This window comes from Aotus nancymaae, unplaced genomic scaffold (assembly GCF_030222135.1).
Source record: "Aotus nancymaae isolate 86718 unplaced genomic scaffold, 86718_ANA_hifiasm-v0.15.2.pri h1tg000007l, whole genome shotgun sequence".
NCBI lineage: Eukaryota > Metazoa > Chordata > Mammalia > Primates > Aotidae > Aotus > Aotus nancymaae.
The window spans coordinates 5,563,102-5,844,253 of record NW_026988418.1 but is presented as its reverse complement, the minus strand read 5'-3'; the positions used below and the strand labels follow the sequence as shown (position 1 = coordinate 5,844,253).

At 41.0% G+C, this 281,152-nt stretch overlaps 3 protein-coding genes and 1 long non-coding RNA gene across 8 annotated transcripts; 2 read left to right on the top strand and 2 right to left on the bottom strand.

Moving 5' to 3' along the window:
- Nucleotides 1-21,488: 21,488 nt before the first annotated feature.
- On the bottom strand, nt 21,489-24,055 carry LOC105705087 (uncharacterized). Its single transcript, XR_001104599.2, has 3 exons — nt 23,914-24,055; nt 23,124-23,187; nt 21,489-21,718 (listed from the first exon to the last, which is right to left on the bottom strand). It is a non-coding gene; the product is annotated as an uncharacterized LOC105705087 (long non-coding RNA).
- A 20,674-nt stretch (nt 24,056-44,729) lies between these two features.
- On the top strand, nt 44,730-221,011 carry FOXJ3 (forkhead box J3). Of its 5 annotated transcripts, none has more exons than XM_012434696.2 (13): nt 44,730-44,923; nt 70,750-70,810; nt 101,389-101,713; nt 114,448-114,522; nt 154,663-154,746; nt 177,533-177,634; nt 189,515-189,643; nt 193,671-193,845; nt 197,908-198,324; nt 207,934-208,035; nt 208,428-208,619; nt 215,326-215,433; nt 217,695-221,011. In XM_012434696.2, the coding sequence occupies exons 2-13, from the start codon at nt 70,767-70,769 to the stop codon at nt 217,808-217,810; spliced, it is 1,869 nt and encodes a 622-aa protein (XP_012290119.2). In that variant the 5' UTR covers nt 44,730-44,923; nt 70,750-70,766; the 3' UTR covers nt 217,811-221,011. The 5 variants fall into 5 exon arrangements, with proteins under 5 accessions (XP_012290119.2, XP_012290116.2, XP_012290122.2 ...); XM_012434693.2 differs by lacking the exon at nt 44,730-44,923 and adding an exon at nt 45,389-45,483; XM_064372241.1 differs by lacking the exon at nt 44,730-44,923 and adding an exon at nt 63,432-63,456.
- Nucleotides 221,012-232,784: 11,773 nt separating this feature from the next.
- GUCA2A (guanylate cyclase activator 2A) lies at nt 232,785-234,857 on the top strand. Its single transcript, XM_012434466.2, has 3 exons — nt 232,785-232,890; nt 233,919-234,126; nt 234,575-234,857. The coding sequence occupies exons 1-3, from the start codon at nt 232,816-232,818 to the stop codon at nt 234,637-234,639; spliced, it is 348 nt and encodes a 115-aa protein (XP_012289889.1). The 5' UTR covers nt 232,785-232,815; the 3' UTR covers nt 234,640-234,857.
- A 4,493-nt stretch (nt 234,858-239,350) lies between these two features.
- GUCA2B (guanylate cyclase activator 2B) lies at nt 239,351-241,727 on the bottom strand. The gene is made up of 3 exons (XM_012434502.2): nt 241,602-241,727; nt 240,295-240,481; nt 239,351-239,641 (listed from the first exon to the last, which is right to left on the bottom strand). The coding sequence occupies exons 1-3, from the start codon at nt 241,686-241,688 to the stop codon at nt 239,580-239,582; spliced, it is 336 nt and encodes a 111-aa protein (XP_012289925.1). The 5' UTR covers nt 241,689-241,727; the 3' UTR covers nt 239,351-239,579.
- Between the last annotated feature and the right edge of the window lie 39,425 nt (nt 241,728-281,152).

Sequence of the window (281,152 nt, the reverse complement as noted above, 5' to 3'; positions counted from 1 at the left end):
CTTATAACCCATTTTCAAAGCAATCCACACTAAACTAGAATGTTTAAGTTAACTGCAAATGGCTATTGAGGTCCATAAAAGCCAGGCTTGAGGAGAGCAGAGTCTGAGGATGGGATCCAGATGTTGCTTTCTCTGACTCCCTCAGCAGGAGCTCACTACCACCTCTGTGATCTCCCCTTCTCTGGATGGGACACAAAGACCTGGGACAGGAGCACGTGTAGGTGCAATGTTCTTTTATATCACCAGAATTCCTCAAACACAGAGGCAGCTTTTCCAGGTACAGGTCTGCTTTCTAAGATATATTACTTTATGGAATATTTCTCCATAGATGACTCCCAAATTCAAATTTATCCTTGATGTTTCTTGAGCTTCGGGATTTAAAAGGATGCTGTCATGCCATCACCTCAATGTCCCTAGGCTAAAATCATTATTTTTGCCTCCACTCCAGGTTCAACTGTCTTAAACAAAAAGGAAAATGGATTATCTCATATAACAATAAACCTGGAGGTAGATAGGTTAGGATTCCTTTTTTTTGAAACAGAGTCTCACTCTGTCATTCAGGCCTGGAGTACAGTGGCATGATCTCAGCTCACTGCAACCTCCACCTCCCAAGTTCGAGTGTCTCCTGCCTCAGCCTCCTGAGTAGCTGGTATTACAGGAATGTGTTGCCCAGGCTAAAGTGCAGTGGTATAATCATAGCTCACTACAGCCTCAACTCCTGGGCTCAAGCAATCCTCCCACCTGAGCCTCCTGAGAGGGTAGGACTATGGGTGTGTACCACTATGCCCAGCTAATGTTTTTCTTTTTTTGTAGAGATGGGGTCTCACTATGTTACCCAAGCTGATCTTGAACTCCTGGCCTCAAGTGATCCACCTGCCTCAGTTCCACAAAGTGTTATGATTACAGATGTGAGCCACTGCACCCAGCCCGGAGCAGTCTTTATCTGGAACATATTGGTCTCTCATGGAAGAAAGAAAGTGATTGTGACGAACCACACACTGGCTCTTAATACTTGTACCTGGAACTTACACGTGGTCCGCTCACATTTTCTTGGCCAGACCAAGTTCACCTGGCCACGCTTGATGTCAATGGAGTAGGGAAAATATAATCCTTCCCTGAGAAAGGCAGCAAAAATTTGTGAACAATTATGACCAACTATACAGTTTGCTACAATCAAAGACCAGAAATAGCCAAATCCTGCTCTGCCAATCATCCCTCCTCTCCTCAGGCTTCCCAAGGGAACTATATCCAAGAAAAATTGGAGTAGAAACCAAAGGATCATTTTACTCATAGCTGAGCTAGCACCCAGCAACCTCTAGAGCAGAGCTCTGCAAAAATATGGAGTCAAATTGCATGGCTTAGGTTTAAGGCTGAAGTGACGCTTCCTAATTCCCTGCCCCACCTTCCCCACACTGTAAGTTTTGGGACCAGTATGCTTAGGCACGCCTATGGAAAGAGAGGGGAAGATGATCAGGTCTGCAAAGCAGACCAGCTTTACTCATCCAAGTGTGTGCTAAATGAAGACTGGTCTGGGCCTAATCAGAAGGAAATGAAGGCCAAACGCAGTGGCTCATGCCTGTAATCCCAGCACTTTGGAAGACCAAGGCAGGTGGATCACCTGAGGTTAGGAGTTCAAGACCAGCCTGGCCAACAGGGCAAAACCCCGTCTCTACTAAAAATAAAAAAATTAGCCAGGCATGGTGCGGGCTCTTGTAGTTCCAGCTACTGGGGCGGCTGAGGCAGGAGAACTGAACCCAGGACGCAGAGGTTGCAATGATCTGAGATCTCACCATTGCACTCCAGCCTGGGCGACAGAGCGAGACTCCGTCTCAATTTTTTAAAAAAGCCGGGTGCAGTGGCTCACGCCTATAATCCCAACACTTCGGGAGGCCAAGGCGGGCAGATCACCTGAGGTCTAGAGTTCGAGAGCAGCCTGACCGACATGGAGAAACCTGGTCCCTACTAAAAATACAAAATTGATTAGGTGGGCATGGTGGCACATGCCTGTTATCCTAGCTACTTGGGAGGCTGAGGCAGGAGAATTGCTTGAACCCAGGAGGTGGAGATCGCGGTGAGCCGAGATTGCGCCATTGCACTCCAGCCTAAGCAACAAGAGCGAAAACTCCGTCTCAAAAAGAGGAAAAAAAAAAAAGGAAATGGGGAATGACCCTTTAGCACAAAGTGGCCCCAACCACTAGTGTGGACTAATTAATATCCCGTTTTGATGTTGCAATATAACAAGGAATATATATTTTGGTCTTTGTCCCCAGCTCCTCACTGTATCTCCTCATATCTTTGTAATTTCCTAAGGGATAGGAACTATAGGAGCAACTTTTCCTGAAATATTGGGCTTAGTCCCTGGCTCCTGAAACAAGTCCAGAATGGTAAGTTGTATTATTATTATTTTTTGTTTGCTTTCTTTTCTTTTTGAGATGAAGTTTTACTCTTGTTGCCCAGGCTGGCGTGCAATGGCACAATCTCGGCTCACCGCAACCCCACCTCCTCGGTTCAAGCAATTCTCTTGCCTCAGCCTCCCAAATAGCTGGGATTACAGGCATGTACCACCATGCCCAGCTAATTTTGTATTTTTAAAAGAGACTGGATTTTGACATGTTGGTCAGGCTGGTCTCGAACTCCTGACCTCAGGTGATCCGCCTGCTTCGGCCTCCCAAAGTGCTGGGATTACAGGCGTGAGCCACTTTGCCTGGCCTATGTGTTATTCTTAACAAGCCTCCTTCAACTACACCTGAGTTTATGTTAAGAAGGTGACTTTTGGAAATCTCGGAAAGATGAGAAGCTGGTTACCAGAGGAACCAACCATGTAACCAGAGAGTTGGAACTTTCAACCCCACCCACTCACTCACCCCAGCCTCTAGAGAGAGGAAAGGGGTTGAAGGTTAAGTTGATCACCAATGGCCAATGATGTAATCAATCATTCTTACTTGAAGCCTCCATAAAAACCTTGTGATAGGAGCTATAGGAGCATCTTTTCCAAGAGCTTCTGAGTTGGTGACTACATCAAGGTGCTGGGAGGTGGTACAGCTGGAGAGGGCATGGAAATTTCATGTACCTCACCCCACACTTTGCCTATGCATCTCTTCCAAGGCTGTTCCTAAATGGTATCCTTTATGATAAACTAGAAAACATAAGTGAAGTATTTCCCTGACTTCTGTGAGCCATTCTAGCAAATTTTTAAAAAATTTATATGATAGATAAGGTCTAGCTTTGTCGCCCAGGTTGGAGTGCAGTGGTATAATCACAGCTCATTGCAGCCTCAACCTCCTGGGCTCAAGTTATCCTCCTGCCTCAGCCTCCCAAGTAGCTGGGACTGCAGGTACGTGCCACCATGCCCAGCTAATTTTTTAAAATAATTTTTTTGTATAGATGAGGTCTTGCTATATTGCCCAGGCTGGCCTCAAACTCTGGCCTCAAGCAATCCTTCCACCTCAATCTCCCAAGGCAGTAGGATTACAGGTATGAGCCACCACACCTGGCCATTATAGCAAACTACTGAACCCAAGGAGGGGGTCATAGTAAGCCCCAATTTATAACCAGTCAGTCAGAAGCACAGGAGGCCCAGACTTGTGACTGGCGTTTGAAGTGAGGGCAGTCTTGTGGGACCGAGCTCTTAACTTGTAGCATCTGATGCTAGCACCAGTAGATAGTGTCAGAACTGAATTGAATTGAATTGTAGGACACCCAGTTGATATAAGAAAAGAATTGGAGAATTGCTGAATTTGGTGTCAGAAGAATTTGGTGTCAAAAGTGTTGTGTGAGCACATTAAAAAAAATACATCTAGCCTGGGTGCAGGTAATCCCAGCACTTTGGTGAGACTGAAGTGGGTAGATCACCTGAGGTCAGGAGTTTGAGACCGACCTGGCCAACATGGCAAAACTTCATCTCTACTAAAAATACAAAAATTAGCCAGCCATGGTGGTGGGCACCTGTAGTCGCAGCTACTTGGGAGGCCGAGGTGGTAGGATCGCTTGAACCCTGGAGGTGGAGGTTGCAGTGAGCCAAGATTGCACCACTGCACTCCAACCTTGGCAACAGAGCAAGACTCCTTCTCAAAAAAAAAAAAAAAAAAAAAAATATATATATATATATATATATATATATATATATATATATGTAAAATATATTTTTTCCTTTTGCCTGTGCTCTGACCAATCAGGTTAGTAACTCCTTCCTTCTGAACATAGCCATAAGAGGATAGGGCAGAGGAGATGATTCCTGTGTTCCCACATTTTGTTCTCTCTTAATTCATTGAGAAGATGGGTGGAAAATTCTCCTACCAAATAGAATATGTGCATTGTCTAATTGTTTCCCTATCTAGACTAAACCTCTCAAGATCAGGGGCAAATGCATCATGCATACTGTTTCTACATGTGGTAGGTACTCAGTATCTGTTGGTAACAATAGTGGTTGTCATTTAAGAAAAATCATTGCAAGTTCAGTTTACATAACTGTGGCCAATACAGATATACCAGGCTAGTGTAACCTGGGGTTTTGGGGCTTTATTTCTTATCTTTCTTTCAACTTTCACTGTATATTGGCATAGAAGGGTACTGAGATATGGGTCTGGACAGTAGAAAGAAAGAATATCTTTGTAAACATTACATATGTCCCCAAGAAGATGGATCTGCCAAGTATATAGAAGATCAAAATTCAGGTTACCTCAATAAATTAGAGAAATGGCCATCAATAGCAGGCTAAAATGCACTAGAGTAATTGTTTGTAACACAAAGGATAAATGCTTGAGGGGATGGATAACCCATTCTCCATGATGTGATTATTTTACATTGCATGCCTATATCAAAACATCTCATATACCCCACAAATATGTATACCTACTATGTACCCACAAAAATTAAAAATTTAAAAACTTACATTAAATGCACTAGGATAAATGGAAAAGTGGTATAATTAAGGAGTGAAAAAAAAAGCATCACACAGCCGGGCATGGTGGCTCACACCTGTAATCCCTGCAATTTGGGAGGCCAAGACAGATGGATCACCTGAGGTCAGGAGTTCGAGACCAGCCTGGCCAACATGATGAAACCCCGTCTCTACTAAAAATATTAAAAAAACAGCTGGGTGTGGTGACAGTCACCTGTGATCTCAGCTACTCAGGAGACTGAGGCAGGAGAATCACTTGAACCCGGGAGGCAGAGGTTGCAGTGAGCTGAGATTACACCACTACACTCCAGCCTGGGCAACGAGCAAAACTGTCTCAAAAAATAAATAACAAGCATCACACGCAATAGAATTCAAGGGAAAAACTGACCACACAGAAACATGGCCAAGAAAGGCCTGATAGATGTGGCAAGCCAGTAATGGAACACATAGAAAAGTTGAGGGCTATATTAACAGAAACCTGGGAAGCCAGATTAATCTTCATATCTCTGAAACTTTGCACAGTGTGTGGCACATGGTGGATATTGATACATAGTTATTGAAAAAACAAAGTGTGACATTGACTTTGGTCAAATCATCTATGCTGTTCTCTGCCTCTGAAAAATATTCATATAACTAATTCCTGTCCACTCTTCAAGACCCAGCTTAAACACAACTTGTTCCCTGTTGCCTTCCCTAAAATCCACCTCAACCCCAGCTAGAAGAAAGGGTTCCATTTCTGAATTCTTGTAAGTATTTAATAACTGCAAGCAATTATTCTAGTAATGGGCACTCAGTGATTGCATATTGGGTGAATGGTAAGTCTTAGATTATGGCAAGGCAATCTACATAATTTTTAAATTATAAAATTAATAAGCAAGGGAGAGTGTGTACAATTCTAGAAGTTTTAATCCCTGGCACTATCTCTGACTTCCCTTGCTCTAGTTTCTTTTTTCAGATGTTGTATGTAATCCAGATGTCAGCCTCATCCTTTTATTCAAGCTCACACCCGCTATGTCCTCTCATACAAGGACCTTAGAGAACCAGGCAGAATTCACTGAAGTGGTGACACAATATACATCATGTAGCTTGCAACAATTCATTTAGTAATCCTCCTATAAACTGCTTTTTAGAGTACTCTCTCTGGTTCTGCTACTATTTTTTTTACCCAAAGCCTCCAGCTTTGCTGCTCTTAACTCTCCCACTCCAGAGCCCCTTCCAAATTCCTCAGCCCTTCATTACTCAGAGGAAAACATTTTATCCCAGCTCCTACTTCCTAAAGTGCACCCTGGACAAATTACTGTGTTCAGTAAAACAGAAGGTCTTCCAATTAGAGTACCCATCCTCTTCAGAAAACAGAGGAATATCATAAATACATTTTCCTTTCTGCAAACATAATTTACACAAAATGACTAAGTGGGGTTAGTCAGGGAAGTCTTATTGGCAGGCTTGTTGGACTCAGCTTTTGAAGGTGGCAGTGGACGTAGTTTGGCAGGGTGGAGTGCAAAGAAGGCATGCAGGTGGTTGCTGGCTGCAGTCTTGCTCTGGATGAACTTGGCTCCTAGAACCAGTTTATAGTTTTCAAGGGGCTTTTCCTATCTCTCCCGAGACAAGGCTGCATAGTTGCTTATCTTGCTATCTGCCAGCCTTAGCTTCACGCAGCTATAATCATTAAGGGTAGACATTTGTTGTCTCAGCCTTTCCTGGCCCCTTAGCCATTTCTGACCAAGTTAGGAATTAGATTGCTGTGTTTCCTTCCCTTCCGTGTTAGGATACGCCCTATGCTGCTATAACACAGACTCCCCAAAAGACAGTGACTCAATAAGAAGTTTATTTCTCTCTCACTTAATAGTTCAGTAAGGTGGATGTCTCATCATACAGATAGCTCTGCTCCACTTGTTCATCCTGGAACCCAGGTTCCTTTCATTTTATTGTGGCACCTACTCCAGGATGTGGTCATTGTTTGCATGGTTGAGCCTTGCTCACTTGGTCACATCTGTGTCCAGACCTCTGGAAGGAGAAAGAAGGGAAAGAGAAAGCGGAGAGCAAGTAGCTTCCTTTTAATGACATAATATCAAAGTAGCTTCCATTCACAACTCATTGGCTAGAACTTGGTCACATGGTCACATCTACTGCAAGAAAGGTTGGATAACATATTCCCTAACTGGACAGACATATGCTGAGCTAAATTTAGTGGAGGAGAGAACGGTTTCTGTTACAAAAAGGAAGAGGAGAAATGATGATAGGGATGATGAGCAGTTTCCACCATACTTCCCCATGGCCTGTGGAATAAACTTCTTAGCGTGGCATAAGAGACCCTATGGGACCTTCAGCTTTCCACTCTAGTAATATCCAATTACTTGACATGCCCTGAACTTGCTTTGCTGTGTTTCACCTCCATGACTGTTTATGGTAAATTTTTCTCACCTTGCTTTGCCTGCTAGAATCAGCTCAAATAGCATCATCTCCAACAAGTGTTCCTAAACCTCAGTCTGGGGCAAGTGACCCTTCTTTATGTTTTCATGGCACACTATGCATTCATCTCCCTTAGCACTTGTCAAATTCTCCCACTACCTGTAAAAGTTTGAAATCATCTCCCTTCGGCTCTGTCACTATCTAGATCATAAGCACCTTGAGAGCAAGTGTGCTGTGTCTTAGTCATATTTGCGGCTTTAGTACCTAATTTGAGCTGAATTCCTTTTGCCTCCCAGTGGGTGAAAGATGTTGCATCGTTGCCTGAGCCCTTGTGTGCTCACTGGGTTGTAGCTTTCATCTGTCTTGCCAGGCTGTATTAGTGAGCATTCTTGTTCCCATTTGTTTGGAAGCACTAGCCTGATACTGCTGCTAATCTAGGATCCCGATCCTCTAGCTAGTCCTTGTGAATTTCCTCCTGTGAGGAGCCTAAAGCTTGTTTTTGTTACCCCTAGGGGCTAGCTACTAAAGGGCAAGACTGCCATTTACTGCGTTTGATCTTGGAAGCTCTTGCTGCTAGGCTTCACCTGCTAGGGATTTTCCTGATACTGAGACCTGGGGTAACTGAGTTCTGGTTTATTGTCTTTGGACATTGACAAATGATCCTTTAGCTAGATAATTTCCTGCCAGTTCTGCTTCTAGTGCGCTCTGGCCATTTTCCACTTGTCGCTCCGAAGACTCTATCCTGCCTGACTTGTGAATGAATTTTTTCCATTTTAAGATTGACAAGTATTATTGGTACCTTCTATTTGAAACTAACTGGTCCATGGTGAGAATGGATTAACAGCTTTGTGGCACATCACTGGAACAAAATGCAATTTGTACAGACTTTCTTTGGAGAGAGATATACAGACACACACACACACACACACACACACACACATATTTTTCTGTGTACATACTTACTTAAAATATGAATATGTAAGCATGCAAGCCAGTGTATTGAGAAGGTTATTCATATGGTAGATGTTCTTTATTTTATAAAATGACTTACTAGGAACATCTTAGGAATTATTTTCTATCCTTTTTGGCATAACTTTAGTAATTGTTCAGCAAGGCAGAATTCCCAGGTCAGATGGATGATTTGGGCAGTCATGTAATCTACCCTTCTGTATGTCAAAGCTATGGATCAGAACAAGGAGATTTAACCTTAAAAAGTCAACAATTTAGTCAGATTATCAAAAGAACTTGGTAATATCTGAGGCAGGGAACTCTAGCATTCTTGATGAACTCAAGATGAATTGGTAATTTGTCATGAACTGAAAATTCTCAATTCCAAAAGTTCATGCAAGAGTCACAGATAGGTCCCACCTGGCTAGCTCAAGTGCCCAGAACCCTTCCAAGTTTCCCTGCCCGTATTAGAAGTTATTCATTTACAAATGAAAGAAATGCAATCTAAACTCACATAAGCAGAAAGGGAGTGTACTGACTCACAGTCCTTGGAAGGCTAGGAATGGACTTCAGTCACAACTAGATCCAGAGACTAAAATACATTTTCCAAATTGGCCTTTCTCATTTTTTTCAATCGCAACCTTCTTATTCTTCATTGCTCCCATTCTCTTTATGGGAGTTGCCCTCTTCCACAGGGCAGGGAAGATAGCCCTTATTCACATTCTAAATGTTCTTTATCTGGAAGGCCAGGTAACTTTTCTTGTATTTCCAGATGAAAAAATTCCCAGGAAGAACTTTGATTGGCCTGACTCAAGTCATATTCTACCCCGGGACTAGTCATTGTGGCCAAGAGTACAGGGTATGATTGGCTGGGCCCTGTGGCTGGGAAGTGGGGTGGTATAACCAGCAGCCTCATCAGACTCAGAATTCATGTGGGTCTGGGCAGAAAAAAACAGAGATACCTGTCACACTCTCCTTTTTAATGCTTGAGACTCTCCAGTAAATATCTCACATGTTCCCAGAAAACAGCCCAGGCTTCACTTCATACTTCTGCTTGTTTCTACTCTTGATGTTCTACACTGACCACTGCTTGCTTTTAGTGTGGACACTGGCTTTGTGGTTCCCTTTGGCTGCCACTAAAACCACTTAGCTGGGCCACTGTTGGCCACTTTGCTGCTCAGGCCACTGCTTGTGCTGACTTTGTTTCCCATACTTCCTCTCAGTAGTCTATTTGGAGAAGTGCCCTTGGACGTCTCAGATACTCTGGTAGGGACTAGTGTATGCAGTTGTGTTATTAGGAACAGTTATATAGGTTGCATCAGTACATAAAGGCATCCCATGAAAGCAAACATGGGGACCGAAGTCTAGCATGAAATCTAGCTTACTAAGCTATACACCTACCTTTATGTGTTGTCCAGGAAGAAGACATACTTTTTTTTTATTTGCACAAGGGTACCATGCTGCCATGCATGGGGGAGAACATATTACTTGAACTGATTCTAGCAAGCAAAGAAATGTGAGAAAGATTTACCATAAACAGTCATGGAGATAAGACACAGAAAAGCATGTTCAGGGCATTTCAAGTAATTGGATATTATTACAGTAGAAAGCTGAAGGTCCCATAGGGTCTTTTGTGCCATGCTAAAAGGTTTATTCCACAGGTCCTAAGGAGGTGACTTTTATTTTAATTAACTTATTTTTTTCAAGATGGAGTCTCACTTTGTCACCCAGGCTGGAGTACAGTGTGAATAAAACTATTTTGAATAATTGAGCTTCACACTGATTTGCCAACTAAGTCAGTCCTGGATCTACAAACTAAACCCCTGGTGAAAACCACCAGAAATCAGAGGAGTTATACCCTTTACTTGGAAAAATTAATAGTAATTGGCTCTGTCCTTTCTTGCCTGGGAAGCTGACAACACACAATCAGTATTTTGCATTTATTTTGTCATATCTTGCTGAAGCCTTCATATATATATATATATTTAATCTTGAAGCCAACTGAAGGCTCCTAAGTGCTGTTTATATTTGACCACATCAGATAATTTAGTTATATTCAGTAGAAGAGAGTATACTGTATACAGCATAGATTAGGTGGACTATAGAGGAGGCAGCATGGGTAGTAGGAAAGAAGCCATTGAACTGGGATACCCAACCTCTTGCCCTGCCTAGCACTAACTAGCTAGCATATGACATTAGAAAAGCTACTAAAACTGACTGGGCACATGCCTGTAATCCCAGCACTTTGGGAGGCTGAGGTGGGCAGATCACCTGAGACCAGCCTGGCCAACATGGCAAAACCCCGTCTACTAAAAATACAAAAAGTAGCTGGGCATAGTGGCAGGCGCCTGTAATCCCAGCTACTCGGGAGGCTGAGGCAAGAGAATTGCTTGAACCCAGGAGGCAGAGGCTGCAGTGAGCTGAGTTCACATCACTGTACTCCAGCCTGGGCAACAAGAACAAAACTCTGGCTCAAAAACAAAACAAAAACAAAAACAGAAAAGCTGCTAAAACCTCACTAGCCATCTGCAAAATGAAGGACTTTAAACTAGATAGCCTCTAAGGCCAGTTCTAAAATGCCGTCATTTCATAGTCTCATTGGAAGTGTCACTAGGCTGTTCAAGAAACTTAGAGACACCAGGGGCCAATGGCAAATCAGCTGAACTGAGCCAAATACCAAGAGGGAATAAGCCCAAGCTGGTGATAACCAGAGGTGCAGTTACAGCGTGCACTTGTCTTCCAGGAAGATGTTTGATGGCTGGGCATGGGGCAATGAGAGATAGCGTTGGAAAATAATTTAGTCATGGGTTCACTAAATGTTCCTTTCATTCAGTGAAGGTTTAAGATACATCTAAACATTCTCCATCAGTTGCTTTTTGCGGGGGAGCCAAGTAGTATAATCATATCTCTAGGGAAATATATTCCAGAGACCTACGTGGATAGTAAAGCTCTCTGTGACACCTATAGAGGCTGTGCACAACTTCACAGACAACTGGTAACACTAGTATAAATAATTATATTGTTAATCCTGGCTACTTAGGAGGCTGAGGTGAAAGGATTGCTTGAGGCCGGGCATTCAACATGAGCCTGGGCAACATAGAGAGCCCTCCATCTCTCCTAAAAGAAAAAAAAATGACGATGTTGTAGCTGTTCTGGATAGTTCCAAATGTGGCCCAAATGTTACTGGCTATCCTCTGGCCTTGCTTGATTTGTGATGTTATTTATGTTCATAAGATATAATCTGTACTCTGTTGATGGCACAGCTTGGATTCTAGATACCCCCTTAGTTATCTATAAGAATAGGAGAGTGAGCCCTGGCCTATAGGAGATAAGACTAGGTCTGTTTAATATATATTACGTCTCTAGAGACTGCTGACAAGCCATATGAGACACTTAGGAAGTCTTTCAGAATACCACCATTTCCAAGAGATAGTACCTGTCTATGTACCAAGCCCTATGTTCCAGTAAAAGAGCCTGGGGCCAGGCATGGTGGCTGAGGTCTATAATCCTAGCACTTTGGGAGGCCAACGCAGAAGGATCGCTTGAGCCCAGGAGCTCGAGACCAGCCTGGGCAACAAAGTGAGACCCCACCTCTACCAAAATATAATTTTAAAAATCAGTCAGGCTTGGTGGCGTATGCCTGTAGTCCCAGCTAGTCGGGAGGCTGAGGTGGGAGGACCACTTGATACTGGGAGGTTCAGGCTGCAGTGAGCTGTGATCATGCCACTGTACTCCAGCCTGGCTGGCAGAGCAATTTCTTGTCAAAAAAATTAAAAAATAAAAACAGCCCTAGAGTCAAGTCTTACAAGTCCTATGGCAAGCACTTACTTTCAGTTGACATTTATATAACGTGGCCTTGACTTCTCTGGGGAAAACTGCCCAAAGCTTAAGCCTTCTGGGGTGATCAATAATACTTCTCTTTTTGCATCAAAGTTCTGAACCATTCAATAAGACAAGAGCTGGCAGATGGGAGACCAAAATAATATATTTATTTCTGCTACAGTAGAGAATGTGACTCACATGTGGGATTCAAATTGTTTTCTTAATGCCAAACCTCAGAGTTAGATGGCGCTATAGTTTGGATGTGTGTCCCACCCAAATCTCATGTTGAAATTTAGTACCCAGTGTTGGAGGTGGGGCCTGGTGGGGGTTGGTTGGATCATGGGGGCAGATTTCTCATGAATGGTTTAGTACAGTCCTCTTGGTACTGTCCTTGTGATAGTGAGTGAGTTACTGTGAGATTTGGTCTTTTAAAAGTGTGTGACACCTCCCCACTCCCCCTTGCTCCTGCTTTCGCCATGTGATGTACCTGCTGTCCCTTCACCTTCCACCATGACTGGAAGCTTCCTGAGGCCTCCTCAGAAGCAGGTGCTGCTATGCTTCCTATACAGCCTGCAGAACAGTGAGCCAATTAAACCTCTTTTCTTTATAAATTAATTACCCAGTCTCAGGAATTTCTGTATAGCAATGTAAGAACAGACTAATACAGACTCTCTGTAGGGCTCCTCCATAAGGGAAGGACACTTATACAACATACAACATGGAGTATCAGAGCAGAGAGCCCGCTAACTGTGGGCAGACCTACTCCCAAAGGAAAGGAGATGGGAAGGGGTTCTGCTGTACATGCCCAGTTTCTCTTTCCAAACCTACCAGTCAAATAAGTTGCTTCACATTCCCAATATTATGCTAATAATACAGCTCTGCTAAATGGAAGGGAGCATTGCCCCACCCAGGCCCCTTCCTTTTATTAACAAAATCCTAGGTCTTTTTCTAGGCTCACAGGGGGCTCTAAAGTTTCAGTAATGAAACAGTGCATTTCCCCCCTTTCTAAATCCATCTCTTGGGACAAAACAAATTAAGAACTCATAATACTAGGTAGAAACATGCCCATGAGAGGTGCCGTGGACAAAGAGGGAAATAGTGTGTTCATCTTGCCATCTTCCAACTGAGTCCCAGGGTACCTTCCTCCTTTGGAATGACTATGGTTGGCAAAAAGTGTAGTGATGATAACTCTTATTGGATAATTATTTGGCTGGTGCTGGATTTGTATTCTAGGAGTTTTGTTCTAAGGAAGTCAAGAGTAGAGTGAGATCTTAGGACACCATTCAAGAATATGGAATTCAAGCCAAGTGCAGTGGCTCACGCCTGTAATCCCAACACTTTGGGAGGCCAAGGTGGGCAGATCACAAGGTCAGGAGTTCAAGACCAGCCTGGCCAACATAGTGAAACCTCGTCTCTACTCAAAATACAAAAAATTAGCCGGGGGTGGTAGTGGACGCCTGTAATCCCAGCTATTTGGGAGGCTGAGGCAGGAGAATTGCTTGAACCCAGGAGGCAGAGGTTGCAGTGAGTGGAGATTGTGCCACTGCACTCCAGCGTGGGCGACAATGCGAGATTCTGTCTCGAAAAACAAAAAAACAAAAGACAACAAAAAAAGAATATGAAATTCAACATACCAACTGATACAAAATGAAGGACTTGTTTATTGTTGGTCCATTATCCCATTGGCTGCTGCATCAGAAACCAGAATTCTTTTTTTTCTCTTTTGAGACAAGATCTCACTCTGTCACCCAGTCTAGAGTGCAGTGGCTCAAGTATAATCTGTTATTAATATAATACTGCAGTGGCTCCATCAGGGCTCACTGCAGCCTTCATCTCCCAGGTTGGGTTCAAGTGATCCTCCCACCTCAACTTCCCAAGTAGCTGGTACAACAGGTGTGCACCACCATGACCAGCTAATTTTTTAAAATTTTGTTTTTGGAAGAGACAGGGTCTCACTATGTTGTACCCGTTGGTCTTGAACTCCTGGGCTCAAGTGATCCTCCTGCCTCACCTCGCAAAGTGTTGGGATTACAAGTGTGAGCCACAGCACTTGGCCTCATTCTTTTTTTTTTTTTTTTTTTTAAATAAGCTTTGTATTTTGGAATAGTTTTAGATTTACAGAAAATTTAGATTTTGCAAAGATAATAAAGAGAGTTCCCATATGCCCCATAAACAGTTTCCCCTACTAACATTGTACATTAGTAAAGTACATTTGTTAGAATTTATGAACTAATATTGATACATTACTATCAACTAAAGTCTACATCTTACTCCGATTTCCTTGATTTTTACCAAAAGTCTTTTTCCTGTTCCAGGATCCCATCCAGGATACATACACTTGTCATATTTCCTCAGGCTCCTCTTGGCTATGGCACTTTCTCAGACTTAACTTGTTTTTTGTAAGCTTGATAGTTTTGAGGAAAATTGTCAGGTATTTTGAAGAATATCTCTCAGTTCGATTTGTCTGATGGTCTGATGTTTTCTTCATGATTACACTGGGGTTATAGGCTTTTGGAAGGAAGACCACAGAGGTAAAGAGCCATTTTGATCACCTCATATCAAGGGTACCTTCTATCAAGGTGACTTATCACTACTGATGTTGACCTTGATCACCTGACTGAGAGAAAGTTTTCTTTCACTTGTAACTTTATAGTTACTTGTTTTCCTCCTTGCCATGCTGTGCTCTTTAGAAAAAAGTCACTATGCACGGCCCACACTAAGGAGTGAGGTGGTATGCTTAGTTCCTTCAGGGCAGAGTATCTACATAAATTATTTTGAATTCTTTTGCGTGGGAGATTCATCTCTTCTCTCCCCTTTACTTGTTCTTCAATCACTTATTTATTTCATTCAGTGACTTCTGCTTTCATCCAGTTGGCCATTCCCAACTGGCAAGAGAAATGAGAAATGCAGTTTTTCACATGGGAGCACTGTTCAACATTTGGAAGGAAAGAGTCACCCTGGATTTCATGGGTATTTATTTTGTACATTGGATTATAATCCAATACTAATTTGTTTATTTTGGTGCTCGAATTTTTCCAGCTTTGGCCATTGAGAGTTCTTTCAATTGATTCCTGTTTCTCTTTAACATATCCCCATCGTTGTGTTATTGTGGTTTTTTGTTTTGCTTAGTTTATGTTGCTTTTTAGCATTTCCTTATTTCTGGTACCATGCTTCAGATTCATCTTGTATATTTTCTGTCCTAATTTTGGAACCGCCATTTCTCCAAGGGCCAGGGTTCTCTTTCCAAACCTACCAGTCAAATAAGTTTGTTCCTTGATGTGCATATGTGCATTTAAAACAAACTCCTTAGAAGGTAGTAAGGTTAGCCAGGGTGTGTTGGCTCAAGCCTGTAACCACAGCACTTTGAGAGACTGAGGTGGGCGGATTACTTGAGGCCAGGAGTTCCAAACAAGCCTGGCAAACATGGCTAAACCCTGTCTCTACTAAAAATATGAAAATTAGCTGGACATAGTGGCGGGCACCTGTAGTCCCGACTACTCAGGAGGTTGAGGCATGAGAATCATTTGAATCTGAGAGGCGGAGGTTGCAGTGAGCTGAGATCGCACCATTGCACTCCAGCCTGGGTGATTGAGTGAGACTCCGTGTCACATACACACACACACACGTGCGCTCGCGCGAAAGAAAAGAAAAGAAAAGAAAGAAAGTGAGAATGGGGTCTCACTCTGTTGCCCAAACTGGTCTCCAACTCCTGGCCTCAAGTGATCCTCCCACCTCAACCTCCCAAAGTTGGGATTACAAGTGCTTGACCCAGCTGTATGACTCTGAAGACCTCACTTAACTGAATAATTTGTAAGAAATTACATGTGGTTGTTTGTAGAAGATAACAATTAAAGCAACTTAAATACAAAAGAGGCATATTTCTTCCTCAGAATAAAGAACAGAGTTAGGCGGTTCGGGTTGGTATGGCTGCTCCTTGGTCATTAAGCATCCAGGTTCCCCCTTTCCATGTGCTCTGCCATCTTTGGCACACACCTTCATGTTCTAGGTTACTCTTGGTTCAGTATGGCTTTTGAAACTCTAGCCACCTCATCTGCCTTCCAAGCAGCAGAAAGGATGAAGGAAAGAAGGGCAATAATGACAGCTTTCCAGGAAGTCTACCCAGTGACTTCTGCTTACATCTACTTGACTACTTTTATCTGCAAGGGAAAAGGAAATGTAGGTTTTTATCTGGGTACATTGCTCAGGATTCAGAAGGAGAGGATCACATTGGATTCTGTGGCAGAGATGCCTAAGTGATCCTCAATATCTCCTTTTTCTTTTAGTGATAGAAACTTTGCCACACCTATCTGCCACTAATCTTAACCTTGACATTGACACCTGACCATTGAGATATAGGCTATATTATGCAGTCTCCCTTGAAGTTAGTTGTGGCCATATAACTGTTCCTTCTTAACAATGGGATGTGAGCTGAAGCTTTCTTGTGCAATTTTTTAGAAAATGAAACTGCCTGTCTTTCATCCTCTTTCCTTCCTCTCCACAGGCTGGGGTGTGGTTGTGTGGTGATGAGTCAGCTTTTTCTGTATAGATGAGGACCACACTTTAGATGATGATGGAGTAACCAGACAGAAGGTACCATGTCCCTGGATAACTGTGTAACCTGCCAACCTAGATTTCTGCCTGCCTCTGTTGTATTTTTTGGGAGAGAAATAAACCTCCACCTTGTTCAAGTCACTATATTTTGGTATCCCTTTATTATAGCCCAGCCTATATATGAATACAGCCATTTTCTGTGCCTTGGTTAATTTTTCTGTAAGATGGCAATGGAATTATGTACTCCACAGGGTTGTTGCAAGAGTAAGAAATAAGAGGCCGGATGTGGTGGCGCATGCCTGTAATCCCAGCATTTTGGGAGGCTGAGGCGGGTGGATCACCTGAGGTTAGGAGTTCCAGACCAGCCTGACTAACGTGAAATCACGTCTCTACTAAATACAAAAAATTAGCCGGGCGTGGTGGCACATGCCTGTAAGCTACTTGGGAGGCTCTAGCAGGAGAATTGCTGAACCTGGGAGGCGGAGGTTACAGTGAGCCAAGATTGTGCCATTGCACTGCAGCCTAGGCAACAAGAGCGAAAATCCACCAAGAAAAAAAGAGAGAAAGAGACAGAAAGAGCGGAAGGAAGGAAAGAAGGAAGGCAGGCAGGCAGACATCTGGGCCATGGCTATTATGTATAATAGTTATTAGCATGGGTTTCAAGAAGCTGATTAAACCACTTGGAGGAAATAGGCAGAATGCCACCCCACCAGTATAACAGAGAAATATTATGTGCAAGTCGATCCTTGATTTAGCAGCAAAAGCATAAGAACAATAAATATCTTGGACTTAAATGTAAGTAAGCTAGTTGAAATTGAAGCTAATGCATTCTCTCTCTCTCTCTCTCTCTCTCTCTCTCTCTCTCTCTCTGTCTTTGGAATCAGGGTGTCACTCTTGTCACCCAGTGGTGCTATCATTGCTCACTGTAGCCTCAACTTGCTGGGCTCTAGTGATTCTTCCATCTCAGCCTCCCAAGTAGCTGAGATGACAGGTGTGCACCACCACACCTGGCTAACTTTTTGTATTTTAAGTAGAGACAGGGTTTCATCATGTTGCTCAGGCTGGTCTTGAACTCCTGGACTCAAGAGATCCACCCACCTCAGCCTCCCAAAGTGCTGGGATTACAGGTGTGAGCCACATGCCTGGTTGCTTTTTCTTTTAATAATTTGGATTATTTACCTGCCGCTCCTTTGCCTGCATTGTTACTGACTCAAAATAGGGGAGGACTAATGCCACGTAGGAAGGAAAAGGGTATTTGGTAAAGGAATTCCTGAGAGACATGAAGGAAAAGCAGGAAGTCTTCTGATAATTTGGGAAGAGCAGAGTGTGTGCATGAGACAAAGGAGTGGGAGGCCAGAAACAAGTGATTTGGGGAAACAGATTTGGTGAAATTCCAAAACATGGCTCATGACCACTTTCCAGATTTTGTTTTGGATGATGCAGTTTCCTCAAAACAACCCTGTATTGGGGTTGGTACCATGTTCAGTATGAGTCAGGTAGCAATGGCTGAGGGAGAAGTCTGAGAGGAGCCTCCCAGAATCCCACCACCACATACATCATGTCAAGGAGAAAGCAGTCAAGAGTTCCTTGGATTCCTCAGGGGACAGATGGTGCTGAGGGGAACCCATTGGCTGCAGGCAGTGTGGTGTTCTCCTCATGCTTTTATGAGGGGAGAAAACAGCCAGCAGGGAGTGTGAATTTTTTTTTTTTTTTGAAACAGGTCTCACTCTGTCGCCCAGACTGGAGTGCAGTGGCATGATCTCAGATCACTGCAGTCTCTGCTTCCCAGGCTCAAGTGATTCTCCTGCCTCAGCCTCCTGAGTAGCTGGGATTAAAGGCATGCGCCACCATGCCTAGCTAATGTTTTTTTTGTATTTTTAGTAGAGATGGGGTTTCACCATTTTGGCTGGGCTGATTTCAAACTCCTGACTTCAAATGATCCACCCTCCTCGGCCTCCCAAAGTGCTGGGATTACAGGCATGAGCCACCATGCCCATCTGGGAGTGTGAATTTTGAATGAACTAAATTCTATTTAAACTCACAGAGACATAAACACAATTTAAAAATTTCCCCCTGCTATTAGCAGGAATAGAGGCTTGAGTCTAAAATGGGATTCATCATACAAAGTAACAAATGTTACATTCTTTTGCATATTTGAGTCGTAGTATGCAAATTTCTATCCTGCTACTTGACACAAGGTCTGTACAAAAAATCACACGTATAGGTCAATTTCATTTATAAACATAGATTTTAAAATCTTAAACATTGGTAAATTTAATCCATTAGGATAGTAAAATAATAATACATCACATCCAAATATTGTTTAGTCCACAAATATAAGTGTAATAAATTTCAAATAGGAAGTTTCTGCCAGAAACCGTAAGGCAGTAGATACTAGCTGGCAAACTTATCAGCATACCCATCTCTGTGAATGTCAAAGTAGATAATCAAAAACCAGTTGCGAAGGACGGAGGCCGAGAGGGAGCCTAGACAGTCCCGGCAAGCGGCACCGCGGGGTTGGCTGGTATCCTGAGGCCGGACTCAACGGGTCCTGGCTGAGCCACTGGGTGAACTCCGCCCGGCCCCAGCCAATGAGCCTGCGAGGGAGCGATTCGGCGCCGCGCCCTTTGCTTGTAAATGTATCACGAAGAGGCAGCCCAGAATGAAGAAAGCAAGCAGGAGTGTTGGCTCGGTGCCTAAAGTGTCTGGGATAAGTAAAACGCAAACGGCAGAAAAAATTAAACCTGAAAACAGCTCTTCAGCATCTACAGGAGGCAAACCTGTAAAACCTGGAACAGCAGCATCATTGTCAAAGATGGCTCGTTCGGAACACCACCTGGGTATGGCTGCGCTGCAGACCGGGCAGAGCAGCAGCGCAGGCACCGAGATGGGCTGCCCTACATCGATGACTCACCCTCCTCATCGCCCCACCTTAGCAGCAAGGGCAGGGACAGCCGAGATGCGCTGGTCTCGGGATCCCTGTGGTGGATTCCCCAAGGTTGCGCGGCTAGAGAATAGTGGCACATTCAGGAGATGCTCTGCCGTGCCCACTGAGAAAGCAGTGGACCTGCCCCCAACCCCCGTGAGAACATAGCCTGGGGTGGCCGCAGGCTGGGTGGTGCTGGGCCAGCTCCTCCCTGCATGGAGGCCTGACTCCTCTCGCTGGTCCCACAGCTCGGGGGCTGCTTCAGTCGTGCTCTGGGCCCAGATGCACACCCCTTGCCGTTGGTGTGTGTCCCGCCACTTGTCCTCTTGGGTTCCTTCCTTCTTGTGCTTAGAAAATCGCTGCTCAGGGCAGTTGCTTCTTTTTGTCTTTTTGATCCCTGATGACAGATACCTTTCCCGGTCTGCTTAGCTTATTTCTAGATGGTTTCCACCCCGATAACAGCATAGCCTGGCACAGTGGTTCACACCTGTAATCCAAGCTACTTAGGAAACTGAGGTGGGAAGGTCGCTTGAGTCCAGGAGTTTGAGACTGCAGTGAGCTGTGATCTTCTCATTGCACTCCAGCCTGGGCAACAAAGCAAGACCCCATCTTTAAATAATAATAATAATAATAAAAAGAATGAAAAGAAAATAATAAAATAAAAAGAGCAAGAGAGGAATGGGCTTTACCCCATTTCTGTAAGGAAGCTCCAGAAGGGACCGCTACCCTAGCAAGAAGCTCAGCCACCTCCAGCCGAACACTCATCAGCAAGAGAGCAGGAATTTCCAGGGGGCAGATCCGCATCCTTTGAGCAGGGCTGTTCCTTCCGCAACCTCTGAGCGAGCTGGCTCCCTCCGAAATCTATTGCGCGCGCCCCTGCCTTTACCTACAAGTGCCTTGTCCGCGCGACCGGACCGCGCCAATCCGTTATACTCGCCCGTTGCCCGCCCAATCGTCGCGCAGGTGTGAAAGATGCGCTCCCAGCAACAGGTGAAACTAAGCTGTTATTCTTTGGCCGAGTTGGCAGTTAGAGGAAAACCGTCAGAGCCCAGCTCTCAAAACTGTGCTCTATTCTTTGGCCGAGTTGGCAGTTAGAGGATAACTGTCAGAGCCCAGCTCTCAAGAGTTCAAGTATATGACGATTCCCCACTGCTCCCAGGGACAGTTACCTGGGGACGCTGTGCCTCTCACCCCTGCCATTAGGGCTCAGTGTCCTGGAGCGCACTCACTCCATCCCCCAGTTCACTTTGCTTGTGAACAGAATGGCAGGCCATCCTGCAAGTATCCAGAGACTTAGCATCAGTGGTGTGTCAAAGCAACTCCACGAGGATATTCCATGATCCTGCAAGCCCTGTGTTTCTTCCTGGTGATCCTGCCTTCAATTTGGATGCACAAGTACCACAGCTAGCCAGTGCTGTGTGCTTCCAGTTCCAGAATGTCCTGCAGCTCAGCCAGTGCAATGAGCACAGGGACTCTCGGTGGGGCCCAGAAGCAGGGAGTCACCCCTTTGGGCCACAACACCCAGCTGTGTGTGCACCAGACTCCTGTCCAGAGGAGATCATGTTGAGGACCCTCAGGGAGCGCAGGGCAGGGATGCCTGAGCAGGACAAGGACCCCAAAGTCCAAGAGAATCCTGATGATGAGAAAAGGGTCTCCAAGGGCACCAGGGACACACGGTCTGCATTTAGGCCCCTACGGGATAATGGAGACCCCTTGCCCTTAGTGCCCAGGCCCAGGCCTCTGCAGAGAGACCTCCATGCCCAGAGGTCAGAAGTCACATATGACCTGAAATCTCAGTGCTCCTGAATGAACCCCTGACCCAAACTAAATCCCATCTCCAGCTCCTACAGCGCCATGGGAGGCTTCCCATGGCTAAAGAGGAGGAGGAGGCCAGCATCATCCCACTGCCGGCTGCCCTTCGGTTTCTCAAAAACAGTGAATGAAGGCAGCCCGCGGGCTGTCTTTTGGGGTCGCACCCAATGTGCAAAGGTGGCAGATGCAGCACCAGGGCCAAAACCTCCAGGAACGGCTTCCCCACATCGCAGACCTCTACGCCCCATAGATGCAAGTTTCATCTGCTGCCACGCAGGCGTGGGGAGCGTCTGATGCTGCTGCCTCCCTTACAGCTGGGGTTCCGGGTCACTGCTGAAGACCTGGACCTGGAGAAGGAGACAGCGCTCTGGTGCATCAACAGTGCACTGCAGGGAGAGGCCACGATCATCTGGGACTGTAGAGCCTCACGGCCTTACCAAGCTTTGTCCTCACCTACAGCAGGGATGGCTCATCTTCCTCCTGAACTCTAGGACCCAACATAAATTCACAACACTACAGACACAGGTCCCAGGACTGCCTGGGCCCACTGGCCCTCCTAGCATCTGTTGCAGGGGCCGCCTCTATATCTGCTGTGTCTGGGAGGAAGCGCCACTCAGCAGGCCCCCTGTTCTCCTCAGATCCCCTTCCTGTCATCTCTTGCCACTCCTGGGCCTCAGCACCATTCACCTTGCTGCCCCCTGCCCCTTCCCCAGCTCCAAGCACGGACTGCACCTGGAGAAGCCCAAGCCCTGCCTCTCCTGCTCCTGCAGCTGCTTCAGCAGCCCTTCCTCACTTCACTCAGTACCAGCAGAATGGAATCCCCATCTGCAGGGTTTGTGGATTTTCCTGTTTTCTCCACACAGAGCCCCACATTGCCCTGACCCTAGTGCTCCTCTCTGTCACAGTCTGTGGATCACTGTACCTAAAGCCAGTTCCAGCAATCAGCACATCTGCCAAACTAGCTCCCCAGCAACAACTGACTTGGAGGTCACCCCCATGGATACCAGCCCCGCTTCTCAGCTTTCCCTCCTGGACCTCCTGCTGCCTCCAGTGAAAGCTTCTTTCCATCAATCCAGGCCCTTTTGATGCCCCACAGTGACAGCACAGCACAGCCAAGGACACCACCAGCCTGACTGAACTAAGGTTCTCTGGCCTGTCCTTCCCCATACCTTATCATAAAGCTTCTTATTTACATTAAAAAAAACAAAAACAAACAAAAAACAAAAAACCAGTTGCACAGTTCTCAAGCCTCTCATCCTCAGGGAGGTAGAGGTGTTGCTGTAGGGCTTCTCTGAAGAGGACTTTTCTGGAGGGACATATGCTTGTGAGGGTCTCTCCTCCCTCTCTCCCAATAAGCAGGGTTGGGTGATACTTTCTTATTCTCAAGCCAAGGTGGAGCCATTTCAATGGGACCACCTGGAGACCTTGATATGTAACTCCTCCAGGCAATGGGATGCAGTGGACCATTATCTAACTCTTGCCTGGAACATGTGAAAGGCAGTGGTGGACTGGCTAGCTGTTCCAACCAAGGGGTGAAGATAAAATGATTATATCAAGTGGCCTGCACTCCAAGAGTTTGTCAGGGTGGAAGCTTTCTTTGGAAGGAGACCTGGCTTAAACCCTTTAAAATCTTGCCCAAGAGGATTGCCTGGAAGAGCCATGGAACTCATAACAGAATAACCCAGTGTAGACTGGACCAGCAAAAAACAGAGGCGGAGATTAGAGCAGCCAATGAAAGGGAAATGGTATCACCTGAATTATGTAAGATGCAACAGAATGTTCTTACTGGAGCTTCTGCAGAATCTGCAAATGTGTCCTAAGAGAGAAATAGTTAGCTTTGAATATCTGCCAGTCTCAGAAAGCTTGAAACTATTTAGCAAACCTCAGAGAGCCAGTATGTGAAAATGGAGACTAAACTAAATTCAACTGCCTCTTTTTTGGCTTTTATCATAACTTGTTTTCTCAACTTTCCCGCTCCCCTCCTGCTATACCATCCAGTGAAAGAAACTGATACTCTATTCCATGTCCATGTTTTGTTGAATTTGCTTCCTTTTTTTCCTCTGCCAAGGACGTTTGCACCCCACCTCTTTTGGTTCACTCAGTCCTCCAGAGAACCATCAGCACCGAGGTCAGTGAATAACATAGGGGCCTTTAATCTGTGACCTTCCAAGAGACCTTGGAATGACTATTGCAAAGGCCAAATACAATGCGATCAGTCCAGAAATGGAACCATTCCATTATCATAAAATGTGATCTGTACTTATTTTAAATATTTTAAGTTCAAACCCATTTATATATATCCATTCACAGGCCTTCAAATGTGAGCAAGCTTGTTTATTTTGTAGAATGGTTCACTGATTGGAACTCTGTATTACCATTCTTGAACAAACCACTCACAATATGCATTTTTATGATTCTCCAGTTTGTATTTCTTTAAAGTGAAGCAAGACCTTAAACACACCTGGGAATAAATCTATGGGTAGGACTTTAAATTACTTAAAATTATTTACCCAACTCTACAGTTGGTTTTGCTTATACTTACTTCAGTAGTCGTTTTTGTTCTTGTTTATTGTTTTTTTTTTTTTATTATTTTTAGTAACTCAGTCTTCATTGAGTCTTTCCAATGAATAGGGGAGCCACAGATCACATCCAATCCCCTTTCTAGCTCCTAGTGGGCTCTTCGGCTGGATCTGGAAACCAAATTGACACCAAGCAGATGAATAAAAGTATACAAATTGTATTAGTTTTACATGTACATGGGGATCTTTACAAGGGAGTGAAATGTGAAGAAATGGCCAAAGCAAGATACTTTCATACTTTTTAGACAAAGAGCAATAACCTTGAGAAGAAAAGACCCAGAATTGTGCCCCAAGAGAGAAATATGTTTGAATATCTGCCAATCCCAGAGAACTTGAAACGATTTAACAAGAGTGTTTCCCAAACCTGAGAGAAAATAAAATCTGGATAGGGCAGTAAAATTTTCTACGGGGGTCATTAGGAAATATATGGAGGGGTAAAATACAGGTAAAAGATAAGGGTAACTTCACTAGGTATGTTTATTCAGGCTCATTGCAGCCTTCAATTGCAAGTGTCTAGTGATGAGGGCTATTTCCTTGCTCTGGTGTAGAGAGGGTGCCCCTCCCAGAGGAATCTTGCTTGATACATGCACGAAGAAACAGGTCAGCTCTTGACATTTCTGAAACTACAATTTTTCCAGTGTTTGCTTTTTTAAAAAAATGTTTTGACCAGGTACGGGGTCTCACACCTGTAATCCCAGCATTTTAGGAGGCCGAGGTGGGTGGATCACTTGAGGTCAGGAGTTTGAAACCAGCCTGGCCAACATGGTGAAACCTCATCTCTACTAAAAATACAAAATTAGCTGGATGTGGTGGTGCACACCTGTAATCCCAGCTACTCGGGAGGCTGAGGCAGGAGAATCGCTTGAACCTGGGAGGTGGAGGTTGTAGTGAGCTGAGATCATGAGATCACGCCATTGAACTTCAGCCTGGGCAACAAGAGTAAAACTCTGTCGCCAGGCTGGAGTGCAATGGCGTGATCTCGGTAAACCATAGGGATGAGGTTTCACCATGTTGGCCAGGATGGTCTCAATCTTTTGACTTCGTGATCTGCCCGCCTCGGCCTTCCAAAGTGCTGAGATTACAGGCGTGAGCCACATCTAGCCAAAAAGTTTTTATTTTAGTAAAATAAGGGTCTGGCTATGTTTTGGGGGGTTTTTTGTTTGTTTTGTCTTGAGACAGGGTCACGCTCTGTCACTCATGCTAGAGTACAGTGGGTACAATCACGGCTCACTGTAGCCTTGACCTCCCAGGCTCAAGTGATTCTCCCACCTTAGCCTCCTGAGTAGTTGTTACTACAGGCACGTGTTACCACACCTGGCTAAGTTTTGTATTTTTTTGTAGAGATTGGGTCTCACTATGTTGCCCAGGCTGGTCTTGATCTCCTAGGCACAAGCAGTCTGCCCACCTTGGCCTCCCAAAGTGCTTGAATTAGAGGCGTGAGCCATTGCGCCTGTCTCCAATGTTTTCAACTTGGAATAATCAATATACCAATCTGGCATATTTTGTGATGGCACATTCTTCATTCCTTTAAAAGCATTTCACTTAGTTAAAAAGATTAATGGCCGGGCGCGGTGGCTCACGCCTGTAATCTCAGCACTTTGGGAGGCCGAGGCGGGAGGATCACGAGGTCAAGAGATCGAGACCATCCTGGTCAACATGGTGAAACCCCGTCTCTACTAAAAATACAAAAAAAAAATTAGCTGGGCATGGTGGCGCATGCCTGTAATCCCAGCTACTCAGGAGGTTGAGGCAGGAGAATTGCCTGAACCCAGGAGGCGGAGGTTGCAGTGAGCCGAGATCGCGCCATTGCACTCCAGCCTGGGTAACAAGAGCGAAACTCCGTCTCAAAAAAAAAAAAAAAAAAAAAAAAAAGATTAATGAAATGGTTTAAAGTTAAATTATTGAATGTTGCAAACATACAAAGAGAAAACCAGAATGGACACCTGTTCTCACACCCAGCTACATGAATGCTAACATTTTGCCATACTTTAGATTTTTCAAAAAAGAATAAACATTTCAGGTAGAGGTCCATACACTCCATGCTGATCTCATTACTAGCCCTCTCTCCCACCCATGAGAACAACTATCCGAATCCTGTGTTTAGTTTTCCCATGTGTGTTCTTATACTTAAAACATATGTGTATCATAAATATATGGCTTTGTTTTACATATTTTTAATCTATAGGTAAATGCTATACTGTATACATTATTCTGCAACTTGATTTTTTTCTCTCATCAGTATGTGTTTGACTTATCCTTCTTGATGTATGTATCTCTGGTTAATTCACTTGAACTGCTGTATAATATTCTATTTTGTGAATATACTAAAACTTATTTGTATTTTCTCTTGTTGAACATCTGAGTTGTTTCCAATATTTTCTATTAAAAACAACACTGCAGTTATCATTTATATATATATCTCCTTGTATACAGATGTGTGAGTGCTTCTCTAGCCTAGCAAATATAACAAGACATGGAATTTCTGAGTCATAGGGCATGAGCATCTTCACCTTCACAAATACACTGTCATTTTCTAATAAGTCTAATAAGTCATCACAATTTACAGTCTCACCAGCAGTGTATGAGAGTTTGTTGCTTTATATCCAACACTGGTATTCTCTTAAGTTTTTTTCCAATTAGGTGTGAAATAGTATCTCAAATGGTTCATTTTGTCTAATCAATTATGAGGTTCATTATCTTTTATATATTTATTGGCCATTCATAAATCCTCTTCTAGGAATTCCCTGTTTCTGTTTTTTACCCATTTTTTTCCTGCTATTTATCTTGTATTCTTGATTTGTGGAAATTTTGTTATAAATTTGGCATACTGGCTGGGCACAGTGGATCACACCTGTAATCCCAGCACTTTGGGAGGCCAAGGTGGGCAGATCATGAGGTCAGGCCAACCTGTACTAAAAATACAAAAGAATTAGCCAGGCATGATGGCAGGCACCTGTAATCCCAATTATTCTGCAGGCAGAGGCAGGAGAATTGCTTGAACTCAGGGGGCAGAGGTTGCAGTGAGCCGAGATAGAGCCACTGCAGTCTGGGTGACAGAGCGAGACTCTGTCTCAAAAATAAATGAATAAAAAACAAACAAATAAATAAATAAATTCGGCATACCTTTTCTTGTCACTTGAATGAATTACAAATACCTTCTCTCAGAGTGCAGCAAGTAATTCATCTTTTTCATATCATCTTTTGTTAAATACGTTTTAAATTATAGGTAATCACATGTTTCAATCTTTTCTTTCATGGTTTATGCTTTTGTGTTTTAAAAAACATTTCCTACTGTGACAGAAAAGTTTTTCTTCATTTTCCTCAAAATGTTTTAAAGCTTTATTTTACATATTTAGGTTTTTATTCCTCTTAGATATGGTTTTGGGTATGATGTGGGGTAGAGACCTGACTTTCTTTTTTTTCTATACATGTGACTATCTTACTCAGATTTTCTGAAAAACAGAGCCAGAAGTCCCACTTCCATACTAAGGTATTGAGAGGGGCAATCCCAGACCAGCAAGAGTGAAGAGAAAAGGGAAGCAAGGCATGGAAGAAAAGAAAGCAGATGCAGGATACCATGTTAGAAGCTTGGTACAGCTTCCTAAGGAAATTCAGCCTGTGGCTTGGTTACCTAGGACATCTTCCAGATAGGTTTTGTGGAAGCCCCACACCTTAGAATTGTGCATCAGAAACAGGAGAAAGGGCAAATAATTTATTTTCTGGCTCCACTTCTCTTTGTTCTCTTTGTTCTTGGTTGATGTTTGCTCTATGGGGGTTAATTAACTTCTGGGCTGTGTAACACAGCTTCTCTGTGTAACTAGTTGGCAAACCAGTCTTCAGTGCTGTTATATGGTGCTTGATGGAGCCTCTATGAGTCTGGTAGGGTGGGACCTCGGCACCAAAGTCATTGTGTCTTCTCATGTACTGTGAGCAATGGAGTCCATGCCAAAGCCAGGCTCTCACTCTATGGGGAGACTGAGAAATGTTGGGTAATGAAGGAATGTCAGCAGCCCCTAGGGCTCCCCAGGGGGCAGGTGTATTATTTGGGTCTTTTAGAACAATTAATTTTCCATTTATTGAGTAGTTCATTCCTTCCCTCTACATTTGTAATACCACTTTTGAACATGTCAAGTCTGTATATTCATGGACTTCTTTGTAGGGTCTCTTTTCTATTCCATTCATCAATTTGTCTATCCCTAAACTAACGTCATACCATCTTAAATCTTATACCTTTAAAATAAGGCCGGGTGCGGTGGCTCATGCCTCTAATCCCAGCACTTTGGGAGACCGAGGAGGGTGGATCACCTGAGGTCAGGAATTCAAGACCAGCTGGCCAACATGGTGAAACCCTGCCTCTATTAAAAATACAAAAATTAGCCAGGCATAGTGGTGGGCACCTGTACTCCTAGCTACTGGGGAGACTAAGGCACAAGAATCACTTGAACCCAGGAGGCGGAGGTTGCAGTAAGCCGAGATCACACCACTGCACTCCAGTCTGGGTGACAGAGTGAGACTCAGTCTCAAAATAAAAACAAAATAAAGTAAGTTGATATGTGGTGGCACAGTCTTTCTATTTTGTTCTGCATCTTCAAAATCACCTGGTCCTTTTCTACTTCCAAATGAATCCTACCATCTGACTGTTTAGTTCCATAAAAAGTCATAGCTGGATTTAATTTAGAATTATTGAATTTATGGACAAATTAGGGAAGAATTTACATCTTCATGATATTGAACTCATGAACCTGGTGGATATCTTCATTTATTCAGATCTGTGTGTGTATTTGTTCTTCAATTTTGGAATTTTCTTCACAATGATCTTACATACTGTTTGTCAGGTTGATTTCTAATAATCGTATTCTTTGTATCAGTATTGTGGATGAGATCTTCGTTTCTAGTACAGGTTTTAATTATTTATTGATACTGAAAGTCTTTTGAGCCAGGCATGGTGGCATATGGCTGAGTCCCAGCTACTCTGGAGGCTGACGCAGGAGAATCACTTCAGCTCAGGAGTTTGAGGCTATAGTACACAGTGATTGCACCTGTGAGTAGCCACTGCACTCCAGCCTGGGCAACATAGTGAGACTCCTGTCTCTAAAAATAAATAAAGAAAAAAGACAAAAGAAAGGCTATTGATTTCTTTATTGGTCTTAAATATGGCAAACTTACTAAACTCCCTTACTAGCTTTAATAGATTCTATTCTATAGATTATTTTTGGGCTTTGTATGTAATCAATCATATTATCTCTATACAAGGACAGTAGCTAGACTTTTAATTCCAGTTCTAAAGATTTTTAAAAATCATGAATGAGTGTTAAATGTTCATGCCTGTATTTATTGAAAAGGTTATAGTTTTTCCTCTTTTAATCTGTTAAAGTGGTATACTACATCAATAGATTTTAGGATGTTGCACTTCCTTGCCTTTCTAGGATAATCAACACAGTCTTTAAGAAACAGCTCTCATTTTTTTGACATTTATACTATATTAGTCTGTGTAACTACATTAAATAAGCTAGTTAGAATATCAAGTACACATGGTGTCAATAGGTTATAAAATAAATACAACTGACTCTGGATGAGCATGAAACTCAAGTGCACAACAGTCCTTCACCTATAAGGCTTCACGCTGATGGTTTTTTTTAAGATAGTAGGAAGAGTACCAGTTAAGTGGAAGTCAACTAGAAAGTATCCACTGTTGGCTGGGTGTGGTGGCTCATGCCTATAATACTACCACTTTGGGAAGCTGAGGCAGGTGTATCATGAGGTCAGGAGATCAAGACCTTCCTGGCCAACATGGTGAAACCCTGCCTCTACTAAAAATACAAAAAAAAAAAAAAAAAATTAGTAGGACATGGTGGCAGGTACCTATACCAGCTACTCAGGAGGCTGAGGCAGGAGAATTGCTTGAACTTGGGAGGTGGAAGCTGCAGTGAGCCAAGATCGCACCATTGCACTCCAGCCTGGCAACAGAGTGAGACTCGGTCTCAAAAACAAGTGTCCACTGTTTCAGGAAATTAGTGATTGTGGTGGCAAACCCATTCTTTGTCAACATGATTTGTCTCATTCAACTAAATTCAAGAAATAGTTATGGAGAAATTACTATACATTAAGTACCATGTTAGGCATCATGGCTAAACACAAAGGTGACGGTTTCGATTCACGACATAATTCCCAACCTAGTAGATAGGTTAAGACCAAGTGTTTAAATATCTCATCATAATACAAAGCAGGGTAAGACAGATGTCCAAGGAAATACAAAAGCTATCACAGATCATAGAGGGAAAGCGTAACTTGGGGAGAGGAGTAATCAGGAAAGGGGTCTTAGAGAAGGTAAATTTTGCAGTTGAACTAAGTGAGAGGTTAGACCATTTGTGTCCATAGCAGCCAGTCCCTTTAACTGATCTCTGTTAGTTTCAGCAATCCACCTTGAAAGCAATCTGATCTGTTCTGATGATCATTTCTTTTCTTGTTGGACTTGCACACAGATTTTCCCTCTCTGTTCAGCCCTTTCATGTGAGAGGTCCATCCCTTAATCCTTGGAACCTGTGACTATATTACTTTACATGGAAAGAGAGAATTAAGAGTGAAGATGAAGTTACTGTTGCTAATCAGCTGATCTTGACTTGGGGAGATTATCCTGTATTGCCTGTATTGGCCCAATGCAATCACAATGGTCCTTAGAAGTTAAAGGGGGAGACAGGAGAGTGAGTGTCAGAGTAATGTGACATGAGAGAGACTCGATCATTGCTGGCTTTGAAGACGAAAGGGGGCTATGAGCCAAAGAATGCTGGCAGCTCCTAGAACTTGAATAAATTAAGGAAACAGATTGTCTCCTAGAACCTCCAGAGGAATGCAGTTTCTGCAAAACCTTGCCTGTAGCCCAGTGGAACCCATTTCAGGCTGCTGACCTCCAGAGCTGTAAGATAATACATTTATGTTATTTTAAGCCATTAAGTTTGTGGTAAGTTGTTACAGCAGCAATAAGAACTAACATAAAAGATCAATAAAGCCAACCAGGATAAAAAACAGGTTTGGAAGGAAAGCTCATAGCTTTGCTCATGTTGAGCTCAAGAGCTAGTGCCTGTCTGTGAAAGGCCAGCAGGATGGTGGAAATGTGGGTTTGAATCTTAGAAAAGAGGCTGGGATTTAGAACCTTAAAATCATTTCATAAAGGGGATAGTCGACACCTAGAGGAGGGGTGAGATGTTTTGGGGAAAAACATTTAGATCAGTGCTGTCAAATGGAAATATAACACAGCTGTGAATGCAAGCTACATATGCAATTTAAAATTTTCAGCAACCATATCAAAAATGTAAAAGGTGAAATTAAATTTTAGTTATGTATTTTATTGTACTAAACATATCCAAATTGTTTTTTCAACATGTAATCAATATATTATTAGATATTTTACATTTTTATACAAAGTCTTTATAATCTGATATGCATTTTGCACTTACAGCACATCTCAGTTCAGCATAAATAATTTCAAGGGCTCAGTAGCTATCATATGGCTAGTAGCTATGGTATTGGGCCGTGCAGTTTAGAGAAAGAGCAGATACAAACGGTGGAACTTTGAGAGACACCTGCATTTAGGAGATGGGAGAAGCAAAAAGAGTGAGTAAAGAAATAGGGCCGGGCATGGTGGCTCACACTTGTAATCTCAGCACTTTGGGAGGCTGAGGTGGGCGGATCATGAGGTCAGGAGTTCAAGACCAGCGTGACCAACATGGTGAAACCCCATCTCTACTAAAAATACAAAAGTAGCCAGGTGTGGTGGCACACGCCTGTAATCCCAGCTACTCGGGAGGCTGAGGCAGGAGAATTGCTTGAACCTGGGAGGTGGAGGTTGCAGTGAGCTGAGATGGTGCCATTGTACTGCAGCCTGGGTGACAGAGCGAGATTCTGTTAAAAAAAAAAAAATGAAAAAAGAAAAAAGAAATAGACAGACAGAGGAGGATAGTCAAGATAATGCAATGTCTCAAAATCCAAAGGAATTTTACTCAGGGGAATGTAGGGGCGAAAATATCAAAGGCTCTTCTTTAGTGCTCTGGCTTATTCAACTCTTATATTTGAGAGGTTTTTCACCCTCTCTAAAGTGCAGCTCTACATTACAAAGTCACTTTCATTTGCTCTGGCTTTTTAACAGTCTCCTATATCCATCTAAACATAAATTTAGGGGTGCCATCATGGGTGGCTGGGGATAGCAAGGTGACTAAGGGAAAGAAGAAAGGAGCACTGAGGTGGTTTGAGGCAGTTGGAGGATGTGATGATTTAGAACAGGTGCCTGGTGGGAGTAAGATGGAGATCACGTTACCATGACAACTGATTATTTCATTGGTCCAATGACCAGTTGCCATGGTGACAAAATCTTTGTGTCAGTGTGACATGAATCCCAAGGGAGAGAATGCTTGTGCAAAGGACCCCTTTGCTCATTGGTAAAGCTTTTATATTTGCAATGATTTCTGCATTGCTTGATGAATCCTCCTTCAGGAACTTCAGTCAACATTGACGTCCCCCTTCTCCTTATTGCTCATTTATAGCAGTCACCACATGCAAAATGCACACATTTTCATTGTTCAAGTTCTCTATACTGTTTTCTTATGTGATATTCCTTAGTTGTTTTAGAACTTTATCTCTTTCTCCTAAACATATGTAATCCCACTGAAGGCAGGGATTCTTCTTATAATTTAGTTGTATTTTCAAAGGACTGGGAGTTAAGAGGAAAAAAGCAGACATACTGTGGGCACCAGATATATCGGGGTTACATGCCACCTCTGCTTTTGCCATTTGCCTTAGACATATCTTAATGAACTTAGAAAAGTCATTTTATCTTCCTGAGTTTAGTTTTCTTCTATAAAAGGGGGATAATAAAATTTGCACTGTGGGGTTGTAGTTGGCCTAAAGCAAGAACTCAGTAAATGGTGACAGTTTTTATAACATGGTTCCAGGCCCAGTCTTGGATGCCATCATCAGTACTTAGCAATACCTGATGAACAATAAGATAATAATGACAAATGATACCATGGTAACAGTAGGACTAGATTAATTTTAGGGTTTCTTAAAGATCAGTTGTCCTGTGGTGGCCCAAGTATATACCAGCTGCAATTCTTAACTTGCAACCTAAGTTATGCTGATTGTAACTTCTTGGGAGGAAAACTTTTTAGGTATTTAATTCAGAAAAATGAGAGGAAAGAGAACCAGGTATTTTGTGCCTTCTTGATGGAAAAACATGAAAAAAATCACATATGAATCGGATCCAGCCTCTGGATCCAACTACTTATTTACATAAAACACAGAGCGGCCTGGCGCAGTGGCTCACATCTGTAATCCCAGCACTTTGAGAGGTCAAGGCAGGCGGATCACTTGAGGTCATGAGTTCGAAACCAGCCTGGCCAATGTGGTGAAACCCCATCTCTACTAAAAATACAAAAGTTAGGTGGGCGTGGTGGTAGGCGCCTGTAATCCTAGCTACTCGGGAGTCTGAGGCAGGAGAATTGCTTGAGCCCAGGAGGTGGAGGTTGCAGTGAGCGGAGATGGCATCACTGCACTCTAGCCTGGGCAACAGAGCGAGACTCTGTCTTAAAATGCCCTCACGTGTGCGCACACACACACACACAAAACAACAACAACAAAAAAACAGAGGGCAGAGGCACATGTTAAACACCACAACAGGGAAACAATTAACGAAATCCATACTGTGGAACTACTACAGGAAAAATGGTGTGGTTTCTTCAACAAATACATTGTAAGAAAAAAGAATGGAGAAGGAACTTACAAAATAAAAAAAAGATTTAAGAGACTTAATCTTAATTTCCATGTGTGGATCTTACTTGAGCTTTGATTCAAACTAATACAATTTTAAACAATTCTTAAGGTGGCTGAAAATTTAAGTACCGACAAAATCAAAGACATACCTTAATACTAGTGACTTCAAAAATTCTCATTAATTTCTAGATAAGTTAGTGGTACGATTATGTTTTGTTAGTAAAAGAGTTCTTACCTTTTGGAGATACATTTTTAAAATATGTGAGTGTCGATATAGTATGAAGTCTGGAATTTGCTTCAAAGTAACACAAAAGGGGCAATGTGAAGGACATAGATTAAAAAGATTAGGTGGGCAGATCACTTGAGGCGGGCAGATCACCTGAGGTCAGGAGTTTGAGACCAGACTGGCCAATATGGTGAAACTCCATCTCTGATGAAAATACAAAAATTAGCCGGGTGTGGTGGCACATGCCTGTAGTCCCAGCTACTTGGAAGTCTGAGGCAGGAGAATCACTTGAACCCGAGAGACAGTGGTTGCAGTGAGCTGAGATTGCACTATGCACTCCAGGATGGGCCACAGAGCGAAACTCCATCTCAAAAAAAAAAAAGGGGGTATCTGATAACTGTTGACACTGGACAATGGGTATATCAGGATTCATTATGTTACTTGCATATCTGAAGTTTTCTACATTTAAAACATTAAATGCATCTATCCAAGATTATATGCACAGTAAAGACTTAGAATAGGAAATACAGAATATTATTTAATACAATGTTGGACAAATGCATTGTGATGGTTTAATGAATAAATGTATATTTATTCATTTATACATTAATGAATTAATGTATATTTCCCTTAGCTGGTCCTTCATAGCTGGGTTGCTACTTTTTTTTTTTTTTTTTTTTTAAACAGAATCTTGCTCTGTTGCCTAGGTTGAAGTGTAGTGGCACAATCTCGGCTCACTGCAACTTCCACCTCCGGGGTTCAAGTGATTCTCCTACCTCAGCCTCCTGAGTAGCTGGGATTACGGGTGCATGCCACCACGCCCAGCTAATTTGTTTTTATTTTTTATTTTTAGTAGAGATGGGTTTCACCATGTTGGCCAGGTTGGTCTTGAATGCCTGACCTCGTGATCCACCCGTCTTGGCTTCCCAAAGTGCTGGGATTATAGGCGTGAGCCACTGTGCCTGGCCGCCAGGTTTCCACATTATATACATAAATGATATTTTTCTATTGCAAATTATGGTTAGTATCATTCATGATGTCTTAGGTTAGATTCCTTGAAAAAAAGACTCTGAGAAGGAGTTTTGTGGCAGAAGTTTTTGTGGGGGAGGGGAGAGTGAGGTTGTGCTTTTGTGTTCAACCTTACTGGATGGAAATGGGTGGAGGAAGGATCTGAACAGGGAGTCCATATTCTCTCTCTCTTTTTTTTTTTTTTTTTTTTTTTGAGACAGCGTCTTGCTTTTTTGCCAGGCTGGAGTGCAGTGGCGCGATTTCGGCTCACTGCAACTTCTGTCTCCCGGATTCAAGCTTTTCCCTTGCCTCAGCCTCCTGAGTAGCTGGGACTACAGGTGCACGCCACCACGCCTGGCTAATTTTTTGTATTTTAGTAGAGACGGGGTTTCACCGTGGCCAGGATGGTCTCGAACTCCTGACCTCATGATCCGTCCACCTTGGCCTCCCAAAGTGCTGGGATTACAGGTGTGAGCCACCAAGCCTGGCCGAGCCCATACTCTTAATCGCTATTATGCTATACTGCCTTCTAACTACTGTTTTTATCTTTGTACTCCCAGCCCTTAGCACAATACCTAGTCTAGAAGTAGCACTTAATAAATGTTTACTGAATGAATATTCATTTCACCAGCATTTCTAGCAAGTATCATTTTATAAAAAGATCAAATCCAGATGAAATTTGTAGAAACAAGAGTGGTATATTTCATGGTAGCAAGGAACAAGAAGCCCCACTAGAAAAGTTAAGGTTGGCTATACTTAACACTGCAGAAAAAGAGATTGAATGGGGGCAGTGGACATCGTAGGCCATAAATTCACTGCTAAATAGTTAAAAAAGGGAAATACTGTACTTGACATTAAAAGAAGCTTTGTTTTTGCATGCATGCGTGTGTGTGTGTGTGCGCGTGCACGTGTGCATGCACACATGCCTTTTCAGCATATTTTGCTTTGAGAATCATTGCAAAAAGAAACATTTCTCATTGATTCTACCATACTAAAGTGGGGCAAGTCATGGATGAATCATGAACTTAGATGAGATATAATGAAAACAGCGTAAGTCAGTAAGTATTCAAAATCATTGCTAAAAGGTGGAAATCAGATCCTTTAGGAAAGGTGAAAGATATAGGAATTACAAATAGGTTTCCTTTAAATAGTAAAGCAACTCTTCTCCATTTTCACTAAAATAGAATATGAGAAGACATATTTAAGCAGTCTGTGTGGTGTGTTAGCAAAAGGAGGGATTTCAAAGTCATGGATTATACTGCCATTCACTAGCAAGTGACCTCAGTTTCCCTTGCCTATAAAATGAAGAGGATAATCTTCAACTCTTAGATTATGGGATTTATATATATATACATATAAAGTATTTATATGTATATATATAAAATATTTATATATATTTGAGACGGAGTCCTGCTCTGTTGCCAGGCTGGAGTGCAGTGGTGAGATCTCAGCTCACTGCAATCTCCACCTCCCAGGTTCAAGCAATTCTCCTGCCTCAGCCTCCCAAATAGCTGGGACTACAGGTGTGTGCCACCATGCCTGGCTAATTTTTATATTTTAGTAGAGACCGGTTTTCACCATGTTGGCCGGAATGGTCTTGATCTTCTGACCTTATGATCCACCTGCCTCAACCTCCCAAAGTGCTGAGATTACAGGCGTGAGCCACTGCGCCTGGCCCATTAATATAAAATATTACTTCCTTTTTCTATTTCCTGTTTCTGACAGAAGTCATTGTTCCTTCCTCTGAACTTACACAGACATCAATATTTTGCCAGTCTTATTTCATCTATCTCTCACACTTTTTGAGATAGAGTCTCTGTTGCCCAGGCTGGAGTGCAGTGGCATGGAGGCTCACTGCAGCCTCCACTTCTGGGCTCAAGTGATCCACCTAGTAGCTGGGACTACAGGTGTGTGCTACCACATCCAACTAATTTTTGTATTTTTTGTAGAGATGGGGTTTTGCTATGTTGCCCAGGGTGGTTGAGAACTCCTAAGCTCAAGCAATCCACCTGCTTCAGCCTCCCAAAGTGCTGGGACTACAGGCACTCATAAGTCACTGTGCCTGGCACCCAATTTCTAATTATGCCAACACTGTCATACTCCGGAATTAGATGCCTGTTATGTTTGCAGTATCTTCACTTTTTAAGTGAATAGTAGAAACACCAGGTTGAATCTCTTCCTAGTTTTGAAGAACCGATCCACAGATCTGAGCAGTCCTAATTAGTTCTCAGGACTCTCTTCAATACTATCAAGGACATTCCACAGATGGTTTTTGGTTTTTCAATTACTGCCCAGTAAGCTTTAGAAATGCCTGGAAAGCGTTAGGACTTTGCACCTATGTTTGTCTAATATTTTTTTTAGACAAGGTCTTTTTCTGTTGCTCAGGCTGGAGTACAGTGGCATGAACACAGATTATTGCAGCCTCAAACTTCCAGGTTCAAGTGATCCTCCCACCTCAGCCTCCCAAGTAGCCGGGACTACAGGCATGTACCGTCACACCTGGATAATTTTTGTTTTGTTTTTTGCAGAGTCAAGAGTTTCACCATGTTGTCCAGGTCTTGAACTGCTGGGCTCAAGCAAGTCATCCGCCTCTGCCTCCCAAATGCTGGGATTACAGGTACGAGCCACTGTGCCCAGTCTGTTTGCCTAAATTTAACCTTCACCTACATGTTCTCTTAATCTGGTCCCATGAAAAACTTGGTTCCCAGTGCACTTCAAGCTAGATTTCTCGTTGCCATGTCCGTTGGGCTCTCCAGTGTTTTCCGTGCTTTGTGATTCCTGCAGGGAGGACTGAGTGCCTTTATTGAATACTTACCATGCTCCAGGCCCTGCAGATCTTGATGTTCTGGATATTTTTCATTTATGTAGCATTTCAAATAAATTAGGTATACATAAAGTTTTATATAAAAATTAGCTACTAATAATCCCAAACCCAAGTTAGCAATACGTAACAACACAGGAAGAGACTTTGTGGGGAGTTAGGGGACTTCGGTTATAGTTCGAGATTATTCCATAGCATCAGTTTGATAAAAATTTACTTCTTTAGTGCCTAGAGGCTGCCACATACAGCATTGAGTTACTAGGTTAAGAAGCAAATGAGTATGGTCCTTTTCTCAAAAACAGGGATTGTGCTGGGCATGGTAGTCCACACCTATAATTCCAACACTTTAGGAGATCAGCAGGAGGATTGTTTGAGGCCAGGAGTTTGAGACCAGCCTGGGCAATGTAATGAGACCTTGCCTCTATTTAAAAAAAAACCAAACAATAATAATAAAAGAAAACCAGAAGCTGTATCTTAACATTCTTCGTAAGTTCCCCAGTTTCTGGGGCATGACATGGTCCATGGCACTTTCTTATAAAGGGTTGTCTGAGCCCACAGATAAAGACTGACTGAGTTTCAAATTCTGTATTTTTATTTTGTTTTATTTTAATTTAGAGGCACTGTCTCACTATGTTGCTCAAGGTGGGTTCTCTAATTCTTGGCCTCAAGTGATCCTCCTGCCTTGGCCTCCCAAAGCTCTGGGATTACAGGTGTGAGCCACCATGTCCTGCCTCAAATCCTGTATTTTTGCCTTTCACTATAGTACACCAATCATCCCATTCCCTGTATCTTCTCATAATCCCCAAGCAATCTTTCTACCTGAAGATGACACTAAAAATTTTGGTCACTAAAGAGAAAGATTCAGAAGGTGTCTGCATTAGTCCGTATAGGCTCTGTTTTTTAATTTTTTTTAATTTTGAGATGGGAGTCTCGCTCTGCCACCCAGGCTGGAGTGCAGTTGCATGATCTCACTGCAACCTCTGCCTCCCAGGTTCAAGCAAGCTGCCTCAGCATCCCGAGTAGCTGAGATTACAGGCACCTGCCACCATACCTAGCTAAATTTTGCATTTTTAGTAGAGATGGGGTGAACTCTTGACCTCATGATCCACCCGCCTTGGGCTCCCAAAGTGCTGGGATTACAGGCATGAGCCACCACACCCAGCTAGGCTCTTTTGTGCTACGGTGTCAACCCCCTCAAACCTCAGTGGCCCAATCAGCAAAGGTTGTTTTTCTCACTTTTGCTGTATCCTTCTCAGGTCAGCCGTGGCTTTGCTGCACATTGTCTTCACTCTGGGACTGAGGCTGATGGATTAGCTTCTATCCGGAGTGTTGCTTGTCATGAGGGCAGCAGGAAAGGAAAACATGGTGCAGCACATTGGCAGAGCTTCCAGCTGGAAGTGGCTCATACTGCCACCTACATTTCATTAGCTAATGCAAGTCACACACAAGCCTGCTATCAATGGGAAAGTACAATCCAATTCTGGGAGGCACAATGAGTGTTTGGGAACAATTATATAGTCTTCCATAGGTCTCTTTACCCTTTATTTGTGGTATTTGGATCACACCTTCTCATAGTGCCTCACCCAGGACAGTACGACTCTCACAGTGGTGTAAATAGTCCCGCTGGTTTAGAGTCTTTGAAGGTAGGCAGGAGAGAGGGCTTAGAATCAGACAATTCTGGCTTCAAATCCTGCCTCTGACACTCTTGAAACTACTGAGCCTATGTTTCCTCTTCTTTCACGTGATGACCACCTTGTAGTTTTACTGTAACGATTAAGAAAAAAAAAAACAACAGATGCAAAGGGCCCATCATGTTGCTAGTCACACAAGGAACACTAAATGTTAACTATTCCCCCGCCAAACTCCATCCAGCATTGGGGTTTCCTGACGGTTCTTGTTTAGCTCATTAGGCATCAAGTAAGCCAGTATCTTCACAACGTTAAACAATTGTTTCCTACTACCAAGTTTGCACCAGAGTTTCAGGCTCCTTTGGGCTGCAAACCTTGGCTACTTTTTCCTGCTAACCAGGTTCCTTTTTGTCATCCTAAAAGATATTGCTAACTGGTAGAGAGATTTCCCTTGATCCTACTGTTTGAACATCCTCTGACTCACTCTTCCTAGTGCCACCCAAGTTTCATATGCACCATTGCTTACACATAATATAAGTACTTTATTTACTCTACACATTTGTTAATGTTTGCTCAGCTGTCTTGGTGCCTTTGTGTCTTTCCCTATACTTTTAATTAGCTCGGGTGATTCTAAGAGTGGAAGTAAGCCAAGGTTTGAACCAGGTAGTTACAAGGAACATGAAGATGGGTTGCAGGAGGGGGATGGCAGATTGTATGAATGCACTAGTGCAAATTCACTGACAGCTTAGGGGCAAAAATATATTTTAGGCTAATGCCTTCTACTGGGAAAAAATAATCTAAGCTACTCCTTTCTACTAATAATGATTAAATAATAGTGTTTGGGAAGGGTCACATTTTGCCTTACCAATATAATCTGAAGTTAACACCAGGCTACCAGAGGACAGGAACTCAATGATGGTTTACATAGAGTGATGTGGTCTAGCTGTATTAGTTATTCCCATCAGCCACTAATATTTAATGACTACTTATAAGACTTCAGTGGCCTCTACTTTTCTTGTATCTACCCAACCTCTTTGACTTTGCACAAGCTGTTTTCTGCTCCCAATTGTCTTTTCCTACTGCCTGTCTTGCTTCAGTCTCTGCATGGAAAATTCCTACTCATTTATTAAAACTTAGTCTTAACCTTAACTTTTAAGAGTGAAGCCTTCTTTGGCCCCCGTGACTGTGCCCAACCCTCCACCTCAACCAATTTGACAGAATTAAGCCTTGCTTCTTTTCTGTTTCCATGGCATAAGTATAAATTTCTACCAAATTGCATTGAGATTAATTGTTTACATGTCTGCTTCTCTTTTATTCTCTTTTGACTCCTTGGTATTTAGTATAACACCTGGTATAAAGTAGGTGCTTGCTAAATGATTACTGAATGCTCTTTAAGTATGCATATTGACCAACGCCCAAGAATTTTCCTCAAATAGCAGTCAGTAGTGCCGAGAACTTTTAGATGGCCTATGTATAGCCTTTTAAAAAGTTGAATTCATGAATTATAAAATATGACATAAAGATATCCAGGGAATCTGTAAGGCTTTTCCTGGCCTAAGAATAATAGGAGGGGCTCTCTCCTGTTTTTCTCTCTCCCTCTTGCAAGTCTTGGCTCATTTTAAATTCATTTCTCATTTTTTGATTTCCTCTTACAATGAATACAGAGGGAGAAAAGGATCAGGTAAAGGCTCATTTATTTAAGTGGCTGGGTCATGTGAAGTGCTGAACACTCTGCTGTTGAAGCACTGCCAGTGCCCATTCAAGGTTTTTGTATAGCTATTGCAGCCCAGCTCTGGGCTGTGTTCCTTTCAGATAATTCAGAATTCAGATGAAGCTAGGAAAAGATTGCAAACAATACAAAACAATAAAACCACTACTTTATTCCACTGGGCAATCTGTGTCTTTTAAGGATCTGTCCCCTGAGCTATCTCCTCTTTGAAGGCTCTTCTGCTCTCCACCCTCCTTTCCAGTCCACTCCCATCTCCCAAGACAGTGAACTACTATACTCTTTTCTGTGCTGACACTGGGACCTTATAAATAATAACAGCTGTCTCAGGGACCTTTATTTTTGGCAGCCTGTGCATAGTCTCTTTTGCTAGGTAGGTATGATTATTGTTCACATATTATAGGCAGGGAAACAGAGATTAAGAGAAACTAAATAACTGGATGTAGGCACAAAGAAAGTAAGCTATGGAACACTGGACTTGACTCTAGGTCTGCCTTCTTAATCTAGGCTTTAAGCTTTTCTTCCTCACAATGTCCCAGAACTCCCCTGCTGCTATGGCCAATCTAGCTTTTTATTTGTTTTTAACTTTTCTTAGAGTCAGGGTGTCACTTTGTTGCCCAGGTTGGTCTCAACCTCCTGAGCTCAAGTGGTCCTCCCACTTTGGCCTCCCAAAGTGCTGAGATTACAGATGTTAGCCACCGTGCCTGGCCTTCTCTCTCTCTCTTTTTTTTTTTTGAGGGGGGATACTCCTCCACTCTTCTTTTAATCTTAAAAAAAACTACTCATTTAGCATGAATTCCATATGTAATAAATTTTATTGCTCCTCCACCTTTTAGCACCCAGGAGCTCATACTTCTTTCCATCCCAAAGGCTGCTGATTCTCACCTTCCCACCTCATTCTGTCAGCTATTCACCTCTGTTCTCTCTCCCATATTAACCCATGTTAGCCCAGAATGAGCACTTTAGGGAAGCACCTCAGAATCCCAGACAAGTGAGGGGAGAGGAGCTGTCTAAGACTTGTAAGAGGTGGTGCTAAACAGGAGTTCAAGACAAGCCTGAACAACATAGTGAGATCCCATTTCTATAAAGTTAAAAAAATTTTATAAAGAAAAAAATAAAAGCTCCAGACTTAGAGTTAAGTCTACCCTCTCTCTCTCTCTCTCTTTTTTTAAAGACATAGTCTTGCTCTGTTACCCAGGCTGGTGTACAATGGCACAATCACAGCTCACTGTAGCCTTGACCTCCTGGGCCCAAGGGATCCTCCCATCTCGACCTCCTATATAGTTGGGACCATGGGTGTACACCATCCTGCCAGCTAATTTTTTTATTTTTGCAGAGACAGAGTCTCCCTATGTTGCCCAGGTTGGTCTTGAACTCCTGTGCTCAAGCAATCCTCCTGCCTCTGCTTCCACCTCCTAGTGTTGGGATTACAGGTGTGAGCTATTGTGCCCAGTCAAGTTTCTCTACTCTTTAACTCTACCATCTGAGTGACTGTACTCAACTGGCTCAGAGAGATTCTTTGTCTGGAACTTTTATGATCTTGATCCCAGTCTCAGGTTAAAACCTGGTGACTGCTGGCCTCAGTTTCTTCTTCTGACAAATGGGGATAGTATCAGCTTGGTCCATCTCCTTAAATGCATGACCTTTAGTATCCTTCTACCTAGAACTCCACTCAGATGATGGTAGGTTTTGATACCTGAAAGGTTGGGAAGATGAGTGTTAGCCATGTTATCAAGGATCCACCCTATGGCCCAACAAATAATTAGAAATTTCCAATGCCTTTGGCAACTTGAAGCTCTGGAAACTTCTAACATCTCTAAGGAAATCTGGCAAGGGTGTCCTCCTCTTCAGAATCCTTAATCACAATGCATTGTAATGATCTAATCTACCTGCTTCCCACTAGACTATGAGTTCTTAAAGTCGACAGACTGTACTTTATTAATTTTTTTAGAGATGGGGGCTTGCTGAGTTGCCCAGGTTGCACTTGAACCCCTGGGCTCAAGTGATCCTATCCTCCTGCCTCAGCCTCCTTAATAACTGGGATTATAGTCTAGCGCCACTGTGCCCGGCTGAGATTGCATCTTATTTATGTTACTCATTGCTACTATCCAGTTCAAGCCATCATCCTGTACCTGGGTAATGTAGCCTCTGGCTTCCACCATGGTCCTCTTATGGTCTGCTCTTAGCACTGGCCTTTTGAAAGCGTGAGTCAGATCGTATCACTCCTCTGTTCAAAGCCCAGCAGTGGTTCTGTTTACAGTTGCTTTCAAGACCCCTCTCTCTGACCTTATCTCCTCATTCAGCTCCCATTTGCTCACACTGCTCTAACTGGCCATGGCCTCCTTGTTATTTCTAACACTTCCTGAGACTTTCGTCTGGGGGTCCTTCCCACCAGCTAGCTGTTCCTTCTGCCTGGGACACTCTTCCCCAGACAACTGCATGGCTGACTCCCTCAACTCTTTCAGATCTCTGATTAAAGTCATTTTATGAATGAGGCCCACGCTGACGGCTCTATTTAAAATTGCAGGCCCAGCGCGGTGGCTCACATCTGTAATTCCAGCACTTTGGGACGTCGGGAGTTTGAGACCAGCCTGGTCAACATGGTGAAACCCCTGTCTCTACTAAAAATACAAAAATTAGCTGGGCGTGGTAGCACACACCCTGAGGCATGAGAATCACTTGAACCCGGGAGGAGGACGTTGCAGTGAGCGAGATCACAGTACTGCACTCCAGCCTGGGCGATGGAGCGGGATTCCCTCTCAAAAAAAAAAAAAAAAAAAAAAAATTGCAAACCCCCTTCCTCCAGTTTTCCTCGTTCCTCGTACTCCTTACCCTGTTTTTTTTATAGCACCCAATGCCTTCTAACATATTACATAATTCTCTTATGTTTATCATCTTGCTCCTTATAATAGAATGAAAGCTCCAAGAGGGAAGAGTATTTGTTTCCTCTCTCTCTTCTGTTTACTGATACATCCCAAGCACTAAAATAGTGTCTGGCAACCCTAGCAGTGATTGGTAAATATTTGTTGAGTGAATGAGTACATGAACGTTCAGAATCTTGCTAGTCCTATAAAGAAAAGGAATATGTGAGTGTTTTGAATCCCCAGTGCCCAGAAATGCTTGACAAATGGCAGGTGTTCAATGTTTACTGAAGGAATTGTGTGCTCCGATCTGTTGGAGATCTTTATCTGAACCCTTTGAGGCTATGTCAAAAAAGTACCCAGGGCCAATTCACGCATGCCTCTCCTTTTCCTCTCATCCCATCAGCCTAGTATTCATTTAACAAATATCTAAGTCTCCAAATATTGAGCCACCCAATGTGAGTTCAAAAGTGTGTTTGGTACTGCAGGGGAATATGTGACTAACGCGAATGAAGCAACAGCAAATAATACTCTGGCATGTAATTAAGTGTGAAATTATAGGCCAGATTCAGTGTTAATAGTTTAGAGAAAGAATCAGTGAAGACTGACGTAGAAGTAAATTCCAAAGTTCAATAGTCGACCAAAACTACCCTTCTAAACGTACCGCCTACTGATAGCAGGACCATAACCTGGGTAGCCAGCTTGAGAATCAGAAGGGCCTTTAGAGTTCCAACTCCTTTGCTTTAAGAAGGAAAGTAAGACCAGGTACGGGAAAGCCCTCAGCAGAGACGAGTCTAGCACCTGGGGCTCATGAAGCTCTGAAAGGAGGGGTGTCCTGAAGGTCCAAGGCGCCTTTGTTGGGGGTCCCGGAATCCGCGGTGTGCCAGGTTGGAAAAGGCGTCCGGTTTCCTGGAGAGGAGGCTAAGGTGCCTGTCGCTACGGTGAGGTGGCAGAGGTTGGGGGGCGGGGAAGGACATTTGGCACCATTCCTTCAGGTCATGGGGTCCCAGGTATCCGTGAGCAGGGTTCAAAGCCAACGATCCCTACTGTCCTCAACTGCGGGGCAGCCTCCGCCGCCCTCACTCTCCAGACGCCACTCCAAGACACAGGGACCCCAAATCGCTCGGAACTGCCGGCCGCTAGATGACACCGGCTGCGCCGAGGCACAGCCCCGGCAGCCTCAGGGCACTACTTGTCCCAGCGGAGGGATCCCGCGCACGTCGAAGCAGCCGTGACCGCGCTAGGACGTGACGCAGCGACGTCGCAAGAGGCGGCGGCGGCGGCGAGGTCGGGAGGCGGGGGCGCGGGGGGAATGCGGGTCGGGAAGTAGTTCCGGGTGCGCGGCCCCGGATGTTGGCTGCTCTTGCTGCCGCCGCCGCTTTCGGCGCTGCTCGGGGCCTCGACCGCTCTCACTAGGAGCCGTTGGGACTTTTCTCGGGGGGCAGAGACTCACGCAGCGGCCGGGGGCTCGGCCGGGCCGTCCCGGCCTGCGCAGCCTGAGGTAAGTGCCCGCCGCCTGGGCGGCCGGGCCTGGGCGGCGGGCGAGGAGGCGGGGCTGGGGCATCTCCCGGGACTGAGGCAGGGGCTGCCCTCCGCGAGACGCTCTCTCTCTTCTAGCCGCAGCCGTGCTGCGAGGTGGGCGGCGGGAGGGGCAGGGGGCCTGGGCTGGGGCCCGGGCCGGGGCCGGGGCCTGGCGGGCGCCGAGGGCTGGGTCCCTCCCTCCCCCGCGGCGCTTCTCCTCAGCTGCTGCTGCCCCTCAGCTGGAAAGCCGCGGCACCGCGCCTCCCGCCCCTCCCCCAGGCAGGGCCCCGGGGAACCGGAGGTAGATCCCGGGGGCGCCGAGTCCGAAGGCAGCGACTGTCTCTTTCCCTCTGTGACCTCTCCCCTGGCCTGGGCTAGCCCCCGACCCCGGCACTCTGCGGCTTCTTCCCTTCAAGCTTGGGGACGCTTTTCTGTCGGCAGGGCGAGTGTACCTCACGCTTCGGGGTGGCCCTTTGGGGTGAGGAGGCCCATGCAAGGGGGCCTGCGTTCCCGCCCATCCTGTGTTGGTGTCCTTTGCTGGGATTAGGGCAAAGGCAGCCGTTCCATGCGAACGTGTTGCTGTCCTGTGTGTGTTGCATCCTGCCCACGTGGTAGAATGTCTCCCGCCCCCCCCAACTCCATTTTTGCAGCTGGTGAGGAGGGAGGGTAACGGGATGGTGTTTCCTCTGTGATTTCCTCCGGGTGGCATGGAAGACGTTAGGGTCAGTTTGCTTTGCTGAGGCCGACTGTGGGTTAGATGAAGAATCAAGAGTTGTACTCTGAAATTGAGGCCAGTAGGGGACATAACAGGGCTTAGTTTCATTAACATCTTTTCTTCTTTTCCATTAGCAGCTCTTTTTCTTTTCTCTATTGCTTAATCATAAAGAGAGAATAAGCGCTTGCTACGGATGCATTGAGGTGTATATCTGTCATTTCTGTTTTACTTTTTGGGTGTCTGATTGGCAAAAGTTTTTCTATTCCTTGTTGGTGCGGTCCACATCTGTGTTGTCCCTAGTTGGATTCCTGAATGAGTTAGAGCCAGGGAGTTCAGAGATTGGTGGGCACCTTTTTTGGTCTTTTTTTTTTTTTTTTTTGACATTTATTTGTGTTTGTTTTCTTCCTTCTGTTTTGTTTCCCAGTGAAAAAGCATACCATAGGAGCATTATATACATAGCTCTTTTTCTCATAAGGCAGCACTAGTTTCACCTAGTCACTTATTTTGTAGAAGCTTTTTTACTTCACTTTTACTCTGTTGAGTACCCATTGCACTCCCTTTTTCGAAACTGGTTTGAAACGTGTTTTGAGTAGTTTTTTTCTTAATGTCTCTTCCAGATTAAGGTTTCCATCTTCCGTTTTGCTCTTTTGAGACTACAGATTGCTCCCTTATAGAGGAATAGGCCACAGTAACAGTGAGAGAAACCTATTCCTCCTGGTCCCTGGCAAGTTATAGAAAAGCAGTAACTCCTCTCTCTTTTTCTGTCTGAGTGGCATATATTATAGATGTGATTAACTTTTTTAGTTTCTTAGATAAATAGGATTTCTCTTTTTGCTTTTGTGTCTCAGAATTGAGGTGAGTCTTGGTTTTTGCCGCTGAGGACAAAAGTGGGAAGTTTTCATGCTTTTATTAGATTTTTTTCTTGGATGAGGCCAGAACGTGTTTATTTTGGCTATTTTTTGTTCATTAGTTTGGGTAAAATAAGAAATCTTAATGTTTCAGAGTCGCTTATTAGATTCCAAAGTGGCCTGCATTCTCACTTGATTTGTTTTTCACATTGTACATTCTTTGAGTGTATTTTTGACATTTTTTTCCTTTTATCTGGTACAGTTCATGTATTCTTCCTTTTCCTTCTATGTAGAATGAAAATATTTAAATACAGATTCTAGATTCTGTCTGCTTTCATTATGCTAAATATGGGTGGGGCAGTGGAAAATAGAGAATGTTGTTCTGATACATACTGAGGCTTTTTTTTCTTCTTTTTTTTGGTAAGTCAGTCAGCATTTGTGTACTTCTGCAAAGTACCGTGTTATCTATGTGTGAAGTAGTCTGTATGAAGAGACGAATAAGATATGTGGTCTCTTGGAAAGCTTCAACTTACGTCAAAAGAACAGAGTTCTTTCTTCTGTTGGGGAAACAACATGTAAATCTTTCCGAATTACCAAACACCATCAGACTTCTCCTTGGGATAACAATACAACCAAAGTCAAAAGTATAAGTGACATTTGAGAAAGATACAAATTTCCAACGGGGAAGAGGTATATTTGAGGAGAGTGAAGGGGCCTGTGCAAAGGCAGAGAAGTGGCAATGTACAAATGATACCAAGTAGCTTGACTGTCAGATCATCTGTGTTGGTGAATAATAAATGAGTTTGGGATTGGCAAGGGGGTATTGGTGGAGGATCTTTCAAGGATAGAGGATTTAGTTTGATAGGATACCACAATGGGTTCTAAAGAATGAGAGTAAGAGGGTGCATCTTGTTCCTGAGGAAGGTTTTTTATATCAGCTGAGTGTCCTGAGAGTGGAGAGACTGACTAGAATACTCTTGGAGACTTTTAGGAATAAGATTATGAGGGTCTGATATAAGATAGTGGTTGTGGGAATAAAATAATAGCTAACATTTATTGAATACTTACTGTATGCCAGACATTGTTCTAAGCTCCTTACATGTGTTTAATTCATTAAATCTTAATGAGATATTAAAATCAGAAGGTACTTTGGGCAAGTTACTTAACCTCATGCATGTAATTATTTCCATACATAATGAACAGTTAGATGAAAGGTAGATTTTGCACTGACCAGAGATTTAGATGCTAGTGAAACGCATCAGTAGATGTGTGTTGTTGGGAGGATAGTAGTATAATGAAGAGAGTTTGAGGTTTGGAATTTTGGGTCCCATAATAGGGGACCCAAATAGCAGTCTGAGAAGAACCAGAAAGTGCATCAGTTCCACGGAAGCCAAGGATAGAAAGATTTTCTGTAAGGCAGGGTGTTGACAGTTTTGAAATGCAGTATAGAAGTTCAGAAACAGTGACTACAATGAAAAGACAATTGAATTAAGCCAGAGGAGATAATTTGTAACCTTAGAGAGAAATTTGAAAGGAAGGAGAAGAATAGGTGACAGATTTGCTTTTCACAGGATTTGTAGAGACATTACGATCTGATATGGTAAGTTTTAGTATTTTCTTTAAAAAAGAAATGAACTTATGTTCCAAAGCCAGTGATTTTATACTTTAATGCTTCTCTTCTTAAATTTATCTTATTCTTTAAAAAACCTGACATTCTTGAAATATAATTCACATACCATATCATTCATTCATTTGAAGTGTACAAGTCAGTGGTTTTTAGTGTATTCACAGAGTTCTGCAACCATCACCACAGTCATTTTTAGGACAGCATTTCTAAAAGAAGCCTTGTACCCATCGGTAGTCATTCCCCATACCCCCACCTCCAGGCAGCCTTACTAATGCACTTACCATCTCATAGAGATGTTGACAATTTCAAATGCCTGTTGTGGGCATTTCATATAACTTATGGTTTTATGTGTCTGACTTCTTTCACTTAGCATATGTTTCAAGGCTCATCCATGTAGCATGTATCAGCATTTCATTGCTTTTTATTGCCAAATAATATTCCACTGTATGGATATACTACATTGATATCCATTGCTTTAGTTGATGGGCATTTGAGTTTCTTTTTATTATTATTTTTTGAGATGGAGTTTCTCTCTGTCACCCAGGCTGGAGTGCTGTGGCATGATCTTGGCTCACTGCAACCTCTGCCTCCCAGGTTCAAACAATTCTCCCACCTTACCCTCCCTAGTAGCTGGGATTATAGGCGTGTACTACCATGCCCAGCTAATTTTTTCATTTTTAGTGGAGACGGGGTTTCACCATGTTGGCCAGGCTGGTCTTGAACTCCTGACCTCAAGTGATCTGCCTGCTTCAGCCTCCCAAAGTGTTGGGATTACAGTTGCAAGCCACTGCGCCTGGCCAAGTTTCTTATTTTTTTAAACTCCTCCCCATTTTCATCGAATCTTTACCCTGCCAACCCCTCCCATGGCTTTCCTTTAGATTATAACCTCTGCCATGCATTTTGCTAGGGATTGGGGATATAAAGATGAATAAGACATGGCCCTTGAACATTCATATAGTGTTTTATTGGTTTACATACATTTTCTCATACATTGTCTTATTTGATCTCAGCAACCCTGTGATAAAGGGAGAACATCTTAAGATGAGCAATTTGAAGTTTAGGTGACCTACTTAGGGTTGTACACCTAAGTAATTGATGGAGCAAGTGGGTCTTAGTTCATATCTGTACTATATCCACTAGTCTATGCTGCTATTTTTACTTAAGGGATCCCCATGTAATTTCCTGGAGACTTAGAGGGACTGGAAAATGTACTTACTTGAAGAATAACTGTTTTTTTTTTTTTGAGACCAGGTCTCTCTCTTGCCTAGGCTGGAGTGCAGTGGTGCCATCACAGCTCATTGCAGCCTCAACCACCTGGGCCCCAGCGATCCTCTACCTCAGCCCCCCAAGTAGCTGTGACTACAGGTGCGCACCAGCACGCTCAGCTAATTTTTGCATTTTTTGTAGTGAAGGGGTTTCGCCATGTTGCCGTTTCTGCTGGTCTCAAACTCCTGGGCTCAAGTGATCCAGTCTTGGCCTCCCAAAGTGCTAGGATTACAGGCGGGAGCCACTACACTCAGCCCACTGATGTTTAATGGTTATTCTTCTGGACTTAAAATGAAGATTTTTTTCCCCCCCTAGATTTTGGCACTTGTTTGTTCTGTGTTTTAAACAAATCATTTCATATTTCTAACTTTCACAGAGTTCATGTGGTAATAATGATAATGATAATACTAGCTAACATTTTTTGAGGCCTTACTATGGGCCTAAAATTTTCTAAGCACTCTACTTTCATTATTCATATCTTATAACCCCTAAGATTTTATAAATTTTGCAAATAGATTTTATAAATTTTGTAAATAGATTTTATAAATATATTGTGGAGTTTATAAATATTTCTTAGTTTTACAGATGAAGAAATGGGCACAGAGAGGTTAAGTAATTTGACTAAGGGAACATAGCTAGGAATGGAAAGAGCCAAGATTTGAACCCTTGTAGTCTGTTTTGAGAACTCAGTGGCTCTTAATTACTACACTGTTCTGTTTACTGTTATGAATTAATAGAGGATAATATTTCAAGTAAGTGCATGACCAGAATATGAAGATTTGATTTTGAATGTAGTTGGGGAAACAGTTAAACAGCAAAGTTAACTTGACATTGCATCCCCATTTCTTTTTAAAGTGGATGTAACACTACAGTGTGCAAAGATATATGTTGTTTGGCCTTTTTTTTATTTGTCTCAAAGCTTCTCAGCTCAAATTACATTATTTTCACTGATCTTCACTGTTGGCCTTGTTAGTCACTTAGCTTTCCATGTTGCCACTATTCAGAAACCTTGGCTTGAGGCAGCTGAAGCTCACTTTTACCTCTCCCCTCAGCCTTCCTTTAACTGTGAACTTTTGTTTTCCATTTTGAACAGTTAGCCTTTTAGTTCTAGAGGGAGTTACTTTTTACCTTTTCCACTCCAAAACTCAGAAAACGCCACAGTGGCATTTTATGACAACTGTCAAAAAATTTGACCATCTTAATTGGCATAACTTGATTTTAATGCACAAATAAGAACCAAAGCATAGTGTTTTTGGTTAAAGAGATTGACTTACTCTGAAATTGGAAAAGGCATCTGCTGTACAGGATTTTTGATTTAATAGAATTTGTTATAATCAGATCAACAGAGCGTTATTACTGTGGGCCATCTGTTGGGATATGGAAATAGCTTTGTTATATGGAACCAGATGTTGTTTTTATATTTATGACAATGACATTCTACTTATTTTAAGTAACCTTTTGTGGTTAGGCACCTTTGACTGCTATTCTATTTGACATGTATATCAACTGTTAACCTGAGAATGCGACATCTTTCAAAGTGGCTATTACTCTTCTGTAGGATCAGGACAAAACAAATGAAACAAAAGGGAAATGAGACTCATACAGTGTCAAACTTTAGTACTATACAAGATAAAATATAGCACAAGTGGCTGGGTGCAGTGGCTCACACCTGTAATCCCAGCGCTTTGGGAGGACAAGGTGGGTGGATCATTTGAGGTCAGGAGTTCTAGACTAGCCTGGCCAACATGATGAAACCCTGTCTCTACTAAAAATACAAAAATTAGTTGGGCATGGTGGTGCGCGCCTGTAATCCCAGCTACTCAGGAGGTTGAGGCGGGATAATTGCTTGAACCTGGGAGGTGGAGGTTGTAGTGAGCCAAGATTGTGCCACTGCACTCCAGTCTGCGCAAGGGAGTGAGACGTTGTCTCAAAAAAAAGAAAAAAAAAAAAGGATAAGTGTAAATATGTGATATGAGATAATTAGGACCATATTTAACAAGAGCTCTGACTTTGACACCATTAATAAAGGCCTAATTTCTAATAATTACTAAGCCACTTGGTTGCTTTAAGAATTTTACCAGCTGGGTGCTGTGGCTCATGCCTGCAATCCTAGCACTTTGGGAGGCCGAGGTGGGTGGACCACTTGAGGTTAGGAGTTCAAGACCAGCCTGGCCATCATGGTGAATTTTTTAAAGATGGGGATCTTTAAAAAAAAAAAAAAAAAGAATTTTACCATAAATCTAAAGTTATTTGATTTTGATGTAGTTAGACCTACTTTAATACCACACTGTCTGACTTGTTTGCCATCATCAGTTGATGAAGTCGTTTGTAACAGACTCATACTTGCATAGTGGGACTCAGAGTGCAATAAGAGGAATTCTTGTTAGAACATAGTCTTAGAGAACTCCGTTCTGAATTGAATGCTAATAATTTGAAGATCACTGGGTCCTTGGGTGGGACTTTTTATTTTTTTGAGACAAGGTCTTACTCTGTCACCCAGGCTGGAGTATAGTGACTCCATGAGAGCTCATTGCAACCTCAAACTGTTAGACTCAAGCTATCCTCTTGCCTTAGCTTCCCAAGTGGCTGGGAGTAGAGGTGTGTACCACTACACCTAACTAATCTGTTTTTTATTTTTAGTTCAAACAAGGTCTGACTATGCTGTCTGCCTAGGCTGGTCTCGAACTCTTGGCCTTTTCCTTCCTCCTTGGCCTCCCAAAGTGCTGGGATTATAGGCATGAGCCACCAGGCCTGGCCTGGGTGGGAATTTTTAGAGAGTCTCTCCAGAAACTGCATGATGTCTGTTTTTCATTATCTTCAAATCAATGTAGACTGTATGGATTCCATTGAAGATTTGGCTAGCTATTCCAGGATGAGCCTGTGTCAAGGAGACTTTACCCAATAAACTGACTTTCAGAAAGTCAGAGTTTTCACCTGGAGTACAAAACAGAAAGTTCTAATGGAATTCTCCTGCTTAGATAGAGTTGTCCTCAGTGTTATAGTGGTTACTAAGGAAGTAAGATTGATCTTGATTGATTGGTAGAGTATGGTGCCAGTGTGACCTTATTAAAAACGTTGTAAATTGGAATCATCTTTTTTTTTTTTTTTAAGATTGAGACCTGACCTTTGACACCTTTAATAAACCTTGTTTCTAATTAGTACTATTGTGTTGAAATGGGTTTGTGAGAGGAATGGATGATAGAAAGAAAGACTGCTAGAACTCACAGTTGCAAATTTTGTTTGCTTACAGAGAGATGGGATTGCAATATGATGGAAGTAGGTTATCATAAAGATCCTAGATTTTGGCTGGGGGGAACATGGGTGCTTGTTAAATTATTAAAATTAACTTTAAAAAGTTTCCGTGGCTTGGGCATTAAATTTTGGATAATTACAGGTACAACAGTCAAACATGCAGCAATCAGGTTCAGGTTGGCCTTTGTGAATTAGGATGGAGCAGACTCTCATGACAGGAGGTAAATGATAAATGTCATCTGTTTCTGCTAGGGTAGTTGGATCTGTGAGTCTGTGACACTTTACATGTCTACGCTGTGTACAGAGCTGTTGATGATATTGTCCCACTATGTATACATGGGTAGCCATCACCATTAGAAATGGCACCTTTGCATATCAGAGGAAGTCATGTTTTATATTATTATAGGGGATGTGTATTTTCAAAAGATTTCCACCTTACATTTGAATAATATTTTTTCAAGAGCGCTTTATCTGATCTGTTGGATTTTGGAGCCTTACAGCGGCCCTGTGATATGCATTAGTAGTGATACTCGTATTGACAAATGGAGAAAATGAGATAGAAGCTAGGACCCAGTGCCACTCAATTATTTAGTAGTGGAGCAGATACTGGAACCCAGACCCTGCATTCTCCTTGTTTCTTACTTTTAGTGTGAAACTGACAAAGTTTTGGTTGAGGAACATACTTTGGATTTTTGAGGTAAAAGTGAAAGATTGTAGACTTCAAAGGACCTGGCCTACTTGGAGCAGAACATATCTTATGATAATATCAGACTTAGGGTACATAAAACCAATGGGGGCAGTTTCTTCCCTTGTTAAATTTAGGTCTATTTCTAGTCATTGGAAGCATTTTTACTTGAATCTGCATTCTTTGTTTTTGTAGGAGTTAATGGAAACTTTGAAGGATTACTCAATAGCAGATTTGGTCTTGTTTTATAAAAGTACACATCTATAAAATTTAGATGTTAAGAAAGTATCCCTGGAACATGATTGGGAGATGTGTTGTCTGTTGCCTGGTGTGTAGGAAGAGTAAAAGTGTATAAAGAAGTTATATCTGCATAGGAAAAAAGACTGGGAGAGAATGCATTATGATGGGTAATTTAAATTTTCTTCTTTGAATCTGTATATATTTTCTAAGCTCTCTGCGGTGACCATATATCACTTTTATACTCAAGAAAAAGAAAGCATACAGTTTATGATTTTTATGGTTCAAATAAGAATTTGCAAAAATGTGGATCTTAGGACTTTTTTTTTTTTAAGATGGAGTCTTGCTCTGTCTCCCAGGCTGGAGTGCAGTGGTGTGATCTCTGCTCATTGCAACCTCAACCTCCTCTGTTCAAGTGATTCTCCTGCTTCAACCTCCCAAGTAGCTGGGATTACAGGAGCTCACCACTGACCTGTCTAATTTTTGTATTTTTAGTAGAGACGGGGTTTCACTATGTTGGCCAGGCTGGTCTCGAACTCCAGACCTCATGTGACTGCCTACCTCAGCTTCCCGAAGTGCGGAGATTGCAGGTATAAGCCACCATGCCCAGCCTGATTTTAGGACTTTTGGAGAGCCATTTAAACACTTGATGCTATGAAGTTGTTTTGCTTTCTAAGCAGTTTGTTAAATCAGTTTGATAAGTTATTGATTATATTATGGGTAAGTTGTGAGTGTATTAAGTGGTTTGGGTTTTTCTTTGCATTATAGTTTGGTTATTTAGCTTTGCTGATCTAGGAAATTAATTTTAGTCCCTTAGAAGCAACCAAGACCTTAAGTTTACTTACGGTAGTTATTTATCAATAAATTACCTAGAAATAGCACTTTAAATCCTGAAAACTAACTTAAGGATATACTTACATGCTTCCATTCCTTGGCAGGTTTCTAATAAAAAACCAAATTGTTAGTGCTTTAAGGTACTCTTTTGCATCCAGGTACATTGGACTCATTCATTTCTCTCATTGATTCCCTTGCTCTTTTGTTCACTGTTTTGCTGTGTCCTGGGCACAGTACTAAATACTGGGGACACAAGTAAGGCAGGATCCATGCCAGCAAAGACTACAGCTTTTAGTTTGGAAGAAAAATTGGAGATGTCCTTGACATCTGGAACTATCCTGTGATTTCTTCTGTTTTCTACTTTTTAACTAGAAAGGCAGAATGAGTAGCTTGTTCAAAGACCTGAATACATTTAGGAGTGTGAATAGATGGCTTTAAGAGAAGCTGATGACTTCATAGTTATTTCTCTGATTGCAAAATATTGAAAATCTAAGGAATTTCCTCATCTAAGGAGCATTTGTTATTGAGATGGATACCTAGGCATTCAGATTTATATCAGGTTTGCTTTGGGAACATAATCAAACAGCGTTGTATTGGCTCTTCCAGGATGGGGATAGTGTCTTTGTGTCTCTTATCCTTTATACTTAACATTGTGTGTGACACATAATAGGTAACATTATATAGTCATCATACAGTCATGTGCCACATAATGACATTTTGGTCAACTGTGGGGCACATATATATACAGTAGTGGTCCCATAAGATTATAATAGAGCTGAAAAATTTCTATTGCTTAGTGACCTCAAAGCCATCATAATCTTGTAGTGTAATTAAAAAAAATAAATATAATGTAGTCTATGTGTGCAGTGTTTATAAAGTCTACAGTAGTGTGCAGTAATGTCCCAGGCCTTCACAGTCACTCACCACCCACCCACTCACTCTGAGCAACTTCCAGTCCTGCAAGCTTCATTCATTGTAAGTGCCCTATACAAGTATACCATTTTTTAATGTAGTTTTTTTTTTGTTTTGTTTTGTTTTTGAGACAGAGTTTTGCTCTCATTGCTAGGACTGGAGTGCAGTGGCGTGATCTCAGCTCACTGCAGCCTCCGCCTCCAGGGTTCAAGCGATTCTCCTGCCTCAGCCTCCTGAGTAGCTGGGATTACAGGCATGTGCCACCGTGCCCAGCTAATATTGTATTTTTAGTAGAGATGGAGTTTCTCCATGTTGGTCAGGCTGATTTTGATCTGACCTCAGGTGAGCCACCTGCCTCAGTCTCCCAAAGTGTTGGGATTACAGGCGTGAGCCACTGTTCCTGGCCAATACAGTATTTTTACTATACCTTTTCTGTGTTTAGATACACAAATAACTTTTGTGTTCCAGTTACCTACCATATTCAGTGCAGTAACATGCCATTCAAGCTTATGGCTTAGGAGCAATATAGCCTGTAGCATATAGCCTAGGTGTGTAGTCGGCTCTACCACCTAGGTTTGTGGAAGTACACTTGTGATGTTTGTGCAGTGATGAAATTGTCTAACAACACGTTTGTTAGAAAGCATCCCTGTAGCTAAGTGATGCATCACTGTACTAATAAATGACAGGACATTTCATGTTTAAACTTAATTTTAAGAAGTTTTTATTACTACAGATAACATGTTTCAGAAATTACCTTTTGTCTAATGCAGTAAGATATACAGTAGTTCCTAGAATTTTAAGAGTTAATCATTTATGTCAGTGAACTATATCCCTAAAACACTTGGTATATGGTCATTTGGCTACTTTGAGAACACCTTTGGGCACTGATAAGGTAACCTGTTTGTTGTTAGCTGTAATTGAGGTAGAATTTGCATCTAACTTCATCGCTTTTGCTTAGTTCTTTCCTGTGGAACAGTAGAGACCTACCTAGTCTGCCTTCTTTTACAAGATAATCCAATTATTTGAAGGTGATTATTTATTCAGCTTATATTTCCTGAGTACCTGTTCATGCAAGACACTGTCCTGGATATTGTGAGAGACCCAAAGGTAATTAAGAGACTTAGTCTGTTAGCAAGAAATGGGTACAAATACTAAGAGCTATGGGTTTACTAAGGAGAGGGAATATTTTTGCTTATAATGATGAAAAAAGCTTCGTGGATGAGATAGTGTTTGGATTAAGATTAGACATGGAGCATTCTAGGCTGAGAGCATAGTCAAAGACTTAGAATTGAGGAAGCACAGTGCAAGTTAGAGGAATAGAGACCTAGCCTGGTTGTTCCCCTAGACTATCCACCAGGATATTAAAACTGTTCATTTTGTATCCCTAGCACCTGGAGAAGTGGTTAGCTAATAATTAGTGCTTAGTAAATATTTGTTGAATGAATGAATGAATGGTCATATTTGAGAAATACTGATCATCCTTTTTCTTGGACATTAACAAAGCTGTTTAGGATATTGAACACTTTGTTAAGTCATTTAGAGAAAAAAGTATTTATCTCAGTCTTCTTCATTTATGGAATGTGCATTAACAACTCTTATAATCCTGTGGAAAACATTACACTGGTCTATGTGGTAGAGGTGAGGTGGAAGGCAAAGAGTTTTCTTTAAACTAAACACACCCAGTTTCTTCAGTCATTATGCACTTTTGGTTTCTAATTGCTTACTAGTTTGTTATCCCTCCTTCCAAACATTCTGTCCTGTAAGTGTTTTTAAAAGGTGGTGCTCAAAACAGAACACATTTCCCTCCATAGGTGATGTTTTTAAAATTTTATATTAAAACAAAACCAAAAAAAGCCAGAACATAATTCACCAGTTGTGAACTAACCAGTGAGGAGTACATGGTACTGTTACCCTCATTTTCTGGATACTATTCTTCTAATGAAGTCTAAGATTGTATTTTGTTTCTTTTTTAGCAGCTGAGTCACTCTCTTGGCTCATATTCAGTTCTCATATTAATTTACAAGAAGTTCTTTGAGTAGATTCAGAGAGATTTCTTATTAGTAGAGCTAACTAATGAATGCCCATTTTCTTCTGATTGAGTCTAGGCTGTTTTCTCAGAAGTACAGGTCATTCTTAGCTTCCTGAAATCTGAGAAAGAAAAAAAAAAGAATTAATTGTCCATTGCTATTGTTGAGCAACTAACACCAAACAACTTTAGTCTAACTGCTCTTTTGAGTATATTCAGAAGTATGTAAAATATAAAAAACCCTCCTTTCCCCATTATTGAGATTCAGCAAATCAAGAAAGGTGCTACATAGGCTTCAAATATTTTTTTCTTTTTTGCTTAAGTATTTCAAAGAAAGTCATAGACACTGTCTTTTCATCCCTATGTTAGCATGCATCTTTAAGAAAATGTAGATATTTTTGGCTAGGCGTGGTGGCTCATGCCTGTAATCTCAGCACTTAGGAAGGCTGAGGCAGGGGAATCACAAGGTCGGGAGTTTTGAGAACAGCTTGCCAACATGGTGAAACCCCATCTCTACTAAAAACACAAAAAATTAGCTGGGCATGGTGGCGGGTGCCTGTAATCTCAGCTACTTGGAGGCTGAGACAGGAGAATCACTTGAACCCAGGAGGCAGAGGTTGCACTGCGAGATTGTGCCACTGCCTCCAGCCTGGTGACAGTGCGAGACTTCTTCTCAAAAAAAAAAAAAAGAAAGAAAAAAAATGTAAATTTTTTTTTTTTTTTTTTTTTTTTAAGGCAGAGTTTTGCTCTTGTTGCCCAGACTGGAGTCCAATGGCGCGATCTTGGCTCACTGCAGCCTCTGCCTCCTGGGTTCAAGTGATTTTCCTTCCTCGACCTCCTGAGTAGCTGAGATAACAGGCATGCACCACCACATCCAGCTAATTTTGTATTTTTAATAGAGATGGAGTTTCTCCATGTTGGTCAGGCTGGTCTCGAACTCCTGACCTCAGGTGATCCGCCTGCCTCGGCCTCTCCAAGTGCTGGGATTACAGGCATGAGCCACTGCACCCACCTGGTATTTTCTTATATAACCCCTGCCATCATTGTATGTAACAAAATAGACAGTATTTTTAGGTGTCATCTAATATCCAGTTCATAATAAAATGTCCTGATTGCTTAAAAATATCCCTTTACAGTTGGTTTTTAATTGACTCAAAATCCAGATGAGGTATATACATTGCATTTGGTTGTTATATTTCTTAAATCTCCTTTAACTGAACCGTAGCCACCTCCCACTCTCCCCCTTTTTGGATAATTTGACTTTTTTTGGCCCTTCACATCTCTATCTATACCAAACTCTCTGTTCCTTTTGAAATATCTGCTAGATTTTTTTCTTCCTTTACAACAATTCAGCAGTCATTTTGGATTATTTATTATGTGTAGAACATGTGGTAGGCATTATGGAAGATAAAAAGTTGATTCGACGTGTACATGTTCCACTAGGAGCCAGCATTCCAGTGGTAGAGACAGATGCTTACAGAAACAACATGAAATGGATTATTTGTCCTCCAGTGCATTATGCCTTGATGATAATAGTCTCTCGTTTTTTTCCTCTGGAAAATGATGCCAATGGAATCTTCTTCATACATCTCTTTATCATGTACTGATCAGGAACCCACAGTTGGTTCCCTCTTGAGTCAGTTCATACTTTACAGTTTTTGGCCTGTCACTCAATTCTTCCACTGGCTCCCACCATTATTCAAAGTGGCACAAAAATTCTTTTATTTATTTTATTTAAAGAACCCACCTTTATGTTATGTAGAATTTTCATTTCTCCAACAGGATTATAAACATTCTGAGAGCAGAAATCATACTGTCTTATTTTTCTGTGTAATACTAGGTGCTTAATAAGTACTTTTGGAGAGTCCTGGTACATATGCCAGGCCTGTTCTTCTGTTTCCTACCTTCCTAGAGTCAGCTGGAGCTTCTGCCAGTTAAAAGCAAATAATCCAGACCTGAATCTCCTCTTACCTCAAAAGTCTACTTAAAAACAGTCCGTTCAGTGGTCTAACTGAATCAGAGATGACAGATTTGCATGTTACCAGTTGCCCATCAGCATGTCTTTGGCAGACTACTAATTTCTGGTTGTGTTTAAACATGATTTTCTCATTGTAGCACCTCAGACAGCCACTACCTATTGAGCATTATTGACAAATGATAAGAAACATTTCTGCTACCCTTGTCCTAAACCAGTAGTTTCAGAATCAAACTACATCAGAATCATCTGAGATAACTTTTAGTTAATAGATATCCCAAGTTTCACCCTAGACTCCTAAGTCAGGATTTCCAGGAATGGGATAGAAATGATTCTTATAAAGTTAGCAGTGGTTTGTTTTTAGTGAATTTGAGAATGAGGTGGGTAATTTTTATTTTGTTAAACATCTCTGGCACTGGAGACTTTATAGCTTCCTATCTTTTCATTTGCAGTACAGCACTTTATTCCTCTGACAGCCAGTAAGTTCTGTTAGGTTCAGTGGACTTTTCAGCAATATGGATAGGATCTGTTGCCTTGAATTACACCAGGCAAAGCACATGAATCAAATGCCCAAGATAAAGATACAGGATCCAGAGAAGTGGCATCTTGTTTTTCTAAATATAACTGAGCTCAAATTTAAAGTCTCACAGCCTTTAGCCCTCCAAAAACTTATTCTGTCTTTGTTTAGTGAATACCTTTAAGGTTGTTTAAAATGTAGGAGTTCAATATTTTTGCAGTAGATAATCTTTTGGATTTTTCGTATTTTATGTATATTCAATATAGGTGATTTAAACATATAATGTGATCTAATTTTATATACCTTTATCAGGTTTTCTGTAAAAATAAGTCTGTAAATTGGGAAACGGTTCCTTATTAGACCACATGATGATTTTGGGACGGGATATTAGGTAGTTAAGTTTTTGAGCAAAGTAGAGAGACTGAAGCCTTAGGATTATCTAGTGAGTTAATGACAGACCCAGGAATAGAATCTTATGCTATTTGCTTGGGTTATGATTTAGTTTGAAGAGAGTGGCCTGTGATCTGTTTACATAAATTGCAGGAAGTATGGTTTGGGGTTTGGAAGAAGTTATAGCTCTGTATGATGTTTGGACAGGAAGCCCTCCCTCCCCCACACTCACTACCTGTTTTATTGACACTAGTCCTAAAATATGGAGGAAAAGAGGCAGTTAGTTCAGGCGTATACTTCCTACTGTTAAAACAGTCTTTAAAAGCTGAAGCTGATTTTTTTCCTACTGTTAAAACAGTCTTTAAAAGCTGAAGCTGATTTTTTTCGTCTTCTGTTAGTCTCTTCCTGGCCCTGGTTTTGTTTTAGGAGGAGAGGCATATAGCCTAAGTAGTCGATTTGTAGATGGTAGTAGTAGTTTCCTTGATAATTTTTTCAGGTGTATGAAACTTTTTTATTGGCCATTCATGTATCTTCATTAAATGTGTTTAATGAATAAACAATATGGTTTGAAAATAGTGGTGACCACCAGAAAACTATTGAACGTTTCAAGGGGTAATAGATGTGCAAATAATTGTTTAGAACTAGAGTCGTTTTCTGGTGAAATAGTTACTTTTACTCTTCCTTTCCTGGAAAGTTTCAGCTTTGGGGTTTGGGGATGGATCCTGTAGCACTAGTGAGAGAAGAAGCAGGAATGTGACAGAATAAAAACATTTGTGTGTGATGGTTCTGAACTTGTTATTTTTTTTTTCCTTAACAGCATTGTTGAGATATAATTCACATGACATACAGTTCACCTAAAGTGTAAAATTCAGTGTTTTTTAGTATATTCACAGAGTTATGCAACTATTGCTGCAGTCTAATTTTAAAACGTTTTTCTCCTCTCTTGAAATCTCGTACCCAATAGCAGTCAATCTGTATTCTCCATTTACTACTTCTCTTACTGCTAACCCTAAGATACTGCTATTTTGGACGTTTGATATAAATGGAATCATACAATATATAATCTTTTGTGACTGGTTTCTTTAACTTATAATGTTGTTAAGGGTTATACATGTTGTAGCATTTATCATTCCTTTTTATTGTCAAACATTATTCCATTATGTGGATATAACACATCCATTCATCAGTTGATGGGCGTTTGGATTATTTCCACTTTAAAAAAAAAAACAACAAAAAAACGGTGTTGCTCTGTCGCCGAGCTGTAAAGCAATGACATGATCAAAGTTCACTGCAGCCTCCTCTTGGTCTCAATTGATCTTCCACCTCAGCCTCCTAAGTAGCTGGAACTACAGGCATGAGCCACCATGCCTAGCTAATTTTTATATTTTTTGTAGAGACAGGATCTTGCCATGTTGCCCAGACTGGTCTTGAATTCCTGGGCTCAAGCGATCTACCTGCCTTGGCCTCTCACAGTGCTGGGATTACAGGTGTGAGCTACTGCACTCAGCCTATTTTCACCTTTTTGCTTGATTTTTTTTTTTTTTTGAGACCGTGTTGCTCTGTCGCCTGGTGCCAGGCTGAAGTACAGTGGCGTGATCTTGGCTCACTGCACCCCCCACCTCCTGGGTTCAAGCAGTTCTCCTGCCTCAGCCTCCTGAGTAGCTGGGACTACAGGCGCGTGCTACTATGCCCAGCTAATTTTTGTATTTTAGTAGAGATGAGGTTTCACCGTGTTGGTCAGGATAGTCTCAATCTCTTGACCTTGTGATCCGCCCGCCTTGGCATCCCAAAGTGATAGGATTACAGGTGTGAGCCACTGTACCCGGCCACTATTATGATTTAATACTGCTATGAACATTCTTTTATAGGTTTTTCTGTGGATATATGTTTTCATTTCTTGGGTATAGAATTTCTGGGTCATACGGTAACTCTTATGTTTAACTTTTTGATGAACTGCCAAACTTTCCCAAAGTAGCAACACTATTTTACGCTTGTACTAGCAATGCATGAAAGTTTGAATTTCTCCACATCTTTCCAACACTTATTTTCTGTCTTTTTGATTATAGCCATCCTAGTGGGTATGAAGTGGTGTCTCATTTTAATTTGTATTTCTTGACTGGGTGCAGTGACTTATGCCTGTAATTCCGGCACTTTGGGAGGCTGAAGCAGGCGGATCACCTGAGGTCGGGAGTTTGAGACCAGCCTGACTAACATGGTAAAACCCGATTTCTACTTAAAATACAAGAAAATTAGCCAGGTGTGGTGGCACATGCCTGTAATCCCAGCTACTTGGGAGGCTGAGGCAGAAGAATCACTTGAACCCAGGAGGCGGAGGTTGTGGTGGGCTGAGATCGTGCTGTTGCACTCCAGCCTGGGCAACAAGAATGAAACTCTGTCTCAAAGAAAAAAAAAAAAGAAAAAAATGTATTTCCCTAATGACTCATGATGCTGAACATCTTTTCATGTATTTATTGGACATTCATGTATCTTCTTTGTAGAAATGTCTGTTCAGATTCTCACCCATTGTTAAATTGGATTATTAGTCTTTTGGTTATTGAGTTGTAAGAGTTCTTCTTATATTCTTGGTCTTCTAACTGCAGATTGGTCCTAAATTGCTTGGAGGTAGAGAAAAGTGATGGATACAAAAGACTGTATTAAGTAAAGACCTGGTGAGTTTTCAGTCAGATCTCATTTTAAGTTTCTTTATTTCCCCCCAACTTTTGAAGAATCTGGTTTATTCATTCACTGAATAAATTCACTGAAGGCATTGGTGCAGCTTGAGCTAAGAAGTCTCAGGTGGTGGCTTTATACTAGGTTTTGGGAATATAACAGAATGAAACATGGAGCTCACACTCTGATGGGGGAGAAATAAAAATCGTATCAGATGATGAAACAGAGCTTTTCTGTTTTCTATTCCTATTTATGAAGAATAGAATAGGATAATAGAGGTAATGTGATGAAAGTTCTAACGTGTTCTTTACCTTTCCTGAATTCTTAGTCCGTATCTTCTCGTTCTTATTCTTACTGCCTGACCTTATTACACTTTCTACTTAATTTTATTTAACAATTTGTAGCTAAACATTTATTTTTCTTTCACTCCTGATTCTTAACCCCTATCCATGCTAATTTTTGCCTTCACTATTCCACAGAACTCATCCACTGTAGTAGTATTATCTTCTATTAAAAGCCAGTATATTCTCTTTTCAGTTTTTATCCTTCTTGATCTACAAAGAACACTGTTGCCTTTCTCCCTCTTGAATCACTTGCTGCTATCTTCAGTCCAACTTCGTCAAGTGTTTTTTTAAATGGTTTCTCTTAACTAGCTATGTGGCCTCCCTTCTGATACTCCATGGTGAATTGAAGATCCTCATGATTTTAATTGCTCTCTGAAAGCAGATGACTTCTTAGCTCAAGCTGCACCACTGCCTTCACGTTTAGGTAGAGGAGCTGAGATGAACAGCTGATTGCCACTCACTCATCAGGATTCTTTTCCCTTTACTCTTCCCTCTGGCACATTTCTTCTATTTGGGTTGATTAGGATATAGGTTGTTTCCTCGACCGCTTTAATGATTACCTGTGACTAATGGAATAATAATCTACAATGTTCAGTTAAGTTTCTTGAATCAAGGGGTTGTTTCTTCATGGATGTTAGTGAATTTTATACTTTCAAGTCTTGGAAATACAGGGCTGAATTCAGAAGTAAAAAAGAAAGAATAGCTTCTTGGCCTCTAGAGCTGTAATAGTTTTTTTTAAAAAAACTTTTAAAATTTCAGTAGGTTTTTGGGGAACAAGTGATGCTTAGTTACATGAAAAAGTTCTTTCATGGTGATTTCTGAGATTTTGATGCACCCATCATCTGAGGAGTGTACACTGTACCTAATGTGTAGCCTTTTCTTTCACCTCCTTCCCACCTTTTTCCCTGAGTCCCCAAAGTTCACTGTATCATTCTTATGCCTTTGCATCATCATAGATTAGCTCCTACTTATGAATGAGAACGTATGATGTTTGGTTTTCCATTCCTGAGTGTAATAGTTACTTTTAACAAATTTTTAATTCTTACCTTTGGTGTTATGATAATGCTTTCATTCAAACTACTGTCATGGTAACTGAGACTTTTACTGCATTTTTCCTTTCTTCTGAAGGAGGAAATTAAGCCTTAGGGAAGTTAATATATCCAAGGTCACACAGTAACTGTCTGAGTTAGGATTCCATTCTGAGTCTTCAGATGCAAGGTCATGAATGGTAGTAAGTTTTTTTGTAAATTATAAAGCGTAGTATCTCTGTGTAGGTGGGAGAGGGGAGAGAGCTCATAAGAATTATTTCAGTTTGGGTGTGGTGACCCATGCCTGTAATCCCAGTGCTTTGGAAGGCTAGATGGGAGGATTGTTTAAGGTCAGGAGTTTGACATCAACCTGGACAACACGGCAAGACCTTGTTTCTACAAAATATTAAAAAAAAAAATTAGCCAAATGTGGTGGTGTGTACCTGTGGTCTCAGGTACTTGGGAGGCTGAGGCAAGAGGATTGCTTGAGCCCAGAAGTTTGAGGCTGCAGTGAGCTGTCATCTGGCCACTTTACTCCAGCCTAGGCAACAGAGCAAGACCCTGTCTCTTAAAATCAAAAAGAACTTACTCAGAGCTTTTTCAAAGTACTTAATTCTATTTCACCCCCTGCCCCCAAATAATACATTATTATACAACTGTTAGTGTGTTGTGATGGCTGCTTCCTGAATGTGGGTAGTTTGTAACTTGGTTTAATGTACACTTGAATACTGCTTATGTTAAAAGGAATTCTATGCTTTTCTGTTGGTAATGGTATATAATACAGTAAATAACTTGTATTCAGCATACTCATTAGCTAATGCCTGGCTTTTACTACTCGTATTCTGGTTGTGTCATTCTACTGTTGTTACATATTAGTTTTCAAAAGATTTGGAGATTTATGCTATTGGTACCAAATAAAACTGTGTTAATAAATTATGGATGTAATAAAATGAGTTAATATAGTTGTTCAACTATAGTTGATGTCACAGAGGTTTGTTTCTGACTTGGAGAACCTTGAAATTTCCTGACTTCCATGTGAACCTTAGCCTTCTTTTGTGAGATTTCCCTGTTGTTGGTCAGTTGCCTAGGTATGGAAAAGATAGACATAGTTTGTTCTTTTAGTCAACAAGCCTATGGTTCAGGATGTCATTTAAGGACAGTAATCTAGAGGAAAAATGAACAACACTGGAACAAAGGCGCACTGAAGCTAGAGCAGATTAGATAACTAGAATTTAGAATTTGGTAGTACATGTAACTTTTTGGAGGTACTAAGGGAATTCAGAATACGAGATCATTTTCCCTTGCCTGAGTTTTGAACTGACTGAGAAAATAAGAACCTACAGATGAAAAAGCAAGACAGTATCTTTTTAAAAAAAAAATTAGCTTTTTATTCGGGTAAAAATCACATACTGTAAAGTTCACCATTTTGAAGTGTACAATTCAGTAATTTTTTTTTTTTTTTTGAAAGACAGAGTCTCTCTCTGTCTCCCAGGCTGGAGTGCAGTGGTGTGATCTCAGCTCACCACAACCTCTGCCTCCCGAGTTCAAGCGATTCTCCTGCCTTAGCCTCCTGAGTAGCTGGGATTACAGTGCCACCACACCTAGCTAATTTTTGTATTTTTAGTAGAGACGAGGTTTCACCATGTTGGTCAGGCGGATCTTGAACTCCTGATCTTGTGATCCGCCCGCCTCAGCCTCCCAAAGTGCTGAGATTACAGGCATGAGCCACCACACTCAGCCCAGTAGTTTTTAATATATTCACAAGGTTGTGCAACCATTACCACTATCAGTCAGGCCATTTTCATCACTGTAAAAAGAAACCTCTTAGCAGTCATTTCCTATCTGCAAACCCCCTCCACCTCCCACTTTTCCCCCATCTCTTGGCAACCACCAATCTACTTTCCATTTTTATAGATTTGCCTATTCTGGACATTTTGTATAAATGGAATCATACAACATGTGGTCTCTTGTGCCTTTTTCACTTAGCATAAAGCTTTCAAGGTTCATCCATGTTGTAGCATATAAAAGTACTTCATTCCTTTTCATGGCTGAGTAAAGTTCCATTATATATTATATGGCTATTACTTAGATAAACCATATTTTTATCCATTTATCAGTTGACAGACATTTGGGTTATTTTCACTTTTGGCTATTATGAATAATGCTGCACATTTGTGTGCAAACGATCATTTCTGTGCACGTTTTTGTAGGAACATACAAATTCTCTTGGAGATATATATGTTTATAATTGCTGGTTTTATAGTAACTCTGTTTAACTTTCAAAGGAGTTGCCTTTGTTTTTGATAAAACCTATATTGTAGAACATGACTCAGGTTTGAGCCAAGTGAGTTGGCTAACTCTCCGCTGTGCCTCATCCCCGCCTATCAATGGGGCAGTTCACCCTAGAGGATGTTTGGGTCAGCAGAGCGGACACACTCAGATCATTGCCTTATAGAATCCTGAATGGAGAGGGAAGAGAAAGAAACTGAGGACTGGGTATGGTGTCTCAGACCTGTAATCCCAGCACTTTGGGATCCCAGCTGAGGCGGGTGGATCACCTGAAGTCAGAAGTTCAAGCAGCCTGACCAACATGGTGAAACCCTGTCTCTACTAAATACAAAAAATCAGCCAGGCATGGTGGTGCATGCCTGTAATCCCAGCTACTTGAGAGGCTGAGACAGGAGAATTGCTTGAACTCAACAGGCGGAGGTTGCAGTGAGCCGAGATGGTGCCATTGCACTCCTGCCTGGGCAGCAAGAGTGAAAACTGTCTCAAATAAAGAAAAAGATTCTGAGTCCCTGGTGCTCATTTCTTAAGTCAGCTCTGTGTATTGACCAATTTACCTCTTTGGAGAGGAATGAGGTAAGAGGCCAGGAGGGTTTACTGAAGTAATTCCTCATAGAGACTAAGAGTTGGAAAAAAATTGCTCTGTTCTAACAAAGAGTAAGAGTTAAGCTAAGAAACCTGAAAGCCATTCTCAGATAAAAAGGCTATGCCATTTTATCCAGGTAGGAAGTATATTAAGGGAAGATGATGAATTCAGTTTTAAACATGGTAAATTTGGGATTTCTGGGAGGGAATGATGGATATTTGTTTGGAGATCAGGAGATTGATCTCTGCTAGACATGAAGATTTGAGATCTATCTGTCTATAGGCAATTAAAATACAAGACTAGGTAAATCATACATAAAACAGTAGAGAAAGATGTCTAGTAATTTTTTTTTTTTAATACAGTTGCTTTGCTGTGTACGAAACCCTGATCCAGAAGCAGGTCGTCTGTGAGTGGTTTAGCACCAGGTTCCCCACAAAAGTGTGTTGCATGACAGGCGAGGGGACAGCTGCCTTTCCAGCCACACCCCATTTCCCAGGACAAGGGGCTGTCTGCACCGGACTCAAGGATGTCTAGTAATTGTTATATCTGAATTCCTTGTGTTTTTATTGTGCTAACTGATGTTTCTGCTGTATTTTGCTATGAGTGGCTGATTTCCTTTTGGGTTTTGTGATTTTTAAATTATGTTTAAGATCTTATTACCTGTGGGGATTTTTCCAGGCTTAGATCAAAGGTGATTTCCTCCAGAGATAACATGCATTTGTTTCTGTCAAAATTGGGTTGGGGATACAACCATCCTAGGGCTACCCTAAACAAAATTCTAAGTATGAAGCTGGTTTTTTTTTTTTTTTTTTTTTTTTTTTCCTGAGACTGAAGTTTCACTCTTCACTCTTTTTGCTTAGGCTGGAGTGCAATGGTGTCATCTCAGCCAGTTGCAACCTCCGTCTCCTGGATTGAAGTGATTATCCTGTCTTAGCCTCCCGAGTAGCTGGGATTACAGGCACATGCCACCATGCCTGGCTAATATTTGTATTTTTAGTAGAGACGGGGTTTCATCATATTGGTCAGGCTGGTCTGACCTCAGGTGATCTGTCCGCCTTGGCCTCCCAAAGTGCTAGGATTACAGATGTGAGCCACTGCGCCTGGCTGGTATGAAGCTTTCCAAACCATAATCTAGGGGAAGATCAGCTTGTGGTTATGAAATATCAGGGAAGACACCCTTGCACTGCTGTCACAGTCCCTAATCCCCTCCCAGCACTCAGTGCTGAGGTTAAAAAAGCAGTTTTCCTGGCAGTTCTCTTGGTTAAGACCTGAACGTTGTTGCCTCTTGTACCTTACTGCTGTCATAGTCCTGGATCCCCTCACCAGTCCTAAGTGCCAAGATTAAAAAGGCAGTTTTCTCTGCAGTTCTCTTGGTTAAGACCTGAACATTGTTCTATCTTGTACGTTGGGTCCCACCAGGTTTTGGAATTGCAAGCCAGAATTTATAGTGCTTGGCATAATGCCTTAAAGGTAAAGGAAAGCTGATATCAGTACTCTTAGTACTTTCTTAGTACTTAGTACTTAGTACTTCTTAGTACTTTCTAGTTTCCACTCTTTCACTTAGTTTTTGGTCTCTGATCATACCTCATTTTCTGTCAAGTTTTTGATTAATTTGTAAAGATTTTAAAATATTTTACTCAGCATTTTAGTAATTTTCGGTGGGTACGGAGATCAAGCCATCCATCCTGTCATTCTGGCAGAGGCAGAGAAGTGTCTGTCTCTGCTAGAAGTGTCTGTGTCTGCCAGAAGTTATGCACGAATAATTATTACATGCAGGAGCTTCAATCCAAAGGTTACAAACTTGGAGCAAAATCCAGTTTTTGTTTTGCCCATGTAGTATTTAGGAAATGAAAATCAAGGCCAAGTACAGTGGCTCATGCCTGTAAACTCAGCACTTTGGGAGGCCAAGGCAGGAGGATTGCTTGAGTCCAGGACTTCAAGACCAGCCTGGGCAACATAGACCAGACTCCATCTGTATTTTTTAAAAAAGTTAAAAAAAAAAAAAAAATAAAGAGATTTCAGATAAAATTTTGGATTTTTTTGTTTCTCTTGAAAAATTGGAAGTTCTCAAAATGCTGGACCTATAGTACTGCTGCCTGGCAACAGTTGACTAGAACCAGGAATAGCCCTGATCCCTTCAGACTGAACGCTCTCTTTCGTTGCTGAGTTTCTGCCACTTGTGGAATGTATGCATATGTTTGCACTTATTCCCATTTTACCTTATCTCATTTATGTTACCATTAGGCATTTGTAGACCATCTTTCTGCCTAATGAAAATATTGATACTCTCCCATGTGCTCCTTAGTAGTGCTGATAGGTACTTTTTACATTTGTTGATTTATTTAATTCTAACAAGCTTGCAGTTTATCTCCTCTGAGTAAAGTTATATAGATGGTACTAGCCCCACATTACAGATGAAGAAACTGATGTTCATTGAAGTTATATAAATTCTTTAAGGTCTAAATAGTGCCACAGTTAGAATTTGAACCTAAAACCTAGAATTTGAATTCAAAGCTCCTTCTGTTTCAATGCTGTCTTTACTACTACCATTACTACTAGTACTGTTTTTTTTTTTTTTAAAGCGAAGGAACTGTCTTTGTAAACTCCGGTATTTAAAACCAATAAAGGTAGTACTGTTTTGATGGAAGAATAGATTTGGTGGGGCACTTATGTGGGAGTTGGAAACTTGCATGCTCAACTGTGCTTTTGGGCACCTCTCTAGAATCCCTAGGACTCTACTAAAAACAGTTTGGACACTCTATAACATAGCCATAATCATTTGCTAAATCCTATGAAGTCTCAGCTTCTTTGAATGTTACAGTTACAGTGTATCTATTTCTCTTATGCTTCCTGATATGTCTGTCTGCATCCTGATATGTCTTGTGACTCAGTAGCATTTTTCTTTCATGTAAGTTTGTGTTCTGATAAGGGTGATTCTTTTAGCATCCTACTTACTGTTTTCAGAGTGTTTTACAATAGCTCTGAAGTGAGATATGTGGTTTAATTTACTTTGCAGCATCTGATAACTAACTCTTCTTTACTTTTCAGATTCTCTTTGTGGCCAGATGGGTTTGTATGGACAGGCTTGTCCATCTGTAACTTCATTAAGGTAAGTGCTCTCTCTTTTTTTTTTCTTTACTGGAACATGTAACATTTTAAAAGTTGGACTGGTCGCCTCATATTACAATGAATTTCAGGGTGATATTCAGAATAAAATATTGTAGCTTGTTTTGTCAAGTAGTGCAATTTGGCAGAATGGAGTGATATTTCTGCTTACTGAGATTTTTGTGGTAATGGGATTTGGATATGCTTTTAATCTCCATTTAGTGAACTAAATGAGTATAGTGTGTGATAATTTGTACATGAAACAGCATAATTAACACTTCTTTGTTGTTCTTTTAAAAAACTAACATGGGCCAGGTGTTACGGCTCACACCTGTAATCCCAGCACTTTGGGAGGCTGAGGTGAGTGGATCATCTGAGGTCAGGAGTTCAAGACCAGCCTGGCCAATGTGGCGAAACCCCGTCTCTACTAACAAAAAAAAAATTAGCCAGGCATGGTGGCGGACACCTGTAAATCCTACCTACTTAGGAGGCTGAGGCAGGAGAATCCCTTGAACCTGGGAGGTGGAGGTTGTGGTGAGCTGAGATTGTGCCACTGTACTCCAGCCTGGGCGACAGAGTGAGACTCTGTCTGAAAAACAACAGCAACAACAACAACAAACTAATTTGCTTTCTACTCAGTTTAATTGGAACATAGTGAATTTTGATTGCCTTTTTAGCAGATTAATAAATAAGTCTGAAGGTACTAATTTTAATTATTTTTTTTTTCTTTTTTGAGATGGAGTCTTGCTCTGTCACCAGGCTGGAGTGCAGTGGCATAATCTCAGCTCACTGCAGTCTCCACCTCCTGGGTTCAGGTGATTCTTCCGCCTCAGCCTTCCAAGTAGCTGGGGCCACAGGCGCATGCCACCATGTCTGGCTAATTTTTGTATTTTTAGTAGAGACGGGGTTTCACCATGTTGGCCAGGATGGTCTCGATCTCTTGACCTCGTGATCTACCTACCTCGGCCTCCCAAAGTGCTGAGATTATAGGCGTGAGCCACCACGCCCAGCCACTAATTTTAATTTCTTCCTAAGGGATGATAAAAACATAATATCTAGATTTCTCTCATTTACAATAAATAAAACATGAGAAGTGTAAAAACTAGGAACTGTGTTGTTGTGTACAACCCAGTGGTTTCAGATTTTTGAAGTGACCAGATCAGTTTTACCAATCAATTCATATGTAAAGTCAAATTAGTAAAGCAAATAAATGTATGACTCTTTGGCTAGCTTAGGCTTCCATGTTCTACCCTCACACTGGCCCCTGAGGAATGGTCGTGGTATCCAGAGTGAAAAATAACCTAAACCTAATCTGTTGATTGAAATCTTAGATTAGAATATGAAGCGTCGATGGCAGGACCTACTAGTTACATGATATGGTGTTGCAGTCAACCATATCATTTATTCATCTAGCATATTGAGCATCTACTGTTGTCAGGCACTATTCTAAATGTTGGGGCATAGCAATGAGCGTAACATATAAAAATCCTATAATCACGCAGTTTATATTTTGATGGAGGGACAGTTAATAAACAATATAGGATAAATGTCTGTTAATGATATGATAAAGGTTAAGGAGAAAAATAGAGAAGGGGAATAGGAAATAATAGGAGTAAGGAGTATGTGTTATTTTAGACAGGCTAGTCCTAAGAGAAGGCTTCACTGAAAAGGTGACATTTGAATGAAGACCTCAAAGTGTGATGGAGTGAGCCATATATTGGGTAAGTGGTAGTTGAGCATTCTTTAGGCAGAGAGGGAGTTCAGGAAGGGCCAGGGCAGGAGACTGTCTTGTATGTTTGAGGAGCACTGGAGGAGGTCACTGTGGTTGGAGCAGCACAGATGATGAAGAGTTGTAATTGCCCAGCTTTGGAGGGCAGAAGGAGAAAGAGGAGAAATACAAAATTGCTAGAGCCGTGATTGGGAAGTCAAGGAATCCTTAGGCTTGAGAGAAATCCTGGTTTTCCAGAATCACACACACACACACACACACACACACACACACACACACACACTCATACTCTCATACTCATACTCACACTGAACAATGACGTTACCTTTGTAGTTTTTATGTACTTGAGTTTTCACAAGTCGAGGCTGGCTATCCTGTTTCAGTAGAAAAGCATTTTTGTTTTCATAAAATGACAGTTATTATTTCCTTAATGTCCACTTTTACCAATTAGACTTCCTTAAGATATTTTAGTTGCGGGAAATGCTAAAACATTCATATATTAGGACAATTGACTGACATTTTAAATCTCTTTATGTGAATACTCTATGTTTAGGTTAAGCCTTTATATGACATTGGGTTAGGAGTTATATGTGTGTAACTTTCGTTTGATGAAAGAGAAGAGGTAATATAAGTTATTTTATATTTTACTCACTGTGTTGTAATTCCTGTGCACAGTATTCTGGAATTAGAACTTTCTTTGGCTATAGCTATATATCTAATATTTAATTTATAAACTGAGAAGCCCTATGGCATCTGAGTCATGATATTTAGTCATGATATCTAGCATTTAATTTATAAACTGAGAAGCCCTGTGGCATCTGAATCATGATATTTAGTGTCCTTATATATGTCTTTAATTTCTCTGATATTCTGTATGGTCCACTTCTGAAGCAGAGGATTCCTATTCTCAGATGTATGTGTAGAAGACCATTGTCTGTCATCTATTTTTCTTAGTGGAAGCCAGTGTTGTTTTGAGACGAAGAAGGGAAGAAAAACTGGATTACGTAACCACAATAAATTTTAGTCTACTTTCCCGTAGAGTCTTCCCTAAGCCAGAAATGGTCCCTGCAAACTACACTACCCAAATAGGAGTACAACCAGAACCCTTAAAGTAACTCAAATCTACTGACAAACAGTGCTTGTTTGCCTTAACCTTTTTTGTGTATACTACCTTGTATATACTATTTGTATATCTAGAAAGTGGTTAACCTCAAGACAGGAAGGAAATGAGTTGGTGAAGAAGAACTGGACATATGGCTGGGAGTGAGAAAATGGATAGGCAGGTGGAAGTTTGTAGGCACGGGTGTGAATGGGAGTGGACAATTTTTGTGTAAGTGAAGGTAGCGAATAGAAGGAAAGTATTTTAACAATTTGTTGGTTAGGAGAGGGTAGTTAGTAAATGGATTAAAACTCTCCCCCACCCTCCTTAAATATTTAGGGTAAACAAGTATTGTTTTCTATGGATGATATTGGATCCTTGTTTAATCTGACTCTGTTAGAATTGTTAAAATTAGACTTAGTGTATTTTTATGATTGAAAAGTAGGGCATATTTGTTGTAGAAAATCTGGAAAGACACAGCTTACCTTTGTTAATATCGTCATATCATATTTTATACCAGTAATATTATATGTGAATTAGAAAAAGGCCCTCTAAATTTTCCTTAAAGGAATGGTTGCAAAAGAGTTTGTAGTGATAGTTAAGTATACTCTGTAATTTTAACCAAATTGCTCTGACACTTTGCTCTTCTTTACTTGCTAGTATAACTAGAATTGGATTTCAACAAAAGTCACTGTAACAACATTATATTCTACATGAGACTATTTTATCAATCAGGATTCTCTAGGGAGGCTGAAACCATACCAGTTATTTGAACAGAGATGATTCTTTAATATAATTGATAACTAGATATAAATGTGTTAACTAAGTAACATAAACGATAAAAATAAAACTGAGGTATCATGAAGATAGACACAGTAGGAAGCAGCTACTGCCCATAGGGTTCAGGGACCAAAGAGATGAGAAAACATTAGAAGCTTAGAGGAAAGTCCCCGAAGAAATGAAACTTAGACCTTTGAGAAGCTGCTGCATGATTGATGCTGGTATCTGAGCTTGGAAGAGGGGTTCTGTGAGGTTGGGACCCAGACCTCGCTGGCTGATGCTGGTATCTCTGAGTGGTTTATGATGAAGCTAGTTCTACAAATGTTGGACACTGCAAGCTGGATTCACTTGTTGCTATTGGAAGGACCTGCTGCTATAGGACTGAAGAAGTCTTTGCTGGGAAGTGCTCTTAACAAAACTTAAAGAATGGATAGGAAGATACAGTCTTTTCTTCCTCCTCCAGCCTTTCAGTCCGTCTTTAGTGCCTCTTCTTGGGAGAGCTTTATAGAAAGCCAGCTGACAAAGCAGTAATGTGATTTACAGAGAGTCTTAGTGCAAGCACCAAAAAGCAGAATACAGGTAAGGGTGCTGCAGTTTGGAGCTGAGGGGCAATATTTTAATAGCTGCCATCTTTGTTCCAACAGACTGTTGAGAAGTAGGGTATAAGAAGATATTTTCTAAGATGTTTTGCAGCTAATATTTGTGAGATTTCGTAGAGTACTGCATATTGTTTAAAAATCTTAGTAAGTTTTTTAAACCCTGTGAAATTATATTAAAAATTTATGTTAAGATTCACAAGTATTTGCAGTCTGAATCTATTATATTTATATCCCGAGTTTGGGTGGTAAGAGTCTGGATAGTGAGGGATAGCAGGCCATTCACATCTCTTCAATTCCTGAGTTTTGGATAGCAAGAGTAATAGTTCAGAGAGTGGGGCCAGGCGCGGTGGCTCACACCTGTAATCCCAGCACTTTGGGAGACAGAGGCAGGCAGATCATGAGGTCAGGAGTTTGGGTAAAACCCCATCTCTACTAAAAATATAAAAAAATTAGCTGATGTGGTGGTGTGCACCTGTAGTCTCAGCTACTTGGGAGGCTGAGGCAGGAGAATTGCTTGAACCTGGGAGGCAGAGGTTGCAGTGAACTGAGATCGTGCCACTGCACTCCAGCCTGGGCAACAGAGTGAGACTCCTTATCCAAAAAAAAAAAAGTTCAGAGAGTGTTGGATATAATTTGTGTTTAACAGTAGAATCTTAAATATTTAGCAGAATCTTTTTGCTTTCTGAGTTTGGATAAGATGGATTTGAATCCTCAGATGTACCTATATTTTATTTCAAGTACAGATTCAGTAAGACCAATAGGTTACTGAAAAAGCAAAAGCATTCCTTGATTATTTACTTTATGTAGACAAGTGAGTATGTATGTGTCTCATGACATGCTTCTTTTAAATATTGTAATAATAGACTATTACAATTTTGTTTTGTTTCAGTTTTTAATTTTTGTGGGTAAAATATGTATTTATGGGGTACATGATATTTTGATACAGGCATGCAGTGCACAGTCACATCAGTGAATGGGATATAGTCACCACCTCAAGTGTTTATCCTTTTTGTTACAATCATGTACGATTAGATCATTACTGACTATAGTCACCCTTTTGTGCTGTCAGACACTAGGTCTTAGTCACTCCTTCTATTCTTTTGTACCCATTAACCATTCTCACTCTCCCTAACACCCCATTATTTTCCCAGCCTCTGGTAACCATCCTTCAACTCTGTCTCGGAGAGTTTAATTGTTTTCGTTTTTAGCTCTTACAAATAAGTGAGGACATGCAGTTTGTCTTTTTGTGCCTGGCTTATTTCACTTAACGTAATGACCCCTAGGTCCATCCATATTGAAAATGACAGGATCTTGTGTATATACTACACTTTATCTATTCATCTGTTGATAGACACTTTGATAGACACTTAAGTTTTTTCCAAATCTTGGTTATTGTGAACAGTATTGCAACAAATATGGGAGTGCAGGTATCTCTTTGATATACCGATTTGCCTTCTTTTGGGTATATACCCAGCAGTGGGATTGTTGGATCATAAAGTAGCTCTATTTTTAGTGTTTTTGAGGAACTTCAAAACTGTTCACCATAGTGGTATACTAATTTACATTCCCACCAGCAGTGTACAAAATCCAGTGTTCCCTTTTCTCTACATCCTCTCCAGCATGTTATTGCCTGTCTTTTGGATAAAAGCCATTTTAGCTGGGGTGAAATGACATCTTACTATAGCTTTGATTTGCATTTCTCTGATGATTATGACATTGACCACTTTTTCATACACCTGTTTGCTATTCGTATGTCTTCTTTAGAGAAATGCCTATTCAGATCTTTTGCCGATTTTAAAAATCAGATGGTTAAATTTTCACCTGTAGTGTTATTTTGAGCTCCTTACATATTCTGGTTATTAATCCTTTCTCAAATGGGTGGTTTGTAGATATTTTCAGCTATTTTGTGGCTTGTCTCTTCACTTTGTTGATTATTTCCTTTGCTGTGCAGAAGCTTTTAACTTGATGTGATCCCATTTGTCCATTTTTGCTTTGGTTGCCTGTGCTTATAGGGTATAACTCAAGTAATCTTTGCCCACTGCAAGATCCTGGAGTGTTTCCCCAATGTTTTCTTTTAGTAGTTTAGTTTTAGGTCTTAGATTTAAGTCTTTAATCCATTTTGGTTTGATTTTATGGTAAGGAATAGGAGTCTAGTGTCATTCTTCTGCATATGGGTATCCAGTTTTCCCAGCACCTTTTTGAAGAGACTGTCCTTTTCATTGTATGTTCTTGGAACCTTTGTCAAAATGAATTCACTGTAGATATATAGATTTCTTTCTGGGTTCTCTATCCTGTTCCATTAGTCTAAGTGTCTGTTTTTATGCCAGTACCATGCTGTTTTCGTTACTGTGATTTCTCCAGTTTTGTTCTTTTTGCTCAGGATAACTTTGGGTATTCTGAGTCTTTGGTGGTTTCATATAAATTTTAGGATTTTTTTTTTTCTGTGAAGAATGTCATTGGTATTTTGATAGGGATTGCATTGAATCTGTAGTTTGTTTGGGTAGTATGTACATTTTAACAATATTCTTCTAATCCATGAACATAGATTATCTTTCCTTTTTTGTGTGTCTTCAATTTCTTTCATAAATATTTGATGGTTTCATTGTGGAGGTCTTTTACTTCTTCAGTTAATTCCTAGTTATTTTATTTGTACCTACAGTAAATGAGATTACTTTCTTGCCTTTTTTTTCTATATTGTTCACTCTTGGCATATAGAAACTCTGGTATTTGTATGTTGATTTTGTCTCCTCTACTGAATTTGTTGGTGTCTTGTAGTTTTTTGGTGGAGTCTTTAGGTTTTTCCAATGTAAGATCATAAAATCTGTAAACAAGGATAATTTGACCTCTTCCTTTCTAATTTGTATGCCCTTTATTTTTTTCTCTTGTTCAATTGCTTGAGCTAGGGCTTCCGTTAATTTGGTTTAATCAAAGCAAAATAGATTCGATGTTTCTTAGGGCTTGTTGAAATGGGACCCTTTCTGTATTTCTGAATTACCTAACATTTATTGGAGGATTTATTTTATGATTCTTACATGTATATAGCCTGGGGCACAGTAGTACTTAAATAATTTTTGGTGACATTTAATGCCTTCTACCTGAGATTACTTCCTCTTACATTTTTCTGTATTTATCCCTTTTTTGACTCATTTTTATTATGCTTCTTTGATGCCTTTTATTATTGATTTAATTCGTCTACTTAGGGTGTGCTAGGGAACACATAGAAATATTTGAATGCCAGAGAAACTTGTGTGTTAGTGCCCCAGATGAATTTCCTGTCCATCTGTTTCCTCATTTCCTTCCTTGAAATTGATGACCCTGCTGTTTAGAACTACCAGAAGAAGGGAGATTTATTTCAAACTTTCTTGCTGCCTCATTTCTAGAAGCATGCTGGTATTAATAAAGCAGCTGTGGTATATAGACTTAAAATAATGTATATGCAGGTTCAGATCTCTCTCTGCCACATATTAGCCATGTACTCTTGGGCAAATTACTTTTCCTAATTTTGCTTTAATAGGGTTGCTAATGCTTACTTCACTGCTCTAACTTCAAAGCATCACTGAATATACTGGTGAGTTAAATGTAAAATATGTGCCTGCTAACAGTGCACATAGTGCAAAATAATGCTGAAAAATAAAAAAGTAATTGTATGATTCGACTTAGTAAGCTTATCATAGGCAAGCTTTGTGGTTCAGTGGCACTCAATGCAGAGACATATCTACGGGCATTTGGAGCACCCACTCTTCTAGATCAGGAGTTTAGGCTATACTCCCCTTCCCATACAGAGGAAGGGGATTCAAGGAGTTAAATTTGTACATGAGGAATCTGACATGTTTTCTCCTCTTTTCTAGTTTCTAACAGTAGAAAGCAAAAAGGTTCATCATTTTTAGAATAAAAGAGGGAATGGGACAGATTTGTATCCTTTGCTAATGGTGTAAGAATGTGGGGTAGAAAAAAGTTTTCTGTTTTCCTTTGTTCTATTTACCCTTCATCCTAAATTCTAAGATTCTAGAGTATGTACCACTAATGTTCAGGTTTGCCACTGGCCTTCAGGCTAAGGATATTGCTGACATTTAATTTATTGTATGTTTAATATATTTATAGTTAGTGCAGTTAAAATTTTAGGCTTTTGAGTCTGTCCCACATAGTAGCAGAAATAGCTTTTGCATTATCATGCCATGTTTATCATTATTTTAATTTTTTGAATTAGTAAAATCGTTATTAATGTACATGTTTAGATATGGCTTGTTCCAGTTAAATTATGAGTAATGAGAAAACCCTTTTAATTTAACCATTACGGAAACTTTCTCTAAAATGTATTTTGAGTTTTCTGATATAAGAACTAGTAACCTCTTGTGGCTATTTAAATACAAGTTAATTAAAAATAAGTAAAATTAAAAAAATCACTTCATTGTTCATACTAGCCACATTTTAAGTCTCACTAGCTAGTGGCTATCATATTGGACAGCACACACATATTTCCATTGTTAGAGAAAGTTCTATTGGGCAGTGCTGGTCTGTTTTATGATTGATTGATTGATTGAGACAGGGTCTTTCTTGCTCTGTCACCCAGGCTGGAGTATAGTGGCACAGTTATGACTCATGGTAGCCTTAACCTCTTGGACTTAGAATTTCCCCCACCTCAGCCTCTTGGGTAGCTGGGACTAACTACAGATGTGTGCCACCTTGGTGGCTAATTTTTAAATTCTTTATAGAGATGGGGTCTCCCTATGTTGCCCAGACTGGTCTTGAACTCTTGGGCTCAAGTGTTCTTCCCTCACTGGCCTCCCGAAGTGCTGGGATTACAGACATTAGCCACTGTGCCTGGCTTAACAGCACTGGTCTGGATCATCCTAAGTATTACTTAATCTTTAGTCTAAGATCCTAATGTCCTAAGGCCTCCATTTTTGAACACCAGACAGTGAGGAGTATTGTTGACGGACTTATTCATTGACTTAAGGACATTAAGTTGCTTTTGTGACTGAATACTGACTTTGGTAGCTAGAGTTTATGGTGTTCTTACTATTAGACCAGGTATTATTTAAGCACTCTAAGTTTATTAAGTTCTGCCAACAACTCTGTGTACCATTATTATCCTTATTTCACAAATGAGGAAACTGAGGTAAAGTTAAGTAACTCAAAAATATATAGCTAATTAGGGATAGAGCTGGCATTCATACATAGGTCCTTACCCAGTACGCATGCTTTAACCATTTAACTCTACTGCCTCTGCTGTCAGTATTTATTGTAATTTCTGGTGTTTTTCTTAAATGAAGGCTGCCAAACAGTATTCAGTTTAATTGAGGGTACTATAAAAAATAAGTAAAAATGGAAATTTTAGTGCAGGAGATTAGTAGAAAAATATAATAGAAAACCAGCACTTTAATTTTGGAATACTGAAATTGAAAAAACTTGTTTAAAATTCAAAAAAATTTTTGTTAAAAGGCAGCAGTTTTTTTTTTTTTTTTTAGTTTCAGGGAGATGGAGAAATTTTGAGTTTTTATGGGGCGAATCATATATCAGAGGTAATAGGGAATAGAAAGCATTACTGAATATGCTAGTGAGTTAAATATAAAATGTGTGCCTACTAACAGTGCACATCGTGCAAAATAATACTGAAAAACAAAAAAATTACATGATTTGATATAATAAGCTTATCATAGGCAAGCTTTGTGGCTCAGTGACACTTAGTACAGAGACATATCTCTAGGCATTTGGAGCGCTTATTCTTCTTGGTTAGGAATTTAGGCTGTACTCTACTTCCCATACAGAGAATTTGGGGCAGTGGAGGTTTCCCAACTCCATGCCTAAGCATACCTCTGGATTCCTGGTAGTTGCCCACAGAACTCCAACCCTCCCCCACCCTCCAGACCTGGTGCTTGTGTCCTGCCATTGGGGGACCTGTAGGTGGGCCTGCCTGGTCTGGACCCATCTGTCTTGGTCTCCTGCTCCAGGGCTGAGCAGAGAGCTCAGACCACTGTACATTCTGCAGATCAGCCCATTGCTTGAGGCAACAGAGAGCTTCACTCAGTAAACAAGGATCTCTTATATACCTATCTACATTGGCTTCAGCTGGCTCTTACCTGTGAGTGCCACCTGCTGGCTTGGAGGTTTAACTGCATGACACAGCGGAAAATCCATTGACATGTGTACATCGCCTGGGATCTAGATAAACTTCCTGAGACCTCTACCACCCTGGCCCCACAAGATGCAGTAAGCCTGCTCACGTGCCCTGTACATCACTAATACAACCAGCATTTGGGAAAGCTACCATAAAAAGGCTATGTATAACCAAGGAACTTTGTCACCGAAAGCACCCAGAACAAAAGCCAAAAGACCCTACACGACATATATTATAGACAACTCCTGAAGGTGAGAAAAATCACATCCAGATGAAAGCAGATACAAAAAATAAGGAGAGATGGCTTATCTAGATAAGAAGGAACCAGAAAAACAACTTTGAAACTATGAAAAAAGTGTGTTACAGAGCCCCCAAAGGATCACACCAACTCTCCAGCAAGGGATCCTAACTGAAATTAAAATCTTTCAAATACAAAATAACGGATTCAGAATGTTGTTTTTAAAGAAGTTCAATGAGATCCAAGAGGAGGTTGAAAATGAACACAAATCAGAGAAACACTTTTGGATATGAAAGAAGAGATATCACTAAAAAAAAAGTAAACATCTTTTAGAAGTGAAAAATTCATTGAAGAAATTATAAAATATAGTTGAAAGCTTTAATAGTCTAGAGAAAGTGGAAGAAAGAATTTTAGAGCTGGAAGACAGGTCTTTGAATTAACTTCGTCAGATGAACATAAAGAAAAAAGAATTAAAATAAGTGTACAAAGTCCAGATGTGGTATCTCATGCCTGTAATCCCAGCACTTTGGGAGGCTGAAGCAGGTGGATCACTTGAGGTCAGGCATTTGAGACCAGCCTGGCCAACATGGTGAAATCCCTTTTGTACTAAAAATACAAAAAAGTTTAGCAGGACGTTGTGGCATGTGACTGTAATCCCAGCTACTTGAGAGACTGAGGCTGGAGAATCACTTGAACACAGGAAGCAGAGGTTGTGGTGAGCTACGATTGCACCACTGCACTCCAACCTGGGCAACAGAGTGAGATGCTGTCTCAAAAGAAAAAAAATGTGAACAAAGTCTTAGAGAAATAGGGGATTATATAAAGCATCCAAACCTGTAGGTTACAGGTATTCTAGAGAAGAAAAAGTAAAAAGTTTAGAAAACCTATTTGAGGAAATAATTAGGGAAAACTTACCTAGTCTGGAAAGAGATTTAGACATCCAGATACAAGAAGCTCAGAGAACTGAAAGATACATTGCAAGAAGAATCTCATCAAAGCATATAGTCATCAGACTGTTCAAAGTCAATGTGAAGGAAAAAATTCTAAGAATAGCAAGAGAAGGGATTACTTGTAAAGGAAATCCCATCAAACTAACACTTTAACTTCTCACCAGAAACCCTGCTAGTCAGCTGGAAGAGATTGGGGGCCTATTTTTAGCAGGCATAAGTAAAAAATTACCAGCCAAGAATTTATTTTACTTGTTTTTTGGACAGGACCTCAGTCTACTGTCCAAGCCTGGAGTACAATGGCATGATCACAGATCACTACAGCCTTTAACTCCCGGGCTCAGGTGATCTTCCTACTTCAGCCTCTCAAGCACTGGGACTACAAGCACACATCACCATGCCTGGCTAATTTTCTTGTATTTTTTGTAGAGATAGGGTTTTGCCATGTTGCTCAATCCGGTTTTGAGCTCCTGAGCCCAAACGATCCGCCCGCCTTGGCCTCTCAGCATACTGAGATTGCAGGTGTGAGCCACCGTGTGCAACCACTGGCCAAGAATTTTGTATTCTGCCAAAATAAGCTTTGTAAATGAAGAAGAAATAAAGTCTTTCCTAGACAAACAAATGTGAAGGGAATTTATCACCTTTATATCGATCATATAAGAAATGCTGAAAGGAGTTCTAAACATATTAATGAAAGGATAGTATTTACCATTGTAAAAGGACACATAAGTACAAAGCTCACAGAGCCTATAAAGCAGTTATGTAGTTGAAACTCCAAGACAACTAGCAACACTGTGACAGGAACAAAGCCTCACATATCTGTATCTGTATCTATCTATCTATCTACACATATGTGTGTGTGTGTGTGTGTGTGTGTGTGTGTGTGTGTGTGTGTGTGTATATATATATGTATTTCTTTTTTAAGATGGAGTCTCACTCCGTCACCTAGGCTAGAGTGCAGTGGTGTGATCTCACTGCAACCTCTGCCTCCTGGGTATAATCGATTCTCCTGCATCAGCCTCCTGATTAGCTGTGACTACAGGTGTGTGCTATCATACCTGGCTGATTTTGTATTTTTAGTAGAGAGGGGGTTTCACCATGTTGACCAGGCTGATCTTGAACTCCTGACCTTGTGATTTGCCCACTTCGGCCTCCCAAATTGCTGTGATTACAGGTGTGAGCCACCGTGCCCAGCCTATATCTATGTATATTTTAAGATGGAGTCTTGCTCTGTTGTCCATGTTTGAGTACAGTGGCATGATGTTGCCTCACTGCAACCTCTGTCTCCTAGGTCCAAGCAATTCTCCTGCCTCAGCCTCCCGAGTAGCTGGGATCACAGGTGTGTACCACCACACCTGGCCAACTTTTGTATTTTTTAGTAGAGATGGGGTTTTGCCATGTTGGCCAGTCCGGTCTCGAGCTCCTGACCTCAAGTAATCTGCCCACTTTGGTCTCTTAAAGTGCTGGAATTATGGGCGTGAGCCACCACACTCAGCCCATATATCAATAATAACCTTGAATGTAAATGGCCTAAATGCTCCATTTAAAATATACAGAGAGGCAAATTAAATTTAAAAACAAACAAACAAAAAACAAGACCCAACCATCTGCTGCCAAAAAGAGACCCCTCACACACACTGGTTAAAGACAGCTGCAGACTTAAACCCCGTCTCTGCTGAAAAGATTTATCATGCAAAGGGGTGAAAAAAGATTTATCATGCAAATGGAAGACATAAGCCAGCAGTAGGATGCATTCTTGTATTAGATAAAATTCAAATCAATAACAGTTAAAAAAAAGAAAAAGACAAGAGCATTATATAATGATAAAGGGTTTGATACAAGAAGAAGATTTAATTATCCTAAGTATATATGCACCCCACACCAGAGCACCCAGATTAATAGATACTACTAGGTCAAAGCAGATTGATAGCAATGCAATAACAATGGGGGACATCAGCACCCCACTGACATCACTAAATAGATCATTGAGACAGAAAATTGACAAAGAAATTTTAGACTTAAAATGTAGGCCAAATGGACCTAATAGACATTTACAGATCATACATTAATCTCATCTGCACGTGGAATGTCCTCCAAAATTGACCATATGCTTGGCCATTAAAGCAAGTCTCAATATATTCCAAAATACTGAAATCAGATTAAGTATCTTTTTGGAGCACAGTGGAATAAGATTAGAAATCAATACCAAGAGGAACTCTTAACTGTTCAAGTAGATGGAAACTAAACAACATGCTCCTGAATGAACTTTGGATAAACAATGCAACTAAGGCAGAAATTGAAAAAATTTTTGAAATAAATGCAAATGGAGATGCAGCATACTGAAACCTGGGATACAGCAAAGCCAGTGCTAAGAGGAAAGTTTATAGTGTTAAATGCCCACATTAAAAAGATAGGAAGATCTCAACCTACCACCATACATCAAGGAACTAGAAAAATAACAAACCAAACAAAAAGCTAGCAGAAGAAAAGAACAAAGAGCATAGCTAAATGAGATCAAAAAATGATACAAAGGATAAGTAAAACAAAAAGTTGGTTCTTTGAAAGGATACACAAGTTGACAGACTGCTAGCTAAGTTTACCAAGAAAAAGAGTTTTAAATACAAGCAGAAATTATAAAGAGAACATTACACCTGACTCCACAAGATCACCAGCGACTACTATGAACGTTTCTATGCTCATAAATTAGAAAAACCTAGGGAAAATGGACAAATTCCTGGAAACATACAACCTCCCAAGATTGAACCAGGAAGAAATGTGAATCCTGAACAGACCAATAACAAGTAACAAAATTCAATCAGTAATAAAGGAAAACTTCTATATTAGTCTGTTCTCATGCTGATATAAAGAACTACCTGAGGCCAGGTGCGGTGGCTCATGCCTGTAATGCCAGCACTTTGGGAGGCTAAGGCAGGCGGATTATGAAGTCAGGAGATCAAGACCATCCTGGGCAACATGGTGAAACCCGGTCTCTGCTAAAAATACAAAAATTAGCTGGGTGTGGTGGTGTGTGCCTGTAATCCTAGCTATTCAGGAGGCTGAGGCAGGAGAATTGTTTGAACCACAGAGTCAGAGGTTTTAGGGAGCCGAGATTGCACCACTGCACTGCAGCCTGACGACAGAGCAAAACTCCATCTCACACACAAAAAAAGAAAAAAAAAAAGTAACTGAGACTGGGTGATTTATAAAGGAAAGAGGTTTAGTTGACTCACAGTTCCACAGGGCTGGGGAAGCCTGAAGAAACTTATAATCATGGCAGAAGGGGAAGCAGATGTGTCCTTCTTCACATGGCAGAAGGAAGAAGAAGTGCTGAGCAAAGCAGGGGGGAAGCCCCTTGTAAAAGCATCAAATCTTGTCAGAACTCACTGTCAAGAGAACAGTAGAGGGTAACTTCCCCCATGATTCATTTACCTGCCACTGGATCCCTCCCATGACCTGTGGGAATTAATGGGAACTACAAGATGAGATTTGGGTGGGGACACAGCCAAACCATATCACCTTCCTACAACAAAAAAGGCCAGGACCAGATGGATTTACAGCTGAATTTTGCTAGATGTATAAAGAAAAGCTGGCATTTAGGAAAGACTACTGAAACTATTTTAGAAAATTGAAGAGGAGTAATTCCTTTCTAACTCATTCTACAAAACCAGTATTACCCTGGTACCAAAGTCAGGCAAGGGCACAACCAGAAAAGAAAACCATAGGCCAGTATCCCTAATGAACATAGGTGCAAAAATCCTCAACAAATACTAGTAAACTGAATCCAGCAGCACATCAAAAAGATAATGCATCATGATCAAGTGGGTTTCATTCCAGAGATGCAAGAATGTTTAAGCATATGCAAATCAATAAATGTGATTCACCTCATAAATAGAACCAAACCCCAAAACCATATGATTATCGCCATAGATGCAGAAAAGGCATTTAATAAAATCCAGCATTGCTTCATGATAACCCTCAATAAATGAAGCATTGGAAGTATATACCTTAAAATAATAAGAGCTTTGTATGACATACCTGCAGACAACATCATGTTGAAGGGGAGAAGTTAAAAACATTCTCTTTAAGAACGGTAACAAGAGAAGGATGTCCTTTCTCACCATCCCTCTTCACCATGGTACTGGAAATCTTAGCAGAGCAGTTAGGCAAGAGAAGGAAATAAAAGGCATCCAATTTGGAAAAGAGGAAGTTTTCTTATAACATGACTGTATACTTAGAAAACTCTAAAGATTCCTAGACTTTAAAGTTTCAGGATACAAAATCAATGTACAATGATCAGTAGCATTTCTATACACCGATAACGTTCAAGTTGATAACCAAATCAAGAACTCAATCCCATTTACAGTAGACACACACCCCCCCCACCCCAGGAACACATTTAACCAAGGAGGTGAAAGATCTTTACAAAGAGAACTACAAAACACCAATGGAAGAAATTGCAGATGACACAAACAAATGGCAAAACGTCTTGTGCTGATGAAAGAATCAATGTCATGAAAATGACCATACTACCTGAAGCAATCTGTAGATTCAATGAAATTCCTATCAAATTATCAACATCATTTTTCACAGAATTAGAAAAATAGTGCAAAGTTCATATGGAATAAAATAGTGCAAAGTTCATATGGAATAAAAAAAGTACCCGGATAGCCAAAGCAATCCTAAGCAAAAGGAACAAATTCAGAGATATCAGATTGCCTAACTTCAAATTATACTACAAGGCTATAGTAACTAAAGAAGCACTGTAGTCATACAAAAATATGCTTACAGATCAATGGAACAGAATAGAGAGCCTAGAAATAAAGCCTCATACCTATAACAACTGATCTTTGACAAAGTTGATGAAAATAAACAGTGGAGAAAGAACATTGACACCCTGTTCAATAAATGGTGGTGGGAATATGGGCTAGTCATATGCAGAAGAATGAAACTGGACCCTTGTGTCTCACCATGTACAAAAATTAACTCAGGATGTACATTCCTTTTTTTGTATGTAAAAAAAGTTAGGATGGATGGATTAAAGACTTAAACATAAGCTCTTAAACTATAAAAGTCCTAGAAGAAAACTTAGGAAATACTTTTGGATGTTGGCCTAGGCAAAGAATTTATGATGAAGACAAAAATAGACAAATGAGACATAATTAAACTAAAATCTTCTTCACAGCAAAAGAAATACTCAACAGATTAAACAGCCTATAGAATGGGAGAAAATATTTGCAAATTATTGCTTCAACAAAGGATGAATATCCAGAATCTACACAGAACTCAGTTGAACAAGGAAAAAACTTATTTTAAAAACTGGGCAAGGGACATGAAGAGATATTTTTTGAAGAAATACAAGTGCCAACAAACAACGTGAAAAAATGCTCAACATTAATCATCAGAGAAATGCAAATTAAAATCATAATGAGATACTATCTTACACCAATCAGAATTGTTATTAAAAAGCCAAAAAATAACAGATGTTGGTGTGATTGTGGAGAAAAGGCAATGCTTATACCCTGTTGATGGGAATATAAATTAGTTCAACCTCTGTGGAAAACAGTATGGAGATTTCTCAAAGAACTAAAAATAGAACTACCCTTTGATCCAACAAACACATTACTGGGTGTCTGTCCAAAGGAAAAGAAATCACTATGTAAAAAAGACACCTGGCCAGGTGCAGTGGCTCACGTTTGTAATCCCAGAACTTTGGGGCCGAGGCAGGTGGATTAACAGAGGTCAGGAGTTCAAGACTAGCCTGGCCAATATGGTGAAATCCTGTCTGTACGAAAAATACAATAATCAGTTGGACATGGTGGCGCACACCTGTAATCCCAGGTACTCGGGAGGCTGAGGTAGGAGAATTGCTTGAACTTGGGAGGCAGAGGTTGCAGTGAGCCGAGATTGCACCACTGCATTCCAGCCTGGGTGACAGAGTGAGACTTCATCTCGCAAAAACACAACAAGACAAAAAAGCCTACCTGTACTCATGTTCAACACTATTCACGATAGCAAAGTCATGGAACCAACCTAAGTATCCATGAACAGTTGACTGAATAAAGAAAATGTGGTATACAGATACTATGGAGTACTATACAGCATAAAAAAGAATGAAATCCTGTCCTTTTCAGCAACATGAATGGAGCTGGAGGTCATTATTCTAAGTGAAATCTCAGAAACAAAATCAAATGCTTCATGTTCTCACTTATAAGTGGGAGCTAAATAATGGATATGCATGTACATAAAGATGGAAATAATAGATACTGAAGACTCAACCAGGAGGGAGGGTGGGAGAAGGATGAGGGTTGAAAAATCACATGTTGGGTATAATCTTCACTATTTGGATTGTGAGTACATGAGAAGCCCAATCTCCACCAATATGCAATATATCCATGTAACAAACATTTATGTTTACCTCCTGAATCTAAAGTTTAAAAAAAAGCTTTGCTTGGTTATAAACAAACTAACACTGGATACCTCGTGCAAAAAATAAAAAGAATTTATGGAATTTAGAAAACATGGTTGTATTTTACAGAATACAAGGATAGTTTAGTCTCTTGAAATGGAACTAGGAGTTGATGAAAAGCTGTTAGAAACGTAGGCAGTGTACTTACTCTTCTTTGTTGAGTTTCTCTGAATCTAATTTATTTCTTCATTTCTACAGGCAACTTTGATTTTCTGACACACAGCCATTACATCCCTCTGAAGTTCATGGTTTTGTTTTTGTTTTGTTTTGTTTTTTGAGATGGAGTTCCACTCTTGTTGCCCAGGCTGGAGTGCAATGGTGCAATCTTGGCTCACTGCAGCCTCTGCCTCCCGGGTTCAAGCAATTCTCCTGCCTCAGCCTCCCGAATAGCTGGGGTTACAGGTGCCCACCACCACACCCAGATAATTTTTTTTTTGTATTTTTAGTAGAGATGGGGTTTCACCACGTTGGCCAGGGTGGTCTCGGAAGTCCTGATTTCAGGTGATCTGCCTGCCTCGGCCTCCCAAAATACTGGGATTACAGGTGTGAGCCACTGTGCCTGGCCTCAAGTTGATGGCTTCTTCATACAGAAGAGCAGCCCAAACTGTTTCACTTCTAAATCCTGAGGAACAAAATTTAGGTAAACAACTTGGATTAGGTATTACCTTTGGTTCATATCCTTTAATTTCTTTCTCTATTAACTGGTGCAGACAAGGTATAGTACACCTTTCAGAGCCCTGGGGTTGGGGGCACCTCTGAGAAAGGGCATTGACTTGAGCTAGGCAAAACACTACAGAAAGTGTGTGAGACAAAGAGCAAGTGTCCACTTTTGGTTGAGAAAGGATTTCAAGAGAGGATAATTTTAGGATTCTTTATGGTGGTCATGTGGGTATTGAATGAGAGACTAGCTTCTCACCTTTATGTTAGCACATCCAGAGTATCCTTAGAATTGTAGATTTGAAATTGGGCTCCTGCCTCAATTCTATTCAATCTGACAAATATATATTGAATACTTATGTCCTTACTAATGTTTAAGAGTCTACAAAAGCAAGAAAAGAAAACAAAAAGATCATTCCACCCTATAACTAGTGCTTAACTTGAATGCCTGAGAGATAGGCACTTTGGCTGGGTGTCTTTTGAAGGTTAGGAATCTGAATGGGGATTTTTAGTATAGGGATCCATTTCTTCACAGTTTTATTAACAGCTTCCCAGTCCCTCCCATATATCTGGGGCTTGCAAAGTGATATATCAGCTATGTTAAAAAGCACAAAGCATGGAGTTATGGAAAGACGAGACTATGAGTAAATAGAGGCTGAGAAAAAGATAGTACTTCTTAGTGTAGTGCAAGATAGGTCTATAGATAGATAATTCAAGAAATAGAAAACCAATAGGAGAAGCTCAAGAGATTGGATTGGAAGCCATATGAAATGGGGGTAATCATTCATGCTCTACCTCGCAACACAAATCTTATTTTTGCTATTGATATCAAGAAGAACCTGATATGCTTAAAATACATTCAGGAAGGAGGATTATTATTGCTTTTCACATTGATTTTAGATATTTTCGTGGGTTTGGAATAGTATCTAATTGAGGTTTTAGTTTGCATTTCCCTGATAACTAATGATGTTGAGCATCTTTTGTGTGTTTATCAGGGTTTGTGTGTCGTTTAAATTTTTTGTGCATTTTAAAACTGGGTAGTTTGTCTTTTAATTATTGAGTTACATGAATTTTCTAAATATTCTGAGTGCAAGTTTTTTTGTTAGAGCAAGAAAATTTTGGTAACATCTGACTTACCAATTTTTTTCTTTCATTGTTCAAGCCGAGAAATATTTACCTATTCCTAATCACAAATATTTGTTTGTCTCTTTTTATGTCCAAGCTGAGAAATCTTTACCTAGTCCAAATCACAAATACTTGTTTTTTATTTTATTTTATTTTATTTTTGGAGACAGAGTCTCACTCTGTTACCTAGGCTGAAGTACAGTGGTGTGATCTGAGTTCATTGAAGCCTCCACTGTCCAGGCTAAAGTGATCTTCTCGCCTCAGCCTCCCGAGTAGCCGGAACTTCAGGTGCACACCACCACACCTGGCTAATTTTTGTACTTTTTGTAGAAACAGGTTTTACCATATTGCCCAAGCTATTCTAAAAATTCCTGAGCTCAAGCAGTCTGCCCCCTTAGCCTCCTAAAGTGCTGGGATTGCAGGTGTGAGCCACCATCCCAGCGCACAAATATTTGTTTTTTAAAAACAGCTTTACTGAGATGTAAATGACATAGTACGTTTTTATAAGTCTGACAAATATATACACACGTAAATCATCACCACATCTATGTAGTGAACATATCCATCATTCCCAAAAGTTACTGAAAGTGCCCCTGTGCAGTTCTTCCCTCCTGTCCCTCTCTCTGCAAGGTACCTGCTAATCTGCTTTTCTATTCCTTATTACATATTTGCATTTTCTAGATTTTTATATAAATGGAATCAAACAATATATATTTTTATTTTTGTCTGGCTTTTGCTTAATTATTTTGAGATTTATCTGTGTTGCTGCATCCATCAGCATTTCATCCCTTTTTATTCCATTGGATATATTCATAACAATTTGTTTATTCATCCACCTGTTGATGGGTATTTGGATTGTTTTCAGTTTTTGGCTATTACAAATAAAAATGCTATTAACATTTGTGTGCAGATCTTAGTATAGTTATATGGTTTATTTTGGGTAAATACCAGGAGGTGAAATGACTGCTGTATTGTATGTGTATGTTTGAGAAACTGGCAGCCTGTTGTCCTTAAAGCAGTTGTGCCATTTCCTACCAGCAGTGTGTTTAAGAGTTCCAGTTGCTCCATATTCTTGTGAACACTTAGTATGGTCAGTCTTTTAATTAGCCATTTTGGTAGGTGTGTAGTGATGTCTCAGTGTTGTTTTAATTTGCATTTCCCTAATAACTAATGATTTTGAGCATCTTATGAATCCTTTTTCTGTGCACCCCCCTCATTAGGGTCCTGTCCCCTGGCTTTGCACCTGCCTCTTCAGGGTCCCATTCCCTGGCTCCACTCCTGCAACAGTCCCCCAACCCTGCCTCAGGATCCTGAGCTTGCTCCTGTCCTCCCAGCTCCTACCCTTGGCTTCTCTGAATCTTTGCTATATTTTATTTGTTGAAATATCTGTTCATGTCTTTTGCCCTTGAAAAAAAAATGGGTTTTCTCATCTCATTGAGTTTTGAGAGTTCTTTTTATTTTCTGGATACAAGTCCTGTTGGTCTGTACCCCCTTCCCCCAGTGAGGTGGCTCTTGCTGTGTAGCCCAGGCTGGAGTACAGTGGCATGATCATAGTTCACTGCAGTCTCAAACTCCTGGGCTCTAGTGATCTTCCTGCCTTGATTGAACCCCCTTAATCTTTTTTTTTTAAGAGATAAGTTCTTGTGATGTTGCCCAGGCTGGTCTTAAGCTCCTGGCCTCAAGTGATCCTCCTGCCTTGGCCTCCCAAAATGCTGGGATTACAGATGTGAGCCCTGTAATTTGTAGGGCTCACATGTCCTTTTTAAGATAGATGCTTTGCAAATGTTTTCTGCCAGTCTGTGGCTTGCCTTTTCCATTCTCCTAACACTGTCTTTGAAGAACAAAAGTTTTAAATTTTGATAAAATCCAATTTATCAGTTTTATGAATTGCGATTTTTTAAATGTCATATCTAAGAAATATTTGCCTAACCAGGTGTTTTACAAAGATTTTCTCTTATGATTTCTCCTACAAGTTTTATAGATTTAGCTTTTATATCTAGGTTTGTTGTTTTTCAGATTTTTATATATGCTGTGACGCAAGGGTCATTGTTAATTTTTCTCCTGTGCAGACAATCACTTGTGTTATCATAATTTTTTGAAAAGTCTTTCCTTTCCCCATTGACTTGTCTGGTGCTTTTGTCAAAAATCAAATGACTTTACTTGGACTGTGTTCTATTGATCTATATCTGTCCTTTCTTCAAAACTTGGTCATTGGATTTTACAGTAAACCTTGAAATATGATAGTCTAAGTCTTTCATGCTTTTGAAATTGAGAAAGCCTGAGATCCCATGTCTGCTTAGTGGAGGGTTGAAAATTAGGGTATTCATATTTGTAAATTACCAAATAAAAATTTAAAAGATAGTAAATAACTGTGGCTTCCTTCAGCACATGGAAGGGGATGAGTAGTTCCATCAAGTAAAGATTGTGATGTTTTAAGGAAGAAGTTGCTGTACTTGGTAAGAAGAAAAAGATAAAGTCTATGTTAAAGACCGCAAAGTTGAAGACCCAATGTTGTAAAATGATGTCAAGAAATAAAAAATAGAAACAAAAAATGTAGGATCTTTAAAAAGGAACCAGTATACTAGATAAAGAAGATATGATAGAATAAGAAAGAATAAGGAAAACTTTAGGCAGAGAGATTCCTAGAGTCTAGTAAGTTTAAACTGCAGCATTTTTACAGGTGGATTATTGATTGGTGAGCATCCCAAATAGTGCTGGGATTTCCATGTAAGTCAGTTATCTTCACACTTTTTCACTCCTTTTCATTCCATGGAATTGTAATGATAAATCAGTGTTGGTGTTTTATGTAAGTGGGTAATGACTGATGCATTGTTAGAACAGAAGGTCTGTTTGTTTGGATTTTAACTAGTGGTAGGTAATGGTCACTTGACTCATGGTGAGATCCATAGCCTTAAGGGATTCTAACTTAGCTTATTTCTACTTTTTTTTTTTTTTGAACTCCTTCAATGGATATGAATTCCTTCAATGAATTGACTGGTGTAGTTCTCTAATTTTTCTTGTCTTTGATGACTGTTGTTTTAAAGTTCAGAGTTGAGTGAACTTTAACATAGATTTTCTTCTCCTCTGTCTTCTCTCTCCTTCTATCTTTTTTTTCTCCTCTAGCGTAGCAACTTCTTCCTTAAAACATCACAGCCTTTTCTTGATGGAACTTCTCATCTTCTACTGTGTGCTTAAGGGAACGTAGTTATTTACTGTTTTCTAATATTTTAATTCTAATTGAGAGTATTTTTACTCAGCTTTCTTTCTCTACTTACCCCTTATTTTTGGTCCATTTCTTATAAAAATTAAAGTGGTTTTGTGTAAGAGACTCAGTCTAATTTTACTGTGAACATTTAGTGCGCTTGAAATTACAACAAGAAATCTAAAGGTAGATAGAATCCATTTATGATCCTCTGAAAACAACTCCAACTCAAGTAATCATGATGAGCAGTATGGAAGGTCTGTAATATTTATTATTTCAGACATTTTATATTGTTAAATAGCTTGTGTCAGATTGCTTATCTGAGAAGACTTACAGGTAATTCAGAGATTATTTTTTGGCCTCTTTGGGTATCGTACCCTTCATACAAAGCCTAATATTATGTGCATGACCAGGGAAGATTTTGTTTTTAAATCCACAATATAGAACTGAATTCAATTGTATTTTTATATGTTGTACACTATGGAGACTTTTGTCAAAGGGAAAATAAGCAAGCTTGTCTTTTAAAAAGTGTTTCTAACAAAATGGACTATAATATTTTTCATTTATTGAATGCCTATTGTGTGCCAGTTATTCGCTGTGTACTAAATATTCCACATGTATTTTCTCATTTATTCTTCAGAGCACTTCTTTGAGGCTTAGAGGTTTATTTGACTTCTTCAAGGATGCATAGTTAGTTAGTAAGTGGAAGAGTAAGAATTTAAGCCTAGGTATCAGAGTTACTTCAAAGTCCTTACTCTGTTATATATAAGAAACACACACATACGTAAATATATATATTAAGAAACAAATTCGTATAGAAATATTGTATATACTATGTTAATACATATGTCTAAATATAAGAAGAGACCAAAAGACTGAAGATTAGTGTTTCTTATTTTTTGCCCCTTAAAAAATTAGTGCTTAAAGAGCTTTTGTTTATGTGGGTTATATCTGTCCATGCTTATTGTATTACAAATTAAAACTAAGAAAATTTAAAATATTCACATAAAAAATAACGAAAGTCTCCATCGTATACAGCATATAACAAATATAATTCAATTCAGTTCTACATTATGGATCTTTAAAAAACCCTTTGGTAACATAGATAACAAGTTTTACGAAAAGTAACTATGTTCCGAAACAAAATTTAGTGAGAAAATTGGCATTACTTTACATTTTTGCAGATCTTTTAAATATCTGACGTAATAGAAGACAGCTGGATTCTCATCTTTCTCTCTGCATTAAATCTGTCGTGATATCACGCATCACATAACATCTGAAAAGCTCTACTATACACTTCTGAGAGGATCAGAGTGAAAAAGGCAAATAATATCTTACTATGAAAATAGTTTTGACTCCTCAGACTGCTTGAAGGGTCTCTGGACCACACTTTGAGAACTGCTGATCCATAGACATCACATATAGCAGTATTTCTCATTTTTATTGGTGGCAGAGTTACAGATACTATTAATGTTACTGTGATTTGTTGTCTACTTTCATAGGTAACGGCAATGCTAAATTTCAGTCACAAGTTAGTGAAAATAAAGAAGATATTTTCCTTCTTCCAAGTTGACCACCTTTGAGTTTGATCTCTTTTAGCTCCTAAGGAAAAGGTGGCTTTGGTGAGGTCATTTGAAACAATAGTTTGGGTGGAAAGACAACACCTTAACATTACCTTTGTGTGGTAAGGTATCAGTCTTCTCTGTTGCTAATGTTATAGTTTTGTAGCTATACTCAGCTACTTCAGTTTGGACTTCAGAAGCACTTGGTGTCTTTTTCAACCTTGCAAGACTTCAGGTTATAGGACTCTTAGCTGAAATTGCAGGACAAGGGCAGGGAGTACCTATCTTAGCATATCTGTATTTTCTCTGTCTATACTTGTAACTCTAATCAGTTTATTTCTCTTTTAGGACTTCAATTTAAATGGCGAGAAAGAGCCAACACATGCCAACATTCTAAATTTTTCCTGCTTCTCTTTTTGCACTAGTCTCAGTTGGCATATGGCTTGCTTTTCAAATTCTACAGATAACAGTTTGACCAAATTCTTTGTCATCAGCTTTCCAACCTTCAGTATCGGAATTTATTAACTCATTAACGCCTCTTTAAGAGTGTCCTAAAACATTTTAGGTTATGTTACTTTTATCACCACACTGCCATGTCCTAAATTCTCTGTGTTAGAAACTACATTCATCTGCTCATAGAGACTCTTTTATAGTAGTTAAACACATTAAAAGTCTGTATAGTAGTCAGTCTGCCACTGGGATGGCAGCTTCACAAACTACTTCACGGAAAAAATCAGGGATCCAGACCTTTTCTCTCTGTTTCCGTATGCTCAGTATCTGGCTTCTGTTTTCAAGATCATCTTATGATCCAAGATGACTGCTAGAGCAATAATTAATTATGTCCACATTCCAGAGAGCGGGCAGGGCAAAAGGTGCAATGCCATCCTGAATAAAATTGGGATTTATTCCTAAGGTAAAAGGTAAGAACAAATATTAAGTGGCAGTAGGCATAGCCCCTGCTTCTGGTTGCCTTGAGTGCTGAAACACTATAATAGGAGTGATAGCACGTATTGACCCTAAAAGATTCATGAGATCAGAATAATTCAAGAATCAGTCTAAGTTGCTTAATTTTTCATGTGTCACGGGTCTTAAGATGAAACACCATGTGCCAGGAATGAAGTGGGAGAATTCAGTAATATTTGGGTCATTTGGGTCACAACACCCTCATTATTCTTATTCTTTTTATTTTCTTTGGTGCCTTTCTCTTACCTCCATTTAGGGAGCCAACAGTATCTCTACCCATTTGCCCCCCTTTTTGATACCGTTGAAACTTGAAGAACTTTTGGAGTCAGTCTTTGCTACACTTTGGGAATTAGGAAAGTTGCAGAGGGAGGCCATGCAGTGTACTAAAGTAGCGAAAATCATATATGGGATCATACGAGTGTCTGTGTTTCATAAAGTAGGATTAAAATCCCCGTGATATGATTTAGTTTGGAGTTGTTATAGCCTGATGCTCCTTATCCTTTAATTTTATGGAGAAAAAAATCCCTTATGAAACTTCTTTTTTATTTTTTCTCTGTGACTCTAGCCAAAAGAGGAACTTCTTTTAAGCAGCAATTATCATCGTAGATTTAAGAACTTCAGATATAAATTATTCTCCATGCCTTGCTTTCTCTCACAAGTAACAGTATGTGCTTTTCATCTTTACTTCCATATTCTCATTTTTCTCTGTTATTCCAGTAGAATGGTTTCTCTTCCTGTGTAATGCTGCGTGTCAATCTGTGCTCTGAGTCATACTTTTTTCTGTCTTATTAAGGGCTTCAAACCTATAAGTACCCTTACTTTCTGCTACTTAGTACTCTCTGTCACCTCTTTCTTTTAACTTTTGAGCTTGTTATAGTCTCACTTGTTTGAGGAGGAGCACACCCATACCTTCATTGGACAGTTACTATTTCGATCATGGAAGTTTCTTCTTTCAAGGAGATCAGAGTCCTGTGGGAGAGAGGTAGATAAAGATAATCACAGTTTTATGTAAAATTTATGATAGAGGTATTTATACTTTGCTTTAGAAATAATAGCTCCTTTAGCTTAGGAGATGGAGGATGGAAAGAGGGGATTGACCAGGCTTTCTGTAGGGGGAGACGTTTGATCTTGAAGAAGTAGAAGCCAGCCTGGCAGACGGGTAAGTAAAGGACATTCCAGGAAAGAAGCCCTTTATTCCTTATCCAATTACTGTGTTATTTTTCAGATAACTTGTACCTGGCATGGTATTAGGTAGCATGAGAAGTACTAATGTATGGTCACTGTCCATAGTGGTCGGGGGAGAAGAGGTGAGGGTAGAAGGCTTGAGCATATGATTCACCGTGCATGTGAAACAACATGTCAGTTGCCAAACTGCGGTTATAATTGCTCTAGGAATTAAGAGAAGGCTTAATAAAAAATCAGTAAAAGCTAAAGTAGTTGAAAATGAGGAATTTAGATTTAGTATAGTAGGAGTTAGGGAGCCATTGAATGTGTCTGGGCATAATGACATGAAAGTAGTATTGATACATTTCTCTTGGAGGGTATGCATGAACTGGATATTATTAACAGGGAGGGGTGGTTGAGACATCAGAGTCTAGGAAGCCAGCTAGGAAGCTTTTGGAATGAGGTGAGGTAATGAGGGCCTGACATTTCTTAACCAGATTTCCATAACCAGATTCCTCAGAGCCTCCCGTGCTGTTTTTAAATTTACCACCATCTGTTCTCTTATACAAGTGGACTTCTGTCATCACCATTCCACTAATAAATTTGTTGCTTTTTTTTTTTTTTTTGAGACAGAGTCTTGCTCTGTCGTCCAGGCTGGACTGCAGTGGTGCGACCTTGGCTCACTGCAACCTTCATCTCCTGGGTTCAAGTGATTGTTCTGCGTCAGCCTCACAAATAGCTGGGATTACAGGCATGTGGCACCACACCCAGCTAACTTTTGTATTTTTAGTAGAGACAGGGTTTCACCATGTTGGGCAGACTGGTCTCGAACTCCTGACCTCAAGTGATCTGTCTGTCTTGGCCTCCCAAAGTGCTGGGATTACAGGTGTGAGCCACTGCACCCAGCCTAATAAGGTTGTTTCTAAAGTTACTGGTGATCTGGCCAAATCTAATGGTCATCTTTTGTGTTCTCCACGCTTAATGGAGAACCACAATAGCCACCAGCCTAAGTACCAACAATGGAGGCAGTTTTTGCTTCATTACTAAGAATGCTGTATATAAAATTTAAGAAATTTATGAACAGAACAGAAGCCCCACTTTTTTAGAGTTTAAATTTGAGACTTTTTATAGTGTACTTAAAATTTGCTCTTGCAGAACTGATGAATTATAAGCACAGTGGAATAATTTTTACACATGATGGTTTTGGAGACTAGGGTCCATTTTCTTTCCAGTCTATTTAAATCTTAACTTAGCTGAAGACTTACCTGAAGTTCTTTCTTTACCCTCAAGGCTTCAGTCCATGTTGTTTTCTCCTTTTCCTGAAACTTCACAGCACCCAGAGCTCAGCTGTCTACTTTTATTCAGTTCTCTGTTGTGTCTGACCTTTATTGGATTATAAGTTCCTGGAAGACAGGAGTTTTACCACACTTCCTTTGTGTGTATTTTTATTTTATACTCCAACATAGCTCTTTACACATGTATAATTTATGCATTCTTGTTAAATATAACACATAGTAAATATCTATATTACTGAGATTCTCACAATGTCTCATTACTGGCACTGGTGAAAGGGAGCAGAAGGCAAAGATGGTTCTCAGTAGGGAGCACCTGCAATAACAATTATATTCCAATTTGTAATATACTTTTATATGAAAATGCATGTAACTAGCTGCTTTGGAAATGCGAACAAAATAAAGCTCTACTCCATGGATACTTGACTGAGGTAAATTGGATGACAGCATCGTATAAAATAGCCAATCCTTATTGAATGAAATGTGAATAATGATGGAAGCAACCACTCTTATTACCACTACCAGTAGTTAACATAAGTATTACTTGCCTGGCACTGTTCTGAAAACTTTACATCAGTGAGGGTGGGTACTATTTAAATTATCATTCTCATTTTACAGATGAGGTCTGGTTAGCAAAACTACCAGATTGGAAACAGGAGATCTGGGCTGTCATTTTCGTACTACTGCTAACTAACTGTGTGAAATTGGATGAACCTTAACTTCAGTTTTTTATCACTGTGATTAGTCTCTGATCTCTAGAGTACTTTGTCTACTATTCTGACATTGTGTGATCTCTAAATTATCCTGTCTTCTTATTCTACAAGTCCTTATATCTTCTTGCTGGAAACAGGGGTTTCTGGTTGAGATTGTAGAGTAGGATACTAAGTTTTTTTTTAAAGATCTCTGAAGGTGCTATATAGATGAATTTAAAGTTCAGGTTCAGAGGAATGTGTACAATAGAGATGAAGGGAATTTGAGAAAAATGAGTAAGGTAAAATTGTGGATCAGTGTATCTGAAAATCAAGAGGACTCAATTTACTGGCAGTGCAGGTAGAATCCTCATGGCTGTCTGATTTATAATTGCTCTTGCTTAATCTGGTTTATCTTATGGTGTATCAGTGGCCTCCCAAGATACTCCTAGACTAATACTATTAACCAACACTTACTGAATATTTCTTTTGTGCATGTTTTATCACATTTAATTTTCAAAGTAATATTTTAACCATAGGTACTATTGTTACATTTTACAGATGAGAAAGCTGGGAGATAGAGGTAATTAACATCTTTACAGTTCTACAGCTGGTAACTGTTAGAATCAGTATTTAGACTCCAGGTCTTCCTCACCCCAAAGCCCCTGTTCTTTATTAATTCTTTGTTGCCTCCAAGTTGTTCAGATCCTACACATAATACTCAAGGTTGCTTTTTGCCTGGAGCCATTTGTAATGAAGGGCCTATGTGGTATTTTCATAGTTACAAATGTTTGCTTTTGACTTAAGTCAAAAGAGACCTTTAAGTTTTTTTATTTTGTTGTTTTTTTCCCTTTATTTTGTTATCACTTAGAAGTCTTTTTCATTCTTCTCTACTTTATTGTCAGTCATTACTTCTACTTCTTTGACCCAGTAATAGAGGGCTTATATCCTCTGCTGAAGTTAACAATTCCATTGTGAAGTGTCAAGCCTTGTTTCTATGGTCTTATCTTCAGTTCTTAGAGCAGCTTTCTCCCTTTTCTAGAATATGTGTTAACCTGGCAGATTTAGTGGTAATGGTCTGAATTTTTCAGCCTTGGGAGAAATACACTGTAGAATTCAAATCAGTGGATGTTTGCCCAAGCCTGTCTCTGAGTTTTTAATTCTGCTTTTCTTGCTGACCGTTTATGTGATTTAATGCCTTATATTCTGTACTCCCACATCTTTAGTTTTTGTAAACCTGTCTCTTCACTTTTTTTTTTTTTTACAAAAGTAACTTCCTGGTACTGTTATTTTCTTTTTCTCTCACTCTTCAGTGCCCTTGACTTTGCATTCCTTTTTTCAGTCATCTCCCCCAGTTGCTTGTCTCCTTGCTAATTCTTGTATACCCTGCTTTACTCTTCCTACCTCCTACCTGCATAAACTCTGCCTTCTTGCCTTCATGCAGATTCCTGTGCCAGTTTCTCAGTTACTTCTCTGATCTCTTGCCTCCACCTTACTTTTGGTATTATGTTTTTATGACTCTCCTAAAATTTATGTAAAAGAAATGTCAGAAGTACATTTTAAGCTTTTAAGGGCTTGTGCTGGTGGTGAGTTAAAGAGTTGGGTTGCAGCTGGGCTTTTCACACCTAGATCCTGTTGCCTTCTTAAAGAAAGAGGCAGCAATTTTTAGAAAGATTGGCATTGGAATCACTTTTTTTGTATGTATTGTTCTGTATTTTAAACAATTTAAAAACGAAGTTTGTTACGTTTTAGTGAGGAAAAAATTAAGAAAAAAGATTGGAAATGTTGATCCCTTAAATATTTGGTTTGCTCATTAACATACTCAATCTTTTTCCTCCAGATGTAACTCAGGCTTTCCCTCACTTTGGAACTCCTAGATTTGTGAATATTGGATATTTTGAGAAGCAGGGGTTCTTTCCTTGATATTGACTAAGGAGTCTATTTACCTTCAGGATGACATCTGAACTGGAGAGCAGCCTAACATCTATGGACTGGTTACCACAGCTCACCATGAGAGCAGCCATCCAAAAATCTGATGCTACACAAAATGCACATGGAACAGGAATTTCTAAGAAGAATGCACTCCTTGACCCAAATACAACTCTGGACCAGGAAGAAGTCCAACAGCACAAAGATGGGAAACCTCCATACAGTTATGCCAGCCTCATTACATTTGCAATTAATAGCTCACCCAAAAAGAAAATGACTTTAAGTGAAATTTATCAGTGGATTTGTGATAACTTCCCATATTATAGAGAGGCTGGCAGTGGTTGGAAGGTAAGGATTTTATTTAAATTATTACTTTTATGAAGTAAGCAATGATAATATTGACTTGTGAAAATAAAGCTTTGTAAAGGCTAATATAACAATATGACATTTTAATCTCTAGTGGTTTTTAGGATGTAAAAAAAAGTTTTTAACTTAGGTGAATAACTTTATTTTTGGTAGATTATTAGTGTGTTAGAGCTTGATTATGTTATAGAACTGACAGCATAAAGTAAGAGCAGAGATAATGTAGCATTCACTGGAAAGCATACCTGCAGTTCAGGTGAGTTGGCAGTGAGCCTAAAGTGAAAAACAACATAATACTGCAACTAGTACTGAATTTCTCAGTCAAGTTTTTTTTTTTTTAAATAAATTAGAGACAAGGTCTTGTTCTCTTGCCCAAGCTTGAGTGCCTGAGCACACCACCATGGTCAACTAATTTTTAAATTTTCTGTAGAGATGGGGTCTTGCTCTGTTGCCCCTGCTGGTTTTGAACTCCTGGCTTCAGGCGATCCTCCTGCCTTGGCCTGACATAGTTTTGGCATTACAGGTGTGAGACACTGTGCTTGGCCAAGACTTTTAAAAAAATCTTTATCTTGAAAGAATTTTAGATTTTCACAAGAGTTGCAAAAGCCATACAGAAGGTTCCCATATATACTTCATCGGCTTCTTCTAACGTTAGCATCTTATATAACCATAGTACAATTATCAAAACTAAGAAATTGACTGGGCATGGTGACTCACGCCTATAATCCCGGTGCTTTATGAGGTGAAGACAAGAGGATTGCTTTAGAATGAGAGTTTGAGACCAGTCTGGGCAACATAAGTTGTTCATGATTAGATGTTTTCTTATGATTAAAATGAGGTAATATATTTTTGGGAAGAATAATACAGATACGATGTGGCCTTTTGTGCATAACATATCAGGGGATAGATAATGTAAGTATGTCTTAATGGGAATGTTACCTATTATTCTTTGGTTAAGGGGCTATCTGCCAGGTTTCTTCATTATAAAGTTATTTATCACTTTGTAAATAATATATGTTTTGGGAGGATACTTTGAGCGTATGCAAATACAGTAAGTCCTCAACTTCGATAGGTTCTTGGAAACTGTGACTTTAAGCAAAACTACATAAAGTGAGACCGTTTTTTTTTCTTACTAACATTATAACGAAATGATACTATTTGAATACATGCTGTACTTTGACTTAATGTCGCAGTTTCCAAGAATCCCGTTAGTAGTGCTAAATGAAGACTTACTGTACTTTCTTTCTTCTTAAACTTTTGTCCATTAATTTTAGCATTCGTTGGTAGGTCATAATTATAGCAATTATTACTGTTTTCTTTCTTTTTTCTTTTTTTGAGACAATCTCACTCTGTCGCCCAGGCTGGGGTGCAGGGGTACCATGTCGGCTCACTGCAGCCTCCGTCTCCTGGGTTCAAGCAATTCTCCTGCCTCAGTGTCCCGAGTAGCTGGGATTACAGGTGCCCACCACCACACCCAGCTAATTTTCTTATTTTTAGTAGAGATGGGGTTTCATCATGTTGGCCAGGCTGATCTCGAACTCCTGACATCAGGTGATCCTCCCGCCTCGGCCTCCCAAAGTGCTGCGATTATAGGTGTGAACCACTGTGCTTGGCTAATTATTACTGTTTTTTAATGGTGATTTTCTCTTTTCCTTAATTCCTTTGACATTTATTAATTGATATTCTTCGAAAAGCTGCATTGTTCCTTTAGTCTCTTTTATTAATTTATTCAATCATTTATTTATAATAGTATGCGCTCATAGATATTTATTCTTTGTGCTATTGTCGTCATTCAAATTGTTGCAACTTTGGCCATTGGGAGCTCTGACAGGTTGGCACATACTTTTCTTTGCTTAGCACTTTCTTTTTGGCAGAATAAGGTGTTCCAGGGCTATAGTGTATCTTCCTTGCCCAACCCTGGAATCAACTACTTCTTTAAGGAGACTTTTGAGGTACTAGCTAATTTATGTTATACAACAAATAATTCAACTTTCTCTTTTTAAATTTTTATTTTAAGTTTTATTTTTTTTTTTTAGATACAGTCTTGCTCTCTGTCAGCCTGGCTGGAGTTCAGTGGTACGATCCTAGCTCACTGCAGCCTCAAACTCCTGGGTTCAAGTGGTCCTTCTGACTTATCCTCCTGGGTAGCTAGGACTACAGGTGCGTGCTGCCACGCCTACCTGGCTAATTTTTAGGGTCTTGCTATGTTGCCTGGGCTGATCTTGGCCTCAAGTGATCCTCCTGCCTCTGCCTACCAAAGTGCTGGGATTATAGATGTGGGCCACCACACCTGGCTCAACCTACTTTCTTCTGTCTGCACGTGTTATATTCATATTCTTACATAGGAATTACACAGTCGTGTGCCATGTCGGGGGTGTGTATACATGTAGAGGAAGGGAGTGTTAGGGCTTTAGGTCTACCATCAGATGGTACTTACTCTTTAGTTTCTCTTAGTTCTTCCTGCTTCAACACTTTCGCCTTTTTCATTTGACTGGATTTATTAGAGACGTTTGCTGATTTACTGTGCACCAAGGATGTGCTGTGCACGGTTCCCTTGTAAGGGAAGGGATTGTGCCTCATCGAAGTTTTTGTATCTCTTTCTCTTCCATACCTTAGCACACAGTGCTTCCATTTAGTAAGCTTCAATAAATGCAGTTTGAATGAAAGCATGAATCTTGGTCCCAATCTACCTTTTTAGCTCTATTTTTGGTACCTTTCATATACTTCTTCTGGCCATTCCAGCCTACTAACTGTACCTGTAAATAAGCACCTCTGTTTCCTTCTCGCTTTTGTTTTTCTTATTTCTCCTTGGACTTTGTCTCTTTTGCCCTTTTTTTTTTCAGTTGATAATGCCCTATTATTTTAACTCGTGTTATTTTTCATCTCCCTATGGAATCAATCTCTTGTATTATCATATACTTTATTAATAGCAGTATTATAGAACTTAAAGATTTTTTAAAATTCAGAAATCTTGTTTCATTAGTTTTTACTTCCGTACTCAGATATTCAAAATGATAACTGCTTTTATTATTTTCATACTGCCAGGCACTATACTAAGTGCCATCATTGTCTCTTTAGGCCACACAATAGCCTTATGAAGTAGGTACTATTATTGTCCAAATTTTAAAGGTAAGAAAACAAAGCCTTAGAGAAGTTAAGTAACTTTCTAGAGTTTCTCAGCTAGAGAATCTGAGGTAGAGTCAGGATTTGGTACCAGACTTGGAGATTTTTTTCCAATGCTCATGTTCTTAACCATTAGAAAGATGCATAATTTTGCAAAAACTATATATATATTTATTAAATTTAATTTGCCAGGATAAATTCCCCTTAGCTGGCTAACTCAGTATCAGAAGTGATTGTTAACAGTATATTTTGAATAGGAGTCTACCCTAACAGAATGTTTCAGTGGAGGATATACCTAATAAAACTTGAATGAAACATGAATCAGAGCATCGTTCTAAACAAGTAGTAGTGGGTCTATTTAAGCTGTGCTTTCTGGCTTTACGGTGCTGTAGACTCTTTGTCAAGATTTAGCATGAGGAAAGGCTAGAAAATTTTGATAAACCTGTGTGGTTATGGAAACACTTGGTGGCTAGGGAGTAGAAATGGCCAAAATTTGAATATGTGGCTTAGAAAGCCTACTAAGGATTCATGGGTCAGTATCATTGATTGTAAACCTAAGTACCTGCAGATGCCAGATAGGTGATGTAAATAGGGAAAGCAAAAAAATTGCCAGAGGAAAGAGTGTGTCTATTGTAAAAGGAGCAGTTATGTTCTAGTTAGTTACTGCTTTCTAGGGCACATGGCAGATCTTCCAGTCTACTCTGCTTCCCAGGAAAAGGGAAATCTGGATTTTGTGTGTAATTTCCAAATTTTTAACTCTTGTCAACTAATTCTGATTTTCATGAATCTCTATAGGCCAGATAAAAGTCTTGTGTCTGGGTTCAGCCTATGGACTACTACTAATTTGGAATCTCTGGTCTAGATAATATCCTCCTCTTTTCTGCTAAAATTTTTTTTTTTTTTTTTTGGGATGGAGTCTCTCTGTTGCTCAGGCTGGAGTGCAGTGGTGTGATCTCGGCTCACTGCAAGCTCTGTTTCCTGAATTCAAGTGATTCTCATGCCTCAGCCTCCTGAGTAACAGGGACTATAGGCACGTGCCAGTATGCCCAACTAATTTTTTGTATTTTTACTAGAGATGGGGTTTCACATGTTGGCCAGGCTAGTTCTGAACTCCTGACTTCAAGCGATCTGTCTGCCTTGGCCTCCCAGAATGCTGGGATTACAAGTCTGAGCCACCACACCTCGCCCTCAGCTAATTTCGTCTTTCATTCATTAATGTGAAAAGGATTTATTTATTGTTTGCTCTTGTGAAGTAGTGTGCTAGGCTTTGGTAGTACTAAGCAGAGTAGCACAGGGCCCTAAGGGAGCATACAGTCTTCATTAGATGAGATGAATATATATAAACAAGTAATTATTATGCTATGTAAAAAGCTCTGTAATAGAGGACTCCAGAGTGCTGTGCTATAAGTAATTGACTAATTGGGCACACCTACTGTGTGTAAACTATGAATTAATCCATTGTATATGTGACCTAGTAAAAAGTGTTAAAGTTAATGTGTTTATGGGGAGTGTGATAATGTAAAATGAGTGGTCCAGAGAGTAAGTGCTACTGAAGTACAACAAGTGGGGAATCATTAGACAGCCAATGGGGGAAGTGAGACTGGAGCTGTATTTTGAAGGATAAGATTTGTGGAGGTGTTTTTCAAAGTTGAAGTGTTAAGAATCACTTGGTTATAGCAGTTTGCAGTAGAGTGTGATAGAGTCAGAATATGGAGATCCTGTGAATATATGAATGCCAAACTGAAGAGCTTGGTCCAAATTTAAGGAATAGCATATAAAATTCGAATGTTGTTTTCCTCATTAATTTGTCTGGCTTCATTTTTTGATGATGTCTACCTGAGAATGTCAAATGCGTTCTGCTGATATTTCTTGCTAATAACCAGCCCAAGTAATGGGTCTGAAACTGTTTTAGATGTAGTGATACAGTTTCAATTGGAAGAAATAGAGAAGGGTAATGTCATTGTTAGAACTAAATAGGTAGAGAAATAATGGGTAGAGAAGGATGTTGTTGCTCTTAGAACTAGAAGGTGCTGAGAGAGATGATCCGGTCCTATCTACTGCTTTAATATTTCCAGAGATTGCTATTAAGGTTTACTTTACCCAGTTTTTAAGTATTTGGTGCCTAGCACATGGCATGATCACTTTTAATTTTATTTTTATAAACATGGAAATATTTCGAACACTTCTAGTGAAGACAGATGGAAGCTAGTTTATCTTCTCCTTTGCACAGGCTTGTGTTTTTCTATTTTACTTCCCATTCACTCTGCTTAGATTTGTTTAGAACACTTCAGCAATTTGCTTCTTGCTCTTCTTCAGGTATAGAGGAGCTGGGTCATGGGAAAATGGGAGGTCACTTAGAACTTGTGAAGTTAGCTTCTATTGGTTGAAGAGAGGTTTGGAGAAAGATCTTAAAGCAACTGTCACCACCTGTCCAGAAATGCAGAGTCAACTTACGCAACTTAGAGGACAGTATGTTGCCACTATCACTTAAAAAGACTCATAGAATTTTAGTATTTAAACTCCCTTTCATTTTGTGTCAGGGCCTTGAAGGGAGATTACATATTAAAAATACTTCTTTGCATATTCCATAATTGAATGACTTTGTATTCTGCACTAGAGGAAAAGGAATTAAATTTTCAGGCCATGTGTGGTGGGCTCATGCCTGTAATCCCAGCACTTTGGGAGGCCAAGGCAGAAGGATTGCTTGAGACTAGTCTGGACAGTATAGAAAGACCCTGTCTCCACAAAATAAAAAGTAAAAAAAATTAGCTGGGCATGGTGGTGTGTCCCTGTGGTCCCAGCTACTTGAGAGGCTGACGTGGGAGGATTGCTATAGCCCAGGAGGTAGAGGTTGCAGTGAATTTTGATCATGCCACTATACTCCAGCCTGGCAACAGAGCAAGACTCTTGTCTCCAATAAAATAAAATAAAATAATAAATCTTCATGGTATTCACTTTGAGAAAAATTAACTTATTAAGTTGTTGAAGTTTAGGATAATTAAAAAAAGAAAAATATAAAAGTGGTATCTGGGTGTATTATGTTACTTTTTGTATGGGTATAAAAGGAATAATATACATTATGTGTTTGCTCATTGTTGTGAAAATAAATTTAGGGATTTAAACTAGAAATGCAATAAATGTAAATACCTCTAGGGGATAGATGGGAACCAAGGTGGAAGAGATGCAGAAGGAAATAAGATTTTGAGTATACCTTTTTTTTTTTGAGACAGAGTCTTGCTCTTGTAGCCCAGGCTGGAGTGCAGTGGCACGATCTTGGCTCACTGCAGCCTCCACCTCCTGGGTTCAAGTGATTCTTCTGCCTCAGTCTCCCTTGTAGCTGGGATTACAGGCGCCTGCCACCACGCCCAGCTAATTTTTTTGTGTTTTTAGTAGATACGGGGTTTCGCCATGTTGGCCAGGCTTGTCTCAAACTCCTGACCCTGTGATCCACCCGCCTCGGCCTTTCAAAGTGCTGGGATTACAGGCATGAGCCACTGCCCCCTGACGAGTATACCTTTTTATATAGTTTAACTTTTAAACCCATGTACATGTTTTACATATTTTTTAAAAAATCGAAAGGGATGTAAAAAGGAAACCCTCAAACAGAATACAAGCAGAAACAAGCCTAACAATGTATTGAATTAATAATGTAATCACATGAAAAACAAATTGAAGAAACTTTCGGTATGTGCCTTATCTACCTTCATGGCATACATTCGAAGGCCAAAAAGGGTTACAAAGAAGTCATCAACTTAGTAGATTTGTGTTTGGTAGTGGAACTTCACTAGAGGCAGTCTCTATCTCCAAAAACCCCAAGAAAAGAAGTTTGGAGAGAAGAAGTTAGAAAGTTGAGAGCAATTCTGAATCCATTTTAGGTAGGATAGAACAAATGAGTACTTCACTGATTTTGGGGAGTGCCTATGGGGAGAGAAACCAGGACTCACAGAAGAAAGATGTGGATAAGAATGTAGTAGTTGGTTGGATTGGAGGTAGCAGTTTAAATTCAAATTTAAAATAAAAATTACTTAGAATGCTTTTAAAATTAGAATTGCCAGGCGTCGCTACTCCAGAGATTTTAAATTAGACACCTTAGATGGAGCCTAGGAATCTTCATTAAAATTACATGCCTTCATCATATTGATTGGCCTTGAAAAAAAAATCACCTAATTATTTCTGCCTCTTCACTTCACCAACTTCTTTTCTTGGCATTATGGGAGATGGGGACTACTCAAGCTGTAAGGTCTGAAGTAACCTCTTTTCTTTAGGAGTTTTATGTGTATGTGCAAGTCTTGGCTTCCATATCTCTGTGAGTGTTTTTACATTCTAAATAGGCTTTTGATATTTTTTCAACAGACGATGTGATTACCATATGAAAAACATTGTATGCTAGCTTTTGGGTTGAAAGACAAAGTTCCTACCCTCATGGAACCTATTTGCATTTTGGTAGAGAATACAGCACAGGGGGGAAGACCATTAAACAAATAATTGCAAATATGATGAGAAATTCAGGATGAAGAAGTTTATTACAGTGGAACCTAACTAATCTGTGAACACCAGAAAGGGCTTCCCTAAAGAACTGAAGTTTAATCCAAGAAAGAATTGAAAATTGAGTAGATTGATTTACATGAAGAAGATGGAATAAGACTGAGGGCAGTAATCTTTGCAGATGTAGCAACTTGTCGAAAGCCTAGAACCCGAGAGAGAACATTGGAGGGGATGAATGTAGAGAGCAAAATAGGGTCAGACCGTGAAGAGTCTTTGGAGGCTTAAGAATATTGGATTTTGTCCTAAGTGCATTCAAAGTTTTGAAGTGAAGGGGTAGCACCAAATTTGCATTGTGAAGATGTAACTCTCTGCAGGGTGGAGAATGATGGAAGCAGGGCAGAGAGGAAGGGGGACACTAGTTAGGAAGCTGTTGTACCAGTTTTGCTGAGACTGGTTCCCTGCACTGAGATAGTCACAGAAAAGATGGGGTAAAATAGGCAGATCTAGGGTAGGCTTAGTAAGATTTGCTGATAGATTTGTTTTAGATTGTAAGACAGAGACAGGCGTTAAGGATGTAGGTTTCTGATGGGCACAGTTATGTGAATAATAATGTCTTTAAACTGAGAAGGGAAAACTGGAAGAAAAGCACATTGGGCATAAAGATTGAGTTTAGTTTTAAATATGCTGAGTTTGAGGAGTTTCTGGAGACATACAGTTGATAGTTGGAAATACATGTTAGGAACTCAGGAGAAAGATCTGTGCTGGATGTAGACAGATTTAAGTGATTTGTCACAGGTGGTCATTGGCTGTAGATGAGATTGGTTAGGCAGCAAATGTAGAAATGAAAAAGACATAGGGCAGAACCCTGAAGATTTCCAACAATTAATCTTTTTGTAGAGGAGGAAGACTGTGGAGAGGTGTATAGTTCCTTTGAAGTGATGAGTTCACACTGAGCCATTTACAAATGATACATCTTTCTTGTGACAATCTATTTGTATGTTTCCCTCATCTTGAACTTTTAAGCTGGGTAGGTGAACTACAGTTTGTCTGATGCCTCTTTATTTTTTCCTGTCTTATTTTAGATTTGAATTGTGTATTTTTTATGACTCCATTTTATCTCCACAATTCTGTTATCCCCTTTTCTAAATTTTTTTCAGTGATTACGCTAGGGTTTACTATACACATCTTAGTTCATTCAGGCTGCTATAACAACAGTGGAAAGAAAACCGAAAACACAGAGTGGCTTACAAACAACAAACATTTATTTCTCATAATTCTGGAGGCTGGGAATTCTAAAATCAAGCTGCCAGCAGATTCTGGTGATGGCCTATTTCCTGGCTCATAGATGATCATGCTCTCAATATAACCTTACATGGTAGAATGGGGCAGTAAACTCTCTGAGCCTCTTTTATGAACATTAATCTCATTCATGAGGACACCCTTCGTAACCTAATCACCTTAAAGGCCTCTCCTCCAAACATCACATTGGGAATTAGGTTTCAACATAAGAATTTTGAGGGGATGCAAATATTCATCGATTGTAACATCTTCAAGTTACTGCACTCTGCCTTCAAATAGTATTAAACCATTTTGTGTATAATTTAAGAATTTTGTAAACCACGTCTTTAGAGTTCCTTTAACCCATCCTTTTTGCTATTGTTATACATTTTACTTTTATACGGACTCCGTAATAAATTATATTTGCTTTACACAGTTACCTTTTTCCCTTTTTAATTTTTTTACAGTCTGAATATGTTCATACAGTTTTCTTTTAAAAGCATTAAATCGACCTTCATTTTTTACCATTTCTGGCACTCTTCATTTATTTTTGTGATCTGCATTTTTGTTTGATTTCATATTTCTTCCAAAAGAACTTCCTTGTAACAGTGTCAGTCAGCTGAGATGAAATTTTTCAAGTTTTTTTTTGTTTGGAAGTCTTTATTTTGCCTTTATTTTTGAGAGATATTTTCACTGTGTATATAATTCACAGGCTTTTTTTCTTTTAGTATTTTAAGATGTCACTCCATTGCCTTCTGGCTTGCATAGTTTTTGAGAAGTCCACTGTAATTCTTATCTTTGTTCCTCTATATGTAATCTCCTTTCTCTGGCTACCTTCAAGTTATTCTTTATTCTGGTTTTTAGCACTTTCACTGTAATGAATATAGGGGTGTGGACTTTTACTTTATTCTGCTTGGTATTCTCTGAAATTCTTGCATATTCATATTGATGTCTTGCATTACTTTTTGAAGATTTTTGACTGTTACTTCAGATTTTCCTTCTGCCTCGTTCCTTTCTTTTTTTCCTGGGACTTGCATTGCATGTATCATCACACAGTTCTTGGATGATCTGTTTTGTTTTTGTTTTGCTTTGCTTTGTGTGAATGTGCTCATCTCCACTTGGAAATTTCTGTTAATCTACCCTCAAGTTCTCTGAGCCTTTCCCTAGTTGTGTCTTGTTTAATGATGAGCACATCTGAGGAAATTTTAAAATCTTTAATCATGTTTTTTATTTCTATCATTTAATATTTGTCCCTTTAGTTTTCACATTTCTGTTGAAATTCTCCCTCTCTTTATGCGGGCAGGTTGTCTACTTTTTTCTGCTAGATCCTTTAACATATTAATCCTAGTTATTTAAATTTTTTTTTCTGATAGTTCTAACATCTCAGTCTTCTCTTGGGTTTTATTGGTTTTTTCATCTCTTGGCAGTAAAATTTCCTTTCTTTTCTGCGTCTTCTAATTGTTGACTGAAACCAGATATATGTGTAAAAGAATGGTAGACATTGAGGTAAATAGTACTTGTACTTGTAAATGGATAAGCATCTTTTTTCTCAGGCCATTCTTGTGGAGATTGAGCCAGTCTGTCAGTAATTTGGATTTTCTTATTGATATCTTTATCTTCAATATACCACAACTTTACATTCCTCCAGCAGCAGGCACCTGTTAACTTGTGCTTGGAGAGTGGGGCTTAGGTACTGTAGGAAATTTTAATTTTTTCATCTCTTTAATTTTAGTTGTCTCTGCTTACCTTTTTACACATGGGAATTTCTTGCCCCTTCTCTGTCAGTATACTGCATTTGCTTGTTATTCAGTGTTATGCTTTTGGTAGAGGCAGGGTTTTCTCTGTTTTGTTGGTCTAGCCTTAGTCTTATGTAGACCCTTGAACTTAGGGGTGGGCTTTTTCAGTGTTTCTTTCCCTCAGCCAAACTAGTCTTGTGTGTCTGTAGTTGCTTTTGGGTAGGAGTTTCCCCATCTCTTCTCCAGGTGTAGCAGACCTCTGCATGGTATCTGTGTAGAATCCTGGGCCCAAAGTAGTTTTCCTGTACCTCTCCCAGAGTTCAAGGGATTTACTTCTACTTTTCCTCCAGCAGCAGATCATCTTTGCCTATGTACTAGGAACGGTTTCCGATCCCTCTCTAGAGGCACCATGGTTTTGTTTCCATTCTTCCCCCAGAAGCAGAGAATCTTAGTCAGAGTCCTACAGGTGAGAGGTTTTGCTGTCTTTACTGCAAACTTGTTGTTTTGCTTTGTAAACTCTATGGAAGGTTGGTGGGCTTTGTCTCCTCACTCCCTATCACTGTCAATCACTTTCTTCCTGTTTATGCCACTAGGGGAGACTTTCTTGGGTCTCCTTTCTTACCCTCATTTTTTCTTAGGAACACATGGTAAAAGCCTATGGAGAAGAGTTTAAGAGTGTGTGGGAACTTCTCTTGTGTCCAGGATCTTTGTTGCTCTAAAGTGACAAAAAACCCCATGCTTGGCTTGTAAAATTTTAACTAATTTCTTTTTAACTGCGTGGATGGTGCCCACCTCTTTTTCCTATGCTCTGCCAAAGGTGATTTAGTTGTGTGTCCAGTTTCTCATTGAATAGCCTTGCTCTTCTTAGGAATGTGGTTTGGTTGCCTTGCAACTTGAGCTCTCTGAAGTGGCTTAAAAATAAGTTGTTTTTTTTTTTTTTTTAAAAGCCTACATAGGATTTTCTCTTTGGGAGAGAGCATCTTTCTTTGTAGCTGTTTACATCCCAAGCATAAGTTTTAAATTTCTGCTTTGGTAATAAGATGGTCTTGAATTTATATTCTGTAGTCATCTTTTTAAAATGTTTAAAATTTCAATATTGTGCCTGAGGGGGAGGTTTTATTATAGGCATTCTTGTTAGACTACTGGATTTTTATTAAAAAATAAAACAGATATTATGCCAAAATATGACCCCAAAAGGTACCATTCTAAGTAATGGCCAAATGCAGTTGGACCTCTTCTCTCCCAAATACTAGCCATTTGGGAACAAACGAGATTATTTGGGAATGGGTTTTGGAGCATTTAACTGAAAGAAATGGACTTTTGGGCATATTCTTTAAGAATTGTGGTATAGTCCTACTTATTCATGAATAAATTTCTGTTTCACAGACTGCAGATTTCTAAGGGCATTTTCCTGCTACCCACCTTGGTTATTCTTCCTTGCTACACTGAGGAGTCTAGATGTTCTTCCTAGCCCCCTGTAGCCAGTATTTTTCCACGTGGTTTTCTTGTTTACAGATTGTGGTGAGAACCTAATGGGGTTCTATGTGTTTTTTTTTGGTAATAGAGCAGTGGAATTTTTTTTTTTAAAACTAATTAAAAAGTGGTAATACATGTGTCTTACAGACCACTTGGACCTTGCAGAAAAGTAAAGCGAAGAAAATAGTCATCATTTTTAAGTCTGTGTAGAATAACTTCTAACATTTTGCATCCTGGCTTATTTCCAAGAATAAATAAATAAACTTAAAATATATACCATAATTGAAGTCATAATATATATCATATGCCAGTTTTATATTTGGCATTTAATATTTAACATTACATTACAGGCATCTTCTTGTATCATTAAAAGTCTTAAACACTTAAAATGCCACATGTATTTTATGGAATCCACTAGAGATTATTTTCCAGTAACAGCTTCCTCTTGCATTCATAATTTGAAAGTCAAAAAGATTGAAATTTGAAGTTTATTAAAAAGTTTATTCCATTTGTAATTGTTTTCTAAAGTGTAGAGTTGTTTAGATTTCTAATTCTGTTTTTAAACGTGGGTTATGATTTTTGGATTTTATCATCCTTATGGCTTTTCTTCTTTAATTCCAGAATTCCATACGACATAATCTGTCACTGAACAAGTGTTTCCTTAAAGTGCCTCGATCGAAAGATGACCCTGGAAAGGTAGGATTCATTTTCTTAAAACAATTGAATTTTTCAGTATGTCTCTAGTTATATTTGAATTAAGAACTTTTCCAGTTCATTGAATGGGAACCTCTGCGAAATAGCAAGTCCTCCCCCACCCTGCTCCATCCCAGCTTGTTGGAGAGTTTTAAGCTGTGGGAAGCTAACTAGTGTAGAGCTGTTGTACACCACAGCTTTGTTGTACTTTGCTGTTTTTTTTTTTTTTTTTTGAGATGAAGCCTTGCTCTGTTGCCCAGGCTGGAGTACAGTGGCACAATCTCTGCTTCCCGGGTTCCAGCAATTCTCCTGCCTCAGCCTCCTGAGTAGCTGGGATTACAGGCGTCTGCCACCACGCCCAGCTAATTTTTATGTTTTTAGTAGAGACAGGTTTCACCATGTTGGCCAGGCTAGTCTCAAACTCCTGATCTCATGATCCACTTGCCTTGGTTTCCCAAAGTGCTGGGGTTACAGGTGTGAGCCACTGTGCCCAGCCTGTACTTTGCTGTTTCTAATCTAATCTCTGGTTGAAGTGTTGTGTATTAAATTAAATTTGGTGTTTGAGCTGCTTGTCAGGAATTACAATTAATTAATTAATTATTATATGTAAAGAGTGCATCTGTGTGTAATTGGCAACAAGTGGAAGTATTCTTACACTGGAATAAAATAGTTTCTCTGTTATTTACCCATTTCTGAGTATAATCAAGAAGAGTATACTTCTCTTACCTCTTGGCACCATTGCATTTTTCACTTCTTTAGTGTTTTATCTATTGTGACTCTCCTTTTTTTTGTTGTTTTGATAGCTACTCGACTATAGTGTGCCCTGAACTTGGTACTAGTTGCTTGGTTTCTGAAATTTAAGTGTTTGGGTATACCGTATTTGGTTGTCAAGGTAAGTTACTAGATTAGGACTTTCAGACAATGTATTTATTGGCAAACACAGTGCTTGTTTAAGTGGTTAGGCTTATATTTGTTTTTAGGCTAGCTATCCTTGGAAGAATCTTTCTAAAATGTATGCCTGGTCATGTAAGCACCTTGCCTAAAAGTATTCCTTAGTGTCTTGGAGGTGTTTACTTTCTCTTCATACAAAATATTCTTTACTGTTTTTTTCTTGATCTGCCTTTTCAGCTATAATTCACTTGTTCAGGACTCACTGAAGAACGACTTGAAGTTTTCCAAACATGGCATTCATATGGTTATCTATAAATTTCCTTGCTTTACTTTTCTAGTCTACTTCTTGTCTTTCAGTATTGAGCAGCAACATTACTTCTCTGAGGCTTTTTTGTTTCCCCATACTTGAGCTGAGTTTGTTGCTCCTCATTTGAGTTCCTTTTATTTTGTATCGACTGTCATCATTGTAGTAGCTCCTAACTGGACTCTGGATTGCTGAGCTTGACCCTCTAGTTTATAATAACTTTCACATAGTAGGCATCAATCTTTCAAAAAAAAAATTAACTTACTCATATGGTCTCTTTTTTCAAACTCTTTGTTAGTTATCTACTGCTCTTAAAGTCTAAATGTATGCAAGTAGAGATCATGTGTGTCTTGTTCACTATCAGACCCAGTTGCTTGCACAGTGGCTGGTGGCACTGAGGAGACACCCTTGTTGAATGAATGAATATATTGTATCCTCTGTTAGACTGTTAACTTTCTTGAGTTTAGAGATGAAGTTATTTATTTCTAGCTTAAAGCAGGTTTTCTGAAGTAATGAACATGTTATAGCACTTTTTATAATCTATCTGTCAAATTGGTTATCAGTAAGATTGAACAGATTACTATAATAGTCTTGTAAAAATTGTTTCTCTGTGTGTTTAATTTTGAGATGCTGAATAGGAATTGGTGCACCTTTTCCTTTGAAGGAGACTTATTGCAAAAAGATAATTAGATTTTAAAAATATATTCTTTATCACATTTTCTATAGGCAATGAGTATATATGGGTCAGATTGAAAAATGTTTTTAGGAGACTTCAGAGATTGTTTTACTAGAGTTCTATGAAGTCACTAATTGGGTTCTATAAACTTTTGGTTCTGATTGGATTTTGAAATGAATTTGAAGTTATTAAAAAAATGACTACACTTGAATGCTTAATTCTGTCATGTACTTGGTTTTAACCAATTGGAGACTCTTAAAAATGTATCGTGTCAGGTATTTTTCTTTTGTGTAGAAGTTTAAGCTTTTGTTCATTTTAATTAAATAGTGTATAGCATAAGACAGATGTGGAAAACATGTTGCTTTTTGCAATTCTTCGTTTTCAATCAGGATTCTCAATTTATGTGCAACTCAAACAAAATACAGACATAAGAGTCATGAGAGGCTAATCAAAGCTTTTATCTTTTGCCAGTAGTTTTCAATTTTAAGTTTTGTATTTATTAAATCGCCTCATTCTTAATTGATTTTGGTCGTAATAAGTAAATACCATACATTTGATTTTATAATAGTAATTTTTCTTATTAGTCTCAAAGTGAGGTTTTGTCTGTCTGTTAGTTAATTTTGAGATGTAGTCTTGCTCTGTTGCCCAGGCTGGAGTGTTTGCAATCTCAGCCTACTGCAACCTCCGTCTCCTGGGTTTAAGCAGTTCCCCTGCCCAAGCCTCCTAAGTAGCTGAGACTACCAGCATACATCACCATGCCTGGCTAACTTTTGTATTTTTAGTAGGGATGGGGTTTCACCATCTTGGCCAAGCTGGTGTCGAACTCCTGACCTCAAGTGATCTGATCACCTCGGCCTCCCAAAGTGCTTGCATTACAGGTGGGAGCTACTGCGCCTTGCCACAAAGCAAGGTTTAAATACATTTTTCTCATTGATTTTGGTCAGATGTAGATGTAAATTTGGTCTTATAAGATACATTTATGTGAATAAAGTCATTTTTATTTTTGATTTCAAAATGAGATTTTGTTTTTTAAGAAAACGCAAAATTCCACTGCTTTAAAAAAGCTTTTGAAGACTTCAGCTCAAGCGCATTTCATAAAAGAAGAAACTAAGACCAGTAGATGAGAAACAGCTTGCTCAGGTTCAGTGTGGAATTAGAACGCAGGCATGTTGCCAGACATACTTTTCAGTCACAGAAACTCAACAGAAACTAACTTAAGGGGAAAAGTACTTAAGGAAGAACTGGAGCCAGGTTCTTAAATTATATCATTAGGAATGTCTCTTTTCATCCCTTAGTTCTGCTAACTTCTCTGATACCTTCATTTTCAGTCCAATTAGTGGCAAATATGTCTGTTAGCAGCTTCTGGTTTATATTCTACCAGCTGAGTAACACATACCAGGTGTGCCTGGTGTTCACCCAGCCACCCCCCACATTACCTGGAATTACAGAAAAAATCTTGGAATGAATGCTGAACAAGCAAAATATACTTGGTTTCTTAGTTTTTAGATTAGTACTTTTCCCATGATATCAATCTTCCTTGAGAGGGAGGCCAAAATGTTAGTTAAGTTTTGGTACTTATGAATTGTCTTTTCTTTTTGTATTACAGTGTTTCCTGGCATTTGAGGAGCTTTTCCAAAACCACCCTCACCACAGTGGGAGAAAACCATTGAGCCAAGGTGGGGTGGGAGTAGATTTTGGTTTTGGGTATGGGGTGGACTTTATAACCCCTTAGGATTTTGCTTAGCTGATGCCATGACTTAGGTCAAGAGGTAGAAGTAGTTCATACAGCATCTTCTCTGTATTTTCATGATACAGCTTTCTGTTCATTGTATTACCAGAGAAGTGTGAAGAACAACCTAATCTTGAAGTCTGTTGTTGAATTACAGATGTTTTCTGTGGCTACCTATTCCTTACTTAATCCTTCATTTTTAGGAAGACTTTGTTATAAAAACCTTTAATATTTGGTACCCTTTTATATATGTACATTGGTGGTCTGATATTCATTTTCCTCACCTCTTTACAGCTAATTTCAAGCAACCATGTTACCTTATTTTAAAGAAACACACACAAAAAATAAAATTCTATTTTGCATCCACAACTTTGCTGCTTTTCTGGGGACAGATTTGTTTTTCTTTCCTCCCTTGATTACAACCCTTTTCTCCCTGTCTATACATTCTACAGTCTGTTTCCATTTTTAAAATCCCATCTTTTATATCCTCTCTTTTCGGAATTAGTTCTGTTTTCTGTAGATTTGTCTTTTTTTTTTTTTTAATTCTTTGTGGTATAAGTTTTATTATGTAATACATGTGTCTTAATTATCTTAAAGGTAAATATTTACATTAGGAAAAATAAATTACTGGTTAAATGTAGTTTAAAAAATATAATTATCTTTCTCTGCTTTTCAGCTTAACCTTTTCTCAATTTTGTTTCCCTTTCTTCAGTTCAGAAAAATGATACTTTGACTGGAAAGGAACTAAAGGATTATAGGGCTTAGTTTTAACAGTTACCTAAGTACTTACTAGCAATGGGCTCTAATAGAACTAAGAAAATAGCTAAGAAGTTTAAAACCACATGAAGACCACCTGACTGTCATGGGGAAATAACTACAGTTAATTCATAGTGAGAAGAGTTTTTAGGGGTGTGGGAGTTGGGGAAGCTTTGTCTTGCCTGGGAATGGGAAATAGTACAGGCTCAGTGATGGTAAAGATTGGGGTCTCCTGGTTTGTGAGGAAACAGCAAACTCACTGCTAAGAGACTAACTTTGGAAACTTCCATTATTGTGATTTTTTTCTTAAAAAAAATTTTTTTTTTGAAACATGATCTTGCTCTGTTGCCCAGGCTGGAGTGTCATAGCACTCTCATAGCTTACTGGGCTCAAGCAGTTCTCCAAAGTAGCCAGGGCAACAGCACATGCCACCACTCCTGGCTAAGATTTTGAAATTTTTTGTGGAGATGGAGTTCTCACTATGTTGCCTAGATTGGTCTCAAACTCCTGGCCTCAAGTGATCCTCCTGCCTTGGCTTCCCAAAGTGTTGGGATTAGAGCTGTGAGCTACCACGTCTCACAGATAATGAATTTTTTTCTATTCCTATTCTGTAGCTTAGTATAAGGGGCCATAACATAGTTGACTGATCTTTCTTTTCAAACAGTATTCTTTTTTGGGGGCCCATGTTAGTATTATGTTATATTTATTTGGAAATTGCCCGTTACTCTCTAGTATCCCATTTTGGTCACTTTCTTTAAAAAATGTTTAGAAAAACTGGAGAGGTTTGAGGGAACATAAAATATAACCTTAAATGATGAACAGTGTTATAGGAATCAGGTATTACCCTGAAGAACGAAGATAACAGTGTAATTTTAATGCTAATCTTAAGTAAATGCATGATTTTTGTGAGGAATAAGTTGACTGCTTATCTGTGTATTTGTACAACCTAAACAGGAAGTAGGAGTTAAGGATAAGCAAGAGTTTGGTTGGACAGAAATAGGAATATCATATTTATTAAAGGGAAAAAACACTGATACAGCTTCCCAAGGGAGACTTTAGAGATTGTCACTTCTGAAGCACTTGAATAGATGAAGTTGCTAGCCTTTGTCATTTTAACTCGTGGTAGATAAGAACTCCAGTTGAACGGTAGTAGAGGGCATGATCAAGTTTAGCTGAGAGACGAGTCAGAACAAAGTTGGGTAGAATCAGTAATTAAGGGAATTAGTATAAGTACTAACATGAAATCCAAGAGTGAAGAAATGGATGGATGCCATTGACTGCTTGTCCAGACAGAGGTGAATTATGAATGTGAGACATTCCATTAGATAAACCAAGGTTAGAAAGCCAAAGTATTCAGAAGATTAGAAAGATTGAGTTAGATGGAAGTGAGAGAGTCTGATTCCAGGAGATAACATTGCAGAAGTTGAAAGAAGTGCTGGCCCTAATGTTACACTCTTAGAGCAGTGTAGTTGCAGATGCCTTTTGTTCGAGCATTCAGTGTTCTCTATTTTTAAGGTTGGAAGAGAACATTTTGTTGTTGTTGGCCTCTTTTTCCTTTTCCAGATCTAAACTACTTTAAAAAATAACATTTAACCGTAGAAACTAAAAAAAAAATTACATATGGTAAAATTTACTCTTTGATGTGTAATTCTATTAGTTTTGACAAACACATACAGTGTAACCATCAATATGATCAAAACACAGAACAGTATTCTATATTGTCACTTGGGAGTCAACCCCTTCCCTAGGCCTTTGCAACTACTGATCTATTTGTGTTCCTATAATTTTGCCTTTTCCAAAATGCCATATAAATGGGACTCATATAGTAGGTGGCCTTCTGAGTCTGGCTTCTTTCCTTTAGCATAATGCATTTGAGAGCCATCCATGTCGTTGTGTGTATCAGCAGTTTTGTTTCATTTCATTGCATATAGTCCATCATATGGATTTATCAGCATTTAGTTACTATTTGAAAGACATGTTTTTGATAGTTGTGCATTCACTTGACCATCAAGTCATTTTTAGGCGTTGACTTGACAGCTACTGAGATACAACATTCAAGAGGTAACATAATTGTCATATTAAGCTGCCTTGAGAATGGATTATGTAGGTGAGCCACCTGTTTCTTGGAAATTCATTATGATATAGTAAAATTTTAACTCCAACTTAAAAAAGTTTATAAAAGGATTGGTTGATGGCACTATGATTTAAAAGTGAGATATGTCTATTAATCCTTTAATTGGATATGATTTTTAAGTATCCTTAACATTTAGTGGAGCTGTTTACTGTTCCACAGTCAATATGCCAATTAATATTTTAATCCACTGATTAAGAGTAAATTTCTTAACACTTTTCCTCTAGGCTTAATTTGATGCTCACTGTATTTAAAAGTAATAAAAATCTGTATTTGTTCAAAAAGGACATTTCAAGGATCTGAGCAGGCATTGGAATAGTTGTTACCCATATGTTCATTCAGTCATCTAGCCAGGCAAGCAGCCTGCCTTTGAGTACCTACTGTGTGTTTGACCATTCCTAGTATTATTTTTGATGGTCTGAGGAGTTATTTAACCTATTGTCCAAGCTAGACACTTCTGAGAATTAAAGGGGTGTTTTTTTAGAAAATATATATTTTATTGTATTTTAGGTTTTGGGGTACCTGTGAAGAACATGCAAGATTGTTGCATAGGTACATATATGGCAATGTGGTTTGTTGCCTTCCTCCCCTTCACCTATATCTGGCATTTCTCCCCAATTATCCCTCCCCAACTCCCGCCCCCCGCTGTCCCTCCCCTAGTTCCCCCCACACAGACCCCAATGTGTGATGGTCCCCTCCCTGTGTCCATGTGTTCTCATTGTTCAACACCCGCCTATGAGTGAGAACATGCGGTGTTTGATTTTCTGTTCTTGTGTCAGTTTGCTGAGAATAACGGTTTCCAGATTCATCCGTGTCCCTACAAAGGACACGAACTCATTGTTTTTTATGGCTGCATAGTATTCCATGGTGTATATGTGCCACATTTTCCCTGTCCAGTCTATCATCAACGGGCATTTGGGTTGGTTCCAAGTCTTTGCTATTGTAAACAGTGCCTCAGTGAACATTCGTGTGCTTGTATCCTTATAATAGGACGATTTATAATCCTTTGGATATATACCCAGTAATGAGATTGCTGGGTCAAATGGAATTTCTATTTCTAGGTCCTTGATGAATCGCCAAACTGTCTTCCACAATGGTTGAACTAATTTACACTCCCACCTACAGTGTAAAAGTGTTCCTATTTCTCCACATCCTCTCCAGCATCTGTTGTCTCCAGATTTTTTAATGATCGCCATTCTAACTGACGTGAGATGGTATCTCAATGTAGTTTTGATTTGCATTTCTGTAATGACCAGTGATAATGAGCATTTTTTCATATGTTTGTTGGCCTCATATATGTCTTCTTTTGAAAAGTGTCTGTTCATGTCCTGTGACTACTTTTGAATGGGCTTGTTTGTTTTTTTCCTGTATTATCTGTTTTAGTTCTTTGTAGATTTTGGATATTAGCCCTTTGTCAGATGGGTAGATTGCAAAAATTTTTTCCCATTCTGTTGATTACCAGTTCACTCTAATGATTGTTTCTTTTGCTGTGCAGAAGCTCTGGAGTTTAATTAGGTTCCATTTGTCTATTTTGGCTTTTGTTGTCAATGCTTTTGGTGTTTTAGTCATGAAGTCCTTGCTTATGCCTGTGTCCTGAATGGTTTTGCTTCTTCTAGGGTTTTTATGGTGTTAGGTCTTATGTTTAAGTCTTTAATCCATCTGGAGTTAATTTTAATGTCAGGTGTCAGGAAGGGGTCCAGTTTCTGTTTTCTGCACATGGCTAGCCAGTTTTCCCAACACCATTTAATAAATAGGGAATCCTTTCCCCATTGCTTGTTTTTGTCAGGTTTGTCAAAGATCAGATGGTTGTAGATGTGTGGCGTTGCCTCTGAGGCCTCTGTTCTGTTCCATTGGTTTATATCTCTGTTTTGGTACCAATACCATCCTGTTTTGATTATGGTAACCTTGTAGTATAGTTTGAAGTCAGGTAGCATGATGCCTCCAGCTTTGTTCTTTTTGCTTAGAATTGACTTGGCTATGTGGGCTCTCTTTTGCTTCCATATGAAGTTTAAGGTGGTTTTTTCCAGTTACGTGAAGAAGGTCATTGGTAGCTTGATGGGGACAGTGTTGAATCTATAAATTACTTTGGACAGTATGGCCATTTTCACGATATTGATTCTTCCTAACCATGAACATGGAATGTTTCTCCATCTGTTTGTGTTCTCTCTTTTTTCGTTGAGCAGTGGTTTGTAGTTCTCCTTGAAGAGGTCCTTTACATCCTTTGTTAGTTGTATTCCTAGGTATTTTATTCTTTTTGTAGCAATTGTGAATGGCAGTTCATTCTTGATTTGGCTCTCTTTTTTTTTTCTCTTGAAGATGGGGTTTCACCATGTTGGTCAGGCTGGTCTTGAACTCCCCACCTCAGGTGATCCGCCCGCCTTGGCCTCCAAAGTGCTTGGATTACAGGCATCAGCCACCACACCCGGCCTGATTTGGCTCTCTTTAAATCTATTATTGGTATACAGGAATGCTTGTGATGTCTGCACATTGATTTTGTATCCTGAGACTTTGCTGAAGTTGCTTATCAGTTTCAGGAGATTTTGGGCTGAGATGATGGGGTCTTCTAAATATACAGTCATGTCATCTGCAAATAGAGACAATTTAACTTCCTCCTTTCCTAATTGAATACTGTTTATTTCTTTGTCTTGCCTGATTGCTTTGGCTAGAACTTCCAATACTATATTAAATAGGAGTGGTGAGAGAGGGCATCCTTGTCTAGTGCCAGATTTCAAAGGGAATGCCTCTAGTTTTTGTCCTTTCAGTATGATGTTGGTTGTGGGTTTGTTGTAAATAGCTTTTATTATTTTGAGATAACGTTCCATTGATGCCTAGTTTATTGAGAGTTTTTAGCATAAAAGGCTGTTGAATTTTGTCAAAGGCCTTCTCTGCGTCTATTGAGATAATCATGTGGTTTTTGTCTTTGGTTCTGTTTATGTGGTGAATTACGTTTATAGACTTGCGTATGTTGAACCAGCCTTGCATCCCTGGGATGAAGCCTACCTGATTGTGATGGATAAGCTTTTTGATGTGCTGTTGAAGTCGGTTTGCCAGTATTTTATTGAAGATTTTTGTATCTGTGTTCATCATGGATATTGGCCTGAAGTTTTCTTTTCTTGTTGAGTCTTTGCTGAGTTTTGGTATCAGGATGACGTTGGTCTCATAAAATGATTTGGGAAGGATTCCTTCTTTTTGGATTGTTTGGAATAGTTTCAGAAAGAGTGGTACGAGATCCTCTTTGTATGTCTGGTAGATTTCGGCTGTGAAGCCATCTGGACCTGGGCTTTTTTTGGTTGATAGGTTATTAATTGCTGCCTCAACTTCAGCCCTTGTTAATGGTCTATTCAGGGTCTTGACTTCTTCCTGGTATAGGCTTGGGAGGATGCAGGTGTCCGGGAATTTATCCAGTTCTTCCAGGTTTACTGGTTTATGTGCATAGAGTTGTTCATAGTAATCTCTGACAGTGGTTTGTATTTGTGTGGAATCTGTGGTGATATCCCCTTTATCATTTTTTATTGCATCTATTTGATTCTTCTCTCTTTTCTTTTTTGTTAATCTGGCTAGTGGTCTTATTTTGTTGATCTTTTCAAAAAGCAGCTCCTGGATTTACTGATTTTTTTAAGGATTTTTTGTGTCTCTGTCTCCTTCAGTTCTGCTCTGCTCTTAATTATTTCTTGTCTTCTGCTAGGTTTTGAGTTTTTTTGATCTTGCTCCTTTAGCTCTTTCAATTTTGATGATAGGGTGTTGATTTTAGATCTTTCCTTGCTTCTCATGTGGGCATTTATTGCTATGTGTTTTCCTGTAGACACTGCTTTTTTAAATGTGTCCCAGAGATTCTGGCATGTTGTGTCTTCGTTCTCGTTGGTTTTGAAGAACATCTTTATTTCTGCCTTCATTTCATTGTTTATCCAGTCAACAATCAAGAGCCAGTTGTTCAGTTTCCATGAAGCTGTGTGGTTCTGAGTTAGTTTCTGAATTCTGAGTTCTAACTTGATTGCACTGTGGTCTGAGAGACTGTTATGATTTCCGTTCTTTTGCATTTGCTGAGGAGTGATTATGTGGTCAATTTTGTGGTCAATTTTAGAGTAGTTGTGATGTGGTGCTGAGAAGAATGTATATTCTGTGTATTTGGCATGGAGAGTTCTGTAAATGTCTATTAGGTTTGCTTGGTCCAGGTCTGAGTTCAAGTCCTGGATATCCTTACTAATTTTCTGTCTCGTTGATCTGTTTGATATTGACAGTGGAGTGTTAAAGTCTCCCACTATTATTGTGTGGAAGTCGTCTAAGTCTCTTTGTAAGTCATTAAGAACTTGCTTTATGTATCTGGGTGCTCCTGTATTGGGTGTGTATATATTTAGGATTGTTAGCTCTTGTTGCATTGATCCTTTTACCATTATATAATGCTCTTCTTAGTCTCTTTTCATCTTTTACCATTATATAATGCTCTTCTTTGTCTCTTTTCATCTTTGTTGGTTTAAACTCTATTTTATCAGAAGCTAGGATTGCAACTCCTGCTTTTTTTTGCTCTCCATTTGCTTGGTAAATCTTCCTCCATCCCTTTATTTTGAGCCTATGTGTGTCCTTGCATGTGAGATGGGTTTCTTGGATACAGCACACCAATAGGTTTTGGCTTTTAATCCAATTTGCCAGTCTGTGTCTTTCAATTGGGGCATTTAGCCCATTTACATTTAGCGTTAATATTGTTATGTGTGAATTTGATCCTGCCATTTTGATGCTAGTTGATTGTTTTGCCTGTTAGTTTATGCAGTTTCTTCATTGTGTCGATGCTCTTTACCATTTGGTATGTTTTTGGAGTGGCTGGTACTAGGTTGTTCCTTTCTATGTTTAGCGCTTCTTTCAGGAGTTCTTGTAAAGCAGGCCTGGTGGTGATGAAATCTCTGCGTAGTTGCTTGTTTGTAAAGGATTGTATTTCTCCTTTGCTTAGGAAGCTTAGTTTGGCTGGATATGAAATTCTAGGTTGAAAGGTCTTTTCTTTAAGAATGTTGAATATTGGCCCCCACCTCTCTTCTGGCTTGTAGGGTGTCTGCTGAGAGATCCACTGTGAGTCTGATGGGCTTCCCTTTGTGGGTAACCCGACCTTTCTCTCTGGCTGCCCTTAGTATTTTCTCCTTCGTTTCATCCCTGGTGAATCTCACGATTATGTTCCTTGGGGTTGCTCTTCTTGAGGAATATCTTTGTGATGTTCTCTGAATTTCCTGGACTTAAATACTGGCCTGCCTTGTTAGGTTAGAGAAGTTTTCCTGGATAATATCCTGAAGAGTGTTTTCCAGTTTGGATTCATTGTCTCCATCACATTCATTTACACCTATGAAACGTAAATTAGGTCTTTTCACATAATCCCATATTTCTTGGAGGTTTTATTCATTTCTTTTTACTCTTTTTTCTCTAATCTCTCCTTCTCGTTTTATTTCATTGAGTTGATCTTTGACCTCTGATATCCTTTCTTGTGCTTGGTCAGTTTGGCTATTGAAATTTGTGTATGCTTCACGAAGCTCTCGTGTTGTGTTTTTCAGCTCTCAATTCATTTATATTCCTCTCTAAGCTGTTTATTCTCATTAGCATTTTGTCAAATCGTTTTTCAGGGTTCTTAGTTTCTTTGCATTGGGTTAGAAAATGTTCTTTTAGCTCAGAGAGGTTTCTTATTACCCAACTTCTGAAGCCTGTTTCTGTCAATTCATCAGACTCATTTTCCATCCAGCCTTTTTCCCTTGCTGGTGAGGAGTTGTGATCCCTTGGTGGAGGAGAGGTGTTCTGGTTTTGGGTGTTTTCATCCTTTTTGCAGTGGTTCCTTCCCATCTTTGTGGATTTATTTACCTGTGGTGTTTGTAGTTGGTGACTTTCAGATGGGGTCTCTGAGTGGATGTCCTGCTTGTTGATGATGAAGTTATTTCTTTCTGTTTCTTAGTTTTGTTTCTAACAGTCAGGTCCCTCTGCTGTAGGACTGCTGGAGGTCCACTCCAGGCCCTGCTTGCCTGGGGATCACCTGTAGTGGCTGCAAAACAGTAAGAGTTGCTGCCAGTTTCTTCTTCTGCTATCTTTGTCCCAGGACAATACCCACCAGATATCAGTCTGAGCTCTCCTTTATGAGGTGACTCTTTGGATATATGGTTGTTGAGGAGCTGCTTGAGGAGACAGTCTGTCCCTTATAGGAGCTCAAGTGCTGAGCTGTGAGCTCCGTTGTTCCATTCAGTGCTCCCTGGCAGGTATGTTTATGTCTGCTGCAGCAGAACTCATAACCACCTTTTTTTTTTCCCCAGGTGCTCTGACCTGGGAAGGTAGGGCTTTATTTATAAGTTTCTGTCATGCTGCTGCCTTTTTTCAGGGATGCCCTGCCTAGCAAGGAGGCAGCCTAGTCACAGTCTGCCAGCAGAGGCATTGCTGAGCTGCTGTGGACTCCACCCAGCTGCTGTGTGAACTTTCCTACAGTCCTGTTTATAGGGGTATAGTTAGAAATGCCTCAGCAATGGTGGACTACCTCGGTAGTGGTGGACTGCCTTGGTAATGGCGGACATCTCTCCCCAACAGAGCTGGACCGTCCCGGGTTCAGTTGTGCTTGCTGTGAAACTCTCAATCCAGAGTGTTTCAGATTGCTGGTTTTTGTGGCAGTGGGACTGGCCGAGTCTGATCACCTGACTCCCTACCTCAGACTCCTTTTTTTTTTCAGTTGAATGGGCAACTCTGTTTCCCAGGTGTTGCAGTTGCCAGTTCAGAAGGCGCCCAAATTTCTGTCAGTTTTGTGCGGAGACCCGCTGCACCAGAGAACCGTGGTGCTTTTTCGCCTGGGAATCTCCTGACCTGGCTCCCTGTTTCAGTTTTTCAGTTGAACGGGAGACTCTGTCTCCCAGGCGTTCCAGTCGCCAGTTGAAAAGGTGCCCGGATTTGTGTGAGATTTTGTGCAGAGACCCACTATGCCTGCGGAAACAGCTGTGCTGGAGACTTGTGGCAGTTTTTTGCCTGGGAATCTCCTGGCCTGGCTCCCTGTTTTAGTCCCCTTTTTATCAGTTGAATGGACGACTCTGTCTCCCAGGCATTCCCGGTCGCCTGTTGAAAAGGTGCCTGGATTTGTGCGAGATTTTGTGTGGAGATTTTGCGTGGAGACCCGCTGCACAGGCTGAAACAGCCGTGCTGGAGACTTGTGCTTTTCCACCTGGGAATCTCCTGGCCTGGCTCCCTGTTTCAGTCCCCTTTTTATCAGTTGAACAGGTGACTCTGTCTCCCAGGAGCTCCAGTTGCCAGCTGAAACGGCGCCTGGACCCGTGTGAGTTTTTTGTGTGGAGACCCGCTGTGCTGGCCCAAACAGCAGCACTGGAGACCCTTGGCGCTCCTCCGCTCATGAATCTCCTGGTGTGTGGGCAATAAAAATCCGTCTGGAAATGCGGCGACCACTCACCCTCTACATTCTCCCTGGGAGATGCAATCCAGAGCTGCCCCTTCTCGGCCATCTTGGATCTCTCCTCAGGGGTGCTATTCTTAATTATGTTTAGGGAACAGGTATAAATCAGGATTGAAACTTGGAAGTATGGTTGCTCTGTCTGTGGTGCATGCAAGTGCTGTGCCTGAGCAGTCAACAGAAACAGCATCTTAAGATGTTGGAGGAAAACAAGGCAAACAAATCTTTTGAAATTGGATTGCCAAAATAAACTGGGAGTGGGGAAAAAAGATTAAGTCATGGTATAAAGCCAAGAAAGTCAGGGAGAAGAGGAATCTAGCTCCTGAGGCGAATGTGCATTGAGAGCTAAGGATGAGCAGAGAATTGTCTATGATGAGTCACTTTACCAATGGGCGTATACTTGGCAATAGTAATAGATTTCACGATTAGAATAGTTAGCTGTTTATGACAGGGACTGCTCTCCCCAGGAATCTGAAATTAATATTAGCATTTTTGGTTTATTTGTACTTAACCAGATACAGCCTTTTTAATTAGGCTATTTTCAACCTAAGCCCACTTAAAGGTCACATTAATGTGTGATAAAGCAGGGTACTTTGTGCAGACATAAAATTTCTGCTAGAAGTAAAGTTTTGGAATAATTAAAATGCACTTTATTTGAAGTAATAAATCCTTTATAATTATGAGAATAAAGATATGTAATTTTATTGTTGATCTTTGACACATCTTTATTTCTGACACTTTTTCTTTCATTAGTTCATTTGTTCATTCGTTCATTTATTTGTTTGTTTTTTGTTTTGAGACAGAGTCTCATTCCATCACCCAGGCTAGAGTGCAGTGGCATGATTTTGTTTCATTGCACCTCTGCCTCCCAGGCTCAAACAATTCTCCTGCCTCACCCTCCCAGTAGCTGGGATTACAAGTGTGTGCCACCACGCCTGGCTAATTTTTGTATTACTATTATTTTTTCAGTAGAGATGGGGTTTCACCATGTTGGCCAGGCTGGTCTCGAACTCCTGACCTCAGATGATCTGCCTGTATTGGCCTCCCGAAGTGCTGGGTATTACAGGTGTGAGCCACTGTGCCTGGCCATTTCTGATGCATTTTCTGTATCTTGATTACCTTGATTTTTTCCTGAAATTTATGAATTGCTGGTATTGGTTTGCTCTCTTCGACTTAACAGTGCCACCTGGTTTTCAGTTGGGTGCCACTTTACTCCCCTCTGGAATTAACTTCTGTTTTAGGGTATCTTGACTAATTTTTGGAAAATTGTGGTCAATATTGTAGAATTCTTGTTTGTGATCTTTCTTTGGGATTTTACAGAGTAAACCATTGGAGTATTTTCCTTCAAAAGGGACATTACTGTGTTGTACTAGAATTATTGACATAGATGAATGTCTACATCTGTATATTGCTTTAAAGAATTTAGAGCCATTTTACATGCGTTATCTTGATCCTCAAAATAAGCCTGTGGTGAAGCCCCAGTTTTAGATACTGATCCTTGAGTCCATAGTATATTTTTCTGTAAGTTCATATAAACTTCATATGATAGAACTACGTGTAAATGGCATCATTCAATATATACTCACTTATGTCTGTTTCTTTCACTCAGCATAATGTCTGTAATGCTGCTACATATATCACTTGTTTCTTATTGTTAAGTGGTATTCTGTTGTATGATTCTGTGACAGTTTGTTTATATATTTATCTGTTGATGGACACTTGAGGTGTTTTGAGTTTTAGGCTATTAAGAAATAATTACTAGGAATTATAGTAATAATTCTATTAAGAAATAATTACTAGGAATTATATGGATGTGCTTTCATTTCTCCTGAAGGATAGAAGAATTGCTGGGTCAGAGGGCAGATGAAAGGTTAACTTTTTAAGAAACTGCCAAACCTTTTCCGAAAGTGATTGTGCTGTTTTACATTCCCAACAGCAGTGCCTGAGAGTTGCAGTTTTGCTTCACTTGGCCAACAGTTTGTTATTACTTGTCCTTTTAACTGTAGCCATTCTGCTGGGTGTGAAGTGGTATTTCATCATGTTTTGATTTGAATTTTCCTGATGGGCATTGGTATTGAGCATCTTTTCATGTGCTTCCTGGGCATTTGTATGTCTTCTCTTCTGAAAGTTCTTTTAAAAGTCTTTTGACTTAGAAAAAATTGGTTGTCGTTACTGAGTTGTAAGCGTTTTTAAAAATGTATTCTGGATGCAAGTCTTTCCTTAGATTTCCATTGTTTAAGTGTTTTTCTAGACTATGGTTTGCCTTTTTCACAGTAGTATTTTAAAAAGAGTAGAAAATTTGAATTTTGGTGAAGTCTAATTTATCAATTTTTAATCGAATGATTAGTGACTTTTGTGTCCTGTCAGGAAACCAAGTAGGGTCATGAATATTTTCTTTTTGTAAGTTTTATAATTTTAGATTTTACATTTAAGTCCATTTCAAATTGTTGTTTGTGTATGGTGTGTTTATTCTTCCTTATAAATTGTTCTTCTGTCTTTATGAAATATTCTTAATTTTTTTTTTTTTTTTTTTGAGACGAAGTTTCACTCTTGTTGCCCAGGCTGGAGTGCAGTAGTGCGATCAGGCTCACTGCAGCCTCTGCCTCCCTGGTTCAAGTGATTCTCCTGCCTTAGCCTCCCAAGTAACTGGGATTACAGTTAAGTGCCACCATGCCTGGCTAATTTTTGTATTTTTAGTAGAGTTGGGGTTTCACTTTGTTGGCCAGGCTGGTCTTGAACTCCAGACCTTGTGATCCGCCTGCCTCAGCCTCCCAAAGTGCTGGAATTAACAGGCGTGAGCCACTGAACCTGGCTCTTAATTTCTTAAAATGTTCTTTGTCCTGAAGCCTACTATGTCTGATACTGATTTAGCCATTCCAGCTTTCTTAGCAACTTCATGGTGTATCTTTTTCCGCTATTTTGCTTTTAGTCTGGTATTTTGCTTTTAGTCTTTGTGTTTAAAGTGTTTCTCTTAAGCAACATGTGGGCATTGGCTCTTGCTTTTAAAATTGCCTGATGATCTCTGCCTTCTATTTAGACCACTTAGTCTTTGTATTTAATATGATTATTGGTATTGTTGCTGTTTGTTTTTCTTTGCAGCCTTTGGGGTTAGTCAGATAGTTTATAGGATTCAATTTTATTTCCTCTGTTGACTTCTTCGTGTCCTCTTTTAATTAGGTTTTTAGTAGTCATTCTAGAGCTTAACAATACATATCACTAACTTATCAGAGGCTGTTTGGAGGTAATATTATACTACCCTCCACTTCATGCTTTACACTTCATGCCACCTACTACTGCCTCTTGCCATCCATTTTAAAATGTATTAACATTACAACAGTATAATTTCATTTATTTACCATTCCTTTCTTTGTGCTATTGTCATCTCTTGTGCTTATACCGTAAATTCCATCTTAGGATTTATGTTATTTGCTTTAAATAGTCAGTTGTCTTTGAAGGAAATTAAGTTGGGGGAAATATTTTCTTATTTATCTTTTCTGATGTTCTTTCCTGGAAATCTAAGTTTCCATCTGGTATCCTTTCTCTTCAGCCTAGCATTATCCTTTAGCATTTCTTGTAGCGCAGGTCTGCAAGCAACAAATTTAATAGGCCTTTGTTTATCTGAAAATATATTTATTTCATCCTCAGTATACTTTTTTTCTGGGTATGGATTCCTGGGTTTGCAGGGTATTCCCACTTGTCAGAGTTTTGAAGATATTCCATTTTGAAGATGTTCTATTGACCTCCATTATTTTTGATGAAAAGTCAGCTGTCATTCTTATTTTTGTTCTTTTGTATGTAATATATATTGCACCTCTAACCCCTGCCACTTTTGGTAGCTTTCACTAATTTTTCTCTTTTTCTTTGAATCTCAGGAGTTTGACTATGATGCTTTTATGTAGTTTCTTTCTATTTATTCTAGGCTTGCTAATCTAGGATCAGTTAGAAAAAATTTTCATCTAAATTTGGAATATTTTCAGTTATTACTTCTTTAAAATTTTTTTGGCCCCATATTTCTCTTTTTCTTCTAGGGTCAGTTAAAATAAGACTTGAATTTTTTTCACAAGTCTTTGAGACCCTTAATTTTTCTCTTTATCTTTTTGTTCCTCAGATTGGTTAGTTTCTACTGATCTGTCTTTAGGATCTCTGACTCTGGTTCTATCTAATTTATTGGTGAATTTTTATTTCAATTACTAGACTTCTTTTTTTGTTTGTTTTTTTGAGACAAAGTTTTGTTCTTGTCCATGCTGGAGTGCAATGGCGCAGTCTCGGCTCACGACAGCCTCTGCTTCCCGATTTCAAGCAATTCTCTAGCTGGGATTACAGGCATGTGCCACCACGCCTGGCTAATTTTGTATTTTTAGTAGAGATGGGGTTTCTCCATGTTGGTCAGGCTGGTCTTGAACTCCCGACCTCAGGTTATCCTCCCACCTTGGCCTCTCCGAGTGCTGGGATTACAGACATGAGCCACTGTGCACAGCCTACTGGACTTTTTAATTATAGAATTTCCATTTGGTCCTTCTTGTGTATATGCATAGGTAATTGATGAAATGGATTCAAGTAGTTGCTTTGATGCTAGAGAATTAGGACTTATGTGATGTCCCTGATGAGTTATTTAATAGTTCCTGGACATGAAACATGCACAGGGGACTCTGCTTCCCTTTGGGGTTTTATTTTAAGAGGGTATGAAGTATTGTCCTTATCTCATCTGTATAGTGTTTAGCAATACCATGAACCTAATTCAGTCTCATTTGATTCCTCCTGTCATCACTGTTTTTTTCAGATCCTGGTTTTTATGTGAAAACAAAATAATTGGAAGAGTTTAGATTTTTAAAAAAGTAAAATGATTTTAATGACAACCTGAAATACTGTGTCACTTTCAAATAGTCTCCTTTAGTCTCTGTTTACTTTTTCTGTGCCGCCTTCTACATTGCTGCCTTAAGATATGGCACACGAGTGAAAACACATGTCTACTTCTGTGGCCCTATTTTCAAGTCCAGGCCCCAGCTTAATGCTCCTAAACTTTATATACAAGCTATACTGTACTGTTTTTCTTACATTTATGATTCATGGTATCTAAAATAGTATTTTATCATCTTAATCCTTTAAAGCCCAGCTCACATTTTAGTATAATAACTCTGAAAGGAAGTTTTCATCCCTTTTTAACCTCTTCTACCTTTTCAAAATTAATTGCTCTCTTCATTTGCTCCCATGGTTCTTGGAGAATTTCACTATAATAGTCCTGAATGATGTAGCTGTCTGTGTATTGATCTGTTCCATTCAATTGTGAGTTTTTTGTTTACAAGGAGTAGGTCTTTGACATTTTCATACCTTCATCATACCCAGCAGTGTCTGATACACAGTAGATGCCTATTAAAAGTTTATCTAAAAAGTGATCTTTATCTTTTCCTAGTTAACTGAGAAGTCTGTTCTATTCTTAAAGAAACTTTTTAAATTGTACATTAATTTTTTGCCATTTTAAATTAAGACTGGTTTTTGAGTGTTCTAGAAATTGTCACTTTGCTTCATTTTACTCAGACTTTCATTTTTGATCAGTAGGTCGGCTCAGGAAACTTGTTTCACTTCTTGACATTGATTCACATCTACTTTAAATTTGGGAGAATCTTTTGAGTTCTTAACCTTGAAGTAGGTGAATTCCTTGATTTTCTCTGATGTTAATGACTACTTTAGATAACATTTATCACATACTAACGTGGTCCGGAGGAGAGCCAGAAATCATTTATGTCTGTTTCTTTCACTCAGCATATCTTTATAATCATTCTATTATAAAGATACATGCATATGTATGTTCACACCAACCCAAATGCTATCAGTGATAAAGAAAATATGGTACATATACATCATGGAATACTATGCAGCCATAAAAATGAATGAGATCATGTCCTTTGCAGGGATGTGGATGAAGCTGGAAGCCATCATCCTCAGCAAACTAACAGGAACAGAAAACCAAACACCACATGTTCTAACTCATAAGTGGGAGTTGAACATTGAGTACACATGGACACAGGGAGGGGAACAACACACACTGGGGCCTGTTGGGGTGTGGGAGGGGGCAGCAAGGGGAGGAAAAATATCAGGACAAATAGCTAATGCATGTGGGGCTTAAAACCTAGGTGATGGGTTGATGGGTGCAGCAAACCACCATGGCACAGGTATACCTGTATAACAAACCTGCATGTTCTGCACGTGTATCCCAGAACTTAAAAAAAAAAAAGAAAGAAAAGAAATGAGGCTTGAGTTCTTTCTGGACAATATCACTGGCTTTGCTTTGTGAAAGGTGACTTTTGACTGTATTGGACATACCCTGTGTTTGATTAAAGCCTGTTGATTTCTTTTTCTCTTAAAAAACATTTTTTATTGAGAGAAAATTTATATACCATAAATGTTGTCTTTTAAAAATATATAATTCAGTAGTTTTAGTATATTTGTAAAGTCGTGCAATCATCACTATCAAATTCCAAGATATTTTCATTTCATCCCTCTCAAAAAGATACCTATTTATTAACAGCCTCTCACCATTTCACCCATCTCAAGCTCCTGGCATCACTACATTACTTTCTGTTTCTATGAATTTGCCTATTCTGGACATATTACCTATTTTGGATATTTCATATGAAAGAATTATACTGTATGTGACATTTTGGGCTTCTGTCACTTAGCATAAGGTTTTCAGGGTTATCCATATTGTAGGATGTAATAGTACTTCTTTCGTTTTTGTGCTAGAATGATGTTCCATTGCATAGCTATTCCCCAATTGTTAGTCTCTCTATTCAGCTGATGGACATTTAGATTGCTTCTACTTTCAAACAAAAATGCTGCTGTAAGCATTTTGAATATACACTTTAGGATAGACTCAGTGTTTTTATTTCTTTTGTGTATGTTTTTAGTTTTTTACGAGTGGAATTGCTGGGTCATATGTTTAATCTTTTGAGGATCAGCCAGACCGTCTTTCAAAGCAGCTGTACCGTTTGCATTCCCACAGTTATGAGGGTTGCAGTTTTTCACATCCTTGCCAATAGTAGTTATTAAATGTCTTTTTTATTATAGTCTTTCTTTCAGGTATAAAATGGTACCTCATTTTGTAATGGTTTTTATTTGCATTGGACTAATGGCAACTGATACTGATCAAATTTTGATGTGCCAGCTGGCCATTCGTACATCTCCTTTGGAGAAATGTTTATTTAGATTATGTGCCCATTTTAAATGGAATTATTTGTCCCTTATAAATCAGTTGTAAGAGTTCTTTGTGTATTTGAGATACAGATCCTGTATCGCTTATATAATTTGCAGGCATTTCCTTTGATTGTGTGTGTATATTTTTACTTTCTTAAAAAATTAAAAAAAAATTTTAATCGATACATATTATTTTTGTATTTTTATGGAGCACTTGTGGTATTGTGTTACATGCAAAGAATGTGTAACGATCAAGTCAGGGTAATTAGAGCATATATCACCATAAGTATTTATCATTTTAATGTATTGGGAACACTTCAAATCCTCTCTGCTACTTATTTTTAAATATACAATACATTGTTGTTAATTATAGTCAGTCTACCCTGCTGTGAAATTTTGGAACTTATTTCTTCTATCTAACTGTATGTTTGTACCCATTAATTAACTTATTTTCACCCTTTGCTGCTATACTCTTTCCATTCTCTGGTGACTATCATTCTGCTCTTTACCTCCATGAGATTAACTTTTTAACCTCCCACATATGATTGAAAATATGTGATATTTGTCTTTCTGTGCCTGGCTTAACATACTTTCAGTTCCATCCATGTTGCTGCAAATGACAGGCTTTCATTCTTTTTTGTGATAGTATTTCATTGTGTATATATACCATATGTTTATCCCGTTCAGCCATTGATGAGTATTCAGTTTGATTCCATATCTTTGCTATTGTGAATAGTGTTGCAGTACACATGGGGTTGCAGGCATCCCTTTGATATAATGATTTCTTTTCCTTTGGGCAAATTAGTGGAATTGCTGTATCATATGGTAATTCTATTTTTAGTTTTTTTTTTGTTTTTGTTTTTTTTTTTAAGAAATCAACATACTGTTTTCCATAATGGCTGTACTAATTTACATTCCCACCAGAAGTATATGAGAGTTCCCTTTTTTCTACATCCTCATCAGCATCTGTTATTTTTTCTTTTTAATCATAGTCATTCTAACTGCAGTAAGAGGATATCACGTTGTGGTTTTGATTTCCATTTCCTTAGTGATTATTGATGTTGAACATTTTTATCATATACCTATTGGCCATTTGTATGCTTTCCATTGAGAAATGCCTATTCATGTTTTTTGCTTACTTTTTAATGGGTATGTGTGTGTGTATGTGTATGTAAATAATTATTGAAATTGTTTTGAGTTCCTTGTATATTCTGAATATTAGTCTCTTGTCAGATGTATGGTTTACAAATATTTTCTCCTACCCAACAGATTGTCTCCTCACTCTGTTGATTATTCATGCCTTTTAGATTTTGCTTTTGTTGCCTGTGCTTTTGAGGTCTTAGTCATAAACTCTCTGTCTACTCAATGTCCTGAAATATTTCCCCTTTGTTTCTTCTAGTAGTTTTTTAGTTTTGAGTCTTACATGTAGGTCTTTAATCCATTTTGAGTTGAAATTTTTTTATGGTGAGAGATAGGAGCCTAGTTTCTTTCTTCTGCCTATGGACCTGCACTTTTCCTAGGACCATTGAATTTTTGCGGGGAGTCTAGGTTTTTCTAAATGTAAGGTCATGTTATGAGCAAAGAGGGACAATTTGCCTTCCTTTTTTTCATTTCAGATGACTTTTATTTTATTTTATTTTATTTTTGAGTTGGAGTCTTGCTGTGTCATCCAGGCTGGAGTGCAATGGCACGATCTTGGCTCACTGCAACCTCCACCTCCTGGGTTCGAGCGACTCTCTTGCCTCACCCTCCCGAGTAGCTGGGACTACAGGCACGTGCCACCATGCCTGGGTAATTTTTTGTATTTTTAGTAGAGACTGGGTTTCACCGTGTTAGCTAGGGTGGTCTGGATCTCCTGACCTTGTGATCTACTTGCCTTGGCCTCTTAAAGTGCTGGATTACAGGTTTGAGGCACCGCACCCAGCCCTTATTTCTTTTCCTTGCCTAACTGTACTGGCTAGGACTTTAGTACTGTATTGAATAATAGTAGTGAAAATAGGCATCCTTGTTCTGACCAGTTTTTAGAGGAAAGAGTATTAGCTTTTCCCTGTTTGGTATGATGTTAGCTGTGGGTTAGTCATATATGGTCTTTATTATGTTGAGGTGTGTTTCTTTTATGCCTGATTTCTTGAGAGTTCTTATCATGAAATGATGTTAAATTTTATCAAATGCTTTTTCTGTATCTGTTGAAATGATCATATGATTTCTGTATTTCATTCTGTTGATGTGTGTTAGGTTTATTGATATGCCTATGTTGAACCATTCTTGTATCCCTAGGATAAATCTCACTTGGTCCTGGTGTATTATCTTTTATATGTGCAGTTGGATTTGGTTTGCTAGTATTTTGTTGAGGATTTTTGTGTCTGTATACATCAGAGATAATTGGCCTGCAGTTCTTTTTTTGTGGTGTCCTTGGTTTTGGTATCAGGTTAATGCAGGCCTCCTAGAATGAGTTAAGGAGAATTCCTTTCTCTTTATTTTTTGGGAATAGTTCGGGAATTGGGTTAGTTATTTATAAGTTTGGCAGAATTCGGCAGTGAAGGCTTTGTAACATTGGGCTTTTCTTTGTTGGGAGCCTTTTTTTTTTTTTTTTTTTTTTTTTTAAGATGGAGTCTCACTTTGTTGCCCAGGCTGGAGTGCAGTGGCGCAATCTCAGCTCACTGTAATCTCTGCTTCCCAGGTTCAAGCAATTCTCCTGCCTCAGCCTTTTGAGAAGCTGGGATTACAGGCAGGTGCCACCATGCCTGGCTAATTTTTGTATTTTTAAAAGAGACAGGGTTTCATCATGTTGGTCAGGCTGCTCTTGAACTCCTGACCTCGTTATCTACCTGCCTCGGCCTCCCAAAGTGCTGGGATTACAGGCATGAGCCACCACGCCCAACCAAGACTTTATTGATCCAGTCTTGTTACTTGTTACTGGTTTGTTCAGCTTTTCTATTTCTTCCTGATTCAGTATTGGTAACTCCTATTGTGTCTGTGAATTTATTCATTTCCTCTCAGTTTTACAGTTTGGTAGCATCTGGTTGTTTGTAATAGTCTGGTAATCTGTATTTTTGTGAAATCAGTTGTTATATCTTCTTTTTTGTTTCTGATTTTGTTTATTTCAGTCTTCTTTTTTCTTGATTAGTGTGGCTATTAGTGTATTAATTTTTCTTAACCTTTTCAAAAAACCAACTTTTTGTTGATAGTTTGTATTTTTAAAACAGCTTTAGTTTTGCTCTGACCTTTATTATATCTGTTTTCTTAATTTTTTTAGATTCAGGGTCTTGCTCTATTGCCCATTCTGGAGGAAAGTGACACTATCTTAGCTCATTGCAGCCTCGAACTCCAGGACTAACAGGATACTTCTCACCTTCAGTCTTTTGAGTAGCTGAGACTGTAGGCACATGTCACCATGCCGGGCAACTTTTTAAATATTTTTTAGAGATGAGGTCTCACTGTTGCCCAGGCTGTATTATTTTTTTTCTTCTATTAATTTTGTGTTTGGTTTGTCTTTGCTTTTCTGATTCTTGAAGTGCATTGTTAGATTCTTTATTTGAAATCTTTCTGCTTTTTTTGATATAGGCATTTGTTGTTATAAGCTTTCCTCTAAGCTCTGCTTTTGCTTTTGCTGTATTTCATAGGTTTTGGTATGTCCAATGTTTTCATTTTCATTTATTTCATGAAAGTTTTTTATTTCCTTCTTAATTATTTTATTGACTCAGTAGTCATTCAGGAGCATTTTGTTTACTTTCCGTGTATTAGTAGAGTTTCCAAAGTTCCTCTTGTTATTGCTTTCTAGTTTTATTCTATGTTGTCTGAGAATATACTTGTTATAATTTTGATTTAAAACATTTTTTGAGACCTTTTTGGGACCTAACAGATGGTCTATGCTGGGGAATATTCCATGTGCTGATGGGAAGAATGGATATTCTGCAGCTGTTGGATAAAATATTCTGTAGATATCTGTTAGATTTTTTCGTTCTAAAGTCCAGTGTTTCTTTGTTTAATACTTGTTTTACGTATCTGGTTGCTCCCATTGTTGGATGCATATGTATTTAGAGTTTTTAGATCTTCTTGGTTAATTGATTGCTTTATTAATATATAATGACTTTGTCTCTTTTTGTTGTTTTTGACTTAAAGTCTGTTTTATGTGATGTAACTTTCTCTACTTATCTTGGTTACTGTTTGTGTGGAATATCTTCATTCCTTTACTTTCAGTCTATGTTTCTTTACAGGTGAAGCAAGTTTCTTGTAGGCAGCATATAGTTGGGTTATAGTTTTTGTTTTTTGTTTAAATCCATTCAGGGAGTCTGTATCTTTTAAGTGGAAAATCTAATCTGTTTACATTCAAGGTAGTTATGAATATGTGAAGATTTATTTTTGTCATTCTGGTAATTATTTTCTGGTTGTTTTATATCTTATGTTCCTTTCTTTCTTGTTATTATTGCAATTTGATAGTTTTCTGTAGTGGTAACATTTGAGTTTTTTCTCTTCTTCATTTGTGTGTTCATTCTGCCAGGGAGTTTTTATACTTCTCTGTGTTTTCTTGATGGTAGATACTGTCCTTTTGCTCATAGATGCAGGGCTCCCTTAAGCCTTTTTTGTAGGGTTGGTCTAATGGTCATGAATTCCTTCAGCTTTTGTGTTTCTGGGAAGGACTTTATTTTGCTTCAGAACACGGCATGTAGGTCAAAAATACTATTCCCAGGAAAGTATTTTTTGACCTACATGCTGTGTTCTTCCAGCACTTTGAATGTATCATCCCATTCTCTCCTGGTCTGTAAGGTTTCTGCTGAGAAATCTACTGTTAGTCTGATGAAGTTCTTGTATAATAATAGACTACTTTTTCCTTGCTTTCAATGAACTTTGTGTTTGACTTTTGCCAGTTTGAGTATAATGTGACACAGAGAAAACTTTTTGGGACTGCATCTATTTGGGGATCTCTGAGCTTCCTGTATCTGGATGTCTAAATCTCTTGCTATAATAGATTGGGAAGTTTTCTGCTGCTACTTTGTTAAATAGATTTTCTGTGCCTTTCATCTTCTGTTTCTGGAACACCCAGAATTTGTCTACTTTGGTACCTTTATGGTGTCCCATATGTCACATGTATAGTGGTGGACCGGGTAGATTGCCATATCCTTGGTCCCCTGGGCAGCATGCGTAGCATGAATGATGGCAGCAGTGGTGGTGGGACAGCCCTCTTTCATTCTTTTTTTTGTCTTAATGAGTTATTTCTAAAGATCTCTCTTCAAGTTCTGAGATTCTTCTTTCTGTTTGATCTAGTCTATTGTAGAAGTTCTCACATGAATTTTTAAAATTTCATTTATTGAATTATTTCATTCCAGTATCTTTTTTTTTTTTTAATGATACCTGTCTCTCGTGAATTTCTTATTCATATCCTCAGTTGTTTTTTCTGGTTTCTTTTTACTGTTTATTTGTATTCTCTTGTATTTCACTGAATTTCTTTAATATTATTTCTGATTTCTGGTATTTCATAAATTTCATTTTCATTGGAATCTATTGTTGGAGAATTATTGTGTTTCTTTGGAGGTGCTGTATTTTTTCCCCATGTTTCTTGTGTTTTTATGTTGATGTCTGTGCATCTAATATAACAGCTACTTATTCCAATTTTTTAGATTGGCTTTCCTAGGGGAGGATTTTTTTTTTCCTGAAGATGTATCTATGGTGTCTGTTGCATAGAAAACTTTAGTTTTGATTCTCGGTATGCATAGTGGTGTAGTCTCCATATGATTTCTTCAGTTGTAAATGGCATCAGTGATTTTTGTGTTTTTCTCAGTAACTTGGGCTATGGTTGTTAGTGGAGGCTGTGGTGAGGCTTTGCTGAGGATGTGGATGGTCAGTAGGCTAGTTCTTGGGCCCTGGTGGTGGTAGTGGTGGGCTGGATGTTCCTGTCCTTGAGATCCTGGGTAGTGTGCGGTGTTAGTGGGTCCAAATGGGCCATTCTTTGGCCTCAAGGCAGCTTGTTTGGTTGTCAACAGTGGCAGCAGTGGGCTGGCCAATTGGTGTGTCCTCAGTCCCCTGGACAGCATGGGTAATGGCAGTAATGGTGGTGGGACAACCCTTGGGTTCTGAAGTGGTATGCATTGATATTATCAGTGGCTGTGATGTGTGGGAGGGCCACTCCCCAGACCTCAGGTGTCACTTATAGGTGGCTGGTGGTTGTGGTGGTAATGGCAAGCTGGGTAGGTTTTTCCTCAGGGCCCCAGGAAGTATGCACAGATGCCAGCCATATTGGGTGGGGCAATCCCTGGTCCCCTAGGCTGTGTGCTTTGGCATTTGGAGGGGCTGTGCCAGGCCAGAGTGGCTTGTCCTTTGGTGTAGTTTGGCCCTGGCGTTAGTGGGCAGGATGGGGGTGATCCCCAAGCACTTTGGCAGTGTGCTCAGTTAGCTGGAGCAGTGTTTGTGGTGGGCTGGGGAAGTCTGTTCTCAAGGCGTGTACAAATATGCTGTGGCTATCCTGCTAGTGATGGCAGCGTTGTCTGGCTGCAGCTGCAGGCAGTTCTCAGGCTTCAGAGAGTGTGTGCTTCAGTCCCTGGTGGAGGTGTGAGTGGGGAAAGCCAGTTTTCAGGGTGTGTGTAAATGTATGGCGATTCAGCTGCTGAAGGGGGTAGGGTTGCTGCAAGTGGCTTGGTTGGTGCTCTCCAGCAGCTTTGGCAGGTGGTGGTGGAGCGTATCCTTTGGCATGTGCATGGCAGCCCTGCTGATGTGATGGCGGGGTTGCTGTCTGTGATAGCCGTCTATGGCAGGAGGCTCTCCAGTTATGGTTAGTCAGTGCTTTGGCTTTCTTTTTCCTGGGGGCATCCTCCTCTGTGTATTGCACTGCCCATTCCCTGGGTTGCAGGGCACTGTGTGTGTTAGAATGCTGGGGACCTTGATGTTCTGGATGTAAATGGTGTTTGTTTCACTTCAGCCATCTGTGTGAATGTGAGGGTTGTCACTGGGGCTCCAGGGATGTGGAGATACAGGGACTGTTGGGTCCCAGGGCAGGATGCACTCTGGTGGTAGTTGGGCTCTCAATATGGCATCATGCTGCAGCTGGTGAGACCTGGCCTGAACTCCTCTAGAGCAATGCTGTTGCATGGTCACCAGAAAGCTTCCTGTGCTAATCTCAGGATCCTCATAGGGATTCTCTTGTGGTTGGGGTTACAGATGTTTATAATGGGAATGTGGACCTCTGGGAATCTCTCACTTATCCTTTTCCCACAGTGGGCAGCCTCTCCAGGATTCCAGCTGAGCTGGCTGCCTGCTTCCCTCTCCTCCTTCCTTGCCTTAGGTGTTTCCTGTTACTGCTTTGTTAAATTCTAGTGTTCTCTCTTAGAGGCTATATTCGAAATGTGATTATCAGCTTGTTATTTGGTTCTTCTAAGTGCAGAAGGCAAGTACCGGATCTGTTTTCAGTTTCTTAATAGTGTCTGTGACAAAACAAATTTGTAATTTTGATGAATTCTTCAGTTTTCTTTGGGTTGCTTGCACTTTTGATGTCATAGCTTAGAAAAGATTTCCTAATCCAAGGTAACAAAGATTTACATTTATCTCTTCTAAGAGTTTTACAGTTTTATCCTTTTCATTTAGATCTTTGATCCGTTTCGATTAATTTTTACATGTGGTGTGAGTTAGGAGACCCAGTTTCATTCTTTTGCATGTGGACCATTTTCCTGGCACTAATTTTTGAAAAGACGATTTCCCTGTTGAATTGTCTTGGTAACAGTTTGGCCATAAATATATAATACGTGGGCTTACTTCTAGACTATTGGATCAGTTCCATTGATCTGTATGTCTACTCCTATGTCAGTATCACACTGTCCCGGTTACTACAACTTTATAATAAGTTTTGAAGTCTGAGAATGTGACTCCTCCAAGTTAGTTCTTTTTCAAGATTGTTTTGGCTATAAGATTATTTTGGTCCCTTGCCATTACAATATATATTTTAGGATTATCTTGTCAGTATCTGCAAAAAAGCCAGCTGGGATTTTGATAAGACTTACATTGAATCTATACATTGATTTGGGGAGTATTGCCATCTTGTCTCCCAACTGCGAACACATGATGTCTTTAAATCCTTTAGTTATGTTAAGGAATAAAGTGTTGTTTTTTATGAAAAGAAGTAGTGCTGCAGTATCTATAGGCCCATATTGCTTTGGAGGTTCTGAATATTTTAATATGTCTTTAAGATTATACATTGGTGTTAAGTTTAACAAACATTTATTGAGTTACAGCTTTATACCAAGTATTAATCTTGGGTCTGAAGATAGAAGGATGAATAAGATGTCACTTCCATTAAAGCTTCTGGTCTATTAAGGGAATCAGAATTATAAGCAGAAAATTTTAATATAGTATTAGGTACAGAGTTAAAAAAGTTACTATAAAGTATATATATTAGCAAAACCAATTTCAGTTTTTGATAGTTATAAAGGAGTTAAATAAGTGCCGGAAAGGGACTTTGAACTGTGGATTGTTGGGTATCAATAAATTTTTAATGAAGTTTTGGGATTTTTGAATTAATAATTAAAAGAAAAGTGTTAATCACCAGCCACCTAAAATACTGAAGGAAGTAACATTCGGGTAAAGCAAAAAATAAATTTTTTATTTTCCTTAGTTCTTTGGACTCATTTCTGATGACTTTCTTATATCCTTTTAATTATCTGGCAAAATGAACAGTTTCCTTAATGTTGTATTCTCTCTCATATGTCTATGACTTTGGCACCAGAGTTCTTAATACTTAATTATACCATGGCTCCATTTGGCAATTTTGGTAAAGTGGGGGGGAATCCCTTCTCAGAATAATATTTTTAAAGGCATAAGGTAATATACAGGATTAAAAAGACAATTGGTTATAATAAAAGTTAGAAAGATATTAAAACAAATTTATGATACAATAATTTATATGGTTCCTTGGTAACATTAAATAACAATTGTGAGTAGTAATGAGTGTGACATTTTGAGATATCTGCAAAAACTATTAATGTGATAGCAATACCCAAAAATCAGTTTACTTCCTAATACAGCTGTGTGTTTTTTTCTTTACATTTGAAGTGGAATGAAATGTTGAACCTCAGTATTTTTTCCTTAACCAAGTTAATGGAGCCCCTGAGTCCTGTCCATGGACACCTGGGAATTCTTTAACCCCAAGTTAAAAACGCTTATTGAGGCCAGGTGTGATGGTTTACGCCTGTAATCTCAGCAATTTGGGAGGCTGAGGTGGGCGTATCACTTGAGGTCAGGAGTTCGAGACCAGCCTGGCCAACATGGCAAAACCTCCATCTCTACTAAAAATAGAAAAAAATTATCTGTGTGAGGTGGCACACACCTGTAATCCCAGCTACTTGAGAGGCATGAGAATCACTTGAACCCAAGAGGTGGAGGTTGCAGTGAACTGAGATCGCACCACTGCACTCCAGCCTGGATGACGGAGTGAGACTCTTGTCTATATAGATAGAGTTTATATATATATGATACATATATTTTATGTATATCTATATATAATTCTTCTTATGAGCCCTTTTCTCTGCCTAAAATTATTTCTGTCGCCTCCTTCTTCTGACCTCGTACAAATACAATGTTTTTTTAAAGATTCAGCTTACTGGCATTAACACTGTGTGCTGATTATTATTTACTTGCCTTTTATGTGGTAGTCACTTATATCAGTGAACAGAACAGATAAAAATCCATGCCTTTGAGGGCGTGATCTTCTGGGAGTAAAATGACAATAAACAAAGCAAATACATAAATTGAATAGAATATATTGCACAATTATAAATGCTGTAGAAAAAAACATAAGATAGGGTAAGATGGACTGTGGTGTGGTTTGCAGATTTTCCAAAAGTGAGCAAGGTGGACTCAAAGTAATAGTGAGTGATGGCATGAAGGTTATGAGGGAGTTAACAGTGCGTTGTTTGTTTTCCCTTTCCACCTTTAAGACATTCTACTTTTTTTGTATTTCTAATACTAGCATTGTGTCCTTGATGAACTGTCATTGAGAGAGAAAGGTTGTTAACCTTTCTGGTATCTGCCCAAAGTTTGAGAGGTTTAGCCAGTTAAATTCAACATTCTCATTTTCTCTGTTGTTGGGTTAGAGAATATTCAAGATTATGTCTAGCTATACCTTACCGTCTTTGAAGTTCTTTTTGATGATAAACCTCACTAAAAATATTTTGGCTGTTGTTATTTGTGATTTGCCTTTTCTTATGCAAAGTAGTAAATGCAGAAAATGCTAAATGAAAAGACAAATCTTTTGTTGTTAGCCAAATTACCTTTTCCAGGCATAACTCTTTTTAATAATTATTCTCTGCAATAATTAAATAAAAGTTGTAGCCACTGTGCTATTAGATACACAAACTAATCTATGCCAACCCAGTTAGTTTGAGTATCTCTTTTGAGCAGTTCTAATTATTTTTATGATTTTCTTTCTTTTTTTTTTTTTTTTTTTGGTGGCAGAGGTTCACTCTGTCACCCAGGCTGAAGTGCAGTGGTGCAATCTTTGCTCAGTGCAACCTCTGCCTCCTGGGTTCAGGTGATTCTTCCGCCTCAGCTTCCTGAGTAACTGGATGACAGGCATGCGCCACCATGCCTTGCTAATTTTTGTAATTTTGATAGAGATGGGCTTCACCATGTTGTCCAGGTTGGTGTTGAACTCCTGATTTTAAGTGTGATCTGCCCACCTCAGCCTTCCATAGTGCTGGAATTATAGGTGTGAGCCACCCCACCCAGCCAACTTTTAATCTGTTCTTAGAAGTCTTTCAAACAACAAATACAAATGTTATGTATTTTAAAATATATAATAAAACTTACTGTATCTTACAATTACTGTATAGCATTCTTTTATAAATCTAAAATGCATAATGGGATCTTAGTGATTTGATTTTTCCTGTATCTTGAAATGATTTTATCTTCCTAAGAATGATTTCATTGTTGCTCATCAGCCTTTCTCCACTGTGCCCAAATACTAAAAAACAAAACAACAGCAACAAAAAAACAAGGTAGAAGAATGACTGTGTCAATAATTAAATCATGACTACTATATTTCAGTTTTCTTGTGTTGCTCTAAGAATCATATCTTCTTTCAAGAAGGTACAGCAAAAGTCTGTAGATACCATCTTAAGTCATCTTTTTTCTTTTGGTTTTCATTGAACATAGTTGAGAACATAAGACTTTTTTTTTTGCCCATAATAACAAAGAGAAGAGAATTGACAGAGAAGGATGATTTATCATTATCAATTAAATCAGAAGATGAATACAAAGGAACAGAGAGCAATACCCTTGACTGAGACTCTCCAACTTGGAGCCCGCAGACCGCTTTTGGCCCAGGACGGCTTATGGCCTAACACAAATTCGTAAACTTTTTTGAATGAGATTTTTTTGTGATTTTCTTTTTTGCTCATCAGCTATTGTTAGTGTATTTTATGTGTGGCCCAAGGCAATTCTTCTTTCAGTGTGGCCCAGGTAAGCCAAAAGATTGGAGACTCCTGCTCTAGACTCTAGTTACTTTGCGGAAATGGAGTTGAGAATATCCTAGGCTAATTTTCTCAAACTCAGGAAATACTGAGTTAATGACATGCTTTTAAGAACAAAAAGCTATGTGTATTCTCATCTGTTTAGCCATTTGACACTAAGGGTCTTCATCACTCAGTATTTTGTGTCTAGAATTTGAATCATTTTGTTTTGCTAGAAGGCCATGTGACAGTATTTTTAAAAACTTTAATGATGTTTGTACACCAGAATTTACTTGATATTGTTTATAAGTGGAGAAATCCTGAAATCTGGTGTGTATACAAAAGTGCTTACAAGGAAATAGATGATTAAAAAATGAAATTGTTGATTGGATTCATTATTCTACTTGGAATTTATAAATCTAAATATGAAAATGTTTTTTGCAATTGTGGGGCAGAGATGACTGTCCTTCAACAAAATTATAGGCCATCAAACATTTCACGGGTCTGACATTTTAAAAATTAAGTACAAAAGCCAGAGTAATAATACTCTGGAATCTATTAGAGTTGTATTTGAAACCTGGACTCAGTATTTACAAGACAGGTACATTTATTTTAGTTTTATGCGTGAGAATGTAATTAGTTACATTCAAAAGATATTGACCATTTTGGTACATATACCTTCAAATTCAGGAAGATTTAAGTAACTCATCAAGTGTGAGTAGAAGATAGCTAAAAAATCATACCATGTCAGGTGTAGAAACAATACTTGACAAAGTTTAACACTCATCTAGCAAACTACCAATGAAAAGAAAATTTCCTTAACTTGATTAGAAGCATTTATGAAAACCCTATAGTTTATATTATACTCTGAGATTGAGAACATATCAAGGATGTTTACATTAAACCACTTTTATTCAAAATTCTATTAGAGGTCCTAGCCAATGGAGTAAGGCAAGAAAAAGAAATAAAAGGCATCCAGATTGAAAAAGAATAAATAAACCCGTCTTTATTTGCAAACATTAGATCCTAAAAAATCTATGGAAAAAGCTACTAGAAATGATATTTGAATCTAGCAAGGTTAGAAGATACATGATCAATATATATTTTTTTCTATGCTAGGAAGGAATAATTGGAAAATGAAGTTAGCAAAAGCAAAATGATGAAAAACTTTAGGGATACATTTCAATAAAATATATGTGGACCTGTTCACTGAAAACTACAAAACACTTCCAAGAGAAATAAGGGCAGATCTACATGAATGGAGAGCTCTAGTAAGTTTGTGGAGTGCAAGACTCAATGTTAGATGTCAGTCTTCCCCCGGTAGATTTATAGGGTTAATGTAAACCCAATATAAAAAGTCTTAGGCTGGGTATGGTGGCTCATGTAATTCCAGTGCTTTGGGAGGCTGAGACAGGAGGATCATTTGAGTCCAGGAGTTCAAGGCCAGCCTGGGGCAACATACACAAAAGAAGACATTTGCCAGGTGTGATCATGCATGCCTGTGGTCCTAGCTACCTGGGAGACTGAGGTGGGAGGATCACTTGGGCCTGGGAGGTTGAGACTGAAGTGAGCCATGATTGTGCCACTACACTCCAGCCAGGGTGACACAGTGAGACCCTATTCCCCCCTACAAAAAAAAAAAAATTCTCATAGGCTTTATTTTTAGAAATTGGTCTGCTGGTCTTCATATTTATGTGGAAATGCAGAGGGCCTAAAATAGGCAAAATAATTTTGGAAAAAACCAAAGTTGAGTGAGCCACCGCTAGCCTGCAAGTTGCCTTGCAGCGGCAGTGGTGGGGAACCAGAGTTGTAGGATGTATTGTAGGCCTGATTTCTAATTTTTATATAGTTACAATAATTAAGACAAAATGGTATTGGCGGCTGGACATGGTGGCTCATGCCTGTAATCCCAGCACTTTGGGAGGCTGAGGTGGGCAGATCACTTGAGGTCAGGAGTTTGAGACCAGCCTGGGCAACATGGTGACATCCCATCTCTACCAAAAAATATTAAAAAATTAGCTGGGCAGCACACTTGTATTCCCAGCTACTCAGGAGGCTGAGGTGAGAGAATCACTTGAACATGGGAGGCAGAGGTTGCAGTGAGCGAGATCACACCACTGCATTCCAGCCTGACAGAGTGAGACTCTTGTTTCAAAAAATTTAAAAAATGGTATTGGCATTAGGATAGACATGTAGATCAATAAAGTTCAGAAGTATACCCACATATGTTTATATACTCAGCTGATTATCATTTTGATAGAGGTACCAATGTAATTCGGTAGGGAAGTGTTACAATATTTTAAAGAAATGATGCTGTATATCTGAGTGGATGAAAAATTAATATTGATCCTTATCACACACTTATACAGAAAATTAACCCTAGGTGTACCAGAGACCTAAACATGGAAGTTAAGACTATAAAACTTCTAGAAGAAAACAGTGGAGAAAATATTTGCTATCTTGGAGTAGGCAAATTAAAAAAACTAGACATAGAGCACATACCATAAAATGAAAATTTGATAAATTGGACTTTATTGAATGAAAAACTTTTTGCTGTTTACAAGGTTCCATCATGAAAACAGATAACCACAGAGTGTGAGAAAATACTCACAGTACATATTCACATATAAAGGACTTGTTATTGAGAATATTAAAGTCTAATAACAGAAATAATATATTCTTATACAAATAAAACATGGGCAAAAGACGTGGATAGACACTTTACAAAGGATAATATATGGGTGGCAAATAAGTACATGCAAAGATATACAACATCTTTATTTGTTAGAGAAATACACTTGAAAAATCACTGAGGGACAACTACGCATCAGTAGAGGCGGTATAATTGAAAGGCTTAAAATACCAAGTGTTGGCAAGAACGGAACAGCTATATTGGCATACACCACTGTCAAGAGTGGAAAATAGTTTGACAGTTTGAATTCACTTGTATGATGAAATGCTAGAAAATACACGATGATAGGAAATCAGTGGTTGTAAGGGATGAGAGAAGGGGAAGGAAAGGGAATTGCCTCCTGAGCCACCCAAAGGAGGTTTTTAGGGTTCTGTATTTTTAGTGTTAGTTACATGAATGTATAAAATTGTCAGAATTCCTTAAATTGCACATAACGTGGGTGCATATTTAAAATATAAACATACTTCAGCAAAGTTAATTTTTAAAATAAAATTAGGTTGAGTGTGATGACTCATACCTGTAACCCTAATGCTTGGGATGCCTAGGTGGAAAGATCCTTTGAGGCCAGAAGTTCAAGACAGCTTGGGCAACATAGCAAGACCCTGTCTCTACAAAAAGATAAAGGAAAATATTAACTGGGCATGGTAGCATGCACCTATAGTCCTGCCTACTCAAGAGGCTGAGACAGGAGGATTGATTAAGCCCAGGAGTTCGAGGTTGCAGTGACCTATGATTGTGTGCCACTGTGTTCCAGTGTTGGCATCAGAGCAAGACCTTGTCTCAACACCCTTTTCCCTGCCAAAAAACAAACAAACAAAACCCACTATAAACAAAAACCTGTTTCCTACTTGTTCCACATGAGCCTAGTGGTATAGATCCTACTCTGGGAGGAAACTGGACTGAGCCTGTATTTGTTGATTGGCTAAAATGGCAGTTCAGTTTTTGTGAGATTTCTATATTGTCTAACAAGGAAGAGCAAAGATAACTGCTTCTTGGATGGCCGGATGTGGTGGCTCACACCTGTAACCCCAGCACTTTGGGATGCCCCAAGCAGGAGGATCGCTTGAGCCCAGGAGTTTGAGATCAACCTGGGCAACATGACGAGACCCCATCTCTACAAAAAAAATCAAAAAACTAGGCCAGGCATGGTGGCTCATGCCTGTAATCCCAGCACTTTGGGAGGCCAAGGCCGGTGGATATCATGAGGTCAGGAGTTGGAGACCAGCCTGGTCAACATGACGAAATCCCGCCTCAACTAAAAATAGAAAATTTAGCCGAGCGTGGTGGCAGGTGCCTATAATCCCAGCTACTTGGGAGGCTAAGGCAGGAGACTTGCTTGAGCCCAAGAGGCAGAAGTTGCAGTGAGCTGAGATTGCACTGCTGCACTCCAACTTGGCAGATAGAGTGAGACTCTGTCTCAAAAAATAAATAAATAAATAAAAAGCCAGATGTAGGGGCAGGGTGTGTACTTGTGGTCTCAGCTACTGGTGAGGCTGAGGATCACTTGACCCTGGGTGGTCAAGGCCGTATTATGCCATGATCATGCCACTGTACTTTAAGAAAAGGCTGAGAGATACTTTTTTGGTGGTAAAATATACGTAACATAATCCTTACCATTTGAATCATTTTAGGTGTACAATTCAGTAATATTAAGTTCATTAATGTTGTGCAGTCATCACTACCATCCATCTCTAGAGCCTTTTCATCTTAAATTCTATACTTAAATTCTACACTTAAATTCTATACTCATTAAACAATAAGTACCTGTATTCCCTTCCCGTCATCCCCTAGCAACCATCATTCTACTCTTTATCTCTAAGAATTTACTGCTTATAAGTAGAATCATATAATATTTGTCTTTCTGTGTCTGGCTTATGTATCAGAATATCCCTCCTTTTAAGGCTGAATACTATTCCATTGTATATATGTGACATATTTGTTTATCTGTTTATCCTTCAATGTACACTTGGGCTGCTTTGCCGTTTGGCTGTTGTGCATAATATTACTATGAACATGGGTGTGCAAATACTTGAGTTCCTGCTTTTGTGTCTTTTGGACATATATCCAAAAGTGGAATTGCTGGATCATTTGGTAATTCTGTTTAACTTTTTTAGGAATTGTCATATTTTCTACAGTGGCTACACCGTTACACATTTCTATCAAGAGTGCATAAGAGTTTCAGTTTCTCTGCATGCTTGCCAATACAGGTTGAGCATCCTTAATCTGAAAATTTGAAGTACAAATGCTATAAAATCTAAAACTTGTTGAGTGCCAATATGATGCCACTAGTGGAAAATTCCATGCCTGACCTCATATGATGGATTACAGTCAAAATTTTGTTTTCATGCACAAAGTTATTAAAACTATTACATAAAATTACCTTCAAGCTATGTGTATAAGCTTTTATTTGAAACATAAATCAATGTTGAGCTTAGACTTTTGTCCTATGACCAAGATATCTCATTAAGTATATGGAAGTATTCCAAGATCTGAAAAAAATGAAATTCAAAAGACTTCTGGTTTCAATCATTTTGGATAAGGGATACATAGCCTGTACTTGCTATTTTCTGTTGTTTTTTTTTTTTTATCATAGACATCTTAGTGGGTATAAAATGTTATCTCACTATGATTTTGATATATGAAGAGGAATTTTAAGGTCTCTTTATCTAAACCTGTGATTTCAGAGATCATACTCAGATACTGTATTAGCCTGAGTTATTTGGTGGAAGATTTCACAATTTTGTGAATCTTTTTAATTATTAGAATTTGCATTTAGGCATTCAGGGTTTTATGAATACCTAATGGATAGTAATAGGCTATGGGCAATTTTTTTCCCTTTTGTTGATTTATTTGCGACAAGCCACAACCATTCATATTTTGTGTGGAAGAAGAGATACGTATGTGTTTTTGTAATTTTATTGAAATGTTTACTAACGAATAAGTGTAAAGTTTGGACATTAAATGGTTCCTCCAGATTAATACACATATACACACCCATCTAAAAACTAAACACTGAAATTTATCATTTCTGTGAAAAGTGGTTTTTAAACTATTGTCCAGTGAGTTTTGATATTTTCTCTCCTGCTTCATTTTTATATTTTATAAGAACTCAGCATAAAATTTTCCCCATTACATATATTTGGAAACTTGCTAGTCAAAATTATTCTTTAAATCATTGTTTTCTCATTTTTAGTACTTTTTATAGCATCTGCATTTTACATGGTTCTTGGCAGGTTTATAGGTCCTACCTAGCAGTTTCTTATCATGTTTGTTAGACTTGTTAGCTGAAATTTAGTGACGGTTTTGAAAAGATAACATAGAAAAATACCCACCAGTGGCTGGGTGATGAAATGAATGTTAAGCTCAGGTACCTGCGTAGACCAAGATCGGAGACATACACACCTACCTTGTACCCCAACAGGGTACACTGAAATGTACATAGTAATACCCTGTACACTGATATTCTTTGTGCAGTTTGTTAAAACAGCTTTTTTTCCCTTCTCATTTCAACAAATGTTTATTGAGTACTTACTTTGTGTTTGATATTGTGCCTGGCACTTGTGGATACAGAAATGAGTAAAATAGTCCCTACTCTTAAGGAATTTATAACCTAGGAGGGGATACAGGCCTGTAAACAGAATTTAATGTTAATTGCAAACAATGATCTAAATGTGTAAAACGTATAGAGATCTTGCAGAGAGAGAGAGAATGATGAATTCTTGAGTATGGCGGGAAGATCAGAGAAGATTCCTTTGGATCATCTGAGGTAAAATTTGAAGGTGGAATATGAGTTTGTTGTCGGTACAGTGGCTATTACAAGTAGTGAGATCAGCATGTAGGACAGGAACAGATACACAAACAGCATGGTATGTTCAAGAAAGTATAAGGAGATGACTCATGTTGGACATAAAGTGTGAAGATTGATAGATGAGGATTTATTTCCTCTCATTGGCAAACGTTGCCTTAAAAAACAGCCTGGGAAGATTAATGAGATAGTAGAGGCAAAGATTAAATTTGGATATGATCACTGAGATTAATTGTAAAACTAGGATATATATTGTGTTTCTGTTTTGAAATGCATGTCTTCCTCCCTTCCCTTTTTCCCTTTCTTGAGCTCCCCTCTTTCATGCTCCTCCCCGGTGTGTATGTATAGAGGCAGGATAATTGAGGGAAAAAGCTACAAATCAAGACCCTGTTTTTGTTCCTGGTTCTCATAACTTTGATTGGGAAAACCACTTTTTCTGTGTTTTGCTCTTCTTGTTCGTATAATATGTGCAAACTTGTATTATCTATGCATCTATGCTTTTCCAAAGTTTTTTTTTTTTTTTTTTTTTTTTTTGAGAGTCACAGTTTCTAAGTGCCTGGAACACAGTAGGTGCTCCATACATATTTTCAAATGAATGGTGTGATAACTTGTGTCAAAAAGTAAGAGAGAATAGTTGAGTCATGACAGTAAGCAGTAAAAAATTTATGCACATACCCATTGTTTCTCAGGAACACTTACTATATAAAATGTGTTCAAGCAGTTTGTCATTAAAAATGTTTCACTAACCATGTAGATTTGTGAGGTCCCAGGATATAGAAATTGCAGCATCTTTATACATAAAATTCTTTTATTATCATATAATTAACATCTGTTCAATTGAGAATTATATATTAAAAATGTGTTTTCTTGATCATTTTCTTTCTAAATTTTGGTGTGGCAGTTCTCAGATTTGGATTCTTCAGCTTATGAATGTTTTCTCCTTAATAATGTAATTATAAGTGGACCTTTTTTTCTTATATAATCTTTTTCTCAGTTCAAGTGTTTCTTATGCTATTTTTCCATTGTATTTGCAGAATGTTTGCTTTTGGTGCAAAGAATTATAAAAATCCATTTTAATGTCATAAGAGTTGCTGTAATATACCATTAATATAATTTCTTTACCTCTAGGGTTCCTACTGGGCAATAGACACCAATCCGAAGGAAGATGCGCTGCCTACTCGGCCAAAGAAGAGAGCACGATCTGTAGAACGGGTAAAGACACTTTATCGTAAATTTAGTAAAATGCATTGAATATGTCTGAAATACAGATTTTGAAAGTTATTTTCCAGTGTAGCACGTGTAACTATAATGAAGGTAAGATTTTATTTGTGTAGCATTTTGCATTTTTCAGAACGCTTTTCAGACTCATTTTATTTGACATTAACAACTCTGAGGGGCAGTTTAGGAATTAAGTAAAAGGTTTTGTCATAATTAGGGCACAGCTGTTGTTTGAGACTTGAATCCAGCTCTCTTGAGCTGGATTTTTGAAGGGAATTAACTATTCCCTTCTATTATAGAGGATCAGTTTGGTTACACTGAATTTTCCCCATTGTCCTCAAAATACCTTTTCCTGGTTCTGTCCATTTAATAGTCACTTTGTACACAACATTGCTAAGTTGTGTGTGTGTGTATTGCTTGTAAGGTTATTCTTACTTGTGAATTCATGGTTAAAATTAATTTGCAAGACTGAAAGAAAAAAGGAACCTATAGTTAATATCCTAAGTTGTCTATTTTAACATATTTTTAGTCAGCACTTTGACTGCCATCAGCTTTTCCCATCCTTTCTACATTTCCAGCATCTCAACTAAAACATACAAACACATATCCATCCTACCTTACTGTTCTTCAAGACCCATTTCAAATGTTAACTGCTCTGTGAAGCTTTCCCTTACCCTTCCGTTTGTGTTCTAGAATTTTTATAAAACTTTTATAGAATTTCTCACACTTTGTAGAAATTATTTTTTTTATGTAGAAAATATTTTTATGTTTTTCTTCTCTGCTGGAATATGTGCCCCTTAAGGGCAGATAAAATATCTTTTCATTTGTATCTCTAGTGTTACCATTTTTCACAGCTTATAATAAATACCAGTAAATGTTTGCAGCATAAATCAGGACAAGGAGAATAGGGTAAGATGAAAGAAACTGAGTAAATACATGGCCAGATAAATTTGTTCTATACCCATTCCAGGTAAAGGTTTAAAACTTTTGAGCCTCAAAGATAAAGATCTCAAACTGGGGTTAGGTTGAGATCACATGAGTCCATGAGGTATAACAGCAGTGAGATTTATGAAGGAAAATTTATTGGATTCAGCAGAGGGAAATCAGTAAGCCAGTTATCAAGATAGAAAAAATGAACTCTTAGGCCAGAACAACTTCTGACTTTATACAAACCAGAGCTTAAGAAGTTTAGTATCGGTGACATGGTCTTCTGGTAACAGAGCTAGACAGGTTTTGGTTTTTGTTTTTGTTTTCAGACAGTCTCCCTCTATCGCCCAGGCTGGAGTGCAGTGGCCCAATCTTGGCTCACTGCAACCTCTGCCTCCCGGGTTCAAGTAATTCTCTTGCCTCAGCCTCCCAAGTAGTTGGGATTACAGGTGCCCACCAACTGATTTTTGTATTTTTAGTAGAGATAGGGTTTCACCATGTTAGCCAGACTGGTTTTGAATTCCTGACCTCAGGTGATCCACCCACCTCAGCTTCCCAAAGTGCTGGGATGACCCACCATGCCCAGCCAGAGCTAGACAGTCTTAGAAGAGATGTTGATAAACTCAGTATGTAATCATTTGAGAAGGAATGAACATCAGTTTCTGCTCTCCAGCCTTTGTCTTTTTTTTTTTTTTAAACATTCCTCTCAGCTCATACCTAGCCTTTGCCTTTTAAAATAGGCTTAATGCATGGACATTATATGAATAAATAGAGTATAAAACATTTAGTATCTGTTGCCAGAATTTGAAGGAAGGGGAGAAAAATCCACATTTTTAAAAACACATTGCATCGTTAAACAATTTGGAAAGGATGTTTGAAGGGCTGAAGAATTGTGGTCTTCTCTATTTGCCTTTTTCTTCTGAAGGTCCTGGAATTTCAGTTATTTTTGGAAGTTGGAATTGGGTTAACAACTGTGCTTTTCTTTTATATATTAAACTTGCCTTTTATTCTTGTTACCTTCTTTTATTTTCTTAAAGCAATCCCTCCCTGTTTTTGAAAGTCTTCCTTTTTTTCTGAGACTATATTGGCAGTTTTATAGTAGAAGCCTAAAGAAATACAGGATTCAGGTTACAAAAGCATGTGTTCTTGAAAGTACATCTTGGATATATATTTTCTGTATTCATTGTCTACTGCTTATTCTTTTGATCATTTTAAGTTTAAAATGTAAAATATTCAGAAATTTACTTTTGTGGTATGTTTCTACAAAATATTCATAACTATACCAGGGCCTGTCAGTTACTAATGCTACTCATTTTGGCCAGAGCTGGGTATTGGTTGCCCCTGTAGGAGAAAATCCTATACCTATGCAAAGAGATTAGCTATAAGTAAAGTGCATATAATTAAGGGGACAGATATTGTTTAACAAATATACTAAAAGATGTGTTCTTACAAAACATAATTCACTGAATTATCTGTATTTTTCCTTTAGAGTTAATTTTAGAGTGGGAGGTGAGAGGTTATATAATATATAGTATTTTTATTAGGATAGAGTTTGTATTTTAAGTAACCATTGGGTTTTAATCTAAGGAAATGCCTAGGACAAATGATGATGGTCCTGAACATGACCTTCAGACATTTAAAGGATAAAGTTAAATGTAGATTGTAAATAAATTGATAACCCTCTAAGTTCAGAATAAATTTGTGATTACTTTGTCCATATATAAACATTGAAATTCTATGTGAAAAAATAAGAATGTATTTCACATGTTTTTTTATTTTGAAGTGATAAGCTTTTGATGGAACAGATAAGGTTTTTTTTATTTTTTCCAGACTGTCACCCAGGCTAGAGTGCAGCGGTGCCATCATGACTGGCTCACTGCAGCCTTGATCCTCCTGCCTCAGCCTCCTAAGTGGTTGGGACTACCACCACGCCCAGCTAATTTTATTTTTTTTGTAGAGATGGTGTCTTGCCATGTTGCCCAGGCTGGTCTCAAATTTCTGGACTCAGGCAGTCTACCCACTTCAGCTTCCCAAAATGCTGGGATTATAGGTGTGAGCCACTGCATCTGGCTGAGAAAAGATTTTCTAAACTGCTAAAGAGAAGTGATTTTTTAAAAATGCAAGCACAAGCATCTTTATGCCCTAAATGGAAAATAAAGTCTGGCAGTTACCTCCATCCAAATACCTACCCTCCTTCCCTCCATCCATCCATCTGTCCATTCGTCCATCCTTCTCTCCCTCCTTCCCTTCCTCCCTTCCTTCTTCTTTTTTTGAGATGGAGTCTCGCTCTGTCATCCAGGCTGCAGTGTAGTGGCACAGTCTTGGCTCACTGCAACCTCCGCTTTCTGTGTTCAGGCAATTCTCCTGCCTCAGCCCCCTGAGTAGCTGCAGTTACAGGTGTGCACCACCACGCCTGGCTAATTTTTATATTTTTAGTAGAGATGGGGCTTCACCATGTTGGCCAGGCTGGGTTCATCCTTATATATATTTAACTCAGTTTTCTGGAATACTTATCTGTCCTCTCCATTTACATGAACATAAGCTTGTGCTCTCTCTTCTATTATTACTGTATATCTTTCTTCTTTTCTTAATCCATGAGTTAGTTTATAAATCTCCTTTTCCTTTTAAAAATTTCTTTCATCTTCTTAACATTTTGTAATCATATAATGGTCCTGAAGACCTTAAACAAATTGAATAAAATTTCAGCATATTGAAAAGATATTGAATAAAATGGTGAGACAGACCCCTCTAGTAGGAGTGTCATGTTTCTCTTCTGACTTTACAACTTACTAGTTCTGTGACTCTTGCCAAGTTGTTAAATTTTTTACACTTCGGTATTCTCAGCTATCAGTAAGAGGCTAGAAGTCAAAACAATAGAAGGTTATACTGAATTTATGTGCCAAATGCTTTTTAAAGGATTTTATGTGTATTACCTCGTATAATTTTTAAAAATAACTCAAAATGATGAAGCTGATGAACGTGGATGTTAAGTGAGTTATCCAAGGTACTAAAAAGTACCAAAGCCAGGATTTGAACTTAGTCTGTCTTCAGAGTCTGTACTGTCTGCAACTACACTATTCTTCCACTAGTATTTGCTATGCTGAAGACTACAACACTGAATCAAAATTCTTTTTACAGATGCATATTTTGTTGTGAGCTCATCATTCTTGATTTAAAGCAGAATTCCCTACATGAATTCAAACATATATAATTAGGTAACATAAAATGTGATTATAAATGACAGAGCAAATATTAAGTAATGAATTTGTTAGACCAACTAAAGTGACTCAAAATACACAATGCTGCTTGGGAAGGCCTCTAAAGAAGAATGAGACTTTGAGACTAAGAATTTTGGTGTGAAAATGAAGCTGTTTTTGCATAGAAAATACTAAAAGATGTTCCACTTGGAGACACAGTATATATGGTTGACTTGTAAGAAGTACAGGTGGGCATAATTAAGGACCTCAGGTGATCCCCCCACCTTGGCCTCCAAAGTGCTTGGATTACAGGCGTGAGCCACCGCGCCCAGCCCAATTGAGAACCCTTTAAATTATTGTGAGAGCTTAGGCTAGAGTGTGGATATTTAGATAAGGAGTAGCCAGGTTTGGTAGATAACCTAAAGGTATGAGGTCAGGATTTTAACTTTGATTTGACAGCCCATAGTGTTAAGAAGTGAATCAAAACAGTTAAGGTACGTACTCTTAACAAAATAACCCATTGCAAGAGGAAGATGCTGAGTAGATACAGATGGTGTTGAAATGGTAATGGCCTGAGCTAGGGATATACACATGAATGAGAAGGTTCTCTGGAAAACTAGCATGGTTTCTAAATGCCGTATATACCCATAATTATATTTAGTGTTATTGTATCAGTTTGATAGATCTTTATTCTGTAGATGCTGTGTGTCAGGCATTGTACTAGGGTACCGTGGAGCATACCAAGAAGGTTGAGACATAAGACACAATTTTAGGACAAGGGTAAAGTATAGAAGATAGTTTAAGAAAGATATAAAATGCTGTTTTATGCAGAGGAAGGAAAGATTATTTCTTACTAGTACTGTCTGAGAAGGCTTCATAGGTTATGTGGCTTAGCTTTCAGGTAGAGATAGGCAGAGCAAAGTAGGAGGATGCCATTGAGGGCACATCTCTATGAATGAGGGTTAAGTGTCTGTCATGAACAGGTATTGTTCTAGATTCTGAGGAAACATCCTGTCCTCATGAAGTTTATATTCTGATTGAGGGGAGGGAATTGAGAGAGGGAAAGGTATGAGTAAATACAAGATAAGAGGTCTTGATTAAAGATATGGGGTAGAAAAGTATTAGGATTTGAGTGGGAATACAGTGGTTAATTTTGTCTGGGTAAGATTTTCCTTTTTTAAGTTAATTTGCATTATAAAAATTCATGCTTATCAGAACACCTTTTGTATTCTAAGCACTGAGTTAAAAACAGTTAAGGTACGTACTCTAGTTAAGTGTTGGGGGAACAGTTGGTAAACAAGACAGTCATACCCTCTCCTCGAAGCTCTTACTCAAGGAGGGAAGATAAACTGATAAGGTAGGATGACCGTACATTCCTGGTGTTGCTTATCGTCTCAACATAACTACTAGTTCCCCATTCATTCTCCAAATAGCATGTGGATGATAAATTGTGTAGTCACAGTAAGATAAGGGTCTTTGAGAACTATGAGGCCATGTAGCAGAGAGGCATAATAGTCTAGGAATCAGGGAAGATTTTCTTGAAGAAAATCCACTTACATTTGTATAAAGAAACTATGACCAGAAAAATTAAACACATATTCTAAGTTATAACATACAACTTTAAAACTAGGTCTCCAAACTTCCAGGTTAGTTCAGTAGTGTCCTCCCTTTTCCACAGTTTCACTTTTTGCAGTTTCCGTTTCCTATGATCCACCACAGTCTAAAATTATTAAATTTAAAAATTCCTGAAATAATCAATTCCTAAGTTTTAAGTTGCATGTTATTCTGAGTAGGGCGATAAAGTCTTGTGTCACCCCACTTTGTCCCACCTGGGACATGAATCATCCCTTGTCTATCATATCCACTCTGTATACACTACCAGCAGCCTTCCTGACTGTCGTAGTATTGTTTTATTATTAGTTATTGTTGTTAACCTCTTACTGGGCCTAATTTATAAATTAAACTTTATCATAGGAATGAATGTTTAGGAAAAAAACATGATATCTATAGGGTTCAGTACTATCTGGTTTCAGGCAGCCACTGGAGGTCTTGGAACGTATCCCTCTCAGGCAGGTCTACTGTACCATTTCCCAAAAATCTTGTACTAAATAAAAATGATACCCTCATGACTTTGTAACATAACTTGGCTTTGCTCTTACTGTGTATAAACGTGGTAAAACAGTAACCTAAACAGAAACTTTAGATCTTTAAATGATGCTAAAATGTAACACAATCTAAAGTTTTGGGGGCCAGGGATGGTGGCTCGTTCCTATATTCTTAGCACTTTGGGAGGCCAAGATAGGAGGTCTCTGCCAGGTGTTTGACACAAAGAAAGAGCTGTCTCTGCAAAAATAAGAAAAACTAGCTAGACATAGTGGCATGCACCTATAGTACCAGCTAATTGGGAAGCTAAAGAGTTGAGGCTATCTTGAGCCCAGGAAGTCGAGACTGCCGTGAGCCATGATCACACCACTGCATTCCAGCCTGGGCAACAGAGTGAGACGTCTCCAACAAATAATGTTTTGGAGGTTGTTTTTAGGATTTCCATTTTCTACCACTGGAAACACCCCTATCCTCACTCCTAGCAGCTTTAAATGTTCAGACAGTTTACATTTCTAACAGGTGCATTATTTCCTACTTACAACTCTTTCAAAGTACCTTACCTGGGCCGAGCATCCAACAGAAACAGTAAATACATGAAATCACTACCCATATGCAGTAGTTACATTCAGAGTTTCATCTTCTTCTGTAAAAGTGTTGAATGTATCACTTATATTTTTTAACTCTGAATATGGAACTTAGACACACTACACAGTGACCAGGAAGAGACTATTTCAATTACATGAGACAATACACTCAAAAAGATACACCATCAGTTTACTAATTTAAGAGGAACAGCTGTGTAAATGCACACTTGAAAAGAAACAAAGTATGTTTAAAGATTTCTGGGATGGGCGCGGTGGCTCACGCCTGTAATCCCAGCACTTTGGGAGGCCGAGGCGGGTGGATCACGAGGTCAAGAGATCGAGACCATCCTGGTCAACATGGTGAAACCCCGTCTCTACTAAAAATACAAAAAATTAGCTGGGCATGGTGGCGCATGCCTGTAATCCCAGCTACTCAGGAGGCTGAGGCAGGAGAATTGCCTGAACCCAGGAGGCGGAGGTTGCGGTGAGCCGAGATCTCACCATTGCACTCCAGCCTGGGTAACGAGCGAAACTCCGTCTCAAAAAAAAAAAAAAAGGATTTCTTAGGTTAGGAATTGAAAATTCAGAAGCCTGCAAAGGAAAAAACAAAAACAAAGGCTCTGAAAAAAAGGAAAGATATGGCAAAAACTGTCCAAACTCTCCTATATCCTACCGACACTCTGAAGTCTGTATACTACAAATATCAGCAACTTTCTCCTCGAGGACTTTTTTTCTGATTAGAAAGCATGCTTTGGCTTCATGCAAGGCAAGCCAAAAGTGCTAAAACGCTAAAATCCCTAGAAGCATCACTCAATGAGAAGGAAGAGCTGATGGATAAATATCGCATTCACTGGCCTGCAGTCCTAAACTACCTCCCGGATTCTCCAGTGGGATTGAGCTCTAGGTGCTAACACTTGTAACTGGGTAATTTACCCTTATTGGCTTCATTCCCTGTCCTGTCTCCTTTGTTGAATAGGCTGGTCTCAAACTCTTGGCCTCAAGTGATCCTCCCATCTCAGCCTCCCAAAGTGCTAGGATAACAGGTGTGAGCCACCCCACCCAGCCTGCCTTCATTCTTGAAGAGTATTTTTATTAGATATACAGCCTGGATTGATAATTCTGTTTTATTTCAGCACTTTAAAGATGTTCACTGTCTTATGACCTCCATCATTTCTGATGAGAAATCCATAGTCATTTCCCAGTCGATGTTTGCCTGCATATGTAGTTTTTCCTCTAGCTTTTTTCTATCTTTATTTTTAAGAGTTTGATTATGATGTATCTAAGTGTAGTTTTTCCTTCAGTTTATTTTTATTGGGATTTACTGAGTTTCTTGAATTTGTTAAATTTGTCTTTCACTAAATTTTCAAAGCTTTTAGTCATTATCTCTTCTATATTTTTTTCTGCCCTTTTCTCTTTGTTCTTCTAGAAGTCACAGATACACATTAGACTTTTTGAGGGTGTCCCACAGCTTTCTGAGACTCTCTTCTTTTTTTAATCAGTTTTTGGTTCTTTGGATTGGTTATTGATCTACCTTTAAGTTCACTGATTATTTATTCATTTCCATTTCAATATTAAGCCCATCCATTTTTCCTTTTGGATATTTTTCCATTCTAACATTTTGATTCTTTTAATTTTTCTCTTTATTATATTTCCATTCAAGTGTTTTTTAAACCTTATTTCACTGAGCATAAATAATAATAATAGCTATTTTAAAATCCTTGTCTCATAATTCCAACAGTTCAGTCTTTTTTGGCGTGGGCATCTGTAGATTTCCCTTTCTGGCAAGAATGGGCTATATTTTCCCCTTACTTGTGTTTCAGGTAAAATTGGATTGTATCCTAGACTTTGTGAATATTATGTTTTTATGGACTCTGGGTTCTATTATAATCTTCTATAGAATATTGATATCTATACTTCAGCTGGCTTAACTGTGTTACACTGTAAGCTTTCTCTTTCACCTTTCATGAGCAGTGGTTGCAATTTCACTTTGATGCTTAAGCCTCTGCTTTGATGCAAATCTGTACATGCATGGTTCATGCCTTAGCCTGACACGTTTGTGGTGTTTCATACACAAGAGTATGGGATCTCTTTCAACTTTCTCTCTTATGAGATTCCCTTTTTCTCTCTGGTGGCTGGCTGTGTTTACCTGGGGTCTTTTCCCTAGTTCCTTCTGACAGAAGAACAGGTTTAGCTGCCTGCACTCCTCGTCTATTGCCTGACTCTGGGGCAAAGCTGCAACAAAACAGGAAATTTACCCACATGCTGTTCTTCCCAAGTTTTGACTTATCTCCCCAACCTGCCTATTTTATTTGCCCTTTAGAACGCTCAGGAAGCTATTTGTTTCTCACCACAATACTTTATAGTTATCAGCAGAAGGTCGGTCTACAGGGATATCAAACTGCCGTACAGGAAGTGGAACTCGAATGGGTATGTTTTAAAGGGTAAGGGGGAACTCCAGAAAGGACCTTTCTTGAGCTAACTGGTGCTACCAGATTAGATTCATTGGTACTTTTCTTTGCCCAGAATTTCAGTTAATGGCTGCTGTAATAAATTACCAAATACATTCTGGGATGCCTAGATCTATTGGCTTTACTGATCAGACTACTTGTTGCCTATTAAGAACATAAAATCAGTGCACCTATAAATAAAAATATATGCCATACTATTGAGTATATCAGAGAGTATGTGAAGAGGGTGCACTTTAGCCTTTACTCTCTTTATTGAAACTTAAGTATTAATGAAAAAATATCTAATTAAAAGTTTTTTTTGTTTGTTAAGTTACTGTTTTGTAATAGCTGAAGCTATGTGGGAGTACAATGCCTCATACCAAAGCTGTCACCTTTCTTATTAATCATCGTTGACTATTCCTTTGTTTTATTTTTAATTGATAATAATTATATTTATGGGATATGATGTGATGTGTGAATTCATTTCAGCACACGTATACATTGTAGAATAATCAAATTAGGTTAATTAGTATGTCTGTCACCTCAGATAAATATCATTTGTGGTGAGAATGTTTAAAATACTCTCAGCTATTTTGAAATATACAATATATTATTAACTGTAGTCACTGGGATGTGCAATAGAATATACCAGAATTTTGTACCCATTGACCAGTGTCTCCTCTTTCCCTGTTCCCACTTCTGATAATCACCATTCTATTCTTTGCTTTTATGAATTTGGGGTCTTTTTAGATTCCACATATAAGTGAAATTGTACAGTATTTTCTGTCTGTGCCTGGCTTATTTCACTTAGCATAATGCCCCCTAGATATTCATGTTGTCACGAATGACAGAATTTCCTGTTCTTTAAATACTGAATAATATTCCATTGTGTATGTGTACCACATTGTATCAATTTATTCATAGGCACTTTGGTTGTTACCATACTTTGCCTATTGTGAATAATGCTGCAGTGAACATTGGAGTGCAAATATCTTTCAACATAGTGATTTTATTTCCTGTGGGCATATACCCAGTAGTGGGATTGCTAGATCATATTGTTATTCTATTTTTAGTTTTCTTTCTTTCTTTTCTTTTTTTGAGATGGAGTCTTGCTCTGTTGCCAGGCTGGAGTGCAGTGGTGCAATCTCAGCTCACTGCAACCTCCACCTCCTGGGTTCAAGCGATTCTCCTGCCTCAGCCTCCCAAGTAGCTGGTGCGTGCCACCACACCCAGCTAATTTTTGTGTTTTTAGTAGAGACAGGGTTTCACCATGTTGATCAGGCTGGTCTCGAACTCCTGACTTCGTGATCCACCCGCCTCAGCCTCCCAAAGTGCTGGGATTACAGGCATCAGCCATCGCACCCAGCTGTTTTTAGTTTTTTGAGAAACCTCCGTCCTGTTTTCCAAAATGGCTGTACTGATTTATAATACCACCACAGTGTATAAGGATTTCCTTTTCTCCACATCCTTGCCAACACTTGTCTTTTATCTTTTTGGTAACAGCCAGTCTAACTGATGTGAGATTATATTTTTCTGTGGTTTCAATTTACATTTCTCTTATGATTAGAGAGGTTGAAGATTTTTTCATATATCTGTTGGCACTTGTATGTCTTCTTTTGAGAAATAACTAGTCAGGTTCTTTACTCATTTAAAAATACTATTATTTGGGTTCTTGGTATTGAGTAGTTTGAGTTCCTTGTGTATTTTGGATATTATTCCCTTTTCTGATGTATTATTTGCATGTATTTTCTCCTAATCTGTGAGTTATCTCTTCACCCTATTGTTTCCTTTGCTGTGCAGTAGCTTTTTAGTTTGATGCAATACCATTTGTCTATTTTTGCTTTTACTGCCTATGATTTTGGGGGTCACATCCAAGAAATCACTGCTCAAACCAGTATCAAGGAGCTTGCCACTTGCATTAGTCCATTTTCACGCTGCTCTAAAGAACTACCTAAGACTGGGTAATTTATAAACAAAAGAAGTTTAATTGACTCACAGTTCTGCATGGCTGAAGAGGCCTCAGGAAACTTAAAATGATGGCAGAAGGTGAAGGGGAAGCAAGAAATGTTTTACATGGCAGCAGGAGAAAGAGAGTGAGGGGGGAACTATCAAACATTTAAACCATCAGGTCTCGTGAGAATTCACTCACTACCATGAGAACAGCATGTGGAAAACTGCCCCCATTATCTAGTCACCTCCCACCAGGTCCTTTTCTCAACAAATGAGGATTACAATTCAAGATGAGATTTGGGCGGGGACACAGAACCAAACTATATCACCCCCTGTGTTTTCTTCTAGTAGTTATAGAGTTTCAGGTCTAACATGTAAGTCTTTTCTTTCTTTCTTTTTTTTTTTTTTTGAGACGAAGTCTCACTCTTGTCCCCTAGGCTGGAGTGCAGTGGTGCAATCTTGGCTCACTGAAACCTCCACCTCCTGGGTTCAAGCGATTCTCCTACCTCAGCCTCCTGAGTAGCTGGGATTACAGGTGCCTGCCACCATGCCCAGCTAATTTTTGTATTTTTAGTAGAGACAGGGTTTCACCATGTTGGCCAGCCTGGTCTGAAACTCCTGACCTCAGGTGATCCGTCTGCCTTGGCCTCCCAAAGTGCTGGGATTACAGGCATGAGTCACTGCGTCCAGCCACATGTAAGTCTTTAAACCATTTTGAGTTTATTCTTCTATAGGGGTGAGATAAGGGTCCATTTTCATTCTTCTGTATGGTGCTACCCAATTTTTCCAACCAATTATTGAAGAGATTGTCCTTTCCCCATTGTCTGTTGTGGGCAACATTGTTAAAAATCAATTAAGCTTAGATGTGTGGGTTTATTTCTGGGCTTTCTATCCTCTTCCACTGGTTGATGTGTCTGTTTTTATACTGGTGCAATGCAATTTTGATTACTATAGCTTTGCAATATATTTTAAATTCCTGTAGAGTGGATGCCTCCAGCTTTTATTATTTTTGGTCAAGATTCGTTTAGCTATTTGGAGTCTTCTGTGGTTCCATGCAAATTTTAAGATTTTTTTTTTTTCTATTTTTGTGAAGAATGACATTGGAATTTTCATGGTCTATTGAATTGGATCTGTAAATCATGTTGGGTAGTATGGACATTTTGATGGTATTTTTGTTCTTCCGGTACATGAACATGGGATATCTTTCCATTTATTTGTGCTATCTTCTATGTCTTTCATCAGCGTTTTATAGTTTTTGTTATACAGACATTTCTTTTTTTTAGTTAAATTGATTCTTATGCATTTTTTGATGCTAATGTAAATGGAATTCTTTAAAAAATTTAATTTTTTATTTCAATAGCTTTAGGGATATAAGCAATTTTTAGTTACATGGATGAATTGTATAGTGGGGAAGTCTGGGATTTTAGTGTTCCTGTCACCCAGCTAGTGTACATTATACCCAGTAGATAGTTTTTCATCCCTCACCCTCCTCCTGCTTTCCTCCTTCTGAGTCTTCAGTGTCCATTATACCACTCTGTATGCCTTTGCATACAAGTGAGAACATGGGATATTTGGTTTTTGATTCTTGAGTTATTTCACTTAGAATAATCGTCTCCAGTTCCATCCAAATTGTTGCAAAAGACATTATTTTGCTCTTTTTTTATGACTGAATAGTATTCCATGGTGTCTATATATACACACCAATTTTCTTTATCCACTTATTGATTGATGGGCACTTAGATTGATTCCGTATCTTCACGTGAATTATGCTGCAGTAAACATGAACATGTAGGTGTCTTTTTGATATAGTGATACATTTTCCTTTCGGTAAATACCCAGTAGTGGGATTGGTGGGTTGAATGATAGATTTACTTTTAATTCTTTGAGAAATCTTTATACCATTTTCCATAGAGGTTGTACTAATTTATATTCCTACCAACATTGTATAAACATTCCCTTTTACCACATCCATGCTAACAACATTTATTGCTTTTTGACTTTTTAATAATGGCCATTCTGGCTAGGATAAAATGGATGATATCTCATTGTGGTTCAATTTGCGTTTCTCTTACAATTAGTTATGTTGAATTTTTTTATATACATTTTGGCTGGTTGTATACCTTCTTTTGGGAAATGCCTGTTCATGTCTTTTGCCCATTTTTTAATGGGATTATTTGTTTTTTTCTTGTTGATTTGTTTTATGTTCCTTGTAGATTCTAAATATTAGTCCTTTATTGGATGCATAATTTGCAAATATTTTATTTCATTCTGCAGGTTATTTACTTATTCTGATTATTCCTTTATTGTGCAGAAGCTGCTTAGTTTAATTAGTTCCCATTTATTTATTTTTGTTTTTGTAGCATTTGCTTTTGGGATCTTAGTCACAAATTCTTTGCCTAGTCCAGTGTCCAGAAGAGGTTTTCATATGAATTTTTATGGTTTTAAGTATTAGTTCATCTTTGTCTTTTGAGACAGAGTCTTCCTCTCTTGCCTGGGCTGGAGTGCAGTGGCGCCATCTTGGCTCACTGCAACCTCTGCCTTCGGGTTCAAACAATTCTTCTGCCTCAGCCTCCCGAGTAGCTGGGACTACAAGGCATGCACCATCACACCTGGCTAATTTTTCTATTTTTGGTAGAGATGGGGTTTCACCATGTTGGCCAGGCTGGTCTGGAACTCCTGACCTCAAGTGATCTGCCCGCCTCAGCCTCCCAAAGTGTTAGGATTACAGATGTGAGCCACCACTTCTGGCCTCATCTTTAGTTCATCTTGAGTTGATTTTTGTAAATGGTGAGAGATAGGAATCCAGTTTCATTCTTCCACATGTGGCTGTCAGATTTTCCCAGCACCATTTATTGAATAGGGTATCCTTTCCCCAGTTTATGTTTTTGTATGCTTTGTTGAAGATTAGTTGGTTTGTAAGTATTTGACTTTATTTCTGGGTTCTCTTTTCTGTTCCATTGGTCTGTGTATCTATTATACCAGTGCCATGCTGTTATAGCCTTGTAGTATAATTTGAAGTTGGATAATGTGATGTGTATTTGTTCTTTTTGCTTAAAATTGCATTGGCTGTCTAGGCTCTTTTTTTGGTTCTGTATGAATTTTAGCATTATTTTTTCTAATTCTCTGAAAAATGTTGGTTTTCATAGGAATTGCATGGAATCTATAGATTGCTATGGACAGTATGGCCATTTTCACGATTTTGATTCTTCCAGTCCATGAGCGTGGGATATATTTCCACTTTGTGTCATCTCTGATTTCTTCAGTAGTGTTTTATAGTTTTTGTAGAGATGTTTCACCTCCTTGCTTAGTATATTCCTAGGTTTATTTATTTTTTTGTAGCTATTGTAAAAGGATGGGCATGGTGGCTCAGGCCTGTAATCTTAGCACTTTGGGAGGCCAAGGCATGCGGATCATGAGGTTGGGAGTTTGAGACCAGCCTGACCAACATGGTGAAACCCCATCTCTACTAAAAGTTCAAAAATTAGCCGGGCATGGTTGGTGTGCGCCTGTAATCCCAGCTACTCAGGAGAGTGAGGCAGGAGAATCACTTGACCCAGGAGGTGGAGGTTGCATTGAGCCGAGATCATGCCACTGCACTCCAGCCTAGCTGAGAGAGCATGACTCTGTCTCAAAATAAAAGGGGTGTGGGGGGTGAGTTCTTGATTTGATTCTCAGCTTGATAGTTGTTTGTGTATAGTAGTGCTGATGATTTGTGTACATTGATTTTGTAACTTGAGACTTTACTGAATTCATTTATCAGATCTGAGAGTCTTTTGGAGGAGTATTTAGGGTTTTCTAGGTATAAGATCACATTATCAGCAAATAGAGATAATTTGACTTCCTCTTTTCCATTTTGGATGGCCTTTTTTTTCTTTCTCTTGTCTGATTGCTTTGACTATGACTTCCAGTACTAAGTGGTAAAGTGGGCATCGTTGTCTTGTTCCAGTTCTTAGGTGGAAGGGATGCTTTCAGCTTTTTCCCATTGCATATGATATTGGCTGTGGGTTTGTCGTAGGTGGCTCTTGTTTTTTTCAGGTGTTGTCCTTTGATGCCTAGTTTGTTGAGGATTTTAATTCTAAAAGGATGCTGGATTTTATCAAATTCTTTTTCTGTGTCTTTTGAGGTGATCATATCGTTTTTGTTTTTAATTCTGTTTATGTGGTAAATCACATTTACTGACTTGAATATGTTGAACCATTCCTGCATCCTTGGGATGAAACCCACTTGATCGTGGTGAACCACTATTTTTTGATGTGCTGTTGAATTTGGTTTGCTAGTATTTTGTTGAGGAATTTTGCATCTATATTCATCAGGGATATTGGTCTGTAGTTTTCTCTTTTGTTGTTGTATTCTTTCCGGCTTTAGTATCAGGGTGATACTGGCTTCATAGAATTAGTTAGGGAGGATGCCCTCTTCTCAGTCTTTTGGAATAGTTTCAGTAGAATTGGCACCAGTTCTTCTTTGAATGTCTGGTAGAATTCGGCTATGAATCCATCTGGCCTTGGGCTGTTTTGTTTTTGGCAGTTTTAAAATTACTTATTTAATCTCCCTGCTTGTTATTGATCTGTTCAGGATTTCTATTTCTTCCTGATTCAAGCAAAGAATATTGTATGTTTTTAGGAATGTATCCATTTCCTCTAGATTTTCTAGTTTGTATTCGTAGTAGTCTTGAATGATCTTTTATATTTTTGTGGTGTTAGTTGTAATGTCTCCATTTTCATTTCTAGTTGAGCTTATTTGAATCTTCTCTCTTGGTTAATCTACCTAGTGGTCTCTCAGTTTTATGTATCTTTTCAAAGTACCAACCTTTTGTTTCGTTTGTATTTTTTGTTTGTTTCAGTTTCATTTAGTTCTGCTCTGATCTTTTTTATTTCTTTTCTTCTGCTGGCTTTAGGTTGGCTTGTTCTTGTTTCTCTAGTTCATTGAGGTGTGAAGTTAGGTTGTTAATTTGTGATCTTTCAGACTTTTTGATGTAGATATTTAGTGCTGTAATCTTAACTCTTAGTGCTGCTTTTGCTGTATCCCAGAGGTTTCAATAACCTGTATCACTGTTACCATTTATTTGGAAAAAATTTTAAATTTGCATCTTTATTTCATTGTCAACCCAAAAGCCATTCAGGAGCAGGTTGCTTAATTTCTGTGTCTTTGTATAGTTTTGAGGGTTCCTTTTGGAATTGATTTTTTTGTCTTATGCTGCTGTGGTTTGATTTTGTTTTTTACGATTTGTATTTTGTAATCTATCACATGGTCTATCTTGGACAATGTTCTGTGTGCTGATGAGAAGAATTTATGTATTCTGTGATTCTTGGGTAGATTGTTCTATGAATATCTGTTGGGTTCATTTATTTTGGAATGCAGGTTAAGTCCAGTGTCTCTTTGTTGACTTTCTGCCTCAATGATCGGTCTAGTGTCGTTAGGGAGATGTTGAAGTCTCCCAGTATTATTGTGTTACTGTCTATATCTTTTCTTAGCTATAGTACTAGTTGTTTTATGAATCTGGGAGCTCTGGAGTTAGGTGCTTATATATTTAGGTTTGTTATATCTTCTTGTTGAATTGATCTTTTTATCATTATATAACGTTGTCTTTTTTTTTTTTTTTGAGACTGAGTCTTGCTCGGTCACCCAGGCTGGAATGTGATGGTGTACTCTTGGCTCATCACAACCTCTGCCTCACAGGTTCAAGCGATTCTCCTGTCTCAGCCTCCTGAGTAGCTGGGATTACAGGCACATGACACCATGCCCTGCTAATATTTATATTTTTAGTAGAGATACGGTTTCACCATGTTGTTCAGGCTGGTCTCGAACTCCTGACCTCGTGATCTCCCTGCCCCGGCCTCCCAAAGTGCTGGGATTATACATGTGAGCCACCACGCCTGGCTGTCTTTTTTGTTTGTTTGTTTGTTTTAACTGTTGTTGCTTTAAAGTCTTTTTTTATTTGATAGATGAATAGCTACTCCTACTTGCTTCTGGCTTCCATTTGCATGAAATATCTTTTTCTATCCTTTATCTTGAGTCTTTAAAAATCCTTACATGTTAGGTGTGTCTCCTGAAGACAGCATGTATTTGGCTTGTGATTTTTTTTTTTAATCCATTCAACCAGTCTGTATATTTTAAGTGGAACATTTAGACTGCTTACATTCAACATTAATATTGAGATGTGAGATACTGTTCCAGTTATGCTGTTGATTGTTACCCATTGACTTTGTTTTCTTCATTGTGTTATTGTTTCACAAGCCCTGTGAAGTTTATATTTTCAGGAGTTTCTATTCTTTTGCACATCAACCTTTTGTTTCAAGAACTCCTTTTAGCATTTCTTGTAGGGCAGGTCTATTATTGACAGGTTTCCTTAGCATTTCCTTTTCTGAGAGACGTTTTTTCTCCTTCACTTATGCAGCTTAGTTTTGGTAGATAGAAAATTCTTGGCTGACAGTTATTCTGTTAAGGAGTAAAGATAGGACCCTAAACCCACTGCTAAAAGAAACTTTCTACAAGTGGAAAGTTAAAGGACCTGAGGCCTTCAGTCTGGTTTCTTTTGTCTCCCTTAATGTAGTACACCTCCCCCCGCCCCTTCCCTTAGGAGTAGCAGTCCCTGAGGGCCAGACTACTGTGGAGCTTACTGCTCTTCTGGGCGGAGCCGCTCAGTGGTGTTGCTACACTCCAGGCTGGTGCTGGGGAATGTGCGCGAGAATTCAGTGATGTGACCCCTCCTTTAGTCTCCCAGCAGCGGGTACCAGCACCAGCTCTGATGGGGGTGGGAAGGGAGTTACGTAGACTGTGAGATTTCCTTGGTTATCTCAAGGAAATCTCCTTGAGATTTATGTTGGTTTTCTCAAATGCCAGCTTGTGTTGGCTTTCTCACATGCCACCTGTAGTAGTAATGTACTGGGCACATGGACGGACTCAAGACCTGGTTAGCCAGGGTGATGCAGGCAATGACGATAACTGAGGTCATGCAAAAAATTTCTCCTTCTTGAGGGTGGTGGTATTGTGCCTGCAGATGTTGTAATGGGCTGTGCTGGTTGGCCTCAAGAAGTGTTGCTTGCAAAAGAACACCAACTATGGTGGTAGTGGTGGGATTTGTGCTTGCCTTATGTTACCCAAGGTATCTCAGGCAATAGGCAGGGCCATGGAGCTTCCCAAAGTCCCTGTCTGTTATGTAATACTATCAGGGCGAGTCAAGGGACAAAGCCAGATGGGGGCTAGATCAGGTAAGTCTGCACTCTGGCTCTTCACATGTGGGCTCAAGTGGTGGCCCCATTGGGGGTCAGAGGGCAGTTCTGTGGCCATCGCGATAATGTTCCAGGGTGGAGCACAACTGCTTCTGACGCACAAAATAATCTGCATGGGGCATCAGGTGTTACAGATGGCAATGAGCCCCACTCAGCTCCCATACACTTGGCAAGACGGGTCTCATACCCAGTGTTCCACTAGTGGCAGCTAGTTGGGTTGTAGGTAGCCTGCACTTAGAACTCAAAATTGCCCCAGGCTATAAGCCTTCCCAGCCAAGACAGAAACCAGTTTTCAGGCCATGTCCCTCCAGGTCTGCCTGCAGAGCAGGGACACCCAGCTCCTGTATCGTGGCTATAGCACACTTCCCACTTGCCCCTTGGTTCTGGCCAAGGGAGTCCATCTGCATTCAAGATTATATCACAAGTCTCAGTTGGGAGCTTCTCTCAACTTGTGACCTCTGCCTGAATTAGCTGACAGTCTTCCCTGAGGTAGGATCAGGAATAGCTTCCCTCTGTCCCTGCTGGAGTCTGGGAGTGGGTACAAAGCATGTCCTGATGCTGCTTCTCCTCATGTTCTCCCCAGTGTTAAGTCAGCTCCAGCACTGGGTAATGTTAAGGCTTTCCCCTGTGGCCTGAATTGGGTTAAGGTATTTTTTTAATACCTGAGTGGAGTTAAGGCATTCCCCACTGGCTTGACTCCCTAGTGGGAGTATGTGTCATGGAGGAAGCCTCTCTCCCACTCAAGCTCTACAGACACAGTTTTCTTCCTGCTTCATGGTATAGGCTGCTGGCCATCACTTCTTTCAGAGGGTCTGTGGTTTCTTTCAGTTTTTTCTGTTCCTGTGTTACTTCTAGGAAAAAAGTTCACAGGCATGAATCTCTACATATGATTTTGTCTTTCCAAGTGGGAGGGGCATGTTAATCCCTTTAACTACCATCTTGAAGAAAGAAAAAACAAATTTGTTTTCTTAATAGCTTTTTTAGATAGTTTGTTGTTAGTGTATAGAAATGCTACTGATTTTTATAGGTTGATCTTGTATCCTGCAACTTTACTGATTTTGTCTAACTGTTCTGTTTTTTGTTGAAGTCTTTTTCTCTATATAAGAGCATGTTGTCAGCAGAGACGGTTTCACTTCATTGTTTCCTATTTGGACACCTTCTGTAGATAGTACCTGACTTAGAGCTTGTTTGGCTCACAATTTTTTGACTTTTGATGGTGCAAGAGCAGTTCATATTTGGTAGCAACAATACTTTGAGTACCTGTACAACCACTCTGTTTTTCACCTTCAATACAGTATTCAATAAATTACATGAGATATTCAACACTTCATTATAAAATAGATGCTTTTGCCCATTTGTGGCTTAATGTTAAGTGCTCTGAACATGTTTGAGGTAGTAGGTTAGGCTGAGCTGTGATGTTCGGTAGGTTAAGTACATTAAGTGCATTTCAGTTTATCATGGGTTTATTGGGACGTAACCCCATCATAAGTCGAAGAGCATCTCTAGTTCCTTCTCTTGCCTAATTGTTTTGGCCAGGTCATCCAGTAGTATGTTGAATGGAAATGGTGAGAGTAGGCAGCCGTGTCTTATTCCTGGTTTTAAGAGGAAAAGCCTTTAACTTTTCACCATTGAGTATGATGTTAGCTATGGGCTTTCTATATGTGGCCTTTATTGTGTTGAGGAATGTTCCTTCTATACCTTATTTGTTGAGTGTTTTTGTCATGAAAGGATATTGAATTTTGTCAAATGCTTTTTAAAATATGTTTGGGATGATCGTTCTTTTTGTCCATTCCTTTTGTCTTTCATTCTCTTAATATGGTGAATCACATTTATTGATGCATGTATATTGAATCAGCCTTGCATCCCAGGGATAAATCCCACTTGATCATGGTGAATTTTTTAATGAACTGTTGAATATGGTTTGCTAGTATATTGTTGAGGAATGAGTATTTCTTTGTATCAGCAGATCCTTGGCATCAGTAGCAGGTATATTCTAGTGGTCGTCATAGTGGCCAGCACTTAACGGTATATTTCAGTTACCATGCTAACTGCTTTACATGAAATATTTTATTAATGTTCTTAACAGACCTCTAAAGGAAGTAGCATAATTCTCTTTTTATAGATGAGAAAATAAGCATAAAGTTCTAGTAATTTGCATGAAATTACATAACACAAGTTTCCCTTTTCCTACCAGAAGGAAAGAATGAGAATTAGTGAACCAGTAGTCTAGACTGAGATGACTGAGTTGAGTTAGGGGAATATGAGATTTGCACGTTTCTAAAGTAATCTTCTGTGTTAGTTATAGCCTGGTTGACTCGCACTAAAACTGAGGTATAAATAGAGTTGTTTTTATAGCTCTTCTATTTCACCTTGCTCTCAATGTGTACCCAGCACCTAAGTGCTGGATTCTAGCTTGTAGGGTAGCACTGGTCTTTTTCTGTTTTTCATTTCAATCAAGATCACTTTTCTCTGCCCAAAGGTTGATTAGATTATCCAATGAAGGAAATGCTGAGGGATAAATTAATTTCAGAAATGTGTCTTGGTGAAATTACTCTCTTGCTCATCTGGTATGATCTTTTAAAAATGCATGCATAATTAGGATCATGTGTGAGACAAATAGTTTTTACCAAAGAGAGAATATAATGCAACTAGCATCAGAACCATAAATTATTTCTATTAGCCCTTCTTTAACATTTACCATTGAAATTAAACTTTTGAGGGCTCAGTAAAGCAATAGAAAACCATTTCTTAGAAGAGAGAGATGAGTTATCACAATGTATGTATTCAAAATTCTAATAGCAGAAAACTTTATTGTTTTTGACACCCATGTTAACTGTAAACAATGCATATGAAGTATATTTAAGAGATTGTTCAGTTGCTCTAGAAGACGAAGAAAAATAAAACTATAGTGGATGTACACACATAGACAAATATTGCATATTCTCACTCATATATGGTAGCTAAAAAAGTGGATTTCATGAAGATAGAAAGGAGATTGCTGATTACCAGAGGCCAGGAAGGGTAGGGGGAAGGGACGTGAAGAAAGGTTGATTAATGATATAAATATACACTTAGATAGAAGAAATAAGACCTGGCTGGGCCTGATGACTCACACCTGTAATCCTAGCACTTTTGGAGGCCGAGTCCTTTAGGTCAGGAGTTTGAGACCAGCCTGGCCAACATGGTGAAACCCCATCTCTACTAAAAATACAAAAATTAGCCAGGTGTGGTGACACACGCCTGTAGTCCCAGCTACTCGGGAGGCAGAGGCAGGAGAATTGCTTGAGCATGGGACATGGAGGTTGCAGTGAGCCAAGACTGCACCACTGCACTCCAGTCTGGGGGACAGAGCAAGACTCCATCTTGAAAAAAAGAAGAAGAAGAAGAAATAAGACCGTATATCTGATAAATCCATAGGGTGGCTATAGTTAACATTAATTGATTCTATATTTCAGAATAGCTTAGAAGAGAGTAATTTGAACATTCCCAATATAAACAAAAGATAAAGTTTGGGGATATCCCAAATTTTTCTGATTTGATTATATGACTATATTAAATTATCACATGTATCCCCAAAATATGTACATCTAATATGTATCAATAAAAATAAATAAAAATTTAAAAAAATCTCAACTGGCTTAAACCAGAGAGATTTCTTTCTCTCTCAGGTAGAAGACCAAGCTAATGGGTGGGTCAGAGATATAAATGGTTCTGTTCGACAAGGTCATTCAGATGTCGAGGTTCCTTCTAATCTTGTTTTTCCAGTATTTTCCCAGGGTATTACCCTCAGCTATTTGTGGTTAAGCAAGATCACCACCGCCATATCTGTCTCACAGCCTTCAATAAGAGAGAAAGAATGAATGGTGGGCAAGCAAGTTTCTTTCAAAGACATGACCGAGAAGTGATACACATCACTCCTACTCACATCCCATTGGTCACACCTTAGTCACATGGCCACAACTAGCTGCTCATGTATCTGGAAGGGTAGTCTGTAGCTGTACAGACATGAGTAGATACTGTAAAGATCTATTACTGAAAGGTATGAGGGGAGAATGGATATTAGGGGATCATTAGCAGTTTTCACTACAGAAGTTTATTTTTGCCATCCTATCCCGCAATCAGTTAAGAGAGTTGTTAGAGAGTAGCCATGCCAAAGGACTTTGTAATATTAGGTTAGTAGCATACTAAAATATAGTAGAAGAGATTTCACTAGTGATTTAAATTTGTTTTCAGAAACAAAGCACAAAACTGAATGTTTGATAATTTGATGAGATCACTTCAAACTGTGTTAAAGTTGCTGGATATATGAGCTAATAATTATTTATTTTGTTCTTGTATTTTAGGCCTCAACTCCATATAGCATAGATTCAGATTCTTTGGGAATGGAGTGTATTATTTCGGGAAGTGCCTCTCCAACTCTGGCAATCAACACTGTGACTAACAAAGTAATTTCATTTTTTTAAACATTATTGAAATGTCATTGAGTAGTACATTTAATTTGCTTTTGTAATAATGGTAGAATTCTATATAATTGAGTTTAAAGATTATATAAATTTGTCTACCCTATACATGGTAGCTTGAAGGCTAAATTCAGAATTTTTTGAGATATGCACAAATTAGAACAAAATATCTCTTAGGGTAAATTGGAAGGTGCTTATTGAGAAGTTCTGTACTCATTTAAAAATTCTTAGCTCTCACAGTTCCCCTCGATAGAATTTGTGAGCCAGCATTTTATTGAATCAGTTTGTTTCAAAATTATTAATTACCTCTCCAAATAAGTGGTTGAAAAAAAGACTGTCAAATTTTGGGGAGTTAGCAGAATCCAGTAAAATAAATAAGTGGACAGCATCATAGAGTTCACTGCGATGGTAGTCTGCCTATTTTCATGATATTCAAGTCTAGGAACATAGCCAGAAACAGTGTATGGTAGTTTGTTACATTTCGATGACTGGGTCACAACTTTGTGATGGGTCATTATATACCTAGTGCAATACAAATGTCTCTTCTTTGTAAGACAGTTTCTTAATCTTATATCTCAAAACCCAGGAAAGGCTCTGGGAGGTTTATGAATTCAGTTTTGTGCATCTGTTTTCTTCTCTACTAGACCATGAGTACTTCAGAGCCATGCATCTCTCATACTTATGCTCAGATTGTCTTTCAGTCTTGTTTTCATTTTCTCTCTTTGCATTTCACCCTCTTTTTCTCTCTCCCTCTCTCTAACTTTTATTCTCCCACTTTACGCACACACGTAAATATGAACACATACACATGTATCATTGCACTAATATGGCACTCATAGGATCCTTTTACTTGTAGAAAGATAGTAGATAAACAGAAGACAGATTATAATCAGACTGACATAGTCAAGATTTCCAATTCAGAAAGGAAACTGGCAACCTAGGCATAAAGGAATGATTCTTCTCACATGGCAGTCTCTGGAATAAATTACATCATAGTGCACTTAGAGGGTTTATGGCGGAAGGGGTGGGGGAATTGGTGGTGGTGGTAGTGGTGGTAATCCCAGGATTCCATTGCAGTCCTACCAAATCAGTTATTCTATCATTATGAGTGGGGCCCAGAAACATGTATTTTAAAAAATGATCTCTAATGGTGACCAGCTAGATGAGAATTTCTGGTGAAGTGGGTGAGTTAGAATCAGAGATACCTAATACTGCTCTGTGCAGTAGTCTGAGTGATGATGAGGACCTAAACATAGATGATAGTTGTGGTTATTAGGAAACAATTAAGAAGTAGTAATGCTGGGACTTTATGACCTATGACCAAATAATGTGGATGTCAAAGGAGCTGAAGGTTTTGGATTTCTGCATCCAGATTTGACAGAATACTAGTATTAGATTAACCTTTCTGCCTATCTGTGTAAAATACCAGATATACATAGCCACACACCTCTCCCCTTCCACCTCCTTGATTAAAAAAAAGAAGAAAGGGGTATTAGAAACTAAGACAGCAAGGACTTTAGGGTTCAGGATCCCAGAGAAGAGGTAAACACATTGAGATAAGTTCTGTAAATTTTCCTTTGGTATATTTCCTGATTCCTGGTGCATGACATAGAGGCTACACAGAGAGCAGTAGCCTAGAGCAGTCATTCAACTAGGAAGACAAAAGTTGGAGCTTGGGGTTACCAAACGGCCACGACTTGCAGACCCAAGTCTCAGGGGTGAGTTAAACCTTTTTTTTTTTTTTTGAGGCAGGCCCTCACTCTGTCACCCAGGTTGGAGTGCAGTGGCATGATCTTGGCTCACTGCAACCTCTGCCCCCTGGGTTCAAACAGTTCTCCTGCCTCAGCCTCCCAAGTAGCTGGTATTACAGGTGGCTGCCACTGTGCCTGGCTAATTTTTGTATTGTTTTGTTTTGTTTTGTTTTGTTTGAGACAGAGTCTCGCTCTGTTGCCAGGCTGAGGGAAGCGGCGCAATCTTGGATCACTGCAACCTCTGCCTCCTGGGTTCAAGTGATTCTCCTGCCTCAGCCTCCCGAGTAGCTGGACCACAGAAGTGTGCCATCACGGCGTGGCTAATTTTTGTATTCTTAGTAGAGATGAGGTTTCACCATGTTAGCCAGGATGGTCTCGATCTTTTGACCTTGTGATCCGCCCACCTCGGCCTCCCAAAGTGCTGGGATTACAGGCATGAGCCACCGTGCGCTGCCTAATTTTTGTATTTTTATTAGAGACAGAGCTTTACCATGTTGGCTAGGCTGGTCTCAAACTCCTGACCTCAGGTGATTTGCCTGCTTTGGCCTCCCAAACTGTTGGGATTGCAGGTGTGAACCATCACGCCTGGCCAAATTCAACTTTTTATAAGCAGTATCCACTTAAGGTATTTGCTAACTCCTAATTGTGTTTGCTAGGGCTCAGACACAAAGTAGTTTTTTGCTAGCCAAAATTCAACAGTCTCACAGAATAGGAAGAACAAATATTGTAGTTTGTGTTCTTCAAAGGAGGAGAGAGCCATGGTAAACACCCTAGGCTTTCAAGTTGATATCTGAGAAAAATTTTGTTGTGTGAGTAAGAGCAAACCAAAATAGGTCAACCTCAGCACTAGAGTGGTATGCTCATATTCTTTTTACAAAAAGAAAAGTGAATTCTCTTTGGAGGAAGGTAACATCCTCCAGAGCTTTTGTAATTTTCCGTAAGTATAAGATGTCGCTTTCAGTTCAGAATTTCCAGGCATGCTAGGAGATACTTCAAAATAACTAAATATGAAGTTGCGGGGGCGGGGAGGTAGTCAATATAAACATGTGATTTGAATATTGATTGCAAAGTAACTATAACTGATATGGTAAAGAAAATAGATGAGTTATAGAAAATTTACCAGAGAATTAGAATTTATGGAAGAATCAAGAGGAAACTGTAGAACTAAAAAAATACAGTAACTGAAATTAAGAATTCAGCAGATGAGTTTAATAGCAGATCAGACATATCAGCAGAGAAATCTAATGAACTGGAAGATAGGTCAGTAGAAAATTTGCAGATGGAAGCACAGAAAGAAAAAAAGGATGGAAAATTCAGAAAAACTTAAGAGGTAAATGGGACATGGGGAAAAGGTCAAACAAGGTTGTTTTTAGTGTGCAAGAAGAGAAGAAAAAGGAATAAAGAAGATCGACTTAAGCATGTCTTTCTGTAATTCATAGTACAAGCAGACCAAACCAAAACAACCTCATTTAAAGATAGAGAATATTTGGGCTGGGTGCTGTGGCTTACCCCTTAAATACCAGCACTTTGGGAGGCAGAGGTGGGCAGATCACCTGCAGTCAGTATTTGAGACCAGCCTGGCCAACATGGCAAAACTCTATCTCTACTAATAATACAAAGATTAGTATACCAGCCTGGGTGACAGAGCAAGACTCTTGTCTCAAAAAAAAAAAAAAAAATCCAGAATATTTGAACCATGTGATTAGGAAATCTGACACAATTAACATATACAGAATACTCTGCCCAATGGGTGCAAAATATCCAGTTTTTAAGTGCACATGGAATAATTATCAAATTTAATCATGTGATACTGATCTATGCTAGGTCATAAAGGACATTTCAACAAATTTTGGAAGACTGACATCTTACAGAATATATTTTCCAACTGATTGGAATTAAGGTAGAAATAATAAAAAGATAATCAGAAAATTTCCTCAAAATGTGCAAGTTAAGCAATATAATTCCTAATAACCTATGGATCAAAGAAGAATCATGATAAAAATTAGAAAATTATTTGAAGTGATGAAAGATGTGACCTATCAAAGCCTGTGTAATACAGTTAAAATAGCCTTAATTACATGTATTAGACTGGAACAAATATTAATGATTTAGGCATTTAGAGAAAGGAGAGCAAAACAAATTCAAAGAAGAATGTAATAAAAATGAGAGAAGTCCACGAAATAGAAAGCACATATTAAATAGCAAAGTCAACAAATGAGAAGATGGTTTTTTAATAGAGATTAATAAAGTCAGTAGGGACTTTTGCTTGCCTCCAGCCAAAGTGGAATAATAGAGTCTAGATATACTCAGCTACCTGAAACAACTGAAAAAATACACAAAATAATAATTTTCAAGAGATTGGACCTCAAGAAACAAAGGACAGTGATCCCTAAGAAATGGTGAACAAACAAGGTGAACCCTAAAATTGTCCCAACTTACTTCCTAGACAAAGTTTCCAGGGCACAATGCAGGAGCATAGAGGTCTTCCTGAGTTGAGGAGGTAGAGTTGGGAGATAATGGAATCCAGGTTGTCTAGAGTTCACAGGGCAGAATACCAGAGAGAAGGGAGCTGAACAAGGGCAGAATTTCAGAGTTGTACAGAGGGTGCTTCTTGAATCTTTAGCTGGTTTAGGGTTATTGATCAGTGCATGAATGAGGAGGCTACCCTTGGCTATGGAAAGAACCACCCAGAATAGTGTAGACAGTCATTGAGACTCGTAGAACCAAGTGTAGATCCTGTTCCCATGAGAGTGGAACACTTAATTTACAGAGTATTGGGTGAAGTTCTCAGAAGGCTTTTATTGCCTTAGTAACAGGAGCAAAAAAGTTAGTCTTGGACAAAAATGCTGCTCTAGTCTTACCTACACATCTTAAAAGCAAAACCAAAAAGGATCAAACGGTTATTCAGTAATCAGAACTTAATTTTTTTATTTTAGTTTTTTTGATATGTAATTCATATTTCATAAAATTCACCCTTTCAAAGTTTGCAATTCAGTGATTTCTAGTATATTCACAAGATTGTATAACCATTGTCACTGTCTATTTCCAGAACATTTTCATCACCTCAGAAAGAAAACCCCACATGTCTTAGCAGTCACTCTAATCCCTGTATACTACTTTTTAGCTCTGTGGATTTGCCTGTTATGGATATTTCAAATAAATGGAATTGTAGTATGTGACCTTTTATGTTTGACTTATTTAAATAAGAGTGTTTTCAAGGTTCATCTGTGATGTAGCATACATCATTATATCCTTTCTGTTGTCAAGTTTTATTTAGCTGTGTTCCAGAATAAAGCGTAAAAATGCAAAAACAACCAGCATGAAACAAGGTAAAAGTCACATCTGGCATCCAATAAATAATTACGAGGTAGGCCAGAGAAGTAGTAAAAAACAACCCATACTGAGGAAAAAGTCACAACTGACCCAGAAATGATACAGATGATAAAATTAGCTTAGAAAAGGGCATTAAAACAGTTACAACTATATTTCATGGAGAAACTAAAAGACACATTGAACAATCTGTGTAGACACATGGAATATAAACCCAAAGCAAACTCCTAGAGATAAAAACTGCAATGTCTGAGTTAGAAAATATACTAGATGGGATTAATAACAGACTAGACAGAAAGATTAGTAAATTTGGAGATACAGCAATAAAAAGCTATCCAAAATGAAATAACAAAAAGACTGTAAAAAAGTAAAGAACATTAGTGAGCTATGGGGACAGACAGTTTCAAGCAAACTAACAAACATATAAGCTGCTGATGGCAATCCGTATGCAAAGGAATAAAGAATACCAGAAATGGTAACTAAGTGGGTAAATGTAAAGCCCCTTTTTTTTTTCTCATTTAAATCTCTTGAAATGGTAATTGATTATTTAAAGCAGAAAAAAATAACAAAAATGTATTGTGGATTTCTATCATAGGGAGAAAACAAGGGAGTGTACAGTAGTAAGGGTCTTACACATGATGTAGTATAGTCTCGCTTCAAGCTAGTAGAATTGATAAGGCACTATTAAAGTTGAAGAAGAAAGAAATACAATTTGCTGATATCTGGGATGAAAAGAAGGAGCTGGCCAGGCACGGTGGCTCATGCCTGTAATCCCAACACTTTGGTAGGCTGAGGTGGGTGGATCACCTAAGGTTGGGAGTTCAAGAGCAGCCTGACCAACATGGAGAAACCCCATCTCTACTAAAAATACAAAATTAGCCAGATGTGGTGGTGCATGCCTGTAATCCCAGCTACTCTGGAGACTGAGGCAGGAGAATTGCTTGAACCTGGGAGGCGGAGGTTGTAGTGAGCAGAGATTGTGCCATTGCATTCCAGCCTGGGCAACAAGAGTGAAACTGTCTCAAAAAAAAAATTAAAAATAATAAAAAAAGATAAAAAAGGAACTGTATGTATTCTACAGAATTAAAAAGATAATGGAAGGATAGATATGAAATCTTATGCAAATAAAGTTGAAATTTTAGATGAAATAGACAAAATCTTTAAAAATGACTTAAACTGGCACAAGAGTAAATAGAAAATGTTAATAAATATATATAAGAGATTGGACCTCAAGGAGGTCCGTAATTAAAAATACTTTAATTAAAAATATGTAATTAATATTAAATTTAAAATATTTCTTTATAGAAGACTTCAGGCCCAGCAAGCTTCAAGGAAGTCTTACAAATATTTAATGAAAAAATAGCATTCATCTTACATAAACACTTCAAGAAAATTTTTAAAAAGAGATAACATGTCCCAATTTATATTTTGAAACCATCATAGCCTAAACAGCAAAACCTGACAAAAACTGTACAAGAAAGGAAATTTTGAGTCAGTCTCATGAGCATAGGTATTAAAATCTTAAACAAAATCTTGTCAAATTTAATCCAGCAATACATAAAAAAGATAACATCACGAACACAGTTGTATTCTGGAAATGCAAGTTAGGTCTAGCACTAGGAAATCTGTTGCTGTTGTTCTTCTGATAGAAGTGCTCCATGTATACTCTACATTTTATCATGCAGAATATTACAAAGGCATACTCAGAGGTCATGACTTAATAAAACCTTAGAAAGCTGTAAATATGGAAATTTTCTCAGTGTGATAAACCTACAAAGAAGCCTATAGCAAATGCTATATTAAATGGTGAAATACTGAAAACTTTCTCTTTGAGGTATAGAAGAGAAAGATGTTTGCTGTCAGCACTTTTATTCGACATTGTGTTGGAAGTCCTTGCCAGTTAGAAGTTACAAAAAAGAAATACAAAGCGTAAAGTTTAGAAAGACAGAAATAAAGTTGCCTCAGATGATCACAGAAAGTTGAAAAGAATCTACAGCTTAAAGCCTTAGAATTAAAAAGTGAATTTAGTGAAGTTTCTTGATAGAAGGTTAATGTTTAATTTCAGAAATCAATTTTATTTCTGCATACTAGGCACAGATAGTTTGAAAACAAAATTTAAAAGATAACACTTATGTTAGTATTCAGAAACATCAAATACCTTGGCTTAAATGAAAGATGAACCCTACACAGAACACTATAAAAAATTGTTGAAAATGAAGACATAGATACAATTTTCATGCAGAAGACTATTGTAAAAGAAGTCAGTTTTTCCAAAGTTGTACACAGATTTAATGTGATTCCAGTCCAAATGTTCTTTGTGGAAAGAGAGGCAGTGAGTAGAAAATAAGCTGATAGTTCAGCAAAAATGAGACATCAAATGACCAACGGTAGCTAAAGAAAATATTGAAGGCTAGGCGCGGTGGCTCACGCCTGTAATCCCAACCCTTTGGGAGGCTGAAGCGGGTGGATCACAAGGTTAGGAGTTCAAGACTAGCTTGACCAACATGGTGAAACTCGGTCACTACTTAAAATACAAAAATTGGCCAGGCGTGTTGGTGGGCACCTGTGATCCCAGCTACTCAGGAGGGTGAGCCAGGAGAATCGCTTGAACCCGAGAGGCAGAGGTTGCAGTGAGCCAAGATTATGCCGCTGCACTGAAGCCTGGGCGACAGAGTGAGACTCAAGTCTCAAAAAAAAAAAAAAAGAAAATATTGAAGAAAAAGACAAAACATGGGGGATTTATACTTCCAAATATATAAATGATAAAACAATAAAGCTCTTGCACAAAAAATAAGGAATTTTGAAAAGGAAAGAAGGAAAGATTAAGAGTAGTTATTAATGTAATAGAAAACAAAGCCTTTTAAAAAGGATATATCCTATATGACTCCATTTATATTTAATTCAAAAATAGGGCCGGGCGCAGTGGCTCATACCTATAATCCCAGCGCTTTGGGAGGCCGAGGTGGGTGGATCACTAGGTCAAGAGATCAAGACCATCCTGGTCAACATGGTGAAACCCCGTCTGTACTAAAAATACAAAAATTAGCTGGGCATGGTGACGCATGCCTGTAGTCACAGCTACTCGGGAGGCTGAGGCAGGAGAATTGCCTGAACCGAGGAGGCAGAGGTTGCAGTGAGCCGAGATCGCGCCATTGTACTCCAGCCTGGGTAACAAGAGCGAAACTCCGTCTCAAAAAAAAAAAAATAGGAAACCCATTTAATAGCGATAGAATTGGTTAACTGGGGAGATATGAGAGGGATAATGACTGGAATGCATGATGACTGGGAGAGTACATGAGCTTCTAGAGTGCTGGTAATACAGTTTATCAGTGGTTCTCAAAGTGTGGTCTCTGGATACCTAGGTAACTGAGGTCAAAACTCTTATTCATGATAATATGTGTTGTCTCTTTCTTTATATTTGCTTTTATTTATTTATTTATTTTTTGAGACAGAGTCTCACCAGGCTGGAGTGCAGTGGTATGATCTCATCTCACTGCGACTTCTGCCTCCCACGTTAAAGTGATTCTCCTGCCTCAGCCTCCTGAGTAGCTGGGACTACAGGCGCACACCACCACACCTAGCTAATTTTTGTATTTTTAGTAGAGATGGGGTTTCATCATGTTGGTCAGGATGGTCTCAATCTCTTGACCTTGTGATCCACCTGCCTCAGCCTCCCACAGTGTAGAGATTACAGGTGTGAGCCACCACGCTTGACCTATATTTGCATATTCATCAGGTGCAGCAGAAGCAATGATGTGTAAACCTTCCTGTAACTTAGCACAAATCAAGGCAGTGACACTTAACTGCACTAGTAGTCATTATATTATTTACTCACATACATACCCTCAGTTCAGTTTTATTTTTAATGCTAGTTTTAAGAATATCCTTGGTGAAGCGAGAAAAGTTTTATTAAGTCATGACCTTTGAATATATGTCTTTTTAATATTGTGTATGATGAAATGTGGAATATGTATACAGCACTTCTAGCTACAAACCCAAGTAAACTGTTTGCTTCAAGGAAAAGCATTTGTGTGACTGAGTTCAAGGCACACGGAATACTTTGTTCATGGATTGCTGTTCTTAAAAGAACAGGTGACAATGATTATTTAGGTATTTGGCCGCCGTTTTCTTGAAAATGAATGAAGTCCCTCTGTCACTTCAAGGAAAAGAACTGATAGTATTTGTTGCTAGTGATAAAATTTTAGCTTTTAAGCAAAAATAAAAAACAGAATTTTGGAAAACTTTATCCATTAGAGTCTGATAGCTTCTTAGTCTTCTTCTTCTTTTTTTTTTTTCCTTTTCTGAGACAAAGAATCTTGCTCTGTTGCCTAGGCTGGAGTTCAGTGGCACAATCATAGTTCACTGCAGTCTTGACCTCGTGGGCTCAAGTGATCCTCCCACCTTAGCCTCCCAAGTGGCTAGGACTACAGGGTACATGCCACGTAATTTTTTAAGTCATTTGTAGAGATGGGGTATTGCTATATGTTGCCCAGTCTGGTTTTAAACTCTTGGCCTGAAGCAGCCTTCCTAAAGGGCTGTGATTCTAGGTGTGAGCCACTGCATCCAGCCACTTCCTAGAAGAAATGATTTTTCTAGTAAGATTAGTGGTGATGTAAGTATAATATTTTTGTTGTATGATAAAATATATCAACATTTGGAAGGTCTGCATAACTTAGTGAATCAATATTTCCTAAATGGCCAATGCATAATGTTATAAAATCATGCATGGATAAATGATTCATTTGAAGTACAAGGTAGAATAGTGGATTTAAACAAAACAGTATCAAAGATTTGTTGATATGGTTTCAGATTCCACACTGTAACTAATATTTAAAAAATTGCTACATGTCATGTTTCCATGTAGTATCAAAGAAGATCTGAAAAGCCTTTTAAAATAATCTTTCACCACGTTTTCTTTCTATACTTCTACCCAAATAACATATTGCAACAGATTGAATGCAGATGTAGATATGAAAATCTAGCTGTTTTCTATTAAGCCAGACAGAAAAGGGATCTGAGACTAATGTTTGAGAACTCCTGTTCTCTACAACTGGGTAGTGAACATACATGGATATGCTGATTTTGTAATTTGTACACCTTACTTACATTATATATATTTAATAAAATTTTTATCCTCATGAATAAACTAAGGAGTTGTCTAAGATGATGGAGGATATTTCTGGCATGAGAGATAAGCAACTGAGCATGGACAAGAGAGAATGAGCAGCCAAGTAAATGACAATGGGATGCTTATAATTTGTTGATATTGTTGTATAGCTTTTTTTTTTTTTTTTTTTTTTTGAGACAGTCTTGCTCTGTTGCCAGGCGCCAGGCTGGAGTGCAGTGGCTTGATCTCGGCTCACTGCAACCTCCGCCTCCTGGGTTCAAGCAGTTCTCCTGTCTCAGCCTCCAAGAGTAGCTGGGACTACAGGCGTGCGCCACCATGCCCAGCTAATTTTTGTATTTTTAGTAGAAATGGGGTTTCACCATGTTGGCCAGGATGGTCTAGATCTCTTGACCTTGTGAACCGCCTGCCTCAGCTTCCCAAAGTGCTGGTATTACAGGCGTGAGCCACTGTGCCCAGCCTGTTGTATAGCTTTTTAATTATTCCTGAGTGCAGTGAAATTTACATGGGAAATATTTACCAGAAAAATCTTGGCCAGAGTTTTAATTTTATTCACTCTTATTTTTTCTTATATTCTTTTCCCTTATGTGTTTCCTAGACAATTAACTGTTCCTAACTGGTGTCATTGCAGAACAATTTAGGTTTGCCTGAAGCAAAGAGGCATTTGTGCCTAGTTTTCCACTTATTGGGCCTCTTAACAATTGTCAGTGAGCATTGAGCCTGACCCCATTTTCAGCACAGACAGAAGGATGGTCAGCTGGTTACTGAATTCAGCAAATGCTTATTAACTCTACACTGAGCAAAAAACACTATGGTTTGTGATTACTTGTTGGGATCGCGAGGTAAATCTAGTGGTAGATGAAAGTATGCTACAAATAAGACCATAAAACCAAATGTATTAATTATTCTCCTGGAAATAGGTGGGTATAAAGTTGGCAGTAGAATCTGAACAAAACTTTGAAGAATAGTTAGGCTAGTTTTCTATTCTAAAAATACCTTTTCTTTTGTTTCGAATTAAAAATTATGTCTATCTAATGCTTATTATAGACAAACTCAAGCACTGTAAAAATATACACAAATGTAAAAGTCTTCAGGAGTCCTCAGCCCCTTCCAGATAACTATTAACAGTTTGACAGTTTTTTAAAAAGTTGGATCATATGTTTATGATTTTATCAATGTGCTGAACAGTGAAGTGTCCAACTTTCAGTATTAAAAATTCTGTGATGCCTGTGATTTTTTTAAAACAAATTTTTTTAATATGTGCTTCTTTTTGATTTCTAAGATTCTGATAGAACAGTAATTTTGCTTAAAGCCTGAGCAAAAATTTGTGCATTATAGAAATATTTAATAGAGTAAAAATCTATTATATTCTTTTCTTATTAAATGTTTATGGGCTAATTATACCTGATAATTATGCCTGGTAAATTCTGCTATAAATTTATGTGCCTATAAAAGACATGTTCTTTAGTTTGAGTGTTGAGAAAATTATTTTATGATAAACATGAAGTTAGCCATATGAGGCATGGAATTGGGGTAAGCATCTAGGGAAAAGCCACTGACATTTTCTTCTTGTCATATGCCTGCTGAGTTGTATTTTTACAGAGTTGCCTAACAAGTATTCCTTATATTCAGTTGTGGTTTTTTCTTTTTTCATTTTAGGTAACATTGTATAACAATGATCAGGATGGTAGTGATAGTCCCCGCAGTAGCCTTAACAACAGTCTCTCAGACCAGAGTTTGGCATCTGTTAATTTAAACAGTGTTGGAAGTGTGCATAGTTATACACCGGTAAGTCTTGATGAAGTTAACATGTTTTTAGTTATTCATTTAGTACTTAAAACTAAGCCAAACATAATTGAAATGCAAATAAAAAAATAAGATACGTTTTTCTCACTAATCAATTTATTAACTCGCTAAGATCAAACTAAATTAGAGGAGATTGTAGCTCAATAGTGTTTTAATTTGGTACCATATTAGATTTTTTAAAAATGGTCGTGCAGTGTTAACAGATTTTGGTCTACTTTATTCTCTCTGTTCTGTGTCCAAGAGAGAAGCAATTGGAACAGGAAAAAAAATGCACTTTAGTCAAGTAGAGCGATAGTTGGCGATATTCTGCACTTCCTTAGAAAAAGAGCTTAAAAAATGTGTGTATCAACGTGGTTTTCAGCTGTAGACCTGAGAAGGGAATTCTGTAAACCCCAAAGGTTAGGGTGGCCTGAGATTCAATTGTTAACTACTCTTGTATTTTCAGTTTGGATCCAGGGGAAAAAAAAAAGCCATGCTATAAAGGGACCTGTGTGTGAATATACTAATTTGTTACGTATTACAAGAACTTGACTCTTAGGTTATCTGTTATTTATTTTCAAACTACCTGGCAACTGTTTTCCTCAGTGGGCAGATAACAGAGCCCAAGAGCTACACACCACATTGTTTGTCAGTGTAAATGTGATCTTACCAGGTCATTCCCTGTTCCGGGATGAGTAAATAGGAAAAAACTTAGTCAGGACAAAGATAAAAAGGGAGGGACCCGAGAGAAAATAACACAAGGAAACTAATTACATAGAGAGCAGAATTAAAATTCACATTGAATGTGGGAAAAGAAAAAGTTGCCTCTGCAAAATTATTATTGCTCTATAAAAGAAAATAAAATATCCCACAATGGAGAAGAAAGAAAATGGAATAAAAAGTATGTGAAAGAAGACAATAAATATGGAGAACTGAGAATTATAGTTGTCGCTATAGAAGAAAAAGTTGGTATAGAACCAGTTTTCAGAATAAGCAGATTTAAAGAGTTACTGAGTTCTAGAAAAAATTAATGGGGAAAAAAACCTATACAGTTAGCCCTCCATATCTGTAGGTTCCACATCCACAGATTTAACCAAACCTTGGATTGAAAATATTTGAACAACAAAAAAATAATTTAAAAAAATAACAGTACAGCAATAAAAAAAATACAGGATGGAATGAGGTGGTTCATACCTGTAATCCCAGTACTTTGGGAGGCTGAGGCAAGAGGATCGCTTGAGACCAGGAATTTGAGATTGGCCTGGTCAACATAGTGAGACCCCATCTTAAAAAAAAGAAATAGCTCGACATTGTGGCATGCATCTCAGGAGGCTGAGAAGGGAGAATCACTTGAACCCAGGAGTAATCATGTCATTCCTCTTCAGCCTGGGCAATTAAGTGAGTCCCTCCCTCCTTCCTTCCTTTTATAAAAAAGAAAAAAGTATAGTTTAACAGCTATTTACAATATATTAGGTATTAATCATCTAGAGGTGATTTGAAGTATATGGGAGGATATGTTACATCATTTTATATAAGGGACTTTGAGCATCTACAGATTTTGGTATCTTACTAGGTTGAGGTTCCTGTAATCAATCCCTCATGGATACCAAAGGACTACTGCATCTAGATACATCATGGCAAGTTTTTAAATTTCATAAGTAGTCACCCATATAAATACTCTAACAGAATAAGTAAATTATATATAAAGAAACACAAATCAGACCTCCCCCTCTCTTTTTCTCTCACTTTTTGGAGACCGAGTCTTGCTAATTTGGCCAAGCTGGTCTCGAACTCCTGGCTTAAGCAATCCTCCTGCCCTGTTGGGTTTCCAGAGTGCTAGGATTACAGGCAGGAGCCACCATGCCTGGTCTCAGGCTTCTCTTTGATACTACTAAATGCCAGAAGATAATGGAGCATTGTATGAAGAGTTTTGAGGGAATGGGTTTGGAATAACAAATATTACACTCAGTTAAATTTTTATTCATATGTGAAGGCAAGAGAAAGACATTCTTTGATATGCAGAGCTTAGAGAATATCCTGCCTTTGTTTTTACACATCTTTCCTGAAAAAAATTAACCCCATCAAGAGGTAAATCAAATTAAAGAATAATGATAAAGTCAATTTATAAAACAACTAGTTGGAACATTGAAGCAAACTAAGCAAAGATATAAAATAATTTTAAGTTGCTTTTTGAGTAATTTAAGTGTAAAAAATCTTGACCAAAAGAAAGCAGAGAACACAGTCCAGTATCAAAAAATAGTATAAAAGGACAAATTAAAGAAGCATTTATAGAACTAGGTGACAGAAGTTAAGAGTTAACATGGTCATTGTGCCAATAAATGTAAAAGGGTTAAACTGCCCTGTTAAAAGCTAGACTTTGTAGACTGCTTTTTTTTTGTTTTTGAGATGAATCTCGTTCTGTTGCCAAGGCTGGAGTGCAATGGGGCGATCTCAGCTCACGGCAACCTCTGCCTCCCAGGTTCAGGCGATTCTCCTGCCTCAGCCTCTCAAGTTGCTGGGATTACAGGCATGAGCCACCTGTCTGGTTTTTATATTTTTAGTAGAGACAGGGTTTCACCATGTTGGCCATTTTGGTCTCGAACTTCTGGCCTCAGGTGAATCTTCCCTTCTTAGCCTCCCAAAGTGCTGGGATTATAGGCATGAGCCACTGTGCCAGGACCTGTTGTTTTCTTTCAACAACAAGATGTCAAATGGTTGAGCAGTCCCTAAGCAACAGTGCCGTGGCAGCTGCTGGTTGGGTTTGTCACATCCATATAGATTGATCCTGTAAGGCCGCAATGAGCCCACATGGATTGAGATACTTTTATTGCTTATATAGACAGTATAAACTAGGTTAGCATGATGTCAACTCCCTACATCCCACGTGACAGTACCAAAACAGAGGACCAAATGATAGACAGCTCAAGTAGTAGCTCACTCTGTAATAGACGAACAAATTCTGTAGGGCAGTCAAGCAGTTTTATAACCTGCAGCTGTACCCTAAGGGAGTAAGGCAGAAAGTCCCATGCCTCACTCAGCCTGGGAGGTAGATGAGAAACTGTGTTTTGGCAACCTCTCGCAAGATAGAAAAGTGGATGTGTAATTGCCCCATGGCCATCTCCTGAAAGACATGAGGGCTAATAAGAATTTTCTCCTCATAAGAACACTTGTTCCAGAATAATCACAGGGTGTTCCACCAAGACTTAGGTCATCCTGCCATGGAGCCAGCCTTTCCTGCATGGTTTTTGTGGACATGTGTAAGGTCATTAGGGTGCCAGTGGAGGAGACATTTTCTATGTAAAATTCATCTTTTTCCATGTTACTGCAGACTCCTTATGAGCATCATTTTGAATGGCTACATAAGTTTCTCGTCAATGTTCATACCTTAATTTTTCACAACACTAAACAAATGGTAGTTTTTCACCCTTTCATATAGTATGTAGTCTTTAAGAAATACAGATGATTATCTTTTATTAATTTTGTCTCTAGTTTTGCTGCTTTTAAAGATAAGTCTTCCCTGGAAATGAAGAGTTAGGCATATTTAAACTCCTTGTTGCTTGGGCAGAGCCATACATCTGACTCATAGTACTCACAGTATTTGGGTTTGTATACTAAAAAATTAATTGAATAAATGAAAGAAATGTTAGTAGCTTTATAGTTAGTGGAGTTTGAGATAAAATTGCTTCTGTAGAAATCAAGATTGAAGGTTCTATAGAAAGCCTAGAAGGATTCTAGGCCTAACTCATCACTTATTTGTATGATCTTAGGCAAGTTATTTAACTTCCTTGAACTCTTTCTTTCCCTTCTGTGAAATATGGAAGTTGGGTTAGATTTCTACAGTTCTTCAAGATTCAGTTTAACTGTTTTGCTTTTTGTTCTTTATACTTTAACAGACAATGGGAAAGCCTAAGACAGAAGAGTTATTTTCTTTGAATTTCAGTGTTGGCACTGTTTTCAGTTATATATTTTATATCATAAGCCATTTGTAATATAGAGACACTGAATTAGTTGTGTTTTCTTTTAATGTTAGGTGACAAGCCATCCAGAATCAGTCTCTCAATCATTAACTCCTCAGCAGCAGCCACAGTACAACCTTCCAGAAAGAGACAAGCAACTACTTTTCTCAGAATATAATTTTGAAGATCTTAGTGCCTCATTTCGGAGCCTTTACAAGTCAGTTTTTGAGCAGTCACTTAGTCAGCAAGGTGAGTTTTCTTAAAACCTTTTTTATAACAAAGTTTTATTTATTTATTTTTTTGAGATGGAGTCTCACTCAGCCACCTAGTTTGGAGTGCAATGGTGCGATCTCGGCTCAGTGCAACCTCTGCCTCTCAGGTTCAAGAGATTCTCCAGCCTCAGCCTCCTGAGTAGCTGGGATTACAGGCTTGTGCCACCACATCTGACTAGGTTTTTTGTATTTTTAGTAGAGACAGGGTTTTACCGTGTTGGCCAGGCTGGTCTCAAATTCCTGACCTTAGGTGATTCGCCCACCTTGGCCTCCCAAAGTGTTGGGATTACAGGCGTGGGCCACCTCGCCTGGCTAGTTTTATTAAGGTTTTAGAATTATTTCACATGACAGCTGTTATACTCGTAATCTTAGAATGTTATCATGACAATAAGAATCAGATAATTATAATTTGATCTTTGTGCCTTTACTATGTTTTATTTATATCATAGCCCAAAAATGGCAGATAAATTTCATCTTGCATGCCCACTTACTTGTTTACTAGTGGCATCCAGGAGCACTGTATTAAAGAATTCTGACACTGCATCTATACCGTATGGGAAAGACTACTCTATTAATTAGTAGTATCTGGCATATGAAGTGTTTGAGTGGTGAATGTTGCACCACAAGAATAGATTGTCCCTTGCTTTTGTTCTGACTGGTATTAGCAAAAAGAGATAGCTTTCGGAATGTGGTAGCACCAAATTTTTGATTTTGTGTGTGGCACTTACAAATTAATACATCAGCTACTGGTAAACTCTGGGTCATTGTGTTACACAATATACTTAAATCAGTTTTTAATATGAAAAGTGACTTTAGTTGGGATGCACTGTTACATCTCAACCAAATGCTAGATTCTTGCTGTAATATGTTCTTGTACCATTAGCTGCTGGTTTAATTTTAAACAGAGGATAAAGATGTCACATTATCTTTTCCCCAAAGACGACTAGTCAGAAATTGTTGGGAACGCTACTGTTGAAGCATTTCCTGGTTACTTGTTTGGCACATTAACTTTTTGTACCCTGTGTTTTCTGCTGCTGTGTTACAATACCTTAGAATGGGTCATTTATAAACAACAGAAGTTTATTTCTCACAGTTCAGGAGGTTGGGAAGTCAAGATCAAGAAACCAGCAGATTTGGCGTCTGGCGAGGGCTTGTTCATTCATAAATGGTGCTTTTTAGCTGTATTCTCACATGGAGCTGAATGCTGTGTCCTCATGTAGCAGAAGACATGGAAGGACAAAAAGTGACTAGCTAGTTCTCTTGATGCCTTTTGTAAGGCCTAATCTCTAATTACCTCCTAAAGGTCCCATTTTTTTATTTTTTATTTTTTGAGAAGGAGTCACACTGTGTCACCCATGCTGGAGTGAGCGTGATCTCAGCTCACTGCAACCTCCACCTCCTGGGTTCCGGCAGTTCTCTGCCTCAGCCTCCTGAGTAGCTGGGGTTACAGGTGCCTGCCACCACATCCAGCTAATTTTTTGTACTTTTATTAAGGGCGGGGTTTCACCATGTTGGTTGGGCTGGTCTTGAACTTCTGACCTCGCACCTGCCTCCGCCTCCCAAAGTGCTGGGATTATAGGTGTGAGCCATTGCTCTTGGCCTATGTCCCACTTCTTAACAAACATCATCACCTGGGGGATTAAGTTAAAACATAGGAATTTTGGAGGAACACATACATTCAAACTGTAGCACCCCAACTCAGAAAGTTTACATGTTCACAGCAGTGAACAAAAACAGAAATCCTTGTCTTTATACTGTTTGCATTTTAATACTTACTGTCAGTTAATGTTAATATTATATACTAGTGTTATAAGTAACAGTTATGTTATATACTGTTTATATTGATGAATATTGATGATGTGTATGTGAAGTGGCTTTTTCTGGTTAGTATTTGAGTTTAAAGTAAGGTTGATATGTTTTCTCAGCTTTTAACTTAAGCTTTTTATGTATAAAAGTGTAAAAAGAACTAATAGAAGACTTTGCTAAGCAAATCCAATCTTGGTGTTCATAACAGAACAATAAGAGCTTTGAAATAACAATGATGGCAATTTCTGAAGCCCATAATTCCATTCCATCATGCATTTAAAAAAAAAAAAACATTGATAGGAATTCTGGGTTCTAGTCCAGGTTCTACCGTAAAGCCAACTAAGTTAACTTCTCATCTCTGGACCTCAGTTTCCCCATTTGTACAATAAAGAGGATTGGATTAGATCAGTGATTTTCACATTGTTCTCTTCAGAGGCCTTGGCTTTTGTAAACATCTTAGGGACTGTAGGAGGAGAAATGTGCAGATGCAGAGGTAGACCTAGTGAGATTCCTTCCCCAGCTTCAAAAAAAAAAAACTTTATTATACCTACCAGCTTTATATATTGGGCTTCTGGAGAGATATTTTGCTTTATTTTTTAAAAAATTATTTGAGATTTAAAATGTTGATATAGATGAGACCTTGGTTCTTTTATAATATGCTAGGATTTTATTGAAAATTGATAATGAAATTACTGCTTTCTTTGATCTTACAGTAATAACCCTATAGATTCCTTCTACATGACAATTTTGTAGGGCCAAGGCAAGAACTTTTATTAACTCTTCTACCAAAAACTTGGTAGCTTTTAAGGTTATCTTGCAATGCACTCAAATACAGTTTTACTACTAATGACAAATATGAGAATAATTTTATCTTTTTAAAAAGTTTCATTCTTTTACTGATTGATATTATCTTGTGTTTTTTTATTTAGTGTAATTTTTTTAATGTTTGGTTCAGCATAACGTTGCATCGGCCACCCTTTGGGATTTGAAAATAGTCTAGTTACATAGAACCAAATGTTGCAATAAGATTAACTACCTGCAAACCAAACATATATTATCTTTAACATTAAGCACTTTTAGCTTAATCATCATTGTGGCAGCTAACATTTATTGAGTTCATCCTGCAGCTTGTACCTTCACTATGGCATTTAATCCTCATAATGACTCTCTGAAGTAGGTGCTATTGTTTATAGTTGAGGGAACTGTGGCTTGGAGAGGTTAAATAACTTTCCAAAGTTAGTGTGTAAATGTCAATGCAGAGAATAACTACTTTCTGATACTGTAAAGTTTACACTCTTAACCCCTAAGCTTTTAATGTGACTCAAGAATATGCCATAGGAATAATGAAAAAGAATAGTGGAGATGGCTGCCTTGTTTTGTTTAGTCTTAAGAATCCTAGCCACTTTCAGCCTTAAAGTTTTTGGAGTAGTCATTGATAAGAGATCAGAAATCACTGGGCTTTTATTTCTCCCCTCCTCTTCTATCAAAGCCTTGGTCTTTATGTCTTCAGAGAGCCATCCTGGCTGTGACCTTAACAACTTTTCCCCTAATATTTACTTATCTTTTATGACTCAATTCAGGCACTGTCTTTAAAAGAAAGGCTTCTTGCTGAGTGTGGTGGCTCACACCTGTAATCCCAGCACTTTGGGAGGCTAAGGTGGGCGGATCACCTGAGGTCGGGAGTTCGAGACCAGTTTGACCAACATGGAGAAACCCTGTCTCTACCAAAAATACAAAATTAGCCAGGCATGGTGGCACATGCGTATCATCCCAGCTGTTTGGGAGGCTGAGGCAGGAGAATCGGTTGAACACGGGAGGTGAAGGTTTCAGCAAGCCGAGATTGCACCATTGCACTCCAGCCTGGGCAACAAGAGCAAAACTCTGCCCCCCGCCCCCAGAAGGCTTCTCTACATTTTGAGCCTCCTCCTAGCTGAACAGACAAGGAGCAAACTTTTCATAATCCTCTGTATACTTTAGCTTTAGTACTTATGTTTTTGGTCATAATCTCATTAAATGTCTGTCTCTTCCACTTGAGGCTGGGGAATTATACTTATCTTCTCAATAACCCCAGAGCCTAGTGTATAGTGATGTTCCATAAGCATTTGTTAAATTGAAACAGTGTTGCTTCCTGGCATCCTATGCTTTTGTTATGTTAATAATTTTACAAACGTATGTCATAAAATACAACTGAAATCTGACCATAAATGCTCTTGCTTTCTCTGACTGTTTTTAGGTTTGATGAACATCCCTTCTGAGTCTTCCCAGCAGTCGCACACTTCATGTTCCTATCAGCACTCTCCCAGCAGTACAGTGAGCACTCACCCACACAGCAACCAAAGCAGCCTGTCTAACAGTCATGGGAGTGGCCTCAACACCACGGGCAGTAATTCGGTTGCACAAGTCTCACTGTCTCACCCCCAGATGCACACACAGCCGTCTCCACATCCGCCCCACCGACCGCATGGTTTACCACAGCATCCGCAGCGTTCCTCGCACCCAGCACCACACGCACAGCAACACAGCCAGCTCCAGTCCCCTCACCCTCAGCATCCCTCTCCACATCAACATATACAGCACCATCCGAACCATCAGCATCAGACGTTAACACATCAGGCACCCCCACCCCCACAACAGGTATCCTGTAATTCTGGTAAGTTTTTGTCTCCTGGCTTGTGTTTGGCTAACTGTGAATCAGAATCTGTCCTTTGTTATTTGGGGCTCATGTAGTATTTATTACCAAAACCTGTTTTCATCTGTTTTTGTGTGTGTGTTTCTTTGCTCTAATCCTATAGTTGTAACTCATTTAATTCATAGACTGACTGGGGATTTTCTTGATTAAAGTTTATTGTGGCAACATAGGGGCAAACCCAGCAACCCTTGCAGGTTTTGCTTTTAACTCTTATTTTGTTCTTCTGCCCATTTAAACTGTTTTTGTGAGCATTTGAAAGGAGAATGAGACGCAGTCTACACTCTTCTTGTGATACAGTGTGGTATAGAATAGAGAGTATAGGTTTATGTTGGAAAATACCTGTATTTAAATCCTCGTTATGGCTCATGTGACCTTGGGCAAGTTACTTACTTCTTTTAGCCTTATTATTTTCTCATCTACATAAATGGAGCTAAAATATTCTGGTATACAGTACCGTTATGAGGATCATACTGAAAATACAAATAAGAAATGCCTAGACTAGTACTTTGTATTTTTATACTCATGAATGATCTCCTTTTCTTTGCTTATTCCTGCCAAGTATCTCATCTCAGAATGATAGATTGCAAAGGAAGAAAATGTTCTTATATCCCACTTAAGAAAAAAAAAATCTGTTGCTCTTAAGATAGGTCTTGATGGTTTGTGGTGAGGTGCTTAACTGACATTGCTTGCAGGCCAGGCAGTCTTCACACTGTGGAACTCTAAAGGGGTGCCATGGACATAGACGCTAAGGTAGATAGAGCCCCATAGAGTCTTGCAGAGTTCAAGTCTTTCCCCCAGTTTGCCTGGCTGTCCACTTACCAACCATATCACTAATGAGATTTTTATCCTAGAGGGAAGATTTTTAAATACTAGACAGTGCTGGTTCTTATTTACTTAAGATGGAAAGTTTTTACCATTATTTTAGGTACTTAAGACTATCATCAAGAAAATGAGCTTTAAATAGTGCATACCGTCTCTTATATTGTAACTTTACTTATAACTTAAAATTTTCTGGAGCTATTTCCTTATTTACCAAATGGAAAAAATAATGTAAGTTGTTTTGGAGAATTAAGTAACATATAAAAATGTATAGCAGGCTGGGTGTGGTGGCTCATACCTGTAATGCCAGTACTTTGGGAGGCCAAGGCGGGAGGATCACAAGGTCAGGAGATGGAGACCATCCTGGTCAACATGGTGCAACCCTGTCTCTACTAAAATACAAAAAATTAGCTAGGTGTGGTGGCACACACCTGTAGTTCCAGCTACTCAGGAGTCTGAGGCAGGGGAATCCCTTGAAACTGGGAGGCGGAAGTTGCAATGAGCTGAGATTGCACCGCTGCCCTCCAGCCTGGTGACAGGGCAAGACTTCACCCGCCCCCTCCTCAAAAAAAAAAAAAAAAAAAAACATAGAAGTAAGTGGACCTGGAACCTAGTAAGTCTTTGATAAGTGTTAATGTCACATTCCTTCTCTGTCCCACAGTTACTCATGAAGTTTTTTGGGGGCCCAAAATCTGAAATTAAAGCCATCTTCATAGCATTTTTTCTTTTTTGTTGTTTTACCATAACAACAAAAATTCAATGCATATTTTAAAAATCTGTCAAACGGATATTTTGATTTTTTGTTTAACAGTTGATTTTGTTTGCCTAGTTACTAATTCTAAGTAGGCTCTGGAATAAAACTGAAAATTGTATATGGATCCTACCTTGATGAAATATTTCTTACATCTTGAAATGATTTTTAGATATATGCCTAGAGAAAAACTTATATAATAACAGTTTAAACTCTTTTCTTACCTAGTTAATCATTATTGTGTATCTTTGAATGTTGATATGTTCTTCAGAAATTTAAGTCTGTTCTTAATATGATTTTAGGGATTGACTAATAAATAGAGACTGAGTGTCAGTAGAAGTCTGATTCTCTAATCATACTCTTTTTTTTCCTCAAGTCTAATGATTGCCAGGGGAGAAACAAGTATGGTTAGAGCTGAAAACAATCCACGATATGCCCTTAGTGTTCTGTTACACACATGGTAGCTTACCAGAGAAGGAAAATAGACTTCCACCTTGGGAAGTTAGGAATAATCATTGTGGCTGTAATAATTCCTCTCTGTGAATTATACATTTCTTCTTATAAGATGAGACTACGCAGATTGTCTTTAATAAGGAAGGAATGGAGGGAAGGGGGAATGGAAGTGGTTTGAGTGCTCATTATGTACTTGTCAATTTAGATATGTTATCTTATATTATCCTCCCAAATCAAGTATAGATTACATTTTATGTATAGGAAAAGTGCAACTAAAAAAATTTTAAGTAATTTGCTTGGATCACACTGTGATAAGCAGTAGATCTGGGGTTTATATCCTGACATGTCTGATTTCAAAGCTTATAACACCAGTTATTCTAAAAGGAGTAAAATTAGTGGACATTTACCAAGTGGATAGGGTTTGCTCACCCAGTCTCCTCAGAGTTTGCTTTATTTTTATTTGCCAAGTCAGTATTGATTAAAGGAGCCTCCCTTTCCTTCCACCCACAACAACACATTAGACGTGGCAAGTTCCTGGTCATAATTTCATTTCAGTTAACCTTTTTCCTACCCTGACATTTTGACTGCCTCAGTTTTGTTTACCTCACGAGATCTGAATTCTAGTACTGCTTTGGCTGTTGTATTACCTAAGTGACTTAAATCATGTAATTCCTTTGAACCTTGGTTTCCTTATCCATGAAGTTCTTCTTGAACTAAAGGATCTGAGTCTGGTAGACTTGCATGTTTGTGGCTCATTTGGGGTATTAATTTAATCCTCTCCCAGCCCCCAACAAATTTCCTAAATTATGACTTGCTTCATGGCAGGGTTATGTTGTCTCTACTTGATTGTTTATTTTAAAAATCCTTAATTGGCAGAATTTTGTAATGAAATAGCCAGTAGTTGATATAGCTGAGAGTTGCCTTGATGTAACAAAAACAAACCAAACCAACCCTTTTTATTGATCTTTATCTTTATCCATCTAGGGATGATCCTAGAAGCAGAGTGGGTTGACAGCAGTCACTTAATGGAGAATTTTCTTCCTCTATTCAGCACTGCTGTTTCATTGAGGGTAACTCTTGCTGTGTGGCCTCTAACGACTGCTTTGCTGACATACAGACTATGGAGTCTTAAACTCTTCTGATGGCATTATACCAGAGGGTACCAGTTCTGACTAGAAATGACCTGAACTGGATTCATCAGCATTTCTTTTTTTTTTTTTTTTAATATATTTATTTTATTGCGCTTTAGGTTCTGGAGTACATGTGCAAAACATGCAGGATTGTTGCTTACATACATACATACATGGCATTGTGGTTTGCTGCCTCCATTCCCCTGTCATCTATATCTAGCATTTCTCCCCCTGTTATCCCTCCCCAACCTCCCTACCCCCTGCTGTCCTTCCCCTATTCCCACCCAACAGACCCCAGTGTGTGATGCTCCCCTCCCTGTGTCCATGTGTTCTCATTGTTCAGCACCCACCTATGAGTGAGAACATGTAGTGTTAGTTTTTCTGTTCTTGTGTCAGTTTGCTGAGAATGATGGTTTCCAGATTCATCCATGTCACTACAAAGGACATGAACTCATCGTTTTTTATGGCTGCATAGTATTCCATGGTGTATATGTGCCACATTTTCCCTGTCCAGTCTATCATCAATGGGCATTTGGGGTGGTTCCAGGTCTTTGCTATTGTAAACAGTGCTGCAGTGAACATATGTGTACATGTGTCTTTATAATAGAACGATTTATAATGCTTTGGATATATACCCAGTAATGGGATTGCTGGGTCAAATGGAATTTCTATTTCTAGGTCCTTGAGGAATCGCCACACTGTCTTCCACAATGGTTGAACTAATTTACACTCCCACCTACAGTGTAAAAGTGTTCCTATTTCTCCACATCCTCTCCAGCGTCTGTTGTCTCCAGATTTTTTAATGATCACCATTCTAACTGGCATGAGATGGTATCTCAGTGTGGTTTTGATTTGCATTTCTCTAATGACCAGTGATGATGAGCATTTTTTCATATGTTTATTGGCCTCATAAATGTCTTCTTTTGAAAAGTGTCTGTTCCTGTCCTTTGCCCACTTTTGAATGGGTTTGTTTTTTTCTTGTAAATCTGTTATAGTGCTTTATAGATACTGGATATTAGCCCTTTGTCAGATGGGTAGATTGCAAAAATTTTTTCCCATTCTGTTGGTTGCTGGTTCACTCTGATGATTGTTTCTTTTGCTATACAGAAGCTCTGGAGTTTAATTAGATCCCATTTGTCTATTATGGCTTTTGATGCCAGTGCTTTTGATGTTTTAGTCATGAAGTCCTTGCCTATGCCTGTGTCCTGAATGGTATTGCCTAGGTTTTCCTCTAGGGTTTTTATGGTGTTAGGCCTTATGTTTAAGTCTTTAATCCATCTGGAGTTAATTTTAGTGTGAAGTGTCAGGAAGGGGTCCAGTTTCTGCTTTCTGCACATAGCTAGCCAGCTTTCCCAACACCATTTATTAAACAGGGAATCCTTTCCCCGTTGCTTATTTTTGTACAGTTTGTCAAAGATCAGATGGTTGTAGATGTGTGGCATTGCCTCTGAGGCCTCTGTTCTGTTCCATTGGTCTATAACTCTGTTTTGGTACCAGTACCATGCTGTTTTGATTACTGTAGCCTTATAGTATAGTTTGAAGTCAGGTAGCATGATGCCAGCTTTGTTATTTTTGCTTAGAATTGTCTTGGCTATGTGGGCTCTCTTTTACTTCCATATGAAGTTTAAGGTGGTTTTTTCCAGTTCTGTGAAGAGGGTCATAGGTAGCTTGATGGGGGATAGTGTTGAATCTATAAATTACTTTTGGCAGTATGGCCATTTTCACAATATTGATTCTTCCTAACCATGAGCATGGAATGTTTTTCCACCTGTTTGTGTCCTCTCTTATTTCGTTGAGCAGTGGTTTGTAGTTCTCCTTGAAGAGGTCCTTTACATCCTTTGTTAGTTGTATTCCTAGGTATTTTATTCTCTTTGTAGCAATTGTGAATGGCAGTTTGTTCTTGATTTGGCCCTCTTTAAGTCTGTTATTGGTGTATAGGAATGCTTGTGATTTCTGCACATTGATTTTGTATCCTGAGACTTTGCTGAAGTTGCTTATGAGTTTCAGGAGATTTTGGGCTGAGACGATGGGGTCTTCTAAATACACAATCATGTCTTCTGCAAATAGAGACAATTTGACTTCCTCCTTTCCTAATTGAATACCGTTTATTTCTTTTTCTTGCCTGATTGCTCTGGCTAGAACTTCCAATACTATATTGAATAGGAGTGGTGAGAGAGGGCATCCTTGTCTAGTGCCAGATTTCAAAGGGAATACTTCTAGTTTTTGCCCATTCAGTATGATATTGGCTGTGGGTTTATCGTAAATAGCTTTTATTATTTTGAGATACGTTCCGTCGATACCTAGTTTATTGAGAGTTTTTAGCATAAAGGGCTGTTGAATTTTGTCAAAGGCCTTCTCTGCATCAATTGAGATAATCATGTGGTTTTTGTCTTTGGTTCTGTTTATTTGGTGGATTACTTTTATAGACTTGTGTATGTTGAACCAGCCTTGCATCCCCGGGATGAAGCCTACCTGATTGTGATGGATAAGCTTTCTGATGTGCTGTTGAAGTCGGTTTGCCAGTATTTTTTTTTTTTTTTTTTTTTTTTTGAGATGGAGTTTCGCTCTTGTTATCCAGGCTGGAGTGCAATGGTGCGATCTCGGCTCACCGCAACCTCCGCCTCCTGGGTTCAGGCAATTCTCCTGCCTCAGCCTCCTGAGTAACTGGGATTACAGGCATGTGCCACCATGCCCAGCTAATTTTTTGTATTTTTAGTAGAGATGGGGGTTTCACCATGTTGACCAGGATGGTCTCGATCTCTTGACCTCGTGATCCACCCACCTCGGCCTCCCAAAGTGCTGGGATTACAGACGTGAGCCACCGCGCCCGGCCCGCCAGTATTTTATTGAAGATTTTTGCATCTGTGTTCATCATGGATGTTGACCTGAAGTTTTCTTTTCTTGTTGACTCTCTGCCGAGTTTTGGTATCAGGATGATGTTGGTCTCATAAAATGATTTGGGGAGGATTCCCTCTTTTTTGATTGTTTGGAATAGTTTCAGAAAGAGTGGTACCAGCTCCTCTTTGTATGTCTGGTAGAATTCGGCTCTGAAGCCATCTGGGCCTGGGCTTTTTTTGGTTGGTAGGCTATTAAATGCTGCCTCAACTTCAGCCCTTGTTACTGGTCTGTTCAGGGTTTCAACTTCCTGGTTTAGGCTTGGGAGGGTGCAAGTGTCCAGGAATTTATCCATTTCTTCCAGGTTTACTGGTTTGTGTGCATAGAGTTGTTTGTAGTAATCTCTGATGGTACTTTGTGTTTCTGTGGAATCTGTGGTGATAGTCCCTTTATCATTTTTTTATTGAATCTATTTGATTCTTCTCTCTTTTCTTTTTTGTTAATCTGGCTAGTGGTCTGTCTGTTTTGTTGATCTTTTCATAAAACCAGCTCCTGGATTTATTGATTTTTTTTGAAGGGTTTTTTGTGTCTCTATTTCCTTCAGTTCTGCTCTGATCTTAGTTATTTCTTGTCTTCTGCTAGGTTTTGAGTTTTTTTGATCTTGCTCCTCTAGCTCTTTCAATTTTGATGATGGGGTGTTGATTTTAGATGTTTCCTTGCTTCTCATGTTGGCATTTATTGCTATAAATTTCCCTCTAGACACTGCTTTTTTAAATGTGTCCCAGAGATTCTGGCATGTTGTGTCTTCGTTCTTGTTGGTTTTGAAGAACATCTTTATTTCTGCCTTCATTTCATTGTTTATCCAGTCAACATTCAAGAGCCAGTTGTTTAGTTTCCATGAAGTTTTATGGTTCTGAGTTAGTTTCTTAATCCTGAGTTCTAACTTAATGCACTGTGGTCTGAGCGACTGTTAGGATTTCCATTCTAACCCTAATCCCTCTCTTCTGGCTTGTAGGGTTTCTGCTGAGAGATCCACTGTGAGTCTGATGGGCTTCCCTTTGTGTGTAACCCCACCTTTCTCTCTGGCTGCCTTTAGCATTTTTTCCTTCATTTCAACCCTGGTGAATCTAACGATTATGTGCCTTGGGGTTGCTCTTCTTCAGGAATATCTTTGTGATGTTGTCTGTATTTCCTGGACTTGAATATTGGCCTGCCTTGCTAGGTTGGGGAAGTTCTCCTGGATAATATCCTGAAGAGTGTTTTCCAGCTTGGATTCATTCTCTCCATCACATTCAGGTACACCTATCAAACGTAAATTAGGTCTTTTCACATAATCCCATATTTCTCGGAGGCTTTGTTTATTTCTTTTCACTTTTTTTCTCTAATCTTGCCTTCTCGTTCTATTTCATTGAGTTGATCTTCAATCTCTGATATCCTTTCTTCTGCTTGGTCGATTTGGCTACTGAAACTCGTGAATGCTTCGCGAAGTTCTTGTGTGGTGTTTTTCGGCTCCATTAAGTCATTTATGTTCTTCTCTAAGCTGTTTATTCTCATCAGCATTTGGTTAAACCTTTTTTCAAGATTCTTAGTTTCTTTGCATTGGGTTAGAACATGTTCTTTTAGCTCAGAGAAGTTTGTTATTACCCACTTTCTGAAGCCTGTTTCTGTCAATTCATCAGACTCATTTTCCATCCAGCTTTATTCCTTTGCTGGTGATGAGTTGTGATCCCTTAGAGAACGAGAGGCGTTCTGGTTTTGGGTGTTTTCATCCTTTTTGTGCTGGTTTCTTCCCATCTTTGTGGATTTATCTACCTGTGGTCTTTGTAGTTGGTGACTTTTGGATGGGGTCTCACTGAGTGGATGTCCTTTTTGTTGATGATGAAGTTATTTCTTTCTGTTTTTTAGTTTTCCTTTTAACAGTCAGGCCTCTCTGCTGTAGGACTGCTGGAGGTCCACTCTAGACCCTGCTTGCCTGGGGATCACCTGTGGTGGCTGCAGAACAGTAAGGGTTGCTTCCAGTTTCTTCTTCTGTTATCTTTGTCCCAGAAGGATACCCTGCAGATGTCAGCCTGAGCTCTTCTTTATGACGTGACTCTTTGGATATATGGGGGTCAGGGAGCTGCTTGAGGAGACAGTCTGTCCTTTATAGGAGCTCAGGTGTTGAGCTGTGAGCTCCGTTGTTCTGTTCAGAGATGCTGGACAGGTATGTTTGAGTCTGCTGCAGCGGAACTCATAACTGCCTTTTTTCCCAGGTGTTCTGTCCTGGGAAGGTGGGGCTTTATTTATAAGTTCCTGACGTACTGCTGCCTTTTTTCAGAGCTGCCCTGCCTAGCAAGGAGGTAGCCTAGTCACAGTCTGCCAGCGGAGATTTTGCTGAGCTGCCATGGGCTCTGCCCATCTGCTGTGTGAACTTCCTTGCGGTTTTGTTTATAGAGGTATAGTTAGAACTGCCTCGGTAATGGCTGTCTGCGTTAGTAATGGCAGACTGCCTCGGTAGTGGTGGACGCCCTTCCCCCAACAGAGCTGGCCCGACCGGGTCCATCTGCCCTTGCTGCAAAACTCTCAATCCAGAGTGTTTCAGATTGCTGGTCTTTGTGGGGGTGGGACCTGCCAAGCCAGATCACCTGGCTCCCTATTTCAACCCCCCTTTTTTCCGTTTAGTGGGCAGTTCTGTCTCCCAGGCATTCCAGGCGCCCCAGGCGCCAGTTTAAATGGCCGCCCAGATTTCTGTGAGTTTTTGTGCAGAGACAGCTGCAACAGCCATGCTTGAAACTTATAGTGCTTTTCAGCCTGGGAATTTCCTGGTCTGTGGGTAGTAATAACTTATTTGGAAATGTGGTGTTCACTCACCCTCTGCATTGTCCTTGCTGGGAACTGCACTCCAGAGCTGTAACTATTCGGCCATCTTGGATCGACATCCTCAGCATTTCTTACAGAGATCTCACCCTTCTTCCTTCACTAGCTTGGCATGGGAACTGTGTTAAATTTTTTCTCCTAAGGTTGCCTTGGAAGAAGCATTTGCTGTTACTATGTGATCTAATCCATCTGCCTTAAGTCATTGCATTAAATTATACTGTGCATTGCCTCTATATGCGAACCTCCCTCTCTAAGTTCTGAAAAGCATATCTTTAAAGGTCATAACAAGACAGGAAAATGAACTTCACAAAGGGGAAATTACTGATTTGCATGATATTTCTTATCTGTTTATTTATTTGTACTATAATGTAAAGAGCAGTATCAAGTTCGAGTTTACTAGGTGACATGGCAGTTTGGAAGCTGCTAGACTAGAAGTTAAGGAGACCTGGGTTCAAGTCTTAGTCTCATCATGATGACCTTGCTAAGTTATGTCACCACCTGTTTGGTTCAGTTTCTTTTACTTGTAAAAGAAGGAGAAAAATAATACCTTTTCTGCCTGTCTCATAGAGTAGATTGCCCAACACGATATAATGGGTACAAATCTCCCTGTAATACTGGACAAGGATTGGCCAATTTCAGGAATAAGGCTAGCTCATCGTTTTTCCTTACCACTCTTCACCCTTTCACTCTCCAGGATTTACACTGTTGTCAATATTACTTTTGTAGGTGTTTCAAATGATTGGTATGCAACACTTGATATGCTAAAAGAAAGCTGTCGAATTGCCAGCAGTGTTAATTGGTCAGATGTAGATCTTTCACAGTTTCAAGGTGAGTGTTGGTTCTTTTTGACATAACCAAATACACATGATCCTGTTTTCTCTGCTGGATTTTAACTGTCTTAGTAGTACAAATAAACATCTTATATAGCATTTCTTTTGAAGTTGGTAGTATGCTTAAAAACATTTTGTAAAATTTATAGTAATTTTGGCTATTTGGTATAGCAGAGGGTCACAGCCAAGTTCTGAACGAAATTTGGCTACATTTAAAATAATTGGGCTTTGAATAATTTAAAAAGATAATTCTTTATTGTGTGGGCACATCACTACTGTAAAGTAGGATGAGTGGAAATTTTGAGGGCTGAATAAACTTATCTCTTGCTATTTTCCTTGCAATGTTTATTGCAGAACTGTGCTAATGTATTTTTAATGCTTTCCTCATAGGTCTGATGGAGAGTATGAGACAGGCAGATCTCAAGAACTGGTCTTTAGATCAGGTTCAGTTTGCTGATCTCTGTTCTTCTCTTAATCAGTTCTTTACACAAACTGGCCTTATTCATTCACAGAGTAATGTTCAGCAAAATGTTTGTCATGGTGCCATGCATCCAACAAAACCTTCCCAACACATTGGAACAGGTATGGGATTAGTTATCTTTTGATTTTTCTCATTTTCCCATTCATAAGAAATTTAGTAACTATCTTAACTTGGTTTGATACTAATGGTGACAGTGATCTGTTTACATATTTTTGTTTATAAGAAATGAATGAAAGCAAATAATTTATATATAGGGTATAAATTAGAAACATTGAGGTAAAGAGACTGTATGTTCTGTTGTGATTTATATGATTGCTTTATTATTTACAGTTAACTGTTGTAATCGTTAACCTTTTACTAAGTCATCAAACAAATATATTGAAGATACTTACATTTTTATACGAACATAGGTATGAAATTAATTTAAATTTGTACAGATTTGCAATGGAAATAATTGTGTCTTGTGTATTTCCTAAGAATGTTAAAATTCAACAATTCAAAGTGTTTGAAGAGTAGACGTAATGGAAAATAGTCTCACTGATGTTTTACTTTAGACTCAAAGTCTTTCCTATTTATTTTTTTAATCTCACTTTCTTCCTTTATTCTTTACCCTTGTAGCCATGTCTTCTACTCTGATTGCAGTGCCCATATTTTTCTGTAGGAATTTCATATTCAACTTAGTTCTCTCATCTTAATTCCTTGCCTTATTGTCAAGTTTACTTCTTTTCTGTATGTTCTATTGATTTTACATTTTATGCCAACAAGCTCTCTCTTCTCTATCCTGAGTGGCTTCCTTTCACCATTATCCTATCTTATTTCACGTCTTTTGTCCACCCATGTTGTCAAGCTTATCAGTCTGTGTCTTTCTTTAAATGAAATTTTTCTGTATCCTTTGATGTAGTAGAAATCTTTTATCTTTTCTTCTTCCGTGTTGAATAGCTTTTCCTAAGCCATTTTGAATAGCTTACCCTGCCTGAAACTTTCAGTCACTATTTGATTTTGGTAACTTATTCATTAAGTAAATTATATCCACACAAGGGCCTTGTTGAGTCCCTGGCTGATTGCCCTCTGTGCCAGACACTAAAATTTAGTTTTTGATAACTTTTTAGCTTCTTTGTCTCTCTCTTGTTTTGTTCTTTTTGGTATTTTTTCTTATGTATATTCATTTTTAAGCATTAAGATCTTTGTAATTCAGCAGGTATCCTCATTTATGTGCCCTTCTTTCATTTCATTTTTAAAAATCTTTTCTTGCAGATAGACAGCCTATCTTCTTTGTTTCTCTGATGGGATCTAAGCCCATAGTTTGTTCCTTTCAGGATATATCACTTTCATTTTTCCAACTTGCTTTAAGTCCTTACCAGGTGTACCACCTCTCTCTGTTTTTTGTCCCTTTTTTCTCCTTTATTCTTTTCTTTCTGTATTCATCCAAAATTGTTGCTTCTGCATGCTGTCATGATGTTCACTTCTTTTGCTAACTCCATCTCTAACCATTTCAGTCAGTCTCAAAAAGTGCTAAGTGAAATTAAATAGCTTATGTATGTATTACTAGTCTTGTGTGTTTGGGGATAAGTAACTGTTGTTCATAGATTGTTGCCTCAGACAGGACAAGTAGAAGAAGATGTGGGTCAGTCTTAGAGGAAGGCCATCTTGGCTGAATGTGGTGGCTCATGCCTGTAATCCCAGCACTTTGGGAGGCTGAGGCGGGTGGATCACCTGAGGTCAGGAGTTCGAGGACAGCCTGGCCAACATAGGAAACCCCGTCTCTACTACAAATATAAAAATTAACCGGGCTTGGTGGCGTGTGCCTGTCCCAGCCACCCGGGAGGCTGAAGCAGGAGAATCGCTGGAACCTGGGTGGCGGAGGCTGCAGTAAGCCAAGATTGAGCCGCTGTACGCCAACCTGGGTGACAGAGGGAGGCTCTATCTCAAAAAAAAAGAAGGCGGCAATCTCAAAAGCCAGCATACGTGTTAGCCAGTAGCTCCCATGTTGGTGAATTTCAGTTTTGTGCCTGTACCTTTTGGTCTTGGAACTTGGTAGCTTTGTTATGGAAAAAGCACTGTTCATCTGCTGCTGTCCAGTGTGCCCAGACACTCCTTCTGGATTCTCTGTAGACTGAGATCCTGAGTTACTTTCCTAAAGCCCTTTGTTCCTAGACTTCTGTAGTCATCTCTTCTTGATCCTTGACCTAGGTTATTTGTTCTGGTGTTCTGTGATTCTGTTAATTTTTTCTGTCATCTCTTTTGTATTGCCAGGGCCCTCCTCCTCTCTAGGGTCCCCATGACACCTTCATGGTTCTCAGTGCTACTCTAGTCACAGCCTTACCAAAGGTAGAAAATGATAGTTTTTCCTCAGTGTTTATTCAACTCTTTCTACTCTCACTCCCCTTTTGTATTTTCCTTTTGACTCATGCCTACCAAGCCATGTTGGCCTCTGACAACAGTTGTTCTCTCATCAATTATGGTGCTCCAAGTATTCATCACTTCATGCTTGCTGATGTCTGTTCACAAATATTCAGATATTTTTTACATGTCCAACCTGCTTCCTCTTGTTTTAAGTGCCAGCGTCTTTCTGTCATTACTTTTTTCTCTTTCTTACATCCCTATATATCACATCCATTCAGATCTTTCACTTCCTTCATCTCTACACCCCAGTAATTCTTTGCTATATTATTTTATCCCTTTATTCAACAGGTAAGGACTTTGTGATCCAGGGAGAGAAAATGACTTGCCCAAAGTTATAAAATTCATTTAGGTATAGGTCTTGAGTCCCAGAATATAGCCTATCCATTTCCTTAAACCTTCCCTGTCATTCCTGTCTTCAAGGACTCCCCTTTTGGTGAACACCTCTTTGAACTTCCTACAGACTCCAGAAATTAGCGGTGTAGTGTGCTAGTGTAGAAGGGCGAGGACAGAAGGATGTTATAGAACACAGTCTATGACATCTTTTTCCTAAATCCTTTTACCTGTGGTTATAATTTGTTTATATCTTCCGGCTATACTATTCTAATTTGATGCTTTGCTTAAAGGTCATTAGATGTAGATAGGAATGCAGTCATTGAGCACACACTTATTTATATCTTTTCTTTGTCTAGTTGTGTATTAGGCACTGAGAATAAAGATAAGACTCCTATAATAACTTTTGTCTCAAAGAATTCACAGCCTAATGGTTGAGACAGGTCCATCAAGACATACAGTATGTCAAGGGCTCTACTTGTCCGTAGGGTGTAAGTGCTGTAAGAATTCAGAGAAAGGAGTACATACTTCTCTTGGAAAGATGGAAAATTATCATAGAAGACAATACATTTAAGCTGGACTTTGTAGGTTAAGTGGGATTTTACAAGACAGATCAGATCATGTCATGTCTGTTTTCTGCTCAAAATCCTCCATCTTTCTCAGTAAAGACCAGTGTTCTTACTGTGGCCCAAATGGCCTATATGATCTGATCCCACATTATTTTTGATCTTGTCTCTTGCTTTCTACCCCCAACCCCTGTGCTCCAACACTACTGGTCTTCCTGCTGTTCTTTGAACACACTAGGTAGCACACTTTACCTGACCAGGGCCTTTGTACTTGCTGGTTGGTACTTGCTGTTTCTTTTTGTCCATAGTGGTCTTCCCTCAGATAGACACATGACTTATGTCCTCATCTTGTTCCATTTTTTTCCTCAAAAAACACCTGCTCAGGGGATGCCTTCCTTGGTCATCTTATTTAAATGGCACCACTACCAAGCATTGCTTGTTCTCTCTCTCTGCTTTTGTTCCATAGCATGTTACATACTATTTAATTTACTTTGTTTTCCCCTACCCAACACCCCCAAGAATACAATCCAAGAAAGCAGAGTTGTGTCTTTCATTGCTATATCCATAGTGCCTCAAGCAGTGCCTGATATATAAATACTTCTTGAATGAAAAGAGCCTGTTTCTGATAAATTATGTGATTAGATTTTTAATTCTCAGAACTAGATTCTAAATGTATGGAATCTCAAAAATCTTTGGAAACTGCATTGGAAGTTAATTTCTTACATAGGAAATTCAGGCATACACTCATTCAGACTCTATATTGAGAATATGGGAAAACATGAGAAGTAATGGGAATTTCTATACAAAAATAAAAATGTTAGGAATTTGATGGAATTTCAGAAAGCTGAGACTGTTTAGTGTAGATCTTTGTTTAGTATCATAATCCTGTAATTCTTACACCCCCTGCCTTTAAGGTAAGATTTAGGAAGCCATAAAAAGAGAAGTGATCAAAGACTTAATTCCCAATAAAAATCAGTTTTACTTCTTGATTATGGCATGAACTCAAAAGATGTGTAGAATGAGAGCTAAGATTTTGAAGGACAGAGACAGGGAAGTTGTAGGTGTGTGAATGTCCATATTAGTCTGAGTGGTGTGGCCCCTCCAGCTTGGTGCAGTCTTTAGAAAGTACAGTAGCCATGCATATGAAGACCAATACTCATTTGGGGACAGGATTCCACCCCACATCACTCAATCAGTATTAGAGCTGTAGTTTAGTATGACTTTTCTCCTCTTTCTTTCTTCCTAAATCATCAGTATAGTCAATCAAAGAGCTCAGTTCTGACTATAAACCTCAGTGATAAAAGGCATGTTATCATGGGAGGCAGGGACAGGGATTTAGAAGTCTTGGATTCTGTTCCTGGTTCTGTCTCATTTCCTCTCTGTTCCTGTTTCTCTATCTACATGGACAGAGGTAAGGTTGGATTAGATTATCTCTCAGCCATCTCGAGCCTGGATAGTCTGACTTTCCACTGGAGGGTAAAAACCTGTGAGCAGCCAAATACAGAATGCCTTACCTTAATAGAAGTGGAAGATTTTTTCCACTGTTTTTAGTTTCCTCTGGGAAAATGATTACTGTTTTTTAGTTTCATTACAACATTACAAGAATTCAAGTGTAATTTGTATGAAATACTAGATAACCTTAGGGGAGTAGCCTTTCCAAAATTCCAGATGTTCCTTATAATGTGAACAACTTTTATCATTCCCCATGAGTTATTGGGGGAGGGGTCATGTTTCTTCTCTTTCTATTTTGCATTATGATGTAACATAGTTGACATTTTGGAGGTGTTAACACTTGATGTCTCTTGTTAATGAAAATACATTAACTTAAGAACTAAATAAAATTTGAATGAGATCCATGTTTCCCATCCTCACACTCCAGAATAATTCTTTCCTCCTCCTCCTCCTCTTCCTCCTCTTTCTCCTCCTTTTCCTCTTCCTCATCCTTTTCTTCTTCCTCCTCCTTCTCCCCCTCCCCCTCCTCCCTCCTTGTTCCTCCCCCCTCCCCCCTCCCCTCTCCCTCCCTCCCTCTTTCCTCCCTCTTCCTCTTCCTCTTCTCTGACAGGGTCTCACTCTTTGATCAAGGCTGGAGTGTAGTGGCGCGATCTCGGCCCACTGCAGCCTCCATCTCTCAGGTTCTAGTGATTCTCCTGCTTCAGTCTTTCTAGTAGCTGGGACTACAGGCATGTGCTACCACGCCTGGCTAATTTTTTGTATTTTCAGTAGAGACAAGGTTTCGCCATGTTGGCCAGTCTCGTCTCAAACTCCTGACCTCAGTGATCTTCCCACCTCTTCCTCCCAAAGTGCTGGGATTATAGGCATGAGCCATTGTACCCTGCCCAGAATAATACATTTTTAATCACCATTGCTTCTTGTAGCTCTCACCATGTGTAGATCTTTGTTGTTACTTTGCTTCCCAGGCACTTGTTAATTAACAAGGGCACACATGGTTAGGCCTGCTTTGAGGGTGAGAACATCAGGGAAATAAAGAAATAGATGGTAGTATAGAAAGAGTCCTTGAGTGGCTGGGTGTTGGCGGCTCACGCCTGTAATCCTAGCACTTTGGAAGTCCAAGGCAGGTGGATTTCTTCAGGTCAGAAGTTCAAGATGAGGCTGACCAACATAGTGAAACCCATCTCTACTAAAAATACAAAAATTAGCAAGGTGCAGTAGTGCACGCCTGGAATCCCAGCTACTTGGAAGGCTAAGGCAGGAGAATCAGTTGAACCTAGGAGGCAGAGGTTGCAGTGAGCCAGGGTCTCGCCACTGCACCCTAGCTTGGGTGACAGAGTGAGACCCTGTCTCAAAAAAAAAGAAGTCCATGAGTTAGGAGATCTGGATTCTAGTCCTAGCACTATCAAACTAATGAGTCTTCAGGCAAGTCAGGTTAGCCTTTCTGAGTTTCAGTTGCCTCATCTGTAAAATGGGTATAACAATCCTGGGGCTTAGTGGGAGGGTCAGATGAAGTAAGGGATATAAAAATACTTTTGAATTATAGTGAGGTATGTGACAGCAACAACAATAGACATAATTTCCTTACCAGCTTACAGGTAGTGGCAGCACCAGCATTAGTTCCAGTGTGCTCATACCCAGCCTGGCACCCTGTTCAGAAGGCCAGCACTGGGCTGGGTGTGGTGGCTCATGCCTGTAATCTCAGCACTTTAGGAGGCCGAGGTGGGCAGATCACCAGTGATCAGGAGTTCGAGACCAACCTGACCAACATGGAGAAACGCCATCTCTACTAAAAGTACAAAATTAGCCAGGCATTGTGGCACATGCCTGTAATCCCAACTACTTGGGAGACTGAGGCAAGAGAATTGCTTGAACCTGGGAGGCAGAGGTTGTGGTGAGCTGAGATTGCGCCATTGCACTCCAGCCTGGGCAAGAAGAGTGAAACTCCATCTCAAAATAAATAAATAAATAAAAGGCCAGCACCTGTTAAGATTTTAGTGCTCCATTTGTTTTATTTGTGGTAACATGCTTTCCCTCTTTTTGCTTTTAATCTGATTAGGAAATTTGTACATAGATTCTAGGCAAAATCTCCCTCCTTCAGTGATGCCACCCCCTGGTTATCCTCATATCCCACAGGCACTCAGCACTCCAGGAACAACGATGGCAGGTAATGTGTGTGTGTGTGTGTATCAGTACCCAGAGTTTAATGTTGAGAAGCGTTAGCTGTCCCAATGGTGAATGAGGCTGCCTCAAGGAGTGAACTCCCTGTTAAGAGGGGCTAGAGGACAATGTCTGGACAACCACTTGGCACTAGGGCTAATGAAGGGATTCAAGTATCAGTTGGTGTTTAGACTGTAGGACCTGAAGTCCTTTTTAGCCCAAGATGCAGTTATTCTACTTATTCTAGATATTTATTGTCTTGCCTCTCTAAGAAGTTCTGGGGTCATAGTTGAGGGTGTTTGACAGGACTTTAGCAAGCTTTAGGAAGCTGCTTTAGTAACTCCTGTAGATTCTGCTTCATTCATTTCTATGGAGTTTCCCCAGCTGAGGTTTCCAGAGAAGTACCTTATAGAGAAGGTAAGTTTTAGGAGTTACTGGTTCATAAACTTTTTCTCACTGGGTTCTTGAATGCAGGATATGTTTCATTTAGCCAGAGGAATCGGGCACATTATTAGAGCTGGAAACTGTCTTAAGGATCACCTAGATGAGGAAATGGGGGCTCTGAAGGAGAGATGCCTTGCCCAGGCCACCCAGTTTAGTGAGTGGCCAAACCAAGACTCAAGCCCCAATGTCTGTATTGTCGTTTTTCTCACATACCACACAATCCTTTACTTAGACTATTTGAGGAAAAGACAAAAGGTAATGTGGTTGAGGGTGTATTTTAAACCTTGAAGAACTATGTTGCAGCAGCAAGGAAGGAGTTGGGACCAAGTGATATGTCCTTTGCTGAAGGGGAAAAGAACATTACCTGTTGTGAGTGCTTACCAGTAATTTTTAAGTGGCACCGTAAAGTGGATAAGACTCTGGAGCCAGATTGCTTGCGTTTGAATCTTCATGCTTTGACACATAATGGCTGTGTGATGTTAGGCAAGCTGTCTAACCCTCCTACCTCAGCTTACCTGTTTGTAAAGGGGCTAATAACACTAACTCCTTGAATTGTTAGGTTTAAATGAGAATCACTAAGTTAGTGCCTGACCCACAGTAAGGGACTTAAAAGTTTTTATTAAATAAATTTTTTTTTTTTTTTTTTTTTTTTTTTTTTTTTTTTGAGACGGAGTTTCACTCTCGTTACCCAGGCTGGAGTGCAATGGCACGATCTCGGCTCACCGCAACCTCCGCCTCCTGGGTTCAGGCGATTCTCCTACCTCAGCTTCCTGAGTAGCTGGGATTACAGGCACGCGCCACCATGCCCAGCTAATTTTTTTGTATTAGTAGAGACGGGGTTTCACAATGTTGACCAGGATGGTCTCGATCTCTTGACCTCGTGATCCACCCGCCTCGGCCTCCCAAAGTGCTGGGATTACATTAAATAAATTTTTTAAATGGAAGCATTTCATCTATACCGTGATATACTAAAAACCTTAGCATTAAATAATTGTATAAGAAAATATTTCAGGGCTTATGAGAAAAATGAGTAGCAGACTACTTGAAATTTTGTAATGAAAGTACTAGAAAAATAATCCAGTAAAACTTGCCCAACATTTAAAAGGATTTGTATAATTTGTAATAAAAGAAAGAATTCTACAAGTTAATATCAATCTCTACTTCAAAAGAGCAGCTGGTTTAGAAAGGGGGTCTGTCAAGATATGGTGGAGACACAGGCCCAGTGCACTGAAATTGGGGAGCACGAACAGCACATGGCCAAACCAGTACAAGAAGAGCATGGGAAGGTGGGCATTGTGTACTCAGCTGTGGTTCCTTCTGGTTTCTGTGTTCCCTTGTTGATGCCCTCTGTGTTCAGTTGATGTTACTTGGTGACACAGAAATTAGCTTGTTGGGGAAAAATCACTATGACCCAGTATGACATCATTGGTACACTGCCATCATTCTCCTGTTTACCATTCTCATGGGAGCCAATTCATGTTACTGAAACAACATACTGGAGCAAAACAGACTATAAGAGCACTTTTCTTGTGTCTTCCTTACCACAGCCTGGTATAATGGAATGAGCTTGGGTCAGGTGAACTGACCTCAGATTCTATCTTTGCCCCCTACTGCTTGTGTGACTTTGGGTAATTTACTCATCTTCTTAAACCCTATCCCCTTACCTGTAAAATGAGGATCATAAGAGCTACTTTGTTGAAGGCTTATGGTTGGATTAGTGAGATAATGTATACCTGGCATATAGGAAGTATATGGTAGGGGTTAGTTTATGTCTTACTTTCTTCTCTACCCAAGGCACTGCTAATATTACCTCTTTCCTTCCAGGCCATCACAGAGCCATGAACCAGCAGCACATGATGCCTTCCCAAGCCTTCCAGATGCGGCGCTCCCTGCCTCCAGATGATATCCAGGATGACTTTGATTGGGATTCAATTGTGTAGGGCTTGTATCTGCAAGACACCAGACCCCTAATGTTACCTTTCTGCGCAATGAAGGGAAAGGTTTAAGAGAATCCAGTTGAGGAAACAAACTTGCTAATCACCTTACCAATGTTATCAAAATTACTTTTGAAGACAATCAGAAAGATTTTAGCTGGATAACTTACTGCTTTTATCTGACCCAAACAAGTACTACATGTTTGTCTCCCTGCCAGCTGCCCTATGTAGCTCCTAACTGTTGTGTGATTTGGACGGCTTTTTGCGTATTGGTGTCAGTTCGATGTTAACCACAAGTGCCAGACTGATTTTTCAGACGGAGCCTATTTTGCTGCAAGCAGTTTATATAAAGATACCTACGTGTAAATATATGTACAAAAATTACTGAAAGGCTTCAGTTTTTTCTAATTGGATTATTATGTCTTGAAAGGAAAGTTATTGTCAGTTTTTATTCCTTGTTAGGCTATTTTCTGCAGGATGCTTTTAACTGATAAAGGAAACTGAAAGGAAATAGATTTTTTTCAAAGCCCAGTTCCCCTTATTTAATCTTTTTCAGAAATGTGGGTAATGAGTTCTACCTAATAAGTCAAGGAACCCAGAATTTGACACTCCAACAATCTAAAGGGGCATATTGCTCCTGAGCAGCATGAAGAACTGACCAAATTGGTTTTGATGCTTGGGGGATTTTAGAGTATGTATTGTACTTTGTCAATGTCTGCTTTTCTAAATCTGCGTTACAACAGCTCTAACATTTGTTGATCAGTGAGAAGTTGGACATTGCTTGGCTCTTTAAACAAATCAGTGCTTCCACATTCACCTATGTATTTATTATTCAAAAGTGTTATTTTAATATTTATTGCTACCTTCTGTGAATGCTCAGCTCCTGTTGGGTTCATTAAGGAGAAATGTGTCTGAAAGCACAGAATTACTTTTTTTTCTTTTTTGAGATGGAGTCTCGCTCTGTCACCCAGGCTGGAGTGCAATGATGCGATCTCGACTCACTGCAACCTCTGTCTCCCAGGTTCAAGCAATTCTCCTGCCTCAGCCTCCCAAGTAGCTGAGACTACAGGTGCGTGTCACCATGCCTGGCTAATTTTTTGTATTTTAGTAGAGACAGGGTTTCACCATGTTGCCCAGGCTGGCCGTGAACTCCTAAGCTAAGGCAGTCTGCCTGCCTCAGCCTCCCACAGAGCTGGGATTACAGGTGTGAGCCACCGTGCCTGGCCCAGAATTAGTTTTCTTGATAATAATTTACAGATAAGACACTCAGAGGGGCATTGTGTCATTCTCTGTCATCACTCCTTTTGTCACGTGAATACATTTCTCTGTCTTAGCATCCCTGCTGATTCAGATTTATTAGTTAAATCAGATTTTTCTGGAATTTGAATCAGATTCCATTTGGGCAACAACAGCAGGGCAGTGTCTCTAAAGCAAGTTTCCCCACTCATCTTTTTCATCTACGTTGTCTTGAAAGGAGGGTGAGCCACTTACAGTTTTATTTACTTCAATGTTCAGTCTAGATATGTGGCCTGCTGTTTCTGTTGTCCTGTATGTCTGTGTATGCATGACATTTGGTCCCTTTCTTTGAAATGCAGCCCACCTCTTATGGGTTTTTTAGTGGCATTGTTTGTTTTGTTTCATATTATATCACAGTTTGCATGGACTGATTATCTTAGTTCTATGATAAAACTAGAAGAAATGAGGGCTTTTTTAATGAATAGATTTTGAATTATTTAGACCAAAAAAAAAACTGTCAATTCTAATGGAGAAATATGTTTCATCAAGTCAAGGAGTAATAACTGCTTACTGGTTACTTTTTAGCATCTCTGGTCTCTATCAGCCATGCAAAATCACTTTAATTAGCCTTAGTGATTCTATGGTTGAGTAATCTCTTCTTGAACTAAACAAACATCTTTTGTTTCTGTGTTTGTGCTGGTGAGAGAGAGAGAGAGAGAGAGAGTGGAGAGTGTGTGTGTGTGTGTGTGTATGTGTATGTGTGTGTTTTAATGGAGTGTTGCCTTGAATGAATCACTGGGAAGCCAGCCATAGTAAGGGCTGGTGAGGTTGGGGAGAAGGGAAGAGCTTTATGTTTCTCCGTTGTTTGGACCCTACTTGGCATGAAAAAGGAAGCTCAGTTCCAGCCCCTTGGATCAGTGAAAATCAGAGGATTCTGGAAAGGCAGCCAAGTTGCCCCTCTTAGAAGGATCAGAGGCAAGATGAGATGTTAGCCTGCAGAGGAAATGCTTGAAAAAAAGGGGTGATTTTCAATGGTTTGCTTAAGTCACTGTTTTCTAGACACCAAAATAGCTGTTTTGAAACTGTTTTAATTGCTTGGGTAGCAATGTGCACTTTAAACAATTTGGATATTGGAATGCAGTTTCATACTGAGTGATTTGAAGTAGAACCACTGATGATAATTTTATAAATTGTGTGAAGCGAATTTCCCATTTGGCAATCATTTACTGATTTGCAGTGATAAATATTTTTATGAGAATTTAAACTTACCAAGAATGGCCATGGAGGCAAAGCTTTCACCCAGACCCATCCCACTTTCCTGTGATCCAGGTGGTCCAGGAGCTCAGGACAGGCCTTTTCTGTGGGCCCTGGCCAGCCAGTTACCTGGTAAGGTGCAGAGAGTCCCTCTAGTGGCCATTTCACATGGTAGTTGCTAATGCAGAACAAATACTGTCTTGGGCTTAAATTGACTGAAGATTTTAGGGGGAAAGAATAATAAATGCATGTAAACAAATGGGGGCACTCTGTCCAGGAGAATAATCCGACTGGCATTTGTGGCAGTTTTTGAAATGTAAATGTATTCATGTGTGTTCTTGTAAATACATGTCTCTCAGATGTCCTTTGAAGTGGGAGGGAATCAATCCGGGGATAATTTCAAATGGAATAGAGTATTTTGATATTGTTCATTCAGAGGGTGATGTGTATATATCTATATTGTATATATGTGATGAAAATGCATTGGCTTTTTGTGCAGATACAACCTGCTCTCTGTACTGCTGTTGGACAGTCAGTGTTTTAATGTTTCTACAGTTTTGCTATTGCACGATTTCATATTTTGCCTATGATGAACGGCAACCATTCTTTGTAACTGTTTAGTGCTGTAAAGAAATACTCCAAGTGTCATTAGGATTGTTGCTGCCAGAACTGATATGCATGAATGGCACTTAAAATAAATATATTATGTTAACTCTATTTACAACACTGATTGGTCTCTGTCGTTTGCTGTAATTGAGAAAGTGAGAATAGAGCTAGTCCAGGTGCAGAAGTCCCACAGCCAGGACCCCAGAGTCTTTGGGGTCACTGAGATTGTGACCCTTGCATTACTACCTGAGAATAGTAATTGCTGTCATTTAGTGAGCGTCTCATTAGCTCCAACTTGGGGAAGTCCCTGAATTTCCCTGGGCCTTATTTTCCTTATTTGCAGTGCCAGTACAATGAGGATAGTATCTGCCTCCTAGAGTTGTAGTGAGATTTACATAATTTAGTACATTTAAACATTTAGAACAGCACTTGGGACATAAAGTATACTGGTACTCAGTATGTGCCAGGTGCTGTGCTAAGGAGATACTGTGGTCCTTCTTTTATCGACATGGGAACAGCTCAGAGAGGTATAATGACTTGTCTAGATTCTTTAGTTGTCAGGTGATAGAGCAGAGATGTGAATCCAGGTCATTTGATTCCAGGCATCATGTTCTTTTACACAATCCTCTCTTACTTCCTAAGGGAATTCCCCTCTCCGTGCCCCCACCCTTGTCCCCAGTCTTATCCCCAGCACTGCCTTTCCAGAGCTATTTCCAAAAAGTGAAAGTGGGGCTTAACATTTGCTGAGCACATACTCTGTGTCAAGCCCTCTCCTGAGAAATCCAGAGATGAGGAAGCCGCAGTTCTGCCCTTTAGTGGGTACAGACTTGCCCAGGACAGGTAGCAAATGCCAGCCCAGGGAGTCTAAAAGGTATGCTCTGGTGAGGCAAGGTTCTGGTGGTGAGGAATTAGGTCATCCTGAGGACTGGAGCAGTGGTGTAGGAAAGGCTTCTGGTATGGCCTATTGAGTCTTCAAAGGGTGCCGGACAGATGGGAGGAGGTATTGCCATGTATGCCATTACTTTGAGCAAGGCATGGGAGCTATGTTAGCGTAGGGGTTGTGGGTTGAGGCAGGAGAAGTGCCAGGCTGCTGGTCAAGAACAGCATAGCAATTCTGTGAGAAATGCTGTCCCGACTTCACCGATGTGGAACAGACCCGGAGAGGCTAAGCAATGGGTAGACCTGCCATATGGCTGGAAATGAGATTATCCTGGAGTCCCTCGCACTCTAGAAGGGGGACCTTCCCACCAATCCTATGATCTACCCAAAGCCTCAGACTGCTTCTAACGTGACTCACACAACACTACCAGAAACATCTATGTCAGCTTTACAGATAGGGAAACAAGGCCCAGAAAAGTTAAACCTGTCTAAATTCTCACAGCTAATAGAGGAGCTGAAATAATTCAGTCCAGGCCTAATTCCAGAGTTCATTTCCTTTTACCTCACCACCGTCTAAAGAAAGGAAGTTTTTCAAAACCAAGGATAGTGACTGTCCGTGTGTGTGTCCATGTGTGTTCTTGGAGGGAAGGCCGTGCTTTACTCCCATCACAGGTAAGCATTTGTCATTTGGAGTGCCTCTGAAGGACTGGAGTAAGTGCACCATTAAATGTGGTCACCTTATGCTGATTTGAGATGCAGCTGAAGTGTACTTCTGATCAAATGAAAAATAAGGTGATTAAGATGTATGTTTAATTCTCAAGGTTTTAACGTACTACAGTGTGCAAAGGGCTGCTGTTTATAGATGTGACCCTTATCATCTGGGTAAAGCAGTCCTAGAAAAACCATGTGAGCATCAGTTAGCATTCATTGAAGGCCTGATCGCTTCTTGGCCTTTTGGCTAAGATCAAGTGCATTGAAGTTCTGACTGCATATAAGTGCCCTAGAATTACAGCACTATCCTAAAAGCTTCAAGCTAGAAGCGGCCTTATAAATCAACTGACAGCCCCTACATTTTGTTGTTGGAGAACATTGAGACCCAGAGAAGGAGGGGTCTGCTCACATTTCACACAGCTAGTTAGGGAAAATGCCGGGGAAGGGAATGAAGAAAGTCATTTGCCTGGCAGCGATTTAAGATTCCTACGCACATTGTCTTATTTGATCTACACGATAGCCTGATGATGTAGTACTGCTATTGCCCTCATTTTACAGAAGAGGAAACAGCTTTGGAGAGGTGAGACACAATGGAGTTGTATCATGAATGCATTAAATCAGCATGTAAATTCAGTTGTACACACTTGGCCAAAGAGAGAAGGAATGGAAATTTTAAATAATGTGATAGTGGAGTATCCACCTGTGATGGACATGTGCCGCTGAGTATGAGATGGAAGATTCAAATCTGAGCCTATAACTGGTATTTGCTTCTATGTACCTTCTGCATGAGCATCTAATTGACTGAGTACGATTCCAGTGGATAAAGATACACGTGTTTGGTGCAGCAGTGCCCTTGGATTCAAGCCAGCTGCTTCCTCCGATGCTCAAAGACAGACTTCAACCAAGAACTAGAAAAACTGGTCAGGCTGGACTTACTGAGACATGTTTATCCACAAAAGTGCTGCCTTCCCAAAGGATTTTCAAGAGTGATTTTTGATCTTAGCTCCTGGTACTCCTCCCTTAATATATGTGACTAGTCAACACGTGCAAAGCAGAGACTTGGTAATTGACTGTGTCAGAACCATAATTCAGCCCCAGGTTAGGGCTTCAGCTCCCAGCTCTCCTGCAGTGCCCTCTAAGCAGTACTGACCTCAGAAGTACGGAATTGCATAGCTACTCATTATTAAGTTCCTGTTACTTAATATTACTTATCCTAAGCACCTGATGTGGATTATCATATTTACTCTTCGAAATAACTGTATGGTAGATAGTTATCATCAACTTCATCTTGCAGAGCCACAGAAATGAAGTCCCTTGCCCAGGGTCAGCCAGCTTGTAAGTGGTAGAGGTAATAATAGTAATAGCAACAGTAAAGCTGACTGCACCATTCACCACCACACTGTGCTGTCTCAGGCCCTGTTTCCTTTAGCGACCAGGCAGAGAGTGAGGAGGGCCTTAGAACAAAGCCAAAGCCGCTTTGCAATGAGGCTGTAGTGAGTGCCTGTGGCCACCAGGAGGCGGGGCTGCCAGCTGTGCACCTTTCCTCTTTTAGAAGGTTTCGTTTACCCTTGGAGCTATGCTCCCTTTCTCTGCAGCTCCCCCCTCCCCCCACAGGAAAGGCCACAGGAAAGGTAGGGATTCCACTAGGCAGTCCTTAGAATCTGTGCCCCTCCTCTCCTGTGTCAGAGCTTGCTGGAGGAAGCCAAAGAGCCTCAGCCACATGCTGCTGGGGCCCACTCTAGAGCTGCCTCTTAAGCCGGCTGCCCTGTCCCAGCCTCCTGGTGCCTACGGCTCCCCTGCTTCAGGGCTCAGGTAGGAGAAGGTGCCTACTGTCAACCCCACACTCTGAGGCTCCTCAGGCTCTTCTGGGGCCAGCTAATGCTGGGGCTGGCATGGTTTCTGCAAGCATGGAGAGGGCTGCGGTCCAGCTAGCCACACACTCTGCCATTGGGCAGCTACCGTTGCCCTCCCCAGCCCTGCCTCTGAGCCCAAGCAGGCCTTGTCTCCACGCATACACCAACTCCTGCGGCTGTCACAAACACGATGGTTATTGCCACATTTGCCAGGTCCCTGCCTGGCACTTGACAGTCATTATCTGAGTGAGCATGCCCAGGTGCCTTGTGAGGTTGGTGTCATTACCTTTTATGGCTGGACATTGCCTACTCAGGTGACGTGATTTGCCCAAGGTCAAAGCCAGTGAGCAAGGTTGGCAAGAGGATGGGAACCCAGATCTGCCCTAGGCACGCCTGCTCTTCCCGTGGGCACACTGTCTCTTCCGAAGCACTCCCCAGCTGCCCTGAGCACCCTCTGGTCACCCTACTCCAGAGGCAAGCCTGAGATTACCTCACGGTGGATGGATGGCACCACTCTCACCCCACATCCCCCTAAGGTCAGAAGGCAACTTCCTGTCCCAGACAATGGCAATAAAGACGTCCAAGGACACTTCCCAACCTTGCCATGCCTGAGTGATGTTCATAGGCAGAGGCCTTCCTGGAATAGTCCTCTGGTTCCGTGTGACTGTGTGTGACCATATGTGAGCAAGGCCTTGTGTGTGTGCTTGTGTAAGTATGTGTCTGTGGCTGAGCATGTGATACGTTGTAGCCTGTGTGATACTGACTGGGACTTTGTGTATCTATGTGCTCATAAAGACAGGAGACAGGGAGATGGCTCCTTTCAAATTTGATGACTTGATAGCCACTACCTCCTCCCCCTAGGATATGGGACCTTGCGGGAGGAGGGAGACACTTACCTGGGGCAGAGCTGGGTTCACAGGCACTGTCAGGGTTAAGCCTGCGGGTCTGATACAAATGAATTCTTCCATTTTCTCATCACATCCATGATTTGTCCTTGTGGCTTACTCCTCCCTCCTCTATCCCTTTGAGCTAGATCCCAGATCTGTACCTGCTCCTGCCCCCAGGCAGCCCCTCCCCTGCCACCCTAAGGCTTCTACACCAGAAGCTGCTCCAAGAAGAGCAGCTCAGCCTGCATGTTCTCTGCGGGCCCACAGGCTAGCAAAATACTTGAGGCAATGAAAAGAATTCAGAATTTGGAGTCAGAAGGCCTTCTCTGAGCCTCAGTTTGCTCATCTGTAAAATGGGGATGCAACACTTACCTCAACGTCTTATTGAGACCATCAGTGAGGAGTCAGATGGCAAGCAAGGGCGGTCTTCCCTTCTCTGCCTCCTTCCCTCTCCTCCATCTGTTGCCAAGTTGCCAAGACCAGTGGCTTTTCCTGCCATACTATCCTTCCAATCCCCCCACTGGCCTTCTGGGGCACTGGCAGGGGTGACACACAGTCCCTCTCTCCTGGACCCCTGCAGCAGCCATTGCTACACAGTCCACTTTCAACGCCGAGTGCCAGAGTGCGCCTTCTGAATCAAGACTCTTATCAAGGCCTCCCCTATTCTGAAACCTCTTATAGCTCCCCTCTGTCACCAGGTGAAGGGCAAAACTCCTCAGCCCGGTATGTGAAGCCGCCTTCTCTGGGTTGCTGGCCCCTGAGCCCTCGAGATACCTTCTGCTTCCACCACAGCCGCCCCCGCTTTGCCCTCTGTGTTTCCCGCTGCCAGGCCTTTGCCTCTCGGTTCCCCCTGCGATGAGTCCAAATCTTCCCACTGATCAAGGCCTGCTGCAAATGCCACCTTGTCAGGCAAGCATTCTCTGACCTGGTGCCAGGAGGACCTGTAGCCTCGGCTTGTTTCTCCCTCGTCCCAGCGAGTCTGTGCCCATGCCCTACCCTCCCTGTAACCTGTGAGCTCTGCGAGTGTCTTCTCTGGGGGTAGGTGGAGGGAGCTCCAGCTGTGCTCTCTTTCCCTGTCAGCCTTCAGGTGTGGGAGGTGGTCTTGGTGGCCAATGCCCAAAGCAGGCTGGGGGATGTGGGAGAAGGCTGCAGCTGCTGTCCCGCTGACGGGGAGCAGATGGTGAACGGAGCTTCTCCACTGCCTCTTCCTGGTCAGGCCACAGGGCTCTGAGATGACACCGCCGAGTAAACAGCCAGGCACGCCCCCTGCCCACTCCCCAGCTGCCCCCTGGAGCATCAAGGGAAAGAGCCGACCCACTTGTTGGCTGGTCCTGGGGGTGGGGGAGGGATCCCTCCACCGAAGTCTGGACTAGGGCTTCAGTCAAGAGGCTTCAAAATTCCAACTCAGCCGTCCACTTTCTGTGTGACCTTGAGCACTCTTTCTAAGAGCCTCTGTTTCATCCTGTAAATGGGACATCATTGACCTGCCTTACAGGGTCTGACTCTGTGGCCACTCCTTCTTTCTTTTTTTTTTTTTTTTTTTTTTTTTTTTTTTTTTTTTTTTTGAGACGGAGTTTCGCTCTTGATACCCAGGCTGGAGCGCAATGGCGCGATCTCGGCTCACCGCAATCTCCGCCTCCTGGGTTCAGGCAATTCTCCTGCCCCAGCCTCCTGAGTAGCTGGGATTACAGGCACGCGCCACCGTGCCCAGCTAATTTTTTGTATTAGTAGAGACGGGGTTTCACCATGTTGACCAGGATGGTCTCGATCTCTTGACCTCGTGATCCACCCGCCTCGGCCTCCCAAAGTGCTGGGATTACAGGCTTGAGCCACCGCGCCCGGCCTCTTTCTTTCTTTTCCTTAGAAGGGGGAAGAAAATGGGAGTTTGGGACCAGCAAGACAGTGCAGAGGAATTGGATGGACTGAGTAGAAGTTTAGGCTTTTCTTTGGCAGTTGAGAAAACTGGATTCTGTTCTGGAATTCTAGCTATGCGACCACAGCTGCCACCCAGTGCACCTGGCAATGAGTGTGAAGTATTGTGCTTTCCTCTAGGCTGAGGTAGTCCCATGCTTGTGTCCACACTTATGCTCTCTGTTGGTCGGGTACCCTTGTGCAGTGCACAGCCAATACAACTATACGCAGCAGCCCTCTATGCACCTTTGGGAAAGTTATACTTTCTTAACCTCTCTGAGCCTCTGAGCTTCAGTTTACCCATGTATAAAATGGGGTTACACAATTATTTTTTAGGTGTTTCCAGTGCTATCAGGGAGGTCACATGTAATGTCTGCCTCAAACAGTTCTGGATTCTCATAGGAACCAGAGATTGTTACACCCTCCAAGACGCATTTACAAGCAGTACTGGGGAGGCTGTGAATTGTGGACCACACCCCTTTCGGATTACACAGATCTGTATTGGAGTCTTCAGGTCCCCATCTGGGCTCTGTTCCAGGCCTTCCTGCTGAGGTCCAGATTAAGCCTCTGGGCCTGCAGGAATGAGAGGACTGAGCCTCAGTGGTCCTAATTTTAATGTGCACACAGGAACCATGACGAGATCACCTACATACAAAAATTAAACATCAGCATCCGCACAGAGACCAGCGGGCTGCCCCAACAGCCTGGCAGAGCCTCTGCAGCTTCTGGCAGTGGGTGAGGGGTGGCTGGGCTTTAGGGAGCAAGTCTGATTTCCACACTTGTAAAGCACTTGGCCAATGCCTGGCACAGGGTAAGTCCTGATAAATGTTAGCCGCTGTTGTTAGTGTGATGATCATTACGAACACCACAACCTGCCTCATTCTTTTAAGACTCAGTGGTACTCACCAAAGGCCAGGCTTTATGTGAGTACCGGGGCCTCGGTCGGGTAGGACTGAGTCTCTGCTTTCAGCAAGTCCCAGGGCAGTAGGCTAGACAGACAGTTTGCTAAGTTTTTTGATGGGAAAGGTGTAGGCGCCTGGTGGAGCTCAGAGGAGCAGAAACGGTCTTAACTCAGGCTTGCCGGGGCTGGGGTCAGTTAGGAGAGCCTTCCAGAAAATCTTAAATTTGCAATCTAGCTGTTATTATTGTCTCCATTTTTGCAGAGCAGAAACTGAGGCTCAGAAAAATTGTGCAGCTTTTGAATGGTGACACTGGATTCTTTTCTCTCTCTCTCTCTCTCTCTCTCTCTCTCTCTTGCCTAGTCAGGAGTGCAGTGGTGCAATCTCAGCTCATGGTAACCTCCGCCTCCCGAGTTCAAGCAATTCTTCTGCCTCAGCCTCCTGAGCAGCTGGGACTGCAGACATGTACCACCATACCTGGCTAATTTTTGTACTTTTAGTAGAGACGGGGTTTCACCATGTTGGCCAGGCTGGTCTTGAACTCCTGACCTCGTGATTCACCCACCTCAGCCTCCCAAAGTGATGGAATTACAGGAATGAGCCATCGAGCCCAGCCGGTGACACTGGATTCTAATACAGGGCTGCTTGGCTCCGAAGCCTGAGTCCTGAAGTCACAGCATACCAGGTTTGGATCCCTTCTGCCAGTTCCACTCCGGGGAGTCCTTTGGGATGCTGGTTGAATGGAGAGCTCAGCAGGAGCCTGATCACGAAACCTTGAATGCCAGGCAGGGGAGGCTGGCTTTCTTCTGAAGATTTGGGGAGCCCCTGATGGGCTTTCAGAGGCAGAGGCAGGCAGGACAGATGGCATGGCCTGGAAGGCTATTAGGAACGAGAGTGCCAGAAAAGGCTGTCTTGGAGTGTGGGAAACACGAACAGCCTCAGACCTTCCTTCTACCCATATGGAAAGAATGAGGGGTGTGGGGGTGCTGGGGACCAGGGGCTGAGGACTCAGGATGTGGGCTGGGGTTGGGGGCAGGAAGCTTGGAGTTCAGGGAGGAGCCCAAGATCCAGCTTCCAGCAGCTCTGGTGCAGGCTGCTGAGGTCCTGAGCACCCTGGAGGTTCAGAGGGGAGGGAGCCTGAACTCACAGCTAGGCCGGACTAGGCAGAGGGGCTTGGGAACAAGGGAAGGGGAGTTGGTTCCCATTTCCCAGGGTAGAGGTCAGAGGTGGAGTTGGGTAGGGCAGGACCCTAAGGGCATGACCTAGGAGCCACTTCCTCTTTCCCACAGTGTGGAGTGATGTCAGTCCTGAACCCACCCCACTCCATCCCTGCCTTATTGCAGGTGAGCCTCGGCCAGGGGCTGTGGGAGACAGGCTCAAGGACAAAAGCCCCTGTCCTTTACCCCCATTCTTGTCACAGCCTGGGAGGGGAAAGACCAAAGTGAGTCAGAAAAACAGCTCCTCAGCCTGGTGGCCCCACCTAAACCCCATCCTTAACTGGAAGTCAAATCCCAACCCAGCTTTAGCGTCACACTTAAGCCTCAGCACACACACCCCCATCATAAACCTGACCCAGCCACACCTCCAATCTCTGCTGCAAACTCGACTCCAATCCCAGTCTTGCCAATGATCCCTGACCTAGCCCCAAACCAGCCTCCACAACAGTTATAAGCACCGTATCAGCCCAATCTGGACTGTGCCCTTGGCCCCACACCTAACTCTAATTTACCCCAGCCCAACCTCAGCTCCATCTCAACCCGACCCTCATCCGAACCTACATTAGTGCTGCCCTAATGGATCCCAAATCCCAACCCCACTCCAGTCCCCACAAGCCCCAGCTCCAGTCTAGCATGGACCTCGGCCACACTCCGGAACCTCTGGTGCTCATCCTTAGCCCAGCCTCGGAAACTCCTACTCCTCGCCTTCCCCCAAGCTCCCTCCCCCGAACTCCTGTTGCTCAGCATCCAGGTCCCACGACCAAACCTCAGTCCCATTCCTTCCCCTAACCCCACTCACTCCCATGCCCACTCCTGTGCTCACTGCCACCTGCACTCAGCGAGGGGGCCACTGTGTTGCTGATCTTGGTGGGCACATACACATGTCCAGGCACGCACACACACCTCAGCACACAGACACACCTCAGTGTATACACACCCCTCGGCACACACACGCACAACACAGCAGATGCACTCAGCTTAGCATACATAAACACATCTCAGTGCACATATGCCTCAGTGCACATACACACACTAGCATACACACATGCCCCTCAGTGCACATACACACACATACCTCAGTGCATATACACACGCCTCAGTGCACCCATGCACCACTCAGTGCACACAGACACCTCAGTGCACATACACTAGCATACACACATGCCCCTCAGTGCACATACACACACTAGCATACACACATGCCCCTCAGTGCACATACACACACATACCTCAGTGCATATACACACACCTCAGTGCACCCATGCACCACTCAGTGCACACAGACACCTCAGTGCACATACACACACTAGCATACACACATGCCCCTCAGTGCACATACACACATGCCCCTCAGTGCACATACACACATGCCCCTCAGTGCACATACACACACATACCTCAGTGCATATACACACACCTCAGTGCACCCATGCACCACTCAGTGCACACAGACACCTCAGTGCACATACACAGCAGACACACACGCCTCAGGGCACATACACACACAAGTACACACACACCTCAATGCAAATCCACACACAAGCACATACACACCTCAGGGCACATACATGAGCACACGAACATCTCAATGCACATACACAGCACACACAGTGCACATACACAGAAGACACACTCACAACTCCGTGCAGATACATGAGTATACACACACTTCAGTGCACATACACACACATCACACATACCTCAGTGCACATACACAGCAGACACACACACACCTCAGTGCACATACACACACGAGCGTATACACACACACCTCAGTGCACATACACATCAGCAGACACAAACCCACAAACACACACCTCAGTGTACACACACACTTCTGTGTATATACACACACTAGCAATACACACCTTGTATATATGCACACCTCCTTGTACAGACACAAATACCTTGGTATACACAGACATACATATACCCCTCAGCACAGACACACACATACACTTCCGCATATATACAAATACACTCCTCAGTGTACACACATGCCTCAGCACACACAGCTGCAGCACATGCACACATACATACACACCTTGGGTTACACACACTCAGGGTATGAACAGACACCTTGGCATACACAGACATACACATCTCTGCAGACACACACCCCCAACACACACACACGCACACGCACACACACACACTCACCAGAAAGGGGTGGGAAATCCAGTGCAGCCGTGAGGACTGCCCTGGGAGCTGGGCCACGAGCTCCCTGCCCCTCCCTGAGGGCCGAGTCCCTGCAGTTCCCTCCTGGTCAGGCCCTGCTCTCTCCAATTCCCTCTTCAGTGTTGACTCTCCCCACCCAGGAATTCCTGCCCAACCTCCTGCCCTAGGGCTGTCCTGGCTTCAGGCCAGGTTGGCTGAATGGAGAGATGACATCCCAGGGCTACCCTTTCTCCGGTGTCCTGGGGAATTCCTGCTCACAACAGCACATAGTGAATGCATGCTGTGCTGGGGGTGCAGTCTGAATGGGGTCAGAGTCTAGAGGGGCGCAGGCACACACAAGCAATTCCAATGTCACCATTCAAAAGCTGCAGAAGGGGCCGCACCTGCAGGGGCAAGGGGAGCAGTAAGGCAGGGGAGGAGCTCACTCAAGGACACCCTGAAACTGTAGGGCAGGCTGAACAGGATGGGGACCGGCACAGGATGGGAACAGCCTGTGGCTCAGACAGGCAGGAGGTCACCAGAGGGGCCAGGGAAGACCAGGAGCTGCTGTGGCTGCTAAAAATAATAAGGAATGGACCTCTGCTGAGCACCTTCTGTGTGCCAGGCATTGAGTGAAGTGTTTTAAAAACCTCACTTAATTCTCAAAACAGTAACATCTACCCTACACCTACCCCACAAGGTAGGTATTATTTTTAGTCCCCACAGGGGACACAAGGGACAATGAGACTCAGAGAGGGGAAAGCATTGGCCCAAATTCACACGCCTCACAACTGGGCAGTGGGTGGAACTGAACCCAGGCAGTGCGGAGGGAGGGCTTCCTTAAAGTTGCAGCAATCACAGCAGCCCTGACTTGCCCTGCAGCCTCCCCATCCCCCAGGCGGAATTTCCCACATTGCCCTGAATATTCCAGGCCTGTCTCACCTCCTCGCTGTCCCTGCGGCATGAAATGGCCTTCTGCCCTCAGCCCCTTCTCTGAGAAAACTTCCATCCATTCCCCAGAGCTCAGCCCCCAGTGCAGCCCCGTCACCCACCCTAATCACCCTGCGTTTCACTCTCTGTGACTGGGCCTTCCTCCTCAAGGGCAGGGTCTGTGGGCCCCACACCAGCACAGGGCAGTCGTGAGTGAATGTGCTGGTTGGTGAATGAATGCAGGACCCAGCCCGGCTGTGGGTCAAAGTGGGTGCTCAGGGAGGGACTGGGGCCCCCCTGCCAGGCTCTTATCTCCCAGGGCTGTCTTGAGCCTTATCTGATAAGGCCTGACAGGTGAGCAGATGAGACTGACAAAGGCTTCCGGGTTACTCAGTAACCTGCCCTCTTTAAAAGTCCCGATGTTTCCCCCTGGCATCCATAACAGCCACCCCTCTCTTGAGCACTGCAGCCATGAACGCCCTCCTGCTCTCCGCACTGTGCCTCCTCGGGGCCGGGGCTGCCCTGGCAGGAGGGGTCACCGTGCAGGTGAGTCCTGTGTCCCACCCTCGTGCAGCTGGCTTCCTGCCCCTCGTGCCCAGGGCTGGTCCCCCGAGAGAGTACCCCCTCTTTGGGGCTGGATTGAGGGTGTGTGTCCAAGGCTCGGCCTTCTTCAAGGAGCTCCTGCTCAGTCCTGCCATGCACACCCTTCCCTTCAACTTTGGAGGAGAAAGAACCCCAGTGGAGGGAAGGGGAATAACCATATGGGGAAGGTGGGGAGTTGGCCAATTTACTGAGTGTCCCCAGCCCCTCACTGTGGCCCCACCATCAACCTGGAAGGGAGGGATTATTAGTCCCACTTTACAGAGGGGAAAACTGAACCTCACAGAGGTTCTGTAACAAACCATGAGCACATGGCCATGGGAAGTGCAGGAGCTGGATTTAAATCCAGACCTTACTCCTCAGTTCCATGCTCAGCCAAAGCACCCTCTGGATCCCAAGAACCACATGGACACCCTGGAGGTCCTGACAGATGGGTATGCCTACCAGTGCCAGTGCCGGCGACAGGCCAGGCTGGCACCCAGCAGGGCCCTGCTTTCTATCAAAGCCAGATTCCTGGAGGCTTTTTATTGCTTCTCAAACAAAAACCAGGCTGCAGGCTGGAGCTGGGGGCCCAGTGATCAGCCGCACTGCTCTCAGGCAGGGGAAGGACAGCCTGGGCTTGGCCACGTGGAGCTACGACGCCTGGGTGCTCGTCCTTTTGCTTTCCCTAAAAATCAGCACACTGGCTCCTACTCATTAGGCACCTATGGTGTTTCTGGCGCTCCGCACCCATTTTCTCCATTCCCCATACAACATGCAGACTTGCCAGTTCCAGAGTGCCCAGCGTCACAGAGCAAAGCCAGGGCGTGGGCCCTGAGCTCTGCCCCTCACAGTGCCCTGCAGTGGGCCGCCTGGCTCCCATATGCCACGACACTGCTTGCGAGCACCACTGGGCTGGGCTGGGGCCAGCGCGGGGGGCACAGCCAGGAAGCAGGCTGCAGCCTGGCCTCACGCTCTGGGCTTGTCTCTTCCAGGATGGAAATTTCTCCTTTTCTCTGGAGTCAGTGAAGAAGCTCAAAGGCCTCCAGGAGCCCCAGGAGCCCAGGGTTGGGAAACTCAGGAAGTTGGGATCCATCCCTGGTGAACCTGTGGTTCCCATCCTCTGTAGCAACCCGAACTTTCCAGAAGAACTCAAGCCTCTCTGCAAGGAGCCCAATGCCCAGGAGATGCTCCAGAGGCTGGGTGAGCAGCCTCCTCTCTCGGGTGGGAATTGTCTGGTGGCCCTTGAGGAGGAGACGTGCTCTGATTGGTGGGATTTGGAGGAAAGGCTTAGCTGTGATTGGTGGGCCTAGGGAGCTTGGCTCTGATTGGTGGGTCTTTTCTGCGCCCGCTTCAATTCTGAGTTGTAAATGCGGAGGTTTGGGGATGCGGTTCTGCGAGATGCGGGTGGTAGCCCTGCGCCCATTCATGTGGTCTTAGTTGCTTCTCTTTCTGGTGGAATCTCTGCTCTGATTGGTTGGTTTGAGCAGTCTATGAGCCCTAGTGTGGGGCAAATAGCCCAGCTGGTCAGAGTACGGGCCTGCTGGGATCCTCCCGGGGCTGGGTGGTGACGTCCAAGCTCTGGGCCAAGGGCGGCAGGGGCCTCGCGAGGGAAAGCTGGTTCTCACGAGGCCCCATCTCTCTTGTGCAGAGGAAATCGCCGAGGACCCGGGCACCTGTGAGATCTGTGCCTATGCTGCCTGTACTGGATGCTAGGGCGGCTTGTTTGCTGCCCGCCTCCCCTCCCCAGCAGGGAAGCTCTTTCTCCTGAAGGAAGGGCCGCCCATGGTACTCTGCTCCCAGCAGCTCAGCCTACCCTGTCCCAGTCGGGAGGAGCAGCCCTGGGAGGGACAGGGTGACTGGAGGCCTCGCCCCAACACTGTCCTTCCCTAGAGCCACTCCAACCCCCAGCTAATAAACCAGATTCCAGAGGACTCCGGATATTGCCTTCCTTCCTTCATCCACTAGTCTACCCTGCCCTGGAAGCTCGGGACACACTGTACTAAGTGAAGGACCCCACTCTCCCTGCTAAGCTGCTCACTGTCCCCGGTGTTGCCACCACACAGAGGCATGGAGGAGATCGGATCTCCAAACCACCGCGGCAGGGGGTGGTGGGAAGGGTTTGGTTTTCTTTCACATCTCCTGAGGTCACCAAATTCACTGAGCCACATTTGAGCACAGGAGCCTGTCTGAGCTGCTCTGGACGACCAACACAGACACTGGACCCACTAGGAGACTGGCACCAAACTCTTGGGTATTCAAGGCTCCCACCAACCATGCCAGCATGGCCTCCAGCCCTGACCACATCCCAAACCACACCTCTTGCCATGTCCTCTGCTACTGCTCACCTCTCCACTGCCCCTCTTCCCACACTACTGTCCAGGTAAACTCCTGCTCCGGCTCCAAGGCTTTCGCTCCGTGGGCTCTCCTCAAGACAACTTTCTCAATCCCTCACGAAGAGTCTCAGTGCTCCCACTGTGACCCTGACCTTGGTGCTTTCTGGGCACTTGGATCACCCACAACCCTTGCACAGCTCTGGCCACCCTCTTGTGTAATGGCTTCTGTGCCTGAGGAAATCTTTCTAACATCCAGACCCATATAGATAATTGCCTGAGGATATAAAACAGGGCAGGGTCTCAGGTGCAGCTTTTCCAAGTACTGTGTGATCTTTGGAAAGTCACCTTCCCTCTCTTTGCCTCAACCTCTTCCTCTATAAAACTGGGACACTAATATTTCCTGCCTCCCAGGCTGGGTGAAATAATGCATGTAAAGCCCTCAGTTTAGGACTGACACAAACACAAGAGGAATTCAGTAAGTGGTAAAACAAACCAAAGAAAAGGGGACCAGGATCAGGCTGAGTGAGAGTGGTTCAGACAGGGCGAGGAGGCAGGTGTGGAAGTGAGGCCTATTAGCGAAGGTAGAGGCAACAAGGAAAGAGGAGGCAGAACTCTCCAGAGTCCATCTTGGGGAGTGCGGTGGAGGGGATTCCCTGGGCTTCAGCAATCAAAAGGAAAGGTTTCTTCTAGTTGAGGTCAGGAAGGCTTTGTGAAAGGTAAAGGCAGGTGCGTTTGCATCACCCTTCGAGATTTGCACTGGGATGCAGTGAATTTCAAAACCTGTGTGGAAGTGGGGAGAAAGAGGGTGTTGCAGAAGGTAGGAATGGTGCAGATAGACACAGAGACACTGAAATGGTTCAGTCAGGACAGTGCGAAGCTGGGAGGGCAGACAGGACTGAGTTTAAGCCTTACTGTGTCATTTACAAGCTGTGTGCCCCTCTGAGGCTTGATTTCTCATCTGAAAGTGAGGATGATGACAGACCCTACCTCCCAAGTTTGGCGGGAGATTAGGTGAGATGTGCGGTGGAGCAGAATCATTTAATGACCTAACTCCGGAGCCACACTCTGGGTATAAATCCCGGCTCTGCCTTTTACAGCTGTGTGTCTTCAGGCAGGTTAGCTAGCCTGCCCTCGCCTCAGTTTTCTCATCTGTAAAAAGGGGAAGAAAAGAATCCATATATCATATGGTCGAGTGAAGAGTAAATGTAAAATACTGGAAAAATTCTTAAAACTCCACTGGTTTTGAACAACCACTGGGTCAAATAAGAAATCAAAAGGGAAATTGAAAAATATCTTGAGAAAAGTGAAAATGGCAATACAACATACAAAAGCTTATGGCATGCAGCAAAAGCAGTTCAAAGAGGGACATTTATAGCAATAAATGCCTACATCAAAAAAGAAGAAAGATTTTATATAAACAACCTATTGTTACATCTCAAGGAACTAGAAAAAGAACAAACTAAGCCCAAAGTTAAGGAAAGAAAAGATCAGAGCAGAAATAAATGAAATAGATACTAGAAAAACAATAGAAAAGATCAACAAAACTAAGAGTTGGGCTTTTGAAAAGATAAAATTGCAAAACCGTTAGCTAGAATAAGAAAAAGGGAGAAGACTCAAAAGCATTGAAAGCTATCCCTTTAAGATCAGGAACAAGACAAGGGTGCACATTCTTGCCACTTTTATTCAACATAGTTCTGTACTGAAAGTCCTAACCAGAGCAATCAGGCAAGAAAAAGAAACAAAAAAGCATCCAACTTGGAAAGGAAGAAGTTAAATTGTCTCCATTTGCAAATGATATAACCTTACATATAGAAAACTCTAAAGACTCTACTAAAAAGCTATTAGAACTAATAAGCAAATTTAGTAAAGTTGCAGATTACAAAACCAACACACAAAAATCAGTAGCATTTCTATAATTAACAACGAATGATCTGAAAAATTAAGAAAACAATTTAAACAGCAACAACAACAACAAACATCTTAGGAATAAATTTAGCCAATGATGTAAAAGAATCATACACTAGAAAGCATAAATCTCTGATGAAAGAAATTAAGGAAGATGCAAATAAATGGAAACATATTCCATGTTCATGGATTGGAAGAATTATTTTTTAAATGTTTGTGCTATCCAGAATGATCCACAGATTCAATACAATCCCTATCAAAATTCCAATTACATTTTTTCACGGAAATAGAAAAAACAATCCTAAAATGCATAGGGAACCACATTTCCTTTATCCATTCATTTGCTGATGGACACTTAGGTTGACTCTGTATCTTGACTATTGTGAATACGACAGTGTAGCTATTTCTTTGACATACTGATTTCATTTTTTTTTGGCTATATGTCCAGAAGTGGGATTGCTGGATTGTGTAGCATTTCTATTTTTGCTTTTTTGAGGAATCTTCATACTGTTTTCCATAATGGCTATGCTAAATTATATTCCCACCAGCAGTGTGTGAGAGTTCCATTTTCTCCATATTTTTACCAACACTTGTTATCTTTTCTTTTTGCTAGTGTTTGTTTGTTTGTTTATTCCAGATGGGATTTTGCTGTGTTGCCCAGGTTGGTCTCAAACTCCCAGGCTCAATTGATCCTACCTTCTCAGCCTCTCAAGTAGCTAGGATTACATACAGGTGGGTGCCACCATGCCCAGCAAGCATCTTTTTTTTTTTTTTTTTTGACAAAAGTCCTTCTTACAGATGTGAGGTGATATCTCCTCATGATTTTAATTTCCATTTCCCTGTTGATTGGTGATGCTGAGCACCTTCTCATATACCTCCTGGCCTTTTGTGTGTCTTCTTTTGAAAAATGTCACCAGGCTCGGTGGTTCACACCTGTAATCCCAGCACTTTGGGAGGCTGAGGCAGGTGGATCACCTGAGGTCAGGAGTTCTGGACCAGCTTGACCAACACGGTGAAATCCCATCTCTACTAAAAATACAAAAATTAGCCAGGCATGGTGGTGCATGCCAGTAATCCCAGCTATGCAGGAGGCTGAGGCAGTGGCGTGATTTCAGCTCACTGCAACCTCTGCCTACTGGATTCAAGTGATTCTCTTACCTCAGCCTCCTGAGTAGCTGGGATTACATTTCTGGCTAATTTTGTATTTAGTAGAGATGGGGTTTCACCATATTGGCCAGATTGGTCTCAAACTCCCGACCTCAGGTGATCCTCCCACCTTGGCCTCCCAAAGTGCTGGGATTACAGGCGTGAGCCACCGCACCCAGTCTATAATTATAATCATTTTTAAAGACAGGGTCTTGCTCTGTTGTCAAGGCTGGAGTGCAGTGGTGTGATCACTGCTCACTGTGGCCTCAACCTCCCAGACTCAAGTGATCCTCCTGCCTCAGTCTCCTGAGTAGCTGGGACTACAAGCAAGTGCCAACACTCCTGGCTAATTTTCAATTTTTTCATGGAGATGGAATCTCCCTATGTTGCCCAGGTTTGTCTTGAACTCATAGCCTCAAGCAATCCTCCTATCTTGGCCTCCCAAAGTACAGGTGTGAGCCACTGTGCTGGGCCTTTGTTGGCTATTAATTATTATTAATAGTCCTCAGGCTGCCAGGATGGAGAGACAGAGAAAAGGCCTCCTAGCTGGAGCTGGCCAGATAGATCCTGTGGGGCTGGGAAAAGTGGGAGCTCGGGAGTGAGGATGAAGGCCAAGGGCCCATCTTCTCAGGCAGGTCCCAGGCAGAGTCAGCCCTGATTATGGCTTGGGAGGCCATGCCACTTGAATCTTTCCTCCACTCTCCCCTTCTGTCTCACTTCCTCCCCTCCCCAACCCCACTCCTGGGTCTGGAGCACAGTTGCTCTTGCTCTGAAGCTGGGGAGGCCTTGAGTTCAGCCAGGGGGTGGCCAGGTCTGGCTGGCTCTGTGGCTTCTGAGCTCTTATCCTGGATGCCTCATTCCTGCCCTGAGCCTTGGCTCCCTCATATTAGGGATGGGGTTTAATCATCAACTCCCCAGGCCTTGAAAACTTCAGGGAAATTCCTGCCTGGTATTTTTAGTCCAACCTTTCTCCTCAACCCACATGGTTTCCCAGGAAGTTCCTCCCTCGTCTCCTGGGGATGAACAAAGGACACATGGACTTGTGTGTTGTAGGTTCTTTATTTGGGAGCTGGGCTGCCTCAGGGGCCTGCCCCGCCAACCCCGTGTCCAATGGCTTTGCCCCAGATCCAGCTGTCCAGGCCCAGGGAGGCTGGTGATGACCATGGTAGTCAGGGACTCAGCTGGAGCATGGAGGGGGATGGGAGGCTGCCAAGGCGGTGAGCTGAAGGCTGGGGTGTCCTCGGTGGGCTTAGGGCACCCAGGGCCATCTCAGAGGCAGCCAGTACACGCGATGTTCACACACAGCTCACAGTCGTCATTAGCGATGGTCCCTGGGCAGGGAAAGAGCCGGTCAGCTGAGCTGAACCTGAGTCCACCATGGCCAGGCAGCAGAAAAGGCCTGCTTGGGAGTGGGTGGCGTCTTCCACAGATTGGGAACAGGAACCTCTAGAGGCAGAGTGACAGCTTGGGTTCAAGTCCCAGCTGCTCTTTTTCCTAACAGTGACTGGGCGAGTGGCTCACACTCTGTGCCTGAGATTTCTCGTCTGCTAAATGGACAGGGTCGCTGTGAGGAGATAATGCAGACCATGGGACCGGTAGGTCCCAGCACACAGTAGGTGCTCAGTAAGTGCTAGCTAGTTACTACATTCTCCTGCCCAGCTCTGCACCGTCCCTCAGGTTTCAGCTTGGCTGACACCCCTCCTGGAAGCCTTTCAGACCCCCGTCCCACCGCAGATACCAGCCAGCTCTCCTCTCTGCTCCATGCAGCCGTTGTCCATTGATGGGTCTGTGCCTGGCGTGGACTAAGGGGATGCCTGACTCTCAGGGTCCAAACCAGGGAGTCCTGGGAGCCAGTGGGGACCGGGCCTGAGTTTCTTGAATCTCCCCATCCTCAGTCTCTGGGTGCTTATGAGAAACAACCCACAGGAGGCTCCTGGGCGTGGAAGAAGACAGAACAAGGTTCTGCGGGGAGCAGGGCACTTACTCAAGGTCTTGAAGATGCTGGAAGCCTCCTGGGAGGTGCAGACAGGCTGGAGGTCCAGGGGCAGAGCAGGGTGGTGGCACACGGCGGGCAGCGGGCTCTGGGCCCGCAGGTGGGGGCTGGGTGCCCACTGTGCCTCCAGGTCACTTAGCTTCTTCATGGATTCCAGCTGGACCCGGAAGCCTTGGTACTACAGAGAGGGGAGAGGAGATAGGAGCAGATCAAGACCCGGGCCAGGGGCAGGGACTACCGTGACACCCAGGGTCGCCCGCAACCCGCAGATCCTCTGGAGCCTTCCCCATTTCCACAGGAAGTACAGGGCCACACTGGAAAGAGCCGCCAGGGGTGGGAGGTGTGGGAAGAGGGCAGCAAGGCTGTGGGGCACGGTGGTTTAAGGCATGGGCGTTAGAGACAGGCAAGCCCTGGTTCAAATCCCACCTCTGCCCCTGACTGGCTGCCTGTCTGTTCCCCATTCAGCCTCAGCTCTCTCATCTGACATCCCCCATGGGAGCCTGGTACGAGGACACACTCGCTAACTAGGTATGCCTGCCTGAGCTGGCATGGCAGAGTCATGGCAGCCCCAAGAGGCCGGTCTCCGAGGCCAGGACTGTTGGGGAGGCGGAATCTCCTGCACCCCTCTCTGGGACCTACTTTGTTCTTCCCAAGGAGCCCGTGTCTAGAGTCAGGGATGTGACACCCAGGGCCACAGACTTCTCTGCTATGCTGGGCAAGGCCAGCAGCATCTGCTGCGACAACTCCTGCCAGTCTCCCCTGCCCCTTAGAAGGGCACCTGAACCCCCGCAGTCTTCTCTCAGGCCTTTGCACATGCTGTGCCCTCGACCTGGAATGGTTCCCCCGTCCTCTGTGCCTGGCAACCTCCTGTTCATCTTGCAATGCAAGCTCAAGGGTTAGCTGCCAGGAAAATTACGCTGGAGCCTGTCCTCCTCCACCCACATGTGGGTGAACATGGAGAGCTGTGGGAGCAGAACAGGGCATCTCCATCCCTTTCTGGGCTTCTCTCGTGCAGGGGTCACATCCTGTTCCACACTCTGACCTCTGTGACCAGGATGGGCCTTGGAGGGGAGCTGTGCTGAACCAGTCTTGGTATTGTCATTGCCATCATCACTGCCATCAACGTCTGGCTGCTCCTACCCCCCAGCTGCCTTGGTCCCGGGGCTGTGATGGGTGTTGGGTTGAGCCCCAGGTCCCATGCCCCCGTTGTGCCCCCTGGATTCCCAGTACACCCTCTCCAGCCTGATCTCCCACCATGGGGCCCTTCAGGCAGGGGGCACACTGGCTGAGGGACTCACCTGGATGTAGACTGAGTGTGTGCTCTGCAGCAGCAGGAGGACCACGGCCACCCCTGGCAGGAGCCTTGACACAGCCCTGCTGCCCATTGCGCTCCCTATGCTCCCCCTGCCGCTGTCCACTGGCTCACACCTGTGTCCCTGCCTAGCAGCTCCTTATAGCCAGGCTCCGGTGTCCTGGTCACTCATTAACTGGCCAGCTGGGGTGGGGTTGACAGCTGGCTGGCTTTCTGACAAGCTGGGGCTGGTTCCCAGGAAGGGGGTTGGGGGTGAGGAGGGCAGGAGCCAAGAGCCTATGGGAACACAGTGCTTGAAGACCGAGTGCCTGCTGTGTTCTGGGCTTTCCCTGGGGGCCTTGGACCACACTGTCGTTCATGCCTCAAGACACCTGTGTGGGTGTGATGATAGGGAGGCCATTTTATAGACAGGAAAAGTGAGGCTCAGGAGGGAAAGTGGCTTGCTGCAGGTCACGGAGCTAGTTAATGGCAGAGCAGGGGCTACAGCCAGGTGTCCTTGCCCCAGGTCAGCCCATGGTCCTCTCTCTGAGGGAAGGATGCAACAGACAGGTTGGCCCAGGGCAAAGTGGGCAGACACAGCTGACCTCAGGGTTCTCAAGCCCCCATGCCCCCAAGACCCATATCTTTCCCATTCCCTCTCCTCGGTTCTGTTTAAGAACCATCCTTCGAACCAGTCCTTGCTCTGGGTTTTGAACCTGCCTCTGCCTGCCATCTCCGGCCCATGCCTGGGTGCTCCCAGGCCATGTTTGACCCATCTCACGTGTCTGTGCCTTTCAGAAGCCAACAACCTAATCCAGCATGGGGTAAAAAGCAGTGGTGCTGGAGGCAGATTGACCCAAGTTCAAATCCTAGTTCTACTGCAGCTGTGTGGTTTAGGATAAGTCACATCAATTCTGACGGAACCTCAGTTTTCTCTTCCATCCAATGGGCGTGATACAACCCCTTGCATAAGGTTGCTGCGAGTGAGGGCCCTGGCCCACCTGAGGCTGCCCTTATCTCCCAGGTAACACATCCATAGCGGCCCCTCAATCTTACAGTTGTCTTCTAGGCAGTGCATAACCTACTGCCCCGGGGTGGAAGGTTGGGTCAGAGAGAAGAGGGCAAAGTCTCTAAGGGTGATATCACTACTGCCATACCAGGCAGCTATAAACAGTGCTGGTGCCAGGGCTCAGCTCTGCCAGGCGCAGACTCTGGCATGTGGCAGGCTCCCCTAACGTGAAGCCTAAACGTTGGGTTGAAGCCCTGATAGCTCACCTTGGCATTTAAGATGCCACTCCCTAAAGTGGCTAAAATCTGATGTCACCATGCTTCCCCACACCAGCCCTGTTCGCACAGACCTAATCCCAGCTCACGTCTTTGCCTACTCATTCCGTGTGCCTGAAATGCCCATCTTCCTTTCTCTTATCTCAAACTGAAATGAAGAAGGTCAAGTGAACTTCAGAATTTCTTATGTATTGCTTTGAATCCAGACTTCAGCCTTTGCTCTTTAGAGTAGATAGAAATTAAGGGACTCTTACAGGCTTTCTCATCTGTAAAATCAAAACACCCATCTGGTAACAATAGCTCTCATTTCTTGAGTACTGTGTCGCAGGCACAAAGCTATGTTATGGCCATAATCCCATTGAATCCTAAAGGATAGGCATGATGGTTGTTTGCATTTTACAGAGGAGTAACCTGAGGCCCAACGAGGCACCATGTTTGTTGTTGCTGTGAGACCACGAGGGTGAGCAGATTTTCTACCTGGAATTCTTGCCCTTGCTCAGCCTGGGGTGTTATAGAAAAAGGAACCGAGGACTTAGAGATAAGGAGAGCTGGGTTCAAACCCAGATGCTGGCACTTTCCAGCTGTGTGATCTTTGGTACATTACTTAGCTTCTCTGAGCCTCCATTTCTTCATCAGTAAAGCAGAGAAAATATAATAATAATTTTAAAAAAAGATCTCATAGTGGTTGTTGTAAGGAAAAATGGAACAATCCCTGTTTCAGGAGAGCCTGTGACTCTCCCTGAAACTACCATTTCCCCAGCATGTGCTTGGCTTAAGGGGGGTTTCCCTGCCTCTCCGTATGGAACCCCCATGACAAGCCCCGTCTCTGAATCTATAGTGGGACCAGTTCTGCTTTCTGACTTGCCCAGGCTGAACTCAATGCTGTGCCATTCTGTCCAGACCTTGGTCTGACCAACCGTACGGCCTTGGACAAGCGACGACCTCTGTGATCTCAGTTTCTCATTTGTGAAAATAATGTGGCCAGTCTCCAGTGTTTGAGGTTGTCATGAGGTTGCTTGATATCTAAATCTGTGGTCTTTCCATGAGAGGAAGCTCATCCCCCGTGGCCCCCACATCACTGAGACACACCTGTAGGGTCTGGGGGTCCCTTGGCCATGTCTCTTTCCTTTCCTCACCCTGTGGCTCCTCCAGCCAGGGCCTATCATGTGTCAGTCTTCCCTGGGAACCAGGTATGACTTCCTCATCTGCCTAACATGACTCAAGTTTATTTGTCAAACCCACCTCCTCCTAATCTCTTTCTGAATAACCCACCATCCATCACAACCAACTTGGCCACAGACGCAAATCCTCGCCGCCGCACCTGGCCAGCCCCTGTGCATTGACGTGGTATTATCAGGGCACTTCCTTCTTTGTGGATGTGGGAAGTGACTGTCACAGGGGCCTGGACTTCACCCTGTGTGGAAGCCTCAAACACAGATGCGGGGTGGGTGACAGTTTGCCTGTGTGCATTTGGGCAGCTCCCCTCTCTACCCTGGCCTCTCTGCTCAGTGCTCACTGCTACGGTGCCCAGAGCCCAGGACTCTCCCTGCCCCAAACTGCTCATTTCCCCAGAGCATTCATCATGGCTGACCACTCCCTTTCTTGGAGTAAAGTACTTTCACCACTGGGCTCCTGGGACACTCTCTCCGCATTTTCTGCCTCCATAGTCTCAGTTTCCTTCCTTGGTTTTTCCTTCTTTTCTTGATCTATAGGTGTAAGAGGGCCTGGGAGGCACCAAGGCTGTCTTTGGACCTCTTTCTTCCTGTCTGTAATCACCCCCTTGGTGATCTGTCCCATCTCAAGGATTTTAATGCCATCCACACCCTGTTTACTCCCTAGCCTGCCCTTTCTTCTAAGTCCCAAACTCATTCACCTACCAGCCTCCTCGGCTCCTCTCATACCGGTAGATAGTATCACCATTCACCCAGTTGCTCAAGTCAAAAATCTGGGAGTCATCTTTGATGCCTCTTTTTCATTTGCCAAATTCAATTCACTAGCAAATCCAGTTGGCTCTACCTTCAAAATATTTCTAGATTCCAATCATATCTCATCATCTCCACTGCTATTATCAAAGTTCAAGCTATCATCACTAGTTGAATGAATTATTGCAATAGCCTTGTATCAGGCAGGGTTCTCCAGATAAGCAGAATACACACCCCCCCACACACTCCCCCCTCCACAGAAACAGAACGAACACACACACACACACACACACACACACACATCCTATATAGAGATATATATTTCCTATTAGAAAGTCTACAGATTATAAATGTTAATCACATTGAAAAAAATCCTACTTCAGAGAGCTTCTCCCATCACTCCTAATTCTTTTAACTTGCTTTCTCGTAGTACCTGTCATATATATGCATCTAATTTTCTGCATCTTTCTCTCCACTAGAATGTAAGTTCTATCAGAGTAAAGAATTTGTCTGTTTTGTTCTCCTAAAACAGTACTTGGCCCATCTATCCTACTGGATAGATCTATCTATGTATCATCTACCTAGATTTATTTTAAAGAACTGGCTCACATGATTGTTGAACTGTAGGGAAGTTTGGCAGGCTGGAAATTCAGCTTAGATTTGATATTGCAGGCTTGACTCTGAAATGCAGGGCAGGCCAGCAGGTGACAAACTCAAACAGGGTTCCTGTGCTGCAGTTTTTGAGGCAAAAATGCCTTCTTCAGGAAAGTGAAGAAGTCCTTTACTTTTTTTCTTTTTTTGAGACGGAGTCTTGCTCTGTCGCCCAGGCTGGAGTGCAGTGGCACGATCTCAGCTCACTGTAACCTCTGCCTCCCGGGTTCAAGCAATTCTCCTGCCTCAGCCTCCTGAGTAGCTGGGATTACAGGAGCCCGCCACCACACCCAACTAATTTTTGTATTTTAGTAGGGATGGGGTTTCACCATGTTGGCCAGGCTGACCTAAGGGTATCCACCCTCCCCGGCCTTCCAAAGTCTTTATTCTTAAGGCATTCAAATGATTGGATAGGAAGCCCACCTACCCTTACGAAGGGTCATCTGCTTAATAAAAGTCTACTGATTATGAATGTTTATCACATAAAAGTTATTTTCACAGAAACATCTAGACTGGTGTTTTATAACAGCTGGGCATCATGGCCTGGCCAAGGTGACACATGCAATTAACCATCGCAAGCATCCATGCAGATCTCCCTGCACGTGCTCAGGCCTTTCTCCACGGAGCAGCCGGAGGAATCCTATTAAATTCTGAGTCAGATCATAGTGTCTCTCCCCTGCTCACACCTACCAGTGGTTTTTCACTTCACTCAGAGGAAAATCCTAAGGCTTCTGCCTACAAGGACCCTTTGGCATCCCATCTTTGTCTTTGACCTCAACTCCAAAAACTCTGCCCTTCACTCTCTGAGTTCCAGCCACGCTAGCTTCCTTGAGGTCTCCCAAATGCACCAAGATTATTTACCTTTAGGTCTTTGCTCTTCACCCCTCTCTTCATTCAGGTCTCTGCTCAAATGCCAGTTCCTCAGAGATCTTTCCTTATCCTCCTCCCTCGAGGGTTTCCCCATCACTCCTAATTCTCTTACCTTCTTTCTCATAGCACCTGTCATATATATGCATCTCATTTCTTGCATCTTTCTATTAGAGTAAGGAATTTGCCTGTTTCATTCTCCCAGAACAATACCTGACACATAATTGGTGCTCAATAAATACTTGATGGATTGAATAAATGGATATGATTCAAATATCGATTCCACAAAGCACTGGATGTTTAGCCTTGGGCAATTTCCTGTTCCTCTGAGCCTTAATCACCTCACGTAGTATCTTGTTGGCATACGGTGGGTTTTCAAAAATGTATGTTATTATTGTTTTCATAGTTGTGGAATCACTTGTTTACTGAGAAACAGAATGCTTTTTGCGTTTTGTGTGCACAGAATCCCCAGGGCATTCAATCATTTAATCAAAAATAATTTACTGATAGCCTATTATGCACTAGCACAGGATACAGCGCTTAACAGAACAGACAAGACCACTGCCACAGAGTAGTGTGGTGACTTGGATATGGAGGCGGGAATAGAGATGGTGAGAAAGGGTTGGATTCTAGAGATTCTCTGAAGTCAGAGGCCTCAGGATTTTGTGTGTTTGGATGGAAAGGGTGAAGGAAAAGAGCAGTCCAGGACAACTCAAAGGTTGCCCCAAGCCAATTGGTGCAGCCATTTACTGGGATGAGAAACGGGAATGAACATGTCAGGTGAGAGTATCAAGAGTTGGGTCTCGACACATTAAGTTTGAGATGCCTGTTTGACATATGAGTTAAGGAGTGGGCCAAAGATAGAGATATTAGGTCATCAAGTGTAGCTGGTGCTTAGAAACCTGAAACTGGATTGGGAGAGTGACAGGGTGGAGAGGAGAGGTCCCAGGGCTGAGCTCTAGGGTACTGTAATACCTGGAGGTGAGGCCAAAAAGGAGGAACCAGTGGAGCGGATGGTGGGGAAGGAAGAGTTGATGGAGAACAAAAAGAGACTTGCGTCTTAGAAGCCCATTGAAGAAAGGGCTTCAGGAGCAAGAACATGCTCACTTGGTCAAATGTGGTTAGCTCTAGTAAAATGAAGACAGGGAATTGTCCTTGGATTTGGCAACATGGAAGCCACTGTTGACCCTGACAAGACCAATTCCAACAGTGGTAAGGATGATGAAAACCTGATTGGAATGGGTTCAAGAAAGGATAGGTGGATGGAAAGTGGAGCTGATGCTCTTAACTATCACTTCAAATCAAAGCATAAAACAGGGAGATAAAAATTTAAAGAAGGATCAACACATGAAGAGTTGATCTGGAAGACTCTGTAGGGAGAGTTATATAAACCAAGGTGTGATAGATTTCCTAGAAGCCCTCCAAATGAATTTGGGTTTTCTCTGGAGAGGTGGGTGATCTAATAAGTGGTTCTATTTTTGCTATGGCCACCAGGAAACTCAGAACCAAATTTTGCTCCAACATTAGTGACTATACTAAATCTCATTCAATCCGTGTATTCCCCTTTGACTCACTTTCCCAGGGTACCCAAGTTGTGCTGACCTTGTTACATGCGCATGTGCGCGGAGACGCGCACGCACACACGCGCACACACGCACGCACGCGCACGCGCGCACTCGTGCGCACCTGTCAGGTTTGTTTATACGAATTCTTCCAAGGTGCACCACCCTTCCGGCCTGGGGTTGGGGAACAGGTATTTAACACATGTGAATCAGGGCTGCCCCCTGGTGATGGCCGAGAATACTGCAGGCGGGGAATGAGTCCTAATCCATTTCCCTGAGTTAACCGGGTGAGCAGACATCTCTGCGCTCTGCTCTGAAGGGTAACGGAGAGCCTCCCTGTCCCCATGTCTGCGTCTGGGGGTCCTACCAGCGTGAGAGTCTCCATCAGCGATGCGCCTCTAGGGTGCGGGGAGGGGTGGTGTGCGGGGTCGTTACCGAAAAGCCCCTGCTGATGCCCGAGTCCTGGGGTCTGCAGAGAGGAGATGCGGAGGTGAGTAGTGAGGCTGAGGGGAGCAGAGGAAGAAGTTCAGGCCACAGGTGGGACCTGCACTGAAGACGGGTCTTGCGGGCAGCAAAGGGCAGAGAGAGAACTACGAGGAGGAGGACACGCGGCCCCCAGAGGCCAGCTCTAACCGAGAGTTCTGTCAGGAGGAGAGGTGCATGGCTCTGCCCCCGCTTCCTCGCCCAGGGTCACACGGCAGGTGTGAAAGGCGTGTGTGTGTGGTGGGGTGAGGGTTGTATCTGTGTGTGAGCATGTGCGTACATGCCCAAGCACTTGTGAGAATGTGCATGGGAACATGTGTACCCAGGTGTCCGCGTGTGTCCACATGTAAGAGTAATTGTGTATACGAGTGTGTACGTGTGGGTGCACTCGTGTGTGTACGGGAGCATGTTGTGTGTCCCGCGTGTGTGAAGATGGTGTGTTGGTGTGTGGGAGCATGTGTATATGGGGTGCTTTTTGTGTCTGTGTGTGTATCAGTATGTGAGAGTGTGGGCATGTGTGTGTGAGCCTGCGTCAGCACGTGTGGGAGTGAATGTGTGTGTGTGAGTGTATGAGAGGGTGTGTGAGTGGTTTTTGCTATCTGTGTGTGTGTCTGTGAGCATGCAGATGTGAGGGTGTGTGGTGTGTGGGTGGGCTGGGAGGGAGGTCATATGTACTGGGCAGTGCAGAAGGGCTGATGGGGTCAGGGATCCTGTCTGATGCAGGTGGCCCTGTGGTCTGGCAGAGGAGGTGGTGAGGAGTGGTCCCTGTGTGCAGAGGTGGGGGCCGACTGGGGGAGGCCGGCCTGCCCGCAGCTGCCTGGACACTGGGAATTCACGGAGGACCCGGAGGGCACCCAGCCCACACCGTCTGCACCCGCAAGCTCGCCCTTCCTCGACTCCCTGTCTTGCCCAGCAGCCGGGTGGTCGCTGCAGTGTTGGAGTCAGGCACAGCGGAGGTCCCACGAGTGTGGGGTCTTGGACAAGTTGTTTGCTTCTCTGAGTGTCCATGGCCTCCACTGTGAGATGTGAATGAATGACACCTCTGCCTTGAAATGGGGCAACGAGGGGGACAGAATGAAGGCACAGTAGGGCCAGTAAGTGTTTGCTGGGAGTCTGTGGTCTCAAGGCTGCAAAAGTGTGAACACCTGGGTTCCTCACACAGCCCCAGGAGGCACGGAACCTCCCCGCTTTTACAGTGAGAACTCTGGGGCACAGGGAGGGCTACGAACCTGCTTCCGAGGGGCAGTCTGCCCTGGCTGGCACTAGCACTACACACCAGGCCTGTGTGGGGGTCAGCAGATACAAAGCTCTCCTCACTTTTGAGATCCTCTAGAGGTGTCCCCTCAGCCCCTCCAGCCTTGGAATGTCCCTTCCAGGGGTTAAAGGAAACAACTGAGTGTTCATCTCCCACGAACACTACCCCATGGAAGGCCCTGGATTCTTGGAATCCTGATCTCAAAGAAATGGCACAGATGGTGGTCTGGGAGGCCAGTTCACTCCCTGCAGGAATAGCCATGATCTGAGGGCATGTAACACGGTTGGGTGCCATTTTCCATTCAGCCATCAAATATTTATTGGGCTCCAAGTCCTTGTAGGGCACCAGGGCTCAGAAATGGCTACATTCATCTCTGCCTGCAAAGGGTCTGTGGCTGAGGAGGACAGATGAGGACTGTGCCACGTGGCAGATGCAGAGATAAGGACAATGCCAATGGGGCACACGAGGAAGCCCAGGAGGTGGTGGGAATCCAGAAGGGTTACCCTCTCCAGCCAGGACGTGGGGGAGCTGTTAGGCAGACCCCTCCAGCCCTTTGCTGACATCTCCTGCCTGGGCTGCCTCCCTCTGCCCTCTGCAAACATCCCGTTTCCAGGACGCCTGCCCAGACCACAGCCTTTCCTACTTTCCCCTCCTGGGGAATTCCTGCAGCCTTGGGCCCCCACCGTGGAACCGAACATCTGCTGTCTTTATTGCTTCTATTTTTGGTACTTCTGTTTTTGGTGCAAGGGACCCACCTCCACAGTTAGACTGCATCCTCTATAGGATACAGCCTCAATTTTATATTCCTCAGGGACCTCCCGTTCCTCCGGGGCCCCAGTGCCTGAGTGGCCCTGCCCCAGATCAGGAGGAGCTACATCTCTGCTGATGCTCAAGTCTGGGGGGTTCTTTGTTTGCAGCACCCAAGCTGAGCTGCAGAGGAGATCCTAACTGCTGAGTCAGGGGCCCCGATTTGCGAAGCAGGATTGAGTTTCATTAAGTGGGGATGAAATAAAATCCCCCACCGCATTCATGGGATTGATGTCCAAGGCACAGCTGCCATTTGTGTTTTCAAATTTGCAGTTGGGGATCATTGTGAAACTTGATTGCTCTGTCTTGGGGACTTCTTAAAGTCCAACTCCACAATAAAGCCAATCAGACGGAACCATCAAATGTCAAATAGGAGCTAATGAACCATTCACAGGCTTGGGAAAGAAATCAGGCAATCTCTTATTTCAGGATTATCCCTTCCAAATATTGAATCTGAACTGTAAGCAGAATTTTATATAATTGCATCCCCCTCCTCGTGGGTGTGGGGATCATTGGCATTCACTTCGTGTCTCTGCTTTCTGGAGAGAGGCTTGACAAGCCGACCCGTGGCTTTCCAGAGGCTCACATTCCTGGGGGCATCGTTCTGAGAGGGAGGCAGGGCAGAGGTTGCCGGAATTCCTTCTCCCCATGGGCTGGGCGTGCCAAGAGCTGCTGGCAGCCTCCCCAGGAGGGGGGAGAGGGGAGTCTGAAGCTGGGGAGGGGGATCCCATCACATATGTCCCACCGGGTACTTGGGTGTGGCCTCAGGAGGAGAGGTGGAGTCCAGAGAGAATATAAGGTGTCTAGTCTCTCTCTCTCTCTCTGCTGCATTAAATCTGCAACAAGCATCTTTGCAGAAACTTAGTGTAGACTAATGCCTGAGTACATGTGCTATTTTTTGGTGCCTCTTTGACACATCTGGCAGGTGATTCGGGTTATGATGAAGGATTTGCCATCACTTCTGCCTGGGGCAGTGTTGTGACGCAGAAAAATCTTACTCTGATTCTCATTCCTTTAGGAACTTAGGGTAGCACCAGGGTGGGTCACTCCCTGCAGCAGAGATGACTGATTGTCCATCAGAGTTGATCTTCCCTTCTAAACTGTCTTCCAAACTAAACGGTCGTGGCTGGAGAGCAGCCGTCTGGCTGGGGACTTGAAGCTAGGCTTGGTCATATGACTGGTTGTCATCTGCAGAGTGCCACTTGTAGCTCAAGGCTCTTAAGAGGCCACGTGCCTCCTCCATCTTGATTTTCCCATTTTAAGGAGTGGTTTCCTGTGATGACAAGGCTCCCCAGGTAGCAGGGACCAGGGTTCCTGAATCAACATATTTGGGCTGGAGACCATGGTAGATAGAGTGCATTAAATGGGTCGGCATCTCACTCCTCCTTGTGTCTGTGTCTATTGTCGTGTGGACTTGGAGCCCTTCCCATAAAGCTGGAGTACATTGGCCAAAGCACTGGTGTATGTACTCCATTGCAATAAAATGAGGCAGAAGTGATGGTGTGTTAGTTCCAAGGTCAAGTCACAACAAATCCTGCATGTTTGTCTGTTTGCTGCATCTCTGCCATCTCCACGTGAACGTTCCTGACTGTTCTGCTGGAGATGGAAAGGCGCAGGATGGAGCCAAGTCATTCCAGTTGTACAGCTCAGATCAGTCTTCAGCCGGCAACCCAAGGCATGGGAGTGGGTGCAGGGAGATGAGCAGAGCTACCTAACCAAGCCCTATCTGACCCCAGATGGCTGAGCAATAAATGCTATTGCTGTGTGCCACTGAAACTTAGGACAATAGATGACTGGTAGAGCGGTTTACTAATCAGGAATGAATCCTCGCCTCAGACTGCTATGTGTGAGCTTTTTCCGTTGTGATTGAATGATTGTATATCTCGGAGTGGATCTGTAATAGCAGTTTCTTACCCCAGTTCATATGCCCCACTACTATTCCCTCATTGCTTCAGGTTTCAGGGGCCACAAAAATCTGGCCCCTGAATGCTATCTGGCCTATCTCTCCCCTTTTCTTTCTACATCCTAGTTGCATTGGATTTTTTTTAAGCCCTTGAATGCCCAAGACTTGTCCATCATTATGATTTCATTCTCTTTCCCCTACTTAGAATGCCCCCTTGCCACATAGCATAGCTAGCTCTCTGCTGAACGTCCCTCCTTCCAGCAAACTTACCCCAATGCCAGGAGGAGGTCAGCACCCCAGTAATATGGTCCCAAATCCCTCTGCACTTCCCGGTGGCACTCAGCTCCTTTGAGTGTCCCAGCCCAGGTATGCCTTCTCCATGGCAGGATCTCCATCTGATGTGCTCGTGGTGTGACTCTCCCATCACACACATACCCGGCACGCTGTGCATGCTCAGTGAATATTTCTTGAATACATGGGCCGGTGTCAGTGACATTTTCCAGAGTAGAGTCATTCAGCTTTTTCAGTGGAACACCTCTGAGCTTGTGAGGACACGTTGCGTACCTGGATGCCCTCCAAATACATTGTCCAGTTGCGTGTTCATGCCACTCCCCGCCTTCCCTCTGAGCTCAAGTGGCCATATAGTGAGTGGTATGGATTCTGTAGGCTGCCTGCCTGGAACCAGATCCCGGCTCTACTCTTTACTGACAGTGACACTTTGGAAAAGGTTCTGAATGCCTCTTCATCTATAAAATGGGAATTATGAGGGTATCCATCTTGCAGCTCTGTTTCTCATGGGGCTTCTCTGAGAAATAGATCAGTGAATATATGTAAAGCACATACACAAAACCTCATATGTAGTAAAAGCTATAAAAATATAAGCTATTATTATTCAAGGTTAAGGACTAGATATTATTCATTTTTGTATCCCCCCCAAATGCCTGACCCAGTGCTGGCAAAAAGAATGTGATCGGGTCATGCGCAGTGGCTAACACCTGTAATCCCAGCACTTTGGGAGGCTGAGGCTGGTGGATCACGAGATCAGGAGTTCAAGACCAGCCTGGCCAAGATGGTTAAACCCTGCCTCTACTAAAAATACAAAAATTAGCTGGGAGTGGTGGTGGGCACCTGTAATCCCAGCTACTCGGGAGGCTGAGGCAGAAGAATCGCTTGAACCTGGGAGGTGGAGATTGCAATGAGCTGAGATTGGGCCATTGCACTCCAGCCTGGGCCACAGAGCAAGACTCGGTCTCAGAAAAAAAGGATGTAGTCAATAAATGTTTCATCTTTGATCTTCTTTTTGCAGTGCAGAAGTCTTTTTTATTTAACACATATTATGACAGGAGACATAGGGAATACATCCCAGCAGCCCAGGCCCCTTTCCATTGGTTCTCAGAGTGTGCTTCCCTGAGGCTGGCGCTGCGTAAACACAGGTATTTTATTCTTTGTCTTCCTTCTTTTTCTAATCATTTTCCTTCAGGCATTTCTGGCACCTAATATGTTCAATATGCATGTTAATTCTCTTGTCCTTAACTTTTTTATGTACAATAATGCTAACAGCATGCTGGGTGACGCTGTAGACTTCCTGGTCTTGCCATGGTAACATTTGTGGGGCATTCCTTTTTTAACAGTGCCTATTCGCTTGATGCCTATGACATCACATTTTTTGTAGAGTCACATGTATATGGCCAAAGGAACAACTCCATGTTTTCTAAAAGGCCTGGAGAACATGGCAGATGTCCCTGCTCCTTCTTTTTGTGTTCTCTAGTGTGTTTGTAACTCCACACCCGGACGAGTGGAAAGCAAAGCCCCCAGGCAGCAGCCTCACGTGATTCTAGGAGCGGCACGAACCACTCGTGGTCACACTTCTTCTCGGAGGAAGTCACTGTGGACTGAGGGCTTCAAGTATGTGTTTGGGCCAGAGGAACTAAGCTTGAATTCTAGTTTAGCCACTTCCTAACCATGCTGGCTCTCAGTTTCCTCATCTGTAAAATGGGGACAATGATTGTACCTTCTTTTTAGGGTTGTTTCAGTGGGTAAATGAGGTAAACATTCAGCCCATGACTGGCATAAGAAATAATCAAATGCTTATTAAGCACAAAACAAAGTAGACTGTGCAGGTATTAACCCAGCACTGGGTTAGGCATTTGGAGGGGGGTGATACAAAAAAGGTGATATATTTGTTTTGCATGGAAATCCTTAGTGTGAAGCAGCAATACCAAGGTAACACTTACGTAGCACTTACTAAGTGCCAGACACAGCTTTAACTCTATTAACTAAGTTAATTCCTTCCTCAGCCCTATGATGTGGGTATTATTATTATCTTCATTCTACAGATGAGGAAACTGAGGCACAGAGAGGTCTCTCTTAGAAATCTCCTGGGAGGCTCTATTTGGATGCAGGTTGCTCAGCAAGGGGGCAGGTTGGTTTGGGATGAGCGAACTTATTCTTAATATCTGGTGGAGCAGTCCTAATAGATCCTAACATCTGGGAAACCACCTCCTAATAAGGCGAGTATTCTTTTTTAAGTTAAAAGTTAAGAACTCTTATCCTTCAAAAGATGCTGTTAAGAGAATGAGAACACAAGCACAGAATGGGAGAAAATATTTTGCTAATCACATAGCTGATAAAGGAATTAGGTCCATAATGCATGAACAACTTTCGAAAAACAAGAATCACACTAAAAAAATGAGCAAAAGATTTGAGCAGACACTTTGACAAAGAAGATAAATGGATGGCAAATAAGCACATGGAAAGCACATCAATTCTCACGGTCTTTTTTTTTTTTAGATGGAACCTTACTCTGTCACCCATGCTGGAGTGCAGTGGTGCATCTTGGCTCACTGTGAACCTCCGTCTCCCGGGTTCAAGCAATTCTTCTGCTTCAGCCTCCCAAGTAGCTGGGACTACAGGTGCACGCCACCATGCCCGGCTAAGTTTTGTATTTTTAGTAGAGACCGAGGTTTCACCATGTTGGCCAGGCTGGTCTCTAACTCCTGACCTTGTGATCTGCTTGCCTCGGCCTCCCAAAGTGCTGGGATTACAGGCATAAGCAGCTGCACCCAGCCAATCTTCATGGTCTTAATGCAAATTAAAACCATACTGAGATACTGCACACCCACTAGAATTGTTAAACAATCCAACTACACTGAGTACTGGCAGGAATGTGGAGCAACTGGAAGTCTCATACACCGCTGGTAGGAACATCAAATGGAACAACCACCTTGAGAAACAGTTCAGCAATTCCTTAAAAAGTTAAATGTAGACCTACCTTATGATTCTAGCCATTTCTAGATAAATACTCCTAGGTTCCTCTCCAAGAGAAATGGAAGCACACGTCCACACAAAGACTGGTACATGAATGTTCACACCACTTTATTTGTCATAGCCCATCGAGTAAATGGATAAACAAATTTTGGCATATCTATACGATGGAATACTACTCAGCAATAAAAGAGAACATGCAATAATATGGATGCAACTCAAAATAGTTATGCTGAATGAAAAAAGTCAGGCAAAAAATGAGATCTCTGATTTTATTTATATAAAATTATGTAAAATGCAAACCAACCCATACTGACTGTATTAGTCTGTTCTCACACTGCTAATGAAGACATACTCAAGACTGGGTAATTTACAAAGGAAATAGGTTGCATTGACTCACAGTTCCACATGACTGGGGAGGCCTCACAATCATGGCGGAAGGCGAAGGAGGAGCAAAGTCATGCCTTACATGGTGGCAGTCAATAAAGGTGTGCAGGGGAGCCTAAAACCATCAGATCTTGTGAGACTTATTTACTGTCACAAGAACAGCACGGGAAAGACCCGCCCCCATGATTCATTGACCTCCCACTGGGTCCCTCCCATGACACATGGGAATTATGGGAACTACAATTCAGGATGAGATTTGGGTGGGAACGCAGTCAAACCATATCACTGACCAAAAGCAGACGGGTAGTTGCCTGTGGGTGGGAGAGAGGGAGGGATTCCCAAGGGCCTTGGGGAAGCTTTAGGAGCCATGGATTTGTTTACCATCTTGATTGTGGTGATGGTTTCACAGGTGTACACATTTGTCAAAACTTACCAGATTGTGCACTCTAATTATCTTCAGTGTTCGCATGTTAATTATACCTCAACAAGGCTGTGAAAAACAAAAGCCGTGTCTCATGTGCCAAAAGTGAGGAGTTTGGGAGCTCGTAGAGGTCCCAGATGGTTCAACTCAGGCTCCCTCTAGGTTGCTGCCAACTAAAAAGTTATTTTTAAAATAAAATCTCCAATATAGAGACCAGGCCCTGTACTAGAAACTTTCACTGTGTTTTCTCAGGACCTGGGCAGAGCCTGTGTAAGGAAATATCCCCAAAGGGGAATGGGGTGGTGAAGGGCTGCTCAGAGGGCATGCAAGGAGGACTTGGGGAAATCCCTTCAAATCTCAGTCCAGTTTTCTGCAGACAAATGTGTTGTTCCGGCCCTTTTAGAAAGCGAGCTGTGTTCGCTGAATCTCCTAAAATGAGGAGGGCATTAAAGGATAAATGTGTTTCAGTGATGCTGTCAGTCGCGCCCGCCTCCTTGGCACAGAGCTGAGGGAGGGAAGGGGTGTTGAGGCAAGCAGAGCCCTGGGTGTTTTCCCTGCCCCAGGCAGGGTGCAAGTCACTTTCAAGCTCCCCTGGGGAAGTCGGGCTGTCTCATGCATATTCCAGCTTGTCTCCTGCCGAGGCCGTCTGGGCAGAGAGGGCAGGCTGACAATGTGCTTGTTCATGGTCTGGTGCACCTGCTCTCCTTGCACAAACTCAAGTGAAGATTTTTAATGATGCTCAGAAATGGTTTGCAATGGAAATAATGACTACATCCCACTCTCCAGCCTCTGGGTGTGTCTGTGTGTTGTTGGGGGTGGATTCCAACCCAAGGCGAATGCCAGTTGGCTCCCAACACTCCTCTAGGAGGCAGATGTGGAATTCTCCCCTCCTGGCTTGGCAGTACGTTGGGAAGAACCTGTCTGCTGGACTGATGGATAAAGGCAGGCTCAGCATTAAGTAGGCTGTGAGTCTTTAACCAGCACAGCTGACAGTGTAGACGACAGAAGGAACAGACCTCAGGAAGTGGGAGGGAATGAATGAATGAGCAAATGAACACGTGCGTGAGTCCAAGAGCTCGTCAAGTCCTGGACCTTTTTGGTGGAATCAATTTTCATTGTGAAGGGATGTCCTGTGCATTTTAGGAAGTTTGGCAGCTTCTTTGGCCGCTATCTGGTAGATGTCAATAGCCGATCCCACCCTCTCACTTTCTGATCAAGACAGTCGAAGCTGTTTCTAGATGTTGCCAAATGTCCCGTTGGGTAGGAATCCCTGCTGGGTGAGAGCTGCTGGACTGACTGCTTTGACCTCAGTTGTGTTGCCAGGAAAACGGCCACACTTAACCTTTCTGAAAACCAGAGATGGGATGAGACCTACCCTCTTCAATAGCATAGCCACAAGCCACATGCGTATCCTGGGAACCTGGAGCATAGCTGGTCTGAATTCACATATACCCTAAGGGTATGAATGCTTAGGATGATTAAAAGAAGGTAAAGTATCTTATTAATCATTTTGTTACTGATTACATGTTGAAATGACCATATTTTGGATACGTTCAGTTAAATAAAATACATTATTAAAATAAATGGCATTTGTTTATTTTACTTTTTAAAATATGGCTACTGAAAATGTCATATGTCCTGCTTGGCTCATATGATATTTCTGTTGGACAGTGCTGGTGTGGGGAAGGAACAAAGGTAACTCAAATGACCATGAACCAGGGTGATGGCACACTGACAGGGACAGTGGTGTGACCGTGACAGCATGTGGGGTAGACAAGGGTCAAGGATTGGGGTCAGGGGAGGCTTGCTTAAGGAAGGGATGCTAGAGTGAAGATCTGGAGGAGGAGGAAAAAGAGGAGGGGGAGGAGAAAGAGGAAAAAGGAGGAGGAGAGAAAAGAGGAAGCAGAAGGAGGAGGAGAAAGGGAAATGTGTTTATGCAGAGGAAATAGCTAATACCAAAGTTGGATGGTGGGAGGGAGTGTGGCACATCTGAGACCAGAGGCCACATGGTGGAGTGCAGGGAGGTCAGGGAGCCTGGCAGGGTGAGAAGTTGGCTTCTATCCTAAAAGCAATGTGAGGCCATTGAAAGGATTTTAAGTGGGGGATGACATGATCAAATTCACATTTTAAAAAGCTCACTCCGTCTTCGATGTTTTATCTCCTCTCCTAAGAGGTTATAGAAGGCTCTAGAATCAGACTACTGGGTCAAATATAGAGCTCTCTCACTTCCTAACTGTAATTGTGGGCAAGTAACATGAACTCTCAGTGCCTGTTTCCATGTCTGTAAAGTGGGGATGATGATGATAATTGCATTGACTTCATACGGTTGTTGTGATGATTAAATGAGTTATTATGTGAAGAGTGCTTAGAACAGGACTGGACACATGGCCACCACTCAGTCTTACTTAATAGTAAGTTCCTGGTGTGGGAGGACACTCCATCTTAGAAATCTTGGCTTTTCTCATTCTGGGTTACCTACAAATATGAGTTGAAAAGATTTGTTTTTTACGTGTTTCTCTTTTTTATGAGGCTTTTTCTTCTCCCAAGAGAGACCCTAGCTTGGTTGGCGTTCTTGTGTTCTGTCCCATGGGACGGCTGGAGAACAGAAAGGAAGAAGTTGGGGCCGAGTGTGGTGGCTCATGCCTGTAATCCCAGCACTTTGGGAGGCCAAGGCAGGCGGATCACCCGTGGTCGGGAGTTCAAGACCAGCCTGACCAACATGGAGAAACCCCATCTCTACTAAAAATACAAAATTAGCCAGGATCTACTAAATACAAAATTAGCACATGCCTGTAATCCCAACTACACAGGAGGCTGAGGCAGGAGAATTGCTTGAACCCGGGAGACGGAGGTTGCAGTGAGCTGAGATCAAGGCATTGCACTCCAGCCTGGGCAAGAAGAGCAAAACTCCATCTCGAAAAAAAAAAAAAAAAAGAATTTGGGGCACTCAGGGGACATAGGGAGAGCACTCCATGAAGACCTGGATTCCAGCTTCTCCTTGACAGACAGCGAGATTAGTGACAGTTTCTCCCAACAACACTTCCTTTTACAGTGAGTCTGAAGAAAGTAGTGCTCTCTTCACAGGAAGGCAAAGAAAAACGAGCTCCCCTTGGCTCTTGCCCGTTGTAGTGCCCACACTGCTGGAACAGGTGGGGAGAAGGCACAGCTCTCACAGCTTTATGCACATATTTGGAGAAGTCCTTGATTGTTGAGTTCTTTGACTACATTCCAAGAACCAGCAGTGCCTGCTTGGAGCATGACCACTGGAAGCCAAGACTGGGCCAAGATATGTTGCAAATTGCCTGCGAGTTTATAGCAACTTTGGCGGTGTGACATGTATACACAAGAGCTCAAGACCTTGAAAATCTATCTAGGTGCTGAGCTGCACAACTAAAACCAAGTACTGCTGCAGCTCTGCATGTTAATTCAGCTAGGAGTTTTCTAAGTGCTTATCCATGGGCTTGACTTGCCATCAGTGGGCAGGTTTGGGTGACCATCCATCGAGCTTATCTCTTGGGAGGATAATATTGATCCCTTGTGCACCAGGAGCAGAGGAAGAAAGGCTCCTGTCGGCCGTGAGGCAGGGAGAGCTGATCTTATTTATTCCTCTTCCTGCTCCCTACACCACTAAGAACTGAATTTGGTCTGGGCTTTCTTGGAAACTTTTCAGCCTGGGATATACCTTGAGCACTTGAGACATCAGGAGTCCCAAGGGACTCTTGATGAATTTCTTTCTCTCTAAGGCACAGTGTGGGAGCAGTACGATCCAGTGTGCCACTGCAGCTCCAGGCGTCCCATCCTATATTCCTGTTTCCCAAGTAGAAAAGGGGCCGTGAAGAAACCTTCTCCTTGTGTGCTGTCTCGTCAGAGAAGAACTTTCCCAAATGTCCCCAGCAGACCTCTGCTTGTGTATTATTGGCCAAAACTGTGTCACAGGTCTTCCCCCAGGCCAATCACTGCCATAGGATTGCTATGATTGGCGTAGAGTGCCATGATCCATCTCCTGGACCAGGCACACCGGGCTTTGGTGGCAAGAAAGAAGTGGGGCAGGAACTGTATTGTCCCATAGATCCTTTATCATAAGAGCAATGAGGAGCCATTGTAGGACTTTAAGCAGGACAGTGGCATGATCGAAAATGTGCTGTCAAAAGTCACCTTGGCAAGGGAGTGAGGTTAACGGAAGCATGAATGCAAGTGGGGAGACTAGTTTCCAGCTGTCCAGGTTTTTATTCTAATAGTTAGAGTTAGACAGGATTTCACTTTATGTGCCATAAGTATTAATGCTTTTTTTAAGGCTTTACTATGTTGCATAATAATGCTTTGAAAAGCATCCTGATATCTTTTCCCTTCTTAGTAATTTGCTTTTTGGCCCTCTTGCAGCCCTTAAGGCTGGGCTGGGCGGCCAGCCTCCTCCAGGGAAAGAAGGGGGAATACCTCCTGAAACAAAGACTGCATTGCTGAGCGTGGAGTTAGACTTTAAAACTCTCCTGAAGACAACAGTCTAGAACGGGGGTGGCATGCAGTCAGACCCTGTGGCGTTTTAGTAAATAAAGTTTTATTGGAAACACAGCCATGCTTGTGTGCTCAGGTACCAACTGTGCTGCTTTGACGCTACCACAGCAGAGCTGGGCAGCTGTGACAGGGACTGTGTGGCCCACAAAGCTTAAAATATTTATGATCTGGTCCTTTACGGAAAGAAAGTTTGCTGACTCTAGTGGAGAAAGGCAGGCTTTGGAGAGAGCAGGCGTTTTCCAGGAATATCTGGAGCTGCATTTTTACACGCCAGAATCCAAAGCCTGGAGGACTCTACATAGAAGAGGAAGGACGGGGACATATCACAGGGATGGTTTTGCTACCCAGTACTAGGGACAGTCTCTCGAGTGAGAGGCAGGCAGGCCCGGTGAGCTTTGGGTGTGAGTGATGTCCTATCTTCCCCTTCAGAGTCAGACGTCCCAACTGCCTGCCGGGCATAGCTCAGGGACATTCAAGACACCAAGAACGTCCTGCATTTGGCCTGGTACTGCTCAAACGTGGCTCAGCGAGGCAGGGTAGGTAGCAGTGGCCCAGGAGGCTCCCCGTAAAGGTGGTTCCCAAAGCAGCCTCACCTGATCCCAGCACTCCTGTCTCTGCTTGGACAACTTGGACAATGGAGAAGGCCTTCTTCCCTCATCCCTCACTCTCACTCCGCTAAGTTAGCCCTTCCTCTTCATACCCACAAAGAATGTCAGACCCCTCTTTTCACAACACTCGCTTGACCTGTAATTATTCATTCAGTATCTATTTAGCCTACAAACAGTTAATCCTCTGAGACAGGGATTATAATTTGTTTAATGCTTTATGCAAAGCATGTAACTCATTGATAACACTAAGTGGATATGCAATGAAGGAACGAGTGAGTAGCTCAAAAGACCACTGCCTAGTTTATCCCTATCTGTTTGGTGTTTTATTTCAAATAGATGTTGGCATCATCACGTTGAAAGGCAAGATCCCCATCTATGAGAGGAGATGAGAAAACCATCAGGCTTGGTGGCTGCCTTTGCTGGCAACACTTGGAAACCACAGAAGGCCCTGGAGCTAAGACATGTTCTGTGATGCTGAAGTGTCTACGTTGACATGAACCTTTACCAGCCTCTCCAATAAACGTTGCTGGTATTCGCAGGGAACGAAGACTCCCACATCGGTTTCTCCTTTGGGGAAGTGAAGCCAACTGGCCACCATCTCATTGAACCAATCAACCTGAGGTATGGCAAGTGTGCACGTGAACAGAATGAACAGAATGAGATGTCACAGGAGTGATAACCTGGCTGAAGTGCCCTGGGACAAAGAGAAGTTGGTGGGGGTTGGGCCAAATAATTCAAATTATTTGATTTTATGCATGAACGTTATACTTTAGTAACAAGTTCAAAAAATGAAAAAGGAAAAACAATCTCCACAAATTTCTACCGAAATCAATAATAACAATAAGAGGCGATCTTTGTTTCATGTTCAACAAGGGTTGGTTGCTCTTCTAAGTACCTGACATACATTTTCTTGTTTAATCCTGACAACTACCCTAAAGACACTCGTCATTCATTCATTGAAAAGCTGTTTAAGGAGCACCTACCTGTATCAGGCCTTGTGCAGGCCCTGAGATGCAGACAGTAAACAAGACAGGCAGGGAAGGTCCCTGCCCTCCTGGAACTTACATTCTAGTGGGACCATTATTAGTCCCAGCCTATAATCTGAAAAAAACAAAGTTCTGAAAAGCCCAGTCATTTGCCCCAATTCTGTGTTTAATAAATAATTTGATCAGGCCAGGATTCAGTTCTAGATGTCTCTGACCCCAAAATGCCTGACCACTTCTCCTGCTGCTTTTTTTTTTTTTTTTTGAGACAGTGTTTTTCTGTGTTGCCCAGGCGGGATGGAGTGCAGTGGCACGATCTCGGCTCACTGCAACCTCTGCCTCCCAGGTTCAAGTGGTTCTCCTGCCTCAGCCTCCTGAGAAGCTGGGATTACAGGTGTGTGTCACCACGCCAGCATAATTTTTGTATTTTTAGTAGAGATGAGGTTTTACTATGTTGGCGAGGCTGGTCTCAAACTCCTGATCTCAAGTGATCTGCCCACCTCGGCCTCCTAAACTGCTGGGATTACAGGCGTGAGCCACCACACCTGGCCCTCTCGCTGCTTTTTTCGTGTGCCAATTCCCAAGAGGTTGTGCAGATGACCCTCTATAAGACTCAGGAGTTCTCTGCTGCATTATTATACAGACAAATCCTTTCTATTTATTTTATTTTATTTTTATTTTTTGGGATGGAGTCATACTCTATCTCCAGGCTGAAGTGCAGAGGCGTAATCTTGGCTTACCGCAACGTCCGACTCCCTGGTTCAAGCAATTCTCCTGTCTCAGCCTCCCGAGTAGCTGGGATTACAGGCACGTGCCACCACGCCTAGCTAATTTTTGTACTTTTAGTAGAGACGGGGTTTCACCTTGTTGGCCAGGATGGTCTTAATCTCCTGACCTTGTGATCCACCCACCTCGACCTCCAAAAGTGCTGGGATTACAAGTGTGAGCCACCGAGCCCAGCCTCTATTTATTTTTAGAGCAGAAAAGGTTTCTGTGCTTGGAAAGTGGGAGGGAGGGAGATGGAAGTGCTCCAGTGCTGTCATGAGGACACTCTCCTCTGTGTCCTGCTTTCCTGGTTGTCACCTTCCTCCTCAGGCAGGAGCTGGCCATGGCAGCCTCAGGCTTACAAGGCCCTGGCAATTGGACATCCTAAAAGGGTCCACACACCTGCTTCCTGGGCTCTGGCAAACACTGGGACTATGACCTTCCTGGGGACATGTGCCTTTCCTGACCTGCTCACGAGGCCAAGGGTATGAGTATTCCTTTTACAATTATATTTATTCTCTGAATATGCTATAGATGGCACACAATTCGAGAAGTTAAAAACAAGTGACAAGAAACAGGTCCCCCTGTCACCCCGTCCTCCAGTCGCCTGCTTCCCTTCCTGAAGCTCTTTGTGTAGGCAGGTGGACAGCACACTAAGACAAAGGGAGTGGAGACAATTGCTGGTGGCCCTGATTAATAGACAAAGATGGAGGGGTTTACCCCTGAGCCTCCTAAGACTCGACACCTGAGCTGCTTTAGTGTGAGGGGATCCTAAGATACCCCCCAATACAGGCTGAAGACACCTTTCCATGACCACCTTCTGTTCCAGGAAGCCTGCATTTCAGGGCCTCTGAGAAGCCAGGCCAGGGACTGGAATGAGTTTCCCACAGGAAATGAGACACCGGTGCTCTGGGACATGCTCTGAGGTCTTGTGATCTGGTTTACTAAAAGCCCATCTAAGCATCGGTGCTCAGACAACACTGTCCCCAGCCGGCACAAGACCCAGGAGTCGGGTGGTCGCTCTAAAGCACTGTCTCCTCTCAGTGCCTGTGAGCAGCTAGTCCTCCTCTCTCTCTGGCCTCTCTTGATATTTCTCTTTAAGAAATGACTTTCAAAACACCCTGGGTCTCTCCTATCCAGTTCCTATGCAGGTAAAAGACATTTGAAATGTTGGGTTATTGGTTTTTAAAAAAAGCCAGGGTACTCAGTCTTCTGAATCTTAGGTGTCAGAAAACACAGATGGACACTGGTCACCATCCATAATCAACCATCTTCAGGGGAGCTGGTGGGCTAGCGTCCACTCCACCAGCTCACTGATGGGGGTCAATTTAACATTATAGTCAGGCCATTTGGCAGAACCAAGCAATTAATATTTTCCATGTCTCAGTCCTCAGTTTCAATAGGCCCAAGAATGTGTTAGAAATAGATATTTTTGACCATCCCTTTGAGATGATCATACGTAGTATTGTCATTCCAGTGTCTAATGAAATAAAAAATTTCAAGGTCATAAAGTTGGCAGGCTATTTTGTTCTGTCTTTTATTTAAGTGGATGTTTTCCTTTGCAATGAAGTTTCTGTTGCCAAAGACCATTTGGTTCTGTTTCCATGCCCCCATCAAATTCTCTAGACTCTCACTAACTCAGACCCTATTTGAGTAAATCATATGCATATTGGGATTCTGTGGGAACTGGGGTCAGAAGTTGCCCATTTTCTCCTTGTGTCAATCCTGCAAACACTCTCCGAATTCCCTGCCTAGGGCTTTAAGATATTGACAAAGCAGAATCAGGGTTTGCACACAGCAAGAGCGAGCCATAGGTCAAACACTGACTGTTCCGGTGTTCCCCAGGCATGACCCAGCGTCTAAGATCAGAACTGTGCAGAGATGGGCTGGAGACCTGTGGCTCCTACAGGGATCACTGGAGAGTGGTGGTAGCAGCAGAAGGATGCAATTCAAAGTGCTGGATTAAGAACTGAGGAACACAAAGACGACTGGGATGTGATCCCATTTTGGGGATTCTAGTATCCAGGATGGGAGATGAACGTTTATTGTAGAAGTATTTATTGCAGTTCTACTGTGTGCCAGGCACTGGGGAAACAGAGATAGGAAGATGGGGGCCCTGCTTGCTTGTAACCCATAACTTGACGGGAGACAGACATATGAGTAGAGAACTGTGATCCCAGATGAGAAGTGGATGCCAAGAGTTCTTGAGAAAGTAGGTGGGCATAGAGGATTAGAAATAGCTTCATAGTGTCTGGGCGCGATGGCTCATGCCTGTAATTCCAGCACTTTGGGAGGCCAAGATGGGCAGATTACTTAAGGTCAGGAATTTGAGACCAGCCTGGCCAATATGGTGAAACCCGATCTCTACTAAAAATACAAAAATTAGCCAGGCATGGTGGCAGGTGCCTGTATTCCCAGCTACTTGGGAGGTTGAGACTGGAGAATCGCTTGAACCTGAGAGGTGGAGGCTGCAGTGAGCTGAGATTGTGTCACTGCACCCCAGCCTGGGTGACAGAGCGAGACTCCATCTCAAAAAAAAAAAAAAGGGAAAAAGAAATAGCTTTGTAGTGACAGAAGCTTTGAAAGATGCCTAGGAATTTTGTAGGCGCACGAGATAGGAAGGACATTGGGGCGGGGATGGCTGGGAAGGAAGAGAATAGAGTGATAGTAAATAGGAATGTGGGGGGAATAGTAGTAACAACGAGGACACTAGCAAATACTAATGCGGCACCGTGAGGCTCTGCTCTTACATTTTAGGCATATCAGCTCACTTGATCACACAATCTTATGCACAGATGAGATTGGCTCACTTGCCTAGGATCACAGTGCTTGTTAGGAACAGAGAAGGGATTCGAACCCTGGCAGCCTGGCTCTCTGGAGCCTAGGCTTCACCACTACGCTGTGTCACCATGTACCATGAGTGCATGATGTGGGAGTGGAGGAAGCTAAGCTGGGAAAGATCTGACATGTAAGTTAGAGCTGGATGGTGATAGCTTTGTCTGCCATCTGTCGGATTTGAGACTTTACCCTGTAGGCACAGAAGGATTCTGTGTAGGAGAGCTTGCAACCAGATCCATGTTTTGAAAAAAAAAATATCACCGTGGCAGCTATAATAATGAACTAGAAACAGAAGAAACTGAAGACTGGTTTAAAGCTACTGCAGTTGTCTAGGCAAGACCTGGGGAGAGCTGAAAGGCTGAGAAGAGCAGAAAAATTCAGGAAGGACATAAGGAGTGAAACGGGCAGGATTAGGGGAGTAGTTGGGGGATGACAGGAGTTGTCAACGGCTGATGATGCTTGCAGCTTGGGTGCCATTTGGCTGCCAGCTCTGAACCATGGCTCTGGGCTGCTGGCATGTGGGGACCACCTTCCTCCATGAAGATGCTGCTACACGCCCATGCTGGCTCCAGAGGAGGGCATGGCATGAGGAAGGTCACATTCTCCTGATGCATCTGTCCCAGTGTGGACACGGGCTCATCTCTTAGTTCCCTTCAGTACCGCAGACACCAGCTGTAGGATAACAAAGGAGCAGAGATCTGAGTGTAACACAGAGAGATCCTAGGGCAGGACCAGCCACGCCCTCTCACAGGAGCTCTACGGCTCCCTCCTACTGCAGAACATGCTAATCTAGATCCGCTTTTCTCCAATCCTGAGGTCCCAAATCCCCAATCGCCCCCACTCAAGAAGGCAAAAATCTAGTTTGTATTGTTACAACCTCTGTACTTAGGAAGACAACCTCTTGGCATTTTCTAGCAGTGCAGTGTCTCTTCATTGTTTCAACCTCTCCCTCCAGACTAATTTCTCAGCTCACCTTCGCATACTCAAGAGGCTCATTAAAACATTTTCTCAAACAAAAGAGCAGTCTTCTCCCAAAGATGAATTTTGCTGCCACCCCTAGAATGCAGAAACAACTGCAGCCATCTTTGAAAACTGCAACGTTTTCATTCCTCCTATAATATTAAATACTGCAAAAAGACCAAGAATGGAGGCCATTGGATTTATCTAGCATCTCATTTAATGAATATTTATTGAGGGAGAATTTCCGCCTTTAGGAATAGAAGGGTCAACTGTCTGGTTAAGGACAGCAAGAAAGGTTGGACATGTTAAAAAAAAATGTCTGCTTTATCCGAGAGCTAAATTGGGCCTAATCCAGACTGTGGCTCAGCTTCCAGTCATCTCGGTGGCCCGGAAAACTCTCAGTTCCTGCCACTGGATGATGATAGTCCTATATTGCTAGTGCCCCTCAGGTACCTGGCAAAAGCAAATATAAATCTTCTCTAGTGGAAGATAGGATCATCTGAGACCTCAAGTTATGCGCATAAACAATTTTTCTACTACAAAATCAGATATCAAATCCAAGTCAATCAGGCATGTGAGTAAACCTGATAATATAACTGACATCCATCAGGAGCAAACAGATAAAGGAAACACGGAAGCTCAGACATTAGAATGATCAGACACAGATTTAAGATCATTACTGGGTAACTGTTAAAGGTCAGACACTTGTGCCAGCATCGAGGATAAAATAGTGAACAAACAAAACATGATTCCTGACCTTATAATGCTTTGATAGTCTTCTCGAGGAGACAGACATTAATCAAATCAATCAAGCTGTGGTGGGCGGATTGCCAAAATGGACCCAGCCCTCCACGTTCCTCTCCTCCCTCCCAGTATCCGCACGCTTGGTAACGTGACTTTGCAGTGCTCCCAATAGCAGGCAGCTGAAGTCTATTTCCCACTCCCTGAATCCGGGCTAGGCTTGTGCTTGCTTTGGCCAACAGAATGTGGCAAAGGTGATGGTGTGTCAGTTTTGAGCCTGGATCTTAAGAGGTTTTGTGCCCATCTGTTTGTTCTCCTGGAAAGCTGGCACTGAGAACAATTCTGGAATCCTATAGGAGAAAGAGAGATCGTTATAGCCAAGGGCTCAGACCTGCGAAAGAGTTCAGCCGAGATCAGCAGCTGACTACATTTGCTCAGGTGAGTCCTACCAAGCCCTGCTCAGAACAGGACTATCCAGTGAACCCACAGCTTCTTAGAACAAATATTTATTGTTGTATGCCACTTAGGTCTGGTGGTGGTCGTTACGCGGCATTATTGTGGCAAAGATGACTGATGCACACATAGATGAGTAACTCTGACCTGACCAATGACAAAGAAGGTGTGGTAGACTCCGAGTGTTTAGGAGAAACTGATGAAGTCTGGGGATTAAGGGAAGGCTTCCCCAAGGGGCTGATGCTCGAAGTGAGATTGAGGATAAAGATCATTAAATGAGCAAAAAAGAGGACTGAGCATCCCAGGCAGAGAAACAGCGTGCACAAAGACCTTGAGCAGAGAGGCAGTGGGACGTGTTGAGGCACCGAAGTCAGTGGAGCAGGGAGGAGGTAATGCGAGGAGGGCAAAAGACAGGGTTAAGGGAGGAAACAGAGAATAGACCAGGGAGGCTATGCCTTTAGTTCTTGCTTTCTCAGACCTAGCTAGTATCTTTTGATTCTCCTCTTTGTAAGATGAGGATGGTAGTGTCTGTACTCTTTCCTTCTGTCTTCTTTCATCTCTCATACCCCAAGTTCTGGATAGACTTTAGCTTGTATATTGTCAAGGTCAGTGATGTTTATTCTATAACCATAATGTCCATGCCTTAGCTCTAGGTGGATTCTAGACCTGAAGATCAACAAATTATTTACATTATGCAGGCTGTTGACATTATTATGACAAAGACCTTGTTCCCTTATAGCCAAATGGTACACTTTGGTTTTCATTTTCCCATCTGAATTTAAATTTTTAAAATGGCCTTTTTCTTTCCCTCTATCTTTCTAAACTATTACTAATATCAGCTATTCCACTGAAAAAAAAATGCTTCCCAAGAGAATTCCCTTCTAGGGCGTTAGAGCCTCTGTTCTCCTGCTTTAGTCTGGACTGGATGTTCCGATGTTACTCTGGAAATTTTCACTGCATTCATGGATTACATCCCTATTTCCAGAAACTGATGCTTCTTTCTTGGTTTACCTCTTGCCTTAGTAAAGCGCATCTTCAAAACTTTCTTAGAAAGGGTATGTGGAAGGAATTTTTTTTGGTCTATGTATGTCTGAGAATATTTTTATACTACCCATACATTTTATAAATAACTTGTTTATTTGTAACAATTGAGACTGAAAAGAATTTCTTAGAATTTTGGAGGCATTGCTTTATTGTCTTCTGTCATCCAGACTTGCTGGTGTAAAACCTGATGCCCTTCATTTTATGTTCCTTAACATAGTTTTATTGTGAAATATAACACACTTGCATAAAAGTGCGTACAAATATAAAACTCAGTTATTTATCACAAAGCAAATATTTGTGTAATGACTGGCCTGATCAAAATCTAAACAATTGCTAGTCTCTTCTCGTCTCCAAAAATCCCCCACCGTAGCTCCTCTTAATTACCACTCCTTACCTTCACCCAAAGGTAACTATTATCCTGACTCTTATGGCAATCACGTATTTGCTTTTATTTAAAACTTTACTACCCAGCTTCATATTCCTAAATCCTAAAGTTTCATTTTGCCTAGTTAAAAAACTTCAATATGTATATAGAAGAAAATAATTTATTCTTTTGGGCATAGCTTTTAAAAATTCAACATTATGTTTGTGGAATTTTCCATATTTTTCTGTGTAGCCATAGTGGATTCATTTTTTATCACTGCTTAATATTCTTTTGTTTGAATCTACCCTAACGTATTTATTCACTGTATTGTTGATGGATATTTAGGTTGTTTCCAGTTTTTGGTGGTTTCAGGTGAAGCTGCCAGGAATATTTTACACATGTTTCTTGGTCCAGTTATATATATTAAAGGTAATGGCAAAAACCGCAATTACTTTTGTACCAACCTAGTACTATGTGTTGGTTTTGAGACAGAATCTTGCTCTGTTGCCCAGGCTGGTGTGCAATGGGACGATCTCAGCTCACTGCAACCTCCACCTCCTGGGTTCAAGCAATTCTCCTGCCTCAGCCTCCTGAGTAGCTGGGATTACAGGCGCACACCACCACGCCTATCTTTAGTAGAGATGGGGTTTCACCATGTTGGTCAGGCTGGTCTCAAACTCCTGACCTCGTGATCCACCTGCTTAAGCCCCTCAAAGTGCTGGGATTGCAGGTGTGAGCCACTGAGCCCGGCCCCCATCTCATTCTTTTATTTGTCTTTAATTCTTCTCATGTATAGTTTTCAGTGTGGAGGACTTGCACATGTTTGTTAAATTTATTTCCAGGTATCTGATGTTCATTGGTACTATCACATTTTTATTTTCAAACAACTTTATTGTAGTAGAATTTACATACACTGAAACGTATTAAAGTGTAGAGTTTGACAGGTTTTTACAAATATTTACACCCATGTAACCACTACTATAATTAAGATAAACTTTTCATCACCCTAAATATCCCTTGTGCCCTTTTTTTCTCTTTTTTCTTTCTTTTTTTTTTTTGAGAAAGAGAGAGAGAGAATGGGGAGGAGGAAAAAGGAAGAGAAAGAGAGAGAGAGAGAATGGGGAGGAGGAAAAAGGAAAAGAAAGAGAGAGAGAGAGAGAATGGGGAGGAGGAAAAAGGAAGAGAAAGAGAGAGAGAGAGAATGGGGAGGAGGAAAAAGGAAAAGAAAGAGGGAGAGAGAATGGGAGTATTGCTTTCTTGCCCAGGCTAGAATGCAATTTAGTAATGGGTATTGAAAACCTCTTGTATACTGATAATTATACTTAATGATGTAGTCAGGAAGGAATAAGGGAAGAAGATAACAAACAAACAGCCAACCAATATTTCATTTAAACCTAAATGCTATGCGATTACTGAGGAGTGATTTACTTCCAATTATATGGTCACTTTTGGAATAGGTGTGAGGTGGTAATGTATGTTTTGTGTATTTGAAGTGGAGAGTTCTATAAATGTTTATTAAGTTTACTTGTTCCGGGTCTGAGTTCAAGTCCTGAATATCCTTGTTAATTTTCTATCTCATTGATCTATAGAATCGTTAGCTCTTCTTGTTACATTGATCCTTTTGCCATTATGTAATGTCATTCCTGGCCTCTTTTGATCTTTGTTGCTTTAAAGTCTACTTTATCAGAGGCGAGAATTGCATCTCCTGCTTTTTGTTTATTTGTTTATTTTTACTCTCTGGTTGGTAAATCTTCCTCCTTCTCTTTGAGTCTTTGTGTATTGTTTCATGTAAGATGGGTCTGGATGCAGCATACCGATGGGTTTTGGCTTTTTATCCAATTGAAATATATGTAAGTTTAATACTGGTGTTTGATGCTAGCTGGCTGTTTTGCCCATTATTTGATGTAAATTTTTCATTGTATTAATGTTCTTTGCTTTTTGATATATTTTTGGAAAGGCTGATATTGGTTGTTCCTTTATATGTATAGTGCTTCTTTCAGAAGCTCTTGTAAAGCAGGCCTGGTGGTGGTGAACTCTCTAAGTACTTGTTTGTTTGCAAAAGATTTAATTGTTCCTTCGCTCATAAAGCTTAGTTTGGCTGAATAGGAAATTCTGGGTTGAAAGTTCTTTTCTTTAAGGATGTTAAATATTGGTCCCCACTCTTTTCTGGCTTGTAGGGTTTCTGCTGAGAGATCTGCTGTGAGTCTGATAGATTTCCCTTTATGGGTAACCTGACCTTTCTCTCTGGCTGCCCTTAGTATTTTCTCCTTCATTTCAACCCTAATAAATCTGGCAATTATGTGCCTTGGGGTTGGTCTTCTTGAAGAATATCTTTGTGGTGTTCTCTGTATTACCTGGAGTTGAATATTACCTTACCTTGCCAAGTTGGGAAAGTTTTCCCGAATGATATCCTGAAGAGTATTTTCCAACTTGGATTCATTCCCTTCATCACATTCAGGTACACCTATCAAACGTAGATTAGGTCTTTTCACATAGTCCCATATTTCCTGGAGACTTTGCTCATTCCTTTTTATCATTTTTTCTCCAATCTTGTCTTCTCGTTTCATTTCACTGACCTGGTCCTCGACTTCTGATATCCTTTCTTCTGCTTGATCAATTCGACTGTTTAAGCTTGTGCATGCTTCGCGAAGTTCTCGTGTTGTGCTTTTCAGCTCCATCAATTCACTTATATTCCTCTCTAAATTGTCCATTCTCGTTAGCATTTCGTCAAACCTTTTTTTAAGGTTCTTAGTTTCTTTGCATTGGGTTAGAACAAGTTCTTTTAATTCACAGAAGTTTCTCATCACCCACGTTTTGAAACCTGCTTCTGTTATTGGAACACACTCGTTCTCCATTAAGCCTTGTTCCGTTACTGATGAGGAATTGTGATCCCCTGTAGAGGGAGAGGCATTCTGATTTTGAGTATTCTCTGCCTTTTTAGGCTGGTTTCTTCCCTTCATTATATATGTATCCGTCTGTTGTCTTTGTAATTACCGACTTTCTAACTAGGTCTCTGAGCGGACGTCCAACTTTTTGATTCCCGGCGCCGAAATCTGAGCAATCCACTGCGCCGGTCAAGACAGTGGTGTTAAGATTGATGGTGCCTTTCTGCCCAGGAATCTCTGGACTCTGCACCAAGAACTGCCGCTTTAAGGCGCCAGCAAAACCGCCGCGCCGGCCACAAGAGTCGCTCTGGCGACCCGTGGAGCTCCTCCGCTGGGAATCTCCTGGTCCGTGAGCTACAAATAGTCGTCTGAAAGTGTGGCGTCCTCTCGTTCTCTGCGCTTTCACTGGGAGCTACGTGCCCGAGCTGCTAGAGGTCAGCCATCTTGGATCTCTCTCCCCTTTTTTTCTCAATTCTCCTCTACTCTTGGCCTTAAAAAGCCACTAATGTGTTTTCTATTCCAATAGATTGGTTTTACCTTTTCTAGAACTTCATATAAGTGGAATAATATAGTATATTCTCTCTTGCCTTTGTCTTCTTTTGCTCAGTACAATGTTTTTGATATCCATTCCTTTTGTTGCATGTATCAGTAACTCATTACTTTTTATTGCTGAGTAGTATTCCATTGTGTGGGTATACCACCATTTTTTATTCATTCTCCAAATGATAGACATTTGAGTTGGATCTGGTTGCTTCCAGTTTCTGGCTATTACAAATAAAGCCACTGTAACATTTGGTTACGAATGTTATATATTTGTATATTTGTATTTATCTTGGATAAACAACTATGAGTAGAATTACTAGGTTGAATAGTAAGTGCATATTTAGCTTTATAGTCAAGTAACAAACTTTTCCCCAAAGTAGCAGTATCATTTTACATTCTCACCAGCAGTGTATGAGAGTTCCAGTTGCTCCACACTTTTGCCAACACTTGGTATTGTCAGTTTCATCATCCCTTCTTGAATCTCCGATTATTTATCTGGGTTCACTTTCTTTCTGCTTAAAGCACAACCTGTAGAATTCCTCTTAGTGTGATTTCACTGGTGGCAAATTTTGTCAGTTTTTGTTTATTTGGAAATGTCTTTATTTTGTTCTAATTCTTGAAAAACATTTTCATTGGCTATATAATTCCAGTTCAGCAATTTTTTCAGGCCATTAATGACACTATTTTATTGTCTTCTGGTTTTCATTTTTTTTTTTTTTTTTTTGGAAATGGAGTTTCACTCTTGTTACCCAGACTGGAGTGCAATGGTGAGATCTTGGCTCACCGCAACTTCCGCCTCCTGGGTTCAGGCAATTCTCCTGCCTCAGCCTCCTGAGTAGCTAGGATTACAAGCATGCGCCACCATGCCCAGCTAATTTTTTTTGTATTTTTAGTAGAGACATGGTTTCACCATGTTGACCAGGATGGTCTCGATCTCTTGACCTCGTGATCCGCCCGCCTTGGCCTCTCAAAGTGCTGGGATTACAGGCGTGAGCCATGCGCCCGGCCCTGGTTTTCATTATTGTTTAGAGATCAGCTCTTAGGGTTGGGTGCAGTGGCTCATGCCTGTAATCCCAGCACTTTGGGAGGCCAAGGTGGGTGGATCACCTGAGTTCAGGAGTTAGAGACCAGCCTGACCAAAATGGTGAAACCCCATCTCTACTAAAAATACGAAAATTAGCTGGATGTGGTAGCAGGTGCCTGTAATCTCAGCTGCTTGGGAGGCTGAAGCAGAAGAATTGCTTGAACCAACCCAGGAGGTGGAGGTTGCAGTGAGTTTGAAATTGTATCATTGCACTCCATCCTGGGTGACAGAGCGAGACTCCTTTTCAAAAAAAAAAAAGAAAAGAAAAAAGAAGTCAGCTCTTAGTCTATCTGAGGATGTTTTACAAGCAATACATTTTTCTTCTCTGGTTGCTTTTAAGATTCTTTCCTTTGTCTTTAATGTTTGGCAGCTTCATTATGACATGTCTAGTGTATTTATATTTATTTATTTTTCTTGGAATTTGCTTGGCTTCCTGAATATTTGGGGTGGTGTTATCAGTTCTGGAAAATTACCATGATTTTCTCTTGAAATATTTCCCTGACTCATTCTCTCTCTTTTATCTCTTTCTGGAACTGGAAACATTAGCCATTTACTGGCCCATCTCACTTTGTAATCCATATCTCTGGCCTAGTTTATATATCTCCCACTCTTCTGTCTTCCCATTTTGCATTTCTCCTGACTTATCTTTTAATTCACAGATTCTCACGGCAACAGGTCAAATTCTAAGTGCTTATACCCATTTGTTGAGATGTTAATTTTAGTTATTTTATTTCTCAAAAGTTCTATTTGGTTCTTTTTCATATATTCTAAGCCATAGTTAGAAGTTTCTATAATTTCCTCTTCTCTCCTGTATCTTATAAACCTTGTCTTTTATTTTAAAAAACATTAAGATTAATTATCTAGAGTTTTCTGATAATTCTAGTTTCTGAAATATTTGCAGATCTTGTTCTGTTGTCTGTGCCATCTGCTGATTTTACTCATGGCATATTGATTTTTATGCTCTTGTTTATTTATGATTATGTATTGCTCAGTGACCTAAGGTGAAGGCATGTACAGAGATTGGCAAATGTTTTCTGTAATGATCATGTAATAAGCATTTTAGGCTTTGAAGGCCACATACAGTCTCTGTTGCTTCTCCTTTTCTTTCTGCTTCTCTTCCTCTTCCTTCTTCTTCCAACAACATTTTAAACATAATAAAACTATTTTTAGGTTGTGGGTCTTACAAAGACAGGCCATAGGTTGGATTTGGCCTGAGAGATGTTTTTGACTTATTTCTGGTTGTCCTAGGCTTTCTCCAAAGAGGTTTTGTTTCTTTTATGTGTGTAAGGGCATTATTTTAAATAAACATATGACTTTTTTTTTTTTTATTGCATTTTAGGTTTTGGGGTACATGTGAAAAACCTGCAAGGTTGTTGCATAGGTGCATACGTGGCAGTGTGATTTGCTGCCTCCCTCCCCTTCACCTATATCTGGCATTTCTCCCCATGCTATCCCTCCCCAACTCCCCACCCCCCCCGCTGTCCCCCCCACTCCCCCCCAACAGACCCCCGTGTATAGTGCTCCCCTCCCTGTGTCCATGTGTTCTCCTTGTTCAACACCCGCCTATGAGTGAGAACATGTGGTGTTTGATTTTGTGTTCTTGTGTCAGTTTGCTGAGAATGATGGTTTCCAGGTTCATCCATGTCCCTACAAAGGACGCGAACTCCTCGTTTTTTATGGCTGCATAATATTCCATGGTGTATATGTGCCACATTTTTCCTGTCCAGTCTATCATCGATGGGCATTTGGGTTGGTTCCAGGACTTTGCTATTGTAAACTGTGCTGCAATGAACATTCGTGTGCATGTGTCCTTGTAGTAGAACGATTTATAATCCTTTGGATATATGCCCAGTAATGGGATTGCTGGGTCAAATGGAATTTCTATTTCTAGGTCCTTGATGAATCGCCACACTGTTTTCCACAGTGGTTGAACTAATTTACACTCCCACCAACAGTGTAAAAGTGTTCCTATTTCTCCACATCCTCTCCAGCATCTGTTGTCTCCAGTTTTTTTAATGATCACCATTCTAACTGGCGTGAGATGGTATCTCAATGTAGTTTTGATTTGCATTTCTCTAATGACCAGTGATGATGAGCATTTTATCATATGTTTGTTGGCCTCATGTATGTCTTCTTTTGTAAAGTATCTGTTCATATCCTTCGCCCATTTTTGAATGGGCTTGTTTGTTTTTTTTCTTGTATATCTTTTTTAGCTCGTTGTAAATTCTGAATATCAGCCCTTTGTCAGACGGGTAGGCTGCAAAATTTTTTTCCCATTCTGTTGGTTGCCGATTCACTCTATTGACTGTTTCTTTCACTGTGCAGAAGCTGTGGAGTTTGATTAGGTCCCATTTGTCTATTTTGGCTTTTGTTGCCATTGCTTTTGGTGTTTTGGTCATAAAGTCCTTGCCTATGCCTATGTCCTGAATGGTTTTGCCTAGGTTTCCTTCTAGTGTTTTTATGGTGTTAGGTCTTATATTTAAGTCTTTAATCCATCTGGAGTCAATTTTAGTGTAAGGTGTCAGGAAGGGGTCGAATTTCTGCTTTCTGCATATGGCTAGCCAGTTTTCCCAACACCACTTATTGAACAGGGAATCCTTTCCCCATTGCTTGTTTTTATCAGGTTTGTCAAAGATCGTGTGGTTGTAGATATGTTGTGTCGCCTCCAACGCCTTTGTTCTGTTCCATTGGTCTATATCTCTGTTTTGGTACCAGTACCATGCTGTTTTGATTACTGTAGCCTTGTAGTAGAGTTTGATGTCCGGTAGTGTGATGCCTCCCACTTTGTTCTTTTTGCTTAGAATTGACTTGGCTATGCAGGCTCTCTTTTGGTTCCATATGAAGTTTAAGGTGGTTTTTTCCAGTTCTGTGAAGAAGGTCATTGGTAGCTTGATGGGGATAGCGTTGAATCTGTAAATTACTTTGGGCAGTATGGCCATTTTCACGATATTAATTCTTCCTAACCATGAACATGGAATGTTTCTCCATCTGTTTGTGTCCTCTCTTATTTCGATGAGCAGTGGTTTGTAGTTCTCCTTGAAGAGGTCCTTTACGTTCCTTGTTAGTTGTATTCCTAGGTATTTTATTCTCTTTGTAGCAATTGTGAATGGCAGTTCGTTCTTGATTTGGCTCTCTTTAAGTCTGTTATTGGTGTATAGGAATGCTTGTGATTTTTGCACATCGATTTTGTATCCTGAGACTTTGCTGAAGTTGCTTATCAGTTTCAGGAGATTTTGGGCTGAGATGATAGGGTCTTCTAGATATACACAATCATGTCATCTGCAAATAGAGACAATTTGACTTCCTCCTTTCCTAATTGAATACCCTTTATTTCTTTTTCTTGTCTGATTGCTCTGGCTAGAACTTCCAGTACTATATTGAATAGGAGTGGTGAGAGAGGGCATCCTTGTCTAGTGCCAGATTTCAAAGGGAATGCTTCCAGTTTTTGCCCATTCAGTATGATATTGGCTGTCGGTTTGTCATAAATAGCTTTTATTATTTTGAGGTACGTTCCGTCGATACCTAGTTTATTGAGAGTTTTTAGCATAAAGGGCTGTTGAATTTTGTCGAAGGCCTTCTCTGCATCGATTGAGATAATTATGTGGTTTTTGTCTTTGGTTCTGTTTATGTGGTGAATTACATTTATAGACTTGCGTATATTGAACCAGCCTTGCATCCCCGGGATGAATCCTACTTGATCATGGTGGATAAGCTTTTTGATGTGCTGTTGCAATCGGCTTGCCAGTATTTTATTGAAGATTTTTGCATCTATGTTCATCATGGATATTGGCCTGTAGTTTTCTTTTCTTGTTGAGTCTCTGCCTGGTTTTGGTATTAGGATTATGTTGGTCTCATAAAATGAGTTGGGAAGGATTCCTTCTTTTTGGATTATTTGGAATAGTTTCAGTAGGAATGGTACCAGTTCCTCTTTGTATGTCTGGTAGAATTTGGCTGTGAACCCATCTGGACCTGGGCTTTTTTTGGATGGTAGGCTCTTAATTGCTGCCTCAACTTCAGACCTTGTTATTGGTCTATTCAGGGTTTCGACTTCTTTCTGGTTTAGGCTTGGGAGGAGGCAGCTGTCCAGGAATTTATCCATTTCTTCCAGGTTTTCTAGTTTATGTGCATAGAGTTGTTTGTAATAGTCTCTGATGATGGTTTGAATTTCTGTGCAATCTGTGGTGATATCCCCTTTATCATTTTTTATTGCATCTATTTGGTTGTTCTCTCTTTTCTTTTTTATTAATCTGGCTAGTGGTCTGTATATTTTGTTGATCTTTTCAAAAAACCAGCTCCTGGATTTATTGATTTTTTGAAGGGTTTTTCATGTCTCTATCTCCTTCAATTCTGCTTTGATCTTAGTTATTTCTTGTCTTCTGCTAGGTTTTGAGTTTTTTTGATCTTGCTCCTCTAGCTCTTTCAGTTTTGATGATAGGGTGTCAATTTTAGATCTCTCCTTTTTTCTCATGTGGGCACTTATTGCTATATATTTTCCTCTAGAAACTGCTTTAAATGTGTCCCAGAGATTCTGGTATGTGGTGTCTTCGTTCTCGTTGGTTTCGAAGAATGTCTTTATTTCTGCCTTCATTTCAGTGTTTATACAGTCAACATTCAGGAGAAAGTTGTTCAATTTCCATGAGGCTGTGCGGTTCTGGGTTGGCTTCTGAATTCTGAGTTCTAACTTGATTGCACTGTGGTCTGAGAGACTGTTTGTTATGGTTTCCGTTCTTTTGCATTTGCTGAGGAGTGATTTACTTCCAATTATGTGGTCAATTTTAGAGTAGGTGTGATGTGGTGCTGAGAAGAATGTATATTCTGTGGATTTGGGGTGGAGAGTTCTGTAAATGTCTATTAGGTTTGCTTGTTCCAGGTCTGAGTTCAAGTCCTGGATATCCTTGTTAATTTTCTGTCTCGTTGATCTGTCTAATATTGATAATGGTGTGTTGAAGTCTCCCACTATTATTGTGTGGGAGTCTAGGTCTCTTTGTAAGTCTTTAAGAACTTGCCTTATGTATCTGGGTGCTCCTGTATTAGGTGCATATATATTTAGGATCGTTAGCTCTTCTTGTTGTATTGATCCTTTTACCATTATGTAATGTCCTTCTTTGTCTCTTTTGATCTTTGTTGCTTTAAAGTCTATTTTATCAGAGATGAGAATTGCAACTCCTGCTTTTTTTTGCTCTCCATTTGCTTGGTAAATCTTCCTCCATCCCTTTATTTTGAGCCTTTGTGTATCCTTGCATGTGAGGTGGGTTTCCTGGATACAGCACACTGATGGGTTTTGGCTTTTTATCCAATTTGCCAATCTGTGTCTTTTGATTGGGGCATTTAGTCCGTTTACATTTAGGGTTAATATTGTTATGTGTGAATTTGATCCTGTCATTTTGATGCTAGCTGGCTGTTTTTCCCATTGGTTGATGCAGATTCTTCATTGTGTTGATGCTCTTTACCATGTCGTGCGTTTTTGGAGTGGCTGGTACTGGTTGTTCTTTTCTATGTGTAGTGCCTCCTTCAGGAGCTCTTGTAAAACCGGTCTGGTGGTGATGAAATCTCTGAGTACTTGCTTGTTTGCAAAGGATTTTATTTTTCCTTCACTTATGAAGCTTAGTTTGGCTGGATATGAAATTCTGGGTTGAAAGTTCTTTTCTTTAAGGATGTTGAATATTGGCCCCCACTCCCTTCTGGCCTGTGGGGTTTCTGTGAGAGATCTGCTGTGAGTCTGATGGGCTTCCCTTTGTGGGTAACCTGACGTTTTTCTCTGGCTGCCCTTAGTATTTTCTCCTTCGTTTCAACCCTGTTGAATCTGATGATTATGTGCCTTGGGGTTGCTCTTCTTGAGGAATATCTTTGTGGTGTTCTCTGTATTTCCTGGACTTGAATATTGGCCTGCCTTGATAGGTTGGGGAAGTTTTCCTGGATAATATCCTGAAGAGTATTTTCCAGCTTGGATGTATTCTCTTTGTCACATTCAGGTACACCTATCAAACGTAGATTAGGTCTTTTCACATAGTCCCATATTTCTTGTTGACTCTGTTCATTCCTTTTACCCTGTTTTCTCTAATCTTGCCTTCTCGTTTTATTTCATTGAGTTGATCTTCGACCTCTGATATCCTTTCTTCTGCTTGGTCAATTCGGCTGTTGAAACTTGTGCATGCTTCACGAAGTTCTTGTGTTGTGTTTTTCAGCTCCATCAATTCGCTCATATTCCTCTCTAAGTTGTCCATTCTCGTTAACATTTCGTCAAGTCTGTTTTCAAGTTTCTTAGTTTCTTTGCATTGGGTTAGAATGTGTTCTTTTAGCTCATGGAAGTTCCTTATTATCCACTTTCTGAAAGCTGATTCTGTCATTTCATCACACTCATTCTCCATCCAGTCTTGTTCCCTTGCTGGTGAGGAGTTGTGCTCCCTTGTAGGAGGAGAGGTGTTCTGGTTTTGGGTGTTTTCATCCTTTTTGTGCTGGTTTCTTCCCATCTTTGTGGATTTATCCACCTATCGACTTTGTAGTTGCTGTCTTTCTGATTTTGGTAATTTTAAGTCTGCAGTAGCTGAACTCATAAACCCCCTTTTCTTCCCCCCAGGTGTTCTGTCCTGAGGAGTTAGGGCTTTGTGATTTTCCTCTGGCTTGCAATTGTTTTCCCTGCCCACAAGGTGGCAGCCTAGTCACACTCAGCCTGCAGAGGCTTCGCTGAGCTGCTGTGGGCTCTGCCCAGGTTCCGTGTGAACTTTCCTGCAGTCCTGTTTATATGGGTGTAGTTAGAACTGCTTCCACTATGCTGGCCCGCCCCTGTAGTGACGGAGTCTCTGTAGTGGCGGGTTGTCTTGGTTATGGCAAATTGCCCTGGGAACTGCAGGGTGTTTCCCGGTGGGGGACACCCCTCCTCCACAGAGCTGGACCGTCCAGGGTTCAGCCGTGTTTCCAGTGGTGCCCTCTTTGCCCGGGAATCTCTTGGCTTGACTCCCTGCCTCAGTTCCC

What these genes read in the sequence shown, in the direction of transcription:
- GUCA2A (XM_012434466.2), top strand. Translation starts at nt 232,816, where the DNA reads ATGAACGCCCTCCTGCTCTCCGCACTGTGCCTCCTCGGGGCCGGGGCT. An exon ending in CAGGAGGGGTCACCGTGCAG is followed by an intron (nt 232,891 to 233,918) that starts GTGAGTCCTGTG and finishes TGTCTCTTCCAG; the next exon opens with GATGGAAATTTCTCCTTTTC. An exon ending in GGAGATGCTCCAGAGGCTGG is followed by an intron (nt 234,127 to 234,574) that starts GTGAGCAGCCTC and finishes TCTCTTGTGCAG; the next exon opens with AGGAAATCGCCGAGGACCCG.
- GUCA2B (XM_012434502.2), bottom strand. Translation starts at nt 241,688, where the DNA reads ATGGGCAGCAGGGCTGTGTCAAGGCTCCTGCCAGGGGTGGCCGTGGTC. An exon ending in CACACTCAGTCTACATCCAG is followed by an intron (nt 240,482 to 241,601) that starts GTGAGTCCCTCA and finishes CCCTCTCTGTAG; the next exon opens with TACCAAGGCTTCCGGGTCCA. An exon ending in CAGCATCTTCAAGACCTTGA is followed by an intron (nt 239,642 to 240,294) that starts GTAAGTGCCCTG and finishes TTCCCTGCCCAG; the next exon opens with GGACCATCGCTAATGACGAC.
- FOXJ3 (XM_012434696.2), top strand. Translation starts at nt 70,767, where the DNA reads ATGGGTTTGTATGGACAGGCTTGTCCATCTGTAACTTCATTAAG. An exon ending in GAGCACGATCTGTAGAACGG is followed by an intron (nt 154,747 to 177,532) that starts GTAAAGACACTT and finishes CTTGTATTTTAG; the next exon opens with GCCTCAACTCCATATAGCAT. An exon ending in AGATCTTTCACAGTTTCAAG is followed by an intron (nt 208,036 to 208,427) that starts GTGAGTGTTGGT and finishes CTTTCCTCATAG; the next exon opens with GTCTGATGGAGAGTATGAGA.